General features: G+C 44.2%; 2 protein-coding genes across 4 annotated transcripts; both read right to left on the minus strand.

Moving 5' to 3' along the window:
• Positions 1 to 49,138: 49,138 nt before the first annotated feature.
• Positions 49,139 to 160,134, minus strand: LOC143942893 (SLAM family member 9-like). 3 transcript variants are annotated; one of them, XM_077464304.1, is made up of 9 exons: positions 159,673 to 160,134; positions 116,864 to 117,075; positions 108,318 to 108,623; positions 85,025 to 85,324; positions 74,319 to 74,444; positions 68,784 to 68,857; positions 49,874 to 59,428; positions 49,332 to 49,654; positions 49,139 to 49,299 (listed from the first exon to the last, which is right to left on the minus strand). In XM_077464304.1, exons 3-7 carry the CDS (start codon positions 108,505 to 108,507, stop codon positions 59,348 to 59,350), a joined length of 771 nt encoding a protein of 256 aa, XP_077320430.1. In that variant the 5' UTR covers positions 108,508 to 108,623; positions 116,864 to 117,075; positions 159,673 to 160,134; the 3' UTR covers positions 49,139 to 49,299; positions 49,332 to 49,654; positions 49,874 to 59,347. The 3 variants fall into 3 exon arrangements, with proteins under 3 accessions (XP_077320430.1, XP_077320428.1, XP_077320429.1); XM_077464302.1 differs by lacking the exon at positions 116,864 to 117,075 and having other exon boundaries at positions 159,673 to 159,963; XM_077464303.1 differs by lacking the exons at positions 74,319 to 74,444; positions 116,864 to 117,075 and having other exon boundaries at positions 159,673 to 159,965.
• A 66,912-nt stretch (positions 160,135 to 227,046) lies between these two features.
• Positions 227,047 to 249,748, minus strand: LOC143942084 (SLAM family member 9-like). The gene is made up of 3 exons (XM_077463387.1): positions 249,662 to 249,748; positions 241,060 to 241,365; positions 227,047 to 227,387 (listed from the first exon to the last, which is right to left on the minus strand). Exons 1-3 carry the CDS (start codon positions 249,723 to 249,725, stop codon positions 227,062 to 227,064), a joined length of 696 nt encoding a protein of 231 aa, XP_077319513.1. The 5' UTR covers positions 249,726 to 249,748; the 3' UTR covers positions 227,047 to 227,061.
• Positions 249,749 to 279,849: the final 30,101 nt, after the last annotated feature.

Raw genomic sequence — 279,849 nt, forward strand, 5'->3', positions numbered from 1 at the left:
CACTACTCTCCTGGGATTGGCTATGCTATGATAAAAATTTAGGATGATAATTTAAATCTCCCTCCCTATGTTTCGGAGGCTTCTTCCAAAAGGCAGGGGAAAGCAATCAAACTCCCAGCCTGTGAAACCCTGAACTGGCCAGAACAAACAATCACTGCTCCTGGACTACAGAAGGAGCCAAAAACGAAATTTGCCTAGCATCCTACACTAAGAGGGTGCTACAAAACTCACAGCAGGTAAAGAATCCCAAGTTGAAGCTGAAAACCTAAAAAGAAGGACTCCAGTAATGTAAGAGTAGTCTGGTAAGCCTAATGCCACGTACACGCGCCTGGACTTTTCGCCAGCAAAGGTCCAACAGAGCGAATCCGTCGGACAATTCGATCATGTGTGGGCTCCATTGGACCTTTGCTGTCCAAAAATCTGACGGACTTTAGAAATGGAACATGTTTCAAATTTTTTCGCCGGAACTCCACCGGACCCAGTTCCTATTGAGAAATCCGCTTGTGTGTATGTTAGTCCGATGGATGAAAACTGACGCTAGGGCAGCTATTGGCTACTGGCTATGAACTTCCTTATTCTAGTCCGGTCGTACGTCATCACGTTTGAATCCGTCGGACTTTGGTGTGATTGTGTGTGGCCAAGTCCGTTCATTCGGAAAAGTCAGTCGAAACTCCACCGAATGTCCGTCGGGAAGACCATCTGACCTAGTCTGTCAAAAAGTGCGGTCGTGTGTACGCGGCATTAGTCCACCCTACTGAGACTGCTTATGGACCATTGCTCAGATATCTACTTCTTTACAATCACAGTCAAGGTAATATTTCCAATACTTGTTTTGTTGCACTGATATTGCTTCTGAACAACATTTTACTTCCAGTGACCAGTATGAGAGTGTGAGAACGATAACACCAAATTTAACATTCACACCCAAGACCTTGTAACACTAACGAGTCACATGACACCGGGGAGGGAAAATGGCTAATTTGGCCCAATTTGGACATTTTCACTTAGGGGGTGTACTCACTTTTGTTGCCAGCGGTTTAGACATTAATGGCTGTGTGTTGAGTTATTTTGAGGGGGACAGCAACTTTACACTGTTATACAAGCTGTACACTCACTACTTTACATTGTAGCAAAGTGTCATTTCTTCTGTGTTGTCACATGAAAAGAAAGAATAAAATATTTACAAAAATGTGAAAACATATTCATACCCCTTGAAATTTTATACATTTATCATATTACAACCAAAAACCTAAATGTATTTTATTGGGATTGTATGTAATGGACCAACACAAAGTGCCACATAATTGTGAAGTAGAAGGATAATGATAAATGGTTTCCAACATTTTTCTCTACCAGCATTGCATATATAGAGAGTGACATTTGTGCCCATTTTTCTTTCCAAAATAGCTCAAGCTCTGTCAGATTGAATGGAGAGCATCTGTGAACAGAAATTTTCAAGTCTTGCCACTGATTCTCAATTGGATTTAGGTCTGGACTTTGGCTGGGCCATTCTAACTTATGGCTGTATGTTTAGTGTCCTGGTCCTGCTGGAAGGTGAACCTCCACTCCAGTCTCAAGTCTTTTGCACTTGACTCTAAAGCCCTGTACACATGAGAGGACTTATGTCCGACAGACTTCCGAAGGAGTTTTGCCGGAGTTCTGCCGGAGTTCCGACAGAGTTCTGACGGACTTTTCGACTGAGCGGACTTGGCCACACACAATCACACCAAACTCCGACGGATTCGAACGTGATGACGTACGACTGGACTCGAATAAGGAAGTTCATAGCCAGTAGCCAATAGCTGCCCTAGCGTCGGTTTTAGTCCGTCGGAATAGCATACACACGAGCAAATTTTTCGGTAGGAACTGGGTCCGGCGGAGTTCCGTCGGAAAAATTTGAAGCATGTTCCATTTTCTAAAGTCTGTCAGACTTTGGCGAATCAAAAGTCCGTTGCAGCCCACACACGATCGAATAGTCTGACGGAATTATTCCGTCGGACTTTGGATGTTGAAAAGTTCGCTCGTGTATACGGGGCTTAACAGGTTTTCTTCTAAGATTGCCCTGTATTTGGCTCCATCCATCTTCCCATTAACTCTGTCCAGCTCCCCTGTCCCTGCTGAAGAAAAGCATCCCCACAACATGATGCTACCACCACCATGTTTCACGGTGGGGATGGTTAGTTTTAGTTAGTTTTCCTCCACACATAGCGTTTTGCTTTTAGGCCAAAAAGGTACATTTTGGTCTCATCTGACCAGAGCACCCTTTTCCACATGTTTGCTGTGTCCTCCACATGGTTTTCTTGCAAAATTCCAACGGGACTTCTTATGACTTTCTTTCAACAATTGCTTTCTTCTTGCCACTCTTCCATAAAGGTCAGATTTGTGGAGGGCACGACTAATAGTTGTCCTGTGGACAGATTCTCCCACCTGAGTTGTGGATCTCTACAGCTCCTCCACAGTTACCATGGGCCTCTTGGCTGCTTTTCTGATTAATGCTCTCTTTGCCCGGCCTGTGAGTTTAGGTGGACGGCCATGTCTTGGTAGGTTTGCATTTGTGCCATACTCTTTCTATTTTTGGATGATGGATTGAACAGAGCTCCGTGAGATATTCAAAGCTTGGGATTTTTTTAATAACCTAACCCTGCTTTAAACTTCTCCACAACTTTATCCCTGACCTGTCTGGTGTGTTCCTTGGCCTTCATGATGCTGTTTCTTCACTAATGTTCTCTAACAAACCTCTGAGGGCTTTACAGAACAGCCGTATTTATACTGAGATTAAATTACACACAGGGGGGCTCTATTTACTAATTAGGGGACTTCTGATGGCAATTGGTTCCACTAGATTTTAGTTAGGGGTATCAGAGTAAAGAAGGCTGAATACAAATGCACGCCACACTTTTCAGATATTTATTTGTAAAAAATGTTGGAAATCATTGATCATTTTTCTTTCACTTCACAATTATTTATTACATAAAATCTCAATAAAATACATTTACCTTTTTTGGTTGTAACATGATAAAATGTGGAAATGGCAAGGGATATGAATACTTTTTAAATGCACTGTGTATATATACACACTTGCTGGTCGCTTTATTTGGCACACATTTTCAATTGCTTGGCATCACAAATTGCTAATCGGCCAGTCACATGGCAGCAACTCAATGCATTTAGGCATATAGACATGGTGAAGACAACTTGATGAAGTTCAAACCGAGCTTCAGAATAGGACTATGAATGTGGCATGGTTGTTGGTGCCAGACAGGCTGGTCTGAGCATTTCAAAAACTGCTCTAGTGTGATTTTTTTCACACAACCATCTAAAGAGAGAATTGCCTGAGAAAGAGAAAATATCCAGTGAGCTGCAGTTGTGTGGACAAAAATGCCTTGTTGATGTCAGAGGTCAGAGGAGAAGGGCAGACTGGTTCCAGATGATAGAAAGGCAAGAGTAATTCAAATAACCACTCATTACAGCCAAGGTATGCAGAATACTATTTCTGAATGCACAACACATGCAACCTTGAAGCAGATGGATTACAGCAGCAGAAGACCACATCGGGTACCACTCCTGTCAGCTAAGAACAGGAAACAGACAGTGTACCCATATTCTGATGGCTCCTTCCAGAAGGATAATGCACCATGTCACAAAGCTCAAATCATCTAATCACTGGTTTCTTGAACATGACAATGAGGTCACTGTACTCCAATGTTAGATGAGATACTTTGGTGGCAGAGGAGGGATCAGATAGTCCCCAGATGTCTCCTCCATAAAGAGTACCTGTCATTGCCAAAACTATCACAAGGGATGTTGTTCATTCCTTGTTGTAGCAAGAAAGTTAAAGTGGATGTAAACTGAAAAAAAAAAAATCATTAAGGCTTGCACCTTGTACCGTGTAGGATTTCATGTTATCTGTGCCCAGTCTTGCCACAAAGAGTTAATCCAGCTCTGAGCAATCCTCTTATCTTTTTCAGTGCGATATAGGAGTGCATTTCTCCCCCTTGCTGTGAGTGACAGGTAATTTATATAGCTCATGCATGAGCCTGAGAGAGATATTCTGTGTACTTCAGATCCCATCCTTTCTTCTCCAGCTCTCCCAGGATTGGCTGCTCTACATCTCAGCATGGTTTGGCATGTGGTGACCTTTCTGGGTTTTGAATGGATGTTAGTGATCATAGCAGAAGTTCAGTGTAAGAAATACACAGGAGAAAATGCATGTTGGCAAGGGGAGTGTAGAGGTGGGCGGGGAGTCTACTGACATCACGACTCCACCCACCAAGCTCCAGACAACAGACCCACCCACATAATCTGCAGTTTTTTCAGGTTTCATAACACAGTGTCCTCAGGGCCCACTAACAGGCCAAGTTTGCAATATAACTGAAATACATGACAGGTGATATCATTTGCTGCTCAGTGATTGCAGTATTCTAGTCTGCATCTCCCCAAGGTAATACATAAATCCTGGCCTGTTAGTGGGCCCTGAGGACAGGGTTGATGACCACTGTCATAACAGATGGAGGGGAGACATTTGACACGTAATGCCACGTACACACGAGCGGATTGTATGGCGTACTTAGTTCGTCATACAATCCGACGGACAGTCCGTCGTACTTTCCACTGAACGGACTTGACCACACACGGATGCACAAGCAGTCCGTCGAAAGCTTGCGCGATGACGTGTACAGCACGTACGACAGGACTAGAAATAGGAAGTCCAAGACACAGCAAAGCACCCTTCCGCCGTGTAAATCCTTTCTGGGCATGCGCCATTCTTAGTCCGTCGGACTAGCATACTGACGAGCGGATTGTCCGCTGAAACCAAAGTACGACGGACAGTATTTCGGAAAAACCAAAATTCTTAGTACTCCGGACTGCACGCTGAAAAAGTCCGCTGAAGCCCACACACGAGCGGATTGTCCGCTGAAATGTGTTTCAACGGACTAAGTAGGCCATACAATCCGCTCGTGTGTACGCGGCATTAGAATGCATGCAGGAGGCGTGTATATCCTTATAGATAACCCCTATTGCATTAGTTTAGAAATGATGAGAGTGGGTTTACATCCACTTTAAATAAAGAAAAAATTAAAAAAGCATACAAAAAAAATGTTTTAAAGCACCGCCATCCTCCTGTGAAATGCAAACACATACATAGGTTTGGCATACATCAGGGCTCGAGTCCTGCGGGAACGCGTGGGAACGGCGTCCCTGCACTTTTTTCACAGCAGGAACGCCGTTCCCTTTGCAGGACTAGAGTCGCCCGAAGCTCTAGCACAGGCAACGCTAAATGGAGGACCGTGTCCGCCATTTAGCATAAAAAAACAGTGATTGCACCACATATGTGAGGTATCGCCGCAAACGTCAAAGTGAGAGCAATAATTCTACCACCAGAGCTCACATTTTAACCACTTCAATACGGGGCAATTTCATTCCCTTCCTGCCCAGACCAATTTTCAGCGCTATTACACTTTGAATGACAATTGCGCAGTCATGCAACACTATACCCATATGAAATTTTGATCACCCCCCCCCCCCCCATAGAACTTTCTTTTGTTGGTATTTGATCATCTCTGTGGTTTTTATTTTTTGCGCTATAAGCAAAAAAGAGCGTCAATTTTGAAAAGTATAACACAATATTTTTTACTATTTTCCTATAATAAATATCCCATAAAAAAAAAAAATTCTCAGTTTAGGCCAATATGTATTCTTCTACATATTTTTGGTAAAAAAAAAAATCTGAATAAGTGTATATTGATTGGGTTGCGCAAAAGTTATAGCGTCTACAAAATAGGGGATAGATTTATGGCATTTTTATTGTTATTTTTTTTTCTAGTAATCTGTGATTTTTATCGTGATTGCGATATTGCGGAGGACACTTCGGACTCTTTTGACACTATTTTGGGATCAGTCACATTTATACAGCGATCAGAGCTATAAAATGCACTAATTGATCTGTAAATGTGACTGGCAGGGAAGTGGTTAACACTAGGGGACGAGGAAGGGGTTAAATGTGTATCCTAGGGAGTGATTCTAACTGTAGGGGGAGGGGACTCACAAGGAGAGGAGACTGATTGGTGTTCCTCTGTACTGGGAACACGCGATCGGTCTCCTCTCCCCTGACAGGACATTGATCTGTGTGTTTACACACACAGATCCACGGTCCTGCTGTGTTCACGGGCAAACGCGGCCATCAGGCACGCGCATCAGGTGCCCAGTGACGCAGCGGGCTCGCGTGCGCTGCCTAGGGGCTCAGAAAGTAAAAGATGTCATATGATGGAGGGCCCTAGGGACAACGGGTTTCAGCCACCGTCATATCACTATGTGCGGTAGGGAAGTGGTTAAACTGTAAACTGTAAACCTGTAAAGGCTTTTATAAGTGACACCTATGGATAATTGTAGGCACCGTAGTTTGTCACCATTTCACAGCCGTGTGCTATTTTAAATCTTGACATGTATGGCATCAATTTACTTGACACAACATCATATTTCATATATTACCAAAAAATTTAGTATTATATTGTGTTTATGTGCACCAATATGTATTCAAGTGTATTATTTCCAGAAAATTTGATGTGATAAAAAAATGCAACAATCACCAATTTATTTTCCGGGTCCTCTGCTTTCAGAATATATCATGTTTGGGGGTTCTAAGTAATTTTATAGCAAAAAATAAAAACTGCAGATTTTAATATGTATGTGAAACATTTTAAAATTGCCCCAGACAGCAAGAGGTTAACGACATTTGAAATATATAGTTTTAATTGGATTTTTACAAGGTAAATAGGATACAGTTTTGTAATTGTTGGCCTTTTTAAAACAATATCAGTGCAGTTCCATTTTCTCCAACAACAAATAATGGAACAGTCGAGTATCAATAAATATATCAAATATGAGGTCTGGTAGAAACAGAAGTTTGTTAGGAAATACTGCCACCGTGTGGTAAATCTTAGAACTGCTACTCCTCTGTATTTCTGGAAAACACTACCACCGTGTGGCCAATTCTGTAACTGCAGTTCGTCTGTGTTTCTGGGAAATACTACCACCGTGAGGCCAAATTTGTAACTGCTACTTGTCTGTATTCCTGGGAAACACTGCCACCGTGTGGTCAATTTTGTAACTGCAGCTCATCATCTTGGTACACCCAGCACTCGGACACACTAAGCCTATAGTCTGAAGTCGCGAAGCGGACATCTTTTTACACCCACCAAAATCTTCCATTTTACACCTATTTTTACCTCTAATATGAGCTTATATCGTGAAATACAGTATTTAGAAGTCCGTGACACTGTTTTGATGTTGAATTGTAAAAGCAGCGGCAAGTCTGCTGATCTTGCAGGTTTGATAATCTGACAGAAGACCGCTGCTTTTATAATTAAACATAAAAACAGACCTGTGTCTTAATGGACATATTGGCCCTGGTCTGCAGCAGATTACCAATTTAGACATTTATGGATTCATCAATTACGGTTCTATCTTATATATTTATACTCTTGCTGCTAGTGCTTTTTATATGATACATGTATATATATGAATTTATCCAATGCAATATAATAATCATTGTTTAGAATTACTATATCGGTGTCATTTTTTACCCATGCCACACCTGTATGTTATGTGTGGGTGAAGCGAATACGAATCAGTATACCTACTATACATGTGTTTTTTATTGCTATATTTCCTATAATGTTCTTTATTAATAAAAAATTTATTTTTTCAATCTGCCTTCACAAAGTCATCTATCTCATCTAAAGTCCCACTTTTCCTTCTTTTTTTTCCATCTACCACTGAGCTAGACATCCCCCCAATATCACAGTATGTAATGACTCTCAATATGAAACTTTGAAACCTTTGACCAAGCGACATTGCTAAGGCCAGATACTTAGAACCGCAATCGGGTCTCTGCAAAACAATGCAGAGCATCAACATGTAGAAGCACAGGAATTGGATCAAAATCATTTACTGACTGTCCAAAAAACACATTGAGCATTACCAAGCACACTATCCATAATAAATTATTTTTATGGAAACTTTTTCCACTATCATTGAAGGCAATCTGAGAATGTATTTTGTATTTGATATTTTTTAATTTTGGGATGTTTTCTTACGTTTTGTAATTCTTTTGTTTGATTTTTTTTTCTTAGCTTGGAGACACTTACATCCCTCTCTCCAGTCTTCCTTCTGTAGCCCCTTTGGTTCTCATATAGTTAAGGATCCAGTTGTTTTCCACCCCTTCCTCTCCCCTTGCCCATTCACAAAAAAAGTATTCTATTCTTCTTTACAGAATGCAAAGTTTTTTTTGTGAATGTACAAAGGAAGATCATGTGATTTATCCACTCCTCTCCTCCCCTTGTCCATTCACAGCAAGCTTTGCAAAAACATTTTTTTTGTGAATGTATGAGGGGAGAGGATAGAGCAGTAAACAATAAGATCCTTTATGTATTAGAGATGGTTGCAGCGTCCCCAAGAAAAGCACTGTGTGTAGTACAGGGTTGCTAACTCTCCACAACATGTGTACTGACAAAACATGGAAAATTTATAGACAAAGTGCATTTTTGCTTACAACCTAAAAATATATCATAAACGCCTACTAGAAAGAAATAGAAATGGGTGTGGGGGGTAAGTAGAGAGGAGGCTGGGGGGAGAGAGAGGAAAAAAAGGGAGGGGGGAGAGAGTGGGGGAGCGTAAAAGAGGGGGGGGGGGGTTAGAGGGTGAGAGAAAGAGGGGAGGTGGAAGAGAGAGAGGGAAAGAGGGGAGGTGGAAGAGACAGAGGGAAAGAGGGGCAGCAGAAGAGAGAGAGAGAAAGAAAGGCTGGGAAAGAGAGAAATAAAGGAGGGGGGAGAAATAAAGGAGAGGAGGGAGGGAGGGGGAGAAAAAAGGGAGGGGGAGGAGAGAGAGAAAAGGGAGGGGGGAGAGAGAAAGAAGGGAATGGGGAGAGAGTGGGAGAGAGAGAGAGAAAGAGGGGAGGTGGGAGAGGAAGGCAGAGAAAGAAGTAGTGGGAGAGAGGGATGGAGAGAGAAACAGGGAGGTGGGGGTGGGAGAGAGAGGAAGGGATGGAGAGAAAGAGGGGAGGTGGAAGAGAGATAAATAGAGAAAGGGAGGGAGAAAAAGAGGGGAGGTGGAAGAGAGAGAGAGAGTAAAAGGGAGGGAGGGGGGAGAAAGACAAAGTAGGTTGGGGGAAGACAGAGAGGGGGGAGAAAGAAAGGAGAGAGGGAGGGAAGGAAAGATAGGGGGAGAGAGAGAGGGAGGGAGAGAAAGAAAGAAGGAAGGGGGAGTGAGAGAGACAAAAATAAGAGAGAGAAAGAAGGGAGGGGCAGAAAGAGAGAAAAAGAAGAGGGGTGAATAGAGTGAAAGAAGGGAGGTGGGAGATAGAGAGGAGGAGGGAAAGAAAGAAAGGAGGGGAGGTGGGAGAGAGAAGGGTAGGGAGCGAGAGAAAGAGGGAGGGAAAGAAAGAAAGAGAAAGAAAGAGAGAGAGGGGAGGTAGGAAAGAGAGAAAGGGAGGGAGGGAGAGAAAGAAAGTGGGGGAAGAAAAAGGTTGAGGGTGAAGTAAGAGGGAGGCACTTCATTGAAAGGCATATGGGTGTGGCACATCTTGGGGCACTGGCACCAGTATATTTAAAATAAGTGGGGTGTCTATTTCTATATGTAGTGGGTGCCCCGCTTTTTCCACAGCCTTGTCAAGCTGGCCGCTGTGAGTGCATAGGCTCTCCTGAGGGAGAGAGAGAGAGACTGTCAGTGTCTGTAGGGGATTTCTTCCCCCTCCTTTTTTTTTTCTTCACTGACTTGCACAGGCTTTGCTCCCTCCCATTTGTCCCTATTGGCAGAAGGAGGAGAGCCAGTTACAGGAGCAAGTACAGGAGACAATTAGGATTTTAGCAGAAGCAGCAGCTGCAAAGGATCCTGAGACATGTAGTTCTCATCTAAAACAGCCACATAGTCTTGTAAGGGGCAGGAACTACAAGAGCCTGCATGCTCTGGGGGCAAAGGAACAAAAGACTCCATCTTGCTTATCTGAGCGATTTGAGACACCACAAGGCCAGAGAAGAGACTGGAACCATGCCATCCACAGACAGTCCGGACATCCAGCCTGAGAGAGGGTGTTCCAGGATGATCGTTGGGCCTTGACTGCAGGATTGGTGAGAGGGCACTTGCCCATCTGCATGAAACAAGGACACTGCACATAGACAGTGGCCTACACTTACCAGAACCTAGGTCTTGTTAATGGCCTGTTAAATAGTCACAGTGTCCACCTTGTTATCACTTTGTTAAGCAGGAATTTAAGTGCACCAACTAAAGTGGCCAAAGATCCAAGGCCTCATCCTCAGGGACTGAAGTTACTGGTGCCACATGGGCAAGCACACACATACTCAGGGCTCTGTATATGAAGTGGATGTGCGGGATAGTTTACCTTGGGGGCTGATACATTGAAAGTTGATTTGACTACAGTGTTTGTAGTCTAGGCCTGTGGGGTCACCGGGATAGAAGAGAGGTCTGACATAAGAGAGCGTCATTCCTCTGCTCTTCTCCTGCCTGGACTCATAGAGCCAATTTATGTAGAGGTAACCAATCTGATATAGATTTGCCACTGCTGAAGTGTTTGTCTCTGCTCTTGGAGCTATTCACAGTTTTGGAATCCCCTGAAAGCAGCTTGACTATAGTATTGAGCTATATTTTATTATTTATATAATATAATATAATATAATAATAATATAATATTTTTATTTTATTATAATATATGTGTTTTCATTGGTCCTTGCACTTACATTATTGTCAGGTGTGCCAGAGGGGCTGAGACTGTTCTTAGGGTTGAGAGTACGGAACCATACATACTTATCAGATAATTTCTATAACCAATGAATCTTTCCTTGTCTGGCTGATATTTATATTCTCAACAACTCCTATTAGCATTAGAATAGCTGCCTTTGTACCAGGTCAACCCCACCCATATTTAAAGTTTCTAAGGTAGGTATAGAGGGGTTTAAATCAATATAGAGTGTCTTAAAAAAGTATTCATACCCCTTGACATTTCCCACATTTTGTAATGTTACAACCAAAATGTAAATGCATTTTATTGGAATTTTATGTGATAGACAAACACAAAGCAGATAATTGTGAAATGGAAGGAAAATTATAAATGGTTTTGAAAATTTTTTACAAATAAATATGTGAAAAGTGTGGCGTGCATTTGTATTCAGCCCCCCTGAGTCAATACTATGTAGAACCACCTTTCGCTGCCAGTCTTTTTGGGGATGTCTCTAACAGCTTTCCACATCTAGAGAGTGACATTTTTGCCCATTCCTCTTTGCAAAATAGCTCAAGCTTTGTCAGATTGGATGGAGAGCATCTGTGAACAGCAATTTTCAAGTGTTGCCAAAGATTCTCAATTGGATTTAGGTCTGGACTTTGACTGGGTCATTCTAACACATGAAAATGCTTTGAACTAAACCATTCCATTGTAGCTCTGGCAGGATGTTTAGGGTCGTTGTTCTGCTGGAAGGTGAACCTCTACCCCAGTTTAAAGTCCAAACTCTAATGCTGCGTACACACGATTAGACTATCCGGTAGACTTAAGCCGGTGGACCAGAGTCCGCCAGACAATTCGACCATGTGTGGACTTTGAAAGAAGACTTGACTCAAAATTGTCCGCCAGATTCGGCTTGGGCAATCCACTCATCTGTGTGCTAGTCTGCCAGGGACACATTGCACGGCGACTTATATAGGCATAAGGGGTGGGGTCACCGGGTGATGTCACATGGTGACCCCGTCTCTTATGTCTATATAAGTTGCCACGCAACATGTCCCCAGCATTACAGTGGGGGAGAGCGTCGTGTCAACATCGGAAGAAGAGAAGAAGGAAGAAGAAGGCGGCGGCGACAACGAACGAGAAGACCGGGCCAACGCTAGTAAAAGAGCTGGAAGAAGATAGTGCAGAAGAACTGAAGAGTGGGCGAAGAGGCTGGAAAGCGTAGAGAAGCCAGAAGAAGACCAGAAGAAAACACCCGAAGTCGGAAGAAGACCCCCGGCCGGCGACGACGAACAAGATAGCCGGGCTCCTCCGCTAGCAAAAGAGAGCAGAGGAGAAGACCCCCAAAGTCAGAAGAAGACCCCCGGAGCTGCCTAATAATCTACATTAAAAACCTGTGTTGTGTGTTTTTTTATTGACACTTCCCCCCCCCCAGGTGAATGGGTTGGGGTACGATGTACCCCATACTCATTCACATAGGGTGGGGGCCCCCTTATTAAAGCCCCCCGATAAGCCCTCCCACCCGCAGACCCTGACAACCAACAGCCAACATGGGGACAAGGTGCTTTGGGGTGGGGGGGTCATCTAAAATAGTTGATAAAATACCACCAAAAGAAAGCTCTATTTGTGGGGAAAAAAAGGCAATACATTTTGTTTGGGTGCAATGTCGCATGACTGCGCAATTGTCAGTTAAAGCGACAACAGTGCTGTATCGCAAAAAGTGCTCTGGTCAGGAAGGGGGTACATTCATCCGGGGCTGAAGTGGTTAAACACACTGTATATAACAGGTTGCTAAGGAGGGGGCCAGGAAGCCACGTCCTTAACAACTGATCCATGTTGATGGGGACAAGGGCCTCTTCCCAACAACCCTGGGTCTGCAGGTGGGGGGCTTATCGGAATCTGGAAGCCCCCTTTAATGAGGGGGCCCCCAGATCCCGGCCTCCCCCACATGTGAATGGGTATTGGGTATGTCTTACCCCTACCCATTCATAAAAAAAGCAGTGAAAAGTAAAAAAGAACAAGAGTCGGTTTTTGACAAGTCCTTTTTAATAGCTCTGAGCTGTCCGGTGCGGTCACTCCCGCCGCCATCTTCTCCCACCGCCATCTCTTCTGGTGTTGTCTCTCCCAACACCGTCTTCTCCCTCTGCTGTCTTTCTTCCTCGCCGCTGGTTACCCGCTGCTAAGAAAAAGCCGCTGTTATTCTGTGGTCTGTGTACTGAGCTGTGATAATTTATCACTGCTTAATAAACAGACATCTCTGTGTTTCAGTGAATTTCTGGAACTGTAATCTCGTAAAGTCTCATGAGATTCTAGTATCAGGGGCCGTTCTCCACTGTTCGAAGCATTTGTAGATCGACTCACTCCTCCAAAGGAGAAGCGATCTACACCGCTTCATAAACTGGCATCCAGAGGAGAACAATCTCCTCTGTGAATTCTGGAGAATGGAGCAGTGAAAAATTTTCACTACTTCATAAACGGACACCTATGTCTCAGGAGGCATGGCTAGGGTGTGTGCCTTGCTTAGAGGTGTTCCTCCTAGCCATCTTGAGAGGTATGGACACTACTGCTTTGAGCAGTATATGTTCTGGATACATCCCTCTAAACTGCAATGTCACCATAACAAAGTATTTCAGTTAAAGGGAATGCACTGTGTTCCTTCACTGAGCAAATATTTTTAGTAATTAATAATACAGTGTCTACTACAGAAGATCTATTATTTCCGGAAATAGCTGCATTTCAGAAGGTATGAGCCAGATTATCTATCAATATCTAAGACCACATGTCATTGATTTGCCTTCATACACGAAGGATACAATCCATCTTTTACAGATCGTAGAAAATTTGATTGTCCCCCAATCAGCAATTCTGGTGACCATTGATGTAGAATGGCTGTATTACAGTATTCCTCATGATTCAGGCATTGCAACCATCAGTCATATACTAAGACCGCGGGCCACCACAGATTGGAAGTTTAATCTTTTTGTTTTTCAGATGTTGGACTTCATATTGAGGCACAACGTCTTTCTCTTTAAGGGCTCCCACTACCTCCAGGTACAGGGAGTGGCTATGGGGACATGCTGCGCACCCTCATATGCAAATCTGTACCTGGGGGAGTGGGAGAAAGATCTCCTATCAGGGGAGCAGTCATCTATGTATACACGCCACATTTTAATTTGGCAACGATACATAGACAATGTCCTCATTATTTGGGATGGTCCAGAAAGTGTACTCAACGAAAGTCTGAAATCAATGAATCAGAACAAATTTAATCTCTTTTTTTACAATGCCTATGAGTCTAAGGAGGTTAACTTTCTGGACATCAACATCTGAAAAGATTTTAATGGAGGACTGAGCAGCAAACTATACAGGAAAGATACCGCCAGGAATACCTTGCTGCATGCGGATAGCTTTCACCCTGATCCATTAAAGAAATCCATTCCATTTAGTCATTAGAAGGATCTTCGGATGAAGATTTAAAAAAAAAAAAACTGATGAACTCACCACCAGATTGCTAGCGAGGGGATATACTAAGTTGACCCTGAGAAAGGCATTTAACCATATAAAGGGGACAAACAGGAGAGATTTAATTTTCAAATCAAAAAAAAAAAAAGGGGGACAATACTACTAGGATCATTATGAAGTTTTCAAATGAACATCATCAAATAAGAAATATTATTACCAAATATTGGTCCATCCTCGTATAAGAATGCCAGTTCTATCGGCAATATTATAACACAAAGTGAATATAAAGGGAACACAAGAAGGGACCCTTGTAAAATCTGGGGTACTTATCCCTGTGGATCATGTTCACAGTGTGTTGTCATCGATAGGAAGACCTCACTGGCACTGCCCAATGGGGAGACGTTCACCCTGAAGCATTTCGCTTCATGCAAGACACAGGGTGTCCTTTACCTCATGCAGTGTCAGTGCGGTGTCTTCTACGTAGGAAAGACAAAACAGGAATTGGGCAAACGAGTTGAAAAACATATGGACAGCATGCATATAGGCAATTTATATCTGCCGTTAGGTAGACATGTTGCTAGAAGGAATAATTATAAACGACCTCATGTCAACTTTATGGTGCTAGACAGGCTACATATACCCATTAGAGGGGGCGACTGGAACAAGGTTACCTTAGAGCCACGACCCCTCAATGAAGTGGAAAGTTTCAGACCCTTTCTTGAAGGTTTCAGCTCAGGGAAAACAGACTAATATATGGAATCAATCTATATTTGATACTCCTTAATCTATGGAGAGTAACTTGTTTTTGTTTTTTATTTTTATTGTTTATTTTTATCTGTATTTTCTCCCTCTTTATACCTCTGTCTTTTTGGTGTTTGGGAATTTCATGTCATTATTATGACATTATGCCGATGCTTTCCTGTTTCTCATTACTGTGAGTCTCTATGTAGCTGAATTATGTAGGAAAAAGTTTTTGATAAATAAGATTCACACATATATAGGGGTATTTTGTTATTCTATATATTTTTTACATATATTAAGAAATACTAATGCGCTCCACCTAGTAGTTAACTATACGACTAAATAAATAAATTAATATAATATACACAGGAAGCAGCCAGCAAAAAAACGGTGATCTCCACACCAAAAGTATGTGAATAAAATAAATAAATAGATGCGGCGCTACCTAAAAATACATAAATAATGAATAAAGCTAATATGTCCAAATAGGACTAAAGTGCAAATGGGATACTAACCCACTATGATATAAATGGTGAATTTACAAATAAAATATGTATTATGCAATAAATGAGAACCTACATAAATATTCCAAGTACATAAAAAGATTCAAAATATAAGTGAATAAGTGAGAACATATATGAACCAATCCAGTGATTGTGTGCAAAAATGCAATATTAGCAAGTGATTGCCCACAAAACCATGCACAGATAATTATGAACTAATAAAAAACAAAGTCCATGCAGAAAATTGTAAAGTGATTTCCAGAGGTGACAGTCCACTGCAAACTTCAGTGCCTATTATGTGCACCACCTATTTCCCCCAGCCTCTCACCTCCAATATATGGCAAAAAAGCGCTGTATGTAATCAGAAATGCTGCTGAATCCTTATTCATCCAGTCTCAATGTTCTACCGCTGTTTAGTGTATCGCTGTATATAAGCAGTTAACATCCTCCCAATTTCTCCAAGGTATCCAGTAAATATGGAATGGAAGAACACAAGGGGGCTTTCATGTGTAGTAACAAGTAACAATTTATTAAATAAAAGATATCCGCACTTACATGAAAGAAAACACAGGAATACACTCGGCAGACGTGAACTTCCGGTTTCGGCCGTAACCGGAAGTGGTATATGCGACACCAAACTCCTTCCCTGACGCGTTGCGTCACACCTCGTGACTTTTTCAAAGGGTAACAGGAAGTTGGTGTCAACGGAGTTTATATGCGGTGAGCGCCGTCACCATAGCAACTATAGACGGCGGCGCTTCCGCAAAATCGTATGCAATTCTCAATCAGTATATATTAGATGCTCTATACATCGCAAAAATAAACAATAAAAAACTACATTTGCCCTAAATCTTTTAATCAATGGGCTAGTATGTAAAAATAAATAGATATTAAAACTGAGCCGTAATAAGTACTGGCTTATGGGAAGAGCGACATCTAGTGGTTGGATTTAAAAATTGCTCTTCAAATATTAAAACTATATCCAGAAAAGACCATAGAAGAAAATTTACAAAGTATATGTTTGAACACATAGCCTATAGCCCCTTCTATACATAGTCGCAACAACTATGTGAGAAGTTGATTATCTCCATGGTATTAATAACACATATATTATAATAATGACATCCAACTAAGTAAAAAACTGTATAAATTACTATATATATAAAAATATATATATATAAAAAAATATATATATATATAAGATCATTATTTTAAAATATTTATAAATCACCACAAATATAAATAATTAAAATCTATACAGTACCAGCGGGTAAATATACTATTATGAATCGCATATAAAAATGAATATATAAAATATAAAATCAAATGCTTAAAAATTAGAAATAAAACAATTAAGATCGAACTCTACGTTATGTCCTAATGGTGCAAGGGTACGGAGTTCGTGTATCCACCGGGATTCAGCCTGACTGATTTTAATCACCTTATTATCACCTCTCCAATGAGGTGTATATTTTTGGATACCACAAATTTTTAGTGACGAAGGGTCTTTATTATGAAATTGTGCATAATGTTTGGATAAACTATGTTTGTCGAAACCTTTCTTAATATTTTGAACGTGTTCCCTGAGTCTTTTCCATAGTTTTCTTTTTGTTCTTCCCACATACTGAGTGTGGCAAGGACATTCTAATAAATAAACTACACCTTCAGTGTGGCAGGTGATACAGTCTTCTATCTGATATTCTTTTTCTGTTATTGTGGATCTAAATGTCTTCTTTTTAATATTTTCACTAATATGTCTGCATGCGTAGCACCTTTTACAGGGATAGAAACCTTTTCCCTCAAAAAAAGAGAAAGGTTTCTTTGGAAGATCCAGGACATTTTTTGCCAAACTGTCTCTCAAAGTTGGAGATTTCCTATAGACAAATTTAGGTACTACTGGTAAGATATTGGCAAGATGACGATCCGTTTTAATAATCTCCCAGTGTTTCTTTATTATTTTTTCTAACTGCTTATGTTGGATGTTGTAATCCATAATGATGGATACCATGTCTTGTTTCTCAGAATTTTTTATATTGTCCTGTATTAGTTTTTCTCTGTCTAAAGATGCTACACTTTCTATTTGATCTTTAATAAAATCGCTATGGTAACCTTTTTGTATGAATCTATCACCAATTAGATTGGCTTGTTCAAGAAATATTGATTTATTAGAACAATTACGTCTCAATCTAATCAGCTGTCCCCTAGGTATATTGTCTAGCCATCTACGGTGATGGCAGCTATCCACAGAGAGATAGCTATTTCTATCCACTGTTTTAAAATGGGTAAAAGTATTTAGTGAATTTCCATTTTTTTCAATCACCAGATCTAAAAAGGTTGCTCTTTCTTCATTAATATTCCATACTAATTTAATATTTTTTTGGTTCATATTAAGATTAAAACAGAAGTCATTTAGACTTTCTCTATCCCCTGACCAGATTAAAACGAGGTCATCTATAAATCTTTTGTACAATTTAACCTGTTTAGGTAAGTTATTATACACCATTTCATCCTCCCACTGTGCCATATATAGATTCGCTACGCTAGGTGCATATTTTGCTCCCATTGCAATGCCACATATTTGTTTGTAGTGGCAGTTATCAAACCAAAAATAATTAGACTCAAGACAAAAACGTAGACACTCAGTAATAAATTTTCTTTGCTTACATTTTAGGGCACTAAGGTTTCTCAGACCCCATTTGGTAGCATATATTGCCTCTTCGTGATTAATAATAGTGTATAAAGAAGTCACGTCAGCAGTGACTAAATATGTGGGCCCATCGTCTAATATAATAGTATTTAGTAGTTGGATCAAATGTTTAGTGTCCCTTAAGAAAGATTTGGTTTCTCTTACTATGGGCTGCAAGAAAAAATCAATATACTCTCCCAATCTCGAACAAACAGAGTTGATTCCGTTCACAATCGGTCTGCCAGGGGGTTTTGTTTAATTTTTATGTATCTTAGGAACTGTATAAATAATTGGTACCTTACAAGTATTGGGTACTAGATATTTAGCTTCTTTTTTATTTATCAACCCTTTATCTAGTCCATTCTGAATAGTTTTCATAAGATCTTTCTTGTATCGTAGGGTGGGGTTATTGTGTAACTTCAAATAAGTGGTTTCATCTCCTAGTTGTTTGTTTAATTCTTCATTATAGTCCTTTTTTGACTGTATAACAATAGCCCCACCTTTGTCAGCTTGTCTTATGACAATATCTTTCCTGGCTTCAAGTTGACGAATACCTTTTTTAATATCGATAGGGTCATGAATCTTCTTAGTCTTCAATTCTTGTAAGTCATTTAAAACCATTTTTTAAAAAACTTCAATATGAGCATCATTTGCCCCTGGTGGATTAAAAAGGGATTTATTTCGCAAATTTGTGTATTGTATGCCGTTTTGTTCAGGAAGTTTGATTCCTCTTCCCATTCCTGAATCGCTTAGCATATATTTTTTTATATTCATGCTCCTTATAAATTTATTAATGTCTACATAAGTATTAAATTTATTCAAATTTCTTGGGGGATACATTCTGATCGTGGTACCGCGGGGGGTCCCACCGACGTTGGTCTAAAAAATGATATGGAGTTTTCTCATATCTTTGTCTTCGCGATTCATGGCGCTCTCGTGCGGGTGTTCTTGTGTTATCATATTGTCTTTGATCATCATACTTTCTAAGTTGTTCAAACCTATTTCGAACTGGTACTGTATAAGAATCTCTTTGTGGTGATCTTTCTCTTCGTCCATTTGGTTGTTGATATTGATTGTAGGGGGACCTTTCTCTTCTATCATAGTGTTGTGTATGTCCCGATTCTTCATCTCTTCTTCTTTGATCCTCATATTGATATCTTCTGTTATTGTCTTCCCAATCTCTTCTTGGGGGAGAGAGGGATCTTCTGGTATAATAAGGGGGTCTGAACGCTCTCCCTTTAAAGTTGTTGTTATAACCCCTCTTTTTCCAAAAAGGTTTTTTCCAGTTTTTATGGTTACCATTCCACCCATACTTTTTATTGGGTGTATCATGTCTCGTTTGAATGGGGGGGATGGGAACTACATCCTCCATTTTAGTTCTTATTTCTTCCTTAACTGGGGAACTGTTGTTAGAATTTATGGCTGGTTCTTCTATTTTCTTTTGCCATTTAAATACCAAATCATCTTGGAAGTCTTTTAGATCTCTTTGGAATTTTCTCTTTTTTCTCGCCGCAGTTTCATTGTCCTTTTGTTCCAAATCATTATTTAAATAATGATTTGGAACAAAAGGAACAAAAGGACAATGAAACTGCGGCGAGAAAAAAGAGAAAATTCCAAAGAGATCTAAAAGACTTCCAAGATGATTTGGTATTTAAATGGCAAAAGAAAATAGAAGAACCAGCCATAAATTCTAACAACAGTTCCCCAGTTAAGGAAGAAATAAGAACTAAAATGGAGGATGTAGTTCCCATCCCCCCCATTCAAACGAGACATGATACACCCAATAAAAAGTATGGGTGGAATGGTAACCATAAAAACTGGAAAAAACCTTTTTGGAAAAAGAGGGGTTATAACAACAACTTTAAAGGGAGAGCGTTCAGACCCCCTTATTATACCAGAAGATCCCTCTCTCCCCCAAGAAGAGATTGGGAAGACAATAACAGAAGATATCAATATGAGGATCAAAGAAGAAAAGATGAAGAATCGGGACATACACAACACTATGATAGAAGAGAAAGGTCCCCCTACAATCAATATCAACAACCAAATGGACGAAGAGAAAGATCACCACAAAGAGATTACTATACAGTACCAGTTCGAAATAGGTTTGAACAACTTAGAAAGTATGATGATCAAAGACAATATGATAACACAAGAACACCCGCACGAGAGCGCCATGAATCGCGAAGACAAAGATATGAGAAAACTCCATATCATTTTTTAGACCAACGTCGGTGGGACCCCCCGCGGTACCACGATCAGAATGTATCCCCGAAGAAAATGGACAGACGCACTCCGGAACACAGGGAAAACAAAAGTCCCAGGAAAATGGATCACCAAAAGAACAAAAACAAAGAGGATCCCCAAAGGAGCAAAACTCCCAGAAGATCACCAGAAAAATCAGACAGACGAAATGGAAGAAACGAAAAACGAGAAGAGGTTGCCGAGCAGGAGTCAAAAAGCAAAAGAAAAAGAGAAAGATAGGAGAGGGTATCATTAATTTAAGCGGAGCTGTATTGACGAAAGAAGAACTAAAAGTATTAGATAAAGGGTTAAAATTTGCTCCAAAAAGAAATTTGAATAAATTTAATACTTATGTAGACATTAATAAATTTATAAGGAGCATGAACATAAAAAAATATATGCTAAGCGATTCAGGAATGGGAAGAGGAATCAAACTTCCTGAACAAAACGGCATACAATACACAAATTTGCGAAATAAATCCCTTTTTAATCCACCAGGGGCAAATGATGCTCATATTGAAGTTTTAAAAAAAAATGGTTTTAAATGACTTACAAGAATTGAAGACTAAGAAGATTCATGACCCTATCGATATTAAAAAAGGTATTCGTCAACTTGAAGCCAGGAAAGATATTGTCATAAGACAAGCTGACAAAGGTGGGGCTATTGTTATACAGTCAAAAAAGGACTATAATGAAGAATTAAACAAACAACTAGGAGATGAAACCACTTATTTGAAGTTACACAATAACCCCACCCTACGATACAAGAAAGATCTTATGAAAACTATTCAGAAAGGACTAGATAAAGGGTTGATAAATAAAAAAGAAGCTAAATATCTAGTACCCAATACTTGTAAGGTACCAATTATTTATACAGTTCCTAAGATACATAAAAATTAAACAAAACCCCTTGGCAGACCGATTGTGAACGGAATCAACTCTGTTTGTTCGAGATTGGGAGAGTATATTGATTTTTTCTTGCAGCCCATAGTAAGAGAAACCAAATCTTTCTTAAGGGACACTAAACATTTGATCCAACTACTAAATACTATTATATTAGACGATGGGCCCACATATTTAGTCACTGCTGACGTGACTTCTTTATACACTATTATTAATCACGAAGAGGCAATATATGCTACCAAATGGGGTCTGAGAAACCTTAGTGCCCTAAAATGTAAGCAAAGAAAATTTATTACTGAGTGTCTACGTTTTTGTCTTGAGTCTAATTATTTTTGGTTTGATAACTGCCACTACAAACAAATATGTGGCATTGCAATGGGAGCAAAATATGCACCTAGCGTAGCGAATCTATATATGACACAGTGGGAGGATGAAATGGTGTATAATAACTTACCTAAACAGGTTAAATTGTACAAAAGATTTATAGATGACCTCGTTTTAATCTGGTCAGGGGATAGAGAAAGTCTAAATGACTTCTGTTTTAATCTTAATATGAACCAAAAAAATATTAAATTAGTATGGAATATTAATGAAGAAAGAGCAACCTTTTTAGATCTGGTGATTGAAAAAAATGGAAATTCACTAAATACTTTTACCCATTTTAAAACAGTGGATAGAAATAGCTATCTCCCTGTGGATAGCTGCCATCACCGTAGATGGCTAGACAATATACCTAGGGGACAGCTGATTAGATTGAGACGTAACTGTTCTAATAAATCAATATTTCTTGAACAAGCCAATCTAATTGGTGATAGATTCATACAAAAAGGTTACCATAGCGATTTTATTAAAGATCAAATAGAAAGTGTAGCATCTTTAGACAGAGAAAAACTAATACAGGACAATATAAAAAATTCTGAGAAACAAGACATGGTATCCATCATTATGGATTACAACATCCAACATAAGCAGATAGAAAAAATAATAAAGAAACACTGGGAGATTATTAAAACGGATCGTCATCTTGCCAATATCTTACCAGTAGTACCTAAATTTGTCTATAGGAAATCTCCAACTTTGAGAGACAGTTTGGCAAAAAATGTCCTGGATCTTCCAAAGAAACCTTTCTCTTTTTTTGAGGGAAAAGGTTTCTATCCCTGTAAAAGGTGCTACGCATGCAGACATATTAGTGAAAATATTAAAAAGAAGACATTTAGATCCACAATAACAGAAAAAGAATATCAGATAGAAGACTGTATCACCTGCCACACTGAAGGTGTAGTTTATTTATTAGAATGTCCTTGCCACACTCAGTATGTGGGAAGAACAAAAAGAAAACTATGGAAAAGACTCAGGGAACACGTTCAAAATATTAAGAAAGGTTTCGACAAACATAGTTTATCCAAACATTATGCAAAATTTCATAATAAAGACCCTTCGTCACTAAAAATTTGTGGTATCCAAAAATATACACCTCATTGGAGAGGTGATAATAAGGTGATTAAAATCAGTCAGGCTGAATCCCGGTGGATACACGAACTCCGTACCCTTGCACCATTAGGACATAACGTAGAGTTCGATCTTAATTGTTTTATTTCTAATTTTTAAGCATTTGATTTTATATTTTATATATTCATTTTTATATGCGATTCATAATAGTATATTTACCCGCTGGTACTGTATAGATTTTAATTATTTATATTTGTGGTGATTTATAAATATTTTAAAATAATGATCTTATATATATATATTTTTATATATATAGTAATTTATACAGTTTTTTACTTAGTTGGATGTCATTATTATAATATATGTGTTATTAATACCATGGAGATAATCAACTTCTCACATAGTTGTTGCGACTATGTATAGAAGGGGCTATAGGCTATGTGTTCAAACATATACTTTGTAAATTTTCTTCTATGGTCTTTTCTGGATATAGTTTTAATATTTGAAGAGCAATTTTTAAATCCAACCACTAGATGTCGCTCTTCCCATAAGCCAGTACTTATTACGGCTCAGTTTTAATATCTATTTATTTTTACATACTAGCCCATTGATTAAAAGATTTAGGGCAAATGTAGTTTTTTATTGTTTATTTTTGCGATGTATAGAGCATCTAATATATACTGATTGAGAATTGCATACGATTTTGCGGAAGCGCCGCCGTCTATAGTTGCTATGGCGACGGCGCTCACCGCATATAAACTCCGTTGACACCAACTTCCTGTTACCCTTTGAAAAAGTCACGAGGTGTGACGCAACGCGTCAGGGAAGGAGTTTGGTGTCGCATATACCACTTCCGGTTACGGCCGAAACCGGAAGTTCACGTCTGCCGAGTGTATTCCTGTGTTTTCTTTCATGTAAGTGCGGATATCTTTTATTTAATAAATTGTTACTTGTTACTACACATGAAAGCCCCCTTGTGTTCTTCCATTCCATATTTACTGGATACCTTGGAGAAATTGTGAGGATGTTAACTGCTTATATACAGCGATACACTAAACAGCGGTAGAACATTGAGACTGGATGAATAAGGATTCAGCAGCATTTCTGATTACATACAGCGCTTTTTTGCCATATATTGGAGGTGAGAGGCTGGGGGAAATAGGTGGTGCACATAATAGGCACTGAAGTTTGCAGTGGACTGTCACCTCTGGAAATCACTTTACAATTTTCTGCATGGACTTTGTTTTTTATTAGTTCATAATTATCTGTGCATGGTTTTGTGGACAATCACTTGCTAATATTGCATTTTTGCACACAATCACTGGATTGGTTCATATATGTTCTCACTTATTCACTTATATTTTGAATCTTTTTATGTACTTGGAATATTTATGTAGGTTCTCATTTATTGCATAATACATATTTTATTTGTAAATTCACCATTTATATCATAGTGGGTTAGTATCCCATTTGCACTTTAGTCCTATTTGGACATATTAGCTTTATTCATTATTTATGTATTTTTAGGTAGCGTCGCATCTATTTATTTATTTTATTCATATATTTTTTACAGTTTGTGTCCCCTGTTTATATTTAGGCAACCCTGGATCGGGTAGACTTTTAATAAAGGGGATTTACACTGTTTTGAGATCTGGTAAGTACAGCAGAATGGCATTTGCTGTGCTTTTATTCAGGTAAAGGAAGGTTCCCCTCTTTTTTCTTTTGTTTTTCTCCATTCCCCCTTTTTTGGGGGGGGGGGAGGGGTGAACCATATACACATGAGCCTCATAGACCTTTACCTGGCACAGAAGGGCCCTTGCGTCTTTAGGATGTGTTAGGGTCTTATTTCTTGCCCACAGGAGGTGATTTATTCCGCCTTTGGAGGCATTCTGTGTCAGTGTTTTTTTGCCCTAATATGGGCCATAGCCTCCCTTGGGGAAATTGGTATCCACTGTGGACTAGACTGTGGCCACGTCATCAAATTGCGCTATGTGCAACGTTATGTACTTTTTGCGGTATTTTGATGCTCCAATGTACATTTTTATCCATCTACAGTATATGGCCGCTCTCCCGCTTTCCAGGTTTTTATATCCTGGAGGCAGGTAGATATGTGGCCCAGACAGTACGTTAAGTGGTTTATAATCCTGTTTATTCATGGCCGCACACCTATACTCCGGATGTTCCGGAGTATGGGAGGCTATGCGGCCCAGGTATTGCATCACACCCAGGTCGTGGGAGTCACGACCGGATGTGCTGCATTTGCTACATGACGCTTTCCTTGTTATTCGATCGGCCCCAGTGTCCACCATGCATGGCTTGTTCCTTTTTCCCCTGATGTGTACATCTAGGAGACAGGAAGCTATGTAGCCTCTGCATCACGTCCGGATCGCAATAGCTGTGGCCGGACATGCTACATGACGCTCCCCCGATACGCCTATGATGACGCGTCATTGTTTACCACGTGGAGCGTCATCATGATGCTCAGAACACCATTTAAAAGGATGCCAAGGACGGCAAATGGTGCCATTCTTCTCCTCAACTTGACAGCTGAATGAACAAAATCACGGGGGGGGGAGCGCTTGCTTGGTGATCCTTTTGAATACTTAAATCCCTCTTTTCATACAGGGTATGCTCTTCTCATTTATATCTGTGGGAACTGGTTTGTTTATTTATTTTTGAATTTAGTCTTCATTTCTTGATCACTTTGCATCTCCATTAAGCAGCCTTTGTTTTTCAAGTGCCATTTTTTTAATTTATTTTATCCGGCCATCCTGTAGAGGATATATGAGGGACATGTGTTGCGATTTTGAGAACCTTCCTTTCTGATATCATGGGAAATGCATCTGCTTGTTGAATTTATTGAATAAGTAAGTCACTACACACTTTCGAATTGTATTGATGTGTATGAAATAGGACTTGTACATGGGATTTCTAAATGCTGTATGTATTGAATGAATCTTTTTGTTCTATCATTTTATTACCACCAGGTGCTCTGGAAATACCTGAATTCTTCAGCGGACAGTATCACTTTTTCAAATATATTATGCTTTTAACATTGAAATGTAATGTGTTATGCCGCGTACACACGATCAGACTGTCCGGCGGACTTAGCCCGGAGGACAAACCGCGGGACTTTCTGAACGAGCGTACCTGCCCACACACAACCGGACTTTTGGCGGGAGTCTGCCGTACTTTTGAAAATGAACAGACTTGCCCACACACGGAGGAAAGTCCGTTCATTTTGAACGCAGCTCCAGGTAGCCGGGACTAGCGAAGGAGGTCAATGTCGCTGCCTTTGGCGGCGTGATTGACACGTCGCTGACCTCGTCACCTGGTATGGACTTAAAGGGGAAGCCCTACGAAGATAAAAAAAGTGGGGGCCCCCCCAAAGTCCATATCAGACCCTTATCAGAGCACGCAGCCCGGCCGATCAGGAAAGGGGGGCGCGTGCCCTCAACATGGGGGGGTGCTTTGGGGAAGGGAGGCCCTGCGGCCCCCCACCCCAAAGCACCTTGTCCCCATGTTGATCAGGACAAGGGCCTCTTCCCGACAACCCTGGCTGTTGGTTGTCAGGGTCTGCGGGCGGGGGGCTTATCGGAATCCGGGAGCCCCCTTTAATAAGGGGCCCCCAGATACCGGCCCCCCAACCTATGTGAATGAGTATGGGGTACAATGTACCTCTACCCATTCACCTGGTGAAAAAAAAAAAACACAACACAAGGGTTTAATATAATTTATTACACAGCTCCGGGGTCTTCTTCTGTCTTGGGGGGTCTTCTCGTCGGACTCCTCTGCTATCTTCTGCTAGCTATTTTACTAGCGGAGGAGCCCGGCTTTCTTCTTCGTCCCCGCCCGGGGGTCTTCTTCCGACTTCGGGGGTCTTGTTCTTCTTGCCGTCCCTTCGGTTCTTCTCACAGTCCCAGATGGGACTGTGACATCATAATGGGCGGGGACATCACCCGGAGACCCCGCCCATTGTCCCTATATAAGTCGCCACGCAACATATCCATCCCTGTCTTTGCGGCCAGAGAGAGCGTTGAGTCAACATCTCAAGGAACAAGAAGAAGAACAAGAAGAAGAGAAAGAAGAAGAACAAGAAGAAGAGAAGGCAGAGGCAACAGAAGACCGGGCCACCGCTAGTAAAAGAGCTGGAAGAAGGAGTGGTGGCCCGGCAAGAAGAACCGAAGAGGGGGACAAGACCCCTGAAGTCGGAAGAAGAGGTGGCGGTGACAGAAGTCCGGGCTACCGCTAGTAAAAGAGCTGGAAGAAGAAAGCGGAGGCCCGGCAAGAAGAACTTAAGAGGGGGACAAGACCCCGAAGTTGGAAGAAGACCCCCGGGCGGCGACGAAGAAGAAAGCTGGGCTCCTCCGCAAGTAAAAGAGCCCGTTCATTTCAAAAGACCGGCGGACTAGCACACAGACGGCTGGATTGCGAGTCAGGCGGACAATTTTTGAGTCAAAACTACTTTCTAAGTCCCCCGGACTTTTGGGAAAAAAAGTCCGCTGGAGCCCACACACGGGCGGATTGTCCGGCGGACTCTGGTCTACCTGACCAAGTCTGCCGGATAGTCTGATCGGGTGTATGCGGCATTAGAATTCCAAATGTATTTTTACTATAAAATTTGTCTATAAATATTTTGTATAATAGATAAAAAATTTTAATACAATACTTTTTTCAAATTTTCATTGCCTTAAAAATCCCACAATAGAGGTTTTCTGTACTTCTTTACTACATTAGGGATGATGGCAATCACATGAGTCACCATTTTTCATTCATTTCTCCCCATGGCTACATTGGGGCAACTGACAAAAGAAAATTGGATGCCAGTCACTTCTGTCCTTTTAAAGTGTTATTGCAGAATAGTTAAGGAGGTGAGGGTTAGGGGTCCCAGATAACGTTACAGATCACTTACAGACTCTCCAGGTCCAAATCAATGTCCAACTTCACAGTGTCAGAACACTGTAAGCAAGTTCCCAATTCCAGTGCATCCTCCAATTGAGTCACCAAGCCCGTCTGAGGGATGTACCTTCTTCTAGGCTCGCTCTAGCAAGGGTCCTCCCATGGGTATCTTTTGTTTTATGTTTTGTTTGTGAAATCTCATACTGTGACCAGTGATGCCAGTGACATCTACTGGTGATAGTGAGAAATCACAATTAGGGAAAAACCAGGTGAAAAACTATACAATTATGCTAAGCTAACTACAGCCCAGCCAAAAACTAAATCGACATAGACCCTTTTTAGGACTTTTTAGGGCTACTTAGTTTAGTGTAAAGATATGTAGATTAGCCACTAGAGGAAGGGTAGATTAGCTTTTAACAATTCCTAACTGGCTAACAACTGCTAAAGAGGAACTAAACCCATTGATTTAACGGTTTCCCCAAAAAAGGCAGTGAATGATAAATGTCAATGTTGCTTGTGCGTTTAACTTTGAGTGAAATTGCTGGTGCCATTACTGATCACATGTGCAGCACTATGGAAACTACAGAGGCTTAAATTTCAGATTCCTTGGTTGTAAAGCATAGGAGGGTTTTGTTCTGTTTTAAACAAAAATATCATCCATAGAGGAAATTATTTTTAATCATTCAGCCAACTCATGGATTTGCATCAGGAGAAAAAATAGCTGCTCCCTCACAGGATTTGACTGCCAGCATTAGGAGCTGGCACACTAGAGGGTGCTACACTCACCCCCCCCCCCCCTAATATCCACCTAGGCCCTTGGCTGGGAAATATATAAAATTGGCTTCTGGGCCCAGGAACAAGGGCATCCCATAAAAATACAATTTTGGAAGGGGGGGAAGGGAACATACTGGGAGAGGGATATTCATAAATAAATATCAAGTACAAAAATAGATATTTGGTTTGTTTAGTCATGTATGTACATCACACTATACACAATCCTGACTACAGGTCCCTGTAGCTAACAGCAAAAACTTCAATACTGTACAATGAGCCAGAGCACCCTTCCTCAAGGGGGGGCCTCTGCCCACAGGAATTCTTGATCCAGTCAGAATGGAATGAACAGCCGTCCATGCCAAAGAGACCCTGTGATATGAGACAAAAGAACATCATCCTACCACTAACAACTAACTGTGCATAATTTCTGTCGGGTGGGGGGTTATTATCCTGCTGACAAACAATAACATCAAACCCATAGACATCACTTCACTTTTTTCCATTTTGTTCAGTCAGGAGGGGATTATTATCCTGCTGACAGAAGCAAGCAGAGAAAAACACAAACACCAGAAGCGCAGAGTTCTCTTTGGGGTTCTTGGTGGGAGGGGCTCCTTAAAGAGTTAAGGGCAGAACTTTGACCTCACCCAGAATTCATCAGCAGTAACATCCATCCAACTGACTCAGATCAGGGTGGCAGGCTGGTCTTAGTCCTGCACAAATCAGAAAAGAAGAAACACAGTCTGCAATCCTCACAGCAGTCTATGTAGCACTTTAGCCACACAAGCATGCATGGGACTGTAATCATTATGAATTTTTCCATCTTCCAGAGCAACAAAGTCACCTTGCACATGGAACATATCTCAGCCTTTCTTTATCACGACCAGGGACTGAAATCACTTTTCCTCAAATGTGAAGAACAAGAAATGCTGACAAGTCAAAGCAGCAGATCAGCATATCACTTTTCAGAGTGAGGCATACTGGCAATTCCAGGGCAACAGGCCAGCATGTCACTTTTAGGACACCTCCTGCAACTGCTGGTATCAGGAGCACTTCCCCACATGTCGGGGTGATAACTTTCTTTATATCACAGTGAGCAGGAATTTTCAGATACTCTTGAATAGTAGCATCAACCCACTGTGCCCGATTGCATTGGATTTCAGCTTCCAGACTTTCTGGCAAATATGGGTACAAGAAGACATACTCCTCAGCTACTTTTCTCACAATTCATTGTAACCAGGGCCGGTGCTCCCACTAGGTGGACTAGGCAGCCGCCTAGGGCGCACTGCCGCCTAGGGTGCCCGGCCACTGTCCACAGAGCTTGCAGTTGCAACTATACTATACTCCAGGCAGCCACTCTGAGACTCTGATATGTGTGAAGCAGGGCAGCGCCCCTGCCCCCCACCCGGTCTCTGCTGTAACATCATTTCATTGAGAAACAAAATGTAGCGGTCTCCCTGACCTCCAGAGGCCTGGTGGTGACCACCAGAGCCAGGAGGAGCTGATATTCCCCCTCAGGGTGCAGGTTAGTATGCATAGTGGGTGTAGTGCAAGATGAAAATTTGGGCACCAGCCACTTTTAAAAATGAACAAAGAGGTTTTTATTTCTCTTAACAGGATCAGTGGGAGAGAGGGGTGGGTCACAGGACACCCTTAGGCAAATGCAATGGCAAATTGGCAGACTCTGCAGCAGGGCCGTCTTTAATATTGATTGGACCCTGGGCAAAAATTTTCTTAGGGCCCCTCTCCCCCCATGCAATTTTGCTCTCCACCTTCTCTGAGACATACAATAAATAGCAGCTAGACTTAAAATCAGTTTACTGTATCAGATCAGGCAGCGATTGGTTGCCAGAGGTTACAGCATATCACTACTGCTTACTGACTGGTTGCTAGAGGTTACAACACTCCTTAAAGGGATTGTAAAATATTTTTTTTTTTTTTAAATAACAAACATGTTATACTTACCTCCACTGTGCAGCTCGTTTTGCACAGAGTGGCCCCGAACCTGCTCTTCTGGGGTCCCTCGGCGGCTGTCTCTGCTTCCTCCCGCAGGTACTTCTCACATTCATGCAAGCTCCCTCGGATGGTGAGAAGCACCTGCGGGCGCGCTCCTGTGATACAGCCGGCGGCTATAGCCGCTCGCTGTATCACACGGCCCTGGCCCGGCACGCTGCGTCATTGGATGTGATTGACAGCAGCGCGAGCCAATGGCTGCGCTGCTTTCAATCCATCCACTCCAGCCAATCAGCGGCCAGGCTGAGCGGCGAAGAGGACGGCGGGGCGAACGCGGGACTTTCGAGGGGTCAGGTAAGTAATATGGGGGGACTGAGGGCACCGGCAGTGTGAGATATTTTTTCACCTTAATGCATAGAATGCATTAAGGTGAAAAAACATTTAACTTTACAACCCCTTTAAGGCTCACCGATTAGTTGCTAGAGGTTACAGCACATTTTTGCTTGTTGATTGACTGCTAGAGATTGCTGTACAGTAATACTGCTCACTGGTTGCTATAGGTTACAGCACATCTTCTCACTGCAGGGGGGCATGATATACCTATGAATGCTGCCTTTATTTACATATCAATGCAGTTGGCCTCTGCTATTTACATATGCATGTCACTGCTATGTACATATGAATGCCAGTATTTACATGTAAACACAGGTCTGCATGTGACTCATCTGTACACAACAATAGGACAAAGCTGGGCAGCATTAGTAGCAGCACAGGACTAAAACTTCAAGGGACAAGGGAATATAAAGTGGGATAGTTGGCAAGTATGAGGCAGCTGCTTTGGGCCCCACAACAATGACAGGGCCCAGGGCAGCTGCCCCTTTTGCCCTGCCTTAAAGACGGCCCTGCTTTGCAGACAAAAATAGATCAAGGCAGACAGCAATACAGAAGAGGGCCTTTAAGCTGAATGCAGCGATCGGTATCTTGTAGCGAGTGCTGTCTCCTATCGCAACAACTTCACTCATAGTAATTCCACTGTAGATCTTCAAGCTCAACTCACAGTATCCCACTGGACTTCTTGGACTCTGAGCTACCTACTGGATCCCTCGAGGTCAACTCACAGCTACCTGCTGTATTCCTCAAGCTTCACCCACACTACCTACTGGGTTCCTGGATTCACAGCTATCCTCTGGATCCCTCAAGCTTCACTCACAGCTACCCGCTGTACTTCTCTTCAAGCTTTACTTACAGCTACCCGCTGTACTCCTTCAAGCTTTACTCACAGCTACCCGCTCGATTCCTGGGTGAGTCTCCACTGAAGGTTTCCCAGTCACAGAGTCTGCTCTGGTACTCCTTCAGAACTCCATGCCATCTAAACTTGCCTCCGCAAACAGGAGACTGAAAGTTCCAGCTCTCTGCTCAGAGCAGATGGGGAGATCTGCATGATTAGCAGTGTTTGATCGCTCAGTTCTCACTGCAGAGCCACCGGGGGGGGGACAGATTCAGCATATGATCGATAAATGTTTTTTATTTTCTTTATTTAGAAGTCCATACTTCACTTTTATTGCAGGCAATAAGGTAAAAAATGCTTTGACTTTAGAACCACTTTAACCTCTGTTACATAGCTACATAGTAGGTGGGGTTGAAAAAAGACACAAGTCCATCAAGTCCAACCCATGTGTATGATTATATGTCAGTATTACATTGTATATCCCTGTATGTTGTGGTCCTTCAGGTGCTTATCTAATAGTTTTTGGAAACTATCGATGCTCCCCGCTGAGACCACTGCCCGTGGAGGGGAATTCCACGTCCTTGCCACTTTTACAGTAAATAACCCTCTACATAGATAAAATAAAAAAATCATTGATGAAAAAGAATCCTCTACGTAGTTTAAGGTTAAACCTCTTTTCTTCTAATTTTAATGAGTGGCTACGTGTCTTGTTAAACTCCCTTCTACGAAAACGTTTTATCCCCATTGTGGGGTCACCAGTACGGTATTTGTAAATTGAAATCTTATCCCCTCTCAAACGTCTCATCTCTAGAGAGATTAAGTTCAGTGCTCGCAAAAACCTTTCCTCATAACTAATATCCTCCAGACCCTTTATTAGCTTTGTTGCCCTTCTTTGTACTCGCTCCATTTCCAGTTCGTCCTTCCTGAGGACTGGTGCCCAGAAATAGATAGAATACTCCAGGTGCGGCTGGACCAGAGTCTTGTAGAGCAGGAGAATTATCGTTTTATCTCTGGAGTTGATCCCCCTTTTAATGCCAATATTCTGTTTGCTTTGTTAGCAGCAGCTTGGCATTGCATGCCATTGCTGAGCCTATCATCTACTAGGACCCCCAGGTCCTTTTCCATCCTAGATTCCCCCAGAGGTTCTCCCCCTAGTGTATAGATTGCATTCATATTTTTGCCACCCAAATGCATTATTTTACATTTTTCTACATTAAACCTCATTTGCCATGTAGCTGCCCACCCCATTAATTTGTTCAGATCTTTTTGCAAGGTTTCCATAACTTGGGGAGAAGTTATTGCCCTGCTTAGCTTAGTATCATCTGCAAATAGAGAGATTGAACTGTTTACCCCATCCTTCAGGTCGTTTATGAACAAATATAAATAGGATTGGTCTCAGCACAGAACCCTTGGGGACCCCACTACCCACCCCTGACCATTCAGAGTACTCCCCATTTATCACCACCCTCTGAACTTGCCTTTGTAGCCAGTTTTCAATCCATGTACTCACCCTATGGTCCATGTCAACTGACCTTATTTTGTACAGTAAAAGTTTATGGGGAACTGTGTCAAATGCTTTTGCAAAATCCAGACACACCACGTCTATGACTGTCAGTAAAAATTAGGAACAATGGTCTGGCAATTACTTGACTGAGTTCCCTAAGTACCCTCGGGTGCAAGCCATCTGGTCCCGGTGATTTATTAATGTTAAGTTTCCCAAGTCTAATTTTAATTCTGTCCTCTGTTAACCATGGAGGTGCTTCCTGGGTTTTCTCTTGAGGATAAACACTGAAGTTTTGGTTACTGAAGCCCCCTGATTCCTTTGTGAAGACTGAGGAGAAGAATAAATTCAATATCTTTGCCATCTCCCCATCCTTTGTAACCAGATGTCCTTCCTCACTCTTTATGGGGCCAATATGGTCTGTCCTTCCTTTTTTACTGTTTACATACTTAAAGAATTTCTTTTGCTACTGTTACGTGTTTTATTCACATAATTGTAGGACTATAAAATGATAACATGAAAGGAAAAGGACGTGAACACCTGCAAGTTATGAGCATTTTTAAGATTATTTTATGACCCCTTACATGTAACAAGAAGGGAGCCATTGTATCTGGCCCGAATAGCAGCAGGTGGACTAGGTGTGTATAGATATTTTGTAACTGAAATTAAATTTTTGCATGTTTACTGTGTTGTATTCCTGCTTAGAAAAGAACAAAGTTCTTCAGGTACACAACCTTCCAAGAGTTGACTTTCCTTACCATACAGTATTTGAACAAGCAAACATTAGATCTTTATTCAAACAATGCCTACAGTTAAAGGTGATATACTTGAACAAATGACACAGAAAATGTACATAAAGTATTAATGCAAATAAACTAGATTACTAATGTAACGCCCCCCCTCCGAAGGAGCCACTGGTTCAGCTGGTCCTCTGATGCTGCCCTTGATTCTTTTAATACCTCGACCACTCTAACACATCCATCTGAATTCACACAATTCAAGTTTCACCACAAAACCCCTCGCGAAACAAAAAGTCTTAGCACCAATCCTGTCTCAAAGAAATGGACAATAACACAGTTGGAAAGTAAACCTTATATATTAACGCAGTAAGTTTATGATAAATATAATTTGACATACCAAGAGACAAATCAAATAAAATTCACTTGGGTCAACAGATGAAGAGGAATATTGCACCAAATACATCTACTGTACTGTAGACATAGATTTGTACAGAATCACCCATGTGCAATCAATAGCCAGTAGTTAGTGATGTATCCGTGTCAGCTTAAACAGTAACACGGTCACTAAAGGTGCAGTGAGGGCAGTCTAACCTTGGAAAAGTCTAAACCCCCGGAGCTATACTGCCCACGATTGCCCTGGTGTGGCTATCTTGGGTCCAAGGCTGCCTTTAGGACTTTACCAGGCCTGATGGCCAAAGGTAGGTCACAGAAAGGGAAATCTATGCCAACTGTATTGGAATAGTCTTCCAGCAGTGGTAGGCAGTCGACAGTAAATGTATTCAAACACAAGAGCCCAGACATCTCAGTAGCCAGTCTACAGCCCACACACAACTGTATCGTGTTCCACTCAACACCTCAAAGCCCTTGTACACACGGTCGGACATTCTGCCAACCAAATCCGTTGGATTTTGTCTGACGGATTTTGTCCGACGGATTGTGTCCGAAACCGTTGCATACACACGGTCGGACCAAGTTGTTGGAAAATCCGATCGTTCAGAACGTGATGGCGTTATTTCGTTACGACGGGACTATGTTCACGCTAGTAGTCAATAGCTTTGGTGTAGGAATTTGATCTGAGCATGTGTGGCACTTTGTCCGATCGGAATTCTCTACACATGATCGGAGTATGTCCGATCGGACCAGTTTGTTGGAAAATATTTCCAACAAGTTGGAAAATTGGGTCCAACGGATATTCCAACTGAAACAGTCCGATGCATACCACACACAGTCGGATTATCCGACAAAACGGTTTGATAGGACACATTCCGTCAGAATCTCCGACCGTGGGTACAAGGGCTTAGACACCTGCTGACTGCTTCTGCCCTTTTCAGCCCTCTCTTGCAGGTGGGTTAATCCCACATGGGACCAAGATACCCGTAGTCAGGGTTGGAGGCTTTTTCCCACCCAAAAATCTCTCCAAGCTTCTGAATTCCGGGTTCTATATCAGGCCTTAATAATCCTGAGGAAGCTGCAAATCAGCTTTCCCTTTTTATTGGCTCACCCTGGAGCCCCTCCCTGACAATCTCTGAGTACTCTAATATAATAATATATATATATATTTTTTTGTGAACCTATGCCAATAATTTGCACCTTGAATATCAGGTTCCGGGCTGTCAGAATATAATAGCCTACAGTGGAGATTCATCCATCTACTCTGTTAAGACCCATACACACGATCAGACTTTTTAACAACAAACATGCAAATTAGCTGTTTTGGAGCAACATCCGACCGTGTGTATGCTCCATCGGACAAACTTTTTTGGTTTTCATCTGACTTTTGTTGGCTGTGCGAAGGGACAAACTTTCTGGCAACAAAAGTCCGATGGAGCAAAGTCTGATCGTATGTACAGAAAACCATAGGACTTTTGTACAAAGTACAAACAGGCATGCTCAGAACCAATGCAAAAGATCAGACAACAATACAGAAGTTGACCAAAGGTGGCGGTAAAGAGCAGAAAACCCACGTGATTTGGTGAAAGTTGGCTGAAAAAGTCCTGCTGTGTGTATGCAATACAAGTTCAGGGCCGACGCCCTTTGTACAAAAATCCAAGGGAGAGTTTGTACAAAGTCCTATCGTGTGTATGAGGCTTTAGTATGAATGGGGGAATCAAGTGATTTTTTTTGTTTGGCCTTCAGACTGGAAAAGTGAAATTTCACTGTGTATGAGCAGCTCGAGGACCATACTTGATCATACTTGAAATCCAGTAAGCTCTGTTTACACTTAATTTTTTTTCTCAGACATACTACATTTGTAAAACAATGCTTGGTATGCATTGCATGCTGGGACAGAATCTAACATCTAGCTTGGGTCTTATCGGATCTGTGTGACAGTGAGGCCCAGGACAGGTAAGGGGGATTATGATGGTTTGTAAAGAAGGCGCACACAACCCACATCTTTCATCCTGCTGATAAGTGGGAATTTCCAGTACATCTTTGCAATCCCATGTGGCAGAATTTTGTCATTCTGCAACAGCTGCCTTGGAAATATTTCACAACTACCATTTTTTTTCTCCCTGAAGATTGTTTTCAGCATTCCTCTACAATCTCTGCAAGATCTTTGGAAAAAATGTAGATTTATTTCAACCAGGGACTATTGGAACTGTAAAAATTATGAATGGGTGAATCTTTTTTAATGCAATAGACAAATTATTTTTAACCACTTTCAGACCGGACCATTTTACTGGCTTAAGACCAGAACAGTTTTTGCGATTCGGCAACTGACAATTGCGCGGTCGTGCGACGTGGCTCCCAAACAAAATTGACGTCCTTTTTTTCCCACAAATAGAGCTTTCTTTTGGCGGTATTTGATCACCTCTGCGTTTTTATTTTTTGCGCTATAAACAAAAATAGAGCGACAATTTTGAAAAAAACGCATTATTTTTTACTTTTTGTTATAATAAATATCCCCCAAAAATATATATAAAAAAAATTTTTCCCTCAGTTTAGGCCGATACGTATTCTTCTACATATTTTTGGTAAAAAAAAAAACGCAATAAGCGATTATTGATTGGTTTGCGCAAAAATTATAGCGTTTACAAAATAGGGGATAGTTTTATGGCATTTTTATTAATAATTTTTTTTTTTATACTAGTAATGGCAGCGATCAGTGATTTTTATTGTGACTGCGACATAATGGCGGACACATCGGACATTTTTGACACATTTTTGAGACCATTGTCATTTATACAGCAATCACTGCTATACAAATGCAGTGATTCCTGTGTAAATGACACTGGCAGTGAAGGGGTTAACCAGTGGGCGGCAGTGTAGGGGTTAAGTGTTCCTAGGGGCATGTTACTCACTGTGGGGGCTGGGCTTTGTTTTAGTGAACACTGATCCCTGCTCCAATCCCATGGAGCAGAGATCAGCGTCACTTGTTGCTAGGCAGAACGGGGAGATGCTGTTTACAACGGCATCTCCTCGTTCAGCCGCCCTGTGAGACGATCGCGGGTAAGCCCGCGGTGATCGAGTCCGCGGGGAGGCATTTAAAACTGGACATACTTGTACGCCAATATGCCTACCCGTGCCATTCTTCCGACCTACAGTGGTGTGAAAAAGTGTTTGCCCCCTTCCTCATTTCCTGTTCCTTTGCATGTTTGTCACACTTAAGTGTTTCGGAACATCAAACCAATTTAAACAATAGTCAAGGACAACACAAGTAAACACAAAATGCAATTTGTAAATGAAGGTGTTTATTATTAAAGGTGAAAAAAAATCCAAACCATCATGGCCCTGTGTGAAAAAGTGATTGCCCCCTTGTTAAAACATACTATAACTGTGGTTGTCCACACCTGAGTTCAATTTCTCTAGCCACACCCAGGCCTGATTATTGCCACACCTGTTCACAATCAAGGCATCACTTAAATAGGAGCTGCTTGACACAGTAAGGTCCACCAGAAGATCCTTAAAAGCTACACATCATGCCGAGACCCAAAGAAATTCAGGAACAATTGAGAAAGAAAGTAATTGAGATCTATCAGTCTGGAAAGGGTTATAAAGCCATTTCCAAAGCTTTGGGAATCCAGCGAACCACAGTGAGAGCCATTATCCACAAATGGCGAAGACATGGAACAGTAGTGAACCTTCCCAGGAGTGGCCGGCCGCCCAAAATTACCCCAAGAGCGCAGCGACGACTCATCCAAGAGGTCACAAAAGACCCCACAACAACGTCCAAGGAACTGCAGGCCTCACTTGCCTCAGTTAAGGTCAGCGTTCATGCCTCCACCATCAGGAAAAGACTGGGCAAAAATGGCCTGCATGGCAGAGTTCCAAGGAGAAAACCACTGCTGAGCAAAAAGAACATCAAAGCTCATCTCAATTTCTCCACAACACATCTTGATGATCCCCAAGACTTTTGGGACAACATTCTGTGGACCGATGAGACAAAAGTGGAACTCTTTGGAAGGTGTGTGTCCAAGTATATCTGGCGTAGAAGGAACACTGCATTTCATAAAAAGAACATTATACCAACAGTAAAATATGGTGGTGGTAGTGTGATGGTCTGGGGCTGTTTTGCTGCTTCAGGACCTGGAAGACTTGCCGTGATAAAAGGAACTATGAATTCTGCTGTCTACCAAGAGATCCTGAAGGAGAATGTCCGACCATCTATTCGTGTACTCAAGCTGAAACGAACTTGGGTTCTGCAGCAGGACAATGATCCTAAACACACCAGCAAGTCCACCACCGAATGGCTGAAGAAAAACAAAATGAAGACTTTGGAGTGGCCTAGCCAAAGTCCTGACCTGAATCCTATTGAGATGTTGTGGTATGACCTTAAAAAGGCCGTTCATGCTCGAAAACCCTCTAATGTAACTGAATTAGGACAATTCTGCAAAGATGAGTGGGCCAAAATTCCTCCAGGACGCTGTAAAAGCCTCATTGCACGTTATCGCAAATGCTTGGTTGCAGTTGTTGCTGCTAAGGGTGGCCCAACCAGTTATTAGGTTTAGGGGGCAATCACTTTTTCACACAGGGCCATGATGGTTTGGATTTTTTTTTCACCTTTAATAATAAACACCTTAATTTACAAATTGCATTTTGTGTTTACTTGTGTTGTCCTTGACTATTGTTTAAATTGGTTTGATGTTTCGAAACACTTAAGTGTGACAAACATGCAAAGGAACAGGAAATGAGGAAGGGGGCAAACACTTTTTCACACCACTGTACATCGACATGTGCCAGTCGGGAAGTGGTTAAATAAGTGAAAGTGCACGTGCGATCAATCTGTGCGAATGAGGAAAAAAAGGAAATGTTATTACACTGGTTTCCTGTACTGGTCAATTGTTTTCATTGACCTAAAAGAGAAAATACTGTATTTAGACACCGGATGACACTAAATATCATAGAATTTTCCTATGATACATAGAAAATTCCACATTTGGCCACTATATGGTGCTCAGTATCATAGGAAAAGCCATTTAGTGGCTAAATATGGTATTTTCTCTTTTAATTTAATGAAAAACATTTTACTAGGATTGTACACAGCCTAATAACATTTGTTTTTGGCCCATTCGCACAGAACCAATGTACATGCACTTTCACTTGGTTAGCTAAACACATTTTTTTTAATGATTTCACCCCCTAGAGTCTTTTAGTATGCCATTACACAAACAAGCACACTTTTGCCATTATTCCTCATATGAAAAAGTGAAATACATCTTATAATACAAATTTTCCTGGTTGATTCCATCTTTATTTTTAAAGCAGAACTCCGGGCAAAAATGTTTTATCAATGTTCTTGTTGCTGATCTCCTACCTTTACCAACTATGTCAGCCATGTTCTTCTGAGCTCTGTAGTTCCTCTGCAATAACCTGCTGAACTTGCTGAAAAATGTTATTGCCTGGTGATTTCCTGTTTGCAAGACTACAGGGGGTCTGTGCCACCCATAGAGGAGGTTTCTTCCTCCTCTGCTTCCTCCTCCTCCTTCCTGCTAGCATTTCGCCCCTGCCCCCCCGCCGCCACCGCTGCCCATTATCTCTCTCCAGTGCGGGGAGAGTTACAGATAATTGGGACAGAGCGCATCTCGGGCTGACAGATCTGTATGTGAGAACACCGCTCGTCGTACATAGCCCTTATATCTCATGGTAAATTGATCAGTCTGACCAAGACTTATATTTCAGTTACATTAGAACAGTGCGCTCTGCGCTGTCTATCACAATTCTGGTGCAAGGAAGTGGGGCTGTACGTCGAACGGTGTTCTCACATACAGATCTGTCATCAAGATGCGCTCTGTCATACGGAGGATCTGTAACTATCCCTGCTCTGCACTGGTGGGTACAGATAAGGCACTGGTGACACCACAATGTTGGGCACAAATAAGGCAGTGGTGACACCGCAATGATGGGCACAGATAAGGCACTGGTAACACAGCAATGATGGGCACAGATATGGCACTGGTGTTACCGCACTGATGATCTGTACTGGTGACACTGCACTGATGGGCATTAATAATCTGCACTGGTGACACCACACTGATAATCTGCACTGGTGACAACACACTGATAATCTGCACTGGTGACACCACACTGATAATCTGCACTGGTGACACCACACTGATAATCTGCACTGGTGACACCACACTGATAATCTGCACTGGTGACACCACACTGATAATCTGCACTGGTGACACCACACTGATAATCTGCACTGGTGACAACACACTGATAATCTGCACTGGTGACAACACACTGATGGGCACTGATAATCTGCACTGGTGGTCCCTGACATTTGGCACTTGTGGTCCCTGACATTTGGCACTTGTGGTCCCTGACATTTGGCACTTTTGGTCCCTGACATTTGGCACTTTTGGTCCCTGACATTTGGCACTTGTGGTCCCTGGTATTTGGCACTGGTGGTCCCTGATAAACTGCACTGGTTTGCATTTCTATTAAATGCATTAAATATTATATTAATATGCATTTATATTAAAATGCTTTGCATTTATAAGGCTTTAACCTATCATACCGTGTGTTATGTATGGCTTGCTGGCTGCAGAATGAGGGGTGTGATTTATGTTGAAATGGGTGAGTTCACATTTACATGTACAAGCCTTGTTTACCTCCCACATTCACTCCCATCTCATGGATTCATGGGAAATGTAGTCTGATTACAGGTAGAGAGAGACAAGAGCATATGATGCAATCACTGTTCTTACACCCCCTACCTGCCAGAATGCAGACTGCATTTTTTGAATCACAAAGCTGACTTCCTGAAAATTCAATCAGACTTATCTCTTAAACGGTAAGAAATGTCACAAATGTATTAACTGTTTAGTGTTTTGTGTGGGGGGTGTACTAATGGGGGATTTTTTGAAAATACCGGAGTTCTGCTTTAAATACATGTACCTTATTTTCGAAGCACTGTACAGGAGAAAACAAGTATTTTAAATTATAATTACCTAACTGATGTCATGAACTGTTATTTTTTTTATAAATTCTTAATTTTTTTTCCATAGATTTCACATTACAATTCATTACACATCTACATTGTCTTTAACAGCTGTATTTTACACTATTTCCAGTTTATACCTTAATTCCATGTGAGTTCTCCTTTTTAATTTCTCCCTTACCCCCCTCCCTCATCTAAAAAATAAAAATAAAAAAAATTAAATTATGATAATCCCCCCCCCCCCCCCACACCCCCCAGGATCCACCAGCTCTCATTTTTCAAATTCCAAATATTCTTTATCACACTTTCCCTATAATCTAAATAGGGAGCCCATATCTCCCGATATTTTTCATCTTGATCTTTCATTGTCATTGTCAAATTTTCCATTTGTTGAATTTCTGCAATTCTCATAAGCCATTGTGCTCTAGTTGGAGGATTGTCTTTTTTCCACAGAGCGGGAATGCATGCCCTTGCTGCTATCAACAAATGTCTCATCAGAGAATTTTTGAATCTTTCTATTGCCATTGGGATATCCAGCAACAAGAAGGTTGCCAGTCTATTTCCAATGGCAATTCCTGTTATTGTTTTAACAGTATCAGCTACCATCTCCCAAAACTCTCTCATTTTTGGGCATTCCCAGAAGATATGTAATAGTGTTCCCTCTGCTCCATGACATCTCCAGCAGGCCTCAGATATTTGGGGGTAAATCTGATGTAATATTTTTGGTGTTCTATACCACCTAGTGAGAATTTTGTAACCCCCTTCTTGGTATCTGCTTGCTATTGAGGCTTTTTGATTAACCACTTGCTTACTGGACGCTTAAACCCCCCTCCTGCCCAGACCAATTTTCAGCTTTCAGCGCTGATGCACTTTGAATGACAATTGCGCGGGCATACAACACTGTACCCAAATGACATTTTTATCATTTTTTTCCCCACAAATAGAGCTTTTTTTGGTGGTATTTAATTACAGCTGGGAGTTTTATTTTTTGCTAAACAAACAAAAAAAGATGCAAAATAAAAAATAAAATAAAAAATCATGTTTAATAGTTTGTTATAAAATTTTGCAAACAGGTCATTTTTCTCCTTCATTGAAATGCGCTGATGAGGCGGCACTGATGGGCACTGATAGGCTGCACTGGTGGGCACTGATAGGCACAGTTAAAGCTGCACTAATAGGCACAGATAAGGCAGTACTGATGAGCACAGATAAGGCGGCACTGATGGGCACAGATAAGATGGCACTGATAGGTGGCACTGATGGGTGGCACGGATGGGTGGCACAGATGGGTGGCACTAAGGGGCACTGATAGGTACCACTGATAGATGGGACTGATGGGCACTGATAGGTGGCACTGATAGGTGGCTCTGATAGGTGGCACTGCTGGGCACTGGTAGATGACACTGATGGGCACGGATATGTGGCACTGAGGTGCAGCACTGTTGTTGAGGCAGATTGTGGGCACTGATAGGTGGCACTGTGGGCACTCATGGGTGGCACTGTGGGCACTCATGGGTGGCACTGATGGGTGGCACTTTTTTAATATTTAGGTGGCATTGGCAGGGGGCAGGTGGACACTGATGAGCTGGCCGTGATCGGGACTGAAGTCCCTCTCACGGCCCCCGGTGATAGGCTGTTTTTTTTCTCCTCGCGCTGTCAGCGCGAGGAGGAAAAATGGCCGATTACCGGCTCTGTTGTGTCACATGATCAGCTGTCATTGGCTGACAGCTGATCACGTGGTAAGGGGTCGGAATCGACCCCTTGCTCCGATCCGTGATCAGGCGAGTCTCATAGACTCGCTGATCACAGAGCGCTCCGCGCGCGCCCCTCAGGGGGCACGCAGGCCGCTCGTGCACGGGAAGACATCAATAGACGTAGTCCCGGCAAAGCAGGTTCGCGCTATAGCCGTCATTCGGCTATAGTGCGGATCTCCAGTGGTTAAACAGCAAGATCTTGTCCTTTTGTTCTGAGGAGAGTATGATCCCTAGATCTCTTTCCCAGGCCTGAAAAAAAGGAAATTGTTGTGGGGTCTCCAATTCAGTTAGTATACTATAGAACTGGGACATCAAGTGACTCAGTACATCTCCTTTCAAACAAATCTCCTCAAATTCAGTCAGTGCCCTCACTTCTACATATGTCTTTAATTTAGATCTAATAAAAGCCTCTAATTGCCTCATTCTGAAAGAGTCTAGCTCTGGGGCTACTTCTTTTTCAATATCTTTCTTTGTCATTAACCGGTTTTCCACCAAAAAATGATAAATTCTACTAATGCTTCTATTTCGTATTGCTTTAAACTTTGGGTCCTTCATTCCTGGCTGAAATGTCGGAGTGCCCAGTCATGAACTGTTATGGCTGCTGTTAATCTTCCTCTTATCAGTTCCCAGTAACTGGCAGTGAAAGACTTTTGCAGCTGTCACTGGGAAGGACACAGGTATTCTGATATTAACCCTTAGGCTACCATTATCTGTATATACAGCATCTAACAAAAGTGAGTACACCTCTCACATGTTTGTAAATATTTTATTATATCTTTTCATGTGACAACACAGAAGAAATTAAACTTTGCTACAATGTAAATTTATGAATGTACAGCTTGAATAACAGTGTAAATTTGCTGTCCCCTCAAAATAACTCAACACAGCCATTAATGTCTAAATCTCTGGCAACAAAAGTGAGTAGACCCCTAAGTGAAAATGTCCAAATTGGGCATAATTAGCCATTTTCCCTCCCTGGTGTCATGTGACTCTTTAGTTACAAGGTCTCAAGTGTGAATGGGGAGAAGGTGTGTTACATTTGGTGTTATCGCTTTCACTCTCTCACACTGGTCACTGGAAGTTCAACATGGCACCTCATGGCAAAGAACTCTCTGAGGATCTGAAAAAAAGAATTGTTGCTCTACATAAAGATGGCCTAGGCTCTAAGAAGATTGCCAAGACCCTAAAACTGAGCTGTAGCACAGTGGCCAAGACCATGCAGTGGTTTAACAGGACAGGTTCCACTCAGAAAAGGCCTTGCCGTGGTCGACCAAGGAAGTTGAGTGCGCGTGCTCAGTGTCATATCCAGAGGTTGTCTTTGGGAAATAAACATATAAATGCTGCCAGCATTGCTGCAGAGGTTGAAGGGATGGGGGGGTCAGCCTGTCAGTGCTCAGACCATACGCCGCACGCTGCATCAAATTGGTCTGCATGGCTGTCTTCTCAGAAGGAAGCCTCTTCTAAAGATAATGCACAAGAAAGCCTGCAAAAAGGTTTCTGAAGACAAGCAGACTAAGGACATGGATTAATGGAACCATGGTTTGTGGGCTGATGAGACCAAAATAAACGTATTTGGTTGAGATGGCGGCAGCCAGGTGAGGAGTACAAAGACAAGTGTGTCTTGCCTACAGTCAAGCATGGTGGTGGAGTGTCATAGTCTGGGGCTGCATGCAGGGCTGGACTGGGACAGAAATTCGGCCCTGGACGTCATCCAGACCGGCCCACTTACGTTTTGAGTGTCCCATCAGCACTCCCTTACATCAGATTCTCATCAGCAGCCTCCTTACATCAGAGTCCCACCACCAGTTCCTTACATCAGAGTCCCACCACCAGTTCCTTACATCAGAGTCCCACCACCAGTTCCTTACATCAGAGTCCCACCACCAGTTCCTTACATCAGAGTCCCACCACCAGTTCCTTACATCAGAGTCCCACCACCAGTTCCTTACATCAGAGTCCCACCACCAGTTCCTTACATCAGTGTCCCACCACCAGTTCCTTACATCAGAGTCCCACCACCAGTTCCTTACATCAGAGTCCCACCACCAGTTCCTTACATCAGAGTCCCACCACCAGTTCCTTACATCAGAGTCCCACCACCAGTTCCTTACATCAGAGTCCCACCACCAGTTCCTTACATCAGAGTCTCACCACCAGTTCCTTACATCAGAGTCTCACCACCAGTTCCTTACATCAGAGTCTCACCACAAGTTCCTTACATCAGAGTCCCACCACCAGTTCCTTACATCAGAGTCCCACCACAAGTTCCTTACATCAGAGTCCCACCACCAGTTCCTTACATCAGAGTCTCACCACCAGTTCCTTACATCAGAGTCTCACCACCAGTTCCTTACATCAGAGTCTCACCACCAGTTCCTTACATCAGAGTCTCACCACCAGTTCCTTACATCAGAGTCTCACCACCAGTTCCTTACATCAGAGTCCCACCACAAGTTCCTTACATCAGAGTCCCACCACCAGTTCCTTACATCAGAGTCCCACCACCAGCTCCTTACATCAGAGTCCCACCACCAGCTCCTTACATCAGAGTCCCACCACCAGTTCCTTACATCAGAGTCTCACCACCAGTTCCTTACATCAGAGTCCCACCACAAGTTCCTTACATCAGTGTCCCACCACCAGTTCCTTACATCAGAGTCCCACCACCAGTTCCTTACATCAGAGTCCCACCACCAGTTCCTTACATCAGAGTCCCACCACCAGTTCCTTACATCAGAGTCCCACCACCAGTTCCTTACATCAGAGTCCCACCACCAGCTCCTTACATCAGAGTCCCACCACCAGTTCCTTACATCAGAGTCCCACCACAAGTTCCTTACATCAGTGTCCCACCACCAGCCCCCTTACATCAGAGTGTCCCCCTCCCACATGTACTCACGGTTCTAAAGGCAGCCTCTCTTCTTCCTCTCTCCAGTCATGTGATAACAAGCGATAGGGGAGAGAGGAAGGAAAGTCTGCTGAACGTGTCTATCTCCCCCTGCAGGCTGGAGGGAGCAGAAAGGCTAATGCTCTCTCCAGCATATCTCGGAGACTGCTCCTCCTGACAGGAGTGAAATCGCGATCACTCACTGTCAGAGAGGAGCGGCTCCAGGACTGCACCAGACCGGCCCACTGAGCCATCGGCCCACCGGGAATCTCCCGGTAGTCCCGATGGCCAGTACATGCCTGGCTGCATGAGTGCTGCCAGCACTGGGGAGCTACAGTTCATTGAGGGAACCATGAATTTAAACATGTACTGTGATATACTGAAGCAGAGCATGATCCCCTCCCTTCGGAGACTGCGCCACAGGGCAATATTCCAACATGAAAACTACCCCAAACACACCTGTAAGACAACCACTGCCTTGCTAAAGAAGCTGAGGGTAAAGGTGTTGGACTGGCCAAGCATGTCTCCAGACCTAAACCATAATACCTATTGAGCATCTGTGGGGCATCCTCAAACTGAAGGTGGGGGAGCACAAGGTCTCTAACATCCACCAGCTCCGTGATGTTATCATGGAGGAGGGGAAGAGGACTCCAGTGGCAATCTGTGAAGCTCTGGTGAACTCCATGACCAAGAGGGTTAAGGCAGTGCTGGAAAATAATGGTGGCCACACAAAATATTGACACTTTGGGCCCTATTTGGACATTTTCACTTAGGGGTGTACTCACTTTTGTTGCCAGGGGTTTAGACATTAATGGCTGTGTGTTGAGTTATTTTGAGGGGACAGAAAATGTACACTGTTATACAAGCTGTACACTCACTACTTTACATTGTAGAAAAGTGTCATTTCTTCAGTGTTGTCACATGAAAAGGTATAATAAAATATTTACAAAAATGTGAGGTGTGTACTCACTTTTGTGAGATACTGCAAAAGTGCCATCTATATTAACATTCTCAATCAAAGTTCTTTATGCCATGAGCATGTTAATATCCATTTACTGTTTTATATTTTAAATTATAACTCTGGCCTCATCTCATGTGGGCATTGCCTCAGATGCCTTGCATAGAAATTCAGCCTGTCTAGTAATGACTACTACTCCAGATTGACATTCAGGCTGGGTTCACACTGGAGATCGCAGCGGCACACAGCAGGAGCCTGGTGCATCTCCATTCACTGTTTCAGGTCCGATTTCTTAGCCCGAATATTTGGCTGAATTCAGACAGCTACAGCGTGGTTGTCCAGTTCTGGGAGGGATTCCATTGATGTTATTCCAGAACCGTGCCCGCTGGGGCACGAACTTGGCAGGGCTGATCACAGATCAGGGTAAAGGTCCAATCACAGCAGCTCTTTACCATGTTATCAGCTGTGTAAGTGCACATCAGTGAAGGCTTATTACTTATTTGCAACATTTAAACATTTTTTTTTTTTTTCCCTTTGGTTTGGAAAAAATAAAAACCCCAGTGGCGATAACCCTTTGGCACCAGCCGAACCCAAATATGGCCTCTCGGAAACCCGGTTTGTGAACTGCTGTCAATACAGCTGTGCTGAGAGCGCGTGTGCTGCACGCTCTGGCACAGTTACTGGCGCCTAACCGAAAGCTATGGATTGCTGCTTGCGATTGGGAGTTTTTGGATCACATGACTGCCGTGGTAGCCAATTATGCAGGTCATGTGATCTTAAGCCCTGCCTGGCCTCCCAGAATCCTAAACCTTAAAAATTTCATTTGAGTACAGTGTTGCATGACCGTGAAATTTACATTAAAATTACGGCAGCATTGAAAGCTGAAAAGTGGCTTGGGCAGGCAGGGGGTAAAAATGCCCAGTAGGCAAGTGGCTACAGCTGAACTCTTGGCATAAAAACATTTAAGATGGCCATACACCAGTAGAATTCTGTTCAGGAACTTTCATTTTTTTATCTTTGTTCTATTGTCTAATGGGTAGGGGAAGGGGGGACAATTGTTTTCAACCATAGTGACAAGAACATTTTGAAGGAGCAGGATGAAGAATCTTTCTCAAACAAATGTAATTCTGTCAGCAAATTTTGTCCAGTTCCTGATCAATGGATTGACATTAGCTCTGTGGGTGTCCTGCTGGCCGCCTGCCAACTGATATCCCTCAATTGGAAATTCATTGGAGCCAGGCAGAAAGTTGTGGGCCAATCAGATGCAGGCACTGTTTGGGTATTCTGACAGCTGGTGGGACCAGCTGTGAAAATATAAGGCTCCATTCACACAGGTATGACTCCAAAGTCGTGCTACTTTGGAGTGCAACTTTGACACAACTTTGGATAGGTGCGACTTTGGCTTTTACTAATAATAATGGACAACTATTGCACAACTGTCACTATAACATTCAGGTTCTTTCATGCTACTTTTGAGGGTTTATATGGCAGTCTTGTCGAACTCAAGTCATATGAAAGTTGGACCAAAGTAGCGCAGGAAACTTTTTAAAGTCCCTGCGGCTTTTTAGTTGCACATATCTGGACAGTTTTAAATTGAGAAACATGGGATGCGACTTATCATGTGACTTTAGTGTCCAAAGTTGCATGACAAGTCCCACAAGTGTCAATGGAGCCTTAAGGTCGCAGTGGGAGATTTGTCAATCCATGCTGTGTACTATGAATGAAGGAATCTGTTAGATGTTTTTTCTGTTCACTCTTCAGGCTAAATGGAAAAAAATCTATATGTGTATGGTCAGCTTTAGGAATAATTTACAAGAGGTGGGACCAAGCATCCAACAATCCTCTATATATGTTGGACGTGGAAGATTCCTCGGCCAGTCCAGCTTTGGAAGACAGTGGAGATGAGCGGTGGAAGAAATAGAAGGGACCTTCACCGCTGAGGCAATGTGCACTAAAGTGCTTAGGTTACCTTGTGTTTCTGCAACACACGGCAATGCACCTTCTCTGTGTGCCATACATTGTTGAGCCATTCATTATGAATACTGTATAGTAGAGTGCAATGCATGACAGATATACTTTATTGTCATTCTATACATACAACAAAATGTTGTCACAGTGGGAGATTTGTCCACCACAATGCACATACTTTGCATCATAGAGCAGTGCATTGCTAATAAAGGGTGTTGTGCGCTTTGATCCATTGTGGTGCATTGACAGCCCATTCACAATGATTTGATTTCCTTAGCATGGCATTCATGAACACACCACAACCGATTGTCAAAGTATGAATCAGACCCCTTGCTGTGATACCTTTAATTTAAATATTTCAGGCTTTGTACGTGAATTTAAATATAAACTTTATTTTGGAACTTGGCTGTGTAATATATTTTTATTTATTGATTATGTACAACCAGGGAGATTTTGAAATGTAGCGACCAAATGGTTATATTTGCTTCTGATATTTTTAAAGCATTTCGTTATTATTAATACTAGACATGTACCTTTTTTTTTAATTTTATTTATTATTTATTACCTTTTTATTAAATAGTAAAAATGTCGAAAAGGAATACAAGAAAGGGTAAAAAAATAAAAGATCAGTGTATTGTGGCAGTAACAGCACATATAGTTAGATACTTACGTGAGAAAAATATTCTTGAAAAATTATGAGCTGCTATAGGGTCATCAATCACTATAAAATCAGTAGAGAAACCCTTCAGTAAATCAATCAACACAATTTAGCACGCAAAGAAAAACTTTGCCCTGCAAGAGTCAATTGTGACAAAGGACTTGACTGCTCTATGACATATTACCTTGCATGTTACCTGAGCAGTCTGCCCCTGTAACTTGGCAGTCTCTCTTAAAGTGGAAGTAAACCCATCGATTTAAACAGTTTTAAAAAAATGGCATGCCGGGAATGCTAACTGCACATTGGCTGTGCTCTCAAACAAACTGTCAAACCACCCAATGACTGGTGTCATAATGGATCACATGTGCAGCACTGTGGCAGCTGAAGATTAAACAGAGGCAAAGATGGCAGTTTCCGTGGATGAAAACGATAGGGGAGTTTACTTCCACTTTAATAACCGGTTGGTCTCTTCCAGTGTAGGAAAAGACAAGTGGTGGGAAGAGCACCAGAGTGTTCCAACAAATATACAACTTTCATATAACTTACACCCAAGATTAGCCTTTTTTTAACCTAAGACTCAATGAAAACAAAGGGTACATCTTGTAAAAAGTTGGGAATACTGTGTGAAAAACATTAATAAATAGATCCCTTAATAACCGAATTCCAACTGTTATTTATCTAAAGCTTGCTATACAATGAACCCTCACATTTGTGTGTACATTGAGATGATCAAAGATCTTTAGATCCATGAGAAATGTACAGTTAAAAATGAAACTAACAGGCAAGAAATTCTCTTGTGTGATTCCACCTCAGGCTTGTTCACATATCTTAACCTCCCTGGTGGCTTGATTAGTTCTGGTTTTAGGTGCTGAAAGAGGTACAATTATTTTGCATGGAAATTTGGCGTCTTATATTGTAGTCCTGTAATTCTTAGGAATAACTCTTAAATCTGTTCAAACCAGAGTCTAGCAGACATTCCGGGAATGATAAAGTTTATAATATAATAAATAATAATAAAAATTATTTAATAATGTAATCAAATCCAAAAACACAGAAATTTGCTCATTTGCAGAATTGTCGCTGTCATTAGATTTAGTGTTTGATGACGAATTTCCCCACAAATCGCTATCGCTCAATTCCGCAAGTGATTATAATTTATTATCGCTGTTTACTAGTTGGTCTAAAATCGCTTTTGACATAAAGGGACACTTTTTGGTTGCTATGGACAATCTCCAAATTCCAGGCAGAAAAAAACAGTATTTATAATATAAAAGTGCATGAAGGGCACTACACAGGCCACTAGGGACAAAGGGGGTGTGTAATTTTTTTTTATACAGTACTGTAATCTGTAAGATTACAGTACTCTGTGTGTTTTGTGTGTTGTTACTTTTTTGAATTTGGCGCCGATCTCCGCTCCCGTGCGCCGTAACGTCACAGGGAATGGAGCTCGGCGGCATTCGGGCACTGTGTGAATCGAGCGGAGGACAGCTCGCTCACACAGCGTGGAGGAGATCGCTGTATCAAGGGGACAAGGTAAGTAACTTCTCCCTGTGTCCTCCCTGTATCCAGCGATGCAATCCCAAGTCTGGCTCGGGGTTACCACTTATGGTACTGAAATCCCAACCCGAGCCAGACTCGGGATCACCGCCAGGGAGGTTAACTGCAGCTTGCACAAATGTAAGTAATCCAGGAGCATGGTTTGGTACCATATAGCCAATGTTGCAGTTCAGATATAGGTGGTTGAAATGGAGCATCCCATACCTCTGTATACAGCAGCTAGGGTGCTGTTATATAGAGTATAGGGGCAGCCATCTTCTTTATCACATTCAAACTGTGGGTTTGCAGCACAGATACCTAAACATAGCTTTAAGCTGGTCGTAAACGGGAACTAGACCCATTCTGCCTCTGCATTGCAGTGGGCTCTCCACTTTCTGCCTTTTGGGTGCTGTGAATCCTTAAAGCACTTGCTTCTGCCTCTTTAATCACTTAACCACTGGGCACTTAAACACCCTTAATAACCAGACCAATTTTCAGCTTTCGGTGCTCTCACATTTTGAATGACAATTACTCAGTCATGCAACACTGTACCCATATGAAGTTTTTGTCCTTTTTTTTCACACAAATAGAGCTTTCTTTTGGTGGTATTTAATAACCGCTGTTTTTTTTTATTTTTTGTGCTATAAAAGAAAAAAGACAGAAAAAACTGTTTTGTGCTTAAAAAAAACAAAACAGTTAAGTTAGCCCAATTTTTGCATAATGTGAAAGATGAAGTTACGCCAAGTAAATAGATACCTAACATGTCACTCTTCAAAATTGCACACGCTTGTGGAATGGCGCCAAACGTCGCTACTTAAAAATCCCCATAGGCGACGCTTTACATTTTTTTACTGGTTACATGTTTTGAGTTACAGAGGAGATCTATGACTAGAATTATTGCTCTCGCTCTAACATTCGCAGAGATACCTCACATGTGTGGTTTGAACACCGTTTTCATATGTGGGCTGGACTTACGTATGCGTTCGCTTCTGCATGCAAGCACATGGGGACAGGGGCGCTTTACATTTTTTTTTTTTTATTGTTCATTTTACTTTATTTATTTTAGTTTGACATTTTTCCCCCCAAAAATACATTTTTTGATCACTTTTATTCCTATTACAAGGAATGTAAACATCCCTTGTAATAGGAATATGGCATAACAGGTCCTCTTTACAGTGAGATATGGGGTCAATAAGACCCCACATCTCACCGCTAGGCTGGGAAGCCTGAAAAAAATAAAATAATTCTGGCTTTGATCGTGTTGACGAGTCAGTAGAAGCACCAGAGGGTGGTGGGAGGGGGGGGGGGGGGCGTTACGTCTATGGCTGTGTATTGCAGGGTATCACCGAGTATGGCTGGGTATGGCAGGGTATCTCAGAGTATGGCAGGGTATCGCAGAGTATGGCAGGGTATCTCCGAGTATGGCAGGGTATCTCCGAGTATGGCAGGGTATCGCAGAGTATGGCAGGGTATCGCAGAGTATGGCAGGGTATCGCAGAGTATGGCAGGGTATCTCTGAGTATGGCTGGGTATCTCCGAGTATGGCAGGGTATCTCCGAGTATGGCAGGGTATTGCAGAGTATTGGCTGGAATTGTACTGCAGAGTATTGGCGGGTACTGCAGAGTATTAGCTGGCATTGCAGAGTATTAGCTGGCATTGCAGGTATTGCAGAGTATTGGCAGGGTATTGAGGGGTTAAATTCAGTGAGCAGCGATGTGGGCACTGCAGATGCAGTCCACAGCGCTGCTGACACTGATCTCTTCCCCCTCCGCTGTACCGATCAGTACAGAGAGGGGAGGGAGGAACCGGCTTCATAACATGACGCCGGTTTGTTTACAAGTGATCACTCCGTCATTTGATGGAATGATCACATGGTAAACGGCCACGATGAGCCTGTGGACCCGGCTGTCACGGATGCTCTCGAGTGCGCGCCCCAGGGGGTGCGTGAGAGTGGAATTCTGGGAGGATGTCATATGACGGACTCTCAGAGTTAAACAACCGCCCTGTAGCCGTCATTCGGCTATGGGCCGGTTGTTAAGTGGTTAAATGAATGCACTGGGAAACATCTGAATAGGACATATGTAGGTTTTGTTGGGTGCACTATTCGTAGGATTCAATGAACCCTTAGGCTGGGTTCACACTGGAGAACGCAGCGGCTCACAGCACGAGTCTGGTGCGTCTCCTTTCACCATTTCCGGTCCGATTTCAGCACATTTTTTGGGCTGAATTCAGACCTAAAATGGACCAAAGGATGCACAAGACTCCTGTGCAATTCGTACCGGAGCCGCTGTGGAGATGTGTGAACCGGCTCAATAAAGAGCCAATCACAATCTCCTGCAATGTGAATTGGGTGGGGTAACCCGCATCCAATTTGCAATAGTGTGAACACAGCCTTAATGAAGCAGGTGATGCACTATGGATCCTGTTTGATGGCAGCCAGAGGGGGTTGAGGCTTGGAACATCTACCCTTACGCTAAAACCATTACCCTTGAAATGCAGTTGCAAAAAAAAAAAATGTGAACCCTTTTGGAATGATATGGATTTCTGCACAAATTGGTCATAAAATGTGATCTGATCTTCATCTAAGTCACAACAATAGACAATCACAGCCTGCTTAACCACTTCAATACCAGGCTATAGTCATATGACATCCACAGTTGGGATCTTGGGCGGGATCCCCGGGGGCCCTCAGAGCAACGATCGTGGATGAGGTGTGTTCCTCGGACACAGCCCATCCCTGATTCGGGTAAAGAGCCAATAACAACTGGCTCTTTACCACGTGACCAGCTGTGTCCAATCACAGCCGGTCACAGAATGTAAACAAACCACGGTAACGAGATGTTACCGGGTTCTCCTCCTCACACACCGATCGTGTGTGAGAAGGAGATTGCGGTAACATCTCGTTACCGCTTACAGTACACACCAAAACACACTGATTGCCCCCCCTAATAAAGAGTACCTGTCACCACCCATCAAAGTACCCGAGTACCTGTCACAGCCCATCTGAGTATCCGAGTACCTGTCACAGCCCATCCGTGTACCCGAGTACCTGTCGCAGCCCATCCGTGTACCTGTCACCACCCATCAAAATACCTGAGTACCTGTCACAGTCCATCCGAGTACCTGTCACAGCCCATTTGAGTACCTGTCACAGCCCATTTGAGTACTCAAGTACCCAAGTACCTGTCCCAGCCCATCTGAGTACCCAAGTACCTGAGTACCTGTCACAGCCCATCTGAGTACCCAAGTACCTGTCACAGCCCACCTAAGTAGCCAAGTACCTGTCAAAGCCCTGATCTGATTACCTGAGTACCTGTTACAGCCCATCAGAGTACCTGTCACAGCCCATCTGAGTACCTAAGTACCTGTCACAGTATATCTGAATACCTGGGTACCTGTCATAGCTCATCTGAGTACCTGAGTATCTGTCACAGCCCATCTGAGTACCCAAGTACCTGAGTACCTGTCACAGCCCATCTGAGTACCCAAGTACCTGTCACAGCCCACCTAAGTACCCAAGTACCTGTCAAAGCACTGATCTGATTACCTGAGTACCTGTTACAGCCCATCAGAGTACCTGTCACAGCCCATCTGAGTACCTAAGTACCTGTCACAGTATATCTGAATACCTGGGTACCTGTCATAGCTCATCTGAGTACCTGAGTATCTGTCACAGCCCATCTGAGTACCCAAGTACCTGAGTACCCGTCACAGCCCATCCGATTACCCGAGTACCTGTCAAAGCCCATCTGATTACCTGAGTACCTGTCACAGCCTATCTGAGTACCTGTCACAGTTCATCTGAGTACCCATCACAGTCCATCTGAGTACCCAGGTACCTGTCACAGTCCATCTGAGTACCTGAGTACTGGTCACAGTTCATCTGAGTACCTGAGTACCTGTCACAGTCCATCTGAGTACCCGAGTACAAGTCACAGTTCATCTGAGTACCCGAGTACCAGTCACAGTTCATCTGAGTACCCGAATACCTGTCACAGGCTGCTCCTCTGACAGGGGGGGTCTGTGCTGATCGATTATCAGCGCAGCCCCCCGAGGATGCCCACACTGGACCACCAGGGACGCCACCAGACCACCAGGGATACCCAGCACAAGGTATGCCACCCTAGACCACCAGGGATTCCAGTCAGTGCCCACAATGGATGCCAATCAGTGCCCACAATGGGCATCACTGATTGGCATGCATTATTGTTTGCCACTGATTGGCATCCATTAGTACAGTATAATACAATACAATGCCGCCTATAAGTGCCCATCTGTGCCACCTATCAGTGCCCATCAATGCCACCTATCCATGCCCGTCTGTGCCACCTATCCATGCCCATCTGTACTGCCTATCCATGCCCACCTGTACCGCCTATCCATGCTGCCTATCCATGCCAATCCGTGCCAATTTGTGCCACCTATCAGTGCCCATCCGTGTCGCCCATCAGTGCCCATCAGTGCCGCCTATCCATGCCCGTCTGTGCCACCTATCAGTGCCACATATCAGTGTCCATCAATGCCACCTCATCAGTGCCACTTCATTGGTGCCACCTCATCGGTGCCCATTAGTGCCGCCTTATCAGTGCCCGTCAGTGTAGCCCCATCAGTGCTCATCAGTGAAGGAGAAAACTTACTTATTTACAAAGTTTTGAAACAAACAAAAAAAAACATATATTTTTTTTTAATTTTCGGTATTTTTTTTATTTGTTTAGCAAAAAATAAAAACCGTAGAGGTGATCAAATACCACCAAAAGAAAGCTCTATTTGTGGGAAAAAAATGATAAAAATTTCATTTGGGTACAGTGTAGCATGACCGCGCAATTGTCATTCAAATTGCGACAGCGCAGAAAGCTCAAAATTGGTCTGGGCAGGAAGGTGTTTAAGTGCCTGGTATTGAAGTGGTTAAATAGATTGTGAAAAATAGAAGATAAGCTAAGGATGCCCATGCATTGCTTCCAGGATAATTGAGTGAGTATTATGCCGTTTACACATGGTCGGACTTTCTGACGGAAAATGTGCGATCGGATCATATTGTCGGAAAATCCGATCGTGTGTGGGCTCCATCTGACTTTTTCAGTCGGAATTTCCGACACACAAAGTTTCAGAGCTGGATCTAAAATTTTCGACAACAAAATCCGATCTTTTAAATTCTGATCGTGTGTAGACAATTCCAATGGACAAGTGCCACGCATGCTCAGAATAAATTACGAGGCGAAAGCTATTGACTACTGCCCTCTTTATAGTCTCGTTGTACGTGGTTTATGTCACCTCGTTTTTAATGGTTGGATTTTCCGATAACTTTGTGCGACCGTGTGTATGCAAGACAAGTTTGGGGCAAAATCCGTTGTAAAAAATCTGACGGATTTTGTCGTCGGAATGTCTGACCGTGTGTACAGGGCATTAGTCTTTGTAAGGTATTGCCAAAGGAGCACCTCAAACTGTCCAACAGATTAAGAAAGGAAGAAGTTAACCATGCATGGTGACTCATTGTGCTGGCCAAAGAGCAGATAAGCATTGGCACAAGTCCTAGTGGGTCTGTGGGCAGGCAGATGTCACAATGTTGTAATTCTCTGTCGTATTTAAAGGCATGTATGAAATAGTTACATAGTTACATAGTAGGTGAGGTTGTAAAAAGACACAAGTCCATCAAGTCCAACCCATGTATGTGATTATATGTCAGTATTACATTGTACTGTATGTCTGTGAAGGTTCTCGTGTATCCTGGACATGGTATATCTAGCAGTGCAAGAGTTAATCATGTATGGCTGCCTTGATATTCAGTAGTATATATATCCTCAAAAAATATGTGTGCCCACTTCATCTACATTGTGATAACCGACACAACAGCTTGCAGGCTGTTCCTGCTGGATTATAGGAGCATGGTTTTTCTCCCTGTTCAACCTGATAAGCGGTGGTTATATAATGACAAGAAGCCAGGTCTATAACAAGGATGCCTGAGCAGTGCCTTTTTGGCTTATGTGCAGTAAGGCCATTTGGGTAGGGTCTGATGGCATCTCCGTCTATTCTTCTTTAGCTGATATTGGTCTCAAGGACTAGAGAGTCTTATTGGAGGAGGGACTGGATAATTGTTGGTAGAATGCTGTCGTGATGGTGATAGCAAGTCAGACCATAGATGTAAAGATACAGAGTGTCCGATCTTTAGAGGGGAGTAAGAAAAGTGCTTTGATGATTTAAAGGTTGCCAGAACAGTGATAGCCAACAACCTTATGTGATTCCAGCAGGCCTTCGGGCTAAGTGTACCTGAAGTAATATGTGTCGCTTCTGGAATGGAAAGCTTTGTTTTCAAGTGCACAAAGCTTTTACTTTTTTAAGTAATGGTGGAAGAGAGATGGTCATGCCTGGAAATTTGTACGTGAACCAGTGTATAGAGTCAAGTGAATTAACGTGCATGTTTGGCACAGGATTTGGCGCCCAGAGTCCCATTTAAAGTACAGCAGAACTAAGGAGAATTGCTGGGTGGTCATCAGCTTCTGTGACTTGTGACCAGACCTGTATCCTATTTACCTGTGTTGACCCTACTTGGCTCCTGACACTACTATATTCTAATCCTCTGTTGCTGACCTTGGCTTCTGTCCTGACTTAGTCCTCTGCCTTCTGCTGCTTGTCTGATTGACCCTTCTCCTTTGTTCTAATTTGGTACCTCTGCTGCCCGTTTTTTCTGACTGGCTTGTCTTGACTATAGCTTTGATTTGTGTGCCAGCATTATGCACAAATACCAGTCTGAGCATCCACAGCATCCCAGCAGTATCCAGACTGTCTCATTGTGCTGGGACCTTCCACATCACTTGTGCCACTCCTTGTCCTGCTACACTTTTGCCACTCCTTGTCCACCTATTCCAGGGGGTATTGAACAGGAGGTGTAAGCGAAGCCCTCTCAAAAACTCATTCTCTTTTAGGTACACTACAAAAGGTTAGCTCTGTTTCTGGTACCCCGTACTATTATACCTTCAGAGTTTAGGATGACCTGATCCATCTGGCTGCACCATCTAGGGGGCTCTGTACTTCTGCAGCCTCTGTTAAATGGCTTCTATCTTATCTGGCTTCCCAATGTTTATGGTAATGGACTACAAAAATCAAATACTTTTATCAGGATTGCATCCTAAATGGAAAATGTGTGTACTTTTACTTTGTCCTGTCTTCCTGGGGTGATTGTTTTCTGTTGACATAGTCTCACCTAAGATATCCTCATTACTGACCTACTTTTTTCTTGCCTGTGTAGCGCCGGCTCCTAAAGAGCATGCACTATATGTTTTGCAATTTAACTCCACCCTTAAACCGCAGTTTGGTTTGGGTTTAATTGTTCTAAATTTTGACCTCGACACCAGTCTGACTGGACTGCAGGGTGTTCTGCCTGGCCATAGGGGGTGCTGTCACCTTTGGCAGGTATTGAAACACAGTCTAGTTGGGTGCATTAAGATTATTCTCTCTTGGAACCAGCCCAGTGGGAGTGTCCCTCTTGCTGTACCTTCTGGGTGAGGGTACTTAAGGTGCGGATGTCATGTGTTTCTGGGTTCCGGTCCAGAGGTATGTTCTGACTGCATGGTCCCGGTCTTCCTGACCAGCCCCCAGGACTTCCATAGCCTGGGGTGCGGATCCACCCGACTTTACGTCTCGGGGCTGGCTAGTCCGAGGTGAGGAAACTGAAGGAAGGATTCGGAGGTGGTCCGGTGCCGTCTCGTTTAGTGGAGAGGCCCAGCAGCTGTCAAGGTATCCAGGGGAGGACTCTTCGGGAGAAGGCCAACGCAAGGGTTGGCTTCTCAACAAGAGCCTGGACAAGTTAAAAGACCCCAAAGTGTATCTGGTCTTGTGTGGTACCGCCAGACTGGCTGCAAGATACTGGTACCATGCAAGGGTTCTACAAGCTTCAAGTTTCCCTCAAGTGTTCTACAGTAAAGTCTGTGGCAGAGACTTGCTTTGACTCAAGCACCCTGTTGGCTGCTAAGCCTGGTGAGAGAAGGACTATCCAATAAGAGTGAAGATCCAGTTGTGAATGGCTATTCTCTGGATTTACTGAAGTGAGAGACTTTTCCATATTGAAATTAGCAATAAGAGTACCTGGACTTTTCTACCTAAACCCTTTAACCCTATGTTGAGAGACTGTGTCGTTAATTACTTTTCGCAAATAAAAATCCCTTTAAGTGGATCTGCTGTCAGTCTCTGCAGTTCTTGGGCCATCTACCTTGGGAAACCCCTAGGCGCACACAAAGTTAAGAAGGTAACGCTAAGCCCAATAAATTCAGCCGCTCCTTCGGGAGTCAGTGCTCCACCTGCAATGCTACAAAGTACCAGCCGTAGGTGTGTTCAGTAATCCACATGAAGCTGAGCTCCTCGTCACTAAGCTTGTTCCAGAATTCCAGTAGAATCAGTCTGTGTCATGTCTCAAAGTACTGTACACAATGTCTTCACTTGACCCGTCTGGGGGATTGCGGACCTCCTTGAGTACCTGAAAAACGAAAACAAAAAATAGTTTGTATTTTGCAATATTTTTGCCTAAAATAAGTTGAAACCTGAAGATGTTCCCTTTGCATAATAAAACTGACAGTGGCAATATTTATGAACCTGAAGGAAAGAGTGTCTTTAGTAGTTCACCACAATTAGCTTCCATGTTTTATTTTCTTAGCTCCACTAAAATAACTGACGTTTGGAATTTGGTTACTATGGGCAGTTTTCCTTTCTTTGGAAACGAACCCCAGTATGAGCTGTATTCAGCTATAAGATACATGTCTTATTTGGTGTACCTATAATGAGGAGGGCTGTGGTGTATATCTTGCTTAGAGACAACCAGTCCCAAATTGCAAGAATGTGAAAGTTCTGTGTAGCCAAGTCCTGGGCTTCTCCACGCCTAATGGTGACCTCCAGAATTAGGGACAGCTGACATCCTTCTGTGTAGAGTGGGTTACGAGCCATGGTGAGTGTAATGCAAGGTAGATTCATGGGTGCCAGAGACTTCTTGAATGCAAAAGAAAATTATTTTCTCTTGAACAGAACTGTGGGAGAGAGGGTTAGGACCAGGACACCCTTTAATAGTTGCAATGTTAATTAGCAGACGCCGAGATTTCTATAGGTAGACAGCCATGCCGGGAAAGGTACCCAGCCGGACACCACATCTGCATGTGTAGACACGCTGTTTTCTATGGCAATAATCTTGAAACAGTTTGCTCTTTCACCTCCACAATCTCTTCTTTAGATCTCCACTCAACTGAGCTACCAGTCTATCACTTAGACCCACTGATCCACTGCCACTGGATTTCCTGAGCTCTGCCAATCTTCTCACTGAGTATCTTCCTCAAGCGTCACCCCGCGTCACTGCTGGGTCCCTAGCTTGGCACTCACAGATACTCCTAAAGCGTCACCCCAATGGCCTGCTCGGTCCCTGGCTTGGCACACAAGACTGCTCTGCAAGTATCACCTCCACTGGCTGGGTCCCTGGCTTGACACCTGCTGAAATTTCCCAATTCTTCACCGTCCTCGGTTGGTAAGAATACTGTTCTGGTACTTGCTTCAGCTACTCATGGTGGTCCCTGGTAACAAGGTGGATGGTCCCCTAATGGTGACAGCTTCCCCTTTAACTCTGACCACGACAGGTTCCTCGGCCGGCAGAACCGTCATTTTTGGTTCTCTGGTAAGCCTCCCCCATTTTCACAGTGGTGGCAGTGTTGCACATTAGAAGAGCACGCATTGTTTCTGAAAGTAGCTTTTGGGAAAACTGACCTCTCTACAAATTCACCATAGGACATTATAGTTTTGGGACTTATTTGGCACTTTTTTCTGATTACCAATTGTTAACGATTATTTTTCACTTATATTTTTTTCACTTATATGTACAGTGCCTTGCGAAAGTATTCGGCCCCCTTGAACTTTTCAACCTTTTGCCACATTTCAGGCTTCAAACATAAAGATAGAAAATTTTAATTTTTTGTGAAGAATCACCAACAAGTGGGACACAATTATGAAGGGGAACAAAATCTATTGGATAATTTAAACTTTTTTAGCAAATAAAAAACTGAAAAGTGGTGCGTGCAAAATTATTCGGCCCCTTTACTTTCAGTGCAGCAAACTCACTCCAGAAGTTCAGCGAGGATCTCTGAATGATCCAATGTTGTCCTAAATGACTGATGGTGATAAATAGAATCCACCTGTGTGTAATCAAGTCTCTGTATAAATGCACCTGCTCTGTGATAGTCTCAGGGTTCTGTTGAAAGGGCAGAGAGCATCATGAAGACCAAGGAACACACCAGGCAGGTCCGTAATACTGTTGTGGAGAAGTTTAAAGCCGGATTTGGATACAAAAAGATTTCCCAAGCTTTAAACATCCCAAGGAGCACTGTGCAAGCGATCATTTTCAAATGGACTGCAAATCTACCAAGACCTGGCCATCCCTCTAAACTTTCAGCTCAGACAAGGAGAAGACTGATCAGAGATGCAGCCAAGAGGCCCATGATCACTCTGGATGAACTGCAGAGAACTACAGCTGAGGTGGGAGAGTCTGTCCATAGGACAACAATCAGTCGTACACTGCACAAATCTGGCCTTTATGGAAGAGTGGCAAGAAGAAAGCCATTTCTCAAAGATATCCATAAAAAGTCTCGTCTAAAGTTTGCCACAAGCCACCTGGGAGACACACCAAACATGTGGAAGAAGGTGCTCTGGTCAGATGAAACCAAAATCGAACTTTTTGCCCACAATGCAAAACGATATGTTTGGCGTAAAAGCAACACAGCTTATCCCCCTCAACACACCATCCCCACTGTCAAACATGGTGGTGGCAGCATCATGGTTTGGGCCTGCTTTTCTACGGCAGGGACAGGGAAGATGGTTAAAATTGAGGGGAAGATGGATGCAGCCAAATATAGGACCATTCTGGATGAAAACCTGTTGGAGTCTGCAAAAGATCTGAAACTGGGACGGAGATTTATCTTCCAACAAGACAATGATCCCAAACATACAGCAAAATCTACAAAGGAATGGTTCACAAATTAACGTATCCAGGTGTTAGAATGGCCAAGTCAAAGTCCAGACCTGAATCCAATCGAGAATCTGTGGAAAGAGCTGAAAACTGCTGTTCACAAACGATCTCCATCCAACCTCACTGAGCTCGAGCTGTTTTGCAAGGAAGAATGAGCAAGAATTTCAGTCTCTCGATGTGCAAAACTGATAGAGACATACCCCAAGCGATTTGCAGCTGTAATCGCAGCAAAAGGTGGCTCTACAAAGTATTAACGCAAGGGGGCCGAATAATTTTGCACGCCCCACTTTTCATTTTTTTTATTAGTTAAAAAAGTTTCAAAAATCCAATAGATTTCGTTCCACTTCACAATTGTGTCCCACTTGTTGGTGATTCTTCACAAAAAAAAAAAATGTTATATCTTTATGTTTGAAGCCTGAAATGTGGCAAAAGGTTGAAAAGTTCAAGGGGGCCAAATACTTTCGCAAGGCACTGTATATAAGTGCACATGAATCTTAGATATCAGTAGCTGAAATAAAAGTCCCAATACAACAGTCCACATATATTGGGTAGTGGAAAGTGTCAGTGTTGGTCTTCCCAGCAATAAAATCAGGCAACCACACAATTCATTTGGACCTGGAACATGCGAGCCCGACGCGTTTCGACAACAAGGCATGCCCCTTTTGAAGACCTCTTGTTGTCGAAATGCGTCGGGCTCGCATTTTGCACCCCACATTGCTTTTCTATGTTTCATTTTATTTCGTGATCACTCATTGTTTTTATGTCATGGTTTTTATGACTTTTTTAATAAACCTATTGGTTACCCTCTGACCTGCACCATTTGGAGCCTTTTTTCCTTTTTCTTTTTTTTGAACCCCTTTTATATGATCTACCATATTTGGGATGGCACCCCAATATGAATAACTGGACCCCGCTGACCCTGGAGACATACGTTTCAGCTATTGATATCGGGAGCCCGTGAAATCCGGAGACAGTGCGGTGATCAACGGGGACCTACCGACAACGCACAACACCTGATTGACACCATATGGGATTACAAGCGCATTTGAACCACTGTCATATGACAGATGTGTCCGCTTCCTCTGGTAAGAGTATTTCATTCTCTCTAAATCACTCCAGATAAGTCGCTGTTCCAGGTCCAAATGAATTGTGTGGTTGCCTGATTTTATTGCTGGGAAGACCAACACTGACACTTTCCACTACCCAATATATGTGGACTGTTGTATTGGGACTTTTATTTCAGCTACTGATATCTAAGATTCACGTGCACTTACTGTATATATATTGTATTTACATACTTAGTGAATCATTATTTTTACTTATTTTTGATTTCACGTATTTTCACACATTCTGTTACATTTATGTGTTGTAGTATTGGTTTCATTATTACCCCCTTTTTTAATATATATTCTTCTGAGTTTTAGCCCTAGTGCAGTGCTTTCCCCCAATTCCTTTCATGTATATTTCAATGTTTATTTAATTTTTCAAATATAGTTTTGGTTCCTATGTTTAATTAACATTTAGGAATAGGTTTTTCTTATTTCAATGATTTATATGGTGATTCGTATATTTTTATTTCTTTGTCTTTATCATAGCGCTACACATTTATTTTTCTTCAGTACAACACACATCCACTCAGACAGCCATCCAGGTGGCACAGAACAACGATCACCTGACCTCACCCAAATAAATAGGCTCTTCCAGCAGGCCAAGGGACCCTGGAAACCCCTGCCCATTGGCTGAAGCATCCCATATATTCCTAATCTGTCCTTGGAATGCGCTTGTCTTATCTAATGCCACCAGATACCCGGCCATCTAATGACAGAAGGCAGGCAGTGGTGGCAAGTGACAAGCTGTATCTGGTGGCAGGAGACAGTGGCAAGTGACACAATGCATCTGGTGACAGGCAATGGTGGCAAGTGACAAGCTGCATCTTGTGGCCAATGACGGTGGCAAGTGACACGCTGCATCTGTTGGCCAGTGACAGTGGCAAGTGACATGCTGCATCTCATGGGCAGCGACGGTGGCAAGTGACACGCTGCATCTGGTGGCCAGTGACGATGGCAAGTGACATGCTGCATCTGGTGGCCAGCGACAGTGGCAAGTGACACGCTGCATCTGGTGGCAGACGACGGTGACAAGTGATGTGCTGCATTTGGTGGCAGACGATGGTGGCAAGTGACAAGCTCAGTGCTCCCACTGATTCAGCATTATGGTGAGTTAAAGAGGAAGCAAACCCTGATGGGTTTACTTCCTCTTTCATTCCCTGCAAAGGCAAAGCATAATGGACTACTGTGCATCGCATAGTAGCCCATTATGTGTCACTTACCTGACACAGGAGCCAACAAAGTCACCGCTGTCCCCTGTAGTCCGGCGCATCCATCTTCTCGGTGGGGTCTCGCAGCTCTGCAGCTGTCATTCGGCGAAGCTGCGATGACGTCGCTCCCGCGCATGCGAACGGGAGCCGACACGCGCGGCATCTTCATCATTGACGATGCCGCGCTCAGTGCGCCTGCGCGCCGCTGTCTACGGCGCATGCGCCGTAGACAGTGGTGCCTGTCTTCGGGCAAATATCTCCTAAACCGTACAGGTTTAGGAGATATTTCTTGGACCTACAGGTAAGCCTTAATCTAGGCTTACCTGTAGGTCAAAGTGGTTTGTAAGGGTTTACAACCACTTTAAACTATTTAATTACATATGACAATGTAAAAATAGAAATAATGTGCTCATTGATGATTGATATGCCAAGAACAGCCATTCCCCTGACAACACTGCTATCAACCCCAACATTTTATGTAAATGTGTGACCCCCGCCTCTGACAACACAGGGAAAGCCATAGGGAAGTCCCTGAGCATCAGAGGGGGGCAGGGTCACCGGGTGGAGAATCCCATTGAGGTGGTTCGTCCGGAGGACGAAGCAGAAAAGAAGACTGGAGGAAGAAGCGGAGGAAGATAGAGGAAGAAGCAGGGGAAGAACAAGATGGAGGAAGAAGAACACTGAAGGAAGACCAGAAGAAGATGGAAGAAGAAGCAGGGAAAGAAGAAGCCATTAAAAAGGGAATTGCCAAAAATGGTCTATTGTCTTTTTTAACATTTTTGACACTTTTTTTGTGAAATTTAACCCCATTACCAATTCACACAGAGGGGCGGCCGGGATCTGGGGGTCCCCTTGTTAAAGGAGGCTTCCAGATTCTGATAAGCCCCCCCACCCGCAGACCCCCACAACCACCGGGCAAGGGTTGTGGGTATGAGGCCCTTCTCCCCATCAACATGGAGACAAATTGCTTTGGGGGGCGACCCCAAAGCACCCTCCCAATGTTGAGGGCATGTGGCCTAGTACAGTTCAGGAGGGAGGCAGCTTTCCTCCCCCCCTCTTTTCCTGTGGCCTGCCAGGTTGGGTGCTCGGATAAGGGCCTGGTATGGATTTTTGAGGGGCCCCTGCGCTATTTTTTTTATTTTGGCGCAAGGTTCCCCTTAAAATTTATACCAGACCTGAAGGGTCTGGTATGGACTTTGAGGGGGAACCCTATGCCATTTAAAAAAAAAAATTGCCGCAGTGTTCCCCTTAATATCCAGACCTGAAGGGTCTGATATGGAATTTGGGGAGACCCCAAAGCATTTTTTTTTTACATTTTGGTTCAGGGTTCCCCTGTGGGGGAATCCCATGCCATTTTTATCAATGAACTTATGTGTATTGCCCAGGCCGACAATTCATGAGAGCCGCGAATAGTTTTAAATTACTTTTTTTCCTTTAGAAATGTCTTTTTGCTGTCAGACTGTTCTAAACATGAAAAACATGCGCCACTTTACAGGCATACTATAGACACCCCCCAGGAACGAAATTTATAGGAATGTTGCACTTTTATTGTTTCACTTTAAGCATTATTAAAATCACTGCTTCCGAAAAAAACTTTAAAAAAAAAACAACCTTTTTAAAACTTTTTTTTTGCATTGATACATGTCCCCTGGGGCAGGACTCAAGTCCCCAAACACTTTTTATGACAATAACTTGCATATTAACCTTTAAAATTAGCACTTTTGATTTCTCCCAAAGACTTTTAAAGGGTGTTCCGCGGCTTTTGTATTTGGCGCAAACACCCCAAATTGTTCGCTATTCGGCGAACAGGCAAACAGCCAAACAGCCAATGTTCGAGTCGAACTCATGTTCAACCCGAACATAAAGCCCATCCCTACATATTAGTATTACATATATTTAAGCTTACGCATATTTAAAATACCGGTACTTTTTATTCATTTTATTTTTTGCAATGAAAAAAACAAAACAAAAGACATATTGGTGCCTCCAATTCCTAAGACAATCTTTCTCAATATAAGACAGATATTTTAGTTGCCAAAGGGGAACTCAGCCACAAATTCTATACTTTTCAGCTTAAAGTATAACTAAAGGCAAAACTTTTTTTTTTAGTCTTGGATAGAGTGCCCATGTTAGGGAGATTCACAGCCTCTATTTGTCCTGTTTACCATTATCATTTAAAGTGAAAGTAAAAGAAAATTCCAAAGTTTGGGTTGTCCTCAGAATGTAATAGAGGGGAAATCTTCCAATGGGGACACTAGTTTTGGTGATCTGGGGGTCCTCAAGGAATTCCCTTAAAGTGGTTTTAAAGCCTAAAGTTTTTTTTACCTTAATGCATTAAGGTAAAAAACCTTGTGTGTAGCAGAATCCCCCCCATCCCACCCTTATGTTTACCTGAGCCCATTCACGATCCAGCACTGTGAATAGGAACCAAAGCTCTCCTGGCTCTGTCCCTCCTCTTTGGGCAGAATGATAGCAGCAGGAGCCACTGGCTCCCGCTGCTGTTAATCAAATGCTGTGAAGAGGAGCGTAGGGCAGGGCGGAGCTGCCTGGACTGTGTCAATGGACACAGACATAGCGGCTCTGTAGCAAGCCTCTGTAAGTGCCTCCATAGGAATTGGCTCCCTATGGGGGCACTCGCCGAAGAGGAGGAGCCAGGACCGTTTTCTGGGGACCCCAGAAAATGAGGATCAGGGTAAGTATGACATGTTTATTATTTTAAAAAAGGAACCTTTAATATCACTTTAATATGCAGGGATTTCCTTTCACTTCCTATTTGGCTCTGGGACAGGAAGTGAAGAGAAATCTCCACAATGGGACAAAAAAAATCTGACAGTGGTTATACCCTCACTTTCTCTAACTAAAAAAAAAAAAAAAAAAATGTTTTGCCTATAGTTCTTGAAAGCAAAGCTGTTATTTGTCCATGCAGATCAAAGAAAAAGGGTCACTTTGTTACCCTCATCTCCCTCAGTATCTATTCAACATTTCTTGTCTCCTACTGTTCTCCTCAGCTGCCAAGCAGTACTTCCAACACTGAACAACTGGTGCTTGCCAGGAGTTAACAAACAAATTGGTACTTCTGGGTTTGGAAGCCAACTGGTGCTTACAAAGATTGGAATAAATACTTTGTACTTCTGGGTATGAAGGACAACTGGTGTTTGGTGATTGTCCCTGCCAAAATAAGACTTTCACCAAAATATCTGTGCAAAATATCAAAATATACTGCAGCTGCTGACTTAAATAATAAATGGACACTCACCTGTCCTGGGGTCCAGCGATGCCGGCAGCCGAGGCCGATCGATCGCTCGGCTGCTGCAGTCACCATTCTAGGTGAGGGAATCAGGAAGTGAAGCGAAGCGACTTCACTTCCCGGTTCCCTACTGCGCATGTGCGAGTCGCGCAGCGCCATAGGAATTGTCGCGCTGTCTCTGGGACCCGTGTGTGTCCCAGCAGACAGTGCGCATGGACAGGAAGAGGCATAGACTCCCGAGGGAGTCTATGCCCGGAAGTGGGTGTAAATACCTGTCTTTGACAGGTATCTGCACCCCCCTCCCCCCTGAAAGGTGCCAATTGTGACACCGGAGGGGGGGAGGATTCCGATCAGCGGAAGTTCCACTTTAGGGTGGAACCCCGCTTTAACAACCCTCAATTCTGTTGATCCTTACCCTCTATGATGATTGGAGCATCGGGGTAATGAAAAGATGAGCACATGCAACTGGCAAGGTTTTTTTTTTTTTAAGTGGACCTTCACCCCAAAAATCCAAATTGAAATAAAACCAATATTTAACTCCAGATTTTGTTTTATTGGAATACCTTTGCATTGGTGTGTGTGTGTGTGTGTGTGTGTGTGTGTGTGTGTGTGTGTGTGTGTGTGTGTGTGTGTGTGTGTGTGTGTGTGTGTGTGTGTGTGTGTGTGTGTGTGTGTGTGTGTGTGTGTGTGTGTGGTGGGGGTTTACGTTAAAAAAAAAAAGGTTCATTTCCCCTACATAGGCAAGCACAGGTTTGAACTATCCACCTTATCCACGCTCAAAGGTAAACTTGTAACATGGTAGGGAAGCATTTAACCACACATTTTATTATTGCTGGATAAACCCAGAACATCTATGTCATGCCCCACAATTTACAGACACAAAAAATAGTAAATGAAAAAAAATGAAAACTCCTATATGGTTAGCCTGAACCCCAACCACCCCAGAATATTCCCCTGAAGATCACAAATGTTCACCAAAGCAAAAGTGTTGTAAATAAATTGCATGACTTTTGACTAGAATTGATGTACTGCCAGATGCTTCTCGACTAGGGTTGGTATCTGATTCCATTTAAAGGAAATCTGTACTGAGGGAATATAGGATGATGCTGATCCAGTGTCTTCAATACATTCTGAGTTACTGACCCAAAATAAGCATGCAATTTAGGAGTTTTGACTTGACTTGCATGCTTGTTCTAGATCCATTACTCAGCTTTTAGATTTGAATAGAAGGTCTAGCGTTGTATCCTGAAGCGTCTTGAGAAACTGACCTGCTTAGATTCATTTTGTTGTGTCAGTTGAACGTCTGTATAAATAATGTCTTCTGGGTTAGTTCTTTTAAGATCTACAAAAAATAAAAGAAATTAACACTCATTATAAAGTCAGGGTAAGAAAGTATTTTTTTTTAGGATTTGTAGAGCAAGCTTTATTTAGTTTTGATGGAAAACATAGGTTGTCTACAGTCATTAAAGTGGACTCATACTTCCAATTTTGCAAAGTGAGATTATTTAGGAGGAACTGAACTCTGAATGTTGTGCCCAAAGAAAAACAGACAGAAGGCAAAGGATCAGTCACCAGTATTGGCTGTGGCCTCCTTGCAGCTTTTCTTTTCTCCATTACTGACTTACCATGTGTTATTCTGCGCTGTGTCTCTGTGTAGATTTGACCACCCTGATAGAAGCAGGCTTTTCTTTTTCATGCCAGAGCCTCCAGCAACAAGAACACTAGGCAAAATAGTAGGAAAATCACCAAATTTTACTCCAGATCTCTTCAGACTAACATTCAGAGGCAGCAGTCCTGTAGATGTCTCCTATACAGTTATGAGGCTGTATTTCAGGTGGTCAATACCAATACCAATATCAATATATTGCTACAGCTTTTTTTCTCTACCTGTTTAACACTGATGCTGCCATACTGGGGCAATATTATTATTATTATTCACGATTTATATAGCGCCAACAGTTTAAGCAGCACTTTACAATGTATAGGGGGGACAACACAATTACAGTACAATACAAAAGGTACAGGAGGGCCCCGCTCGTAGAGCTTACATTCTAAAGGGAGGGGGTGTGGTACAAAAGGTAATAGCTGCAGAGAATGATTTGATGGGGGTGGTTCAGGGACAGTTAGGTGGGTGTGGGATAGGCTTCCCTGAATAAATTAGTTTTCAGGGAACTCCTAAAGGTGGACAGGGTAGGGGCTGAGCAGGCAGACTGGGGCAGGGAGTTCCAGAGGATGGGAGAGGCTCTGGAGAAGTCTTGAAGGCGAGCATGAGAGGAGGTAACAAGGGAGCTAGAAAGCAGGAGGTCCTCAGAGGAGCAGAGGGGACGATTTGGGCGATATCTACAGATGAGGTTGGTGATGTAGATGGGGGCTATGTTGTGGATGGCTTTGTATGTTATGGTTAGCATTTTGAATTGTACACGGTGGGGGAGGGGAAGCCAGTGAAGGGATTGGCAGAAAGGGGCAGCAGTCACGGAACGATTAGTGAGGTGTATTAGTCTAGCAGCAGCATTCATAATAGACTGAAGGGGGATAGCCTGCTTAAAGGTAGGCCATTAAGGAGAGAGTTGCCGTAGTCAAGGCGGGAAATAATCAAGGAGTGAACGAGTTGCTTCATGGTGTCATTAGTCAGGAAGGGTCGAATTCTGGAGATGTTGCGGAGGTGAAGGTGGCAGGATTTAGCCAGTGATTGGATATGGGGGCTGAAGGAGAGGTCAGAGTGAAGGATTACACCCAGGACCCTGGCATGTGTGGAGGGACCAATGGTTATGTTGTTGATATTAATGTTGAAGTCACAGTGGGGGGGATCGTGAAGGAGGAAATATAACAAGCTCAGTTTTAGAGTTTTAGAAAGATTGAGTTTGAGGAAGTGGTGTGATATCCATACTGATATGTCATTCAGTAAGTTGGAGATCTGTGAGGAGATTGAGGGGGTGAGTTGAGGAGTGGAGAGATAGATCTGGGTGTCGTCGGCATAGAGGTGGTATTGGAAACCATGGGAGTTTATCAACTGGCCCAGGGAAGAGGTATAGAGCGAGAATAGGAGGGGCCCAAGCACAGAACCTCGGGGTATTCCCAACAGAAAGAGGAAGGAGAGCAGAGGAGATGGAGTTGTAAGTGATACTGAAAGTGCGCTGAGATAGGTAGCAGGAAAACCAGGATAAAGCAGAATGGCAGAGGCCAAGGGAGCGTAATTTGCTGATTAGGAGCAGGTGGTCAACTGTGTCAAAGGCAGCAGAGAGGTCTAAAAGTATGAGTATGGAGTAGTGACCGTTGATTTTAGCAGTTATTAGGTCATTGGTGAGTTTTAGTAGGGCAATTTCAGTAGAATGTTGTGGGCGGAAGCCAGACTGTAGGGGGTCGAGAAGGTTGTTGTCCATGAGGTAGCGACTCATTTGGTCATGGACAAGGCGTTCGATGAGCTTGGAGACAAACGGGAGCAGGGAGATGGGTCTTAAATTCTTCAAACAGGTGGGGTCTAGTGAAGGTTTTTTGAGTATGGGGGGTAATCAGTGCATGTTTGAGCATGGAAGGAAAGGTGCCAGAAGAGAGGGAGAGGTTGAAGATATGGGTTAGGGAGTTAAGGATAGAGTGGGAAGGTGGTAGCAGTAATTGTGAGGGGACAGGGTCCAGGGAGCAGGTAGTGAGGTGGGTCGTGGAGAGGAGTTTATTAACTTCATCTGTGGTAACTGGGCAAAAAGGGGAGAGTATTGAGCGTGGTGTTGGACCTGTTGTGTTGTGTAAATTTTGCTATTGAAATGGTTGGCAAACTGTTGAGCTGTAAGCAAGTTGGTGGGTGGGGGCAGTGGGAGGTGAAGTAAGGAATTAAAGCGGAGGTCCACCCTAAAGTGGACCTTCCGCTCATCGGAACCCTCCCCCCCTCCGGCGCCACAATTGGCACCTTTCAGGGGGGAGGGGGGTGCAGATACCTGTACAGTACAGGTATCTGCACCTACTTCCGGGATAGCTCTCTGCGGAAAGGGGCGTAGATTACGCCCCTTTCCGCAAGTGCCCGCCCCTTTCCGCAAGTGCCCCGCTGCCTGCTGGGAAACACACAGATCCCAGAGGCAGCGGGAACCGTCCTTATTGCGCAGCGCGACTCGCGCATGCGCAGTAGGGAACCGGGAAATGAAGCCGAAAGGCTCCATTTTCTGATTCCCATACCCAAGATGGCGGCGGCAGCACCCGAGAGACGATCTAGAGATCGGCTTCGGGTGCCGACATCGCGGGCGCGCTGGACAGGTAAGTGTCACTATTTTAAAAGTCAGCAGCTGCAGTATTTGTAGCTGCTGGCTTTAAAAAAAAAAAAAAAAAAAAACGAGGAGTCCCGGCGGACTCCCGCTTTAAGGTTAGAAAAGAGTAGAAGAGGTTTGGATGAGAGGGTTTTGATGAGAGTGTTGTAATAGGTTTGTTTAGCAGTGTGGAGGCAGGAGTTGTATTTGAGAAGGGCAGATTTTTAGAGGGTAAATTCTTGCACGGCTGTGTCTCTTAAGACTTCTGGTGTCGTCTGTTTGCCAGGGTTGTGGCAGACAGGGACTTGTTCTGCGTGTAGAAAGAGGAGTCTGGTGGATTGAGTCAATACATTTGACTTGAGGCAATACATTATTTTTACCAAGGAACCAATGAGCTTCCTGTTATTATGATTTCCCTCTTTTGGAACTAGTGGACATTCCTTGAGTGGTGGATGCACAGATGTATAATCTTAGATTTTGCATTCCCAGGAGTGTCTAAACACTCTCCCACCCCAAACTCTGTTGGAGAGCCAGTAAGTATAGTATAGTATAGTATAGTATTAGTATAGTATAGAATAGTAGCTGAATAACTAATTGCTGTGCATTTACTAAAAATGCAGCACTGCAACAACCATGATGGCAAATGCCAAGAGGAAGCGTCAACACTATTTGAAAATATAGCACCCTCTTCTGGTTAGATTGTTAGGTAAATTCAGTTTTTGACTAAATTTTAGTGAATGGGGCAATGATTGATTGTGTAAGTCTGTTCAGGGTCCTATAATTATCCCACCTGAATCTGAAAGAAGTTTCAAGAGCACAGGGCTGGGGGATTAAAATGTTCAGTTGAATGTTTATCATGCCCCAGCCAATGATGGAGGCACTCAGAAGGTTCCAGTCCGAGGGGGGGGGGGGTTGTGCTGCCCATGGTAGATAGCCAGAGAGACAAGAAGCTGCAGTCTAAGCCGCAGCAGCTGTTGGGCTGAGGGTCTAGAGAAGATCTTTGGAGCATCACATTTGCTGGACAGTACTGCACTGAAGTCCTGGGTCTGGAGAAACTGCTTGTTATCTTACTCACCAAGGTTCAACCTGTGGATGGGGCAGAAAGATTCTGGGACATTGTGAGTAAAGACCTTGCTGGGAACTATTAGTTTTGCAAGTGCCAGAAGGGTACTAAGTAACAGAGGTTGCTTTATGGACTGCTGTGGTAGGGTCCCAGATATAATGGCTATCCCTTGCTACCTTTAGAAAAGCTGCTTTTGGAAGATTAAAGAGAAGTGTGTCCTCCTACTGTTGTTAATGATCATTAGTATTCCATAGACCCTAAACCCCTCTCCTGTTAAAGTTTATTAGCAATAAATTCTAAAAAGACATCCCTTGGACTAAGCTTTAATTGTCAGTGTGCCTGGAACTGTGATTGTATGACTGGCAAGGAGGACCTCGGTATATTCTCAGCAGCCCCTTTGTGAGTGAGCACTAAACAAGAATAGAATTATTATCAGTACTATTATTTAAAGCAGTATTTACTAAATTACTTTAATATTGATTGATGAACAATCTGAAACTTCATGAAGGGGTTGATGAACTGAAGAGTCCCTTGTAACATGGGAATATGTGGCTTTAGGCCATGACTCGCTCATCTTTCCAACACTCTGGCAGGGCATGGTAGATACAGTAATGTTAAGGAGCAGGATTCCTTGATATCACCATGTTTGAGCAGCATTCCTTGATGTCACCACGTATCAGCCTGTTGGCAAGATCCACGGCTGTATTACCACTGTGATTTTCACTGTTTTCTTGAATGCAAGTATTTTTTAATAAATATACGTTAGAAGTACTACACCATGAAGCCTCTTCCTTCCATTATCCTATGTACCTGAGATAATCCAGAGACAAATGATCCACATCCATGAGAAATCCTTCATTTTAACAGCCCTGTCACATTGGAGAGGAGCAGTGTTTGGATGAGTCTGGGGAGAGGATTGTCCATGTTGGCTGACACTTGCATGAGTGCAATTGATCTTTATAATTTGACATCCAACTGTTATGGTAAGCGGCGCTGATTTTGTATGAAAGATAAGCACCCGAGTGAACACTTTTTTTTTTTTTACATTTTTTGGAGAACTTATTAGACTTTCATTTAGTCATTCAATTTATTTTTTATGTTTCAGTTTTTATATGTACACTTATTGTTTCTGAATCTTTATATTCACATTATTAGCAATTGATTATTGGATTGTGCGCTTATATTTTTCTTACACATTCTTAGTTAAAGTATTCAAACTATGATAAGCAGCAGCACCTTCACTATATATATATATATATATATATATATATATATATATATATACACACACACACACAAGTTTTTTTGGGGATAAGTGCAAGTATATATATTTTACAGTAATGTTAATGAATAGGTCTGCAACAAAGGGGCTTGACCTAAATAATGCAGCAGTCATCATTTTGAAATGCCAAAGCTCAAAATGTATCAAACAAACTGGATGCTTGTATTTAGCCCTTTACTGATAACATTATAATTTTAATCAGTTTCTGGAGAACAAATAAAAATACCTTTCCTTTGTTTCTTCTTCATTTTAACGAGGTACCATACTGCTCCCAGAACTACCAGAACTACCAGAACTACCAGAACTACCAGAACTACCAGAACGAGTACATAATGATTTCTGTCTTGATTATCTGTAATAAATACAAAAGAAGAAGTATAGAACAAAATGTTTAATATAAGAAGGCTGCTAAACTGCTAAGAAAATCGTTCTGGATTTTTATTATATAATAGATTAGTACTTCCTGGAGCCCCAGCAGCTTTGGTCAAATGGTCAGGCATGAAAAGGGAGACTAGGTTTTCTGCAAGCGCACAGTATATATAGCTTTAACATATTGTATAAAAAATACCCAGGTAAAAAATAATCTTGCCTTCCTCCCCATCAGTGATTCCTGGTGAATAGTGATGGCCGAACGGTTCGCCCGGCGGTCGTTTCGCGGCGAATTTCCGACATTCGCGGTCCGCACGTTCGAACGCCTTTTTCCGTCGTTCGCCGCGGCGGACTTACGTGTTTAATGTATACAAGAACTTTAACCTTTGGTGACACGTTTATCATGTGATACAGGACAGCCAATTGAGACATGACAGCACATGGACACTTGTACATTCCCCCTAACCTATAAATACACCCGATCCGGTGGCCATTTTACATTCTTTCTTCTGTTACGATAGGGACAGGTTCCTGTGTGGAGTAGGGAGAGATAAACCACTAGCTATTTGGTACACAAAAGTTCTTTTCAGGACTGGTATAGGTGTTAGGTGTTGATAGGTTTGCTGTGCTGCTGATTCTTGCAGCAGCCTGAGTGTCTTTTGTTAGTTTAGAGAAAGGGAAAGGACGGTGTATGCTACAGGGACAGCCAGATTAGTCTTTCATCATCATCATCATCATCATCATCATTAGCTGTTACTATCAAGGTCCACAAAAGAGCTGTTCCAGTAACCACTAATCGTTCTCTTTTTTTGCCAATTTGTATAGGGACAGGAAGGAAGCAGTGTTGTCAGGCAGTGAGGGTAATTTTAAAGACTTGCTGTTATTATTAGTTCCACAAAGGTTCTTTTCAGGACTGGTATCAGTGGTACAGTAATAGGCTTGTACATGTATAATATTCTTTCTTCCAAATATAGAAAGGATATTATACTTGACTGCTGCCCTTCTGCTGCAGTCTGCTAAACATTCACAACTCACTTGTTCCACAAAAGTTCTTATAAGGACTGGTAACTTGGTATAGGGTGCTACGGTACATAGGCTTGAGTGCGGTACAGTCTGCTGTTCTGTAAGGACCGCTATCGGTCCACAATAGATAGGGTTGACGTGCACCACTGCTGACCGCTGCCCTATACTGCAGCAGTCCTTCAGCGGTATAGGGACTGACGTACAGTCTGCTAATCACTAACACACAACCTGCTTGTTCCACAAAAGTTCTTATAAGGACTGGTAACTTGGTATAGGGTGCTACGGTACATAGGCTTGAGTGCGGTACAGTCTGCTGTTCTGTAAGGACCGCTATCGGTCCACAATAGATAGGGTTGACGTGCACCACTGCTGACCGCTGCCCTATACTGCAGCAGTCCTTCAGCGGTATAGGGACTGACGTACAGTCTGCTAAACACTAATACACAACCTGCTTGGTCCACAAAAGTTCTTATAAGGACTGGTAACTTGGTATAGGGTGCTACGGTACATAGGCTTGAGTGCGGTACAGTCTGCTGTTCTGTAAGGACCGCTATCGGTCCACAATAGATAGGGTTGACGTGCACCACTGCTGACCGCTCACCTATACTGCAGCAGTCCTTCAGCGGTATAGGGACTGACGTACAGTCTGCTAATCACTAACACACAACCTGCTTGTTCCACAAAAGTTCTTATAAGGACTGGTAACTTGGTATAGGGTGCTACGGTACATAGGCTTGAGTGCGGTACAGTCTGCTGTTCTGTAAGGACCGCTATCGGTCCACAATAGATAGGGTTGACGTGCACCACTGCTGACCGCTGCCCTATACTGCAGCAGTCCTTCAGCGGTATAGGGACTGACGTACAGTCTGCTAAACACTAATACACAACCTGCTTGGTCCACAAAAGTTCTTATAAGGACTGGTAACTTGGTATAGGGTGCTACGGTACATAGGCTTGAGTGCGGTACAGTCTGCTGTTCTGTAAGGACCGCTATCGGTCCACAATAGATAGGGTTGACGTGCACCACTGCTGACCGCTGCCCTATACTGCAGCAGTCCTTCAGCGGTATAGGGACTGACGTACAGTCTGCTAAACACTAATACACAACCTGCTTGGTCCACAAAAGTTCTTATAAGGACTGGTAACTTGGTATAGGGTGCTACGGTACATAGGCTTGAGTGCGGTACAGTCTGCTGTTCTGTAAGGACCGCTATAGGTCCACAATAGATAGGGTTGACGTGCACCACTGCTGACCGCTCACCTATACTGCAGCAGTCCTTCAGCGGTATAGGGACTGACGTACAGTCTGCTAATCACTAACACACAACCTGCTTGTTCCACAAAAGTTCTTATAAGGACTGGTAACTTGGTATAGGGTGCTACGGTACATAGGCTTGAGTGCGGTACAGTCTGCTGTTCTGTAAGGACCGCTATCGGTCCACAATAGATAGGGTTGACGTGCACCACTGCTGACCGCTGCCCTATACTGCAGCAGTCCTTCAGCGGTATAGGGACTGACGTACAGTCTGCTAAACACTAATACACAACCTGCTTGGTCCACAAAAGTTCTTATAAGGACTGGTAACTTGGTATAGGGTGCTACGGTACATAGGCTTGAGTGCGGTACAGTCTGCTGTTCTGTAAGGACCGCTATAGGTCCACAATAGATAGGGTTGACGTGCACCACTGCTGACCGCTCACCTATACTGCAGCAGTCCTTCAGCGGTATAGGGACTGACGTACAGTCTGCTAATCACTAACACACAACCTGCTTGTTCCACAAAAGTTCTTATAAGGACTGGTAACTTGGTATAGGGTGCTACGGTACATAGGCTTGAGTGCGGTACAGTCTGCTGTTCTGTAAGGACCGCTATCGGTCCACAATAGATAGGGTTGACGTGCACCACTGCTGACCGCTGCCCTATACTGCAGCAGTCCTTCAGCGGTATAGGGACTGACGTACAGTCTGCTAAACACTAATACACAACCTGCTTGGTCCACAAAAGTTCTTATAAGGACTGGTAACTTGGTATAGGGTGCTACGGTACATAGGCTTGAGTGCGGTACAGTCTGCTGTTCTGTAAGGACCGCTATCGGTCCACAATAGATAGGGTTGACGTGCACCACTGCTGACCGCTCACCTATACTGCAGCAGTCCTTCAGCGGTATAGGGACTGACGTACAGTCTGCTAATCACTAACACACAACCTGCTTGTTCCACAAAAGTTCTTATAAGGACTGGTAACTTGGTATAGGGTGCTACGGTACATAGGCTTGAGTGCGGTACAGTCTGCTGTTCTGTAAGGACCGCTATCGGTCCACAATAGATAGGGTTGACGTGCACCACTGCTGACCGCTGCCCTATACTGCAGCAGTCCTTCATCGGTATAGGGACTAAGAGTTTTGTCACAGGGTCATTTAAAAAATGACAGGCAGAGGAAGAGGCAGGCCCTTCCGCAGGGGTGGTAGGGGTAGGGCAGGAGCAACAGGCTTGAGCCAAAGTGGGAAGTTGCAGAAGGTGCGTTCAATTACTTTAAAGGATGCACCAGACTTGGTTGAGTGGCTCGCTCAGCCTTACTCTTCTGCACCCTCCTCATCCTCTCGATCTGCACCCTCTTCTTCACTCTCTGCTATGTGCACCCCCAAAGACACTACCACCAACAACACGACCACCACCACCACCACCACATACCTTCCGCTTGAGTCACTGGAATTATTTTCCGATCCATATCAAGAGGACATTTCTGATGCGCAGCCACTCTTGGTATTGGATCAGGAAGAGGAGGTAGCAACAAGCGCTACTCAGCAGTCTGACGCCAGTACCCAGATCAGCCCAAGGAGGAGGTTGGTCCCCGGTGTTGCTGCCTACTCCGAGATCTCTACTTATAGCGGTGGGGAAGGTGACGTTGATGATGACGTGTCTAGTGATGTCACGTGGGTGCCCACAAGAGAGGAAGAGGAGGGGAGTTCAGAGGGAGATATGGACCAGCAGATAGGGAGGAGAAGCAGCAATGACTTACATTGCACAGCAGGGACAAAGCAGACTGCAAATGTATCAGGAGCGAGTCATCGACCATGTACGGTCACATCTGGCGCTCCCAGGACACCGGCACATGGCTCCGCAGTGTGGGCTTTTTTTAACGTGTCCGCTGCTGACAATAGCGTTGCCATCTGCAATCTTTGCAGTCAACGCGTTAGTCGCGGTAAGCCCAATACTCACCTAGGGACGACCGCCTTAAGAAGGCACATGAGCAGCCATCACCGAGCCCAGTGGGAGCAACGGAACACACAAAGCCACACTGCAGGCTCTCACCGTCCAGCCTCGTCTTCTACTTCTCCTTCTCCTCTCTCCTCACAATTGTCCTCCACTCCACCTTCCATCACGCCAAGCTCACATTTTTCTGCAAAAAGGCAGGCTTCCGTGGGCCTAATGTTTGAGCGTAAAAAAATGATGACGCCGGATAACCCTCTTGCCCAACGGTTGGCGGCTGGCTTGTCAGAACTCATAGCCCGCCAACTACTGCCATATAAACTGGTGGACTCGGAGGCCTTTCGCAAATTTGTGGCCATTGGAACACCACAATGGAAGGTCCCAGGAAGGAAGTATTTCTCAGAGAAGGGCATCCCAGAGCTATATGGCCATGTTCAGCGGCAAGTGAATGTATCTCTGGCACACAGTGTCGGTGCCAAGATACATCTGACCACAGACACGTGGTCTAGCAAACACGGGCAGGGAAGGTATATCAGTTTTACTGCCCACTGGGTGAACCTTCTGACGGCCGTCAAGCATGTAACCCGTGGCACCCGTGTAGATTTGGTTTTACCGCCACGGATTGCATGCAGGCCTGACTCTTCTTCTCCTCCTCCTACTCCATCCTCCTCCCTCTCCTCCTCAGCTGCCTCCTCCTTTTCCGCTGCTAGCGTCTCTTCCACTGCACCGCCCAAGCTCCCCAGAACCTATTCCACATGCCAGGTGAGACGTTGCCATGCCGTGCTGCGTCTGTTGTGCCTGGAAGCAAAGAGCCACACTGGCCCGGCACTCCTTTCAGCTTTGCGTTCACAGGCAGATGAGTGGCTAACACCGCTCAATTTGACAGTTGGTAAAGTGGTGTGTGACAACGGTGCCAATCTGCTTAGCGCATTGAAACAGGGCAAAATCACGCACGTGCCGTGCATGGCACACGTCTTAAACTTGGTCGTGCAGCGATTCCTTGTCAAATACCCTGGGGTCCAGGACATCTTGCGGCAGGCAAGGAAAATCTCGGCCCATTTCAGAAGATCTTACACGGCCATGGCTCGCCTTGCTGACATTCAGCGGCGACACCATCTGCCGGTCAGACGTCTTATTTGCGATTGCCCGACGCGATGGAACTCAACCTTCTATATGCTTGATAGGCTGCTCCAGCAGAAACGTGCAGTTAACGTCTACCTGTATGAACTCTGCGAAAGAAACGGTTCTGGGGAGCTGGGTTTTTTTTCACCGCGCCAGTGGCTGCTCATGCGCGACACATGCAGACTTCTGCGGCCATTTGAGGAGATCACCAAACTGGTCAGTCGCAGCCATGGCGCCATCAGTGACATGGTACCTTATGCCTTCTTTCTGGAGCGTGCATTGCGTCGTGTCATTGATCAGGCTGTGGAGGAGCAGGAGCGGGAAGATGAGGAAGTCGCAATGCTGGATGAATTCCCAGGGGGGGGCTACTCTATCTGAGACAAGTCAACAACAGGAGTCTGATGAGGAGTCAGAGGAGGATGGTGCCGGGGCGGATGAGGAGGAGCAAGAAGAGCATGCTTTAAACCTTTCTGGGATCCCTGTTGTGCGAGGATGGGGAGAGGAGAATGAAGAGGACGACATTATCCTGGATGATGAGCAGGAGCCAGGCCACCACACCGCTTCCACTTTAGTGCAAATGGGGGCCTTCATGCTCCAGTGTTTTAATAGGGACCCCCGTATAAAAAGCATGAGGGTCAAGGACCAGTACTGGGTGGCAACGTACTTAGACCCCCGGTACAAACACAAAATGGCGGAAATGTTACCGCCGTCGCAGAGGGCTGTCAGAATGCAGCACTTCCAGGCCTTGCTTCGAGAAATGCTGCATTCTGCTTTTGCGTGCGCTGGCAGAGGAGCAATTCCCACTCCCAGAGAAGGATTTGCGGGTACCAATCCAACAGCGCCTGCAAGAAGAGGCCGGTTTGAAGATGTGTTGGTGACTTCGGATATGAGGTCATTCTTTCAGCCGACCCATCGACAGGTGTCATCCGGATCCAGCATCAGGGAACGCCTAGACCGTCAGGTGTCCGACTACATTGGGTTAACGGCCGATGTGGACGCTCTGAGGAGTGATGAACCCCTAGACTACTGGGTGGGCAGGCTTGACCTCTGGCCAGAGCTTGCCCAATTTGCAATCGAACTGTTGGCTTGCCCCTCATCCAGTGTCCTGTCCGAAAGGACGTTCAGCGCAGCAGGGGGGATTGTGACCGATAAGCGTACTCGCCTAGCTCACCACAGTGTTAACTACCTCACATTTCTAAAAATGAATGAGGCATGGATCTCGGAGGAATTCAACACATGTGACCAGTAGACCATGTATATGTCTATAAACTATTTTTTTAATCAAGCACACAGACCTTCTTAATTCATTTGGCTCACTTCCTTGACCCAAAAAAGCACACCGTACTATATGCCCCTACCCTCCTCTTTGAAGAGGTTGAGCGGTGTCATATTTCTACTGGGGCTGCTTATGATATCCCTGTGCTGTGCTGACTTCCTCCTGGGGGTTCTTATTATGAAGGGATCACACTATCCCTGTGCTGTGCTGACTTCCTCCTGGGGGTTCTTATTATGAGGGGATCACACCATCCCTGTGCTGTGCTGACTTCCTCCTGGGGCTGCTTACGGTGCTGCTGTCAGTGCTGTATGTCACGGTGCTGCTGTCAGCGCTGTATGTCACGGTGCTGCTGTCAGCGCTGTATGTCACGGTGCTGCTGTCAGCGCTGTATGTCACGGTGCTGCTGTCAGCGCTGTATGTCACGGTGCTGCTGTCAGCGCTGTATGTCACGGTGCTGCTGTCAGCGCTGTATGTCACGGTGCTGCTGTCAGCGCTGTATGTCACGGTGCTGCTGTCAGCGCTGTATGTCACGGTGCTGCTGTCAGCGCTGTATGTCACGGTGCTGCTGTCAGCGCTGTATGTCACGGTGCTGCTGTCAGCGCTGTATGTCACGGTGCTGCTGTCAGCGCTGTATGTCACGGTGCTGCTGTCAGCGCTGTATGTCACGGTGCTGCTGTGAGCGCTGTATGTCACGGTGCTGCTGTCAGTGCTCTGTATTACGGTGCTGCTGTCAGATGCCTCTATCACGGTGCATGTGTCATTCCGGTATGTCACGCTGCTGGTGATCATCTCCTGCACCCTCTTCTTTGCCTACCCTGGTCCCTGACCTTCCCTCTCCTCCATTGCCTTCATTAGCTCCATAGTCCTGAATTGTTAGAACAATTTCCCAAATAAAATAAAAATGCTTGTAGTTATCGATCCCAAATTCACCTCATACATGTATTATGTCATTGTCCAGATGGTGGGACTACGTTTTACCCCCTAATAATTACCACGTGGCCGCAAATTCGACATGAAGGTTTGCAAAGTTCGCCTCCCATTGAAGTCAATGGGGCCCGCGGCGAACGTTCGGTTTCGCGAACGTTTGGGTCCGTTCGCATTTCGCTTTCGCGAAACGTCCCGTCGGAAGTTCGTCCATCACTACTGGTGAATATGTGCAGGACCTCAATGCAAATCAGTAAATGTAATACTGTATCTCTGATAAGCAGAAGTCCCCCCCCACCCTCTTCTTCACACTCTCCAGCTCATACAAGCCCTTTGCAGCAGGTCATTTACAGCAGCTCTCAGGTGCCTATGGAGAAACAGAAATGGTTGGTGGCGTCCATGCAAGGAAGAACATTACTTAATGCAAATTATGCGGTTTGGACACATGCCTTTGTAATATTTCATGCTTAGCAAAGGGGAGAACTGTGCACATATTGCTGTTTTTAAACGACTTATCTCAGGTTGTGCAAAGTGTGGTTTAGTGCATTGCCTGGTCGAGATATCAAGAAAGCAACCTACTGCTTGGGTTAGTTACCTGTATCATGCACTACATACCTCCCATCTCCATACTTACATAATCATCTGTTTCTCCTGGTTGTTAGAAGACCAAAGCTAATATAAGCACCGTGACCACCATACATAGGCCAGGCATAAGGGAACAGTAATCACATTTATAAACGTCTTACTTCAAAACATGTACATGTAGTACTTTGTCCCATCATCCTAGGTGCTGCCTAAAGCTAGCTGGGAGACCTAGGAAGGAAGGACTACAAGTTTACAAATGGCCCTTTTTTCCCATCTTCAAGCACTTGTCTGCTCGCCTGGAACATTTTAGCTAATATGCTCCCTCCCTCTACATTCCTCGTGAGAAGCTTGTCTCAGGCATGTGCTTGGAGAAGGAGAAAAATGCTGTCTGTCAAATCAGCCATCCCCTTGCTAGGCACATTGTCGATTGCTCATGGGTCTACATCTACTTTGTCCTCTGGGTTACAGAACACATTATTAAAAAGGAAGTGAGACTTTGTAAGAGTGGCAGGGGGTCTAATTTGCTCATTTGCAAGTTTCTGGAATCCTTTACAGGTAAGGGTCGATCGATTATCATTTTTTCAGGGCTGATACGATACAGATTTTTCGGCTGCCTTAAGGCCGATAGCCAATATCGGTTGCTGATATTATGTAGATTTAAAGTTTTTATTTTTACACTATCCTTTTACATTTTTTTGTAATCATTTTATTGCTGTTACAAGGAATGTAACAGTAATAGGCAGTGACAAGTACTCTTTATGGAGGGATCAGGGGTTCATAAAACCCCAAAACCCTGCTCTGCACTTAAAAGTATTCAAAATGCCAAGATCTGCGTTTTTTAATACTTTATATTTTTTAAAACTGGCGTCTTTAGGATGTCCGCAATCCGGAAGTGATGTCATTACATAGTTCCCGGGTTATTAGATCTGAGATACGAACAAAACAATTGGCTCTGGCCAGCTGGCAGATGTGCCGGCTGGTTGGCCGGGCCTCCTGGTGGGATGGGAGACCCAGGCTGATTCGCAGAAGATGGCGAGGGGGTTGTCCCCTCCCACTACATGTGATAATGGCCGAGCGGTTACTTAGCCACATCGGTTGTTATTACTTGAAAGCAGACCATCCGCTCTAAAGAACGGTACCGGGATGATGCCTGCAGGTACAACCACTTGAAGCAATATCCATAATATCGGTAAGTTTGTTACCGATACCGATTCTTCAAAAAAAGTGAATATCAGCCGTCCTGATAATCGGTCGACCTCTATTTATAGCTATGGTCTGGAGAAAAAAAACGTAATCACAAGGCCCACTGAAACCACTGCTATATAAAGCAGGCATGGCGAAACACAGCCAAGACATTTTGTTTTTTAGTTTGGGATAAGTGGGGAAGTGTATCACATTTTTATTGCTGTCCATGTCCTAACTAGGAAAATTACTCCTGTTTGTTCTTTTGCCACCAAGAGAGAAAGTGAGAGAAAAAAAAAAAGTAGTTTTCAGGTGAGAAAGGTCTTCCAATGAGAGACAAATCTCTGGCATTGGAATTCTGTAAACTGTGGAGCTATTGCCCCTCATTTCCAGTTATATCTCCTGTGCAGAATATTAGTTGAAATGTCAACACAAAGGCAGCAAAAAACTACATGAGAGCCGTTTTAACCCTTACCTATCTAAAGCTAAAAGAAGCTATTAAAAGCTAAAAAGAAAAGTTTTGACATTGCATTCACTTTATTATATTCATAAACAAATAATTTTCTACAGTCTGGAAACTAAAGCAGTTTTAGTGCCGGTTCACACAAGTGTGCTCTGCGAGATGATTCGCATTTGCATTGGAGTGCAAATCACAGGCGATGTCTGTGCAGTTTCAGCCATACAGATAGTATGGCTGACATCACATCGCATTCGGGCCAAACTCGCACAGGACACTTTTTTTGGTCTGCACACTCATGCGATCCGATTCATGTTCGAACTGTCAGTTCACAGTGTGATATGCTGAATGGGGGGTGTCATTTAACAATGTATTGACACTGCCCGCAGTTCGCATATGGCAGTGTGAATTGCTGTGCGAGTCGGGTACAATGCGCAGGGTTTCCGCATCGAATAAGTGTGATCCTTAAGCTGCTCAGGCTCCCTCTTGGAATAGTGCACATTCAGTCTTCAAGTTTATAATTACACTGAAATGATGCTTCTGGTACAAAGCATAGTGAAGTTATTTACCAGAAAAAATATAAGCCCCAAGTGTATTTTGTAGTATATTGATAACATGAAAACATTTACAAAGAAAACATATAAATGTGGAAATTACACAAATGCGTATATTTAATAAAAGCAGTAAAAAAGGGTGTTAAAAAGGACAGGAGGCAACCTTATGTGTGGTCCTAAAATTTTAAATGACATAATTATCCTTTAAAAATCCTGAATGTTCTTCTACCTGTTGCTGTTTTATTTCCACCATAATCCCGGCAGATCTTCTGCACAGAGACATTCTTCCGGTCAACAGGATTGTGTACTATACACATAATCTCCATATCCCAGGACTCAGGCTGCAGTGACATTTGTATTGTGTCTCCAGTGTTATTATGCATCATTGTAGAATAGCTCCCCTGTTTGTATTTCCAGATATAGGACAGAGCTGATGTGTTTGTTGAGGTGGAACAATTAAGAGTCACATTACACCATTCACCATCTTTCTTCATCTCTGCAATTCTTATGGTTGGAACAGGAACATAGTCTATAGGGAAGAATACACTTACGTTAGATGTATGTTGGTGTGTTTAAAAAAGAATTCTAGAAATAAAAAAAAAAAAAGATATGTTTGTTAAATTATTATGTTTGTTAAATTAATCCTGAAGCAAAAATAAACCATAAACAAAAAAAAAAAAACTTAAGGCCAAATCACCCCCCCCCCCCCCCCCAAAAAAATAAATAAATAATAATAATTCATACCCTGACCTTATTTCTCTACTTTTTTTTAAAATGTTAGGTTTTATTGGACTCAAAATTAGCATGTAGGTACATCTAGCTGTCAGTTACACATGAGGGCATTTTCCAATATAGCAAAACTGTTGTATACATCAGTTGCAGCATAAAGAATGTACGGTACCCAAAGAAGAAGAATCTTACCTCCCCTGCTGTTAATTCGCTGGACCTCGATCCAGTATGGAAAAACCTATCTCTGGTGCCACCAGCTGTGCTTAGTGACTCCTCCCACAAATCTCTATGTCACTACAGACACAGTATTGTGCTGTGGAGCTCCTCCTTACATTTAGTGGTCTAGTTATAAAACATTTACAGAACTATTTATCCAGCAAATTTGCATGTAAACTTGTTCTGTATGAATTAGGCAAATACAAATGTTCCTTAGGCTAGTTCCTTTTCTGAACAAATGTTTTTTTATTATTGTCAGTAGACAGTAGTAAAATACCACATCATAGCCACTAGAGGTAGCTGAAGGAATACATCCAACTTTGTAACAAGAGAGACAAGAGTTCTAGAAAATGCTAGAGAATGTTTGCAAATAAATGTAACCAATAGGGATGAGCCCGATGTTTGAGTCGAACGTAAGTTCGATTTGATCATCGGGTGTTCGCCTGTTCGCAGAATAGCGAACAATTTGGGGTGTTCGCGGCAAACTCGAAAGCTGCAGAACACCCTTTAAAAGTCTATGGATTTTCCTGGGGATACATATTACCCCGACTTTCGCTTCCCTATACCAGGCAAATTTCCCGCCCTTGTACGGAACTATCAGGCGGCTACTCTCCCAATGGCGGAAGCACCAGATTTCCCTCTTCGGTAGGATAGCATCGGTGAAAACGACGATCCTTCCGAAACTCCTTTACCTTTTCCAGACCCTTCCTATCCCCATACCTTACCACCACCTGAAAAAACTACAAGCGGACCTGCTCAATTTCACGTGGAACTACAAACGCCACAGAATACCTCGCTGTAATGACTGCCTCCCGCTCCAACGGGGGTTTGGCGTTTCCGGACCTTGTTAAGTATTACCAGGCGGCCCAGCTCCGAGCACTGACCTCCTGGTTCACCCAGCGGTCATATAATAGATGGACGGAAATCGAGAAACTTTGGTTGGCCCCGGCTCACCCTAATAGTATGCTCTGGAGTGCGGCAGCACTGGTCCCCCGGGCCCAATTACTGGGCACTATGTCTCATCTGCAGGGCCTATGGCATAAGCTCTCTAAGGTGTATGGTTTTTCCTCGGATAAGTCGCTCCTGACGTCCTTTTTATACCACCCTAAGGTGCCAGATAGCCTGACGTACCCGATGTCCCATCCGTGGTCATCCCGGAGTCTTTTCCATCTGGGGACCCTGGTGGACCCCAGATCGCGGAGACTGCTGTCCTATGCCGACCTTCAATCTAAATTTGACCTCCCGTGACAGAGTTTTTACAGTTATTTACAGATACGACACTATGCTCAGACCATATCCTCTGACCTGCAATTCTCCCCGCCCTCCGCTTTTGAGACAGTAATCCTAGCGGGCATAGCCCAAATGGGATTGATATCTGCCATTTACAAAATAATCAACACTTCCCCATAGCTTTGAAGGGCAAGCATACCTATATGCTCAAGTGGGAGGAGGCTTGGGTGAGGTGATCACGGAGGAGCAGTGGCAGATGATATGGTCCCAGGCCTCGAAAAGCTCCCTATGCACGCTCTACAGGGAGAATGCGTATAAAATTTTATTTTTCTGGTACATGACCCCGGACGTTCTTCACGCCATCTACCCCACCTCCTCCGACAGATGCTGGCGGTGCTTGGACCACAGGGGTACGCTGCTCCACATTTTCTGGCACTGCCCCATAATAGTCCCCTTTTGGGAAGAGGTCCAGCGCCTCTTGACTACTGTCTTAGATCAGCGGGTGGCCTTCTTGTTGGGCATCCCCTTTCCTAAACTGACGAGGTCCCAAAAGAAATTGTCCAGACATATCCTGACAGCGGCGAGGTGTTTAATTGCTCTACATTGGAAAAAAGTACAGCCCCCTCCCTCGGTGCTCTCCATACTAGGATCGGGGACGTGGAGTTGATGGAGAGGATGACCGCCAGGATACAGGACCGAGGCTCATGATGTGGTCTGGAGCCCATGGAAACTTCGGGAGGACCGGATGTGATCTGGCGTGGGGACCACACACAGTGATTTCCACCTCTTCCCTCTCCCTCCCCCCCCCCCTCCCTCCCATCCATCACCCCTTTTCTATCTCTTAAAGTTCTTTCTCCCCTCTCTTATCCCTTTTATCTCCTATTCTCTTGACTTTTCTCTCTCTTTTCTTTTCCTTATCGCTTAGTATCTCTTTCCTCTTTCTTTTCTTGTTTCTCTATTGTCCTTAGCTCTCATTTCCATGTACTTCATCGTTCCTCTAGAAAGTTGCTTTGAAAACAACGACTGGAGTGAGCAGTTAGTAACATTTGAAAATATATGTACCTATCTATTGGGCTACCTCACTGGACACTATGCTGGGCAGCACTATATATCTAACTCCGGTGGTGGCCCGGTTGATCGCGGGGGAGTCTCTTTGGCCTGGTCTGTACCTACTCCAGGAGGCTCCCTGTGGTGGGTCAATGGGCGGGAGGCCCCTAGCGATTGCTCATTTTCGTTTTTGTTGAGCTAATATGGAACAATACGGCATGAAGTGTAATGCATTGTTTAAAACAATAAAAAGTTATTTGACAAAAAAAGTCTATGGATTTTAAGGGTAACCCCGCTCCAAGATGTAAAAAAAAATGGCGTGGCAATCCCCCCAAAAATGCATACCAGACCCTTATCCATACACGTAACCTGGCAGGCCGCAGGAAAAGAGGGGGGGACGAGAGAGAGTCCCCCCTCCTGAACCTTACCAGGCCAAATGCACTCAACATGGGGAGGGTGTTTTGGAGTAGCCCCCCAAAGCATCTTGTCCCCATGTTGATGGGGACATGGGCCTCATCCCCACAACCCTTGCCCAGTGGTTGTGGGGGTCTGCAGGTGGGGGGCTCATAGGAATCTGGAAGCCCCCTTTAACAAGGAGAACCCCAGATCCTGACCTTCCCCCGTGCAAAATGGTTATGGGGTGCAAATGTACCCCTAACATTTCACAAAAAAGTGTAAAAATTACAATACATGGCTTGGGTACACGTCCTTTATTAAAAAATAAAAAAATAAAACTGTCCCACGAAGTTCATTTATCTTTTTCTTCTCTTGCTCCGCCAAAAGACCAAAAAAGAGAAAAAAAAATGCAGTGACCGACCCACCTCCTTGGGAGGCTCCCACTGTAATGACTGTCCTCGCAGGTGACAGTTCTTTTATTACTGAGGGTGGAGCTGCACGGTGACGTTCCAGGGTGACCCCGCTCCCCTCTGATGCACAGGGACTTCCCTATGGCTTCCCTGTAGTGTCAGAGGGGGTGGGGCCACTTGGTTACGTAATTGTGGGGTTCCCCTTAAATTTTTGGCGTGGGGGTTCCCCTTAAAATCCATAGAAGACCTGAAGGGTCTGGTATGGATTTTGAGGGGGAACCCCACACCATTTTTTTAAATTTTTTTGGAGCGGGGTTCCCCTTAATATCCATACCAGACCTGAAGGGCCTGGTATGGGATTTGAGGGGACCCCCACGCAATTTTTTTTTAAATTGTTGTTCGGGGTTTCCCTTAATATTCATACCAGACCGAAAGGGACCATGCCGTTTCTTTCAATTATTTATTTTATCTGTATTGCCGGGACCGACAATTCATTATAGTCGCGAGTACTTTTAAATGACTTTTTATCCTTTAGAAATTTTATTTTGTGCAGGGACTGTTCTAAGCACGGGAAACATGCACCCCTTTACAGGCATACTATAGACACCCCCCAGGTATGAAATTTAAAGGAATATTTAACTTTTATTTTTTCACTTTAAGCATTATTAAAATCACTGCTACCGAAAAAATTTCAGTTTTTAAAAATTTTTTTTGCATTGATACATGTGTTCTGCGGCAGGACACAGGTCCCCAAACACTTTTTATGACAATAACTTGCATATAAGCCTTTAAAATTAGCACTTTTGATTATTCATGTTTGTGTCCCTTAGACTTTAATGGTGCTCGCGTGTTCGTGTTTTTTGCCTGTTCGCATGTTCTGCTGCTAACCAAATTGGGGGGTGTTCGGCTCATCCCTAGTAATCAATTGCCAAATTTCTATGATTTCTTCCTGATCCCCCGAGAGGCAATTGGATATGCCCTGGATCAACTTTACCTATAAATGTCAGTATCCAGTTATATTACCAGTATGTAAATTTAGGAAAAAATCAAGGCCTATTTTTAAAGCAATCTACTGAACTGGCCTATTTCACATTTTCACAGCTTTTACTGTGAAGAAACCTTTTCCGAATTTGGAGATTGAATCTCTTTTCCTCTAGACAAGAGTGCCCCCTTGTCCTCTGTGATGACCTTAAAGTGAATAACTCGACACCAAGTTCATTATATGGACCACTTATTTATTTGTAGAATTCAGTTCCTCTAATCTTTCCTCATAGCTGAGCTCCTCCATGCTTTTTATCAATTTGGTTAACCTTCTCTGCACTTTCTCCAGTTCCCCGCTATAATTCCACCCCTAAAGTATTATTAAACGCTACAATTTCTTTTCTATGTACCCTTCTCATTAAGGTCAACATTCCCTAGTAGATGATTTAATTATTATTTATTTATTCTTTTTATTGATCAATTTTGCATATAAAACACAAAATAAGGTATGTAGACACAGTACAAAATTACAAAAAAAACTGCGACTGCAGGTTCAAAACAACAAGCCGCAGTTATAACAATCAAAACAAGTAAAAAAACAAACACAAAAGAAAAAAGAACAGAACATTGCCTGTGGTTAATACAGCAAGTGTACTGCAATATGACATCAAAAGAAACAGCACATGAAATATATAGCAGGAAAAAATTCCATTATTTTTGACAAACTTACTTCTTCAAGTGATGACTACTGCCGGATATAAAGTACATTACTCCTTCCCCAAACTTCTGGATAGGGAAGGGCATGCATTGAGCACATCGGCAAGTCACTCGTCACTTAGCACAAGGTCATATTGCTGTTCATCAAGCTAATGGAGGAGGGGGACCGGAGAAGCAGGGGAATGGCTTTCCACTGTAGGCTTCTCATACTACAGAATGTGTGAACATGCATACTCGTCTGCAGTCCTAGATGGGAGTGAACATGCAGAGGTGAGTCCATGGGATCCGACAAGGCAATGGAGCCACCGTTAAGAAGGAACCGAGGAAATTGCATCTTTTATCTTTTTTTCAAGATGGATTGCAACACAACCACAGCCTTAAAGCTGGCTTCCACTTTTTCCGAGTTTCTTTTTTTGTGGGACATTTAAAAAAGAATTAGCGTTTAAATAGTTTACTCGTTCCGGTTTTTGTTCTTTGTCCATTGCTATTTGGCAACAAAAGATCGATTTATAACAACGATCTACACCGTTTCCATCTTGCCTGTGGGCAGGTGAAGCCCACAGGCATTCTCTTCTGGGCTTCTATGACGTAAATCTCCCAGCATGCAACGGCCGTTCTAGCTCTCATCTCGTGCATGCGCAGTAAGGGAATATCAGAGTGCTGTCAACAGCTTTGGTTGCCATCACAACGGGTGGCGTCGTCGGAAGTCCCGCCCCGTTGTGATGGCAACTGAGATAAAAACGGTTTTGTAATCCCACGATAACTTGCGGTCGGTGTTCTGCCGTATAGTGTCCGGCCATGAAATAGTGTCCGCCCCGTACTGCTTATGCGTAGTACGGGGCAGACGAAGCTTCGGAAAATTTCCGAAGCTGAACGGCGCCTGCACCGTGAGTAGAGGTGGTAGCCCCACCATCCAAGCGGACATAGGGTTGTGAGTATTAAAGGGCCCCTCGCGGGGGACGTTATTAGACAAGATACCGGCCGCCGCACAGACTCCTTGGATCAATGAGAAAAGATCGCAGGAGACAGTGAGAGTTGCGGAAATGACGAGATAGCCGCAGAAACCACGCCCATATCCGTAAGACTCACATTAAGGAAGCAGAGAGAGAAGAAAGAAAAGAAAAGGTACATTTTAAACTAAAAAAAAAAAAAGGTCATTTTTAGACATATAACAGCTATCTGATCACATACAGCTTTTATATATAAAACGGGATGGAGCTCCGCTTTAAAGCCTACTTTTTTTTTGTTATTTATTTAAATCAGCACAGGAAATAGTACTTACATTGAATGAGAAGTATCCTTTGTGCTGATGACTGCTCTCTTCATTTAAATCTTCAGTCCTCTCTCCTCTTCCCACCCAATATCCCCACAGCAGTAATCTTCCAGTGCTGGTCGATTTAATACAAGCTACTGGACCTTTTAAAGGCACTTGTCAAGAATGCCTACTGTGCCCACCCCTTCTGCCTCCTCCATTCACAGATGCTGCCCTACAGCTTCCAGCAATGAAAAGCAATGGAGGACGGGCATATGAATGAAAGGTCCACCTCTTCCTTTCATAGAACGTTGCAGAGATATGGGGGAGGAGCAAAGAGAGGAAGAGTTAAAACGAAGAGAGTAGCCACCAGCACAAAGGACACTTCTCTTTCAATGTAAGTACTATTTCTTGTGCTGATTAAAAAATGACCTAAACTTAGACTTTAATACAAATGCCACATAGAAAAGATGGTATGTGCTTTTAACATTTCAGTGTTTAGTAACACTTTAATCACTTCAGCCCCAGAAGATTTGGCTGCTCAATGACCAGAGCACTTTTTACAATTTGGCACTGCGCTGTTTTAACTGGTAATGGCCATGCAATGTTGTACCCAAACAAAATCTGTGTCCTTTTTTCCCCACAAATAGAGCTTTCTTTTGATGGTATTTGATTGCCTCTGTGATTTTTATTTTTTGAGAATTTTGAAAAAAAATTATATTTTTTCTCAACTCAATTTTAGTCATACATGTAGGCCGAAATTTATTCAGCCACATGTCTTTGGTAAAAAAAAAATTCAATTAGCGTATATTTATTTATTTATTTATATTTATTGGTTAGCGCAAAAGTTATAGCATCTACAAACTGGGGTACATTTTCTGGAATTTATGCAGCTTTTAGTCTATGACGGTCTATCTAATTTCTTGAGGTGCTAAAATGGCAGGGCAGTACAACTCCCCCCCCATATGACCCCATTTTGGAAAGTAGACACCCCAAGGAAATTTCTGAGAGGCATGTTGAGCCCATTGAATATTTTTTTTTTTTGTCAAGTGATTGAAAATTGACAAAAAAATAAATAAAAATTACACAAAGTTGTCACTAAATCATATATTGCTCGCACACGCCATGTTTATATGTCGAATTACACCCCAAAATACACTCCGCTACTTCTCCTGAGTACGGGGATTCCACATGTGTGGAACTTTTTGTGAGCCTACAGGGCCCCGAAAACCAATCACTGCCTTCAGGATTTCTAAGTGCGTACATTTTTGATTTCACTCCTCACTACCTATCACAGTTTCCAAGGCCATAAAATGCCAAGATAGCTCAACCCCCCCCCCCCAAATTACCCCATTTCAGAAAGTAGACACCCCAAGCTATTTTCTGAGAGGTATGTTGAGTCCATAGAATATTTTATATTTTGGCCACAAGTTTTGGGAAAATTTAATTATTATTTTTTTTTACACAAAGATGTATGTCAAACATGGCATGGCTATATGTGGAATTACACCCCAAAATACATCCAGCTGCTTCTCCTGAGTATGGGAATACAACATGTGTGGGACTTTTTGGCAGTCTAACCGCGTACGGGACCCCAAAAACAAAGCACCGCCTTCAGGCTTTCTAAGGGCGTACATTTTTGATTTCACTCCTCACTGCCTATCACAGTTTCAGAGGCCATGAAATGCCAAGATAGCATAAAACCTCCCAAAATAACTACATTTTGGAAAGTAGACACCCCAAGCTATTTGCTGAGAGGCATGTTAAAGTGGAGGGCCACCCTGAAAAAAAAAATACATTAAACATTAGAAAAAAATCATTTAAAAAAAAAAGATTTTTTTTTTAACTTACCAGAAATGCCTGTTGCTAGGCACATCATCCTAATCTGCCTCTTCCTCCTCCGCGGAGATCTTCTTTCTTCTCTCCTCCATGCGGCGTCTTCTGGGTAATGGGTCGCGCTGTGTTCTGGGAACTGTGTGTCCCAGAACACAGCGCGTCCCATTCACAAAGCGCTGCGCGACTCGCACATGCGCAGTAGGAAACGGGCAGTGAAGCCGCAAGGCTCCACTGCCTGTTTCCCTTAGCCAAAATGGACCCGAGACCGAGGGACGGGGCAGCCTCGGGCAGCCGACATCGCGGGCGTCCTGGACAGGTAAGTGTGCTTATTAAAAGTCAGCAGCTACAGTGTTTGCAGCTGCTGACTTTTACATTTTTTTTAAACACTGGCCCTCCTCTTTAAGTAATTTGCAGATCTCGCTTTTTGTCACAAAGTTTTGAAAATTAAAAAAAATAAATTAAATACATTTTTCTTTTTCTTCATTTTCAAAAAACAAATCAGAGCTGCAAAATACTCACCATGCCTCTTAGAAAATACCTTGGGGTGTCTACTTTCCAAAATAGGGTAATTTGTGCTATCTTGACATTTCAGGGCCTCCATAACTGTGATAGGTAGTGAGGAAGTGAAATCACCATTTTACACCCTTAGAAAGCCTGAAGGCAGTGATTGATTTCGGGGTCCTGTACATGGCTAGGCTCCCAAAAAGTCTCACGCATGTGGTATCCCCATACTCAGGAGAAGTAGAAGAATGTATTTTGGGGTGTAATTCCACATATGCCCATTGCATGCTTGAGCAATATATATATATAGCTTGGGGTGTGTACTTTCCACTGCTAAAATTACTACCCTCCCTTTTGTTCGCTTTTGCGCGTAAGCACGAGGGGACAGGGGTGCTTTGTTTATTTATTTATTTTAATTAACTAATTTTGCTTTTTTATTTTATTTTTACTATTCCTTTCATTTTTTTTTTATTCTTTATCATTTTTATTGTTATCTCAGGGAATGTAAATAGCCCCTATGATAGCAATAGGCAGTGACAGGTACTCTTTTTTTGAAAAAAATGGTCTATTAGACCTTAGATCTTTCCTCTGTCCTCAAAGCATCTGACCACATCAAGATCGGTGTTATAAAATGCTTCCCAATGGTGCTGGTTATATCTGACGAAACCTAAATCATGAAATACTCATAGCTTCCGGTTTCTTAGGCCATAGAGATGATTGGAGCCGTTCTGGTCTCCGATCAGCTCTTTGGTCAGCTGGCGGAACCACCGGCTGCATTCTTGGGTTCCCTGTTGGAACAGGAGAGCCAGAGAAAACCATGAAAGATGTTCCGGGGGGGGGGATGTTCCCAGGGGGGGAAATTCCCTCCCACTGCTTGTAAAAGCAGTCTAGAGGCCAATTAACTGCTAGGATTGCTTTTATATGAAAGCTGACTGCTGGTTGAAAAGAATGATACCAAGATGATACCTAAACCTGCAGGCATCATTCTGGTATAACCACTCAAAGTCCAGCAACATACCAGTACATTGCTGGTCTTTGTTGGGCATATATTGTAATGTTCTTTTTTTCATGCAGCCTGTGGGTGAACGAAAAAAAAAAAGATTGATCGGTAGGTATACCCACCATTAGAATACCACCCTTCATCCATCCGCTTCTAATGATGGGCATACATGAACCTTTTTTTTTTAAACTGTGGTGGTGTAATCACCTCCTACATCGCTGGAGTCGCTGATTTACGTATCGTGAGAGCAAACGCTGTTGCTGTCAAGATCAATAAATAAATCAGTGCTGCAGCTGAATGGCGTACCTGATAAGCAAATGATGGTTAACAATAAAACAAAGTAACAGTTTAACAGTAAGACATACCATACCTGCAAAACAAATACAATAAAACATAGTAAAAATAAAACATTTTTTAACGCAATCTGTGCCTAAAAGTTATATGGCGAAGCATGGGGGCAATCCACCCCTAATGTTAAGAGCCAATCACTCGTCCACCTCTGCCCCCATGCTTCGGCATATATGCTCTTTTTTTAACTGTGGTGGTGAAATCACCTCCTATAGTGCTGAAGTCACGACTTTACTTATGGTGGGAGCAAACACTGTTGCTATCAGAATTAATAAACCCGTGCTGCAGCTAAATGGCAAACCTGCTAAGCAAATGATGGTTAACAATAAAAAAGTAAAATTACAGTATAACAGTAAGACATACCATACCTGCAAGGCAAATACAATAAAACATAGTAAAAATAAAACATTACAGTTCTAAAATACACGAACAATAGAGAGAGAACAATAGAGCGGACAATAGAGAGCGAACATAAGAGAGAGAACAATAAAAAGAGAAGAAAAATAAAACTACAACTATTTTTTATTTTTTTTATTTTTTGTGTTTTTGTGGGGGGGTTTTTTGTACTTTTATATAAACTGTAAACTGTAAACATTCCAGATTAGGGTCTCTCAAAATGTGATGGCCATCTCATCTTTCGAGACCCTGTGTAAGTGCGCCCTAGGACTGTGTAGTGCTGTATCCTACGCTAATACTCCACTAGTGTGTGGTAGCATTTGAAACAGTTACCTATGCAGAGACCAGGTTGGTCAGGACAGGAGGGACAATAAAAGCAGGCGTCGTGCCTACTTCTTTGGGGTGTTCTGTGGGCAGGGGTACCAGGAAGGACATACGGCAAATGCCTCTCATGCACCCGACTCACTGCATTTGCGTTGGGAAGGTGGGCCATAGCACCGTCTGGAAACAGAAGGGCTGTGACGATCTCTTCCTTTAATTTTAGGAAGGATCCAGTTCGTCTTGAAGCTTTGTATAGCACAAAAACATTCAGCAGAGCCAACTGGAATAAATATACAGACACGTTTTTATACCAGCGTCTGGTCTTGCGGGCAATTAGGTACGTCGCCAACAACTGGTCGTTGAGGTCCACCCCTCCCATGTTAAGGTTGTATTTGTGGACACAGATGGGTTTTTCCACAACACCAGTCACCGTAGGAATTTGGACTGTCGTATCTGCGTGAAGGGAGCACAGAACTAAAACATTCCGTGAATCCCTCCACTTCACTGCTAACAAATTATTACATTTCTTTTTTTATTTTATTTATGACAGGGAAAACCGATCCACAAGGATCACAGTACAAGAATAAGACAACAGATGTCACAGATATACATTAAAACATTCGCATATAATGCTCTATTGCCATTTCTATGGGACAAAAGTCACTCAAACATAGGAGTTCGATTTTGGTCCCGTGGATTCAGCATCCCTTTTATTTTTTACATTTATAAAAGCAATAGGCGTGATCTAGAACCACTAAGAGAGAAAAGAGCAGAGAAGAAGGAAAATGGAGGAGAGTGAAGAGAAAGAAAAAGAGGTATAGGGGAGGAGGGAAAGGGAGGGGGGGAAGGGAGGGGGGGTGAAGTGAACATGGGTCTGGTGGATCCTGCCCCTCGGGCCATGTCCTCTTGGCTGCCTCTGTTAGGGGCAGGGAGTCCTATCTGGTCTAGTCAGACTTTCTAAGTTTCTGTCCCTCATCCGAATATTTAAATGTGTTCCATGCCTGCCGCGTCCTGGAGTAGCTCTCCTGTCTATGTTGGCTGGTGAGAATCAAGTCCTCCATCCTACTGACCTCATCTACTTTGTGAAGCCATTGGGTTATGGATGGCAGGTGGGGGGATTTCCAATTCAATGGAATACAGGCCTTGGCTGAGTCCAAGAGGTGGTGAACCACAGACTTTTTGTACGCTCGGGGCGGGATGCTCGTCGAGTGGAGAAGAAAGAACGCCGGTTCGCCTGTATTGGCCGGTCTGTAAAGAGTTTGGTTATCTATCGGACTTCTGTCCAGTAGTGTCGCAATCGGGGGCAGGACCAAAAAAATGTGTAAGATGGTATCCTCTCCCGTTTGACATCTCCAGCAGCGGTCGGAGGTCGCTGGGAAGAGTTTATGTAAGAGGGCAGGGGTTCTGTACCAGCGTGTAAGGATCTTATAGTTTGTTTCCTGGGTTTTAGCGCAGAGGGAGGATTTATGAGTGAAGTTAATGATATGTTGCGGTCGTAAAGTGGCTGTCTAAATCTCTTTCCCACTTGAGAAGGCCTGGGGGTCGGTAGTCTCCAGGTGTTTCCATCTGTATGGCGTAGGTCAGTGAGAGGGTATGTGAAATTACCCCAGTCTCTGTGCAAATCACCTCCAGTGTTGTTGTGTATCATTTGGTGGGGGCGGTATACTGTTAAGAAAGTGGCTGAGTTGTGAAGCTCTCAGGAAGTTCAGTTTGTATTGGCCACCCAGATCAGACAGTTTCCTATGCGTCCTCGACCTTCCCGAGGTACTAAAGTGGGAAGCTTGAAATAGACCTGAGACCCGGAGGTCTATAAATTTCTTGTCACACAAGCCCGGTTCAAAGTGAGGGTGGCCAATAATGGGTCTTAAGGGGGAGTTGTACATTAAAAGGCCGGGTTTTGACAATATTTGTGAGCAAACTTTGGCCGTGGTGCCTATCAGGGGATGGCGTGCAAAGGCGGGCGGTAGTGCGGTGAAGCACCAAGGCGTCCTATGAAGTGGTATGTCGTACTAGTCCTGTTCTAACTGTGCCCACAGTTTAACGTCTCTATGTCGGCACAAATCAATCAACCTGCTAAGGTGGGCTGCCTGATAGTATGCTTTGACTGCCGGCAATGCCAGTCCTCCTCGAGATTTCAGGAGGGATAGTATTTTCCTGCTCAGTCTTGGATGTTTCCCGGCCCAGAGGAAGCGCACAAAAGTTGCTTGAACTTGTTTAAAGTAACTACTGGGTATGTGGATCGGAAGCACTTGAAGGAGATAAATGAATTTGGGCAATATTGTCATTTTGAGGATATTGCTGGGTCAGTCTCTTTCCAATGAAAGCATCTTGGCGGTCGTTTGGGGTATAGAGGTTGGCTAGTGTCACCTTCTGGTCACCCACCATCCCCTCAGGTATAAAAAATGGCCATTTTTGTCAGTTTGTGAATCTATGAGAGTCCAGCGAACCCTAGCTGAGACGAGGATAGACACCACTCTGGACTTAGCTTCAGTGTAGTTTGAGTGATAGACCAGGGGGGAAATTCTGTTCTTAAAGCGGAGGTCCACCCTAAAGTGGACCTTCCGCTCATTGGAATCCTCCCCCCCTCCGACGCCACAATTGGCACCTTTCAGGGGGGAGGGGGGTGCAGGTACCTGTACAGTACAGGTATCTGCACCCACTTCCGGCGTAGATTCTGCAGAAAGGAACACCCCTTTCCGCAGAATCTACGCCCCTTTCTGAAAGTTCCCCGCTGCCTGCTGGGAAACACATGGATCCCAGAGACAGCGGGGACCATCCTTATTGAGCAGCGCGACTCGCGCATGCGCAGTAGGGAACTGGGAAATGAAGCCAAAAGGCTCCACTTCCTGATTCCCATACCCAAGATGGCGGTGGCAGCACCCGAGAGACGATCGAGAGATCGGCTTCGGGTGCCAACATCGCGGGCTCGCTGGGCAGGTAAGTGTCCTTATTTTAAAAGTCAGCAGCTGCAGTATTTATAGCTGCTGGCTTTAAAAAAAAAAACGGCGGAACTCCCGGCGGACTCCCGCTTTAAGCAGCGGGAGGTTATTTTCCCTGAAGTGTGTCTCCTGTAGCATGATTGTATCTGCTTTGGCCCGGTGCATTTCGTGTAACAGCATCCGTCTTTCTTCCGGTGTGTCTAGGCCCTTGGCGTTTAACAACACTATGTGGAGTGAATCCATGTTCGGAGGGGGGGGGGGGCGCGGTAGGGTAGGGGGAAGATGGGGGAATTGGGAGGGGATGTGAAGAGTGTAAGCAAAGCAGAGAAAGTTATAAGAGGACAGCAGACAAAGTAAAGAAAAACGACACAGAGATGTGCTGCTTGGAGAGATAAGACTAAGATAGCCTAAGTGGCTAGACTACTCCCCAGGAGTTACCCTGGATATGGAGCACAATCCTAATTGGGGGAGTGGTAAGATAGACCTGGGAGATATACCCATGTCCATCCCCACTCATCCCCGGCGTTTCGTGTTGGGCAATTGTACTAATACCGGCGTGGAATAACTCCTATATCTGAACAGTTGAAAAATCCTGAGTATGTCAAAGTTAGAGTCATAACCAAAAAATTAACAGCAAATATTTATCAATTAAACCAAAACAAGAACAGCAAGAAAACAGGCAGACCTGACAGTAGGTAATACTGTTGTTCGCAGCATAGTTCCCCCAACCCGATCCCCTCCCCACTTTAGGTAATGGAGCCATATGCCCCACTCCTCTTCGGTCCCCGTGGCCGCAGGGTATAGAGGTGGAGTCCCGCGAACCCCAGAGGGAGGCAGCCCCCCATCAGATGCAGGCTATGGGTGTAGTAAAAAAGGGGGGTAGGACCTCCCCCCGATCGTATGTCGGTCATGTTCAATCCTCCGGTGGGGCTCATGCACAGCTCCTTAGGCTTTTATGTTCTGTGGTGTCCAAAAAACCTTCCCCCACAACCCCCCACTCCCCACCCACACCACCCATTTAAGTAGTTCAGCCCAGTGTTCAAGGCGGTGGGCAACAACCGTCTGTCAAGCAGAACCTTTGTCCTGTATGTGTCAGCAAATCATATGTGGGGTGGGTGCCCAGTGAGGCCATGAGGGTTGTGTCCACCCTCCGCAGACGTGCGCACCTTGTCAGTAGAGACAGACACCCAAGTCTGTCCCTGGGTGTCAGGAGCAGTGGGCTCGGTAGAGGCCATCCCTGCAGGCCATGGCGGTGTGTGGGGAATAACAACAATCCAAAAAAAAAAAAAAAAAAAGGGGAAGGGGGGAAGAGAGAGAGGGGGGGGGGAAGCGGGAGCCCCCATCCAGGATGGGGGGCAGAGCCGGAGGTATGTCAATGTTTCCCAGGAGTATCGGGCTGCGCTGCAGGTGATGTGGGTTAAGTGCAGTCACAGGGGAACAGGCCAGGGGACAAGTCACAAATAGAGGTGGCTCAAAGCCTACTCACATAAGGCATCCCTGGATCTCAACCGGCATCTCCCCCTGCCGCGGAACTGGTGGGGTGGTAGAGGGCCACGATTTGCTGTAGATCCCGATCTTCCCAGTTGGCGGGGGAGAAGCTGCAGGAACCTGGATTGGCTCCGTGCCCAGGAACTGAAACAGAACTGGTAGATCTGCAGGCGTTTGCAGCATAAAGGAGCCCGTTTCCCTGCAGAAGGTCACGGACAACGGATATTCCCAGCGGTACGTCGATCCATGCTGCTTGGCCAGATCCAGGATTGGTCGGAGGAGGGCTCTGCGCCGGAGGGTAGCCCTGGATAGGTCTTGTAATATTTTACTCTGTGATCCCTGGACCGCCACATCACCTCGCTCCCACGCTCTTCTCAGGACTTCCTCCTTCTGGGTAAACTGGTGGAGCCTGCATATGATGTCCCGGGTCTACTCGGGTCAGTGGGTTTAGGGCCTAGAGCTCTATCGGCTCTGTCCAGGATGATGTCCATTCCTGGGTCCTCCAGAACGTCTCGGAGTATTCCCCCTGACTGTGTCGCCGACCTGCTCCACCTCAGATGTTTCAGGGACTCCCTGGAGCCGCAAGTTGTTTCGGCGGCTCCGGTCTTCAATGTCCTCGAGGTGGAGCTGTAGCGACACCGTTGTGTCCTGGTGATGGCCGCGTGCTTGTTCAAGTGCCGCCACACGTCCAAAGTGGACAGCGAGGACTCCCCGGTGGTAACCCGCTCCGCCAGAGAGGAGACCTCACCCCTAACCTCCTGAATGTCCCTCCTGTGCGTTTCCTCTAGCCAGAGGATTGGGGCCTCTATGGCGGACTGAGTGGGGAGAGCCTGTAACATTTCCCTGATGTCCTGATCTAGCGGGGAGGCCTCCGGGGGCTGGGGGTAAGCCATCGCCACCTGTTGGAATATCGGTGAGTCCCCTGTGGAGCTTCCAGGCAGTGACCGAGTGACAGGCACCAAATCGTCTGGGTCTGCTGGGGTGTCTCGCTGGGCCGTGCTGGATGCGGAGCCTCTTGGCACTGCTGCTCTGGTGCCGGGGGAGATTCCCTGTAGGCTCCTGAAATAGCACTGAATCTCTCCCGAATTCTTGCGTGAGGGGGTTCCCCGTGTAATCGCTCTGGTCCTATATCGCTTGTGAGAGCTCATGCCGATATGGATAGCTGATTTTTGCCGGGTGGTGAGGGTTCAGGCCGGGAGCTCTCAGAGAATACAACCTCACTCGGCCATGTCCAGGCCACGCCCCGTGTGACAAATTATTACATTTCAAGCAGCCTCTCTCCCCTGTCTAAGTTGAGACTCTACAAGCTGTTGGGGTGAGCCCCGGCGATTAGATCGCACAGTGCCACATGCGCCAATTCCACAATCAAATATGTGACTAAAAAGAGGCACACTTGTGTAATAATTGTCCACGTACAACGGTAACCCTTTCTGAATAAGGGTGACACCATGTCCCACACAATCTTACCAGCGCTCCCTATGTAGCAACCAGGGATGGAGGTGCAGTATTCCCCGTTACGTCTTATTTAAAGTCCCAAATTTTCCCCTTTTTTCTTTGATACTGGAGGTGTGTGTGGTTCAAGAGCCTTCACTTCCTTGTATCTGACCCCTAGTGGTTAAGTTACCACATGGAACACAGCTGATTTTGATGGACACACTGCTGCTGTAACTGTCTCTACTCCCTTGAGCTGAATTGGTTCAGTGTGTTCTGCAGCTGACAGGTTGGCCGTGTTTTGTTTGCACGGGAGCTGTGATGCACGCTGCATGCCTTCCCTCTCCCCTCCTTCCCATACATTATGGGGGTGGGGGATTGGGCGGGTGAGTTCACCGTGCATTGGCACCACACCTCCCATGCCTTACGTGCAATGCCCAGTGGGGCATCTCTTCACACAGGCGTGTGCTATTTCAGCTTGGCTGACACATGGTGAGAAGTTCCGGCTGCTGCTGTGCTGTCTCTCCTTTGTTGTCATGCCAGTGTGACGCTGGATGGGACCCTAGCCGCTGGGCTCACCCTGTAGTTCCCATTCAGTGTTCATTTTTCAGCAACCTCACACTGCAATCCATTTTTGGTTCATATCCCACTAGGACCTACATGGGTAAATACATAGCAAGCTTTTGATTTATTTTTAAATTCCTCTATAACAAGCATTACTAATATCTCATTGCTCTACTCTAGTTTTCACTAATTTCTCCTGATTTCAGGAATCTCATCTCCTCTTCCCTATTCTTACTATATGGACACCCTATTTTTTTTCATTCTGTTCACATTGTTGATATGCTTCATAATATACTTCTATACTCTGGTGATGGGCCTACTCTATATGACATTTTTTTATATTCATATTTTTTTATTTATACCAATATGGTAACAAACCACTTACTTTATTGTATACAATATAGAAACCCCATCCACGGCTACATCAAGATTTTTTCATAAACACTTTTTGGATGTGTGCTCCTGGTTCATGCTTGGGCCCATTCCTCAGCTCCCATGCTGGAAATATTTATCTGGCTGACCCCGGCAGGTGGTATCGCATGGCCTAGTATCAGCTCTATGTGTGTACTTTGAGTTATGGCCATTTATTTGTTCATCATCATCCTTAATCCCTCTACCCCTCCAGTCTGTGGTTATATCAATCTATAATGGTGATTTTTTTTTATCCCCTTTTTAGTATATGGATGCACTTGCTCCTAATGAGTGGTTAGAAGTCCACGCGTCGTCAAGCTTATTTTGATGCATCCATCTCATATTTATGATTCTAGATGGTTTTTATTGATCTACCACCATGATATAATTTTATGCCTACTCCATTTGGAGGACTGTGATGTATATTATTTACTTTTTGTGTCATGTTGGTGACTATCCTCAATATGTATGATGATACTTTGTATTTTATATGCTATTATGCGTTTATATGGGTTGATCCATGCCCTATCTTTGGTCTAATAAGGAATACCATTTTTTACATATGTATAAGGTTTTGTCTGGCTCTACCCCACACACCTCATCTAAAGTACACCCCCCCCCCCCCATTTTGCATAAGCAACCAGGGATGGAGGCACAATATTCCCCGTTGCATCTCATTTAAAGTCCCAAATTTTCCCCTTTTTTTTTATTTTCTTCCTATGTAGTCTGGGCAGTTCTCCGTCTCCACGTGACTATCTCTTCCCTCGTAAACCATAAAACTATATGTATAGCCTGTTGCCCCGTCACTGAGCTTATACATCTTGACCCCATATCTGGCACGCTTTCTGGGAAGATATTGTTTGATAGGCAAGTGGCCAGAAAACTTAATTAGGGACTCATCAATGCAGACAACTTGATCTGGAGTAAACAAGGCTGCAAACTGCTGGTTGAAGTGGTTTACGAGGGGCCGAATTTTGTGGAGCCGGTCGTATCCAGGGTCACGCCGAGGATGACAGAGTTCATTGTCATTAAAATGCATGAACCGCAAGATCTGCTCGTATTGTGTCCTGGTCATGGAGGCAGCGAACACGGGCATATGGTGAATTGGGTCAGTGGACCAATATGACCGCAACTCACTCTTTTTGGTTAAGCCCATGAGGAGGGATAGGAAGGTCTTAAATTTGTAATTGGTTTCCAATCTCTGGCAAGGGTCAACTGGGGATTAGCTGCAATTAATTGACCAGCATACAAACTGCTTTGGTCCACAATAGATCTATAGAGATCTTCCGTGAAAAACAGCGACTAAAAATCAAGTGACGTTAAATCAACTATTTCCACGTGAATTCCGGGTTGGTCAGGGAATGGGGGGAAGTACGGGTGCTACAGAAGTGGTGGGCTCCCAATTCAGATTTGCAAATGCAGTAGGAAGGGCACTATAGGCTTGACGGACCTGTGTTTGTCTTCTTCTTGGTGGCTGCAGGAGACTACTTGTGCTAGCCACCCCACTAGCTTGAACTGCACTTATGAGACTTGCCACATCACTAAGTGTTACTGCAGTGCTGGATGTATGACTAGGATGTACTAGGCCACTGGTGCTTGCCAGTTCACCAGAATGATGAGCTTCACTAGTACTGGCTCTCTGCTCCATATGAGAGCCCTGCTGTTCTTGAACCTCAACAAAAGCAGAAGAAAGGCAGGGACCATTACTCCGTCATCAGAGCTATCTATCAGGGCTCCACTGCAATCTACTGGTTCGTATTCTGAGCCAGAATTGGACAGATGGGTGACTTCCTCTTCACTCTCATCTGTCAGGCTCAGAAACATGTAGTCCTCTTCACTACCTTCGATTGGACATTTTGGTCTCTAAATTTACTGGTACAGTAGTGAGACATTCTGACCACAAAATCCGTCAGATTTTTTCCGAAACTGGTGTTGCATACACACGGTCGGACAAAGTTGTTGGAAAATCCGATCATTCAGAACGTGATGACGCTCGTTCGTTACGATGGGACTATGTTCAGGCTAGTAGCCAATAGCTTTGGTCTCGTAATTTGATCTGAGTATGCGTGGCACTTTGTCCAATTGGAATTCTCTACAAACGATCGGACAAAGTCCGATCGGATCATGTTGTCGGAAAATTTTATATCCAGCTCTCGGACATTCCGACGCAAAAAGTCAGATGGAGCCCACACACGTTCGGATTATCCGACAACACGGTCCGATCGGACATTCTCCATTGGAATTTCCAACCGTGTGTACAAGGGCTTAGCGTTCGCAGGGATCAGGCCTGACTGTGCGAATGCTACAGTTATGTGTTTTGTAAGTGAAAGTGATCGATTGATACTGTACTTGGGTGGGCTGGGCGGAGGGGCTAAATGCAGGTGCTAGCAGGTATCTGGGCTGATCCCTCTAAGGCTGCATTTTTGGGAACCCTAAACTACTGGGGACGTTAGTATAGATCTGATCAGATATTGATCTGTTCAGACACTAAACTACTAAGGGAGGTGATTGGTGCATGTGTGGATGTTAGCGCTACTGGCCCTTATCTGACTCTGCCTGGGGCGATGCAGATCCTGACTGACGCTAAAATCTAACTGATATCACCCAACGGGTGATCAGGGGGTTAAACCTTTATTTAGGAAATATACAGCGGGTGCCCTGCCGCTATAAAACAATAACTAACCAGCGTCCCCATTGACACTAATACAGTGATCACTGGTGACAGGGGGTGATCAAGGGGTTAAACCTTTTATTAGGGGGTTTGGGGGGGTGTCCCTAGACCTAAGGCCGCGTACACACGCGCGGACTGTTTGCCCAACCTTGTTCGTCAAACAGTTTCGGCAAACAGTCCGCTCAAAATTTGCATGAGCGGACTTGCCCACACACGAGCGGACTGTTTGACGAACAAGGTTGGGCAAACAGTTCGCTCAACTTTTGAAATGAACGGACTCGCCCACGTAAGGAGGAGGCAAATCCGCCCATTTCGAGCGCGTGTACAGGTAGGCGGGGCCCGCGAAGGAGACGTCGCGGGCTCCGCCGCCTGGAATGGGCTTAAAGGGGAACCCCAACGCCGAAAAAAATCGGCGTGGGGTTCCCCCAAAGTCCACACCAGACCCTTGTCCGAGCACGCTACCCGGCCGGCCAGGAAAGGGGGGCGAGCGAGCGCGCCCCCCCTCCTGAGCCGTACCAGGCCGCGTGCCCTCAACATGGGGGGGTGCCTTGGGGAAGGGGGGGCCGCGCAGCCCCCCCACCCCAAAGCACCTTGTCCCCATGTTGATGAGGACAATGGCCTCTTCCCGACAACCCTGGCCGTTGGTTGTCGGGGTCTGCGGGCGGGGGGCTTATCGGAATCCGGGAGCCCCCTTTAAGAAGGGGGCCCCCGGATACCGGCCCCCCACCCTATGTGAATGAGTATGGGGTACAATGTACCCCTACCCATTCACCTGTGCGGTCACTTATATAGTGACAATGGGGCGGGGTCACATGGTATATGTCACATGGGTTGGTCACATGGGTTGATGTCACATGGGGACTATGACATCGTAAGGGGGCGGGGTCACCATGTGACCAACCCATGTGACATATACCATGTGACCCCGCCCCATTGTCACTATATAAGTGACCGCACAGCGCGGCTCTGGCATTCCGGCCGGAGGGAGCGACGTGTCAACATCTCCTGGGGAAGAAGAAGAAGAACAAGAAGAAGAACAAGAACGGAAGGCGGCGGCGGCGGCGACGACAGAAGACCGGGCCACCGCCTGTAAAAGAGCTACAAGAAGGCGCGGTGGCCCGGCAGAAGAACCGAAGGCGGCGACAGAAGAACGGAAGGCAGCGGCGACAGAAGACCGGGCCACCGCCTGCAAAAGAGCTACAAGAAGGCGCGGTGGCCCGGCAGAAGAACCGAAGAGGGGGACAAGACCCCCGAAGTCGGGAGAAGAGGCCGGCGGCGGGGAGGAAGAAAGCCGGACTCCTCCGCTAGTAAAAGAGCTACACACACATAGCGGAGGAGTCCGGCGAGAAGACCCCCGAAGACGGAAGACCCCCGGAGCTGTGCAATAAAATATTTTTTTCCCCTGTGTTGTGTTTTTTTTTGTACTTTATTTCACAGGTGAATGGGTAGGGGTACATTGTACCCCATACTCATTCACATAGGGTGGGGGGCCGGTATCCGGGGGCCCCCTTCTTAAAGGGGGCTCCCGGATTCCGATAAGCCCCCCGCCCGCAGACCCCGACAACCAACGGCCAGGGTTGTCGGGAAGAGGCCCTTGTCCTCATCAACATGGGGACAAGGTGCTTTGGGGTGGGGGGGCCGCGCGGCCCCCCCTTCCCCAAGGCACCCCCCCATGTTGAGGGCACGCGGCCTGGTATGGCTCAGGAGGGGGGGCGCGCTCGCTCGCCCCCCTTTCCTGGCCGGCCGGGTAGCGTGCTCGGACAAGGGTCTGGTGTGGACTTTGGGGAAACCCCCACGCCGATTTTTTTCGGCGTTGGGGTTCCCCTTTAAGCCCATTCCAGGCGGCGGAGCCCGCGACGTCTCCTTCGCGGGCCCCGCCTACCTGTACACGCGCTCGAAATGGGCGGATTTGCCTCCTCCTTACGTGGGCGAGTCCGTTCATTTCAAAAGTTGAGCGAACTGTTTGCCCAACCTTGTTCGTCAAACAGTCCGCTCGTGTGTGGGCAAGTCCGCTCATGCAAATTTTGAGCGGACTGTTTGCCGAAACTGTTTGACGAACAAGGTTGGGCAAACAGTCCGCGCGTGTGTACGCGGCCTTAGGTCTAGGGACACCCCCCCAAACCCCCTAATAAAAGGTTTAACCCCCTGATCACCCCCTGTCACCAGTGATCACTGTATTAGTGTCAATGGGGACGCTGGTTAGTTATTGTTTTATAGCGGCAGGGCACCCGCTGTATATTTCCAAAATAAAGGTTTAACCCCCTGATCACCCGTTGGGTGATATCAGTTAGATTTTAGCGTCAGTCAGGATCTGCATCGCCCCAGGCAGAGTCAGATAAGGGCCAGTAGCGCTAACATCCACACATGCACCAATCACCTCCCTTAGTAGTTTAGTGTCTGAACAGATCAATATCTGATCAGATCTATACTAACGTCCCCAGTAGTTTAGGGTTCCCAAAAATGCAGCCTTAGAGGGATCAGCCCAGATACCTGCTAGCACCTGCATTTAGCCCCTTTTATATTATCACAGATAAGTGACCAAGCAGGAGATCATTTGATTGACACTGATCATGCTGAAATGGCCTAAAGACTTTGGTAAATATGGGGTTAAGATAATGGAAAGCATGCACAGACATACCATACACAGTGAGATGGTAGGTTTTCTGATCTTTACTTTTGTCAGTAAAAGTTATAGTTCCAGCATACAGTCCACTGTCCTCCAGTCTCAGCTCTCCAATCCTCAGTGATCTTCCATTATCCAGGATCTCCAGCCTTCCTTCAAATTTATCCTCAATTATTTTAAGCTCATTATTTATATAAGATGCCATTATGTAGGATTGGAAGTTCCAGTAGACACGTTGTACAGAATGTGATGAATCCACAGATGGTGACAGGAGGATGGACTCGTTTAAAAGGCCATTCACTCTGATGGGGACAACTTCTCCTGTAAAGACAAAATAGTTAGGTTTAAAGGTGACATTTTTTTTCTGATTCTTAAATGATAGATGCTAACAGTGATAACCCCCACTAATAACAATTGGAGAGTTTAAATGTAGAATATCCAACCCTAAAACATAAGTGTATGAATCGTTGTCAGCAGTGGCGTAACTAGAACCCTCAGGGCCCCGATGCAAGAAACCATGGAGGGCCCCCCAACCTCCGGACAAAGCTCTTTTCTCCAGGCCCAAAGGCATAACACCAGGGCCCGGTCACAAGTGGGTGGCTGCATATAAAGGAACCGATCTCTCCATTTCCCCCCGCTTCTTATACTCTCCCACCCACAGGCATTCAGCGGCTGCAGGAGGAAAATGGAGAGGCCAGTTCCTCGTCGGTGTTTCACAATCTTTTTCCAGTCAGGACACGCTTAAGTATACGCCTAGGGGAATGGGGCTGCACTGCAACCCCCCTGCAACTGTGTGCATTGCATGCAGTTGCAGCATAGTGATAATGCATTTAAGGGGTTAAAACAGGTGGTCAGTAGGTAACATATTGCCTCTCTACCGGCTGTCAAATACCTCTGAAAAGCGGTCTGAGCATGGATCGCTTTTTGGAGGAACAGCATTTCATAGATACATTGCATACATACATGTAAACACACATATATAAACACATAATACGCATATTTTTATATATATATATATATATATATATATGTGCACGCACAAATAATCCACTGGTGCGCAAAATTTTTAGGGGGGGGGCGCAAGCAAACTGAAAAATTCTGGAAAAAAAACATCAGTTACAGCTACTGTGCCCATCAATTGCAGGCACTGTACCATCAAATGTCACCACTGTGACCATCAAACGCTGCCCCTGTGCCCAAACTCTGCCGCTGTGCCCATCAAATGCTGCCACTGTGCACATTAAATGCTGCCACTGTGAATCCCCACCACCTGCTTGCCGTCTGCCCGGAACTTAACCTGTCTTGGTGGGGCAGCGGGTGACGACCACGAGCGGGGTCCGCCATGTGTCTCCTGCCATCCTCATCTCCCGTCCTCTCCTCCTGATAGGCATCCAATAGCTGCGCCTATCGTTTCAGCGTAATAGACCCGCACACCTGATTGGTGGGGGGCAGTTCAGTGTTAGGAAAGTGAATATTAATTCACTAACACACCTGGGTGGACTGTGAGCATCATGCATGGCGCTCACAGTTCACCTATTTTGAAGTTTGCGGCAAATTTTGCGTATTCGCGATTCGCCAAACCGGCGGACTTCTAGCGCTGTTTGCACGGCGGACATATGCGTTTACATTGTGAAAGAACTTTGACGTATGATGACACATCCATCATGGGGTACAGGACAGCCAATTGAAACATTTCAGCACATGGACAATTGGACATTTCCCCTAACTTATAAATAGACCTGATCTGGCGGCCATTTTACATTCTGTCTTTTGTCAGTGTAGGGAGAGGTTGCTGTGTGGAGCAGGGACAGACTGTAGTGACACAAATCACTAGCTATTAGGTCCACAAAAGTCCTTTTAAGGACTGGCATAGGTGTACAGCAGGGGTGTCCAAACTTTTTTCAAAGAGGGCCAGATTTGATGAAGTGAACATGCACAAGGGCCGACCATTGAACCATTAAAATTCTGTCTGCGTGTTCGTTCAAGCACTAATACACTGCCCAGCAAGAATTCTCTTGCCTCTGCTCTTTAGGGGTACCATTAATTCTTAATGGTACCCCACACATTGGAAAATGTGGGATGCTTTTGGTGCAGTTCAATTAAAAAAAAAAAAGATTGGGGACTTCTTTCCCTGCATTTTTGTGGGTAGGGAAGCCCATTGAAATGAATGGGCTTCCCTACACGCAGCCACACAGATGTGAACCAAGGACTTGTTTCACATGTCAGGTTGGAGGGGCAGTAAAACTACATGGTTAAGCTGTTTTTACCACCTCCAACTTCTCCCCCTTTAGCTGCAGAGGGAACAGCTGGGGGTGTACACATAATATGGCTGCAGCTGGAGGTATACCCAGGGTGAATAGGCCTGCACTGCAACTACCCTGCAACTGTGTGCATTGCACAGTTGTGGTATAGAGATGCTGCATTTACGGGCTTAAAACAGGTGGTGAGGAGGCAACATAATGCCTCTTTAACGCCTTTCAAATGCCTCTGAAAAGCGATCTGTGCATGGATTGCTTTGCAGAGGAGCAGCAGTCCTGGCTGCTATCACACACAAGCCCTACAAAAGCAGTTCTGATAGTACAGGAATGGGGAGGGGGGGGGGGTCTGGATTAAAAGTAACATACACACAGACACATGCAGACAAATGCATGCACAGACATACGTACAGACACACAGACATACATACAGACACACAAACATACATACATACATACATACATGAATAAAGCACTTCTAAAATGAATGTGGCTTGTAGCATAGTACATTACTTTTCCAGCTTCTTTATTCAGCCGGGTACTGCACTATAGGGGGAAGCAGAGAGCACAGCACACTTCCCTGCATTTTACTTTCACTTTTGGGGCTGAGGAGCTTCTCACAGTGCCAATGTACAGCTCGGCAGGGGATCGCTCATCTGACAGCCTTGATAGCTAGGCGGCCATTCAAAACTGGACCGCGGGCCGCGATTGGCCCGCGGGCCGGACTTTGGACATGCCTGTTGTACAGTATATAGGGTTCTGGTGCACTGCTGCTGACTGCTGTGCTGCTGAGTGCACTGCTGACGGATTCTGCAGCTGTCTTTTATCAGTGTAGGGACAGGACGCTGTGTGGAGCAGGGACAGTCAGTTTAATCACTAACTAATCACTGGTATAGGTGTACAGTATATATGGTTGTACACATATAATATACTTTCTTTCATATATAGAAAGCCTATTATACTTGACTGCTGACCGATTCTGCAGCTGTCTTTTATCAGTGTAGGGACTGAGGGACAGTCTGCAAATCATTAGCTACTAGGTCCACAAAGGTCCTTTTAAGGGCTGGTATAGGTGTACTATTTGGTGTGCAGTATACAGGGATGTAATACACGTATAAAATACTTGCACATATAGAAAGCATAGTATAGTGCATTTCCACTGTGCAGCATTGTGCCTGCTGAGCGGTTCTGCAGCGATTCTACAAAGAGTGACAAATGCAATTAAAAAAAAAGTATTATAACTGGTGTGATAGACCAGTGGCCCCCAAAAACGACAGATTGAAGTGGGATGTTATATACCTTCTTCCACATACATACTGCACTTCTCAAGAGACTTTTGTCACAGGGTCATTTAAAAAATGACAGGCAGAGGAAGAGGCAGGCCCTTCTGCAGGGGTGGTAGGGGTAGGGCAGGAGCAACAGACTTGAACCAAAGTGAAAAATTGCAGAAGGTGCGTGCGATTACGTCAAAGGACGCACCAGACTTGGTTGAGTGGCTCACTCAGCCTTACTCTTCTGCACCCTCCTCATCCTCTCGATCTGCACCCTCTTCTTCACTCTCTGCTATGTGCACCCCCAAAGACACTACCACCAACAACACCACCACCACCATATACCTTCCGCTTGAGTCACAGGAATTATTTTCCGATCCATATCAAGATATTTCCAATGCGCAGCCATTCTTGGCATTGGATCAGGAAGAGGAGGTAGCAACAACCGCCACTCAGCAGTCTGACAACAGTACCCAGATCAGCCCAAGGAGGAGGTTGGTCCCCGCTGTTGCTGCCTACTCCAAGATCTCTAATTATATCGGTGGAGAAGGTGACGTCGATGATGATGTGTCTAGTGATGTCACGTGGATGCCCACAAGAAAGGAAGAGGAGGGGAGTTCAGAGGGAGATATGGACCAGTAGATAGGGAGGAGAAGCAGGCGGAACTTAGATTGCACAGGAGGGACAAAGCAGACTGCTAATGCATCAGGAGCGAGCCATCAACCATGTACGGTTACATCTGGCGCTCCCAGGACGCCGACACATGGCTCTGCAGTGTGGGCTTTTTTTAACATGTCCACTGCTGACAATAGTATTGCCATCTACAATCCTTGCAGTCAACGCATAAGTCGCGGTAAGCCCAACACTCACCTAGGGACGACCGCTTAAGAATGCACATGAGCTGCCATCGCCGAGCCCAGTGGAAGCAATGGAACTCACAAAGCCACACTCCAGGCTCTCACCGTCCAGCCTCGTCTTATACTTCTCCTTCTCCTCTCTCCTCACAATTGTCCTCCACTCCACCTTCCATCATGCCGTCCTCACGTTTTTCTGCAAAAAGGCAGGCTTCCGTGGGCCAAATGTTCGAGCATAAAAAATGATGACGCCGGATAACCCTCTTGCCCAACGGTTGACGGCTGGCTTGTCAGAACTGATAGCCTGCCAACTACTGCCATATAAACTGGTGGACTCGGAGGCCTTTCAAAAATTTGTGGCCATTGGAACACCACAATGGAAGGTATATGGCCATGTTTAGCGGCAAGTGAATGTATCTCTGGCACACAGTGTCGGTGCCAGGATACATTTGACCACAGACACGTGGTTTAGCAAACACGGGCAGGGAAGGTATATAACTTTTACTGCCCACTGGGTGAATCTTCTGACGGCCGTCAAGCATGTAACCCGTGGCACCCGTGTAGATTTGGTTTTACCGCCATGGGTTGGTGGTAAACGCTGCTAGCGTCTCTCCGCTGCGCCGCCCAAGTTCCCCAGAACCTATTCGACATGCTAGGTGAGACGTTGCCATGCTGTGCTGCGTCTGTTATGCCTGGAAGCCAAGAGCCACACTGGCCCTGCACTCCTTTCAGCTTTGCTTTCAGAGGCAGATCAGTGGCTAACACTGCTCAATTTGACAGTTGGTAAAGTGGTGTGTGACAACGGTGTCAATCTGCTTAACGCATTGAAACAGGGCAAAATTACACATGTGCCATGCATGGCACACGTCTTAAACTTGGTCATGCAGTGATTTGTTGTCCAATACCCTGGGGTCCAGGACATCTTGCGGCAGGCAAGGAAAATCTCGGCCCATTTCAGAAGATCTTACACGGCCATGGCTCGCCGATATTCAGCGGTGACACAATCTGCCGGTCAGATGTCTTATTTGCGATTGCCCGACACGATGGAACTCAACCTTCTATATGCTTGATAGGCTGCTCCAGCAGAAACGTGCATTTATCGACTACCTGTACGAACTCTGCGGCAGAACAGGTTCTGGGGAGCTTGTTTTTTTTTCACCGTGCCAGTGGCTGCTCATGCGCGACGCATATAGACTTCTGCGGCCATTTGATGAGATCACCAAACTGGTCAGTCGCAGCCATCAGTGACATGGTACCTTATGCCTTCTTTATGGAGCGTGAATTGTGTTGTGTCATTGATGCACACATACATGCATACATACACATACATATATGAACACACACACACACACATGCATGCACTCACACATACATGCGCGCACACACACACGCATCCACACATACACGCATCCACACACACACATGCATGCACACCCACACACACACACACACATGCATGCACAAGTAGATAGTCATAAAAAACGGCAGTGCTTTACCTTGGCTCTTCCTGTCGGGTAAGGGAACTGTAGGGGGAGACAAAGAGCACAAAATGTGCTTTCACTAAAGGCTAATGTGAGGAGCTCCCCGCACACTGTGCTGATTCCAGTTCGGCTGATGATCGGGAACTCCTCTCCACCTCCCCCCTATCGAAGAGTACAGGGGGCCCTCAAGGGCCCCCTGCAGCAAGGGGTCCGGTCGCCATGGCGATCTCGACGACCCCTATAATTCCACCACTGGTTGTCAGGTTTTTATTGCTGATTGTGACCCTTTTGGGATTTCTCTTCATTTCCTGTCCTAGAACTAAAAGCCTAAGGCCGCGTACACACGGGCGGATTATCTGCCCAACTAAGTTCGTCAGACAATCCGACAGACAGTCCGTCCAACTTTTGAATGAACGGACTTGACCATACACGATGAACAGACAGTCCGCTGAAAGCTTGCGCGATGACGTGTACAGCACGTACAACGGGACTAGAAATACGACGTCCAATACACTGCAATGCAACCTTCGCCGTGTAAATCCTTTCTGATCATGCGCCATACTTAGTCCGTCCAACTTCCCTACTCACGAGCGGACTGTCCGCTGAAACCAAGTTTGGACAGACAAAATTACGGAAATTCCGAAAGACTTAGTCCGTCAGACTGTCCGCTGAAAAAGTCCGCTGAAGCCCACACACGAGCGGATTGTCCGCTGAAACACGGTTCAGCGGACTAAGTTGGACGGACAATCCTCTCGTGTGTACGCGGCCTAAGTAGGACAAAATTTCAATGTAAATTCTAGGTCACCCCAGAAGCACAGTTTGTAGGGGGATAGGCAGGTTATGGTGACAGGACGGTCCTCACGCTCCCCCCCCCCCCATGTTTCCCTCCTCGTTGGGCACCAAGCAAGTATCACATGAGAGGCCTACCTCAGAGTGGGTTTTTCTTTGCTACGCCATGCACTTTGTACTGGATCAATGTCATACACATGGTGTACGTGAGCCACACTCATGACCCAGACAGATGACTCAACATGAATGAACTAGTAAACTCTTGATGTATTACCACAGTTACTTGTGCATTTAGGAGGGACATGAAAAATTGATGCATGGAAAAACAGATGCTTGTTACCCTAACAGATACAAATCCCTAAGTCAATTTAATGAAAAAGCGTACATTGGACCACAATCCATGGACAAGGCACCAGTGCACCACACTAAATTATCTTAAAAATATACAATCTTTATTAATGCACACTTAAAAGTCTCTATTATATATTTGTATGATAGGCTGCTGGCAAAAAACTTGTTATATTTGGTAACCTCTTGCTTGTATTTCACTTTGTCATACCTGAACTGTGGAGTATTTGTGCCGGTTACTTGCACTGCACCCCTTTAGTGACTTCAAACCAGCTAAAGGCAAAGTTTCAAAAGCTTTACTTAAAGAATAAATTAACATAACCACAATGACAATAGACAGTCCAAGATAGGGAGTCAACCAAGGTTTTGTTCGCACCAAAAAAAGTGTCAAAAGTGCTAATTTTAAAGGCTTATATGCAAGTTATTGTCATAAAAAGTGTTTGGGAACCCGAGCCCTGCCCCAGGGGACATGTATCAATGCAAAAAAAGATTTTGTTTTTTCAGGAGCCATGATCTTAATAATGCTTAAAGTGAAACAATAAAAATTTAAATACCGTGCCTGGGGGTGTCCTTAGTATACCTTTAAAGTAGCACATCTTTCCCATGTTTAGAACAGTACCACAGCAAAATGACATTTCTAAAAGGAAAAAATGTCATTTAAAACTGCTCACGGCTGGAATGGTCGGATCCTGACAATACAGATAAAAATCATAGAAAAAAAGGCACTGGCTCCCCTCCCCAGTCCATTACCAGGCCCTTTGGGTCTGGTATGAATATAAAGGGGAACCCCGCATCAAAAAATAAAATAAAAAATTATGCTGGGGTCCCCCCAAAATCCACACCAAGCCCTTCTGGTCTGGATATTAAAGGGAACCCCAAGTCCAAAAGAAATGTCATAGGGGTCCCCCCAAAATCCATACCAGACCCTTATCTGAGCACACAACCTGGCAGGCCGCAGGAAAAGGTGGGGGGGACGAGAAAGCGCCTGAACTGTACCAGGCCACATGCCCTCAACATGTTGATGGAGACAAGGGCCTCCTTCCCACAACCCTTGCCCGGTGGTTGTGGGGGTCTGTGTTCTCCGCGTTGTCCATTCATCTTTAATCACGGCATCCGACGGACTGAAAAAATTATTTTTGGTGCAGAGTTCACCTTAATATCCATACCAGACCCAAAGGGCCTGGTAATGGACTAGGGGGGAGACCCATGCTGTTTTTTTCAATGATTTTTATCTATATTGCCAGGGTTCGGCAATACATTACAGCCACAAGCAGTTTTAAATGACAGTTTTTCCTTTACAAATGTAATTTTGCTGCTCTCATTCATAAAATTATGTATGGCTGCCATGTAAGCAGCCTTACATAGTGTGGGGCATGGACTCAGCCCCCTGAGCCATGATTGGCCAAAGGCATCCAGATGCATGCTTTAGCCAATTAGCAGCCATCAATGCACTGCGATCTCCCATTATGGCGCGCTCTGCGGGTGCTCAAATTTCCCGCGAACGCCCCATAATGTTCGGTTTTTGGCTAACAGGCGAACATCGGGCTCATCCCTAATACCTACATAGGAAGGAGTCCATTCTTGACAGAATCCAGGAATTGGCATCTTCAGGTAGGACTGCAAATTCAAGTAATGCACCTACATCTTGCCGGCTGTCTGTGTCTTTCCTCCCATACAGACTGTGTGTGTGTGTGACTTCTCTTCCGCCTCTCTGGATCTGGGCCCCCTGTCTCTTTTATAGCACACAGGACCGGAGGGTTGGCCCCAAGAAAAACCTGCCAAGACAGAAAATCCAGGAATACAATTATCCCTTAACTCCCACTAGGGCAGCAGTGCAGTAACCTTTGCCTACCTATAAGTTAACTCTCTGCAACCCATGGGCATATGCGATCAGAGGGGGTGTGCTGTGAGTGCCACTATAATTCTCTTTCACTGTACTAGCTCTGCCATTAGAGTGTCTGTATATATATTGTGTGTATATATATATCTATATATAGATATATATATATATATATATATATATAATATATATGAACTGTTTAACTCATTACAATGTGTTTTGGCTCCAAGTTATTTTGGTGTTAGGCTTCTGGTCCAATGGCTATAAAAAAGATTCTCTACCCCAGTCTATGCTACCACAAGCAGTGCACAGACACATCTTCTGCACTGAAATGTCACAGGACTGTGCTGAAATGATTAGGTGCTGAAACTTTGGTTTAGAACATAATCCTTTGGCTTTTGCTTCTACTTGTTATTAGATGTGTACATCTACATATGTTCTAGACATGTGCGGTTCGTTACGTTCCAAATAAAAATAGTACTGCATTGAAACAAATCCGAAATGATGAAAAAAAAAAAAAAACTGATGAAATTCTAATTCAAATAGTTTTTGAATTGTTTTCGAATACTTTTCGAATTCAAAAAGTTTTCAAATCCAAATTCAAAAAGTTTTTGAATAGTTTTCGAATTTGAATAGTTTTCCAATTTCCAAAAATAATTAAATAGAATAGAATTTTTTTTTCTATTTTATTCCTTTAATTTCTAATCTATTTTATTATTTTTGGAAATTAGAAAACTATTCAAATTTGAAAACTTTTCGAATTCAAAAACGATTCTAAAACTTTTCGAATTCGATTCAAATTTTTTTTGCATCGATTCAAAAACGAATAAACAAAACGAATCCCAAAAATGAATTAAAACAAATGAAACTAATTTACCTAAATGAATTTATGTTAATAACGAATCGAAATGAAACAAAACAATTTTTTTCATTCTGCACATGTCTAATATGTTCTAATTTTTATAGAAATTATAAAATTTCATCTCTACCAGTGTGCCCCAATCACAGCACCTAAACAAACCCTGTTCCCCATCAAAGCGCCATCATTGTACCCTCCTGCTAACTCCATGCTAACTCCATGAACACTACCCCTTCAAATCTCCACCATATAATCACCTAATCACAGCTCCATGTCCACAGTACTAAACCCCACTTTCTTACAATTTGTAGGCTAATTCCAGGAACATATACAGCAAATGCAGCCTCGAACTGATGCCATGCTCCAAGCCAACATAAGGCAGGGACATTTTACTAAGTGGTTGACCTGACCACCCTTTGCAAATCTAAACTCTCTATAGCTGTGAGAACAAAGCAATCATTACTAATACTTAAGACCTCTTTCACACTGAGGAGTTTTGCAGGCGATATAGCATTAAAAATAGCGCCTGCACACTCTTTGATAGCTCGGGACAGGGCGTGCAATCACCATTACTTCCTGGCCACCAAAGCGGCAAACATCTGGCGTGGATCCTTCACCCTAGACCGCCCCGACACTCAATCCCTTTTATCACCCAACCAAGAAATGTCCAGGCCCGGACGGGTACCCCTCCCGTTTCTACAAAACCTTTGCCCTGCAATTAGCGCCACTTATCACTAAAGCTTTCAGCGCCATTGACAACTCTCACCTTCCCTCTAGAGACTTACTATACGCTAATATCTCTATAATACCTAAACCGGGCAAAGACCCATCTCAATGTAGCAGCTATCGGCCAATATCTTTGCTCAAAATAGACCTCAAGCTGTTCGCCAAGGTGTTGATCAATCACCTATCTCCCTTACTCCCACGAGTGATCCGTAATGACCAAGTGGGGTTCGTCCCTGGCTGCGAGGCGAGGGACAATACCACAAAAAAGATCCACCTCATCTCTTTTATCCAGCGCAAAGACTTGCCTACCTTTTGTCCTTCGACGCCGAAAAGGTGTTCGATAGGATTAACTGATGCTTTATACAGCTTTCACTAAAACAGCTTGGGTTTGGAAACACCTTTGTCTCTATGCAAATACACACAACCTTCAGCCTCGGTCTTGGTGAATGGCACTGCCTCAGAGCCGTTCGACATTTCGAATGGCACCTGGCAGGGCTGTCCCCTTTCCCCTCTCCTATTCGTCATAGTTATAGAGCACCTGGCCTGTGCCATCCGTCAAAACGCATCCATCCTGGGTATCTGGGACAAACCTAGCCGGGACAGAGGCTTTTGGAGAGGACTGAATGCTAGCCTCTTACCTTGCGATTATGGGCCCTGGCATTTTGGGGAACGGTGCTCTTTGTGAGCTGTATGCCTGGATACCCTGGAGGTGGTGTTACTTTAGATTCAGGTCCATGTCCCCCAAGACACACAGACTCTGGGAAACCCTGTATATGCCCAAAGACTATTCTTGGTTGTTAATTCTGAACAATACATACACCTGTAATCCTTGGAAGAGCTGATCACATTGATCTGCGGAGATGGACTGCCTGGTCACCTAGCCTACCTTAATTGTTGTGTTAATTAACATGTTAATTATGTAATTGTCTTTTAAGTTGTTGCTATAGGGGAGGGGGAAGTATCCATGAGCAGCCCTACCTCATTATCTAACCCCTTGTGTTAAAACTGTATAAAAAGGCTGTATTCTATCCAATAAAGCATTCAAGATTTTACAAGCTATTTTCGGCTAGACTTGTATTCAATTAGATACACTGATGGAAGCACTCAAGCGGAGTGTGGGATAGGATCCAAACACTCTCCTCCCATCATAAGCTGTCCCTTCATGCCGATGACCTCCTGGTTTACATGCAACACCCCCATACCTCCCTACCGTCCCTTCTAGAAGAATTCCGCTGCTTTGGCTCCTTTAGTCATTTTAAACGTAACATATATAAAACAGAAGCCCTTAATATCTCCCTCCCTCCCCCCTTCACAATGACCTCACTACGATCAAACTTCTGCCTTCAATGGCAGGCAAAGGGTATATCTCATCTAGGGGGTTACTATTCCCTCCAACTTTTCCAACCTATTTACCCTAAATTATTGTTTTTCAAAATTTAACTTTACCCAAGCTACAGTTTGGTTTGGGTCTATTTGCCTACATTTGACTTCTGTGTTAGTCTGACTGGGCTGTGAGATGTTCAGCCTGGCCACAGGGGGGGCGCTGTCTATGGTGGCAGGCGTGGAACTATGGTCTGGTTGGGCATTTAATTTACTCTCTCTCTGAGTCATGTCAGTGGGAGTGGCCCTCTCGCTGTGCCCTCTGGGGATTGAGGCCAATTTGCTACATATTTTTGGTCAAAAAAAAAATCCCAATACGGGTATTTTGATTTAGGGAAAAGTTATAGCGTCTACAGACTATGGGATATTTTTTTATTTTATTTATTTATTTTTTTACTTGTAATGAGGGCAATCAGCAACTTATAGCTGGACAGCGATATTGTGGCGAACAATTTGGACACCTAACTGACACTTTTAGGAGACCAGTGACATACAGTGATCAGTGCTAAAAATATGCTCTGCCACAGAACTAATGACACTGTCTGGGAAGAGGTTAAACATCAGGGCCAATCAAAGGGTTAACCTTGTGCCTAGCTCATGATTGTGCACTGTGGGGGAGGTGCTTTTACTAGGGGAAAGCATGGATCCATAATTTGCTTTACAGGAACACAGGATCTTTGCCTTCTGTATTGACAGAACAGCGAGGTGCCTTGTTTACAGTGGGGCAAAATAATATTTAGTCAGCAACCAATTGTGCAAGTTCTCCCACTTAAAAAGATGAGAGAGGCCTGTAATTGTCATCATAGGTATACCTCAATTATGAGAGACAAAATGTGGAAACAAATCCAGACAATCACATTGTCTGTCTGATTTTTTTTAAAGAATTTATTTGCAAATTATTGTGGAAAATAAGTATTTGGTCTCCTACAAACAAGTAAGATTTCTGGCTCTCTCAGACCTGTATTTTCTTCTTTAAGAGGCTCCTCTGTCCTCCACTCCTTACCTGTATTAATGGCATCTGTTTGAACTTGTTATCAGTATAAAAGACACCGGTCCACAACCTCAAACAGTCACACTCCAAACTCCACTATGGTGAAGACCAAAGAGCTGTCGAAGGACACCAGAAACAAAATTGTAGACCCACACCAGGCTGGGAAGACTGAATCTGCAACAGGCAAGCGGCTTTGTGTGAAAAAATCAACTGTGGGAGCAATAATTAGAAAATGGAAGACATAAAAGACCACTGATAATCTCCCTCAATCTGGGGGGCTCCGCGTAAGATCTCACTCCGTGAGGTCAAAATGAACACAAGAACGGTGAGCAAAAATACCAGAACCACACGGGGGGACCTAGTGAATGACCTGCAGAGAGCTAGAACCAACGTAACAAAGGCTACCATCAATAACACACTATGCTGCCAGGGACTCAGATCCTGCAGTGCCAGACGTGTTCCCTTGCTTAAGCCAGTATATGTCCGGGCCCATCTGAGGTTTGCTTAGAGCATTTGGATGATCCAGAAGAGGACTGGGAGAATGTCATATGGTCAGATGAAACCAAAGTAGAACTGTTTGATAGAAACGCAACTCGTCGTGTTTAGAGGAGAGAGAATGCTCAGTTGCAACCAAAGAACACCATACCTACTGTGAAGCATGGGGGTGGCAACATCATGCTTTGGGGCTGTTTCTCTGCAAAGGGAGCAGGACGACTGATCTCTGTACATGAAAGAATGAATGGGGCCATGTATTGTAAGATTTTGATTGCAAACCTCCTCCCATCAGCAAGGACATTGAATATTAAACGTGGCTGGGTCTTTCAGCATGACAATGATCCCAAACACACCACCCGGGCAATGAAGGAGTGGCTTTGTAAGAAGCAATTCAATGTCCTGGAGTGGCCTAGCCAGTCTCCAGATCTCAACCCCATAGAAAACCTTTGGAGAGAGTTGAAAGTCCGTGTTGCCCAGCGACAGCCCCAAAACATCACTGTTCTAGAGGAGATCTGGATGGAGGAATGGGCCAACATACCAGCAACACTGTGTGACAACCTTGTGAAGACTTACAGCAAATGTTTGACCTCTGTCATTGCCAACAAAGGATATATAACAAAGTATTGAGATGAACTTTTGATATTGAGCAAATATTTATTTTTCACTATAATTAGCAAATAAACTCTTTAAAAAATCAGACAATGTGATTATCTGGATTTGTTTCCACATTTTGTCTCTCATAGTTGAGGTACCTAGGATTACAATTACAGGCCTCTCTCATCTTTTTAAGTGGGAAAACTTGCACAATTGGTGGCTGACTAAATACTTTTTTGTCCCACTGTACATAGACAGATTGCAGTTCTGGCTCTCTCCTTAATGATTGGCGGGTGCCAGTGGACAGGGAGTCCGGGGTATAATCACAGCTGGAGCGGTCACCGGTGGCATTTAATTTAATTTGTGTATGGCTTTGCATGACCAGGCACATGCCATTTAAACCTACACAGTGCTAAATAGCAAAAACTGCCCTGGTCATGAAGGGGGCAAAACCTTCCGGAGGTCAAGTGGTTAAACATTCGAAAACTTATTTTTTCACATTTTTGTCCCCCTTTTCATCTTATTACAAAAACTAGTTGGGTACTAATTAAAACAGTGTGCTAATTATAAGCACAGCCATCTCTCTAAAAAAATAGGAAAATTATTTTGCTATTCAAAATAGTCACAAACTTATTATGACTATAACTGATCCACAAGGAAATACTTTTCAATGACCCCAGATCCAGGATGTTTATCCAGGATACCGCACACAACAAACACCAGCTAATGTGAACTAACTAAGCAAACGTAGAAAAACTTCCATCAGCAGAACTGCAACTATGTGAGTTCAGTGGTTTTGTAGCATAGAATTTCCTTAAATCTTTCATGCTCAGAGGTCATTGATGCTTAGATTTCTAGGTAATGAATCAAAAAGTATACCAAGGCTCCATCACAGGATGGTACTGGGGGGGTCTTAAAGATAGGGCAGTGCCACGTCCCATAAAGCAGTTTTAGATCAAAAAGCACATGAAGAAAAAATGGACTTTATTAGGCGCCAATTATAAAAATAACATAATCGTTTATTAAACACAAAATACAAAAGGGAATTTTCATTAAAATGTTATTTTGCACAGTCAATACATGCAAAACTATGTTGTTGCTTTTTATCTCTAAAACAGCAGAAAAATTATACCAAACATCATGTTAATCCTGCAACAGTGTATGGTATGCAGTAACACGCTTGCTCTACATGTTTCGCAAATGAAAGCTTCATCTAGAGGGGGAGAGACATATAAGCATATACGAATACAAGAAACAGTACATAATCTAACATGGTGCATTGGTAGAGTGTTCCACATTTCTTGGCAGAATTAATCCAAAAGGTAGACACACAGCGGATACCCATAAGTAACATGCAACAGGCAATTTGAGGTTGAGCGTGGGGGTGTGCCAGTTAGAAAACCATGAAAAACAGAAAAAGTAGATTTTTGTAGAGGGAAGCAAGGATAGGTATCCCAAAGTCAAAGTGTCCATTATTCAAGAGAACGTAAAAATAACAGGTTTAGAAAGAACCAGTTCCTGCACAGAAACAGATAAGAGGGAATAGCACATAGTATTATTGGCCAAAAGCCTACCTCCACACATAGACCATACAGGGACTATCTCATAGGTAACCAGGTAATAGGTAATATTGGTAACATGGTAAAAAGCATAAACAGACCACAAAGTGACCTAAAGCACAGAGACATATGATAACAAGCGATTAGTATATAGTAACTAGTACTAATAATAAAAAGATAAAGGGACATAGAGGTGTTTAACACTTAGCTACTCTCACCTGTTAAATAACACTGAGGCCGCGTACACACGGGCGGACTGTTCGCCCAACTTAGTTTGTCAAACAATCCGACAAACAGTCCGCTCCAAATTTGCATGAGCGGACTTGACCACACACGATGAACGAACAGTCCGCTGAAAGCGTGCGCGATGACGTGAACGGCACGTACGACGGGACGAGAAATTCGACGTCCAATACACTGCAATGCAACCTTCGCCGTGTAAATCCTTTCTGAGCATGCGCAAAACTTAGTTTGTCGAACAAGCCTACACACGAGCGGACTGTCCGCTGAAACCAAGTTTCAGCGGACTGTCTTACGGAAATTCCGAAAAACTTTGTTCGTCAGACTGTCCGCTGAAACTGTCCGCTGAAGCCCACACACGAGCGGACTGTCCGCTGAAACACTGTTCAGCGGACAAAGTTGGGCGAACAGTCCGCCCGTGTGTACGCGGCCTAAGAGGAATGAATCAAAGCCATCTGATATTTTAGTTAAAGTAAGGAGACAGGCGGTGTATTGGGCTCCTGATAATTGGCCCAAACACACAGTTTCCTATCTGAAAGCAATAAAGCTGAAAGGAAACATATCCAGTGACTAGATCTGAAAGGTAAACAAACAAAGATATTGTAGCAGTCTAGGAATTAAAGCGGGAGTCCGCCGGGAGTGCGTGTTTTTTTTTTTTTTTTTAAAGCCAGCAGCTACAAATACTGCAGCTGCTGACTTTTAAAATAGTGACACTTACCTGTCCAGTGCGCCCGCGATGTCGGCACCCGAAGCCGATCTCTCGATCGTCTCTCGGGTGCTGCCGCCGCCATCTTGGGTATGGGAATCAGGAAGTGGAGCCTTTTGGCTTCATTTCCCGGTTCCCTACTGCGCATGCGCGAGTCGTGCTGCGCAATGAGGATGGACCTGTGTGTGGACCTGGGATCTGTGTGTTTCCCAGCAGGCAGCGGGGGACTTTCGGAAAGGGGCGTAATCTACGCCCCTTTCCGCAGAGATCTATCCAGGAAGTGGGTGCAGATACCTGCACTGTACAGGTACCTGCACCCCCCTCCCCCCTGAAAGGTGCCAATTGTGGCGCTGGAGGGGGAGAGGATTCCAATGAGCGGAAGGTCCACTTTAGGGTGGACCTCCGCTTTAATAAGAACAAGTCCAAGAAGCAACAAAGTAGCTAAGGTAGTCCTCATAGTAAAATGAAGGAGATACACACCTTGATCTGCAGAAAATTTGTAAGCAAGTGGAACAGACAGCAACAAACCAACCGACTGCCTGTGGAGGATGCCATAGTATAGCCCCAGACAGGTGTGCAGCTAATTGTCACATCACCTGACACGGCCAGCACAAAGGTGCACACCCACAAAGGCATGCGCGCAAGAGCGGCCTGTAGCGCACAACAAGCTGCCCACGTCTGAGGCGCATGCGCGTTCGCTAAGTGGAGCGCTCCATTTGGCGCACATGCGTGCGCCTCACGCGTGTGTGCCTTGTTATGCACATGCACGTGCGCCAGTATATATATAGCAAAAGGGAGTACCAGAATCGTAGTCAAGCCAGACCAGGGTCATAAACAGGAGATCAGAAGATGGGGGCCAGGAGTAAACAGACAGGGAACAAGATGGAATGGATCAGGCTGCAGGGCAAGTATCCAGGGATACAGGAACAGATACAAACAGGTTCAGGATACAGGAATCAGGGTTCAGGGTCACAGATAAACAGGCCGCAGTTCAGGGCACAAGGACAATACCAGGGCAAGGTGTGTGTGCACTTGCCTGGTATTTATACTCATCTCAATCAGACTCAGATAATGCTGATTGCAGGAGATGATGTCGGCCCCAGAGTGCCAGAAACCACCCGCTGGTGGACGCCAGTACTGCGGCCCAAAGATCACATAATACTACCAAAAGGGGAACCTCCCCTGGCAGTTCCAGACTGCCAGGAGACACCTGCTGGTGGACTATAGTACTCCACGCTAAATATCAGGCAGTGTCATCAGCTGATGGAACCTTCCCTGACACATACTCCTGGCAAGCCTGACTATCCAATTCCTTTAGCCTCTCAAATCAGAGGTCCTGCAACCCTACTGAAATTAATATTGGTACCATAGCACTTTTTTTCATTTATTTAGTTAATACTTCACTCAGAAGGCTCTCTCCAGGGACTTTATAGCCCTTTCTCATTTGCTTACTCTCCATTCTTTGCTAAATTCAGGGGGAGTTTCTCTCAACATACAATAAAAAAAGCCTAGCTTCTAAATCTTTAACCCTTTATTAAACAGACTATGCTCAAATCTAGCTTACAACTGATAAGGAGATCTGCCAGCACAGCACAGACAGGGTTATTCATGACAAACTCAGCCCCCTCATAAACAAATCTAAATGAGAAAATGTAACAAATATAGTCATGTTATCCAGATTCAAAGTTATATTAAAGGCTATTTTTGGGGTTAAAAAAAGGTGTTACACCTGCCTGCTCTACACAGAGTGGTCCCTTACCTCTTTTTTGGTGGTGCCCCACCAGCGCTGTCCACTCCTTCTTCTAGTGCCCCCTCAGCAAGCCAGGTTCTAAGGGGGCAACCATGTAGGTGCATGTGTGCTTCCATAGATACATACAGCGCAGGTGAGGCATGCCCCGGCTTCCTCCTCACAGAAGTTTGACTGACAGCAGCAGAAGCCTATGGTTCCCACTGTTCTCAGTGTCTCCTGTGAGACCAGGAATAGAGGAGAGCAGTACTGCAGCCAGGATGGCACTGGAGCAGTGAGAGGAGTCAGGTAAGTGTTTAGGGGTTGTGTAGGGGGGGGGACGAGGGTAGGATAGGTAGTGGGTAGGGATGAGCCGAACACCCCCCGGTTCGGTTCGCACCAGAACTTGCGAACGACCCCCGCGTTCGGTACGAACGTTAGAACCCCATTGAAGTCTATGGGACTCGAACGTTCGAATTGGAAAGTGCTAATTTTAACGGCTAATATGCAAGATAGTGTCCTAAAAAGGGTTTGGCGACCTGCCTCCTGCCTCAGGGGACATGGGTCACTGCAAAAAAAAGTTTTAAAAACTACCGTTTTGGCGGGAGCACTGATTTTAATGACGATTAAAGTGAAAAAAAAAAGTGAAATATTCCTTTAAATATGGTGCCTGGGGGGTGTCTGTAGTATGCCTGTGAAGTGCCACGTGTTTCCCGTGTTTAGAACAGTCCCTGCACAAAATGACATTAAACGGAAATAACACCATTTAAAACTGCTTGCGGTTTTAATGTTATATCTGGTTCCTGCAATATGGTTGAAAATCATTGAGAAACATGGCATGGGTAGCCCTCCCTGCCCATTACCAGCCTATTTGGGTCTTGTACGCATATTAAGGGGAACCCCGTACCCATATTAAAAAAAGGAAATGCGTGTGGCCCCCAGGCCCTATATACTCAGAACAGCAGTATACAGGCGGTGCAAACAAGACAGGGACTGTGTAGGTTTGTTGTGTTAAGTTGAATCTGTTTGTCATTTTCAACCGGTACATTTTTAAAGTGTAGCTCCAGTCAAAAAAACTATCTTTAAGCTTTTTGGAAAACATAGGGAAGGGTTATCACCCCTGTATAATTTGTTTTGTCGTCCATTTTTTTTCATCTCACTTGCTGCTGTCTCCTTGCGTTTGCAAGTAGGAGATGTTTGTAAGTTGGATGTTTGAAAGTAGGGGCCTGCCCTATATTATAGCGGTATGTACTGGGTACAGAGCACGCAGACAGCACGCACTATATCCTAACACTACTGACTGCAAGCTCTATTATTAACCACTTGTTAGCCCAATGTTTGCATAAAGTGAAAGATGAAGTTATGCTGAGTAAATAGATATCAAACATGTCACTCTTCAAAATTGCACATGCCCGTGGAATGGCGCCAAACGTCGCTACTTAAAAAATCCCCATAGGCGACGCTTTAAATATTTTTTTACTGGTTACATGTTTTGAGTTGCAGAGGAGGTCTAGGACTAGAATTATTGCTCTCGCTCTAACATTCTCGGCGATACCTCACATGTGTGGCACATGCGAGCACATGGGGACATGGGCGCTTTAATTTTTATTTTATTTTTTTATTGTTCATTTTACTTTATTTATTTTAGTTTGACATTTTTTTTCCCAAAAATATATTTTTGATCACTTTTATTCCTATTACAAGAAATGTAAACATCCCTTGTAATAGGAATATGGGGTGACAGGTCCTCTTTACAGTGAAATCTGGGGGGTCAATATGACCCCACATCTCACCTCTAGGCTGGGAAGCCTGAAATAAAAAATAAAAAAAAGATTCTGGCTTTGATCGTACTGGCGAGTTGGTAGAAGCACCGGAGGGTGGTGAGGGGTGGGGGGCGTCTATGGCTGGGTATTTCAGGGTATCACCGAGTATGGCTGGGTATCTCTGAGTATGGCTGGGTATGGCAATTTATGGCAGGGTATTACAGAGTATTGGCGGGGTATTGGCGGGGTACTACAGAGTAATAGCAGGGTACTGCAGAGTATTGGGGGTACTGCAGAGTAATGGCGGGTACTGCAGAGTATTGGGGGTTACTGCAGAGTAATGGGGGTTACTGCAGAGTAATGGGGGGTACTGCAGAGTAATGGCAGGGTACTGCACTGCAGAGTAATGGCGGGGTACTGCACTGCAGAGTAATGGCGGGGTACTGCAGAGTAATGGCGGGGTACTGCAGAGTAATGGCAGGGTACTGCACTGCAGAGTAATGGCGGGGTACTGCACTGCAGAGTAATGGCGGGGTACTGCAGAGTAATGGCGGGGTACTGCAGAGTAATGGCAGGGTACTGCAGAGTATGCACTGGTATTGAGGGGTTAAATTCGGTGAGCAGCGATGTGGGCACTGCAGATGCAGCCCACATCGCTGCTGACACCGATCTCTTTCCCCTCCGCTGTACCGATCGGTACAGAAAGGGGAGGGAGGAACAGGCGTCATAACATGACGCCGGTTTGTTTCCAAGTGATCACTCCGTCATTTGACGGAGCAATCACGTGGTAAACGGCCGCTATGAGCGGCCGTTTACCGTGATGCGCCGGGTCCTATGGACCCGGCGGTCACGGATGCTCTCGAGTGCGCACACCTCGGGGCACGCGAGAGCAGAATTCTGGGAGGCCGTTAATTAACGGCCTCTCTGAGTTAAACAACCGCCCTGAAGCCGTTAATCGGCAATGGGCAGTTGTTAAGTGGTTAAAGCTAGATCACTAGCTATATAGGTGAGGTGAATATAGTGGTGTATACTGCAGTCAGGGCACAGACAACAACCACTACACAGCAGCAAGATAGGAAATCAGCCAAAAACGATTGGTGTGTACTGTGTTGAAGGTACACAGAACACCCACTGCTTCAGATGCAAAGTAACACACTACAGGAGGCCGCCTTAAAGGCGGCCTTATATAGTGTGGGGCGTGCACTACACAGCCTGAGCTATGATTGGCCACAGGCAGGATGCCTGTGGCCAATCATGGCTCTCCTCGCTGCCGGCGCTGCGATTGGCCAAGCATGCGGGGTCACAGTGCATGCTTGGCCAATCATCGGGCAGCAATGCACTGCGCCAACGCAGTGCATTGTGGTCCGCGCGCGCGTCACTCGAATTTTGACGCGAACGGCCAAAACGTTCGGAATTCGCCGAACGCACGAACAGCCAATGTTCGAGTCGAACGTACGTTCGACTCGAACACGAAGCTGATCCCTAGTAGTGGGGCATTTTTTACCTTAATGCAGAGAATGCATTAAGGTAAAAAATAGTAAGAGTTTAAACTTTAACTGCAAAAGTGGAAGTATATTTAAAAATATTAACCCCTTTCTGGCCAGCCCCAGCGTCCCTTTAACTGTACTATTAAACCCAGGGGGCGGGAAGTTCTGCCTGATCATATGACCACTGCGATTGGCTATTACAGTGGTCACATGACCACAGGACCACCTATTGATTGTTACTAATGCATAGTGAGCACACTCTCAGCACAGAAACCTCTTCTGTTCATGAACACATATGTGTAGCATGTGGTTGTTAACTAATTAGCACCCGCCCTATAGCAGTTTTACTGCTACAGGATGTCCACTGCGCAGGATCGAGTAAATACATGTCATCCTGCACTTCCGGGTAGGGGGCACAAATGCACAGCAGTGGTGGTTCACCAGGGTGTGATTACACACAGTAGTAGCAGGTCAGCGGGTACTGTGGACTCAATCAGCCACACAGACAGAGCTGCAATCTGCCTATGTAAAAAAGGCAGACTTCCGTTCTGACAGGAGGGAATGCACGGATTCTGTGTCTCTGCAAAGCCGGGACAAGGATCCATATCTTCCCCTAGTAAAATCACCTCCCACAAAGTAGTAAAACACTGGCTAGGCACCCAGTTAACCATTTTGCTCACCCCTGATGCTAACCCCTTCCCAGCTTGTGTCATTAGTACAGTGACAGTGCATTAGTACAGTGACAGTGCATATGTTTAGCACTGATCACTGTATTAGTGTCACTGGTTCCCAAAAAGCGTCAAAAGTGTCAGAATATCCACTGCAATATCGCAGTCCTGTTATAGGTTGCTAATCGCTGCCACTACGAGTAAAATAACTAAATACAATTTTTTAGACACTATAACTTTTGCACAAACCAATTAATATACATTCCTTGGCATTTTTTTTACCAAAAATATGTAGCAGAATATTAGCCTAAATTTAAAAAGAAATTCGATTTTTTTTTATTTTTTTTGGTATGTTATATTGTTTTTTCTTTCAAAATTGTATTTTTTTGTTTATAGCGCAAAAAAAATAAATAAAACAAATGCAGAGGTGATCAAATACCACCAAAACAAAGCTCTATTTGTGGGAAAAAAAGGGGAAAATTTTGTTATTTGGGTACAATGTTGCATGACCGCGTAAATGTCAGTTAAAGTAAGGCAGTGCCGTATCCCAAAAAATGACCTGCACAGGAAGAGGGGTAAATCTTCCGGGGGTCAAGGGGGAAAGCACATAAGCATTACATGGGCAGCGAGAGGTTAAAACTGTACTAAACCCAAAAGACAATTGGATGTATTGCAGCTGACCAGTCTTTCGATGTGGCCTGTTTTCTTTTTTAGAATTTTTGTATCCTCTATTTTTAGGTGGTAATCTGACCAGTGCGTCTGTTATTTTTCAACTTCCTCCAACAGACCATATACATGCAACCTATGTGCATGGGACTTTTGTAAAAAATGTCATACTGCTGTGTGGTTCACATTTCTGGTTAACACTAGCAATCTGTAATACCGGGCAGGAAAATGTAATATACCACACATTTAACAAGAAAGCCCCAGCTTACTAATTGTGAAAGCGGCACATAAAAAGAGGTTTTGTATAATTAACTACCTAGGGAAACTTTAAATTATCTGATGAGTACTTGTGTTGGCTGTGCCTTATATAAAAGCGGTTGTATTACCTGCTTGATGATTTTTACCTACAGGTAAGCCTATAATAAAAACCTGCACAGTTTTGGAGATATTCACCCTGCATGCAGCCGCTGACATCAGCGGCCCATGCACTCTGCAGGTCCGGGATATCCTGCCGGAACTTGCTGGAACGGAGGGCTCCTGCACTCATGCGCATGAGTGATGTCGTCGCGGCTATGGCCACCCACAGTGCCGGAGCCAGCGATCCCAGAAAAAAATGCAGAGGGAACATGTCAGCTTCCTCAGTGGTGACCGGGCGCTGCTGCAGTTCTTCATTCTAAGGCATTAAAGTATAACTCCACCAATGGGGGTCAGTAGGCTGCCAATCCCAGAATAAGTATAAAGAGACAAATACCCCCCCAAGAAAAGTATAAGGGACTTCGTAGGGAAGCCTTTGGCCCCCAGGGCACACATCAACTATTTAAACGTAAAAATTGGTGGGCAGAGGAGTACATATTTGAGGGAGAGCAGTCTGGTCCTGAAGTCCAAGAAACCCGGAACAGCAACAGATGACATCTATGTTCCCAGGCTGTGGTCCTACAAGAGGCTGCATCTTCTGTCAGACCAGACTGAACCCAGGTGATCACACTCTGGTCTTCCTTCCACGCTTCCTTCCAGGCTGTGGCTGTGGTGCTGGAGGTGTGGCAGAAGGAGGAGGAGGAGCATGGTCCAAATCACACAAGTGTGTTGCTTGTGTGATTTGGCCCAACAACCCCTTGTTGAGGGTGTGGATGATGAGCTCCTCACACAAGATCTGTGGCCCCTCCTCCATTTGCTGGAGTTTGCAGGCAGCCAAGGCGGCAAAGGCATCTTGATATGTGGGGGTGGCTTTGAGGGCCGCTGAGGCCTCCCCGATGAGCTTCGGAGCTGACTCCTCCACATTCCTCCCCTTTCTGGCCCTTTTGTGTGGAAGGCGGAGGGGAGGGACCTGGGATTCAGTCAGGCTCCTCCGACTGGCTACCGCTTGGCTGCCGCTTACCCCCGCCTCCTCCTGGCTGCCACTTTCCACAGCCACCTCCCGGCTGCTGCATTCCACACCCTCCTCCTGGCTGAGGTCTTCCTGTGTATGAAAAAGGGACGTCGTTTTAGTTTTTGGTTCCTCAAACACACACACAATTTTCAGCTCAAGACTGCTGCAAATTGTTAACAAATAGAAAAGACTATCGTCCTGAGCCCAGCATTTTTCATTCTTGGCCCAAAGGTTTTGGCCACTACTGTCTATTGATATGTGAAACACTTTCTCAAATCAGCAATTAGTGAGCAACAATCAAGTTAATATCATTCATTTTTACTCCCAAAATATGTAGAACAATGCTATACCTGGCTCAAGCTGGGCTCCTCCAGTTCTTCCTGAGTGGAAGGCCCAGGTTGGGCATCCGAAGACTCAGCAGGGAAGGGTAGAAAAGGATTCCCTGACATCAGCCTGGTCTGACAAAAAATGCATCCTCTCATAGTACCAAAGCCTGGGGACATAAACGTCATCTGCTGCAGCTCCAGTTTGCATGGACTTCAGCACCTTCTTTTGCTCCCTCAAATATGTACTCCTCAGGCCACTGATTTTATTTTTTAAATAGGCAATGTCTGCCCTGGGGACCACCGGCTTCACAAACTCCAGCAGTTTCTCCATCGCTGCCTGCCTCTCCAATTTGTTACAATAGTGTGGATGCGTAGCTTGCCACAGACAGGGCAGCTCCATGTACTTATCGATGAACAGAGGGAGGAAACTATGGTCATTAAACCCATCCATATTCTCTCCAAGACACAACACAAGACAAACCCTAATGTCAGGCTAAACTTGACTAAATCTTGTCCCAATGCAGGCCTCAATTTAGAAGCAGTATAGGCTAGTGATGTACAAAGTTAAAAATTGTACCTTCGTTTGCACGATCGGTGTGTCAGCTTCTCCCTCTGTTCACAGATCGTACGTACGACACACGCGCGTTGCGTTTTATATACAGTGCGCATGTGTGAAACTCCGCCCGCCCCTGACGTTCTTTCTAGACTATTCCCCACCCCTTCTCTTTCGGTGCAGTGGGAAGAGCATAGTGGAGACACAGCAGGGGCATGCTAATTCCACTAATGAGGAGGAGGACGAGGAAAGCCCAGAGCCTGAAACGTCCCGATCCCGGAGGAGAAGTTTTAAGGCCTCAAATATGTCTTTTGGAGAGATGTTGGAGATGGTGGACATATTGAAGAAGAACGACTATGATGGGAAGTATGGACCTTACCCAAACCCAAATATCAGAAAGGCCAAGATCTTGACTAAAGTTGTGAAGAGTCTTCAGAGGAATTTTGGGGTATGACGATCCAAGGATCAACTAAGAAAACGCTGGCCAGACCTGAAACTGAGGAAGCGCGATCAGTACAGAAGGATCAAGCGAGTTCTTCAAAAAAGTAAGTAGTTGTCGTTTGTTCATATTATTATTATTGCTTGCATACTGCTCCATGTGCTTTCATTTTATGTTGTACAGTTTAAAATGGCCACTTTCAAGTTCATGGGTTCAATCGTTCATAAAAAACATTGTTCGTTAGCCCACTCCAAAAATGATGTTTTGCCAACTTGCACTTGACTACATTTGTTCACACTACAGGTAAGTATTCCAGCTTTAGAAAGTGTCAAAAATAATGTTCTCACCTTTGAACTCAAAACACAATTGTACGACACTTCCAAGCAATGTTTCATATTCCTATTTCTGCCCTCTGTATGCTAAGTATTCCTTTTTTACATTCTCATAGGGGAGAGAAGACTCGGGATGTCTGAGGACACCAGGAACCCCACAGCTCCCAAAGAAGGGGATATACCAACACCAGAAGCAGAGGAGGAAGGAGAGATTGTTGAAATTGGCGAAATTGTCACCACAACAGGTGAGTGTCGGAGACCACAGCTTCTGGTAAGCTAATCAATGTATGTCTGCATATTTATAATACCTGGTGTGTTTTTTTTGTTTTTAGGTGATATGGAAGAAGAATCGCATTTTACCAGTGAAAGTGCCCAGATCCTCATTGGGGAGATAATGGGGTGCAATCGCGAATTATAGAATATACAGAAAAACATCAATGATGTTCAACAAAAAATGAAGAGCATCATTGATGTTTTGGGGAGAGTCTGAAACACCCCAAACTAGCTAGCACAGTTTTTAAATTTTCAAAAACACTTTTATATTAAAAAAAAAGCCAAATTGGGAAGATGCACACAGTGTGTCAACATGTACTATCTCCCATCATGGGGGATCAATGTACGTGTTTTGTGGGTGCAACCCCTTCCTTGCTACTAAAGTGGCTGAGATGAAGGGGTTGCACCCCCAAAACATGTACATTGATACCCCATGATGGGAGATAGCACATGTTGACATTAGGCTTGGGATCAGGAGGAAACTGGCCACTTTTTTATTCTCAATTTGTGTGCATCTTCCAAATTTGGCTTTTCCAGGGGTGACATCCCATCTGATGAAGGCAATATCAGCACAGTTTGTACATACTCATGTCTGATATTGTCTTCACTTTTCAAAATTGAACTTTGTAAGTTCCTGTGTTCTGTATGTTATGCTTTGATACATGCCTGTTTACACAAAAACACCAAGTTATAAAAACGTTACCCAAAATAATGTTTTCTATACACCAAATATGTTTGTTGTAAATATGTTTGTTGTATAAATATGTATGTTGTAAATATGTTAGTTGTAAAACCATTTTCTAAATGCACATATGAATGTGCTTTGAGTAAAAAGTTAAATTATCAACAATGTGTGGCTTCCTTTTTCAAGGTGCAAAAGCAGTATTTGTAGTAAGTTGTTGTTTTCTGTGGCAATGGGTGTTATTTACTAAAGGCAAATCCACTTTGCACTCCAAGTGCAGTTTCAGTTGCACTTTTGCAGTGCACTTGTAGTGCATAGTGGATTTGCCTTTAATAAATAACACCCACAGTTTAAATTTCCCCAATCACACCATTTTCATGACCCCACATATTTCTGCCATGGTGCTGAAAATGAGCAATATTTTTGTCAGTAATGCACTACATACATTATCAACAAAAACAAGGTGTGTGTGTAGCAGACCCACAACATAATAAGATTATTTGAAGAAGAGCCTGTCACCTCATCTCGCTCTGAACTTGGGTTTGCACTGTTGTAGAAAAAGACCCAAAAAAAACAGCAAAATTACCTAGGAGACACCTAAAACACAGCCAAGCAGTAAATGAAAGCAAAGATTATTGGAGTTTCAAAGAAAAATGTATTAAAAAAAATGCCTCTTAGACATTGTCTGGCATATCAATGGCCCCCCTACCCACAAAGTACTCCATGTATTGGTTTCTGACCTTGCGGGCGCTTTGGGGGGGGGGGGGGGGGGGGGCAAGCCAGGATGAGCAGCTTCAAGGGCCGTAAGGTTCACATTTTTCAGCAAGTCTGCATCAGGGCCAACTGAGGCCACATAGTTTGATGAATGTTTTTTCAAAAAATTGTGCAGAACGCAGCAGGCAAGCACTATATGATTTAGTTTATATTCCACCATGTGGATTGGCATCAAAAATAGGCGGAACCGGCTGGCCATTATCCCGAAAGTGTTCTCCACTACTCTTCTGGCTCTGGCCAGCCGGAAATTAAAGATCCTCTGATCCGGGGTGAGGGTCCTCATCGGGAAAGGCCGCATCAGATGGTTTGCCAGAGCAAATGCCTCATCCGTGACGAAAATGAACGGGAGTTCGTGTACATTCTCCTCTGGAGGTGGCAAGCCCAGACTGCCACTCTGGAGATGCCAGTAGAATTCCGTCCGTGCGAACACTCCACCATCCGACATCCGGCCATTTTGCCCCACGTCCACATACAGGAAGTCATAGGTCGCTGACACCACCGCCAACATCACCATACTATTAAACCCCTTGTAATTATAATAGTAGGACCCGGAGTTGGGGGGTGGGACAATGCGGATGTGTTTCCCATCAATTGCACCTCCACAATTGGGAAAGTCCCAATGGCTGGCAAAGTGGGAGGCCACAGTCTGCCATTCCTGTGGCGTTGAAGGAAACTGTGGAGTCAAACAAGAAAAAAAGTCATTTTGCACATCAACATTGCAAGCAGATTAGACACAAACATTTTTGGAAAATATCAGTATAACATTTTGGGAAATGAGTATTTAAAGCCTAAAGTATAAGGTCCCCTTATCAGATTACTCACCCCCCCACCCCCCCCATCTGATGGCCCATTGCAAAAAATGAGGGGGTGTGTTTTGGACAGGTAACCCTCTCCACTTCATTAAGAGCTGAATGCATAAATAATGTGTGATACTTTGGCCAGCCCCTCCTTACTCACACTATTGGCAGCCCCTACCGGACAGGTAAGAAGTGTCATAATACAAAAAAAAGGGAACAAATGGAAGCACATTTTGACATTCTGCTATTACCTATCAAGATAATAATAGGAGAAAAAAATTTTAACTGTGGCATTTGAAAGTATTGAGGCAGGCCCTTGTACTACATGCTTTGGTGGATTCATCCATAAATCTGACCAGAAAAAAGGTAGGTATAGTGTGCATTGGGTTTGGCAAAGTCAGCAGATAGAGGATTGCTATCAGCTTACCTAGCAGTTGGGGGGAGGGGGTTCCTAATGAGTTTGGCCCAACCAAAAAAAACATTTGGGCACTCTGCATGAATTTAAGCACACACATAACATTTGTAGACATATTAGGGGGTGTTTAGGGGAAAGCAATACTATGGAGCTGGCAAAATACACTGCTAAGTGACTAAACTATAGGTTTATGGGCCCAGAAGAGCATGCTGGGGAAGTTAGTGAAGGCAAATATGCATGAAGGACAAAAAAGGAACTTGAAAAGTTTCCAGCATGCATGAAGACAAAGGGGCACAGCATATCAATTACAGCATATTGCAATCATGGTAATTAGGGAATGAGGAAAGAAATACAAAACATTAGAAAACATTAAATACATAGAATGTGATGTTAAAGGAGAAAACTTACCTTTATATAATCCTTCTGCATGACCTGAATGATGGCAGAACAGGTCTCTGGAATAATGATTCCCAGAGCCTGGGGGGAGATGCCTGTTGAGAACTTGAGGTCCTGAAGGCTTCTCCCTGTCGCCAAGTACCGCAACGTGGTGATGAGCCTCTGCTCCGGAGTGATGGCTTGCCGCATGCAGGTATCCTGCCTGCTAATATAAGGGGACAGCAAAGCCAGCAGACGGTGAAAAATGGGGTCCATCATCCGGAGATAATTCCTGAAATCATCAGGATTATTCTCCCGGATCTCATGAAGCAAAGGCATGTGCGACAACTGGTCACGCTGGCGCAACCAATTCTTGGTCCACGAACTCCTCCTCGCCCTGTTCATGGACCGAGCTTGTGTCAAAGCTAAAAGCCCAACACCAAGCCCCTGCACAGCACAAACTCTGCGACGAGTATGTAAACGAAACATGGCTTAAAAAAGGTCGGCTGGTCAGAATGGACAACAGAAAGCACCGATAAACAGCAAGGCCTGAAAGAACGAACCGATAACCAGAAACAAGCAGACAATAAGCAATGAAAATCAAAGCGTACTATACCAAGATATAGTTCACAATGAGCAACAAATGCTAACTGACTACATGCACTGATAAGCAGATACGTACCGACAAGCACAAACTGAAGAGCAGTAACGATCTGAAGCACAAATCTGAAAAGCGCGAATCGTCTCTAACCAAACTTATACTAACAAGCGATAAACACAAGATCAGCAGAAGGAGCCCAAAGGTGGTGCTGAACTTCCCTTTTCTAGTCCCGTCGTATGCGGCTTACGTCACCACGTTCTTGCCAACCGGAAATTCCGACAATTTAGTCCAACCGTGTGTATGCAACACCACTTCCGGACTAAATCCGTCGGAATTTATCCGACGGATTTGGTTGTCGGAATGTTCGACCGTGTGTACAAGGGCTAAGACCTTTCTGCTGCTTTTGACACAGTTGGCCACCTGCTCCTCCTCAGCAAACTTGGTCTCTGTGATTCTGCTTTATTCTGGTTCTCCTCCTACCTATCTCAGCGCACTTTCAGTGTCACTTACAACTCCATCTCCTCCGCTCCTCTTCCTCTCTCTGTTGGGATACCCCAAGGCTCTGTCCTTGGGCACCTCCTATTCTTGCTCTATACCTCTTCCCTGGGTCAGTTGATAACCTCCCATGGCTTCCAATATGACCTCTACACTGAGGAAACCTAAATCTATCTCTCCACTCCTCAACTCACCCCTCGATCTCCTCACGCATCTCAAACTTACTGAATGACATCGTTATGGATGTCACACCACTTTCTCAAACTCAATCTTTCTAAAACTGAGCTTGTAATATTTCCTCCTTTCCGGTCCCCCCCCCATAACTTTACCATTAATATCAACAGCACAACCATTGATCCCTCCACACATGCCAGGGTGCTGGGTGTAATCCTTGACTCTGACCTCTCCTTCAGCCCCTACATCCAATCACTGGCTAAATCTCCACAACATCTCCAGAATTCAACCTTTCCTGGCTAATGACACAATAAAGCAACTTATTCACTCCTTGATTATTTCCCGCCTTGACTACTGCAACTCTTTCCTTAATGGCCTACCCTTACGAAGGCTATCACCCCTTCAGTCTATTATGAATGCTACTGCTAGACTAATACACCTCACTAATCGATCCGTGACTGCTGCCCCTCTCTGCCAATCCCTTCACTGGCTTCCCCTACCCCACCGTATAAAATTCAAAATGCTAACCACAATATACAAGGCTACCCACAACATCGCCCCCAGCTACATCATCAACCTCATCTGCAGATATCGCCCAAATTGTCCCCTCCGCTACTCCCAGTACCTCCTGTTCTCTAGCTCCCTTGTTACCTCCTCTAATGCTCGCCTTCAGGACTTCTCCAGAGCCGCTCCCATCCTTTGGAACTCCCTGTCCCTGTATATCGGATAAGCTCCTAACCTGTGCACCTTTAGGAGATCCCTAAAAACTCACTTATTCAGGGAAGCCTATCCATAACCCACCTAACAACTGTCCCAGAGCCACCCCCCAACAAATCATTCCCTGCATCTATTACCTTTTGTACCACCACCCCATCGCTTCAGAATGTAAGCTCTACGAGCAGGACCCTCCTGTCCCTTCTGTATTCAACTGTACTGTAATTGTGCTGTCCCCCTCTACATTGTAAAGCTATGCGTAAACTGTTGGCGCTATATAAATAGTGTATAATAATATAATAACATTGTGGATATTGGGTGAAAAGGTGGACCCAACAATAGAATGATTCATCCTCCATAAAGGGTTACGACACCTATTAATCTGGTAAATAGAAGACGAGGCATGTGATATTCTATTATTAGTCTTCAGTACCATCAAAAACTATCTCGCTAATAGAGTTGGCTTGCTTTGGTGATCAAGCACCCACAAAAAAGGGGTGTTGAGAAAAGATTAACTATACAAGAAGCAATGAGAATGCCACCCTAATGGTCTAAACATCCAAAATAATATTTTATTAAATAATAAGTAGGAAAAAATACAACATATTTCAAAGGTTCAGATATTCCCCTTGCATCAAGGCTACACTATAAAATAAAAACATAAAAGTTCATATATAATAGATGATAACAGTTGTCTTAAAAGAAAAAAATCCATTTTGCAAAAAGAAAAAGAAAAACTGAAAAATCTGTTAAAACTAATCAACAATGGAAGGGAATCCTGACCAGCAAATGAATGGGACTGGATGACATCACTGGTTGGCAAGTATGCAGTGGATGCTGGCACCTGCTACTTCCCTAACAACCATTGATAGTGGAAGAAGGACCTTTCATATACTGTATAGCAGTAGTAGAAAATCACTACTATATATAATGTTCTGTGCCGCTGAACAGGTTACAGATACGGCGTTCAGACAAACACCCAAACAAGTAAAGTTTGGTCCAAACCTTATGTTCAGACAGAATGAATGGATCCGTTTAGACAAAAGGGTTCTTTCAGTTACTGAGCATAAAATATATATATATATATATATATATATATATTATATATAATTTATTTTTTCCCTTGCAAACAACCTTATAGAGGCTGTAATACAATAAAAAAAAGACATCTGCTGCAATGGACTTTACCCTATTACTGAGTATAAATGAAACATTGAACATACACCTTCGACAGGTGTGAAGATAAGAGAAGTAATAATCTACGGTTTAAAAAAGAAAGAGGAACACTATAAAACGTTTAAAGGGCTGACAAAAGAAATAAAATAAAATACATTTATATATATATATATATATATATATATATATATATATATATATATATATATATATATATATATATATATATATATATATATATATATATATATATATATTTATTAAATCTCCATTAAAGTTTCAGCCCCAATGATTAAAAATTTAAGAAAATTTTATTTTAATTAAGAAAGCAGTAAAATAAGTAAAATCAGGGCCCCAAAGACCCTATCCCCCGCATAAATGTCCTGCCATGCAGTAGTGATTCAGCGCAACACCTGCATACAAATATATGGATAAATACATATATGTGAATTCACAAGTCCATCCAATGTGTGATAAGATCATTATAGAATTCCACCAAAAAATTAAATAGAAGAAAATAAAATGAAAAAAAAAATATGGAAAAATTTATGAAAAAGTCCATGTGAATGTGCTTCACCACAAGCAACTAAATCCTATAAAACAGGGGTCTCCAAACTTTCTATACAAAGGGCCATTTTACTGTTCACCAGACTTTGGCAGGGCCGACCTGTGGCCATTGGGAGTAGAAATTATCCTGGTGTCAGTGAGAAGAATAGTGTCCCATCGTTGGTGTTAGTGGGAAGAATAGTGCCTCATCATTGGTGTCAGTGGGAAGAATAGTGCCTCATCATTGCTATCAGTGAAAAGAAAATATGCCCCATCGTTTCTGTCAGTGGGAGGAAAAGTGCCACATCATTGGTGTCGTTGGTGTTAATCCGGGGAAAATCTGATTGCCTCTTGGGGGATCAGGAAGGAATTTCTTCCCCTGCTTTAGCAAATTGGATCATGCTCTGCTGGGGTTTTTCGTCTTCCTCTGGATCAACTGTGGGTATAGAATTGGATATATGGGATTGTATGATATTATTTTATTTTTTTTGTGGTTGAACTGGATGGACTCTTTTTTCAACCTGACTAACTATGTAACTATGTGTCAGTGGGAATAATAGTGACCCATCGTTGGTGACAGTGGGAATAATAGTGCCCCATTGTTTGTGTCAGTTTGAGGAATATTGCCCCATCATTGGTGTCAATGGGAGGAATGGTGCCCCATTGTTGATGTCAGTAGCAGGAATATTACCCCATTGTTGGTGTCAATGGGAGGAATAGTGGCTTGTATCAATGAAAGGAGAAGTACCCCAAGGGCTGGATAAAGGCAATCAAAAGGGCCGCAGTTTGGAGACCCCTGCTCTAAAACACGCTTATTCTTAAATGTTCTTAACACCTTCAGTCAGACTTGGAGTGGTTTTTGCTAAACTTTACATAAAAGCTGAATGGGTCATGGGTCAGTACAGGAGGTGAGCAGACAATGGTGGTGGTTACACATGGTGTGAAGAACATTTATGAGCATGTTTTAGAGGATTTTAGTTGCTGGTGGTGCAGCACATTCACGTGGACTGTTTCATAATATTTTTCCATATGTTTTCTTCATTTTATTTTTTCCGGTGGAATTATATAATGATCTTATCACACAATTGATGAATTCACATATATGTATTTTTCCGTAAATATTTGTATGCAGGTGTGACGCTGAATCACTATTGTTTTTGAATTTCTAGCACTTGTGAGTGAGTGGTACACTCTCAGATTTAGCAGCAGCATTCTATTTGTTTTATTATATTATATTGTTTTCATATTGGTGTGCGCAGGGGTTTTTACTTTTTTTTTCAGGACAAGCTTTTGGGGTGTTCCCTTCTTCAAGGTCCAAATAATATTGCTTGGACCCAGAAGAAGGGAACACCCTGAAGGCTCATACTGAAGGTTTAACTGTAAGTGCAAATAGATAAGTACATATATCTCCCTGAGGAAGTCGCAAGGAGTGACAAAACTAGTAGGAGGGACCTGAGAGGCTGACGAACATGGAACCAGGAATGGATATTGAGGGTGTAATGGATGGAGGGAGCACTGGCAGACGGGGCTGCAGAGCCGGCTAAAAGCTGATGCATTCATCCTAGCACATCCTTGGCACATGTAACATTCACAGGCCTGATTAGGTTGTTCCAAATGTGAGTGCATATTTATTGTATGACTTTTTTTTATACATTTGTATACATTTTAAAATGATAAAGCATTATTGCAAGATCTTATTTCTCTGCATGTGGTCAATGGGATTGGAGTTCACAGGCAGCATTAATGAGGCACAATAAAGAAGGTGATTGATGTGACCTGAGCACATGGGCAGTTTATAAGGAGGAGGAATATTGGAAGGAGCATTTCAGAGGATTGCACATTCTCAAAGGCACATTTACAAAGCCTATAAAGTGAGGGCACAACCGGTGGAGGCAGCACAAGGATTTTTAGAACATACACAGAGGTGGATGGTTCTGGAGAGATTGTTTAAAAAAAAAGTGATTCTACTATTCACAAAATGGACTGGCATGCTGTTTTCACCATTGTTTGATTTATACAAGGACACTGTGTGGAGAAATTATGCACATTGCACTTTATTGCAAATCATACTGTTTAATCCATATAAGGACACTGTGGAGAAACTTTGCACATTGCACTTTAATTTGTAATTGTCTATATCATTGCACTTTATATCCCTAGAGGATAGTCTTATGTTTAATTCAGCGTTGCACTTATTTTGATATATTTTGTTCATTCACATATTTAGGAACTGTGGGTAGTGTCGGCAGCTTTCCTGGATTAGCAAGTTTTACATGCACAAATACAGCTACTATCATCTCAAGCATTTTAAAACGAAAATAACAGCACCTGCACAGCAAAGCCTTATAAATGTCAGATACAAACATTGCCAATTTGTCTATTTATTTTTCTGCCCTTTGTTCCTCCTTTTATGTTTGTTGTTCTGTTAGAGTCTACACCAGTGTTTTTCAACATTTTTTTTCAGTTGCAACACCCTTTAAAAATTATGGACAATCTCGAGGCACCCAATTCTAAAATGTTAAAGAACAAAACTAATAGTTCTACAGATCACAGCAACATCCACACACGTAGGACACCCAATATTAGAGATCATTATTATTACAAAGCTAATATATCTTTGATACACTGATATTGACTAGTATTCTAGCTAATTTACACCACTTGTCATTTGTTAGTTCTTAAAAAGAATGAATCTTGGCAATGGCAGCTATGGGCAGCCTGTTTATGTAACACCCTGATGTTTAGGCAGGGTTGTTATTAAATTTAGTTTCCGGGCGATAGTTGCCTTGGCCAATTGTTAGAAGATCAATCGATTCCTCTCTAACTCTGCACCTTTTCTCTTCTGTCATTAGGTGGCATTGTAGCTGGTGACATTAAAATAAGGGCTTAGCCAGGTCAGATCATGAATGGATGGGGTGTCTCAGCCAATGGGCAGGGATTTTCTTTGGTCCCTTGGCCTGCTGGGAGGGCCTATTTATTTGGGTGGAGTCAGGTGATCGGGGGTTCTGTGCCACCTGAATGGCTGTCTAGGTGGACATATGTTATGTCACTCGGGCTGCTAGCCTGGAAGCCTGAGGCCTACTCTGGGACCCCTGGCCGCTAAGTTGCCTGAGGCCTATCCAGGAGCAGTAGAAGCAGTGTAGGGTTGGGACTTACGGCTTGTAGTCCAACCAGAAGTAGTGGTTCACCTGGTTGGGGAACCAGATATGGTAGGAGGAAAGAAGGGACGCTGTCGCCACTAAGGGGCCATCCACCTTGCTTTGCTCCCAGAGACCACTGTGAGTAACTGAAGCAAGTACCAGAGCAGTCTTTTCACCAGCCGGGGATGGTGAAGAAGTGGGGAAACTTCAGCAAGTACCAAGCCGGGGACTCAGCCAGCAGAGTTGTCACTTGCGGAGCATCATTGAGTGCCAAGCCAGGGACCTAGCAGGCCAGCAGGGGTGAAGCTTGAGGAGTATCTGGGATTACCAAGTTAGGGACCCAGCAGGGAAGCGGGGGGTGACGCTTGAGGAAGATACTGAGTAAGAGAAGTGGTAGAGCTCAGGGGATCCAGTGGCAAGTGGATCTGATAGTCTAGTGAAAGACTGGGAGCTCAGTTGAGTGAAGATCTACAGTAGGAGGCTGTAGAGGAAGTGAAGAAGTTCATTGCAACCTTTGTTAGAAACTGTTACAAGATTGTTGCCATAGGAAACAGCTGTCCTACCCATGCGGATGTGGTGTCTAACTCAATGCTTTTCCCTGTATGGCTGTCTGCCTATAGAAGTCTCAGAGTCTGCCAATTTGCATTACATCTACCTGAGGGTGTCCTGGCCCTAAACCCTCTCTCCCACAGTTCTGTTCCAGAGACAATAAATCTCTTTGTATTCAAGAAGTGTCTGGTGCCCATTAATTTATCTTGCACTACACCCACCATGCCTTGTGACCCACTCTACACAGAAGGATGTCAGCTGTCTCTAACCTTAGAGGTTATCATTAGACCTCTGGGGGCCCAGGACCTCACTGCATTTATATAACAGTTTGTTTAAAGCCCATCCTTAGGCAAAACTAGAGTAGCATAAGACACTTCATAGAACAGAGGGAAATTAGGAATCTACTCTAACTAGTGTGCCAGAAAGTAGGTCTCACTGGGGATTAAAGTGTGTGCACTAGAGAGTATGTGTTACTGGTGACATGGATATTAGGGATTGAAGTGTGTGCTGGAGAGCATGTGTTACTGGTGACATGGATATTGGAGAGTGAAGTGCATGTTTGCTGGAGTGCATGTGTGCCAGGGCTGAACTGGCCTACCGGGATACCAGGAGATTTCCCGGTATCTCTATCCTGCTGGCATGCAAGGTACCGTACCGAGCACCAACAACACACCTTCCCACAAACAGGGACTGCAGACTGGGAAATGGGGCACAGTGAGACTGCATTCACGGAACAGTAAAGCTGCATTTGATGGACCCAGTGAGACTGCATTGATGGACATTGATGGGCCCAGTGAGGCTGCAATGGTGGGCACGGTGAGGCTGCAATCTCTGAGGGAGTCTGGAAAGGAGTCAAAAGTGGGAGCGCTGCCGGGATGGGGGTCATGGGAGAAGTCAGACTTGTGTGGACTGTGGACAGGAGACTATAGGATAAAACCTGAGGCACCGAGCTGGAGACGACTGACTGAGTCCTGCACAGTGCACCTGAGAGGAGGTCAGTGACAGCACCGCTAGGTCAATCGGGGGGGAGGGGGGTCACTGATGTAAGGGTGAGTGAATAAGATAATGTAAGGGGACACTGATATAAAGGGTTTCTTCCTTATATTAGTAACCCACCCCCCCTTACCTTAGTGTATTCTTTCTGTGGAGGTGGCCCCCCCCACCCCACGTTCTGAGTTTCTGTGGTCCCCCTTGATGATTGACTACTTACCACTTTTAAAGTGGGAGTAAACCCAGTTTCAAAAAACATTTACATTCCTGGCATGCCGGAAATGCTAACTTTCACATTGGTTGTGCTCTCAACCAAACTTTCAAACCATCCAATGGCTGGTTTCATAACTGATCACATGTGCAGCATTATGGCAGTTGAAGAATCATTAGAGGCCAAGATGGCAGCTTCCTTGACAGAAAATGATAGAAGGATTTACTTCCACTTTAACTGGAATTTATATATATATATATATATATATATATATATATATATATATATATATATATATATATATATATATATAAAGCCCTATGTGATTTTATATCTATATATATAATACTCTCTCCATCAAATGTGCTTTAAAATGTATGGTTTTTCCTTTCATGAACAAGAAAATAATGACGTTATGCTGTTGGGCTGGTATAATAATGCTGTGGGGCTGGTATGAAATTTTTTCCAGGGCTGGTTTTTATTCCCAGTCTGGCCCTGATGTGTGCATAACATTATACATTCTGAGTGCAACACACTCTCGAACCCTGCATTCTGGGTGCAGCCTACTCCTGATCTTTGCATTCTGAGCACAACGCACTCCCCCATAGAGGCCACATAACGAGATGCCATTTTGGGAAGGCAACTACAACCTGTTATTGGCGGCCATTTTAGGAGATTCTGGTAGCAACCATTTTTAGCCAACAGCCATTTTGAAAAGGGGTAACTATAATTTATTCTGTGAACTGTTTTTCTAGATCAATAAGCCCATTGCTTTTTTTCTTTTGGGTAACCTAATTGCTCTCCCCCAATAACCATCCAATTTTTATTTTATATTTTTTTTCCATTTTTAATTATTCTTCTATTCTGTCTACAGGAAGAATCTAATTATTGAGTTTAATTCCATACAAAACCACTTAACCTCCAGAAGTCCCCCCCCCCCCCCCCTTCCTGACCAGCACATTTTTTTTGCAATACAGCACTGCGTTACTTTAAACTGACAATTGCACAGTCCTGCGACAATGTGCCAAAATACATTTTATGTCCCTTTTTTTTCCACAAATAGAGCTTTCTATTGGTGGTATTTGATCATCTCTGCAGTTTTTATTTTTTGCACTATAAACCAAAAAAGATTGATAACTTTTGAAAAAAAAAAAACATTATTTTTTACTTTCTATTATAACACATAGCCAATAAAAAATAAATGTGAAAAAAATTGAATTTCTTCATCAATTTAGGCCAATATGTATTCTGCTGCAAATTTTTGGTAAAAAAAATCCCAATAAGCGTATATTGATTGGTTTGCGCAAAAAATTATATTGTCTACCAACTATGGGATATTTGTATTTATTTATTTATTTTTTACTAGTAATGACGGCGATCAGCGACTTATAGCGGGACTGGGATATTGCAGTGGACAAAATGGACACTGACACTTTTTGGGGACCATTGACACGAATACAGTGATCGGTGCCAAAAAATATGCGCTTTCACTGTACTAATGACACTGGCTGGGAAGGGGTTAACATTAGGGGCCATAAAAGGGTTAACTGTGTGGATCCATGTCCCTGCTTTGCAAGAATGCAGGATCAATACCTTTCCTACTGACAGAATGGCAATCTGCCTTGTTTACATAGGCAGATCGCTGTTTTGCCTGTGTACTGTACAATTGGCGGGTGCAGTCGGACATCGAGTCTGCAGTACCTGCTGCTGGGCTCCTGCTGTGTGTGATCACAGTAGAGCAGGTGTGTGTGTGTGTGTGTGTGCCCCAGACCTGGAAGTGCCAAATCATGTGCTAGGTACATGATCTGGCACAGAGAGGCCATCCTGCCACAGTATATGTGTGGTCAAGAAGTGGTTAAAGGAATCTGCTTGATTTAAAAATTACTCAAATTAATTAATTATTCAGGCATTCCCTGACACAAACGCATAACACCTGTACTGCAGCTACATGTACACAAAAGCTCATCCTTATCAGTGACTCGGAATATACTGATGTTATCAGATGAGCAGGTCAGTCATGCAACCAGTTTTTAGTTGCAGTTGGCATTGGCAGTGTCATTTTTCCCTCTGTACAGATTCCCTTTAAATAATTCATATGTTTATACCGACCTACACATCATAGTCAACAGAGAGATAGTTATGACGGAAATGGGATCCAAGAGAGGGACAGATGTTAGCTATTAAGTGTCCCTAGACACTAAAAATACTTTACAGCCATGAAACTAATGAGCTGAAGGCTGAAATGATTCCATTTAATGATCCTGTCTTTTCTCCACAACAGGCAAGGGCTTGAACAAGAGACAGACTGATGTATTTGTATGAGAATAAACAGGAAATGGGGATATGTTCATCATCAAAAGCATCAGGAGCTGTCAGTAAAGGCAGAATAAAAGAAGAAAAATAGGTGAAGGGCATGCATGACTAGGCTAGCAGGGTAGTTTGGCCATTGGAGGGTTAATAGATTGTCAGGATTGGTACAACGTGTGGAGACAGGGATTGGTTAAAAGTAAGATAGGGAGGGGCAACGTAGGTGGGGAGGTGAAGTTGTAAAGTCGGAGGGGCATTTTGAGGCAACAGACAAAGAAGAAGTTTCCCACCCTCCTGACCCTGTGGATGGTGGACTTGTTGGGTGGTTGTAGCGGTATGGCGGTTGGGGTCCTTGGAGGCATCCAAAATGTCTGTATAATATCAGAGTAATGACCCGTCTATGGTATGGCATCCTATGGTTAATCCCAGTTAACAGTGGTTTAATGGGAATTTATGGAAATGGAGGTGTCAGTGGAAAATTTGGTATTGTCCTCGAGTCAGTGTTCTGTGGCTGAGGACCCTTAAGTGGTTCTGCAGATACAATTTTTGTGTTGGTTCAGTGGTGCCTCCAAGGATTGACAAATCTGTGGGAGTCATTATTGTTATTGTTCTATATTTCTGTTCTAAGGAATGTTTATATGTTGTTATGGTTAATAAATGTCCGGTACAGCCAAATTTTACTCCATAAGGTGTGTCAGTCGTATCATTTTAGTTATAGGTTGGAAGTGGGGCCAGAGGGCTATCGCGATATGCAGAACACATTTGGTACTACATCTGGTATGTCTTAGTCATTTTATCCAGGACTTATCATGGTACAGTGGAGCATAATCCATTCCAGGAGAATCCTCTTAATCCAAAGTACTCGTGTAACAAAGTCAATGGAAACGAAAATAATTTGTTCCGCATTGACTTCAATGGCATGCAATACCGCATGCGGCCAGAGGTAGGGGGCGCCGGAGAGCCTCGGAAATGGCTGGAAAGGCCCGAGGACACCTTGGCTGACCTCGGCAAACCTCTGAAAGACTCCGTTCCCGAGGTTTGCCGAGGTCAGCCGAGCTGTCCTCGGGCCTTTCTGTGCATTTACGAAAAGCATCGATCGGCACCGCTCGGCTCTGGCACCCCCCACCTCAGGCCAAATGCGGTATTGCACACGCTTTGACCTGAATCATGCTCGTTTTGCGAGACAAGACTCGCAAACTGAGTTACGATTTTTAAAAATACAGTGCTTGTATTGCGAAACGATCGTTACTCGCAATCCGAGGTTCCACTGTATACAGTTTGATGAGCAGAAGCAGCTCACATGCAATCCTTTTTACCTATTTTATTGAGAAGGGATTGTGATAACATGAAGTGCTCATTATTCCCTCCAAGCATAGTCCCTAAATGATGTAATTCTTATCCAAGCATCATCTCTAAACCTGAATATGAAATTGGGTGGTTGCAACGACCCAAATGTGATCATACTTGCAGTGGTGAGAGAAACGATCAACAAAGACATATGGATAAAAAGATAATACCTTGGCTGACACAACCTGTATGTGCAAATATTACACAAAGGTGGTGCACCTTCTCCACACATACATGCACCATCAATATGGTAAATAGGAGAAAAAAGAATAACACACACTAACCTGAACATCAAGATTGTTCTTTGATTACACATATGGTATACCAATGAATGTGGGACTAATAACCGAATGATTTATCACTTTTTACAAGGGTCCAATTTGTGTCATTAGTTGACCAAGATCCCTGAGTAAATGAACCTATCCTTGGGGGTTGATTTACTAAAGCCAAATAGACTGTGCACTTTGCAAACAAAAGTGCAGTTGCACTCTGCAAGTGCAGTTGCTCCAGAACTTAGTAAATAAGGAAAAGCTTTACTTTGCAGAGACTAGCCAATCACATGCAAGAAAAAAAAAAAAACATTTTTGCTTGCACAGGATGATGGAAGTCAGCAGAGCTTCTGCTCATTTAATAAACTCTGGAACAACTGCCCTTTGCAAAGTGAACAGTCTATTTGCCTTTAGTAAATAAACCCCATAGTGTACTCCCTCTAAGAGCCAATCATATTTAAAATAGGTTATACCGTATGGAAGTCTTTTGCTATGTAGCCTGCTTGGCCATTATGACCTTTTTCCTTACAGTGCTGCTTTAACCCCTTGGCATCGGCTCCCGCCAGCCCTATAAGGGGTTTGGACTGTCGGGGGGGGGGGGGGCTCATGGCCAGAGCACTTTTTGCGATTCGGCACTGCATTGTTTTAACTGACAATAGCGCGGACGTGCAATGTTGTACCCAAACAAAATTGATGTCCTTTTTTTACCACAAATAGAGCTTTCTTTTGGTGGTACTTCATCACCTCTGCAGTTTTTATTTTTTGCGCTACAAACCAAAAAAAAAAGCTCCAATTTTGAAAAAAACTAATTTTTTACTTTTTGCTATAATAAATATCCCCCAAAAAAATATATAAAAAATATATTTTTTTCCTCAATTTAGGCCGATACGTATTCTTCTACATAGTTTTGGTAAAAAAATAAAATCACAATAAGCGATTATTGATTGGTTTGTGCAAAAGTTATAGTGTTTACAAAATAGAGGATAGTTTTATGGCATTTTTATTAATCATTTTTTTTTCTTTTTTTAAATGGCAGTGATCAGCAATTTTTATCATGACTGTGACATTATGGCAGACATATCGGACATTTTTGACACATTTTTGGGACCATTGCCATTTATGCAGCTATCAGTGCTATACAAATGCACTGATTCCTGTGTAAATGATACTGGCAGTGAAGGGGTTAACCACTAGGTGGCAGTGTAGGGGTTAAGTGTGTCCTGGGTTGGGTTTATAACTGTGGGGGGGTATGGGCTAGCAGTGACCCGACACTGATCACTGCTCCTGATGACAGGGAGCAGATGATCAGGGGCATGGCTGTGTGTGACACGTCACTGATCTCTGCTGCGATCACAGGGAGCAGAGATCAATGACACTCTCACTAGGCAGAACGGGGAGATTCTTATTTACATTAGCATCTCCCCGTTCTTCCTCCCCGTGAGGCGATCGCGGGTATCCCCGTGGCGATCGAGTACGACTCACGGAGCTTGCCACGTGCCCGCTGGCCGCCTCTTATAGGGCAACGTACAGGTATGTGATTCTGCCTACTCTGCCCTTCTGCTGACGTATATTGTCGTGAGGCAGTCGGCAAGCGGTTAAAAAGCACTTACAGTAAACAAACTGCATTTACTTGGTAATAGGCACATGATATCGGACACATCAATGTCATTTACTACAATTCACTACTCAGATACATCACAAGCAAATGTTCAGTGCATTGTATAATTGCATTTACAATTTGTTTTTTCTTTTGTTTTTTACAATCTTATTGCGGGCTGTTATTTTTCCAGGCTATAAAAATATAAGGCAAGCCCCCAAACATACTTTTGTAATGATGCAAGGGAAAAAAAACAACGTTTGAAGTATTTATGGAAAATTTAATTTCCATAGACTGGCAGACAAGTTCCCAAAGAACAAAGGATGGAAAGCTGTGTGTGTATATATATATAAATAAATGTATTAAAACATTGACGGTGTCAGTAGGGCAGTGTCAGTAATCTTTTTAATTTAATTTATTTTTATTTATTTATTTATTTATTTTTAATTATTTTTATTGAATTATCAGTTACAAGGTAAGGTATAACAGTTACATCTATATGTACGGAGGCAGCCTCTTTAGCAAACTTATACATCTATATATATGCACAGAAATGCAAGTGTCACAAGAGTAATACATAACAGCATATTCATTTACTTAACATGGCATTAAACCACAGGTCACGTAGGTTGTTCATTTTGTGGTGTTTAGCTTCCTGTAATGTTAGCTATGGCATATCTTTGAGGTGGTAGCTTTAACCATTTGCTTACTGGGCACTTAAACCCCCCTCCTGCTCAGACCAATTTTCACCTTTCATCGCTGACACACTTTGAATGACAATTGCGCGTTCACACAACACTGTACCCAAATTACATTTTTAGCCTTTTTTTCACACAAATAGAGCTTTTGTTTGGTGGTATTTAATCACTGCTGGGATTTTTATTTTTTGCTAAACAAACAAAAAAGCTGGAAAATTTTGAAAAAAATTAATCATATTTCCTAGTTTGTTATAAAATTTTGCAAACAGGTCATTTTTCTCCTTCATTGATATGCGCTGATGAGGCGGCACTGGTGGGCACTGATAGGCTGCACTGATAGGCATAGTTAAGGCAGCACTGATGGGGACAGATAAGGTGGTACTGATGGGTACAGATAAGGCGACACTGATGGCCACTGATAAGATGGCACTGATGGGCCCATATGGGTGGCACGGATGGGTGGCACTGATGGGCACTGATAGGTACCACTGATAGATGGCACTGATGGGCACTTATAGGTGGCACTGATGGGCACTGGTAGGTGACACTGATGGACACTGATAAGTGGCACTGATGTGAAGTACTGTTGATGAGGCACTGATTGTGGGCACTGAAAGGTGGCACTGTGGGCACTGATGGGTGGCACTGTGGGCAATGGTAGGCGGCACTGTTGTGTACTATTGGTGGCAATGACAGGTGGCACAGGTGGGCACTGAGGAGCTAGCAGCAGCTCTCTGTGATCGGGATTGATGTCCCTCTCATGGCCGCTGGTGATCGGCTTTTTTTTTTTTCCTCATGCTGTCAGAGCAAGGAGAAAAAATAGCCTATTACCGGCTCTGTTTACATCACATGATCAGCTGTCATTGGCTGACAGCTGATCACGTGGTAAGGAGTCGGGATCGACCCCTTACTCCGATCTGTGATCCAGTGAGCCTCGTAGACACAGAGCGCGCCCTGTGCGTCCTGCAGGGGGCGCGCAGGCTGCTCAGACATGGGAGGACATCAATAGACATACTCCCGGCCAAAGCAGGTCAACGCTGTAGCCATCATTCGGCTATAGCAGGGATCTGAACAGGTTAAGTAACTGCAGAATCTCCATTTCTTCCATTCTTTTTAGAGACTATCTGGAACTGCTCTGTGTGTTAAAGCCTATAAAAGTCAAAGTATGGACTTCGGAATACGAATTTCCAGTCCAGGGGATTATTTAAGGAAGGGAAGGGGTTTCAGCAGATGGGTAGGGGTATTTTGGAAGAATGAAGGGGATGGGTAATCTCTTGGTGATAGCTACTAGGAAAAAAAAAAAAGGCGGAGGGGAGTCAGGGTTCTTCCTCACCCGCGTGCCGCATCTTTGAGGTTATTCTTAGTCTTGAGTTGTTTATATTCGCCTGTTGTGATGAAATGTGGCCAACACGACCATATTTTTCCAAATTTTGAGGGGGTGTCCCTCGCTTGGTGAATGAGTTCCTCCATGTCTACAGTTTTTTTTATTTAAATTATTTTTTGCAATTGTTATTTTTAGGAGCCCCCTTGGAGGGCTTGGTTGAATGATAGACCCCTGATGTCTCACTTTTGAGACAGAGAAAGGGACTAAGGACAGCGATGCCCCACAGTCCCTTTCTCTGCAGTGTTCCTGTTCATTCACAAACTGAAGCATAGTAATCACAGTGTACTATGCTTCTGTTATGAATAAACACAGTGTGTGATAAGTACCGATCACTGATCTGTGTTCATCTTGAAACATCCCTCTGTGTGCCCACTGGCTTCCATCCTTTCCTGGGAGAGAAAAGGAGGTAAGCCAGCAGGGCTGCGGCAAGGGGGGGGGGGGGGGTTACAGCAGGGGGAATCTGCACTGCATGGGGTTATTAGGGTGTGCATGCCTATGTGCTTAACCCTTTTGCCGCTGGAGCTGTGTTTTTTTTTTTTGTATAAGGTTTCAAAATCATTTAGGCCTGTAGAGTGCTTAGAAAGGGAGCTTGGCTCCCGAAATGCGTCAGTATTTGGTGTTGAGGGTAATGCACTAGACATTTGTGCCCTCCTTTTTATCTTTTTAGTGATTTGGAGTTTCCCCACAGAAGGAAAGCAGAATCACTAGAGATGTTAACAAGCATCGGAGTGCGTGCCAAGAGTTAATTAACTTTGGGGGCCTGAGGATTCGTTAAAACCCCTGAAACATATATGTTTTGAAAGCCCCTGGATATAGGGCTATAGTGCTAGTTCCAATTTTTTTTAATGTTACACAACATTAGCACTAACATTTATTTTATGGCACACAAACACAAAATATATCTATTTTTTTTGGGTAAATATAAAAGATGAGGCTGCGCTGAGTAAATAGATACCCAACATGTCAAGCCTTAAAATAGTGTGTGCTAGACATATGCAGAACAAAAAAAAAATTGTTTATTTTCGATTTGTTATTTACATAAATGTGTTTAGTTAAATTTGTTTAACATATTTAATTCATTTTGGGAATTAGTTTCCTTTATTTGTATTCAAAACGATTTGAATCATTTTCAGATCAATTTACAATAGTTTTTATTTTCAAAATGTTTTAGAATCCGAACACTTATCAAATTCGAATAGTTTTCCAATTTCCAAAGAGAATAAAATAGAATAGAAAATAAAGGAATAGAAAAGAATATAACAGAAAATAAAAGAATAAAATATAAAAGAGCAAAATAGAATAGAAAATATAAGAGCAGAATAGAATGGAATAGAATATAAACAAATAGAACAGAATAAAGAAAGAAAGAATATAATAAAATAGAAAGAATATAAACATCTTCTGAAATTAGAATACAAAATAATAGAATAGAAAATACAATTAAAAAAACCCCAATAGAATAGAATAGAAATTCGAATTTGAATAGAATAGAAAAGGATTAAAATAGAAACTAACAGAATAGTAAAGAAAAAACAACAGAACATAATAAAATAGAAAGAATATAACCATCTTGCTATTCTAATCTATTCTTTTCTATTCTATTATTTTATTTTCTATTCAAATTTATTCTTTTCGAAATTCAAATTTCGGAAGATGGTTATATTCTTTCTATGGTATTCTATTGTTTTTTTCTATACTATTCTCTTATTTTCTAGTCTAATCTATTTTTTTCTACTTTATTCAAATTCAAATTGATCCTATTTGAATTTTGGGAAATGGTTATATTCTATTGTATTGTTTTTTAATTCTATTCGTTTCTATTCTATTTTAGTCTATTCTATTCTTTTATTATTCTGTTTTACTCTATTATATTTTATTCTTTAATTTTCAGTTATATTCTTTTCTATTCAATTTTTTTTATATTCTATTCCTTTATTTTCTATTATATTTTATTCTCTTTGAAAATTAGAAAACTATTCAAATTCAAAAACTTTTCGAATTTGAATTTGAAAACGATTTGAATTTGAATACTATTCTAATTCCAAAACTATTCAAAATTGATTCAAAATTTATTTGAATCAATTCGAATTTTGTCCAAATTTTTTTATTTTTGATTAGTTTGAATTTGGTACTATTGTAATTCGGAAATTCGTATACATCCAGATTTCCAAAAAATGAAAATTCGCCCAAATTTCAATTCAGAACTAAACTAACTGCACATGTCTAGTGCGTGCCTGTGAAATGAGGACAAACTTCGGTACCCTACATTTTTCACACCATATCTGGTGTGAAACGCGTCAGTAGCTGTGCAGTTAGTCTGTATTGCCCTGTGATCCTTTGATACATTTTTTAATAAAGGTGAACTTTTTTGGTGTGCGGCTATCCAGCCTTCTATTTTTCCATTCTGTGCGCATTTCCCGCACCACAGGTGAATGTGCTAACCTTGTGATATGCATGTGGGTGGAAATGTTTTGTTGGCACCCCAAACATAGATCGTAAACACAGCGTGTTTGTGCCCACCAAATTGCACAGTATCATCAGCGCGTTTTGAAAAAGTACTGATTGGACTACCTTTTCCATTGTCCAGTGTGTTTTACAGCCCATTCAAACGAATGGGCTGTAAAACCGGACCGCACAGGAATGTACACGTTTGAACACCTACTAAAAAAAGGAGCATTTTATAGAAAGAAGGGCACAGAGAAGAGAAAGCTTTCTTCCATAAAAGGCACAGATGGCGGCTAAAGTATTTCAAAGGAAACCTTTGTGTAAAAACGAAGAGCTTTCATTAAAAGCAGATAAAGTAGGCGGATGTTTCATCTCGTGTTTCATTCTTTTAAACAGCCTTGGTTTGCTGGGTTCTCAGTTCTCCTCCCTCCAACAAGTCTACGAAACGATAGAAACTTCTGAAAATCTACCCATCAGATAAATCTATGTATACCGGAGGTTATTGTAAGATTGTTATCCTGTTTTCTGCAGAGATCTTTTAGCATTTGTGCAGTAGTCTTAAGGTCTATCTGAAGCCCAAAGAAAACTGGGAAGGATTTAAACCCATGTTCTTGTTAGCTGTGCCAGATGATTCATCTTTATTTACTGCAGCCTTTCTCAACCTTTTCAACACAGAGGAACCCTTGAAATAGTTCTCTGGTCTCAGGTAAACCTCTGCTAAAAAGTAGAAATCTACACCTCATGATACATTAGTGTGATGGTCAGTGGGAAGAAGGGTCCTTACACTTGTGGTCATTGGGAAGAATTACCTCCTTACAGAGAGCTAAAAAGATCAATGGTGTCAGTGGGAACTTATCTGAGAGGCAGAAATTGCCCAATGTTGAAGGAACCCCTAACAACCTCTGGAGGAACCCTGGTTGAGAATCACTGATTTACTGTCTTGGTGCGTCTACAGTATTTAGACATAGAGAATAAAGCCGGCCATACATGGATCGAAATTCAGCCAGTTCAGGCACCAGCATAATTTTGATCCATGGATGGGCACCCTGGTAGTACACCAGTCAATCTATTGGTCAACTTGTATACAACCAACCTGTCGGGTAGTTCCCCGAACCATAAGTGCAGTATTCCCCACCAGAAGAACACAATAGGGGTGAGGTCAGGAATGGGAATATAAAGTAGCTCTTCCCATGGGTTGTGTGCCAAGTTTCATTTGTACTATGGACCTTCAATAAAGCAATTCTAAATACAGCACAAAAAAAAGAATATATATATACACACACACATACACATCAGGGCCATCTTTAAAGCAGGGCAAAAGGGGCAGCTGCCCTGGGCCCTGTCATTGTTGTGGGGCCCAAAGCCGCTGCCTCATACTTGACAACTATTCCAGTATAAATTCCCTTGTCCTTTGAAGTATTAGTCCTGTGCTGTGTCCTGATATCTCAGTGTGAAGTGCTGCTACTAATGCTGCCCAGCTCTGCCCTATTGTTGCGTACAGATGACTCACCTGCAGACTCTGTGTTTACATGTAAATACCGGCATTTCATATGTAAATAGCAGTGGCATTCATAAGTAAATAGATGCGGCCGGCGGTATTGATATGTAAATAAAGGCAGCATTCATATGTAGCTCATGCCCCCCTGCAGTGAGGAGGTGATGTGCTGTAACCTCTAGAAACCAATCAGTGAGCAGTAATACTGTACAGTAATCTCTAGCAACCAATTAAGCAGAAATCATTTGCTGTAACCTCTAGCAACTAATCAGTGAACCGTAATGTGTGTTGTAACCTCTAGCAACCAGTCAGTAAGCAGTAATGATATTCTGTAACCTCTGGCAACCAATGGCAATTGCTGCCTGATCTGATACAGTAAACTGATTTTAAGTCTAGCTGCTATTTATTGCATGTCTCAGAGCAGGTGGAGAGTGAAATTACATTGGGGGGGGGGGGGGGCCCAAGAAAATCTTTGCCCATGGTCCAATCAATATTAAAGACGGCCCTGATACACATACATAAACACATACTGGGGTACATGTGTGTGAATAAAAGTAGGAAATCAGTCTCTATATATACACCAGGCACTTTATTAGGTACACCTTGCTAGTACCAAGTTAGACCCCTTTTGCCTTCACAAGTGCTTTAATTCTTCATGCCATCGATTCAACAAGGAGTTGGGAACATTCCTCAGATATTTTGGTCCATAGTGACATGATAACATCACGCAGTTGCTGCAGATTTGTTGGCTGCATATCCACGATGCAAATCTCCTGTTCCACCACATCCCAAAGGGTCTCTATTGGATTGAGATCTGGTGACTGAGGAGATCATTGGAGTACGGCGATCTCATTGTCATGTTCAAGAAACCAGTGGTGAGATGATTTGAGCTTTGTGACATGGTGCATTATCCTGCTGGAAGGAGCCACCAGAAGATGGGTACACTGTAGTCATAAAGGGATGGACATGGTCAGCAACAATAGTCAGGTAGGCCGTGGCGTTTAAACGATGCTCAATTAGTACTAAGGGGCCCAAAGTGTGCCAAGAAAATATCCCCCATACCCTTACAACACCAACACCAGCCTGAACCATACAAGGCAGGATGGATCCATGCTTTCATGTTGTTTACCCTACTATCCAAATGTCGCAGCTGAAATTGAGGCTCATCAGACCAGGCAACGTTTTTTCCAATCTTTTATTGTCCAATTTTGGTGAGCCTGTGTGAATTGTAGCCTCAGTTTCCTGTTCTTAGCTGACAGGAGTAGCACCTGTGTGGTCTTCTGCTTCTGTAGCCCATCTGCTTCAAGGTTCGATGTGTTGTGCATTCAGAAATGGTATTCTGCATACCGTGGTTGTAGCGAGTGGTTATGTGAGTTACTGCTGCTTTTCTATCCTCTTGAACCAGTTTGCCCATTCTCCCCTGACCTCTGACATCAAACAAGACATTTTCATCCACACAACTGCCGCTTACTGGATATTTTCTCTTTTTCAGACAATTCTCTGTAAACCCGAGAGATGGTTGTGGGTGGAAATCCCAGTAGATCAGCAGTTTTTAAAACGCTCAGACCAGCCCGCCTGGCACCAACAGCCATGCCACATTAACGGTCACTTAAATCCCCTTTCTTTGCCATTCTGATGCTCAGTTTGAACTTCAGCAAGTTGTGTTCACCATGTCTAGATGCCTAAATGCATAGAGTTGCTGCCATCTGATTGATTGATTAGCAAGCAATTGAACAGATGTACCTAATAAAGTGGCCGGTGAGTGTATTTGTTGAGGGTATACAGAAGTCCACATGCCAGGAATTTTTCAAGGTTTAATGTGTGGCTTCAGTAATCAGTGAGTTTATATCTAGGGATCTTTTTCTTTTGTCTTTCAGATTAACTTTAACTGGTATATATTTATGGATGAGTTTTCTGGGTATTCCTATCCCTGTCTATGGCTTCATGCCTATTCCCAGCAGAGCCCCTTCATCTAAAGAGAGCTGCACTATGGAGAAGAAAATACAGATATTTATATCTTACCCTTGAAAATATACATTTAAGAACTAGTTCAAAGGCAACTAAAATAACCCACATCGCTTGGTAGAACTCCTACAACATAGTGTGCAGACATGATGCATATCAGACAACACATTTGGGCTGGTTTCTGAAGAATATATCAGGCCTGGAACACAAAAATAAAGCAAAATATAACATACTAACCTTCTGATAAGAAGCGTTTTATGGCGATGAGGACGTAGAGGATTTGGATGTGCCTGAGCATGGCGTAATCCGGATTCTTTGCAGGGTGACTCAGTTTATTTCTGCAAACCAAATAAAGTTTTCACAAAATACTCCATCTTCTGTATTTCCGTAAACAATTGCAGATAGAAACATTGCAGAATATGTACTAAATATGCGTTGGTTCTATTTTTTTTCAGTAAACGAGCCTGCTCTAGTCTAGACTTACTTGTGCTTTGTGTAGAGTGTAATCTATATGGGAGGAGGAAAGTCTCATGTCACTAAAGAAAATTTTAACCACTTGTTTGCCCAGGCAAATGTCGCTTTTTTTTTGTTTTCCACAAGCTGGAGTGGATTTGTACTTTGAACCAAATGGAACAGATTAGGAACACAAAAAGCTAGGTTCCCATCTGTGCAAGTGATTGCCGCCACGGGACCGCATCCATTTCTGAAGCTGCAACCTCTCGCCCAGAAAAAATGCAGGAGATGTGTGCGGGTGCCATGAATCCTTATGGCATGCCTGCACTGGGAACTGCACTGCGCTTGCACTTCCCGTGCGGGATCCAATTTGGAAAGTGACCCAGGGACCTTTCCCCTGCGTTTCAGGAGGCATGGAAGCCCATTCAAATGGATGGGCTGCTGTGCCTCTGCAAATTGTGGCTTACAGAGCCTAAAGCCTCGTACACACGATCGGATTTTCTGCGAAGCCTCAGACTTTTATCCTAAGGGGCGTTGGCCAGGAGCTTGTCTTGCATTTGTAGCGGCCATAACCCTCGATAGGGCAGCCTTGACTTTTGGGCTTACCGGTTACCTCCGATTGGCTTGTTGTTCTACGTCTAGGGGTTCCCAGGGTTGGTACCCAACAACTTTGGATGCTGACACCATAAAAGTCCTTTAGAAAGGTTTTTATTTGCAGGGGTAATATCCAACAAACACAGTCTTGTATGGGAACAGAGGGCAATGGTGAATAAACTCAGGCACCTTGAACTGCTAATCACCAGAAAGTCTCTAATACAACCCAGAGTGTAGCCACTCGCAGCTGGGTGCTTCAAGGCTTAACAAATCTCTAGCCAGAGATTATGGCAGTCAGCACTTTGATCCAGAATTTACAAAGTCTTTGACCTTGAATAAAGCTTTCAACAGAAAATTAACAGGGACCCTTTCCTCAGTACCTGGAGCGTTCTCTGTCTGCTCGGCAGTACTGGAAAAGTGTGGATCTGTTAGTGTCTTGGGGCTAGTCAAACTGACCATGTTGAGGGGCGGCACACGCTCCAGTGACCGGGACCCCTCGCGGGGCTACCCCGGTCCAGCTCCAGGAACAGCCAGCTATGGCCTCATGAACGAACCTTGAACACGTGACTTCAACATCTTAAGTACCCTTCCCCAGACTCGTCAGCGGGGCCAGGCGCACTCACTGATTGGCTCCGGGGAACGCTGATACCTAAAACGTCCAACCAGGCCTGGTTCTGGGCCTGTCATGTGCACCTAACTGTACACATGACCAGGCAGAACTCTAACACAGCCCAGTCAAACTGAAGCCAATGTTAAACCTACACAATTAGCCCTCAGAACCCCTTTACTGTTCTGAGGAAAAAAAATAAAAAATTTATACATGGCAGACAACTTGTCCAAAGTGACGCCGCTACACATCCCCCCAGTCATTTAGTCAATGTCCCCGTCATCTAGGCAACAACCAGGGCAAAAATCCTATCCTATTTTAAAAAAAAAAAAACCCCGATGCGGTGCCTGAGTTTTTTTTTCAAATGGGTGTTGGGAAAGGGAAGGAAAAGGAAACACATTTAAAGCATTTAACATTTTCACAACAACACATTCAAATGCTGTACATGTACTACCCAGCTAGACTGACTAACCCACCCAATCTCCGATGAGCTTGACAGTCGATCTTGGTGCATCCTGAAAGAGAAAAACACAACATACAAAAAGCAATACTGTACACTATACATCTTGTTTTAAAGAGTGAAATTCCACTGCTGCTTCAATGGAATTTGGAAATGAAAAGGCACATAAAATCCTTTTTTTTTCTAGCATTTTCTAACGACTATAAAAAGATTTTGCTATTTCTGTTCCTTTCCTGCCGACTCCCGCCACCTAGTGGTCAGAGCCGCTGTAACTACAAGTCTTTTTTAGAAATCAGAACGCTGTGGGCTAAGAGCCTGTAAAACTTGACACATAGTTTCCTGCAGCAACCACCTGCCATCTACCCCACAGTTCTTGTAACTTGCAGAAAAACTATTGCAAACTGAAGACACAAAGAAGTTATTTTTTCGAAAATTCAAAGACTTGACTCCAGGAACAGTTCACCAATAAAACCGTGGATCGGGCAAGACTAGGTATTTTCCTTGTGCATCTACAGTAGTGATAAAGTATATAGCACTTTCTTTATCCGGTCTACATATCACAACTTTGTCACAATAGATATGCCGACCATAGCTCCAATACAATAGACATCCCTGGAATCGGTCATAAAGCTCCGGTGAAAAGGCCTGTTTTCGGAGCGGCTTTGGCACTTTCAAGTAGCTCCAAACATCGTCCTCGCATCAAGCCTCACGGCTCTCTTCAATAACAGTCATAATGTCTCTTGGAACATAGGGAAGCTCCAACCCGTACTCGTTAGCCACTCTCTTATGGAGAAGCCTTTTTGACCTTGCAAGTCTCGGTAATGCACAGGCACTTCCTTCACCAGGCGGTATGCAGGAGTTTGGGGACCGCTGCACCAATGTGGCAGAATCCCTTTTCAATGTGGGCAAATTCACGGGTTTAGGAAAAGTCACATTTACCGTGGTGGGATTTTCCGCACTCGACGTTCCATCTCCTGAGGTTAGATCCAGCCAATCTGAAACGTATGCACAAGTGGCGGCTACATCATCCCCTAAATAGTTAGTCAAGGATGTATTCATGGTCAGACTCTTTTCCGAAGCAACCCTCTTCCGCCGATTGGATCCAGCCGGACTTGGTGGCGGAACTTTGCGTTGCCTCCGGGAAGACTTTGTATGCCTCACTTTCTCTAGTAAAGGCATAGTGATCTCCGTAGTGGTGGTGGAAACAGTGTCCATCTGCTCCAAAGTGGTCTCCTCAGCAGTCTCAGTAACAGACGTAGCAGCATCTCCCTCTGGGATGTCAGCAACGACAGGTGTCACTGCGGTGGAAGGCTTTTTCGAAGGGGCGAAAATGGCCGTCTCCTCGGTTATCAGGCCCCTGGCCCAGTCCATGCGATAAGCCCCTGGTGGCACGACTGACTGCTCCACTTTGAAAGCATACCCTCCACACTTCCTGCACCTGGAAAACGGCTGAGGGTTGGTGACCAGACCATCACACTTCTCGCACAACATACCCAGGCCTTCTATGTCTCCAGTAGTGTAGAGTATGAACCGCCCCTGCGGCAGTAAGCGAATGCCGTGTCTGTGAACACGGAACCCGGTGGCTGTACTCCTGCGGGACCCCTTCCAAGAGGCGTCCTGGCACAGGCTGCATACCCGGAACATGGTACATTCTGAAAACTTTTTCCTCCAGGCTCTGAGAAAAAGTATGGATCCGTCTCTCCTCCTTCACGTGGTGCCTCGTGCGGAGAAAAGATCAGCACAGACTCCTCCCACTGGGCGCTGGCTCCTGTGTAATTTCATGGGCTTTTAATACAGGCTCCTTCCACGCTTATGCACCTCAGTTAAAGTCTCTCCAAAATGGCACTGATTTTTATGGCACAGTTCAAAATACTTCACCCTCTGTTCCAAGGCCCTGCGAGGTAACTGTAAATCCCGGACTACGAACCCCCACGTGTAGTGGCCATAAGCCTCGATAGGGCAGCCTTGACTTTTGGGCTTACTGGTTACCTCTGCTTGGCTTGTTTTTCCATGTCTAGGGGTTCCCAGGGTTAGTACCCAACAACTTTGGACGCGGACACCATAAAAGTCCTTTAGAAAGGTTTTTATTTGCAGGGGTAACATCCAACAAACACAGTCTCGTATGGGAACAGAGGGCAATGGTGAATAAACTCAGGCGCCTTGAACTGCTAATCACCAGAAAGTCTCTAATACAAACCAGAGAGTAGCCATTCGCAGCTGGGGGCTTCAAGGCTGAACAAATCTCTAGCCAGAGATTATGGCAGTCAGCACTTTGATCCAGAATTTCATGGATCCGTTAGTGTCCTTGACAACGCAGCAACCAGGCACTTCTTAGGATGCCAGCTTGTTGGCCCTCCTCTGAAGAGTCATCCCCAGATCGCTTAAATGGCCTGCGGTGCCCCTCCAAGTTGAGAGCACACCCGGACGCCTTGAATCCTCCTTCAGTTACTGCGCCTCGGACCAGCCGGTTCTGAGACTTGGAACAGATGGATCCTTACCCCAGACCATGCGGGTCTAATGGGGCTAGTCAAACCAACCATGTTGTGGGGCGGCACGCGCTCCCGTGACCCCTCGCAGGGCTACCCCGGTCCAGCTCCAGGAACAAGCAGCTATGGCCTCACAAACGAACCTCGAACACGTGACTTCAACATCTTATGTACCCTTCCCCAGACTCCTCAGTGGGGCCAGACGCACCCACTGATTGTCTCCGGGGAACGCTGATACCTAAAATGTCCAACCAGGCCTGGTTCTGGGCCTGTCATGTGCACCTAACTGTACACATGACCAGGCAGAACTCTAATGCCTCGTACACATGATCAAACAATCCGGTGGAAAAGTCTGGCAAACTCAAGTCCGCAGGACAATCTGCCCATGTGTAGCCTCCTGCGGACTTTTTTTACCCAAAAGTCCGGCGGACTAAGAAAGTATTTTTGCACTCCAATCTGTCCGCCGGACTTGTTTTTTGGCGGACAGTATGGCTGTGTGTGTGCCAGTCCGCTTTACTTTTGAAATGAGCAGACTTTTCCAGTGTGGAGAAAAGTCCGCTCATTTTGAGCGCGTCTCCAGGTAGCCGAGGCCAGCGAAGGAGGGGTCGCTGGCCCCGTCACCTGGTATGGACTTAAAGGGAAATCCCTGCGCCGAAAAATCGGCGTGGGGGTCCCCCCCTAGGTCCATATCAGACTCTTATCCGAGCACGCTACCCGGCAGGCCAGGAAAGGGGGTGGGGACGAGCGACCCCTGAGCCGTACCAGGCCACGTGCCCTCAACATGGGGGGGTGCTTTGGGGAAGGGGGTCCGCACCTTGTCCCCATGTTGATGATGTCAAGGGCCTCTTCCCGACAACCCTGGCGGTTGGATGTCGGGGTCTGCGGGCGGGGGGCTTATCGGAATCTGGGAGCCCCCTTTAATAAGGGGGCCCCAGATACCGGCCCCCCACCCTATGTGAATGAGTATGGGGTACAATGTACCCCTACCCATTCACCTGTAAAAAAAAGTTAAAAAAAACACAACACACAAGGGTTAAAATTGTTTATTGCACAGCTCCGGTGGTCTTCTTCCATCTTCGGGGGTCTTCTCGCCGGACTCCTCCGCTATCTTCTGCTCTTTTGCTAGCTCTTTCACTAGCGGTGGAGCCCGGCTTTCTTCTTCGCCACCGCCCTCTTCTTCCGACTTCGGGGTTTTTGTCCCCCTCTTCAGGGGTCTTGTCCCCCTCTATGGTTCTTCTTGCCGGGTCTTCTGTCGCCGCTGTCGCCATTTTCTGTTCTTCTCTTCAGATGTTGCCTCGTTGGTGTCTCCGCTCACAATGAAAGGGGCGCGGCGTGCGGCGACTTATATAGGGACATCACCGGATGATGTCCCCACCCATTATGATGTCACAGTCCCAGCATCCTCTGGGACTGTGACATCATAATGGGCGGGGACATCATCCGGTGATGTCCCTATATAAGTCGCCGCGCGCCGCATCCCTGCCATTGTGAGCGGAGGCAGCGACGAGGCAACATCTGAAGAGATCAACAGAAGAACAGAAGACGGCGACATCAGCGACAGAAGACCGGGCCACCGCTTGTAAAAGAGCCAGAAGAAGGCGCGGTGGCCCGGCAAGAAGAACCGAAGAGGGGGACAAGACCCCAGAAGAGGGGGACAAGACTCCCGAAGTCGTAAGAAGAGGGCGGCGGCGAAGAAGAAAGCCAGGCTCCTCCGCTAGTAAAAGAGCTAGCAGAAGATAGCGGAGGAGTCCGGTGAGAAGACCCCCGAAGACGGACAGAAGACCCCCGGAGCTGTGCAATTAACTATTTTAACCCTTGTTTGTTGTGTTTTATTTTTTTTCACAGGTGAGTGGGTAGGGGTACATTGTACCCCATACTCATTCACATAGGATGGGGGGCCGGTATCCGGGGGCCCCCTTATTAAAGCGGGCTCCCGGATTCCGATAAGCCCCCCGCCCACAGACCCCGACAACCAGCCAGGGTTGTCGGGAAGAGGCCCTTGTCCTCATCGACATGGGGACAAGGTGCTTTGGGGTGGGCAAGGCACCCCCCCATGTTGAGGGCACATGGCCTGGTACAGCTCAGGGGGGGGGGTGCTCGCTTGTTCCCACCCCCTTTCCTGGCCGGCCGGGTAGCGTGCTCGGATAAGGGTCTCTGATGTGGACCTAGGGGGGATCCCCACGCCGATTTTTCGTCGTAGGGATTCCCCTTTAAGTCCATACCAGGTGATGGGGCCAGCGACGCCTCCTTCGCTGGCCCCGGGTACCTGGAGACGCACTCAAAATGAGCGGACTTTCCTCCGCGTGTGTGGGCGAGCCCGTTCATTTCAAAAGTACGGCAGATAGTCCGGCAGACTTAGTATGCCGTATTAGTTCGCTGAAAAAGTGCCGTGTGTGGGCAGGTAGCTCTTTCGGAAAGTCCGGCGGACAATCCGGCGGGAAGTCCGCCACACTAAGTCCGCTGGATAGTCGGCTACGTGTGTACGCGGCATAACACAGCCCAGTCAAACTGATGTCAAAGTTAAACCTACACAGTCAGCCCTCAGAATCTCTTTACTGCTCTGAGGAAAAAAAAAAATTTTGTACATGGCAGACACCTTGTCCAAAGTGTCGCCACTACACATACCAACGGCAAGGAATTGCCAGCCAACAAACACAAACGTTGTGATGTACTATGTGGTTTTTCAGCTCTTTAGCGCCACCCTTTGGGCTCCTTCTGCTAATTTTGTATTAGTAGAAGTTTTCTGAGTGTTGATTCGCGCTTTTCATTTTGCGCTTTTCAGTTTGTTTCTGAACACTGCCCATCAATGTTCATCAACCAGACATGTTGTGGAATCGGAGGAGATAACGTGTTATTTATTATTGGCCTTGGAGTTATTGCTTTGACCCAAGTCCAGTCCAGGAACAAGAGGAGGAGGATTTCTTGGACCAAAAATTGGTTGATTTATTAATTGTGACAAATTATGTCATATGCCTTTGCTGTGGGAGCTCCAGGAGAATAATCCAGATGATTTTTGGAATTATCTCCGGATGATGGACCCTCTGCTTTCACCAACTCTTGAAACGCATACGCACACACACTTCCTGGTAGACAGAACGACGCTGTGATTCACCCATCACCTTGGCTGGCTGTCACCTCTAAACACCACACAAGATATCCACCATCCACCCCACTCTGTTGCCCTCAATATCTGTCCAGAAAGGCAAAACATCAGGATTGCAAAGGTAGGATGAGGTTGATATATGCACTTGGTTACAGTGTAGGCGTGTGGGGTCGATGGAAGCTTATCAACCCCAGCCCACAACATATGGTAGACTTCGATGGGAGCTTATTTACATACAATAAACATCACATGTAGAGTGTTATGCGCTTGTAACCCACCCATCATATTAGAAGCGAAGAGTGAATCTTTACTAACTCACTGGGCAGGGCTGGCTTATGCAGACGGGTGTGTCCCACTCTCGTGGGCGTCGTCTGGTGTATGGGCACTGTAAAGGATTAGCATCAAATGTAGATCTTGAAGGACTCCACCACTCCCTGGTTCTTCTTTTTAAGGGCTTTGTTTGCCCATTTTTATTAAAAGAAAGTCCAACAAACAGGGATAGGTTTCCCTCGCAGGGGTTTCAGCATTCCTTTTAATCAACAAAACTACATTCAGCCTAGTTGGCTCTCACTTGCAGCACTGCAGCTCTGGCCTTACCCTCCAGGCCCTTGTCTGTCTCATATAGACTGTCTCACCGACCATCTTGGTGCACACAGCTAACATCCTCTTGCTGCACTGGCTCCCCGTGGAGCCTTCTTGACTCCTGGTACTCAGACTTCCTGTCTGCTGGGGTGGAGCCCAGAACCATGGTCAAGTTATTGCTAAAAACCCAGCACACACCTGACCAATCAGTATGCTGGCTGTTCTCAAAATCAGGACCCAGGACTAGGGAATTCATCCCACCTGGATCTCTCAGAAATCCCTGAGCTCCAGGTCCCAAAGTAGACTTTACAAAACACTGAGGAATCTGAAAGGCCAGTTTCCTCTTCATGATACATGTTCCCTGGAGCCCCTCCCGTCTGGTTGAGAATTGTGGGTCACATCCGCCTTCCAGACCCTAGCAGGGCAACGCTCTGCCGCAGCGCGTGGACATATATAGAGGCACCTGCAAGGGACAATACTGTCTATGTAGGCTCTGAGGAAAAGGGTGTGCCCTTGAAACGCGTCAGACATTTAGGACATCATCTGATCCCTATAACATCTGATCCGAATTGCCAATGCTCAGAGATGCTGTTATATTATTTGACAAAGCCTGAATTGCTCATTTGTTTGTGAGTATAAACATTGTTTTTATGCTTGGAATTAAAAACTTGCCTTTGGTAATGCACAAGGTCGGTGCACCCTCCTTTTTTCCCTTTTTTCTTCTCATTATATGAATACCCATTATTCTGAGGAGGGCTGCAAGACTATAAGCATTGCTTGAATGTAAAGAGTTGGTCGCACCACGTAATAGAGACTATACATCAAAGCGTAGGAGAATTTTTTCTGTTTCACCAACTCTTGGCATTGTTGACCCCCTATATTAAGAAGCAGGACACATGCATGAGGCTTTTATTTTATTTTTTGGTTGAATAATAATGATTTGATTTGGTATATTTTCTATATTTTTGGATGCATAGAATGCACTTTTTGGTTAAGTTCTATTGGCAGATAGCATGTCTAATTTTAGTTTTCTTTTTTTAATGCACAATAAAAAAATTGTGGAGAATAATACTTGGCTATGTGTTTTACTTTTGCAGTTACATTTAAAAAAATACAATGTAAAATTAAAAAGGGACACCAACATAGTTATATCTTTGATCTTAAAAACTACGGGATAATGGTGTTGTGGTAACTTGCCCAAAAAACAAAAAGCAAAAAACAAAACAAAAAACATAATAATATTATTCTTGATATCACTAGAAAAAAAAGCCTTTGAAAATGTGTTTACAATAACTCCATCAGTATCACCAGCAAAGCAGCTTCATTATTATCGCATTAAAGAAGAGAATGTGCGCTGCATTTCGAGATTTCATAATTTGCCATGTCATGGTATGGTGTTGGGTTGTTTTTCAGGGGTTGGGATTGGCCCCTTAGTTCCAGTGAAGGGAACTCCTAAGGTTTCAGTATACCAAGACATATTGGACATTTTCATGCTCCCAACTTTGTGGGAACAGTTTGGGGATGACCCCTTCCTGTTCCAACATGACTGCGCACCAGTCCATAAAGACATGGATGAGCGAGTTTGGGGTGGAGGAACTTGATTGGCCTGCACAGAGTCCTGACCTCAACCCGATAGAACACCTGTGGGATAAAAGCAGAGATTGCGAGCCAGGCCTTCTCGTCCAACATCAGTGCCTGACCTCACAAATGCGGTTCTGGAAGAATGGTCAAACACTCCCATAGACACACTCCTAAACTTTGTGGACAGTCTTCCCAGAACAGTTGAAGCTGTTATATCTGCAAAGTTTGGGCCAATGCAATAATAAACTCTAGGGACTATAACTGGGATGCCTTTAAAGTTCATGTGTGGGTAAAGGCAGGTGTCCCAATACTTTTTGGTGATATAGTAGTGGTGGCTCGTCCATTAGGGACCCAGGAGCGCCGCCCCCCCACCATGCGTCCAGCCCCCTAATCTACATGCAGGGCAAAGAGATGCATAAATTCCAATGAGGGATTTTTTTTTTTTGAAGCACGTGATTAGAGCCAAAGGCTCTAATAGGCTTCAAAAAAGGGTGGGCTCAGGGCGCAGAGCACTGCGTCCTGAGCCCACCCAGTTGTGTGACAATAACGAATGAATATTCACTATTGTTCCACTGATTCTCCTCCCAGCCAATCAGGAAATGGTCCTGAGACCTTTTTCCCTATATGCCGAAAGGAGAAGCCATCCTATTGGCCTAGGAGGAGGAAGGAGACGCACAGCCGCTGTGATGCCAAGGAGATGCAGGAGAAGTCCGACCGATGGAGGGGGGACACGGAGAAGACTGAGGGGGGGAAGCCCCCGCCTCCACATGTCAGTCCAGGGGTAGCACAGGGTGAGTTATCTGGTGTGACGGGGGGGGGGGGGGGTTATAGTGTGCGGTGCGGGCTGGAGGGTCGGGGGGGTCCATGACCAGGTCTGTCTGCCGCCCCCACCGACCGATGGAGCACCAGCCACCAATGTAATATAGTGTAAGCTACGTCCACGGTTCACAACATGGGGTACAGTGCCTCCCTATTCACCGATTCGAGTGTGTATCAGGTCCAAATTTTTGCCTGAATTTGCACCTGAATCGGAACCAAAGACTCACATTTTAAATGTAGACCACAGCAGCCCTGGGGCTATGTGAACTAGCTCCATTGGGAACCGGTCACACTCTAATGTCATGCGAATTGGATGCAGGGAAACCTGCATTCAATTTGCATATTTGTGAACCCAACCTTAAAGTGGAACTAAAGTCCACAATACTTACCTTTCCTACAACAGCCCAACAGCCCCTGCAGGAATCGGCATCTTCTACCTGGCTTCTACCAGGTGCTGGGCTGTGTCCATTTTCATTGGCCAGCACAGGATGATGTCACTCTTGCACATGTGCAGTGGTTCAGTTATCCCAGCATCCAGGATCTGTGGAATGGAATGTAAACTGCTCTTGCACAGCTCAGTGCACATTCCAAGGAAGACTGGGCAGAGGAGACATTGCATGTCTCTTTTGTAATAAAGAGCTTGTCTGTTTACACTTTAAATTAAAGTGGAGGGCCACCCTGAAAACAAAAAAATATTAAAAATTACAAAAAAATCTAAAAAAAAAATGAAATTTTTTTTTTTTTTTTACTTACCAGAAATGCCTGTTGCTAGGCACATAATCCTAATCTTCCTCTTCCTCCTCCGCGGAGATCTTCTGTCTTCTCTCCTCGTCGCGGTGTCTTCTGAGTAATGGGTCGCGCTGTGTTCTGGGAACTGTGTGTTCCAGAACACAGCGCGTCCCATTCAAAAAGTGCTGCGGGACTCGCGCATGCGCAGTAGGAAACGGGCAGTGAAGCCATAAGGCTCCACTGCCTGTTTCCCTTAGAAGGAATGGCGGCGCCGGGACCCGAGAGCCGAGGGACGGGTCGGCCTCGGGCGGCCGACATCGCGGGCGCCCTGGACAGGTAAGTGTGTTTATTAAGTCAGCAGCTGCAGTGTTTGCAGCTGCTGACTTTTTTTTTTTTTTTTTTTAAACGGCCCTCCGCTTTAAGACTTTAGTTCCATTTTAAATTAGTTGTAAACCCTTACTTACCCATACCAACTGAAGGTGGTATACAGAGATGAAACAAATCATCATACATAAGTTGTACCTGCATATCAGCCACCGTTTCTCCTCTACAGCTGTTAAAATTAAAGAATAATTAAAGTGGTTGTAAACCCTTACAAACCACTTTGACCTACAGGTAAGCCTAGATTAAGGCTTACCTGTAGGTCCAAGCAATATCTCCTAAACCTATATGGTTTAGGAGATATTTGCCCGAAAACGGGCACCGCTGTCTACGGCGCATGCGCCGTAGACAGCGGCGTGCAGGCGCACTGAGCGCGGCATTCTCAGCAACGGAGCTGCCGCGCGTGGCGGCTCCCGTGCGCATGCGCGGGAGTGACATCATCGTGGCTTCGCCGAATGACATCGGCGGAGCTGCGAGACCCCACCAACAAGATGGATGCGGCGGACTACAGGGGACAGCAGCGACTTCGCTGGCTCCTGTGTCAGGTAAGTGACACATAATGGGGTAGTATGCGATGCATAGTAGTCCATTATGCTTTGCCTTTGCAGGGAATGAAAGAGGAAGTAAACTCATCAGGGTTTACTTCCTCTTTAATAGACAGCATTTCTTATCTCTGGAGGCAGGGGGCAGTGATGTGATGTCACACACTGCACAACATAGTCCAGAGAGTGTAATCTGAGAAAGGAGTGGAGGGAATAAACACACCCCCTCTACACAATCTCATAGGGAAACAGGCTGAGACTATCAATCAATTTCTGTGTGCTGTAGGAGGAGGGGAAGGGGGCGGTGCTTTTTGCCAAGATTGTCTGGTGTCGGCATAGACTGTTATGCCGCGTACACATGGTCCGAATTTCGGCCAGCAAAAGAACGATGAGAGCTTTTCGTCGGAAAATGCGACCGTATGTATGCTCCATTGGACTTTTGTTGGCGGAATTTCAGCAAAAGTTTGAGAGCATGTTCTAAATTTTTCCAATGGAAAAAAAGTCGGAAATTCCGATCGTCTGTATCAATTCCGACATGCAAAATTCCTACGCATGCTCGGAAACAATTCGACGCATGCTCAGAAGCATTGAACTTAATTTTCTCGGCTCGTCGTAGTGTTGTACGTCACTGTGTTCTTGACAGTCGAAAGTTCAGTGAACTTTTGTGTGACCGTGTGTATGCAAGCCAAGCTTAAGCGGAGTTCCGTTGGAAAAATCTTGTGTCTACGGGGCATGAGAAATGACTCATGGAGATAGGAATGACAGATGAGACAGAAATCACATTTAGTGCTTTGGGTTAAGACAAGTTCACTTCAGGGGTTTACAACATTTTAACCTTTTCTCCAAAACCGTTACACTCATGGCATGCTTTGAATGATAACCATCACAGTTGCTTGTGCTCTCAGCCGAATTCTCAAGTCAACAAATAGCTGGTGTTGAGCTGATCAGAGGTGTAGCATAATGGCAACTGCAGATTAAATAGAGGCTAAGATGGGAGCTTCTTTGGTCACACAGGATAGGAGGGTTTAGTCCTCTTTAAGTGTATTTTATATTAAAAAAAAATATATTTTCTCACTTTAAGGAACAGAGAAGAATTCTTACAATGGCAGCCTCACTTAAGCCTCGTACACACGGTCTGATTTTGGACGACCGAGCGTCTGATTTTTGTCAAAAGGACGTGTGCAGGATTTTGTCTAGCATACTAACGATACACAAATTGTTGTTTGACAAACACGAATGTAGGGACCTACTATGAGTGTATAAAGAGGAAGTTCATTTCCCAAGGGCGAACCTTTGGGCCCCTTCTGCTAATTTCGTGTTAGTAGAAGTTTGGTGAGTGATTTGCGGATCGTACAAGAAAATGCCTTTTAAAATACGTTTGGCATAACTACATCAGTATCACCAGCAAAGCAGCTTCATTATTATCCCATTAAAGAAGAAGAGAATTTTGACATTTCATCAATTGTCGTGTCACGAATGTTATTTCTAGATTACGAACAGTCGTTTACAAGAACTCTTCCTAGTCGTTCCGAGCATGCGTGTTTATCCTTTTTCGACTTTTGTGTGACAGATTTCTGTACTGACCATCTGAAAATCAGACGTTAAGTTCACATCAGACAACAATTTTATAGCCTGCATTCCCAGCTTTTGCCTGATGTAAAAGTCAAATTATCTGTCGAATGCACCGTACTAACAATCTGAAAATCCACAGACAGCTCGTCTTCAGAATTTTCCCATCTGATTTTTGTACCGTGTGTACGAGGCTTTAGTATTATATGTGTTTGTTATGCTACTGAGATAATCATCCTACAGTACAGTACATGTTCTAACATGAGAAGAATGCTATGCAGCCCCACAGCATGTAAGGCCTCGTACACAGGAAAATCAGAAGGGAAAAGTCTGAAAAAGAGCTGTCTGCAGATTTTTGGATCGTTAGAACGGTGCATTCGACAGACGATTTGACTTTTGGAGCTCATATTATATGGTTTTGGTAAATCTGAAGACAAAAATCTGCAGAAAATCTAATAGTGTGTATGGGGTCTAAAGCCTTGCACACACGGTCAGATTATTGGATGAATTTTCCTCAGTTTTTTGCTTGATGCTTGTCTCAAATCAATAGTGAAGAGGGTACTCACCATCAGAAAATTTTCTGACGACAGAATTCAACGTCAGAAGTGACGTAATGTGTTGAATTGTTTTGTATGTGTTCTTTCATTTCTGAGCATGCGTAGTCTTGCTGTTTAGATTTTTTTTGTTAGAAAACCATACTAATGAAAAGAAAATCGGCCATTGTGGTCACATCAGACAAAAATTTTCAAACCTGCACATCCAGTTTTTATCTGCCGAAAATTTGTAATCGGCTGTCAAAAACAGCATACCGTATATACTCGAGTATAGACCGACCCGAATATAAGCCGAGGCCCCCAATTTACCCCCAAAAAAACTGGCAAACTTATTGACTCGTGTATAAGCCGAGGGTGAGACATGCCTGTCCATCCCTGTGTGTGTGTCCGTCCATCCCTGTGTGTCCGTCCATCCCTGTGTGTCCGTCCATCCCTGTGTGTCCGTCCATCCATCCCTGTGTGTGTGTGTGTCCATCCATCCATCCATCCCTGTGTGTGTGTGTGTCCATCCATCCATCCATCCCTGTGTGTGTGTGTGTCCATCCATCCATCCATCCCTGTGTGTGTGTGTGTGTCTCCATCCATCCATCCATCCCTGTGTGTGTGTGTCTCCATCCATCCATCCCTGTGTGTGTGTGTCTCCATCCATCCATCCCTGTGTGTGTGTGTATCCATCCATCCCTGTGTGTGTGTGTCTCCATCCATCCATCCCTGTGTGTGTGTGTCCATGTGTGTGTGTGTGTGTGTGTGTGTGTGTGTGTGTGTGTCCAGCCTACCTGTGTCCCGAGCCTCCGTCCCGTGCCTTGCCTCCTTGCCTCCGTCCCGTGCCGTGCCTTGCCTCCTTGCCTCCGTCCCGTGCCGTGCCTTGCCTCCTTGCCTCCGTCCCGTGTCGTGCCTTGCCTCCGTCCCGTCCCGTGCCGTGCCTTGCCTTGCCTCCGTCCCGTGCCTTGCCAGGATCGCCGCTCTTCGTCGGCGCCTCGGCGGCCATTCTAAAATTCAAAAGCCGCGCCTCCGCCTTCGCCTGTGATAGGCGGAACACTGAATTTCCCAGCAGCCTGTGTTCCGCCTATCACGGACATCGTCTCATCCTCGTCCGTAGTACGAGGATGAGTGGATGTCCGTGATAGGCGGAACACTGACTGCTGGGAAATTGAGTGTTCCGCCTATCACAGGCGGAGGCGGAGGCAGAGGCGCGGCTTTCGAATTGTAGTATGTCCGCCGTCTGTCTGCTCGATACGCTGATCGAGCAGTCAGACGGCGATGACTCGAGTATAAGCCGAGGGGGGCACTTTCAGCCTCAAAAAAGAGGCTGAAAATCTCGGCTTATACTCGAGTATATACGGTACTAACGATCAGAAAATCGACAGATGGTTCATCGGATGAAATTTACCTTAAGATTTTCTGACCATGTGTATGGGCCTTAATTCTATATTGACATAGCCTATTGTACAGATGCATAGAGATTTTTTTATAACAAGTCTGATTAAGCCCCGTACACACTATCAGATTGTCTGCTGAGTTTTTCCTTCAGATTTACCAAAACCATGTAGTATAAGGGCCTGCCTGATTGCATACACATTGAAACTCCTAAGGTTTGACCTCATATTATATGGTTTTGGTAAATCTGAAGGAAAAACTCAGCAGACAATCTGATAGTGTGTACGGGGCTTTACTGGCACATAGCATGCTTGCTGTTCATCCATATCTCTTCACTTTCCGAAATGGAACAGGAGGACAGGAGAAAAAAAAAGAGACATGGGTCACCACAATGACTTGTTGCAACCGTTCATATTCACTGATCACATGATCATTTTCTCGTCAATACATTCAGTTTGCATATCAAACTATCACAATTGTCATGTTTTTAATGAAATAAAGTGACACAACATGATGTCCTTATTCTCCAAATATAATCCATACAAATCCACTACTTAAAGTGGTTGTAAACCCTTACAGACCACTTTTACCTACAGGTAAGCCTAGATTAAGGCTTACCTGTAGGTACAAGAAATATCTCCTAAACCTACACACGGTTTAGGAAATATTTGCAAAAGACAGGCACCGCTGTCTACGGCGCACTGAGCACGCCGCTGCTAACGGCGATCATGCCGTTAGTGGCGGCTCCCGCGCGCATGAGCAAGAGTGACGTCATCATGGCTCCAGCCAGTCGCAGTGCCGGAGTCGCATTACCCGGAAGTCACTCTGAGATAGATGTCGGAGGGGGACAATGAGGGTCGCTTCGGGAGCTTCCATCTCAGGTAAGTTATTCATAATGAGCTAGTATGCTTTGCATACTAGCTCATTATGCCTTTGCCTTGCAGGGTCTATTAGTTTTTGTGTTTTATTTGTTTGGCTTTACTTCCTCTTTAATGGCCCTGTAATTATTTTTTCATGAATTTTCTTGACTAGTGTAGTTTAGAGTTAACCACACTTCCAAACACTCACACGCCCCAAAGCTAGACCCCTACTTGACCGAAATCAAACACTTAACTCGAGATGGATTTAAATGGCCGTAAAGCCTTTTATTAGTCAAAATAACAATTAATAACCAAAATAAACAATAAATAACAGATTTACATTACAGTCATAATTTGTTAGGAAGTCCTTGAAACACCATAAACCAACTCGTTTATGTCTGTGGCACCATTTTTCTAAATATAAAATATATATGCCCCCACCTGCAAAACACCGCCTCAAGGACATTCCCAATTGCCCTCATACACTTTACAGGTCTACCAGTACTTGGTCACTATTATTGGACCACAGTCAAACATCAGACACCATACCAAAAGATGGGTCTACACTTTTGTCCCAGACAACAGATTTTTAAACCCCATTAAAGGACCTCCAACTGCCAACCTTGTCACCAGAAGACCCACCCCAAAACTCATAATCTACCAGCAGGGAGGGAGGGATGTTCCTCTGATGGCTTCCGACTCCGACTGTTGCAGCCCAACCCCTCACTGCAGTCTACTCTCCTACACTCCTCCTCCTCACCAGATCTTCTCAGCCAATCACTTGAGTACCTCTCCTTTCAAATATTTTCAAAGACTTAGCTATATGCTACCTAATTCCCCTTCCACCCTGTCATGCCGGCCCTACTCTTATCCATACTTCATAGCTACGGGTCTCTCTTATTACTGTGTTTCTCTTTCTCCTTGTAATATCTTCTGTGAGCTCCCAAACTTCTCCTTTTCCTCTTCACTTGAATTTGTTTGGAACGATCAGTTACTTGTGGTCATGTGCATTGCTTTATGCACACTACATATCCCATAGTCCATAGTTCATCTTGGGAGCAATCAAAAGAGGGTGGCTACATTCCTGCATACAATGAGATGATGGAGAACAAACGTAGTCTCCTTCTAGCAGGAAGTCAGATCACAGAAACAACAAAAAGGAATTGGGAGATTTGGAGAAGGCTGAGAGCTAGGGATGAGCTTTCTGTTCGAGTCAAACATGAGTTCGACTTGAACATTATGGGGCGTTTGCGCCAAATTCGAGCGGCATGTCTCACCCTATAATGCACTGTGTCATCGCAGTGCATTGCTGGCTGATGATTGGCCAAGCATGCACTATGACCCACATGCTTTGGCCAATCACAGCGCCGTCAGCAAAGAGAGCGTACGGGTGCGTGTTGGCGCCAATCGGCCTACTTAAGTGTTCCCCCGCGGTGTGCTAGGTGCTGTCCGATCTGCAGCTTCCTGTGTTCCTGACCTCCTGTTTACCCAGCTTGTCCCTTGGATTATCCTGTCTGCTGCCTGCCTTTGACCTCGGCCTGTCTCTGACCTCGCATCTGCCCGCTCCTTTGTACCACGCTGCCCACCCGTTGCCTACCCTGCTTGTGATCCGGACTTGAACTTGCTCATCCCTATTCTGCACCGTCTGCCTGCTGTCATTTGTGCCTGTGGCTGGACCTGCTCACCATCTCCTGTTTGCATCTGCTCCTGCATCCAGCTGTGAGAGTCTGTCTACCTGTCCGAACTCAGCCGTTGGATCTCTTCTCCAGCATCTACCCGCCTGCCTCTCATACCCATCTGCGCTCCCGTGCCACCTGTCCTTCCTTCCTCTGCTATCTCGGGCTCACCTGTCAGGTACGTGGGTGTGACATCGGCCCAGTGTAGTGTGTTGCTGGCGTTAGATTGAGCAGGCAGTCCGTTCCTGGTGTACTGTTTCTAATCTAATCTACTTTAGGCAGGCAGGTGATTCAGTTAGCTGCAGTGTATTTTATATATATATATATATATATATATATATATATATATATATATATATATATATATATATATACTGTATCCAGTTTAGCTAGATCCCACTGCAGTCCATTCCTGGTGTACTATTTCTAATCTATTTCAGGCAGGCAGGTGATTCAGTTATATACCAGGTTATAGTGCGCTGCAATCAAATTTCTATTTAAATAAAGTGCAATAAAAGTGCAGTATAAAAAAGTGCTAAAAGTGCAGTATATCAAGTCTTGAATATAAAATGCTTAAATATAAAGTGCCCAGTGCTAAATCGTAATTGTACTGCAATAAAACCTTAAGCACCTACTAACCATGAATGTTCAAATAAACCTACATACACCTTCACAAGCAGAAGACAATGAGTGAATAAAGGGTTAATACCATGAATTTTCAAATAACCCCACATACACCTTCACAAACAAAAGACCATAAGTGAAGATAGGGTTAATAAAAGTCCATAGATGCACTTCCATATAGATATATCCTATTAACAATCATGAATCTTTTCCATTTATGCTTCAGGCATTCAGGCTCACTCATCCCCTGAAAATTTCCTTTAATACCATATTTTCTAGTTCTTCAATTTGCATGAATTTCATAAAAAACAAAGAACAATCACTGTGCAATGATCATTCTGCAAAGATCAACAGACATACACCGATCCACTCATGTGTGGGTGACCATAAACAGCGCTTGTAACAATCAGCCACTCTGAGTAATCCACACACAGCGTCCACTGTGTTGTAAAGAGACACCACTGGCTCCTCCCGACGCGTTGCGTCACATGTCACGTGACTTTATCAAGGGTCCCTTTCTATTTTTAACTTTTCTACACTACTTTTTTATTATTATTCTATAGCATATCAGAGCTTGGATACACAATTTTTGTATTATTTTTAGGTGATTCAGTTAGCTGCAGTGTATTTAATATATATATATATATATATATATATATATATATATATATATATATATATATATATATATATATATATATATATATATATATAAATACAGTCAGACTGGTGTATATATATATATATATATATATCCACTGTATCCAGTTTAGCTAGATCTCACTGCAGACCATTCCTGGTGTACTGTTTCTAATATGCTTCAGGCAGGCAGTTGATTCAGTTAGCTGCAGTGTATTTAATATATATATATATATATATATATATATATATATATATATATACTGTATATACATCCCGACTTATCCTGTGTATCTAAATCTGACTGCAGGCCATTCCTGGTATATGTATTCAAATACACTTTCAGGCGGGCAGGCCAGGCAGGTTAATCAGTGATCTGCAGTGCATAAAATATATATATATATATATATATATATATATATATATATATACCGTCTCCTACATCTATATCCACTGCATTCTAGTCTAGCCAAGCCTATATCTGACAGAAGGCCATTGCTGGTGTACATTTTCAAAATACACTTTCAGGCAGGAAGGCAGGCAAGTGATTCAGTGATCTGCAGTGCATTAAATATATATACTGTCTCCTACATATATATCCACTGCATTCTAGTCTAGCCAAGCCTATATCTGACTGCAGGCCATTCCTGGTATATGTATTCAAATACACTTTCAGGCGGGCAGGCCAGGCAGGTTATTCAGTGATCTGCAGTGCATAAAGATATATATACAGTCTACTACATATATATCCACTGCATTCTAGTCTAGCCAAGCTTATACCTGACTACAGGCCATTCTTGGTGTACGTTTTCAACTACACTTTCAGCAGGCAGGCAGGTGATTCAGTGATTTGTAGTGCATAAAGATGTATATACAGTCTCCTACATATATATCCCCTGCATTCTAGTCTAGCCAAGCCTATACCTGTCTACAGGCCATTCCTGGTGTACTTTTTTCTAGTAAACTTCAGGCGGTGTTTTGCTAATCCAATTTTACAGCATGTCTGGAAGGCCACCAAGGAAATGCAGCTGCTCACAGGCCACTAAAAGAGGGCAAGCAGGCTCTGTGTCTACAGCCAACAGTACTGGTCGTGGACATGGTGCATCCTCAGCATGTAGCTGTGGGGCACGCTTGTCCTTTTTTTCCACAGCTGGCCGTGTTGAGCCACAACATGCAGAAGAGCTGGTAGAGTGGATCACAAAAGCGACTTCATCCTCTGTCACCCAGGCTAAGACAAGTTTGGCTGCCAATGCAGCTGCCAAAGCAGCCTATTCCATCGGCTCAATAGCATCAGTCACTCCTTCCCTAGCCCCACGATCATGTCCTGAGGAGTCCCCCGAACCGTTCGACCACAGTGTTGGGTACACGCTACAAGAGGATGCGCAGTGTTTTGAAGGTTCCAATGATGGTACCCAGATCGAGAATGAAGGCAGTAACATGAGCCCAGAGAGAGGGGGTGCCCAAGAAGGACAAGAAACTGGCAGCCATGTTCCCCCAGCTGCAGCATACTGCCAGGTTTGCTCCAGTGGCGAGGAGGGAGTGGATGATGAGGTCACTGACTCTACGTGGTTACCTGATAGCAGAGAGGAGGAGGCACATCTCCAAAGAGACAGGATGCCCTCCAGGGGGCAGCTTAAGGACAGCCAACCGACTGCATCACACTGCAGAGCTCCACATGGTGTGGGCCTTTTTTGAGACTTGTGCAGCAGATCGCACCGTTGCAGTTTGCAAAATATGTCTGAAGCGTATCAAGCGTGGCTAAAACAGCAGCCGCTTCGGCACCACATGCTTGACCAGACATATGTTGAGCTCCCATGCAGTCCATTGGCAACAGTACTTAAAAGACCCACACCAAAGAACAAGGCAGACGTCTCCTTGCACCTCATCAGCTGGGATATCCAATCCCATTACACCTTCAGTACTCTCAGAGACCTGCACTGAAAGGAATGAAGGTGTAGAATTAGGTGTCCCAAGCACTTACGGGCAATCTGCCCTAGTTGCTAAACCGTCAAAAGAAATTCGGTCCCAGCCAGCCACATGCTCAGCGGCTGAATGCTAGTTTGGCTAAATTGCTAGCACTCCAACTACTGCCTTTTCACCTGGTAGACTGCCCCCTTTTGAGAATTTGTGAAATGTGCGGTACCTCAGTGGCAGTTTCCCAAACACCAATTTTTTTCTTGGAAGGCCATTCCGGCTCTCTACCGGCATGTGGAAGGCAATGTCTTGGCCTCGTTGGACAGGGCTGTCAGTGGTAAGGTGCATATTACCGCTGACTCATGCTCCAGTAGGCATGGATAGGGATGTTACCTTTCTTTCACGGCACACTGGGTAACCCAGCTGGCAGCTGGGAAGGATGCAGGACAGGGTGAAGTAATATTGGAGCTTGTTCCGCCACCATGCCTCCAAAATGATGGTAGTGGTGATTCTGCCTCACCTCTCTACTCCATCCCCTCTTCTTCTTCTTCCTCTATGGCCTCTTCCTGCGCAGATTTGTTCTCAGAACCAGCGGTGCTCCGTAGGGGTTCAAGGGGCTAAGCAAGCACTCAGGCAAAAAGATGCCATGCGGTGCTTGAGTTGGTCTGCTTAGAGATTCTGGCAGCTCTTCAGGGGCGGGTTCAGAGGTGGTTGATGCCATGCCAACTTCAGCCAGGAATGGCGGTTTGCGACAATGGCACCAATCTCCTCTCTGCCCTCCAACAGGGACACTTGACCCATGTCCCCTGTTTGGCTCACATGCTTAATTTGCTAGTGCAGCGGTTCTTGTGCAGGTACCCAGGCTTCAAGGATCTCCTGAGGCAGGCCAGGAAAGTCTGTGGGCACTTCCATCGGTCATAAAATACCAGCGCTCGGCTGGCTGACCTTCAAAAGGAATGCAACTTGCCCAAGAACCACCTCATCTGTGACATGCCCACTAGTTGGAACTCAACATTGGCTGCACACTCAGAAGAGGGCTATCAATGAGTAACCTCTGTGAGTATGGCCTAGGACAGGGTCAGGGGAGCTTGGCTTTTTTTCGCAACACCAGTGGCTAATGATCGAGGATGCATGCACTGTCCTGTCACCATTTGAGGAGGCCACGAGGATGGTGAGCAGTGACAGTGCATGCATCAGTGATACTGTCCCTCTTGTCTTCCTGTTGGAGCACACGCTACATGGAATAACGGACAGGGCACTTGAGGCAGAACAGAGGGAGGAAGAGGAGGACTTCCTTACCTCTTAAGGCCTCCTTTATCCAGACAGTGTTCTTACAAGCCCACCTATCACAGAGGAGGAGGAGGAGGATTGTGTCAGCATGGAGGTGGAGCCTGGCACTCAGCATCAGCAACAGTCTTCAAGGGATCGTTTTCAGTCCCCAGAAACCCATGGACTTTTAAGTGGCTGGGAGGAGGTGGCTGTGGATCAGGTCATCCTTAGTGACCCAGAGGACTGTGGACCGAATGCCTCAGCAAACCTAGGCTGCATGGCCTCCCTGATCCTGCAAAACCTGCAAAATTACCTTCAGATTTGTGGTATCAAGGAGAGGGATCGGTACTGGCTGGCAACCCTTCTTGATCCACGTTACAAGGGTAAGGTTGCGGAACTTATCCAGCCTTCGCAGAGATGAAACATCATCAGGAGGCCTTGCAGAAAGGTTTGGGCAATGCGTTTCCAGAGCCTGGGAGGTTACAATTTCCTGATCCTCCTGGACAATGTGTTGCTGAGGCTTCGGTCATTCGCAGAAGGAGCGGTTGAGAAGGTGGCCATCTGAGTGATGCGTTCAGACAATTTTTTAGTCCGCAGCCCCAAGGTCTGATTGGTTCCATCAACCATTGCCAGCATCTGATTTACATGTTGCAGGAATACCTTGGGGCAAGATCAGACTTGGAGACCTTTCCAACCGAAAATCTACTGGGTTACTGGGTCTTGAGGATGTATCACTGGCCAGAGCTTGCACAGTATGCAATTGAGCTACTGATCTGTCCTGCATCCTGTCCTGCATAATTCTATCTGAACGCACATTCTGTGCTGCTGGAGGCTTTGTAACCAATGACAGAGTGCACCTGTCCACAGACTTGGTTGATCGGCTCACCTTCATAAAAATGAATCAGTCTTGGATCGCCAGCTACCAAGCACTTGATACTGATGTACCCAATTAATTTTTTTATGAATGTGAGATCCCTTGAAGACTGCATATGCTGATGCCGAGTGACTATCCTGTTATGCTGAGTGACTATCCTATTCCTCCTCAATGTTCATGTTGATACATTTTTGGTTCTGGGCACCCCCACCAGTGCCTAAAGCCCAGTTTTTCTGCCCCTGTTTAACAGGGGTGTGTAATTACAATTTTTGCTGTGATATTTTGCAGCAGGAATCATTCCTGCACTCAACTAGAGTATCTGTGAGGGGTTGCAGTGTTGTGGCACCAACACCAGTGCCTAAAGCCCCATTTTTCTGCCCCTTAAACAGGGGCATGTAATTACAATTTTTGCTGAAATATTTTGCAGCAGGGCTTGTTCCTATGCTCAACAACAGAATCTGTGAGGGGTTACAGTGTTGTGGCACAACCACCACTGCCTAAGACCCAATTTTTCTGCCCCTGTTTAACAGGGGAGTGTAATTACAATTTTTGATCTAATATTTCACAGCAGGGCCCGTTTCTTTTCTTTTTGTAAACCAGTTTTTTAAGCCCTCACTGACACTTGAGTGGTTTTTCTGCTCATTTCCCAATGTCTGACTAGTTTGTTCATTTTCCACTGTGCTGATAACCTACTTCTTTAACCATTAGTTCTCCTCTACAAACCACTAAAGTCTTAATTAACCACACTTCCTTCTGACATCCTCTTTCACAAAGATTCAATCTCTGACATGCAAAATAAAGTTTTGCTGAAGGAAATAAAAATGTTGGGCGGCCAAAGCACCCCCAGAGAATCATCACGCGCTGTTCTCTTGACAGCAGCAGTTAAAGGAGTTGTAAACCCTCAAGGATTTTCACCTTAATGCATTCTATGCATTAAGGTGAAAAACCTTCTCTAGTTCAGCTGCCCCCCAGAGCCCCCCTTTTACTTACCTGAACCCAATATTTCCAGCGACAGGGATGAGCTCAGCAGCTCCAGCCACTGTCTCGGGTCCTCATTGGATAGATTGATAGCAGCGGGAGTCATTGGCTCCTGCTGCTGTCAATCAAATCCAGTGAAACGAGAGTCTGGGGCGGGGCTGAGTCCTGCTGTCTGTGTCAATGGACGTACGCCCGCATGAGTACCCCCTTGGAAAGTGTCTATCCAACGGGGCACTCGAGAAGAGGAGGAGCTGACTGACCCCAGAAGGGGAAGATCGGGCCGCTCTGTGCAAAACCCTTGCACAGAGGAGGTAAGTATGGCACGTTTGTTAATTTAAAAAAAAAACTTTACAACCCCTTTAAGGGCCATGGGAAGGAACCTTCCCTACGCTGGTCATATGACAGAGCCGAGAAGAGGACTTCTCTCACTATGGACTGTCACTGCATCTGATCTAGTGAGTGAGTTAAAGTGTAAGTCCATGTAAAATCGAAAATCCCTGCATCTATAGACACCAGGGTTATAACACTAACTTCTCTATCCCTGTAAAGAAAAAAACAAATATACATACCTTTTTGGAAGCCGATCTGACCCAATTCGACTGGATTCCCACGCTGAGCTGTCAGCTGCGACTTCTCTGTGTAGGAGGGTGCAGAAGAGATGAAGGATAACTTCCAATTCATTTTACAGCCATTGTCCTCCGTATCCTCTGCAGAGCTTCCAGCGCTGGAGATCGGGTCGAAGTGGGTCAGATCAGCTTCCAAAAAGGTATGTATACTTATCTTTTCTTTACAGGGATAGAGAGGTTAGTGTTAGATCCCTGGTGTCTATAGATGCAGGGATTTTAGATTTTGCATGGACTTCCACTTTAAGGAAGGGGGAGATATGTACTAAGAGGCTTTACGGTGGGAAGGGAGGTAGTACTCTGTACTGGGAGGGGGATTTCTGTACTGAGGGCTCTGTACTGGGAAAGGGATTTCTGTGCTGAGGGCTCTGTACTGTGGGGTGTCTATATGGAGGGCTCTGTACTGGGGAGAGGGAGGGATGTCTGTACAGGATAGGAGTGTCTGTACTGAGGTGTCTGTGCTGGGGGATATCTGTGCTGGTGTGCTGTTGGGGGGTGTCTGTTCCAGGGGAGGGGGTGTCTGTGCTGGTGTACTGTAGAGGGGTGTCTATTCCAGGGGAGGGGGTGTCTGTACTGAGGGATCTGTGCTGGAGGGGTTTCTGTACTCAGAGATATCTGTGTTGTTGTGTTGTGGGGGGTGTCTGAGCTGGGGGGGGGTCAGTCTTTGTAGGGGGGGGGGGACTGTACTAAGGGTATGGGCTGGGAGAGGGATTTAGGGATGATAGGGGAGATTTCTACTGTGAGGGATATGGGCTTTGGAACAAATATTTTAACTGGGAAAAGTGGGTAATTTGGTTGTACTCTGTAAAGTGGTCTGTTTGTTACGTACTTCTGACCCTTGCACTATATGTTTTATGCACCCCTGGGCCCTTCACTGAGCCCCACACTATAGACAGGTGTTGTACATTTCATATTTCTGACTCTGTACACTGGGTTGTATATAACATCTATAACAACTGACCATTGCACTCTAAATGCATTACTCCCTAAGCTCTTCTTTAACCCATTGCCACTGACTGTACACATATATGTGGCCTAGCCAAGTGGGTCCACATATATGCGTACATGTCTTTCTGCAGGAAGCGTGCTGCACTAGGTACTAATGGTTGGGAACCAGAAAGCCCAGTTCCCGATCACCTGATCGCTGTGATGGCCTTTGATTGGGTTTCACAGTGTATAGTCACTTTAAAGCCCACCCCCTGTATTCCTATTCCTCTGAATGGAGAGAAAGATATATTGTATCTTTCTCTCCTTGCTAGAGGAGAAAAATGTAAACTTAGGCGGCGAGATTGACACGTCGCTGGCCCGTCACCTGGTATGGACTTAAAGGGGAAGCCCTATGCCGAAAAAACGGCGTGGGGGTCCCCCCCAGGTCCATATAAGACCCTTATCCGAGCACGCATCCTCTGTGACTGTGACATCATAAGGGGCAGGGACATCACCCGGTGACCCCGCTCATTGTTCCTATATAATTTGCCACGCAACACGTCCCTCTCATTGCGGCCAGAGACAGCGTTGAGTCAACATCTCAAGGAAGAAAAAGAGAAGAAGAGAAGAAGAGAAGGTGGCGACAGAAGACCGGGCCACCGCTAGTAAAAGAGCTGGAAGAAGAAAGTGGAGGCCCGGCAATAACCCCCAAAGTCGGAAGAAGAGGCGGCGGAAACAGAAGACCGGGTCACCGCTAGTAAAAGTGCTATAGGAAAAAAGGCGGAGGCCCGGCAAGAAGAACCGAAGAGGGGGAAAAGACCCACAAAGTCAGAAGGAGACCCCCAGACGGTGACGAAGGAGAAAGCCGGGCTCCTCCGCTAGTAAAAAAGCTAGCAAAAGAGCAGAAGATAGCGGAGGAGTCCGGCAAGAAGACCCCCCAAGACCGAAGAAGGCCCCCGGAGCTGTGCAATAAAATTATTTTAAAACCTTGTGTTGTGTTTTATTTACATTTTTTTCACCAGGTGAATGGGTAGGGGTACATTGTACCCCATACTCATTCCCATAGGGTGGGGGGCCGGTATCTGGGGGCCCTCTTATTAAAGGGGGCTCCCGGATTCCGATAAGCCCCCCGCCCGCAGACCCCGACAACCAACAGCCAGGGTTATGGGGAAGAGGCCCTTGTCCTCATCAACAGCAGGGCCCCCTCTTCCCCAAAGCTCCCCCCCCATGTTGAGGGCACGCAGCCTGGTACGGCTCAGGAGGGGGGGGGGTGCTCGCTTGTCCCCACCCCCTTTCCTGACCGGCCAGGTTGCGTGCTCGGATAAGGGTCTTAAATGGACCTTGTGGGGGACCCCCACACAGTTTTTTCGGCATAGGACTTCCCCTTTAAGTCCATACCAGGTGACAGGGCCAGCGAGCGACGCGCCAATCTCGCTGCCGAAATGAACAGACTTTTCTCCATGTGCGGGAAAGTCCGTTCATTTCAAAAGTCCGGCGGACTAGCACACAGACGGCCGGACAATTTTTGAGTCAAAACTACTTTCTAAGTCCGCCGGACTTTTGGGAAAAAAAGTCCGCCGGAGTCCACACACGTGTGGATTTTCCGGCGGACTCTGGTCTGATCGTGTGTATGCGGCATAAGGGTCCAGGCCAGGGTCAAAGGTTAAGGTAACTGTATTTTAAGTAAAGTTTATAAAAATTGCATTTTAAATTATTATCTGTGTCAATTAATGTCAGTGTCAGTGTGTTTCAGGTTGGATAAAAAAAAAAAAAAGCAAAATGCGCACTATAGTTAGTGGGCTGTATTATGGGTACAAACAACACATAACATACATATATGTGGTATTGCTGTGGTCGTCAGAGAAGAACTTATTTTGGGTTGTTCTTTGGATGCAATAAATAAATAAATAAAATAAATAAATGCAATAAAACATATACACTCACAAGATAAAAGCTTGCCACATACTGTATATGTAGGTATATGTATGTGCAGTGTCCCCTTAAAGCGTAGACCTCAGCATCACCTAGTTTCAGCAATCCGGTGGCACTTCCAGGTAGACGCGGTGGTGGACCCCTGGGCATAGACCCCTTAAAGGGGAAGGCGCATTTGACCTACAGTAAAGTTTGAGATAATAGGTCCAAATGTTAAGATGAGAGCACATTATGAATGGTGGTAGGACTCACTTTTGGCATTGATACATGCAAAGAATTGAGGGAGACACTTCATTCACAATTTGGGAAGATGCACAACTGAAGTGATTTCTTTGAAGGACAATTTTAGGGTGCTTATTCTGAAATGTCATGAACATTGTGGAGGTACTGGCAGTGTAAATCTTGTGGGCACCTGCAAGTTTGAAATACTGGGCACTGATGTTCATCTCCAACAGGTGGTAGAAAGGTCTTTCCAAATTGATTCATAAATTCCTAAGATTCTTTGCACTATTAGTACTGTATGTGCTTTTTCTTCTTTCTTCAGTTCAATGTGGTACCAGAAAAACTACTAGTACACTTGCTCTATAGTGCACCTCTGCAATCTTCCATCTGGCTCCTTATTTTTAGAGAACCACAGTGTAAAACTCAGTTCTCTAAAAAAAATAAGGAACCAGATGGAAGATTGCAGATGCAATAACTGTGCAAATGACGTGACTGTGAAAATTTATTACGGTCCCATCATTAGAACCATTACAAGAAATTTCAATAACACTTCCTAAATGCAGCTCAGTTAGTTTATGAAAATATAGAATGTAACTGAACTCAATCTGCCACTGGTGAGAAAATTACATTGGGTACTGAGAATTAAACTTGAAGCTAAACTTAGTTTTGTGTGGTCTAATCATTTCCTCTACATATGGCACAAAATTAAGTAGTACTCTATGCTCACCTACTCCCATGGCACAGTGTGAAACTCAGAAACGAATATGTAATATATTGCAGCTTACAGATCCTTAAATTGGTGGCTGCAATCGTTTTATTTATTTTTTAGGCTTTTTTCTCCCTTTACTGGTGATTGAGCCAGTAGCGCATTTCTTATCTTATGCCGCGTACACACAATTGAAATTTCCAACAACAAATGCTCAATGTGAGCTTGTTGTCGGAAATTCCAACCGTGTGTAGGCTCCATCGGACATTTGCTATGGGAATTTCCTACAACAGATGTTTCAGAGCTGGATCTCAAATTTTCTGTCGTAAATTCCGAGCACGTGTAGACAATTCCGACGCACAAAATTCCATGCATGCTCTGAATCAAGTACGAGATGGAAGTGCTTGGTTTGGTAAAACTAGTGTTCGTAATGGAGATAGAAGAAAGGATGATATTGCGCTATGGAATAATATTGGAGTAATGCTGAAACACTATTGGGTAAGAGCTGCCTCTACTTGATGTACCCCCCCCAATCGGATGGGGCCTATTGAAATGTGAAAAGGAAATTGGGTAGAATTGACGCTATACCTTTAAATCAACTATATATTTCAACGCACAAAACCTTATACTCGTTAGTGCTGTGAAATTGCTACTTTGTGATGTGCTTAGAAAATTATTAAAATATTGATATACATGCCCTTTAGCAAGGGCCTCGTGCTGCTATAAATTTCAAGTGCACCTAGGATTCTAGGAACACTGCATCCATATATACTTTAAGGCTGGGTTCGAATCCGCAGCGTTTTCCCGCATCGCATGCCTCCCACCGGCAGTTCACACTGCCCTATGCAGACTGCTGGGAGTGTCAGTGAAATGTTAATGACACCCCCAGATCAGTTCGCATATCGCAGTGCGATCTGCAAACTCAGACAGGAATCGGATCGCATGGTGTGAACACATTCAGCTCTCAATCAAGTGGAGAGGGTTACCTGTCCAAAACATCCCCCCTCATTTTTTAGCAAGGGCCCATCAGATGAGGGGGGGGGGGGGAGGGATGGGGGGGTGTTGACTCTCATAAGGGGACCTTATACTTTAGGCTTTGACTTGGAAACTCCTTCATTTACTGCTTGGCTTGCTTTTAGGTGTCTCTTAGGTAAATTTAGGTTTTTCCTTGTTGTGCCTTTTTCCCCAACAGTGCAAAACCAATTTCTGAGCAAGATGAGGGGACAGTCTCTTCTTCAGATAAGCTTATTATGTTGTGGGTCTGCTACACACACACCTTGTTTTTGGTAACTAATGTATGTAGTGCATTACTGACCACAATCGTGTTCATTTTCAGCACCATGGCAGGAAAATGGCATGATTGTCCAAATTTACACATCACTGTGGGTGTTTTTTACTAAAGGCACATCCACTATGCACTACAAGTGCACTGCAAAAGTACACCTGAAACTGCACTTGGAGTGCAAAGTGGAGTTGCCTTTAGTAAATAACACCCATTCTCATCGCAAAATAAAATGTTTCTCCAAATACATGTTTGCGGCAATGAAAAAGGAAGCCACACATTGTTGATAATTTAACTTTTTAATCCAAGCACATTCACATGTGCGTTTAGAAATGGTTTTTACAACAAAACAAGAAATTGTGTGTATCAAAAACAGACTTTCAGATAATTTTTGTTTACTTGGTGTTTCCGTGTAAACAGGCATGTATCAAAGCATAACATACAGAACACAGGAACTTACAAAGTTCAACTTTGAAAAGTGAAGACAATATTAGACATGAGTATGTACAAACTGGGCTGATATTGCCTTCATCACATGGGGTGTCACCCCTGGAAAATCCAAAGATGCACACAGTGTGTCAACATGTGCTATCTCCCATCATGGGGGATCAATGTACATGCTTTGGGGCTGCAACCCTTTCATCTCAGCCACTTTACACAAAACACGTACATTGATCCCCCATGATGGGAGATAGCGCATGTTCACACACTCTGTGCATCTTCCAAATTTGTAATTTCGATAAATACAAAAGTTGTGTTTTAAAATAGCAAAACTAAAACCCTATCTAGTTTTTTCTGTTTCACACTCTCCCCAAAACATCAATGATGTTCTTCATTTTATTTTTAACATCATTGATGTTTTGCTGTATATTTTCCAAATCCCATTTGCACCCCATTATCTCCCCAATCAGGATCTGGGCACTTTCACTGGTAAAACGGGAATCTTCTTCCACATCACCTACAAAACAAAGCAAAAAAACACACCATGTAATAAAAATATGGTGACATACATTGATGAGCTTACCGGAAGCTGTGTTCTCCGACACTCACCTGTTGTGGTGACAATTTGCCCAACCTCAACGATCTCTCCTTCCTCCTCCTCCTCCTCTGTTTCTGGTTTTCAAAGTTGCCCTTCTTTGGGAGGGGTGTGGTCCCTGGTGTCCTCATACTTGCCGAGTCTTCTCTCCCCTATGAGAATGTAAAAATAAAAAAAATAGCACACAGAGGGCAGAAATAGGAATATGAAGCATTGCTTGGAAGTGTTGTACAATTGTGTTTTTTGGCCGAGTTCCAAGGTGAGAACATTATTGGGGACACTTTGTTAAGCTGGAATACTTACCTGCAGAGTGATGTTTCTTACGAACGAATGAAACCATGAACTTGAAAGTGGCCATTTTAAAATGCACAACATGAAATCAAAGCACATGGAGCAGTATGCAAGCAAGAATAATCATATGAACACACGACAACTACCTACGTTTGTCAAGAACATGCTTGATCCTTATGTACTGCTCGTGCTCCCTCAGTTTCAGGTCTGACCAGCGTTTTCTCAGTTGATCCTTGGATCGACGTACCCCAAAATTCTTATGAATACTCTTCACAACTTTAGTCATGATCTTGGCCTTTCTGATATTTGAGCTTGGGTAAGGTCCATACTTCCCATCATAGTCGGTCCTGTTCAATATGTCCACCATCTCCAACATCTCTCCAAAAGACATATTTGAGGCCTTAAATCTTCTCTTCCTGGATCGGGACGTTTCAGGCTCCGGGCTTTCCTCACCCTCCTCCTCGTTAGTGGAACTATTATTAGTGCGCATCTGCATTCTCTCCGCCATGTGCTCTCCCCACTGCGCAAGAGAAGGGGCGGGGAATAGTCTAGAAAGAACGTCAGGGGCGGCTGGAGTTTCACGCATGTGCACTGTATATAAAACGCAACACGCGTGTGTTGTCCGTATGATCGGTGAACAGAGGGAGAACCTGACGCGACGAACGTGCAAACAAAGGTAACATTTTGAACTTGGTATATCACTAGGCTATACTGCTTCTAGATTGAGGCCTGCATTAGTGGAGTTTAGACTGACATTAGGGTTTGTCTTGTGTTGTGTCTTGCAGACATTATGGACGGGTTCAACGATCATAGCTTCCTCCCTCTGTTCATCGATAAATACAGAGACATGCCCTGCCTGTGGCAAGCAACACACCCACAATATAGTAACAGACAAAAGAGGCAGGCAGCAATGTTGAAACTGGTTGAGTTTGTGAAGTCGGTGGTCCCCAAGGAAGACGTCACCTATTTAAAAAAGAAAATTAGTGGCCTCAGGAGTACATATATGAAGGAGAGGAAGAAGGGGCTGAAGCCCATGCAATCTGGAGCTTCAGCAGATGACGTTTATGTCCCCACCCTGTGGTATTATGACAGGATGCATTTTCTGTCAGACCAGGCTGAGGTCAGAGAATCCCTCTCTACTCTTCCTTCCACGCGTCCTTCTATGCTCCATTCCACACCTGATGAGTCTTCCGACGCCCAACCTGGGCCTTCCACTCAGGAAGAACTGTGGGAGCCCAGCTTGAGCCAGGTATAGTGTTGTTGTACATATTTTGGGAGTAAAAATGAATGATGTTAACTTGATTTTTGCTCACTAATTGCTGAGTTTAGAAAGTGTTTCACATATCAATAGACAGTAGTGGCCAAAACCTTTGGGACAAGAAAGAAAAATGTTGGGCACAGAATGATAGTCTTTTCTATTGGTTAACAATTTGCAACAGTCTTGATGTGAAAATTGTGTGTGTTTGATGAACCAAAAACTCAAACTATGTCCCTTTTTCATACACAGGAAGACCTCAGCCAGGAACAGGCGGGTGTGGAATGCAGCAGCCAGGAGGTGGCTGTGGAAAGTGGCAGCCAGGAGGAGGCGGGGGTAAGCGGCAGCCAGGCGGTGGGCTGCCAAAGGAGCCTCACTGAATGCCAGGTCCCTCCCCTCCGCCTTCCATGCAAAAGGGCGAGAAAGGGGGGGAATGATGAGGAGTCGGCCCTGAGGCTGATTGGTGAGGCTTCTGTGGCCATCCAAGAAAAACCCACCTACAAAGAGGCCTTTGCCGCCTTGGTTGCATGCAAGCTTGATAAAATGGAGCAGGGGCAACAGCTCTTGTGAGAGGAGGTTATTATACACACCCTCAAAAGGGTCTGTTGGGCCAAATGACACAAGAAACACACTGCTCCTCCTCCTCCTCCTCCTCCTTCTGCCACACCTCCAGCACCACAGCCACAGCCTGGAAGGAAGCGTGGAAGGAAGACCAGAGAGTGATGACCTGGGTTCAGTCTGGTCTCACAGAAGATTCAGCCTGTTGTAGTACCACAGCCTGGGAACATAGATGTCATCTGCTGCTGTTCCGGGTTTCATGGACTTCAGGACCAGACTTCTCTCCCTCAGACATGTACTCCTCAGACCACCAAGTTTTGCATTTAAATAGTTGATGTGTGCCCTGGGGGCCAAAGGCTTCACTAATCTCCCCAGTTTCTACATCGCTGCCTCCCTCTTTATCTGTTACTGACGCTGAAATAAAGGTATTTTTTGTTTGAAGAAATACTTGTGTATGTGTTTTACTTCCAAAAGGACAGTTTATTTGTGAGCAGGCAGGTACATTTCCCCCCAAAAAAGTGACATGAATAACAAGGGTTACCAACAATAAACAACCTCCTGTAGATTAAAAAAGAAAAACAAAATATCAAAAATACAATAATGTTGTTGTGGTAAGTTAACACACAAAAAACACCCCGAAAAATGGAGAAATGAGCAAACTGACAAAAAAAGAGATGTTGAGGGGGAAAAAAAAATGCATCCAAAAAAGAATAAACAAAATCTAAAATTGTGTAGATGTGACGAAATCCAAAATTGTATTTTCGAAATGGTGAAAAAAGAGGCATGAAATATGTTCGGGAGAAGTGCGTGTGACTATGAGCATCAAAAGAAGTTCCTTTTTGCAGCATTGTAAAGAACAAGAGAATGCGCTTCATTAAAAAAGAATTTTTAACATTGCAGCGTGACGAATGTGCTATATTGATTACGAGCAGTAGTTTTACCTGAATGAGCGCTTCCGCGTCGGAATTTGAATGTGAGCATACGTGGCAACTTGTCCGTCGGAGTAGGCTACACATGATCGGAGTATGTCTTATCGGAGCAGTTTGTCGGAAAATATTTCCAGCAAGTTGGAAAATTTGGTCCGACGGATATTCCAACGGAAACAGTCCGATGCAGACCACACACAGTCGGAATATCCGACAAACCGCTCCGATCAGACACATTCCGACGGAATCTCCGACCGTGTGTACAAGGGCTAAGGGGTGCATACAACCTCACAGATTTTTCTGGCACAATTGGCACTTGTGCACTTTATATTTAGTTGTGCGTTTTAGTTGTGCATTTACAGATTTTGTGCACATTATTTGTTTAGCGATATTTCACACTTGCACTTTACACCAGTTGTATGTTTATTATTTTATGCACACTATTATATTCTTGTGGATCTATAACTATAGATTAAGATACAGATTATTTAATGCTAGCCATTCCAGTGCAGCATATATATATTTATTTTTGTTTTTATTGTGCACAAACTTATGAGACGTGTTTAACGTTTGCAGCTTGATAGTGGCAGATTAGTAGGGGGTTCTTTAAAGTGGTTTTAAACCCTTACAAAACACTTTTAGATTAAGGATTATCTGTAGGTCCAAGAAATATCTCCTAAACCTTACAAAAAGACAGGCACCGCTGTCTATGGCGCATGCGCTCTGGTGAATCACAGCGCCGCAGCAGCGAGACCTGAAAGTCACTCTGGGATACATGGCAGCGGCAAAGATGAAGATGGAGGACCGCTTCGGGGGCTTCGTTCTCAGGTAAATTATTCATAATGCTATGCATACTAGCTCATTATGCCTTTGCCTTGCAGGTTGCATTTTTTTAATTGATTTTTTATTGCCTTTACTTCCTCTTTAAGGCTCGCAGGATTTTGTTGTTTTGATAAGCAGAGAAGGTATCCCTGAGCCCAAGTGTAGGCGGCCACGCCCCCTTCTATTCTGACACTTCCAACCTTGAATCAACAACCAGGCCTAGTAAAGAATACAGCCCTGGCTAAATTTGCCTTCCTCTATATCCTAAACGGTCAGAAAAATACTATTTAGCACCTATCAAAGGTAGAGGACGCTACAAGTATATTCCCCGCAACTTCTCTTTCTGTGAATGACACTAGCAGCAACAACGAGGAAAGCCTGGAGCCAGAAATAGCCCCCGATCCTGGAGGAGATTTAAGGCTTCAAATATGGACTTTGTAGAGATGGTGGAGATGGCGGACATCTTGAAGAGGGCCGACTATGATGAGAAGTATGGACCATATCCAAACCCAAATGTGAGAAAGGTCAATATCACGACTAAAGTTGTGAGAAGTCTGCACAGGAATTTTGGGGTACGGCAATCCAAAGATTAACTGAGGAAACGTTGGTCAGACCTGAAATTGAGGGAGCACGATCGGTACAGAAGGATCAGGAAAGTGCTGCAAAAAAAGTATTTGTCCTATTATCAGGGCTCAAAATTTCAAGTCCTGAGCTACTAGCCAGGCCTCAAGGGTTACTCACCGCCAGTTGCCCCACCCAACCCCTAAACATGCCCCACCTCACCTCTAAACACGCCCTCATAAATTATCTAATTTAATGACACTTAAATGTTTTATGCAGAATTAAGTTATAAAAAAAAAATATTAACAACAACAACTTTATCCATGCCCATCAACGCAAGCTGCCTGTGCCCACCAATGCAGCATGCCTATGACTACCAATGCAAGCTGCCTGTGCCCACCAATGCAGCCTGTGTCCACCATCCCCCATGCAGCCTATGTCCACCATGCAGCCTGTGCCCACCATCCACCATACAGCCTGTGCCAACTATCCACCATGCAGCCTGTGACCTCCATGCAGCCTGTGTCCACTGTGACAGACTCACCCAGGACAGAGGCTTTTAGGGGGGGGGGCTGGATGTCAGCCTCTTGCTACCGATCATGGGCCCTGGCATTTGGGGGAACGGTGTTATTTGTGAGAAGGTTTTCTTGGATTTGCCCAAAGACTATTCTTGGTTGTTAATTCTGAACAATATATGATCATTGAAAGAGCTGATCGCATTGACTGTCTGGTCACCTGGGTTGCCTTAAGTGCTGTGTTAATTAACATGATAATTATATAGTTGTCTGCTAAGTGTTTACTAGAGGGGAGGGGGGAATATCCAGGAGCCAGCCCTACCTCGTTATCTAACCCCTTGTGTTAAAGGTGTATAAAAAGACTGTATTCTGGTTCTAATAAAGAGTACTTATCAGCAGCTAAACAAGTGTCCTCTTGTTTTGTGCGTGGGAGCGGTGGGAATATCTGATATCTATATTCAGATTGGGAGGAAGTGGTATATGACGAAAGCACTCAAGAGGAGTGTAGGGATGTTTTGTACACCCACCATCCACCATGCAGCCTGTTCCCACCATGCAGCCTGTGCCCACCATCCACCATCCTCTCTGTGTCCACCATCCGCCCTGTGTCCACCATCCACCCTATGCCCACCATCCACCCTGTGCCCACCATCCACCATGCAGTCTGTGTCCACCATCCACCCTGTGCCCAGCATGCAGCCTGTGCCCATTATGCCCTCTACCTGTGCAGGGAAGGAGAGCGGCCCGGATGTCCACAGCGCAGCCTGGGAATATAGCGATATTAGCTTTCATTTCAAGTGCTGTTTTCCCGCCGCTCAACGTCATATACAGCCCCGCCCCCTGGCTGGGGAACTTTGATTGTCGGATCACCCGTCTTGGGATTGGACGTGTGATCTCTCTATCAAAGTCCTGGGTCCAGGGGGGAGGCTTTATCTGACAGCGAGAGGCGGGGAACACGGCAATGCGAAATGAAAGCTAATATTGCTGTGTTCCCTGGGTGCGCTCTGAACATCCAGGTCGCTTTCCCTCTCTCTCTCACTCTCCCATACATGATTGCTGGGAGAAGGAATCCCATTCCACCCAGGCTGCTGGTGGTGCTCGCCCCCCCGCTCCAGGCAGCCCTTCCTCGCCAGCCCTCAAAATCTCGCAAAATTTTGCAAAATGCGAATAGGCGAGTGCAATTTTTGAGGGCTGCTATTATTATTATTACTTTCCTGCTGCTCCATGTGCTTTTCTTTACTCTTGGACAGTTTAAAAGGGCAAGTTTCAAGTTTGTGGGCACAGTAATTGTTCATAGTAAACATCGTTCATTCATCCACTAATATGATGTTTTTGGCAGATACAGGTTAACTACATTTGTTAAGGCCTATTTGTATTAAAATAAGTTTATTACATTGTTGTCTAGATGTGTTTGTAACTAGAATGAAAAGCAAACTTAATTCAGTGTAAGGAGAGGACATTCAGCAGCTTTTTATACATCTGGATGCTGGAGCACTAGTGTGGGACACCAGGACACCCTTTTTAGGATGTTCCACACAGGTGCTCCAGTGGATACTAGGGGTGTCTCCATGTGTGAAACTTTACCAAAAAAGGTAAGTATTCCAGCTTTAAGAATGGGAAAAAATCATGTCTTCAACTTGGAATGCGGCCAAAACAGACAATTGTACAACACAAGCAATGTTTCATATTCCTATTTCTTGCCTCAAATATCTGTGTGCTAAGTATACCTTTTTTTATTCACATAGGAGAGAAAAGACTCGGGACATCTAAAGAAGGGGAAGTCACCACACCACAACCGTGAGGGTGTGGATTCCTACGTACATGAATTTGGCAAAATAATTACCACAACAGGTGAGTGTCTGAGACCACAGCTTCAGGTAAAAGATGTATGCCTGCATATTTATAATACATGGCATGTTTTTTTTATTTTAGGTGATGTGGATGTTGTGGAAGAAGAAACTCATTTCACCAGTGCAAGTGCACAAGTACTCATCGGGGAGATAAGGGTGTGCACTCGGGATTTAGAAAATATAAAGGAAAACATCAATGATGTTCAACAAAACATGAAGAACAACATTGATGTTTTAGGCAGAATATAAAACACACAAAAATTGTACCGTTTTATCGTGTATTTTTTCTAACACCCATGTGTATGGGTGTTAGAGGCGGAACCGGCTGGCCATTATGCTGAAAGCATTCTCCACCACTCTTCTGGCTCTGGTAGTTGAAAAACCCTCTGGTCCGGGGTGAGGGTCCTCATGGGGAACAGCCACATCACATGGTCTCCGAGCCCAAAAGCTTCATCAGCGACAAAAACATATGGAAGACCAGCCACATTGTCTTCTGCAGGTGGCAAGCCCAAACCACCATTCTGAAGCCATTGGTAGAACTTGGTCTGGGCGATGATTCCACCATTTGACATCTGGCCATTCTTCCCCACGTCCACATAGAGAAACGCATATGTCGCCGACACCACCACCAACATCACAATACTATTAATCCCCTTGTAATTATAATAGTATGACCTCGAGTTGGGGGGTGGGACTATGTGGACATGTTTCCCAGCTATTGCCCCTCCTCAGTTTGGAAAGTCCCACCACTGGGCAAAGTGGGATGCCACAGTCTGCCATTCCTGTGGGGTTGAAGGAAACTGTGGAGTCAAACAAGAAAAAAAAAAATTGTACACATGGCACATAAACATTGCAAGCAGATTAGACACAAACATTCTTGGCCAACATCAGTATAACATTTATTTTAAAGAGTATTTAAAGACAAAAGTATAAGGTCCACTTATCATATTCTTCACACCCTCTGATGTCCCATTGTAAATTTTTTAGGGGGGGGGGGGGTGTTTTGGACAGGTAACCCTCTCCACATTGAGAGCTGAATGCATAAATAATATGTTTTACTTTGTCCAGCCACTCCTTACTTACACTATTGGCAGCCCACTGGACAGGTAAGAAGTGTAAGGGCCGGTTCACACAGCGAGGCGATGCGAGGCGACACGGCTCGCCTCGCCTCGCTCCCGCAAGTCGCCCCCGTTCTGTACAATGGAACCGTTCTGAGAGGAGCGACTCGAGTCGCTCCGACTCAGAAAAAAGGTTCCTGTACTACTTCTGGGCGACTTCGGGGGCGACTTGCATTGACTTCTATACAGAAGTCCTCTGCAAGTCGCCGCTGAGGTCCCCGCAGGTCGCGGGGAGGCAAGTCGGAGACGCCTCGCCGCGCCTCGCTGTGTGAACCGGCCCTTATAATACAAAAATATGAATACACACTGTACAAATTGAAGCACAATTTTACATTATGCAATTACCTATCAAGATAATAGGAGAACAAAATTTGAAACAGTACCATTTGAAAGTATTCAGGCAGGCCCTTGGACTACATGCTTTGGTGAATTCATCCATAAATATGAACACAAAAGGATGCTGGGACTGTGACATCATAATGGGCGGGGACCAGGCATGTACTTGCCATTGGGACTACCGGGAGTTTCCCGGTGGGCCGATGGCTCAGAGGGCCACTCTGATGTAAGGGGGCTGGTGATGGGCCACTCTGATGTAAGGGGGTGCTGATGGGACACTCTGATGTAAGGGGGTGCTGATGGGACACTCTGATGTAAGGGGGTGCTGATGGGACACTCTGATGTAAGGGGTGCTGATGGGACACTCTGATGTAAGGGGGTTGGTAATGGGACCCTCTGATGTAAGGGGTGCTGATGTGACACTCTGTTGTAAGGGGGCCGGTCTGGATGAAGTCCAGGGCCAAATTTCTGACCCAGTCCAGCCCTGGCGGGGACATCAATCATCCGGCGATGTCCCTATATAAGTCGCTGCATGCCGCGTGCCTGTCATTGTGGCCAGAGACAGCAACGAGGCAACAGCTCAAGAAGAGAAAAACAGAAGGCGGTGACAGAAGACCAGGCCACCGCTTGTAAAAGAGCTAGAAGAAGGCATGGAGGCCCGGCAAGAAGAACCGAAGAGGGGGACAAGTCCCCCGAAGAGGGGGACAAGACCCCCGAAGTCGGTAGGAGAGGGCGGCGGCGAAGAAAAAGCCGGGCTCCTCCGCTAGTAAAAGAGCTAGCAAAAGAGCAGAAGATAGCGGAGGAGTCCGGCGAGAAGACCCCTGAAGACGGAAGAAGACCCCCGGAGCATTTTTTTTACAGGTGAATGCGTAGGGGTACATTGTACCCCATACTCATTCACATAGGGTGGGGTGGGGGGGCCGGGATCCGGGGGCCCTCTTATTCCCGACAACCAAAGGCCAGGGTTGTCGGGAAGAGGCCCTTGGCCTCATCAACCCCCCTTCCCCAAAGCACCCCCCCATGTTGAGGGCACGTGGCCTAGTACGGCTCAGGAGGGGGGGAGTGCTTGCTTGTCCCCACCCCCTTTCCTGAACGGCCAGGTAGCGTACTCAGATAAGGGTCTGATATGGACCTAGAGGGGGACCCCCACGCCGTTTTTTCGGCGTAGGGTTTCCCCTTTAACTCCATCCCAGGTGACGGGGCCAGCAACGCTGACATTGCTAGTCCCGGCTACCTGTAGCCGCGTTCATAATAAACTGACTTTCCTCCGTGTGTATGGGCGAGTCCGTTCATTTCAAAAGTACGGCGGACTGCCGCAAAAGTACCGTGTGGGGGCAGGTAGCTCATTCCGAAAGTCCGGTGGACAGTCCGGCGCTTTTTCCACCAGACTAAGTCCTCCGGATATTCTGATATGTGTGTACGCGACATTAGTTTCCCTACATGTTCTGCAACAATGTCTGTGACGAACACTTTGTTCCTGAGTAAGCACCTTGATGGCTGCTAGACCTTGTGAGAGAGGGACTGTCCAACTTAAATGATCATCCAGCTGCGAATGGCTATTCTCTGCAGTCAAAGTAAGTAAGTTCTTTAACGTTTTTTGGACTTTGACATTAAAGCGGAGGTCCACCCTAAAATGGACCTTCCGCTCATCGGATTCCTCCCCCCCTCCGGCGCCACAATTGGCACCTTTCAGGGGGGAGGGGGGTGCAGTTGCCTGGATAATCCAGGTAACTGCACCCACTTCCGGGCTAGCTCTCGTACGTTACGCCCCTTTGCGCAAGTGCCCGCCCCCTTCCACAAGTGCCCCGCTGCCTGCTGGGAAACACACAGCTCCCAGAGGCAGCGGGGACCGTCCTCATTGCGCAGCGCGGCTCGTGCATGCGCAGTAGGGAATCGGGAAATGAAGCCGAAAGGCTCCATTTCCTGATTCCCATACCCAAGATGGCGGCGGCAGCACTCGAGTGTCGATCTAGAGATCGGCTTCGGGTGCCGACATCGCGGGCACGCTGGACAGGTAAGTGTCACTATTTTAAAAGTCAGCAGCTGCAGTATTTGTAGCTGCTGACTTTAAAAAAAAAAAAAAAACGCGGAGTCCCGGCGGACTCCCGGCGGACTCCCGGTTTAAGAGTACCTGAACTTCCTTTTCCAACCCTCTGATCCCAAGTTGAAAGACTGTTCAATGGTTTGAGTTTGCAAATAAAATCCATTCAAGTGGCTCTATTGTCAGTCTCAAGTTACTGGGCCATCTACCACGGGACATCCCCTAGACCTGCAACAAGGAGAACGGAAGGTAACGGTAAGCCCAAAAATAACCAGCAGCTCCTTCGGGGGTTAGTGCTACATATTTATCAATAGTCTCCCTCAAGAAATCTATAAAGATAAATTAATTCCACTTTTTCAGACTGCTGAAACATTGTATGAGTTTGTGTCTTTAGCCTCCTACACATGATCGGACTTCAAACAAACTTTCCCGTGGATTTCTGATCAAAGGGCGTTGGCCATGAACTTGTATTGCATACACACGGCAGGTCTGACGACACTTCAAAAGAGGAAGTTCAATTCTCCGGCATCACCCTTTGGCCTCCTTCTGTATTGTTGTCTTATCTTTTGCATTGGTTCTGAGAATGCGTTTTTGTACTTTGGACTTAAGTCCGATGGTTTTCTGTACACACGATCGGACTTTGCCCCATCAGACTTTTGTTGCCACCAAGTTTGTCTGTTTTCAGAGCGAACTTTTGTCTGATGAAAACCGAAAAAGTTTGTCCGATGGAGCGTACACACGTTGCCTTAAAACAGCTAATTTGCATGTTTGTCGTCAAAAAGTCTGATCGTGTGTATGGGCCTTTATGATGACTTGTCTAGGAGACAGATTACACAAGTGAAAGCCAAACACCTGAAAAACAGCATGTGTAATGTACTTGTTCTTCCCATTTGTGCTTCTTCATGCATTTTTGTAGTGCCGTTTTATATTGTTTCATGCTGCATGTGTTTTTTCGGCAGGAGGAGAAGAAAACCCTACCAATAATCCACCAAAAACTTAATGTACATGTGTTTTTCATGTGCTCTCATTGCTCTCATCAAGTATCTTCCTGCACCAAAAGAAATACCTGCACCTTGTCCGAAAACGCACTGCAGGAAGATGCATAAATGTGAACAGGCCTATAGTAAACAATGGATTGTTGTGCACTGTTCAGCAAATGCACTAAAAAAAAAATGCTTGTGTGTGTGTCATTGGCACAAATTAGGCAGCTTTTTCAATTAATTCTGGTCTCTTGTTTTTTAACCGCTGCAGCCCTGGAAGATTTTACCCCCTTCCTGACCAGAGCACTTTTTGAGATTCAGCACTGCGTCACTTTAATTGACAATTGTGCGGCTGTGTGCCATGACACCAAAACAAAATTGACACCCTTTTTTACCCACAAATAGAGCTTTCTTTTGGTGGTATTTAATCACCTCTGCAGTTTTTATTTTTTGCGCTTTACAATATCCCCCATATTGTAAACGCTATAACTTTTGTGCAAACCAATCAATATATGCTTATTGCAATTTTTTTTTAACAAAAATATGTGGAAGAATACATACTGGCCTAAACTGAGGGAAAAATGTTTTTTTTTGGCATTTTTATTATTATTATTATTTTTTATTGGTAATTGCGGTGATCTGCCATTTTTATCGTGACTGGTGGACACATCGGACATTTTTGACACTATTTTAGGACCATTGCCATTTATACCGCAATCGGTGCTATAAAAATGCACTGATTACTGTGTAAATGACACTGGGGCTAAGTGTGTCCTAGGGAGTGATTCTAACTGTGGGGGGGATGGGCTACCACTGATATGACAGTATGACAGAGATCACTGCTCCCGATGACAGGGAGCAGTATATCTCTGTCATGTCACTAGGCAGAACAGGGAAATGCCTTGCTTACATAGGCATCTCCCCGTTCTGCGGCTCCGTGACATGATTGCTGGACACCGGCGGACATCGAGTCTACAGGACCCGCCGATTAAAGAGGATGTACAGGTACGCTCATTTACCCACCACTGCCATTGTGCCGATGTATGTCAACAGAGGGGGCAACAATGTGACAGAGGGGGCATTGCTCATGTGCCCTTAATGGACAGGCTGCCCCTGGTTCAGAGAGCTTTAACAAAGCATGTCTGAAGCATTGTTTTGAAGCAAGTGTAAACTAGCCGTTAATTTGTGTTGAAGCCGAAGCAAGTGCAAGACTCCTTTAACACTGAAGACACTTTTCAGGCATTTTAGCGCGAAAAATAGCTCCTGTAAAGCACCTAAAAAGCACCTCTCAATGCTCCCCAGTATGAAAGCCTGAGTGCTTTTACACTGGGGTGGTGCAGTTACAGTACTGAAAAAAAGTCCAGCAAGCAGCGTCTTTGGGGTGGTGCGGCACCGGTGTATACACCGCTCCTAAACCGCCCCTGCCATTGAAATCAATGGGCAGCGCTGTCGAAGTGTCTGCAAAACTCTTGACTCATGTATAACATATATACATCATGCTACAACCTATAAACAATCCCCTTTATTATTACTTCTTAAATAAAAACCATACCACGTTTTGGAGTAAAATAGGGCGTAGCAGCCATTAACTTTATTATTAACAAAACCATATAAAATCTCAAAAATATATATCTCTTTTAAATAACGTAAACAAATAACATAAAACACATAACACACAACATTCCTGACTACTATCAGCTCCTCCTAGTGTTGGTCTTTGCAGGTCCACCAATCAGAAACCATCTGTGACACTGCGGTCCCTCAAGCCGACATGCTTACTCAAAGACGCCCACTTACCGCAGTGCCCCCATCCCATTTTCCAGCTAACCTTTGTTAACTGGGTTACCATCCTCAGGACCCATACCACCGCCAGGTCCTGACTCTGCATTCCGAACTCTTTTCCTTCACCTGCAAAGACCAAACACCAGCCACTGCCACGACTTCCTTCTTGACCAGAAACACAAAAACAAACGCACAACACACAAAGAAAGAAACAACCTGCACTACTAATACCTATTCTTAGGGAGGGAGGGCGGGAACTTTCTTGGCGCTCTGCTGCCTAGGGGAGGGCAGGGTTTACACTTCCTTATGCTAAACCCCTCCCTGCCTTAACTCCTGGCCAATCCCTGCTTCCTTTACAACCTCTACCCTGTCTGCCAATGACTGTAATGTTAACACAGTCATGACAGCCCTCTGCCTATGTGTTGTTAACCCTCTTGTGCCGGGCTTCTCTTTAGCAATACACACCAAACTGAGTATGTGCAGCCCATCCACTCGCTCTGTAAATATCAGGTTATTTTTTTTTGAGACAGTGGAGGATCAGAGACAGGATCAAACAGCCTTTTTACACAATGCAAAGGATTAACCCCTTAGGTTCCACAGTGAATATAACAAGCATGCTTTACTGCATATACTCAAGTCTCTCTGACTTAGAAAAAGATTCCTGCACTACTTGGGGGCGACTTCAGAGTGGCTTGCATTGGCTTCTATTAAAGAAGTTATTTGCAAGCTGTGCTGAAATCACGCTGTGCTGGGCGGCTTCAAAGTCAGGTGACTTTGAAGCCGCACCAGCGCGAGCCGAGCCTAAAGACCCTATAGAGAAAATTCTGTATTCATGCAATGCACCTAAAAACAACTTAAAGTGATTATAGACCTTCGCATTGTAAAACAACCCATTCAGTTTAAAACAGAAATGAAAACCAAAACATTTGTGTATAGATATAAAAACCATTATAACTACCATTTTTCCCCAAGATTTCGATGGCTTTTCTGTTTTAAAAAAAGCATGTCTTTTCTTAGTACTTTTGAAAAGAATTATGGTCTTATTATATTCTATATACAGTATTTTATATCTCTATATCTAGGAGAACTACAGAGGACCTCCTGATAACCACATAACCAGGGGAGGGCTGGCAGCCTTAGGCCTGGGGGGCAAGTCCAGTCAAGTGGCCCATTGAATCACTGAATCAGCTCACCACCCATCTACACCATATTCCCCGTACAGAGAGAGGGGGAGACTGCTCCACATTGCCCCAAAGAGAGAGAGAGACTGCTTGACACTGCCTGCAAAGAGAGAGAGACTGCTTCACACTGCCTCCACAGAGAGAGACCCCGCTTCACACTGCCTCCACAGAGAGAGACCGCTTCACACTGCCTGCACAGAGAGAGACCCCGCTTCACACTGCCTGCACAGAGAGAGACCCCGCTTCACACTGCCTCCACAGAGAGAGACCCCGCTTCACACTGCCTGCACAGACCCCGCTTCACACTGCCTGCACAGAGAGAGCAGTCACTTTCTGTGCAGGCACTGTGAAGCAGTCAGTCTCTGTACAGGCAGTGTGAAGTGGAGCAGTCTCTCAGAGAATGGAGCAGTCTCTCAGAAAGAGACTGCATGATTGCCCCCAGAGAGACTGAGAAAAAGAGCTTGCCCCTTCCCCACACCCAGTACACAGACCAATAAGACTGCAGGAAGATAAAGACTAAAGACTGTGCTGTCACTGCCACCACACTAAGCACTACCTGTGGAGTCCGGAGCTTCTCTGGTCAGTGAGCACCACACCACTGGGCAAGCCAAGCAAGCAGAGTAGCTGAGAGTCACAGTGAGTGCAGCAGGCTAAACACGCAAGTCCTGCTGTCTCCCCGGCATGAACACCAGATTCACCAGGGTGCAGGTTCCTCCTGTCTCAATTGGGGATAATAAGAAATGCACATGAAGGCGCATGCTGTAGCACAGGCCAGATTAAGGGCATTGTGGGCCTGGTGCTGCAGTGGAGCAGGTTTAGGAGTGGCAGGGATATGAAGTAAGTAATGTCATATCCCAGCTCTTGCCCAGACTTGGTCACAGCCCCACAGGGCTGTAATGTTAGGGAAGCCCAGAACTTGAATTACCAAGCTTCTGTAAGAGCCGTGTGTCGGTGTGTGCTCTGAGGTGAAAGTTTCCAAGCCATCAGAATATAGTGATCACTGCTGGCAGCTATAGCAGCCAGCACTGATCGCTAAAAAGCATAAAGACACGCTGGTTGTACTGTCAGTTGATGGAGTCAAATTCTGTACAACCAGTCTGCACAGAGATAGATTGAAATGTCTGCTGAACCGGCAGAATTTCAATCTGTCTATTGTGGCCTAAGTCCACCAGTCTCTGGGTTTAATAATATCCTCAAATCTTCTGAAAGGGGGGCTCCACTTAGGTGTAGAAATTCACTTTGAACTCCACCTTATTTCCAGAACTCTCTTTAGGGTCCTTTAACACCGAAGGCACTGTACAGGCGTTTTAGTGCTAAAAAATAGCACCTGTAAAGCGCTTCTTATGCCAGGACATTCTGAAAAGTCCAGCAAGCAGCATTATTGGGGCGGTTTGGGAGAGGTGCCCAGCCCATTGAAATGAATGCAACATGGCCGTTTTTAACACTTTCTTTGGCCACTAGTGGGGGTTAAAAGTGCCCGGCTAGCGCCACTAAAACAATGGTAAAGCGCCACTAAAACGAGTAGCGCTGTACCACTACCGCCCACATCGCCCCAGTGTGAAAGTACCCTTTGGTATTAGATGTGCAAACAAAAAGGTGAGACCACATCTAATACCTACAGAGAGTAATGGAAATAAGGTGGAGTTCAAAGTGAACTGTGTCATGACCTGCAGAGATTGGCATTTAGGGGGGTTAAAGCAGACAGGGATGAAATGCGATATCAACTATTCACTGCCTGTCAAATGCCTCTGAAAGTGAACTGAGCATGGATCACTTTTCAGAGGAGTGGCAGTGGCTGCTGCAAGTGAATACAAGCATTTAGGCTCACACTGGTGTGCTGCAGTTTGGCTGCAGTGCGGGTGTACTGGCGGGTGTCACACCCCCTCAGACTTCTTTTAGGTTACTCATTGTTGCTGCATGTTCTGAAAGTGCACCAAACATGCAGCATGCAGGACGTTTTGTGCCCTTTCAGAACATGCAGTAAAAATGTGCATCCTCTATGTCCAGGGGCAACATGCAGGATGACTGCTAGTACACCAGCACTGCAGCCAAACTGCAGCATGTCAGTGAGAGCCCACATCATACCACCTAGCCCTAGGAGGGCAAGGTACTGGCACAGGCTTCTAGAAAAAAACTCTTTGGCTGCAGAGAGGAGGAGCTCACTTACTTGGATGGTCCCAGCCTCCCAGGAGCCTCACTGGATTCCAGCCAACTGCTCAGATTGAGCAGAGAGCAGGTCCAGCCTCTGCCAGCCAATGGTGTGGAGTAGGGAGGGGCTGGGCGGGGCTGTGCTGTGTAACACAGGCTGTCAGCCCTGACATGAAGACATCGCTGGCTCACAGTACTGGACTCGGCCAGCTCAAGAACTGTGCATGTTGCGGTTTTGAGCTGACGACACAGCAGCCTTTGCCATCGCATATCAGAGCAGCCCAGGAGGCAATTGCATCCCTGCCCCCTGGCCCAGCCCTCCCCTGCACATAACAGTGGACCGCATTTTCAGGTGGGTATGGGGCTTTAGTGATTAGGGTGGTGGACTGTAAGGGCAATGTCACACCAGAACGTGGTAAAGGAAACCTGCGTTCCGCACGTGTTTCCCTCACTGTTTAAAGCACACTGCCCTTGCGATCAGTAGCAAGTGTCAGTGCAATGCTGACACACCAAATGGAGGTCACAAATGCCTCACCAGATCGCATATTACAGAAGTACCATGCAATTCAGTTGCCCTGTGTTTTGTAAAGTAGTGAATGCAGTTTGGTGCAATTTCAGCCCATTCAAATGAATGGGCTGAAATCGCACTGCATCCAGATCGCATGTGAATCGCATAGGAACGCACAACGCATTCCTGTGCGATTCATGGTGTGAACTGGTCCTAAAAGGTGGATGTTGGGCTGAAGCTCAGAACCACTCAGAGTGTAGTCCTAAAATTCCCTGGGTCTATTTAAACTTTTCATGTTGTATTTAAAATTTCATGTATCAAGGTAATACAATTAATACTGATATGCCTTACGGTAACAAAGCAGCTAATTTGATTTCCCATCATTGCTGCTATTTTCTTTCAGATCAGTAAAGATAATTTTTTGGTGGATTTGAGCTCCTGTACTTTGCACACTGCAGTTTGTTTTGCTAAAAAAAAGCCCAGAGGTTACTGCCACCAGATAGTTCGTGAGAGTAAGATGTCTTAGCTTCTTAGAACAGAAGAGCTTGGCATTTGTGGGCTGACCACGTCCTGCAAGTTGCTCGGTCTAAGTTTTCAGAGTGGTAAGCTTGCTTTGATGTCCAGGCAAAGTTACTAACATTGCCTAATAATAACTAGGTGAAGCACTACCCTCGGTGATACAGTTAGGTTCATGTATATTTGGACACAGGCAACATTTTCATACTTTTGGCTCTGTATGCTACCAGAATAAAATTAAAAGGAAACAATCCAAATAAATTTGAAGTGCAGACTTTCAGCTTCAATTCAAGTGGTTGAACATACATATCAAGTACACATTTTAGGAACTGTAACCATTTTTATACACAGTCCCCCCATTTTCAGGGGCTCAAATGTAATTGGACAAATGAATATAATCATAAATAAAATATTAACTTTTAATATTTTGTTGAGAATCCTTTACTGGCAATGACTGCCTGAAGTCTAACCTATGGACATTACCAAATACTGGGTTTCCTTCTTTCTGATGCTTTGCCTGGCTTTAACTGCAGCTGTCTTAATTTGTTATTTGTTTGTGGGTCTTTCTGCCTTTAGTTTTGCCTTCAGCAAGTGAAATGTATGCTCAATTGGGTTGAGATCGGGTAATTGAGTCGGCCATTGCAGAATATTTCACTTCTTTTCCTTCAAAAGCTCCTGGGTTGCTTTTGCATTGTGTTTTGGATCAATGTCCATCTGTACTGTGAATTGCCGTCCAATCAACTTTGCTGCATTTGGCTGAATGTGGGCTTACAGTATATCTCTAAACACTGCAGAATTCATCCGGCTGCTTCTGTCTTCTGTCACATCATCAATAAACACCAATGACCCAGTGCCACTTGAAGCCATGCATGCCAATGCCATCACACTGCCGCCACAATGTTTTACAGATGACTTTGTGCTTTGGATCATGAGCTGTTCCAAGCCTATGTTGCTGAGCTCACCAGTGCATTCTTCTTTACTCAGAATGTACCAAACTGTTGATTTGGCCATTCCTAGTGTTGCTGCTATCTCTCTGATGGATTTGCTTCATTTTTTAAGCCTTACAATGGCCTGTTTTACTTGCATGGACAGCACCTTTGAATGCATGATGCAGGTTCACGGCAATAGATTCCAAATGCAAATACCACACCAGGGGCAGACTGACAACTCATGGGGCCCCCGGGCAATAGGAGATTATGGGGCCCCCAGACAATCAGAGATTATGGGGCCACACAGTATACACACATGTGCACACACAGTATACACAGACATGTTTCTATTGGTTGAGAAGGTACTGGAGAGGTGGGGCAGCTATAATCTTGGGATTTTTAGACCAAAGGATGCCGGTAAGAGACATTTCAGAGACAGATGTAAAAAAACACAGATTTTTGCATACTGTCCCTGGTTTTACTGAGGCTGGACAACCCTAATGGGGCCCCCTAGTGGCACGGGGCCCTCGGGCAGTGGCCGAATGGTCAGTCTGCCCCTGTACCACACTTAGAATCAACTTCAGACACTTTACCTGCTTAATTAATGAATGAATCCATCAGCTAATCCTGGAAGAGGCTCTAGGACAGCTTTTCGTGGAGGGGGGGGGGGGTCAGCCTCTATCCAGGCCAAACCCTACCCCATAACACCTAGGAACAATTTCCATTAGGATTACTCCAGTAATGGAGTACCAACTTACAACTGGTTCCAGCCCCTTCAATATGTTAATGAAACCTATAGATGTAACCATCACCCTAGGGATTTTCCCTGGAGGGGCATGGAGATCCTCCGGGTCCCCGCAGGGGAGGGGGCTGAATCCCCAATTATGGAACTTCTGGCCCGAGAGGTGGGGGAGGGGGTTACCATTGGAACAAACCTTGGGCACCCCATTTAGGAGGCCCACTAGCAATGTGGTACTACCCAGAACCCCCAGAATGGCAACAATGGGAAGCCCTACACTGGCAACAGAATGGGGCACCAAGAGGCGCCCCAGAGGATGTAGAGGAAGGCAAAAGAATCAAAAGAAAGAGAGAGATTATTAGGTAAGGGTATCTTTATTTAAGTGATATTCACTACCAATGAATTAAAGATTTTAGAACTTGGATTGAAATATGCTCCCGATAAGGGGTTAGTTTTATTCAATGAATAAAATATATTACAAACAGGTGGACTCTATTTACTAATTAGGTGACTTCTGAAGGCAATTGATTTAACTAGATTTTAGTTAGGGGTATCAGAGTAAAGGGGGTGAATACAAATGCATGCCACACTTTTCAGATATTTATTTGCAAAAAAAATTTAAAACCATTTACCATTTTCCTTCCACTTCACAATTATGTCTTACTTTACGGCCTTGGTTGTAACATGACAACATGTGGAAAATTTCAAGGGTTATGAATACTTTTCCAACAGTGTTACTGGATGAAAAACAGACAAAACTCATTACACAAATTGACAAAAAGCATTGTTACAATATATGTTAATATGAAGCCTATATCTAAACAAATAGCTACATCATCTAGTAGTAGTTTGTCACATTCAACTGGATTGGTCTGTAATATTAAAGGCTTTTTGTAGCTTACCAAGCCATATTTTAAGTTCCTATAGTGCCAGGTACCCCAAAATGTATATTCAAAGCTTAAAAGACACCTTAATCCAATCATAGAATGTGTAAATGTTGGTTGTCCAAGAGAAAGATGGAAGATGTGAACATTATGGTGCCATCCTGTTCTAATTACATAACCATATTGTTGGTGTCAGGAAGCCTGGATAGGTGTGTTAATTAGACATGTGCATTCGTTTTCATCTGAATTTCAGCTATTTTCACAGAATCCGAAAAAACGAAAGATCCAACATAAATAAATGCTTTATTTTCGTTTTCATTGTTACAACAGTTCGATATAGAATAGGAGATTCAACATGACTCTGACAATAACAATCTGTGTCTATAGAACCTGTGGTCGAATGTGCCTAACCTTACCTCTATTAGTCCAAGGTTATATAGAGAAAATATTCGACAGAGAAAAAAGATTTGACAGAGAGAAAAGATTCTGCAAGTTACTGTCCTAAAAAGTGTTTGGGGACCGGGTCCTGCCCCAGGGGACATGGATCAATGCAAAAAAAAGTTTTAAAAACTGCATTTTTTTCGGGAGCAGTGATTTTAATAATGATTAAAGTGAAACAATAAAAGTGTAATATTCCTTTAAATTTCGTAGGGCGGGGGGGGGGGGGGGTGGTGTCTATAGTATGCCTGTGAAGGGGCTCATGTTTCTGGTGCTTAGAACTGTCCCTGCACAAAGTGTCATTTATGCAGGAAAAAAAGTCCTTTAAAATCACTCGCAGCTATTATGAAATGTCGGCTCCGTAATACAGAGAACACTAATTGATAAAAAAAAAAAGCATGGGGGCCCCCCAAATTCAATTACCAGGCCCTTCAGGTCTGGTATGGATATTAAGGGGAACCCTGCGTCAAATTTAAAAGAAAATTTGACTTGGGGTTCCCCCTAAATATCCATACCAGACCCTTTATCCGAGCACGCAACCTGACAGGCCGCAGGAAAAGAGGGGGGAGGAGAGAGCGGCCTCCTCCCTCCTGAACTGTACCAGGCCACATGCCCTCAACATTGGGAGGATGCTTTGGGGTCTATGACCCCTCAAAGCACCTTGTCCCCATGTTGATGCGGAGAAGGGCCTCATCCCCACAACCCTGGCCGGTGGTTGTGGGGGTCTGCGGGCGGGGAGCTTATCAGAATCTGGAAGCCCCCTTTAACAAGGGGACCCCCAGTTCCCGGCCCCCCACTGTTTGAAATGGTAAGTACCCCTACCATTTCACAAAGAAAGTATAAAAAATAGTTAAATAAGACAAACACACTTTTGAAAAATTCCTTTATTAAAAATAAAAAAAAATAAAAAAAAGATTCCAGCGGTGGTAATCCACTCTTGCTATCCAGCGATGGACGATCATCTCTCCGGGGTCCAGCGGTGGCTTATCTGAATCAGCGCAGCGAATCCATCCATCTTCTGTCTCCACGTAGGAGACACTGCAGGGATTCCGGCGGGCTGACGTTTGTTATATGGGGAGGGCGGGGCCACCCGTCACCTGACCCTGCCCACCTCTGACGCAAGGGGAAATATGTGGAGGGCGGGGTCCCCCCGCACCCCTCTGATGTAACACAGGCAGGTTTCCATTACATCAGAGGGGGCGGGGTCACCCATACGTCATGGGGAAGCCCGGGTTTCCCCTTGCGTCAGAGGTGGGCAGGGTCAGGTGACGGGTGACCCCGCCCTCCGCATAGAACAAACGTTAGGCCGCCGGAATCCCCGCAGTGTCTCCTCAGTGGAGACAGAAGATGGATGGATTCGCTGCGCTGATTCAGATGAGCCATCGCTGGACCCCGGAGAGATGATCATCCGCCACTGGATAGCAAGAGTGGATTACCACCGCTGGAATCTTTTTTTTATTTTTAATAAAGGAATTTTTCAAAAGTGTGTTTGTCTTATTTAACTATTTTTTACACTTTCTTTGTGAAATGGTAGGGGTACTTTTGTACCCCCTTACCATTTCAAACAGGGAGGCCGGGATCTGGGGGTCCCCTTGTTAAAGGGGGCTTCCAGATTCTGATAAACCCCCCGCCCGCAGACCCCCACAACCACCGGCCAGGGTTGTGGGTATGAGGCCCTTCTCCGCATCAACATGGGGACAAGGTGCTTTGAGGGGTCACAGACCCCCAAAGCATCCTCCCAATGTTGAGGGCATGTGGCCTGGTTTGGTTCAGGAGGGAGGGGGGCGCTCTCTCGTCCCCCCCTTTTCCTGCAGCCTGCCAGGTTGCTCGGATAAAGGGTCTGGTATGGATTTTTAGGGGGGGCCCACGTCAATTTTTTTTTAATTTGACGCGGGGTTCTCCTTAATATCCATACCAGACCTGAAGGGTCTGGTATGGATATTTAGGGGGAACCCCACGTCATTTGTTTTTTTAAATTTGACGCAGGGTTCCCCTTAATATCCATACCAGACCTGAAGGGCCTGGTAATTGAATTTGGGGGACCCCCACGCTTTTTTTAAAAAACATTTTTTATTTTTTTATCAATGACTTTCAATGAGTGTTCTCTGTATTACGGAACCGACAATTCATAATATCTGTGAGTGATTTTAAAGGACTTTTTTTCCTGCATAAATGACACTTTGTGCAGGGACAGTTCTAAGCACCAGAAACATGCGCCCCTTCACAGGCATACTATAGACACCCCCCCCCCCCCCTACGAAATTTAAAGGAATATTACACTTTTATTGTTTCACTTTAATCATTATTAAAATCACTGCTCCCAAAAAAACTGCAGTTTTTAAAACTTTTTTTTGCATTGATACATGTCCCCTGGGGCAGGACCCGGGTCCCCAAACACTTTTTAGGACAGTAACTTGCAAATTAGCCTTTAAAATTAGCACTTTAGATTTTGAACGTTGGAGTCCCATAGACTTTAATAGGGTTCTAAAGTTCACACGAAGTATGCTATATACTAGCTCCGTCGAATCTTCTTTATACATTCGACAGACACCATAAGCCTTCAAAGACAGATTCGACCGTAATTCATGTGGATTTTCAGACGAATGCAATTTTTGAACGAAAAACAAAATAAATAAAAACGAATTTCGGGAGTAACTAAATAAATTAATTTTTCGGACGAAAATTAAATTCCGAAACGAAATATTTTACTCTGCACATGTCTAGTGTTAATGCCTCGATTAGATTGAATGCCCCTGAATTTCATTCGTAGAGTAGGATTTAGTGGAGCTTTGTGCAATCAGGCAATTTTTGTCCTTTTTTTCCCACAAATAGAGCTTTCTTTTGGTGGTATTTGATCACCTCTGGGTTTTTATTTTTTTGCTCTATAAATGAAAAAAGACAGAAAGTTTTGAAAAAAAAACGCATTTTTCTTTGTTTCTGTGATAAAAAAATTAAAATTATTAATTTTTCTTCATAAATTTTGGCCACAATTTATACTGCTACATATCTTTGGTAAAAATAACCCAAATTAGTGGATATTATTTGGTCTTTGGGAAAGTTAGAGAGTCCACAAGCTGTGGTGCGAATCATACAGAATTGATCACATCTGATGTACTGGTGGTCTATCTCATTTCTTGCGACCCAAACAAGCCAGGAAAGTACAAATACCCCCCAAATGACCCCTTTATTGAAAGTAGACATTCCAAGGTATTTAGTAAGAGGCATAGTGAGCTTTTTGATGTTGTCATTTTTTCCCACAATTCTTTGAAAAATGAAGATTTTTTATTATATTTAAATTTTTTCCACAAAATTGTCATTTTAATAGGTTATTTCTCTCACGTGACATGTGTATACCACAAATAGTGCCCCAAATTAAATTCTGCTACTCCTCTTGAGTATTACGATACCACATGTGTGGGACTTTCCCACAGCCTGGCCACATAGAGAGGCCCAACATTCAGGGAGCACCGTCACGTGTTCTAGGAGCATAAATTACACATCTAACTTGTTGACTACCCATTACACTTTTGAAGGCCCTGGAGCACCAGGACAATGACATGTGACACCGACGTGGCACTGATGACAGATGGCACTGATACGTGGCACTGATACGTGGCACTGATACATGGCACTGATGTGGCACTGATGACACATGACACTGACAGATGGCACTAATATGTGGCACTGATGACAGATGGCACTAATATGTGGCACTGATGACAGATGGCACTTATACGTGGCACTGATAACACGTGACACTGATGACAGATGGCACTGATACCTGGCATTGATGACACGTGACACTGATAACAGATGGCACGTGACACTGACAGGTGGCACTGAGGACAGATGGCACTGATATGTGGCACTGATGACAGATGGCACTAATATGTAGCACTGATGACACGTGACACTGATATGGCACTGATGACAGATGGCACTATGTGGCACTGATGACACGTGGCACTGATGTGGCACTGATGACAGATGACACTATGTGGCACTGATGAAATGTGGCACTGATGACAGGTGGCACTGACAGATGGCACTTATACGTGGCACTGGGGACAGATGGCACTGATGACAATGGCACTGATGACAGATGGCACTGATGACAGGTGGCACTGGGGACAGATGGCACTGATGACAGGTGGCACTGGGGACAGAGGCCCTGGGGACAGATGGCACTGATGACAGATGGCACTGATGACAGGTGGCAGTGGGGGCAGATGGCACTGACAGGTGGCAGATGACAGTGGGGGCAGTGGGGACAGGTGGCAGTGGGGACAGAAGGGAACTTTATTTTGCTTTTTTTTTTTACACTAACCTCTGTGAGATCTCACAGCGGTTCATCTCTCCCTCCTCACACGCTGTCTGTGTGAGAAGGGAGAGCGGCGATGAGAGATGATCTCATATGTTTACATATGAGATCATCTCTCATTGGGCACGCTGATCGCGCTGAAAAGGGCCTCCGGGGGACACGGCCAGCACAGAACTTCCCCGATGCGCGGCGGCGCGCAGAGGGGAAGTAAACAGGAGGACGTCCAGGGACGGCCTCCCGGCAGATAGCGTCTGCGCTGTAGTCGTCTTTTGGCTATAGCGTGGGCGTGAAATGGTTAAAGAATTTCTAGGGATTTCTTTTTGTTCTCCTCCGCTATGTGTCTTTCGTGTTCTATCTTAGCCGCCCTATTTGCACCCTTACATTTCTTGTTGCATACAGTCTGCATGCTGATGATGATCCCTCAACCTTGTATTTTTTGAAGGCCTTCTACTTTTCTTTTATATGCATTTTTACATTAGAGTTAAGCCATCGAGGATTTTTGTTTGCTCTTTTAAATGTATTACCCAATGGGATGCATTGGCTAATGCCCTTATTTAATATGCTCTTAAAGCAAGCCCGTTTTGACGTCGCTTCCGCCCTGCAATGGTATAGAGATGAGTGGGGGCCATCTTCCATTCACTCATCTCCATACCAAGCCAGAGAGCAGACCCGATCGCCTCCGCTGCTACCGACGGCGGAGAGCACTGGAGAGTGGCGGGAGGAGTGCCCTGCGAGGAGTGCGATCTGCTTTATTTTTAAGCAGCAGATTCAATGCGGTGAATCTGCGGCAGAGACCACTCAATGAAGAAGAGGATACCGGGGTTATGGCAGCTAGCTGCTGCCATAACAACGATATCCCTCTTCAAAGTGCCAATGTATATCGGCATGAGTCGGTCCATAAATGGTTAAATGGGAAATGTTAATTAAAGAATTTAAAAAACTGGTATTTCCAGATACTAGCTTGGGACAGCAACATGTGGACTGATGTCACTGTGGCTAGAGGGCAGCAAGTGTGCAGCCACTGTCATCCTAATACTGGCCCATATGCCTTTCAATATTGGAGCTTGCTTTGAGCAGGGTCAACTTTCGCACTATCAAAGCACTGGGCTCAGTATTAGTGGGCTTAGGCTCTTCAGGACTATCCCATAAAAGGAATATGTTGCACGTGGGGTGAGCTTTTGTACCATCTTCATGCCCCCCTTTGGTGTAATTAGGTAGCTGCTCATTCTGTGATGTACTAATATAAGAGGTCATTGATCCAGAAAGGTCCATAACCAGTTGCCATGTCTACATGTGTTGGACATCTCTTCTGTAGTGCTTGTTAACCACTTACTGGCCACCCCCCATACATATACTGTGGCAGGACGGCCGCTCTGTGCCAGATTGCATACCTAGTACATGATCTGACACTTCCGGTCCAATTCACTTATTGGTATTTTACTGAAAATATGTAGCAGAATACATAGTGGCCAAAACTGATGAAAAAATTAGATTTTATACATTTTTTAATATTATTTTTAGCAATGTATTATCTCTGGTCATATATATTACTGTTTTATGGACTGTATATTTGGCAGCGAGGAGATGATTTAGATATTTGTGCTGTGGCATTGCGAAGGAGCGTATCCTATTGCAACTTAAATACTTACAATATTGGCCTAACGACTAGGTTTTAATGGGTTTGAGAACAAGAGATTAATTTATGTTGTGTCTCCCATCCCTCTTTTAGATATATTTTTCTTTTTCCTTTTTTTTGATACTTTGGTAGTTGTCCACAAGATGGCACTATTCTAATAAAATATTTTATATCGTGTTTTGGAGCAGTATCATGACTGGCCTGTAGGTGTCAGTAATTGGCAGGTGTTTGCTGGTCAGGATGTTGCCAGCACCTTTTAGTATGTATTTTTCCTTTTTTCTTTTTCAGGTATTTTGGAAAATGGTCCACAAGATGGCGCTATTTTAATGAAATAGATATTTTATATAGTGTTCTTTGGAGCAGTATCATGACTGGCCTGTAGATGTCAATAATTGGCAGTTTTTTCTGCTAGACAGGATGACGCCAGCACTGGCAGGAACTGCTTTCTATGCTCTGCCCAATAAGCTTTGAACAATGCGCACAACAACCTATGGATGCGCTTCTTCACCATGGCAATAGGGTATATAAGGCGCACGCGTGTGCGCGCACCCCTGATGATGTTAGCTGTGACGAAACGGCTGTAGGGTCATTATGCATACCCGCAGTGCGCGAACTGCTTTTTTCGAGATTAGCCAAGCTTTTTTATCTTTTATCCTTGCAAGGAACCTTTTTATGTATTGTGAACCTGTTGGTACCTTTTTTTTAATAAATTAGTTAAAGGTATCTCTGCACTATTTGAGTTTTTTTCTCCTTATAACTTTTTGCAGAAATCCATTGGATGACCACATCCCACTGGTGGAAGGAAGCATCCATTGTTGCGCAGTGATCATCTCCTGACAGAAGCGCCTTTGAAACCACTTTCCACGGACGTTGGCCTGTTACCTGTGAGGACAGTCGGTGGTACTTCAACAGCAAGCCTGCTGTTCTACTAAGTCTTATGTGATCCCCCTGAACAAGGGTGGTCGCTGGCTTTTTGGTAAGCCTCCATTGCTTATTCCTAGGTGACAGGCTGCACTAGTGGTGGAAACTTATCATTTGGATTTAGTTTGTGAACACTTCTTTGTTGGATTATTTCACCCATGAACTGTTTTTGGGTTTGATACACATGTTTGTTGCTTATGGATTGATCATATTAACACATATGGACTATTATGATGTTTTTTTGATTACTTGATTATTTATAACATACGTTTGTATAATCACGGTTTTTATTCATAATCACTTTCATTATTAGTTTGTCACCCAGCGCGGCACTTTTTGTCTATTTATATTTCTTTGTGCCCTATATCGGGGTTACATAGTTACATAGTTAGTCAGGTTGAAAAAAGACACATGTCCATCAAGTTCAACCACAAAAAAAAAAGAAAAAAATAATAATAATAATATCATACAATCCCATATACCCAATTCTATACCCACAGTTGATCCAGAGGAAGGCAAAAAACCCCAGCAGAGCATGATCCAATTTGCTAAAGCAGGGGAAAAAATTCCTTCCTGATCCCCCGAGAGGCAATCGGATTTTCCCCAGATCAACTTTACCTATAAATGTCAGCACCCAGTTATATTATGTACATTCAGGAAAGTATCCAGGCCTTTCTTACAGCAATCCACTGAGCTGGCCATAACCACCTCTGCAGGGAGTCTATTCCACATTTTCACAGCTCTTACTGTGAAGAAACCTTTCCATATTTGGAGATGAAATCTCTTTTCCTCTAGACGTAAAGAGTGCCCCCTTGTCTTCTTTGTTGACTGTAAAGTGAATAACTCAACACCAAGTTAACTATATGGACCCCTTATATATTTGTACATGTTAATCATATCCCCCCTTAATCTCCTCTTATCAAGAGAGAATAAATTCAGTTCCTCTAATCTTTCCTCATAGCTGAGCTCCTCCATGCCTCTTATCAGTTTGGTTGCCCTTCTCTGCACTTTCTCCAGCTCCCCGATATCCTTTTTTAGAACTGGTGCCCAAAACTGAACTGCATATTCCAGACGAGGTCTTACTAATGATTTGAACAGGGGCAAAATGATATCTCTCTCTCTGGAGTACATACCTCTCTTAATACAGGAAAGGACTTTGCTCGCTTTGGAAACCGCAGCTTGGCATTGCATGCTATTATTGATCTTATGATCTACCAATACCCCCAGATCCTTCTCCACTATGGATTCCCCCAGTTGTACTCCCCCTAGCGTGTATGATGCATGCATATTCTTAGCCCCCAAGTGCATAACTTTACATTTATCAACAATAAACCTCATCTAGTTATAGTGCTTAGCTGCAGGGTATCCTTCACGGTTTATTTATTCATTTATTTATGTATTGTTTATTCCACACCTAGCACAATTATTTTCTTTTTTTTAATCTTTTTATTGAAAATGTTTTATAGCAGAAAGTCAAAAATATAGCTTTTTTCCAAAATGGTCAATCTTTTTTTGTTTATAGCGCAAAAAACAAAAACCGCAGAAGTGATCAAATACCACCAAAATAAGTCTCTATTTGTGGGGAAAAAAGGACAAGCATTTTATTTGGGTATAGTGTCGTACGACCGCTCAATAGCCAGTTAAAATAATGCAGTGCCATTTTGCACAAAATGACCTGGTCATGAAGGGGGGTAAATCTTCCGGATGTCAAGTGGTTAAAGGAGAAATTTTGAACTTGAGGATATGTCTCTTAGCCCGAACAGCTGTGTAACAGGAATCTTTTATATTTCTCTTTTTGGAAAAAAAGTTATATCATCTTCACATGGCTGACCTGTAAAGAGGACAGAAAGTAACACGTTAGAAGGCCCTGGGTGTACTGTATGTATTTGATAGCAGCACAAGCTTTCATAGTTGTGAGTTCCCTATATCAGCCATTCAGAATCCATGCTTTGTAAAGAGCAGTAGGGATGTGCAAATTACCAACAGATGCCAATCATATTTCACCTTTCATAAATTCAGAACAGTCAGGGCAATGCAAGCTGGGAGCTGATTGGTTGATGTAGGTTACTGCGTTGTGCTCAATGCTCTAAAGCAGATGTGTCAAACACACGGCCCACCAGGCCATTTCATGTGGCCCTTCAAAAATAAGAATAGTAGCTAATAGGCTATTAAGGAAAAACCCTCAAAATGGTACCGGGTCATTGCTGTATCAACTGAATGAAAAATGTTTCTAAATAGTATAAAAGTTAACAAATCTTTTATTAATAAAAGTTGTATAAAACATTACAGTACATCTTAAAAATGATGGAAAAGTGTTCTTGACATTGTAATCAAGTTGGAATTGCCAAAAACAGGGGATGGTAAATGCTAAAAACCCAACGTGTTTCAAATTAGATCTTCTTCAGGGGTGCATACACTATAGAAAGGAAATACTTTCTTGATAAGCTCTGAGTACATCTTGAATGAAAAACCAGAATTAAAAATATTGCTTGCAATTGTTCTCTAAATGTCAACGAGGGGTGTCCAGTCCAAGTGGAAAGTCCATGCAGTGCCAACAGCTTTTAAATGTGCAGTCAACAAAGGTCATGAAAAATAATTTTACGTCGCGTATATGTAGTGTTATACCACTTGTATATCTTTACTAAGCATGTGTTCCCACTTGCCTGTGGTGAATGACCTGACTCTAATTACTCACTGTTCGGGCACTGGTCTAGACGCCTCTCGTTGACATTTAGAGGACAATTGTAACCAATATTTTGATTCTGGTTCTTCATTGAAGATGTACTCATAGCTTATCAAGAATGTAATTTCCTTTCTTTAATGTGTAAAAAAAGGAAAAACCACTGGTGGTGGACTTTGGAGGCACGTACAACAATAGAATAGAATAAGAGCAATTTTATTTATTCAATAAATTGGTATAAAATCATGTCATAAAAAATAGTTTATGAACAACATAACAATGTACATGATACAATTTAGCTAATAAACTTATCACCTATACAAGATATAATTGGCTATAGAGCTTGTCACCCTACGCGTTTTGGAGCTCTTGTGGTCTCCTTCATCAGGGGTGGTCATAAAAAATAGAGCGTGATTCTAGTGGAGAACACAAATGACAGGAAATTAGGACAGAGAAATGGTTTGCAGACATTGTATGCTTGTTTGACTTTGTACTTACATATCAAGGTAAGAAGTTGTATAACTGCAGCATGTTATTTATTAAAAACAGCCAGACCGATCAGGTAAGGTGAGTGGCTTCCCAGTGTCCAAGGCGCCAAGGAAGAAAAAAAAGACAGTGTTCTAGACACACCGATCGGGGGGGGGGGGGGAGCTGGGGTGTTCCTGTGCTCGGTCCTGTTCCCTCCCTCTCCGTCAGCTGTTGCAATTGGTTTTGTGCCAGCTGATTGGAGAGGGGCACTACTTAATCACCAAACTTCATGTCCGTCGGTGAGCTTGTTACAGCTGCATGTTGTGGCACACCGAGCGGACGGTCTGGTGGCTTTCTCCTTTCTGGTCTAACAAGGTAAATTTCTGGGGCTTGCTTTCCTGCCTCTTTGCATGCATGGTGGCTTGGGCTGCTCAATGGGTGCATGGATGTAGCTTGGTATGCCCCTATCTGTATTTCCATTCCGTCAGTCGCCTCTTTTGGCCTCCACTCCATGGAGTTTTTTTTTTCCATTCAACGTCCTCTCTCTTTTCATAACTTTTCTATCTACTTGTTTTATATCAGCAATTATAACTTTATTTATTACTTTTGATCTACTTCTGACTAGTTCTGGTTCTATTTGCCTAAGTTCTAGAATATGCTTATAACTCTGTTCACTTTCGGCTTCTAAAATACATTAATACTCTTTACAGTTACCATTACATTTTGCAAGTTTGGTTTCTATACCCATCCACTCATCTTACTAGTGGTACTGTTACAGGTAGATGTATGTCAATACCAACAAGCATTTTTTATTCAGCTCTTGATTAAAATTTCTATATACCACTATATTATGTCACTTCCTTAATACTCTACTGCCTCAATCTGTCGTTTCTCTTCCCTCTTAGGACCTATTGCTCTTTTCACCTCAGTGTATCTCCCGGTCTCACCCAGCGGAAACCCCCGTCTCTTCGGGGTGGGGGAGGGGGATCTCCTGGACCCCCCCTATTTTTTGTCAGTGATAATATCCACTTTAGAATTTAATTTAATGATATTCGTGTATGGGAGCCTTGGACACTGGGAAGCCACTCACCTTACCTGATCGGTCTGGCTGTTTTTAATAAATAACATGCTGCAGTTATACAACTTCTTACCTTGATATGTAAGTACAAAGTCAAACAAGCATACAATGTCTGAAAATCATTTCTCTGTCCTCATGTCCTGTCATTTGCATTCTCCACTAGAATCACGCTCTATGTTTAATGTCCGCCCCTGATGAAGGAGACCACAAGAGCTCCAAAGCGCGTAGGGTGACAAGCTCTATAGCCAATTATATCTTGTATAGGTGATAAGCTTATTAGCTAAATTGTATCATGTACATTGCTATGTTGTTCATAAACTATTTTTTGCCTCCAAAGTCCACCAACAGGTTTTTTCCTTTTTTGCAGTTTGTTTACAGGATGTAGCACAACAAATTTGCATAGTATTGCCGATCTATATAAATTTTACTTTAATGTGTATGCACCCCTGAAGAAGAAAAGCAAATTCAAAACTCGTTGGGTGTTCAGCATTTTCCCTCCTCTGTTTTTGGCAATTCCATCTTGAATACAGTGTCAAGAACAGTTTTCCATAATTTTTAAGATGTATTGTAATGTTTTATACAACTTATATTAATAAAAATTTGTTAACTTTTATACTATTTAGAAACATTTTTCATTAATTTGATACAATGACCCAATACCGTTAAAGTCCAATTTTGAGGGTTTTTTTCTTATATTTTCATGTGACCCTTGCCCCCACCCTGTCTCAGCAGTCAGAAGCAGAGAGGACAAAACTCAGCCATGGCACCCCCTCGTCTCCACCTCCCCTGGTCTCAGCATTCAGCAGACTCTGGCAGTCCAACCCTCCTCTGGTCCTCCTCCAGACCCTGTGCTCTCATTTTATAATTACTTACTCTATTCTGGTTTCCTCCTGTTCAGTAAACACAGAAGGGGCAGAGATAATGATAGAAACATCAGAATGGGCAGATAGATATACAATTTTATCCAACAAGTTAGATCTGTAAAAAAAGACAAAAAGATTCTCTGAAGGATGAGATTTGTTATACATTTTATGAAAATAACAAGGTAGACTTAAAGAGGAACCCTGAAAAAAATAAAAAATAAAAATAAACCCTGCAAGGCAAAGGCATAATAAGCTAGTATGCATAGCATACTAGCTCATTATGAATAACTTACCTGAGATTGAAGCCCCCGAAGCGGTCCTCGTTCTTCATTTCTGTCGCTGCCATGTATCCCGGAGTGACTTCCGGGTCTCTTGGCTCCGGAGCCGCGATGATGTCACTCTGACGCATGAGCACGGGAGACGTCATTGACGGCATGTTCGCCTACATGAGGTGTGCCCAGTGCACCTGCGCCATAGACAGTGGTGCCCTTTTTAGGTTATAGGCTTAGCTGTAGGTCAAAAGTGGTCTGTAAGGGTTTACAACCACTTTAAAGTGGACATTTACCCATTAACATTAACCTTTTTCTAGCTCGTCCCCACTTCCTCTCCACTAAGGATGAGCTCAGGCATGTTCGCAAACAGCAAGTGCAGAGCCCGCCAGGAAGTCGGCACTGCATAGCGTTAATCACAGACACTGAGACAATTCCTGATCTTTGCAGCCAGACATCAGGACAATGTCTCACTGCTTGTGTTTAGCGCTCCGCAGTGCCGTCTTCCTGGAGGGCTCTGCACGTGCAGGTTGCGAACACGCATGAGCTCATCCTTACTTCCCAGTGGGAGACCGTGTGTTCTTTTTTTAGAAAGGTTTTTTACCTTTCTGTGGTGCCACCAGGTTGCCCGCCTAAGATCCCTAGCTACCTCCTGGGAGGTCCACATCACACACACATCTCAGGAGGTAGATTTACTGATGTAATACAGGTCTCTGGGATGTGGCAGAAACTCCGCCCCAAAGTGTCACAGCCCCAAAGGATGCAGGGACTGTGGAATCATAAGGGGTGGGGTCACCATGTGACATCACCCAGTGACCCCGCCACTTATCCCTATATAAGTCGTCGCACAACAAGTCCCTGCCATTACGGCCAGAGAGAGCGTCGTGTCAACATTGGAAGAAGAGAAGAAGAAGCAGAAGGCGGCGGTGACAGCGACAAGACCAGGGTAACACTAGTAAAAGAGCTGGAAGAAGAAAGTGGAGGCCTGGCAAGAAGAACCAAAGAGCGGGACAAGACCCCTGAAGTCAGAAGAAGACCCTCGGACGGCGGCGGCGACGAAGGAGAAAGCCGGGCTCCTCCACTAGTAAAAGAGCTAGCATTAAAAGAGCAGAAGATAGTGGAGGAGTCTGGCGAGAAGACCCCTGAAGACAGAAGAAGACCCCCGGAGCTGTCTAATAAAGTATTTTATTATAAGTGTTATTATAAGTGTTGTGTTTTTTTATTAACACTTTTTTTCCCCAGTTGAATGGGAAGGGGTACATCATCAACATGGGGACAAGGTGCTTTGGGGGGGGGGATGCAGGGCCCCCCTTCCCCAAAGCACCCCCCCATGTTGAAGGCACGTGGCCTGGTACAGCTCAGGAGGGGGGGTCGCTCGCTCGTCCCCACCCCCTTTCCTCACAGGCCGAGCTGTGTGCTCGGATAAGGGTCTGGTATGGACTTTGGGGGGACCCCCAAGCCCTTTAAATCCATACCAGGTGATGGGGCTAGCGATGTGTCAATCTCGCCGATGGAGGCAGCGACATTGACTTCCTGAGCTAGTCCCATCTACCTGGAGCCACGATCAAAATGAACGGACTTTACTCCGTGTGTGGGCAAGTCCGTTCATTTCAAAAGTCTGGCGGACCTCCGCCATAGTCCGACAGATTGTCTGCCGCACCTAGTCCGGTTGTGTGTGGTCAAGTCCGCTCATGCCGGATATTCTGATCGTGTGTATGCAGCATTAGTGTTACAGGGTCTCAGGTGTGAATGGGGAGCAAGTGTGTTAAATTTGGTGTTATCACTCTCACGCTCTCAGACTGGTCACTGGAAGTTCAACATGGCACCTCATGGCAAATAACTCTCTGAGGATCTGAAAAAAAGAATTGTTGCTCTTTATAAAGCTGGCCTAGGCTGTAAGAAGATTGTCAAGACCCTGAAACTGAGCTGCAGTATGGTGACCAAGACCATACAGCGGTTTAACAGGACAGGTTCCACTCAGAACAGGCCTCGCCATGGTCAACCAAAGAACTTGAGTGCACGTGCTCAGTGTCATATCCAGAGGTTGTCTTTGGGAAAAAGATGTATGAGTGCTGCCAGCATTGCTGCAGAGGTTGAAGGGGTGGGGTTTCAGCCTGTCAAAACTTAGACCATATGCCACGCACTGCATCAAGTTGATCTACGTGAATGTCATCACAGAAAGAAGCCTCTTCTAAAGATGATGCACAAATTAGCCCGCAGTTTTCTCAAGATAAGTAGACTGGGACATGGATTACTGTAACCATGTCCCATGGTCTGATGAGATCAAGATAAACTTATTTGGTTCAGATGGTGGCATGTGTGGCAGCAACCAGGTGAGGAGTACAAAGACAAGTGCGTCTTGCTTACAGTCAAGCATGGTGGTGGGAGTGTCATGGTCTGGGGCTGCATGAGTGCTGCCGGCACTGGGGAGCTACAGTTCATTGAGGGAACAATGAATGCCAACATGCACTGTGACATACCGAAGCAGAGCATGATCCTCTCCCTTCGGAGACTGGGCCACAGGGCAGTATTCTAACATGATAACAACCCCAAACACACCTCCAAGACGACCACTGCCTTGCTGAAGAAGCTGAGGGTAAAGGTGATGTACTGGCAAAGCATGTCTCCAGACCTAAACCCTATTGAGCATCTGCGGGGCATCCTCAAATGGAAGGTGGAGGAGCACAAGGTCTCTAACATCCATCAGCTCTGTGATGCCGTCATGAAGGAGTGAAAGAGGACTCTGGTGGCAACCTGTGAAGCTCTGGTGAACTCCATGCCCAAGAGGGTTAAGGCAGTGCTGGAAAATAATGGTGGCCACAGAAAATATTGACACTTTTGGTCCCAATTTGGACATTTTCACTTAGGGGTGTACTTACTTTTGTTGCCAGCTGTTTAGACATTAATGGATGCATGTTGAGTTATTTTGAGGTGACAGAAAATTTACACTGTCATACATGCTGTATACTCACTACTTTACATTGTAGCAAAGTGTCATTTCTTCAGTGTTGTCACATGCAAAGATATAATAAAATATTTACAAAAAGGTGAGGGGTGTACTCACTTTTGTGAGATACTGTATAAATATATATATATATATATATATATATATATATATATATATATATATATGAAAATAAGCGAAACGCATCAAAAATCACTTTAAAAACGAAAAACTTTTCTGGTGCGACAAGTCGCAGAAAAAAAAGTCCTCGCCCCTTTCCAAAAACACACGGGCTGCAAAACACATGGATGTGAACCTGTTTTATAGGAAAAAATTTCAAATGGACTGTAGTGTGTTTATGCAAACTGCTAATGCACTAAAAAATGTAAAGGGGTATGAATGTAGGGTAACTAGGAAGGTGCCACACCAGTAAAACTAGTGAAAGGATGTTTCCAGTTTCATGTTGAATGTATTTACCAAAGAAATTTAACCTATTTTAACATATTCTGTAGTGTATTGACACTACAAAAATTAAAGAAAACATTTACAAAAAAAAAAATAGCTTATATACGAATGGTGAAATTTTTAAAAAAAAGTATTAAAATGGATGTAATAATATCAGGACAGGAGGCAAACATATTTGTGGTCCTGAGATTTTTTATTAATCCTTTAAAAATCCCGAACTCTACCTTTTATTGCTTTTCTATCACTTTCACCACAATCCCGGCAGATCTTCTGCACAGAGACATTCTTCCGATCAACAGGATTGTGTACTATACACATAATCTCCATATCCCAGGACTCAGGCTGCAGTGATATTTGGATTGTGTCTCCAGTGTTATTATCCAGCATTGTAGAATAGCTCCCCTGTTTGTATTTCCAGATATAGGACAGAGCTGATGTGTTTGTTGAGGTGGAACAATGAAGAGTCACATTACACCATTTACCATCTTTCTTCATCTCTGCAATTCTTATGGTTGGAACAGGAACATAGTCTATAGGGAAGAATACAAACTTATGTCATGCATGTTTGTGTGTTCAGCCAAAAATAAAGAAATAAAGTAGTATGTTGTTTGAATCACTGAATAAACCCTGCAGCAAAAATGATGAGAAGAAATACATATCTAGTGTCTAATTTTCACTTTTTCTAAGAAATATATACCCAGTAGATATTTAAAGTCTATTTTTGAAATGGGCTTTAAATGTCAAGTAGCTGAGTTTGATGACTTTAAAGCCCAATTCCACCTGCTACTATCTTGCAAATGGCCCCCTAAAATAGCACGTAAATTATTTCTCTTTACATATTTATGAATGAATATTAACTTTTGCTCTGGAGTTCCCCTTAAATTTCATCAAAGTGCTCAGCTTGGGAATGGAATGCAGCAAAATAAATTAGATATTGATGGACTTAAATATTAATCAGCTTGGGCTAAACTTGACATACCAACTGGTAGAGAAAATCCCAAAATACCATAATTGTATATTTTGACAACTGGTAGAGCAGTTAATATTCAACCCTTGCCATCTAAATGTAGCACCCTCTACCTTAGGTAGGTGCTAGCATAGTTTTTTTTTTGTTTAAGCTGCCAGCGCAGGTAAATTTAAGCAGGTCTATGCTGTGAGCTAGGCCTGCTTGTTTTGATCTGGGGGCAGGGGAGTGGTTTAATATAGCAGTAGGTGACTGACATGTACTTAAGCTCTTGGGTGCCTCCTCTGTTTCCAGGGAGAATGTTCTGGAAAAGGGACAGGGCAGAGAGCTGGAGTGACATGGGGTACATGTGAGGAGTTCTGACCAACTAGGACTAACCCATGGCCAGCCTGCTGGGGGAGGAGTTGTAGGCTGGGTGAACTGGATGATGGGGTGTTAGACTGTGTCTGAGGGAATCCCCTTTCTGGGGGGTGGTGTACCTCAGGCGAGGAGCTCGGGAGCTGGGAGGGAGCCTCTCCTTACACGGTCATGGAGAGGTGTCTTGGAACAGAAGCTGGACAGTTGGTCCACACATCCAGAGTAAAGTCATTCAGGAAGGATCCAGGGCAGGCGTCTGTTAGGGGAAAGCACAGTGGAAAGCTCTGGAAGAGGCATGCCAGGGTAGCTGGATGTAGAGCCAGTGGGAGAGACTGTGGGAGTTTGTGTTAAGTCGCTGCAGCCATGAGGGCTTGCAAGTCGGACTAGCTGGGATCAGTAATCTATCTACATTTACCCATATACCCCCAGGTGCTGCCTGGTTTACTGCCCAAACAACTGGTTGCTAGACATGGCCCGTCTGGCGTCTAGCAACCAGTGACGTCATGATGAGAAGGAGAGCAGGGCCCCAGCATTCAGAGTGAGCCATAGGAGAAACTGCCCCTCTCGCCTTACCTCCGCCCCGTCTCTTCCCCCCGACTCTGGGTCTTGCCTGATGTCTGTCCCTGCTCTGGAAGAAAGGTAGGAGAAAGGCTCCCTGCCCCGAGGACGTTCATGGTCACTCTGCCCCCTCCCATACACTGCCCCCCCTCCAGTCATGCTGCTGTACAGTCCCCCATACTGCCCTCCACTACCCCCCTCCCATCATACTGCCCTCCACTACCCCCTATCATACTGCCTTCCACTATACCCCCTCCCATCATACTTCCCTCCACTACACCCCTCCCATCATACTGCCCTCAACTATCCCCCTCACATAATAGTGCCCTCCACTACCCCGTCCCATCATAATGCCCTCCAATACAAACCCCCCATCATACTGCCCTCCACTACCACCCCTTCCATCATACTGCCCTCCACTACCCCCTCACATCATACTGCCCTCCACTACCCCATCATACTGCCCTCCACTACACCCCCTCCCATCATATTGCCCTCCACTACCCCCCTCCCATCATACTGCCCTCCACTACCCCCTCATATTGTACTGCCCTCCACTATCCCCCTCACATCATACTGCCCTCCACTACCCCCTCACATCATACCGCCCTCCACTACCACCCCTCCCATCATACTGCCTTACACTATCTCCCCTCCCATCGTACTGCCCTTACTGCCTCCCCTTCCATTATACTGCCCTCCATTATACTGCTCACTGCCACTCCTCCCATCATACTGCTCTCCACTGCTACCCCCTCCCATCATACTGCCCTTGACCCAATCATACTGCCCTCTACTGCCACTCCTCCCATCATTCTGCCCTCCACCCAATCATACTGCCCTCCACTGCCACCCCTCCCATCATACTGCCCTCCACCCAATCATAATGCCCTTCACTGCCACCTCTACCATCATACTGCTGTCCACTGCCACCCCTTCCCATCAAAAATTGTAAAAAAATAAACACTATAAAAAATAAAATTGTAAAATATAATGGTAAAAATTGTAAAAAAATAAAATAACAAAAGTTAAAAACAACTGATCCTGTCCACTGCCCTACTGACCACGTCCCCTGCCCTGCTGACCATGCCCACTGCTGTACTGACTGACACCATTCACAGTCCACACTGGCACCACTGTTGGAACTACCAGCAAAGGTCTCTGTACATAACTCATTCCAGAACCCTGCACTCTGTACATAGCTCATCCCAGAACCCTGCACTCTGTACATAGCTCATCCCAGAACCCTGCACTCTGTACATAGCTCATTCAAGAACCCTGCACTCTGTACATAGCTCATCCCAGAACCTTGCACTCTGTACATAGTTAAATCCAGAACCCTGCACTCTGTATATAGCTCATTACAGAACCTTGAACTCTGTACATAGCTCATCCCAGAACCCTACACTCTGTACATAGCTCATTCCAGAACCCTGCACCCTGTACATAGCCCATTCCAGAACCCTGCACTCTGTAAATAGCTCCTCCCAGAGCCCTGCACTCTGTACATAGCTCATGCCAGAACCTGGCACTCTGTACACAGCTCATCCCAGAACCCTGCACTGTGTACTTATCTCATCCCAGAACCCGGCACTCTGTACATAGCGCATCCCAGAACCCTGCACTCTATACATAACTCATCCCAGAACCCTGCAATCTGTACATAGCTCATTCCAGAACCCTGCACTCTGTACGTAATGCACTCCAAACCCTACATGCTTTTATCCTTTTTTTAAATGATTGTGCTGGGGTTTGCATGTATCCATGAGACTCTTGCTTGTGTAACAATAATAAAAGTATATTTTCTAGGTACAAAGAAGCATGATTTTTGTTTAATGACACCCCTTAAGTGCCTCTCACTGTCAGAAGTTTAACCATAGCTCATCCCAGAACCCTGCACTCTGTACATAGCTCATTCCAGAATCCTGCACCCTGTACATAGCCTATTCCAGAACCCTGCACTCTGTACATAGCTGCTCCCAGAACCCTGCACTCTGTACATAGCTCATGCCAAAACCCGGCACTCTGTACATGGAGCATCCCAGAACCCTGCACTCTGTACATAACTCATCCCAGAACCCTGCAATCTGTACATAGCTCATTCCAGAACCCTGCACTCTGTACGTAATGCACTCCAAACCCTGCACGCTTTTATCCTTTTTTTAATGACTGTGCTGGGGTTTGCATGTATTCATGAGACTCTTGCTTGCGTAACAATAAAAAAAGTATATTTTATAGGTACAAAGAAGCCTGATTTTTGTTTAATGACACCCCTTAAGCGCCTCTCACTGTCAGAAGTTTGACTACATCCACATTTGCCACGGTGAGCTGTGCATGGTTACTTCCTTTCTCAAGTGTAGCTCATTCTGAAGTTCAAAAGTTGAGAAGTATGACTCAAATATTTTTATTCTACAGAGTACAATTTATCTTATGGGCATCCCATGTCCCTTTTTTCCCAACCAAGTTAAATCCCCTAATAAAAACAATAAAAACAAGCAAGAGACTGTTCATTGACTGAGAAGTGTGTCTATTGGAAGTTTGGCAGCAGGGTGAAATGTGTGGGTGCTGTAACACGTAGCAACCCTGCAGGGCAATTGCTACATAAAATGTGAAAATCCAAAAATTTGGAAATTCGAAAATTCGGATTTTAGAAAATTGGAAAATCCAAAATTTCGGAAATTCGAAAATTCGGATTTTCAAATTTCCGAAAAAAACCCCAAAAACGAATTAAACAAAAAGACATTTTTTGGCAGTGCGCATGTCTACTTGCCACCGTAGGCTTGTCATACTATTAACTGCGTTGACACATGTACTTGGCTGAAGTCCTAGATGGTAGCGCACCCTGGGATCCAGCAATAGGATGGATTCGCCCTAAAACTGACTATACACTAGTAGAATTTCCATGGAAAAATTCCCATTTTAAGAATGTTTGTTCAATTTTCTAATCATTAGTGGGGGTTTAATCAACGTTTATGTTCAACCACAGCAATGACAAAATATAAGCAGTATGGAAACTTTTTCTCTAACAACTGAATTTCCAACAGCGAGTGTGGTTTTCCTTCAGGAAAGTCCATTCACTCCAAAATCTTAATGGTAAAAGCAAATATTTTTAAAAGAGAGGCCTGAAGCAAAAAAAAAAAAAAAAAAAAATAGGCAAAGGGCAGGCATTACTAGGCCAGCAGGGTTGTACAGCAGTTATTAGGTTAATGGTAAAGTGGTCAGGGGTCAGTAAGGGGCTATAGGCATTGATTGGTGTAGGTAATGCTATGGAGGGGCAAAGACTATGGGGAGGTGGGGTTTTGAAGTCTGAGGGGCACTTCGATGCAGATGGATGACAAAGAAGCTTCCCATCCTCCCGCCCCTGTGGATGTTGAACGTGTTGGGTAGTTGTAGTGTTATGGCGGTTGGGGTCCTTGGAGGTGTCCAAATTTTGCTGTGTAAGACCAGAGTAAGGACGTGTTTATGGTATGGCATCCTATGGTTAATCTCAGTTAACAGTGGTTTAACGGGATTTGTGGAGATGGAGGTATCTGGGAGATTTTATATTGTCCTCGAGTCAGTGTTCTGCAGCTAAGGACCTTCAAGTGATTCCGCAGATACAAATTTTCAGTTGGTTTCGGTAGTGCCTCCAAGGATCGGTAACCTGGTTGTCACTATTGTTATTGTTCTATATTTCTGTTCTAAGGAATGTTGTTTATTGTTAATAAATGGCCGCTATGGCCCATTTTACACCAAAAGTGTGTGAGTCGTATCATTTTAGTGATGAGTGGAAAGCCTTAGTCAAGTATTTTCAAACAACATTTTGTCAAGTTATCAAATGTACTCATGAGAATTTTCCTACAATTCGTTCAAAAATGTACTAGTCAATGGCCATCTTAAAGGGGTTGTAAAGTTTTTTTTTTTTAAATAACAAACATGTTATACTTACCTCCACTGTGCAGCTTGTTTTGCACAGAGTGGCCCTTAACCTGGTCTTCTAGGGTCCCTCGGCGGCTGTCTCGGCTTCCCCCCCTTCCCCCAGTAAGTAGTTCTCACCTTCATGCGAGCTCCCTCGCATGGTGAGAAGCACTTACGGGCGCGCTCCCGTGATACAGCTGGTGACTATAGCCACTCACTGTATCACTCGGCCCCGCCCCGTCATTGGATGCGATTGACAGCAGAACGAGCCAATGGCTGCTCTGCTTTCAATCCATCCACTCTAGCCAATCAGCGGCCAAGCTGACCAGCAAGGAGGACGTCGGGGCGAGCACGGGACTTTCGAGGGGTCAGGTAAGTAAAACGGCGGGGCTTGGGGCAACGGCACTGTCAGATGTTTTTTCACCTTAATGCATAGAATGCATTAAGGTGAAAAAATGTTTACCTTTACAACCCCTTTAACCAATTTGAATGCCAATTACTTAGTCATGCAACACTGTACCCAAACTAAATTGTTATCATTTTTTTCATACAAATATAGCTTTCTTTTGGTGGTATTTAATCACCACTAGGTTTTTAATTTTTTGCGAAAAAAGAGTGAAAATTTTGAAAAAAAAAAACCTTTTTTTTTTTAGTTTCTATGATAACATTTTGCAAATAAGTAATTTTTGTTCATAAATTTGAGCCAAAGTTTATACTGTTACATTTCTTTGGTAAAAATAACCCAAATTAGTGGATATTATTTAGTCTCTGTGAAAGTTATAGAGTCTACAAGCTATGGTGCAAATCATTGAAAATTGATGACACCTGATGCACTGACGGCCTATCTCATTTGTTGAAGGAAAAGTAAAAATACCCCCCAAATGACCCCTTTTTGAAAAGTAGACAGTCAAAAGGTATTTAGCAAGGAGCATGGTGAGTTTTTTGAAGTTGTAATTTTTTCCCACAATTCTTGGGAAAGTTAAGAATGAATTATTTTCACAAAATTGTCACAATAACAAGTTATTTTTCACACACAGCATATGCATATTTCCAATTACACCCAAAAATACATTCTGCTACTCCTCCCAAGTACCACGTGTGTGACTTTTACACAGCCTGGCCACACAGAGAGGTCCAACATGCAGGGAGCACCATCAGGGGTTCTAGGAGCATAATTTACACCTCTAACAATCTATTACATTTGTGAAGGCCCTGGAACACCAGGACAGCGGAATTAACCACAAAATTACCCCATTTTGGAAATGAAACACCCCAACGTCTATTCTATGAGGTATAATGAGTCTTTTAAACGGTTCATGTTTTTTACACAAGTCTTCAGAAAATGTGGAAAGAAAATTAAAATCTTTTTTTTTTTTTACACAAAGTTGTCAATTTATATTTATAACACCTAGCATGTATATAGCAAAAATTACACCCCAAAACATATTCTGCTACTCGTTCTGTATATGGCGATACCACATGTGTGAGGCTTTTACACAGCCAGTCCACATAGAGAGGCCCAACATTGAAGTAGTACCTTCAGGCGTTCTAGGTGCATAAATTACACCTCTCATTTCATTCCAACCTATCACACTTTTGAAGGTCCTTGAGCACCAGGACAGTGGTGTTACCAAAAAAATTACCCCATTTTGGAAAGAAAACACCTCAATGTATATTCTATGAGGCATTGGCTGCAGATAGGTACTTGTTACTCTGTTGGGCTGGAGACAGGGTCTTGGGTACTCTGATGTGCTGGTGACAGGTGCTCGGGTACTCTGATGGGCTGGAGATGGATACTTGGGTACTCTGATGGCCTGGTGACAGGTACTCAGGTACTCTGATGGCCTGGTGACAGATTCTCGAGTACTCTGATGGCCTGGTGACAGGTACTCGGGTACTCTGATGGCCTGGTTACAGGTACTTGGGTACTCTGATGGGCTACAGATAGGTACTCGGGTACTCTGATGGCCTGGTGACAGGTACTCGGCTACTCTGATGACCTGGTGACAGGTACTCAAGTACTCTGATGGGCTACAGATAGGTACTAGGGTACTCTGATGGGCTGGGGACTGGTACTCGGGTACACTGATGGGTGTTGACAGGTACTTAGATGGGCAGTGACAGGTATTCAGATGGGCTGTGACAGGTTCTCAGGTACTTGGGTACTCAGATATAATGTGACAGGTACTCAGAGGGGGTGTGACAGGTACTCGGGTACTCAGATATACTGTGACAGGTACTCGGGTACTCAGATGGACTGTGACAGGTACTCGGGTACTCAGATGGGCTGTGACAGGTACTCAGGTACTAGGATAGGCTGTGATCGGTACTCGGGTACGCAGATGGGCTGTGACAGGTACTAAGGTACTCTGATGGATGGTGAAAGGTACTTTTATGGGTGATGACAAGTACTCAGGTACTCCGGTACTCTGATGGCTGGTAACAGGTCCTCTTTATTAGGGGGGGCAGTCAGCGTGGTTGGTGTGCACTGTAAGCGGTAACGAGATGTTACCACAATCTCCTTCTCACACATGATTAGTGTGTGAAGAGAAGCCGGTAACATCTCATTACCGCGGTTTGTTGACATTCTGTGAATGGCTGTGATTGGACACAGCTGGTCACTTGGTAAAGAGACAATCTCATTGGCTCTCTACTGCAATCGGGGCTGGGCTGTGTCAGGATGACAATCACCCCGATCACCGCTAGAGGCGTGCACAAACTTCCACTTATCTGTCTCTAGGAAGCACTGTCTCTAGGAAGTTTGGCCCCTCCTCCTTACTCCACTGCCAGACCAATTAGAAAGGGCAGAGTGCTTCGCACATGTGCAGTAGGGAACTGGCTGTGAAGTCGAAAGGCTTCACTGCCGGGTTCCCTTACCAGGAATGGAAGCGGCTACACCCGACATCTGATCCGAAGATCGGCTGGGGTCCTAACATCGCAGGCTCCCTGGGCTTGAATGAAACAAATTCATTCAAGCCTTTTCTTTAGTGTACTTGTGAATGATTTTGACGATGGATGCCTCATGTCATTATTCTGAATTTTATGATTAACCATTTATTGTCCTATGAGGCCCCACTTATTATGATCTTGCCAGGCACTGTATCTTCCTCACTTTATGTGTGTTTTGCTCATCGGCCAGTTATGTAGAGGAGTTTGTAATCCTCTCTATATATGTAAAAAATTTATATTCCTTTCCATTATATATTTTTCTGTATTGTTTGTTTTAAATGTTTATTGGCATATTATATGTGCTATTCACATTGTATTTGCATTGATACTTATATATTCGGTGTTCCAATGTATGTGGGCTGGTTTCTCATTGTGCCCATTGAGCTGCCCATTGAGCTGCAAATTGCTTTGGCCCCCCGGGTATTGTCCCCTGCGGCGATTGGTGGGTTCCCTGGTGGCCATAACGGCTCCTCCCTCAATCGGGGCCCATTTGGACCCTGTGACCAATGCGCACTTGCGCGTGTGATTCTCTGTCTGCACGCATACGCTTCGTCTGGGCTTCTCCCAGTGGTTTTGAGGTGTGTGTGCACGCGCATGCATGTCTGCTGTGTGTGCGCATGCGCACACCAGCATGCGCAAATTGTTTGCGCACATGCATGCGTGGCGTGTTCATGCGCAGGCGCTAATGCGGGACCCTGGACCCTATGATGCTATTGGGCGCCAAATTTGGAGCCATCTTTGCATCACAGGGTTGAAGGATATATATTTAGTGAGTAGGCTGCACCAATCACAAAGGCAGCTTGGGACCCGGAGAAGCCTTGTTGTTTTTTATCACAAGTAGGGATGAGCTTCGTGTTCGAGTCGAACATACGTTCGACTCGAACATACGTTCGACTCGAACATCAGCTGTTCGCCGTTCGGTGAATTCCGAACGTTATGGGCCGTTCGCGCCAAATTTGTGTGGCGCTCATGGCCCACAAGGCACTGCGATGGCGCAGTGCATTGCTGGCTCATGATTGGCCAAGCATGCACTGTGACCCCGCATGCTTGGCCAATCACATCGCTGGCAGCGAGGAGAGCCATGATTGGCCACAGGCAGGATGCCTGTGGCCAATCATAGCTCAGGCTGTGTAGTACACGCCCCACACTACATAAGGCCACCAGCGCGGCGGCCTTGTGTAGTGTGTTGGCGTCTGTAGCAGTTAGTGGGTGTTCTGTGTACCTTCAACACAGTATACACCGATCGTTATCGGCCGATTTTTCGTTCTTGCTCTTCTGTAGTGCGTGCTGTCTGCATGCTCTGAACCCAGTATACACCGCTATATCCACCTATATAGCTAACTATCTTACTTGTTTTAAATAGAGCTGTCAGTCAGTGTTAGGAGATTGTGCGTGCTGTCTGCGTGCTCTAAACGCAGTATGCACTGCTATATCCACCTATATAGCTAACTATCTTGCTCGTTTTAAATAGAGCTTTCAGTCAGTGTTAGGAGATTGTGCGTGCTGTCTGCGTGCTCTGAAAGCAGTATACACCGCTATATCCACCTATATAGCAAACTATCTTGCTCGTTTTAAATAGAGCTTGCAGTCAGCGGTAGGAGATTGTGCGTCCTGTCTGCTGCTCTGAATTACAAACAGATTCTACTTAACACAACAAACCTACACAGTCCCTGTCTTGTTTGCACCGCCTGTATACTGCTGTTCTGAGTATATAGGGCCTGGGAGCCACACGTATTTCCTTTTTTCAATATGGGTACAGGGTTCCCCTTAATATCCGTACAAGACCCAAAGGGGCTGGTAATTGACGGATAGGCTGGTAATGGGCAGGGAGGGCTACCCATGCCATTTTTCTCAATGATTTTCAACCATATTGCAGGAACCAGATATAACATTAAAACCGCAAGCAGTTTTAAATTACGTTATTTCCGTTAAATGTCATTTTGTGCAGGGACTGTTCTAAACACGGGAAACACGTGGCACTTCACAGGCATACTACAGACACCCCCAGGCACGATATTTAAAGGAATATTTCACTTTTTTTTCACTTTAATCATCATTAAAATCAGTGCTCCCACCAAAACGGCCGTTTTTAAAACTTTTTTTTGCATTGACCCATGTCCCCTGGGGCAGGAGCCAGGTCCCCAAACCCTTTTTAGGACAGTATCTTGCATATTAGCCATTAAAATTGGCACTTTTAATTTCGAACGTTCGAGTCCCATAGACTTCAATGGGGTTCTAACGTTCATATGAATTTGGGGTCCGTTCAAAAGTTCTGGTGCGAACCGAACCGGGGGGTGTTCGGCTCATCCCTAATCACAAGTAAGTTTATCTATATTGTCTATCAAGTGCTGTTTTTTTTTACCGCATTCCCCTAAAGAGGACTGCGATCTGGCTCATACCCTTTGAACATTTTTTCTAAGTTTGTTTGTCATTTTTTATTTATTTTTCCAGACATTGGATTTCATCTTCAAACATTGCAATAGTTCCTGTGGCTTAGAGCGTGTGCAACCAGCACTCCATTCATTTTTCCCTCTTGTCCTAATTCACACACATGCGTGTTGATTCAAACAGGCTTTCAGCTCCGGGTCCCTCATATTAATATTTATATTGTTCAGGTATACGCCAATCCTGTTCACACTATATTTCTATTTGTCTTTTACATTCTCTGTTATGTACTGTTTGTCCCTAATTTTTGTTTGCACGAGTTTGCACCCTTCTATCAATTTTGTTTTTATTTAATTTTTCATGCACAATTGGGCACTATTTCCCCTTTCATCCTAGTGCACACATGCTGGATTCTACATTCACTCATCTACATTTTTATTTTTTTTTGCCTCTCCTCCCTTTTTACTATCCCAATTGTCTTTTGTGAGCATCTTTGATTGTTTGCCTGACATCATACCATTATGCATTGCTTACCTCATTTAGACGCCAGCTGCCTGGTAACTCCCTTTATAGATTCTTGCCAATCGCCGCGGGAGGCTTTGCTGGGTGTGTCATATGCCATGCATGCACTGAGACATGGGTAAGCAGCCCTGTTTTCCCCATTTATTATGTAGTAAAAGTATTCACTATATATATATATATATATATATATATATATATATATATATATATATATGTATATATGTATATATATATATATATATATATATATATATATATATATATATATATATATATATATGTTAAATTACTATATATTACTGTACTTTCTGTTCACAGATGTATTTCCTGAAGAAGAGGTAAACTCACGAAACTAGTCGAAATACCATGTCATCTGTGTAGTTTTTTAGCTCCTATGTGTATACCTTTTATATTTTGTATGAATAAACATTGTTAATTTTAATTTAATTTGCTTTGTATTTTTCACATATATTTCCTTTACCTGTACCGAGATAGTCCACTTGCCTCTTTCCCTTGGTGAGTCTTGGGTGGGGTCCTGACTCCCAAACATTCTTTCACAGGCCATATATTAAAAGTCAGCAGCTACAGTATTCATTTTTCAATGGGGGGGAGGCTGAACCTCTTCTTTAAAGAAGGAACTGGTGGAGAGTCATTTTTTCAAGATAGATTGCAAAGCAACCACAAACTTAATACAAACATCAAAGAGCAAAGATGGTAAGTGCTGGGGTATACAGCACCATGGGCTTTTAACATTTCAGGGTTTAGTATCAATTTGCGTGGTCCAATGGTACCATTTTACTTTTGGTTCTTCCTCAGGTTCTAGCCTCCAGACATGATCCATTCTTGATGCTGCAAAGACAGTCCAGAGCCGCTCCTTTATGGTGCGGTTCCAGAATCCAGTCAGCTGGCCGATGTTTGGACTGTGTGGACATGTGATGTGACCTGCATAAATTCCCTTTCATCCGAAGACTGGTATACATGGGCTGAATATTGGTTGGTATCAGCTGGTTCAACAGAAACCGACCGACGTTTGGCCATTTTGTACAGCAAACTCTCCGTCAGAAGCCTGCCTAGCGTCTGGCTTCTGTTGAACTGGAATGCTGGAAAAGCAGCAGGTGATCGGCATCCGATCAGCGATGGCAGCCAATGGCTGTGAACACTGACTGGTGTGTTTTGGGGAGGGGGGGAGTGGTCCCCCAATAGCTCAATGGGGAAATTGCTGTACTAACATTGCATAGTTAATACAGCAAACTCCTCGCAAGCTTTTGAGGTTTTTTTCATTCAGCAAGCTGGGTTGAACAAAAAAATAAATAAATAACTGCCTGTGCGTACCACCCATGAGTTTTAAAAGGATGTCGTTAATTATAAACTGATATCTGGCAAATTCTGGTCTAATTCTTATCTAAAAGAACTGAGATATTCACGATCATAAAGTACCTTAACCAATTCCCACCCGGCCAATGTACATATACGTTCCTGAACGTCCATCAGAAGGAGGGGGATCAGGCGCGCGCGTGCCCGCGCAGTGCCGCGATCCCGATGCGCTCGTGTCACCCGGACACGGCGCATCTGGGATCGGCAGGAGGGCTCTGTGATTGGCCTTCCTGATCACATGATGGCCGTGTCCAATCACGGCCGTCATGTGATGTAAACAAACAGCCGGTTGCTAGGCAATCGTCTCTCCTCTCCTCACACGGAAGTCATCGCTGAGGAGAGGAGAGCAGATCGCTGCAGCCGGCTGGTTTTTACAGCTTTTTACTCACTGATCACTAGTCTAATATAAATCTACAGTGTAAACACACGTCACCACAATACACGTCACCACACATGTCCCCAAAACACACATGTCCCCAAATAATAAAAAGACATGTCCCCAAATAAAAAAACACATGTCCCCCATATATGTTCCACTAAAATCACATGTTCCAATGATCACCTGCACACATCTGTACATGATCATTTGTGTACATATGTCCGTGATCACACAAACCAATTATTATACACTTAAGGGATTTTTTTTTACCAAAAACATGTAGCAGAATACATTTTGGCTTAAATTTATGACAAAATTAGATTCTATTGGATTTCTTTTAAAATAGAAAAAAGAAAAATTTTTTTTTTCCAAATTTCCGCTTTTTTTGTGCTTATATCGCAAAAAATAAAAAACGGAGTTGTGAATAAATACCACCAAAATAAAGCTCTATTTGTGCGAACAAAATGATAAAAATTTCATTTGGGTACAGTGTAGCATGACCGCGCAATTGTCATTGAAAGTGCGAGAGCGATGAAAGCTGAAAATTGGGCTGGGAAGGAAGGGGGTGAAAGTGCCCTGTATTGCAGTGGTTAACAATGATCCTAGCCAATGATCACTGTCAGTAGACATCCTGAAACTATGTAACTCTTGGCTTAGCAATGTTATGAAAAAAATAGCTTATTAAATTCTACACTTTTATATTATTTGTGACCAAGCAGGAAATCAGCAAATTAAAACTGAAAATGCTGAGATAGCCTAGATACTTTGGTAAACATGGGGTTAAGTTAATGTATCCAATGCACAGATCACTACATACCATACACAGTGAGATTGTAGGTTTTCTCTTCTTTACTTTTGTCAGTAAAAATTATAATTCCAGCATACAGTCCACTGTCCTCCAATCTCAGCTCTCCAATCCTCAGTGATCTTCCATTATCCAGGATCTCCAGCCTTCCTTCAAATTTATCCGGAATTACAGTAAACTGATTGTTTATATAAGATGCCATTATGTAGGATTGGAAGGTCCAGTAGACACGTTGTACAGAATGTGATGAATCCACAGATGGTGACAGGAGGATGGACTCGTTTATAAGGCCATTCACTCTGATAGGGACAACTTCTCCTGTAAAGACAAAAAGATTATAGGTTTAAAGGTAACAATATCACCCTACTACTAATAGTAACTGGAAATTTTAAATTAAGAATCCAACCATAACTCTTACATGTAAGAACCTTTATAAGGTTTATATTGCTGCCTGTGACCCTTTTTGGGATTTCCCTGCACTTCCTGTCCTTGAAACAAAACAATAAGTAAGAAAAAATCTTCTCAATGTGCGAATAAATTCCAAGTGTCCCCATTGGTAGATTCCCCCAGCTTTTTCTGTGACAACTGTAAAATATTGTATTTACCATTACTTTCTAGTCTGGTGACCACTAATAATGGAAGTGAGGCATAGTTGCCAACATTGTAAAAAAAAAAATTCGAGGCCACTTTTTTGGCAGTAGGCGGAGTCGTGGTACAATTAGGGGGCAGGGCATGCATTTATAGGTGTGACATAGGAAAAGGTAAAAATGCAGCGCGCGCAGCGAGCTGCGGCGAAATATGGGCATGGTTTACGTAAAATAGTAGGTGTGGCTTACATGAGGCGTGGCACAAAGGGGTGTGGTTAGAGTCTGACATGGATGCGGGATGGAGAGGGAAAGGAGGCGGATGGAGATGGAAAGGAGGGGGGGAGAGGGAAAGGAGGGACAGCAGCCCCCCGATCCTACACCACAATAGCAATATGTGTTTTCCAGAGTTTGACAATCAGCAGATAAAGATACTCCAAATACCTGGTGTTGGCGCTTCAATAATCCCGGCGCCATGATTGTTATGGTGTCAGGATGATTGAAGTGCATTATTTCTATTATTACATTGTAATATGAAATGAAATCATTCAACTCACCATAATACGGAATCAGTGGGAGCCATGAGCGCATCACTAGCCATTTTGCCTGCCACCAGATGCCATCAGGTGTCCCAAGCGGAGTCTGTCCTTACATCAGGTGCCCCATCAGAGGTACCTTCCTCACATCTGTGTCCATCAGCGGAGCCCCTCCTTACATCTGGTGCCCCTTTGACATCCACAGACCGCCCCCCCCACATCCACAGACCACCCCCCCACATCCTGCACAGACCTGCCCCCACATACTCCACAGACCGGCCCCCACATCTCCAGACTGGCCCCCGACATACCACTGGCCCCCAACATCCACAGACTGGCCCCCAACATCCACAGACTGGCCCCCCACATCCACAGACTGGCATCCACAGACTGGCCCCCGACATCCACAGACTGGCCCCCGATATCCACAGACTGGCCCCCTACATCCACAGACTGGCCTCCTACATGCACAGACTGGCCCCCGCACATCCACAGACTGGCCCCCGACATCCACAGACTGGCCCCCGACATCCACAGACTGGCCCCCACATCCACAGACTGGCCCCCACATCCACAGACTGGCACCTACATTGACCGACTGGCCCCCGACATCCACAGACTGGCCCCGACATACCACTGGCCCCGACATCCACAGACTGGCCCCCACATCCACAGACTGTCCCCCGACATCCACAGACTGGCCCTCGACATCCACAGACTGGCCCCCGACATCCACAGACTAGCCCCTGACATCCACGCAGACTGGCCTCCGACATCCACAGACTAGCCCCTGACATCCACGCAGACTGGCCCTGACATACCACTGGCCCCCGACATCCACATAACATGACTGGCCCCCGACATCTAACTGGCCCCTGCCCTGACATCCACAGTGACAAACTGGCCCCCGACATGCCGCCGTTGCCACGCGGAGACATTTAACTGTGGCACGAGAGGCAGAACGGGGATGTGTGAGCGTAAACAGAGAGAGATCATGAGTTCCCATAAGCTGGGAACCACAATCTCTCATCTCCTATAGTCAGTCCCATCCTCCACAGTTAGAACACACACCTAGGGAACACAGTTAACCCCTTGATCACCCCCTAGTGTTAACCCCTTCCCTGCCAGTGACATTTATACAGTAATCAGTGCATTTTTATAACAATGATCGCTGTATAATTTGTCAATTGACCCAAAAACATGTCAGATGTGTCTGCCATAATGTCGCAGTCTTGAAAAAAAAAAATCGCAGATCGGTGCCATTACTAGTAAAAAAATTATAATAATAATAAAAATTCTATAAATCTATCCCCTATTTAGTAGATGCTATAACTTTTGCAATATATGCTTTTTGTGATTTTTATTACCAATAATATGTAGAAGATTACATATCAGCCTAAACTGAAGAAAAAATTAGCTTTTTTCCAAAAAAAAATGGGGCTATTTATTACAGCAAAATTGTCGCTTTTTTTTGTTATAGTGCAAAAAATAAAAACCGCAGAGATGATCAAATACAACCAAAAGAAAGCTCTATTTGTGGGGAAAAAAACTATTTTGTTTGGGTACAGCGCCACACGCCTGTGTCATTTTCAGTTAAAGCGACGCAGTGCCGAATCCCAAAAAATGGCCTGGTCATTGAGCAGCCAATTCTTCCAAGACTGAAGTGGTTAAAACATTTAAAAATGATTTAGTCTTGGTTCACACATATAGGGATCTTGCAACAGGGGTAAATCCTGTACCTGCAGACACTCGCAGGCAAAATGCACTGCTTAACAGATGTGCCAGGGTGCCATTTATTCTTAATGGCATCCCTAGGCATCTGAAAACATTTTTCAGGTACTTGAAACCATGTAGTTCTGTGCAGATGGCCTGTGGGTGCATTTTAGAAAAAGGGTTGGGGAAATGTTTCCTGTTTCCCGCAGGTACAATAACCCATTCAAATTAATGTGCTGCTGTTTCCACGCAAACGCAAATACTGTATGTAAATCTAGCCTTAGGTAGCTAAATTAGTTGCAGGATTGTCACGTTAATGCATACTGACTCCACTGAATTCGGCCTGGGCATCAAGGCTTCTGGGCGTGTAAGAGTACGTAGTCATTGGAATGGGAGTAAACTCCCATGGTTGATTTTTACCTATAGGTAAGCCTATAAAAATCCTTACCTATAGGTACGGTAAATATTTCCTAAACATGCACCATTTGGGAGATATTCACGTTTGAAGCCGCTGGTGATGTCACCAGTGTATGCACTTTGGAGAAATGGCATACCAGTACCGTTCCTTCAGAGCCCTTTGCCATGAACAGCGACTCCTACATGCATGCCCGGGAGTGACATCATCGAGGCTCGTCCATTCAGAGGACCGGAGCCTGCAAACCCAGAAGGAAGAGCGGATGTAGATGGAAACCTTGGCAGCACTGATAGCTGGAGGGCTTCGTTTTTAAAATAGAAGTATGTGTTTTTTGCAGATTTATAGTGCCTCTAACACTGAGAACCAAGCAATCTAACACCGCTGATTGCTCAGTTCTCACAGCTTCCCAAGCAGAGAGTTAGTCACTGCTCTATGCTCTGCCCCCTCCTGGCTTGCTGGAGCGCTGCGCTGTGGAGAAGGCAGGAGCAGTCGGCTCAGGCTCTCAGCAACTCGCTGAGAGGACGAGCCGGGTGCCAGTCCAGGCCTGTTGGCAGATCCCGACTCCAGTGTTGTAATCTTGCCCCAGCCTGGACCAGTTCTGTAATGTAATGTAAATAGACAGCAGACTTCAGCCCACTGTCTGCTGAAAACGGGTCATAGGAGTGCAAAACAAACAAGCTTTGGCTGTACTTCTCCTTTAAAGTAAGTTTCACATAATGTGCCAGTTTACTACCGCTTTAACACATAATGAAACAGAGAAATATTTAGTATATGAAAATAATAATAATAATCATAATTGTTCTGTCAATATGAGAAAAATCATATGGCTTATTTCTATGATGTGTAAATTATATGAACAGGAAAAGCTGCATGTAAACAAGTTGGTATTGTATGTTTGAAAAATGCAGGGGCAGATATTATGTGTAGTGTTACTATGAATAAAAAAAAAAAAAAGAGGAAATAAAACCAAATATAACAGAATCAGCAAAATATCTGCTCTCCCTACTAATCCCTAGAGCCCAACAAATGTAACATTGTTGGGAATGTTACTGTAGGGCTCCATGCACACTGGCATTAAAGAGGAAGTAAACCCTGATGGGTTTACTTCCTCTTTCATTCCCTGCAAAGGCAAAGCATAATGGACTACTATGCATCGCATAGTAGTCCATTATGTGTCACTTACCTGACACAAGAGCCAGCGAAGTCACCGCTATCCCCTGTAGTCCGGCGCATCCATCTTCTCGGTGGGGTCTCGCAGCTCCGCCGCTGTCATTCGGCAAAGCCGCAATGATGTCACTCCCGCACATGCACATGGGAGCCGTCATGCGCAGCATCTCCGTCATTGAAGATGCCGCGCTCAGTGCGCCTGCGCCGTAGACAGCGGTGCCTGTCTTCAGGCAAATATCTCCTAAACCGTATAGGTTTAGGAGATATTTCTTGGACCTACAGGTAAGCCTTAATCTAGGCTTACCTGTAGGTCAAAGTGTGTTGTAAGGGTTTACAACCACTTTAAAATTGATACTTTTACAGGAGTTGTGTGTTTTACCTGTAGAAGCATCTCAATGCTATCCTATGTGTCCATGCCCATTAGGTTACGATTTACAGGCATATTTTATATTATATTCAGCATTTAAAGGGAGGGAGAAAAAAACCTTCTGGTTTGCGTTTTTGATTGGTGTTTTCTGGCAGGAAAAATGCTAAACGCTCCTAAGCTGTCCTAAACTCCTGTACAAAAGCGCTCTATATGAGTGTTTTTTTTTGCCAATGGAACTGGGATTTCTTTTAAGCACAATGTGCATGGCGCCTTAGCTTGTAGCTTGTAACAAACTCAGCATGCTGCAAATGTATGTGGTACAGTAGAGTTCAGACTGGAAGAGAGAAAAACAGCACAACGTGCCAGTCACTACAGAGTCTATGAGCTAGTTGGAGGAACAAATACATTAGGCGGGAGGAGAAGATATTTAAACCAGTCGGATGAATTGAATGACTGCAGCATTGAAAAAGAGGTACTTATAGATACGAGCCGCTGGAATGATAATTATGGATGCCCTGCTTTTACAGGCTTTGCTCCTTCTATGCAGTTACATAGTAGGTGGGGTTGAAAAAAGACACAAGTCCATCAAGTCCAACCTATGTGTGTGATTATATGTCAGTATTGCTTTGTATACCCCTGTATGTTGTGGTCGTTCAGTTGCTTATCTAATAGTTTTTTGAAACTATCGATGCTCCCCGCTGAGAACACCGCCTGTGGAAGGGAGTTCCACATCCTCTTACAGTAAAGACCCTCTATATTGTTTAAGGTTAAACCTTTTTTCTTCTAATTTTAATGATTGGTTACATGTCTTGTTAAACTCCTTCCGCGAAAATGTTTTATCCCTATTGTGGGGTCACCAGTATGGTATATGTGAGTCAGTGTACATTTAGATCCCAAAACCTAGGTCAGCTCCCCACCTGTTCTGCCTCCAGCAGGATGTCCATTGAGTTTTTTTGCCTGCAATATCAGATTTGACCACAAGTTGGAGCCTGTGGCGAATTTGCTGTTTTGCAGAAACTAGAAATTGTCCAGCTTTAACAAAAGTTCCCATTATCCTTCAGTCTAAGAAGAGGAAACAGGTGCATTCTGGGACTTAGAGATCTTAGAGACTGAAAGAAGGAACCAGCTATCAGAGCACAGGTTGGGCTAAAACCTGCCGTTTGAATACCATAAAGCAGCATGTTGAGAATTACTTATCGCCATCTACAACTTAGCTTATTCATGGTATTATTTTCTGCATATTTCATATACTGAGTACATGTATCTTTATTTGTTTTTTTTTTATTAATAGTTTATTAATAATAAACAAAAACCTGTTTTGTGACTAAAGCTTTAAAATGACATCCAGTCTGTCTTATTGCAAAATAGGAGGGTTTAGTTGCATGTGCAGTTACACACAGGGAAACGTGTAGCGAGGACAGAACACCACCCACAGCCTGGTCATTGGACAAAATGAACCAACACACCAATAAGTGATCAGCTCTGCTTTCCCCTCCTGTCTGCCTGCTCCCTGTAAGCACATGTGCATGTATCATATCCTGATTGGCAGATAGTATTGCTGCTCTATGTCCCAGTTTGAGTGCTGCTGTGCACAGGATGATGGGAGATTGATATCAAGACAGATTCAGTTATTTACAATACAATTAAAGTATATCTATACCCAAGAACCAACATGTAACATGTTTGTACAATTCACCTCCGTAACATCTCTAAAATTTGCCCCTTTTTAACAAATGAAACCACCAAGCTCCTCATTCACTCCCTTGTTATCTCTCGCCTTGACTATTGCAACTCCCTTCTCATTGGCCTGCCTCTCCATAGGCTATCCCCTCTTCAGTCTATCTTGAATGCTGCTGCCAGACTTATACACCTTACCAACAACTCATGCCGCGTACACACGATTGGAATTCCGGCCAGAAAAAGACAGATGAGAGCTTTTCACCGGAAAATGCGACCGTGTTTATGCTCCATTGGAATTTAGCTGATTGAATTTCCGCCAGCCAAAAATTGATAGCATGCTCTCAATTTTCCAGACGGAAAAACTTTCTATCGGTAAATCCGATCGTGTGTATGCAATTCCGACATTCAAAAATCACGCATTCTCAGATTCAACTACGAGACAGAAGCTATTGGCTACTGGCTATTGAACTTCCTTTTTCTAGTCACGTCGTACGTGTTGTACGTCACCGCGTTATAAATGATCGGAATTTGATGTGACCGTGTGTAGGCAAGACAGCTTGAGCGGAATTCCGTCGGAAAAACCATCAGAGCTTCTTCCGACGAGAATTCCAGTCGTGTGTACGGGGAATTAGTGTCTGCCAACCCTCTCCTCCAATCCCTGCACTGGCTCCTAATCACCCAGCAAATTAAATTCAAAATACTAACCACAACATACAAAGCCATTCACATCACCAATCTTCTCTCCAAATATCACCCAAATCGTCCCCTCCACTCTTCTCAAGACCTCCTACTCTCAAGCTCTCTTGTCTCCTCCTCCCATGCTTGTCTCCAGGATTTCTCCAGAGCCTCTTCCATCCTCTGGAACTCGCTACCTCAACCTGTCCGGCTATCCCCTACCCTTGCTACCTTCAAGTGTTCCCTGAAAACGAATCTTTTCAGAAAAACGCCCTTCAGGTCTCCAACTAATCTTTTACCACTTCCATCAGCTCATTCCCCACACTTACAATCTTTTGTACCACCTGCCCCACGCTATTAGATTGTGAGCTCTTCTGAGCTGGGCCCTCTTAAAGAGGAAGTAAACCCTGATGGGTTTACTTCCTCTTTGTCTCCCTGCAAAGGTAAAGCATAATGGGCTACTATGCATCGCATACTACCCCATTATGTGTCACTTACCTGACACAGGAGCCAGCGATGTCACCGCTGTCCCCTGTACCACGAAGCATCCATCTTCTTCCGGGTATCGCTGCTCCGGCCACTCACAGCACCGTAGCAGCGATGACGTCACTCCAGCGCATGCTCACGAGAGCCACCACTAACGGTATATCACCGTTAGGAGCGGCCTGCTCAGTGCTCCTGCACGCCACTGTCTACAGCAGCAGTGCCTGCCTTTTTGCAAATATCTCCTAAACCGTGTAGGTTTAGGAGATATTTCATGGACCTACAGGTAAGACTTAATCTAGGTTTACCTGTAGGTCAAAGTGGTCTGTAAGAGTTTACAACCACTTTAATCCTTTTTCCTTTTTCATATTTTATTGTATTATAACTGTATTGTCTCCCTTTTATATTGTAAAGCGCTGCGTAAACTGTTGGTGCTATATACATCCTGTATAATAATAATAATGTAATATATTGCAGCTTAGTGGTTCTTCACCTGAAAAAGAAAACTAATACAGCCACCACATCCAAGTACATCTTCAGGAAGTACAATATAACACTTATTGATTCTGCAAGAAATCTTGTGCCCTTATAACTCTCAGTGCACTGATCTGATATATCAAGCAACATTATCAGCTTTTCCGGCTACCTTCTGTGAATTACAAAGCAGGGGGAGGTGTTTGCAGCTGAAATCAGAAAAACAGCCTATGGTGACAACACTGCTCCTCCAAAGAAACAGTATAGTGAGTGTTGTCACCCTAGGATAGGAAGTGTGTAACTAGTGGGATCATGGGAATAAATGCCTGAAAAAGGGAGATGAATTGGCAAGTTGAAATACATTTTGTTAACTTTTGGGTTTAGATACACTTTAACTTGAAAAACTCTAAATGTATTTTAATTGCTGCAGAAAGTTTGGCTTTGAACCTATTCTATAATCACATGTTATTTCCAAAATGAATTATGAAATAATACAGAGCGCTTTATACAGTGTACTGACCTGTAACAAATAGAGAAGGAAATATTGAAAGGACCAAGAAGCATTCAGGTAGATGTTTCATCATTGTCTGTAGAATGGAGTGTGATACTGAAGGACAGCAAGCAAGAGAAGCAAAATAAGTGACCGCTAAATTTACAGTTGTGTTTGTAAACCACAGTCTCTTGCACAGATGTACCGTAATCACCTTAAAAGAAGTGTGAAACCACAATTACTGATACCCTACAAGGAGAGGAATGGACACATCTCAAACAGATCTGTTAATCAGTAATCAACAAAATTAGGTCTTTAATTCTTCAGATTTCAACTATTTTCATATGTTCTGAAGATGTCAGCTGTAATAAAAGTTTGACTGGAGATGAACTTATAAAGCAAAAGTGTATGAAGAATAAAAACTGCTCACGTATTTAAACACCAATTATCTACTCATTAAACATAATCGTAAATACATTTTTAAAAATGATTTTACTGCTGAAAACCAGACAGAATTTTGCTACATTACACAGAGAGTGATAAATAATGTAGCGCTAAAGCAGAAATAGGGAACCTATGGCTCTCGAGCCAGATGTGGCTCTTTTGATGGCTGCATCTGGCTCTCACCCCTTGAGCCCATAGGAAAGGCCGCAGCTTTGGCCTAGCTCTGGAGCTGCGGCCATCTTGGTACACCCGGCATCATCACCCACCTCAACTGCTCGTGGATCTTCCTGCCTGTGTAGTGGTAAGCAAGTAGACAATCGTAGGGGAGATGTGGATATTACAGTGGGGGAGATGACGTGGATATTACAGTTATAATTGAAATTAGTCGATTAAAAAAAATGTTTTAAACATATTGTATGGCTCTAGTGGAATTACATTTTAAAATATGTGGCATTTATGGCTCTCTCAGCCAAAAAGGTTCCCTACCCCTGCGCTAAAGAATAAACACATATGTCTATATGCACATAAATGATAGGTAAATCAATCATGCAAAAATAAAACGCAAAATGGAAATGTGAAAAAGTCCAATGGGTGTGAAGGTCCTAAAAAGGACCCGAGTAAGTCCTCCACCAAATAGTGGCTAATCAGGGATTGAGTACACTGGCACAGTCTGGCATAGAGAGCATCAGAGATGGTACATCTTCAACCGAAAAAGTGAGGTATATCTACTGTTACCGGAACAGGTGGACTCGAAGGTCAGCGATAACGAGTTATTAAGGTAAGGGTGCTGGGATCGTCAAGTCGACAGAACTCCGAGGGACGCAGGACCTCTGGACACGACTCCAAGGGGTGTGCAGGTAACCGCCCAACTGGACCTCGGATGTGGGAGACACCAGGACTATGATTCAAGCGTGGAAGGCCAGACTGGACCGCAAAGGAACTCAGGTCAAAAGGTATGAAAAGAAAAAATGCCTCCATATGCTGTAGGTCAAAAAGATATCCAGGGGTCCTGGGTTTACTGACTGACAGTGAACTTTATTGTCAAAAGGTTTATCCTTTGCTCCTGTTTGCCAATTTGATGTCCAATCTACCGTTCTGGACGTTAACTGTTTTGTTAGGAATCTTTTGCTGAGAAAACATTTTGATCGGGGAGCCTTAGAGACTGAGATTGCACCAAGTGTGGCTCCAATTGATGATAATATGACTTCTTCTTTCTCGTTTGATCATCTTACTATGGTTTCCACTTTAGAAAGTTTATTATCTGAATTTGATGTGGGGTCTCATGGGATTAAAAATCCCCTGGAGACAGGTATTTCTATCCAATACAGGCTAGGAGTGAAGTTGTAGACCCATTCCAGCAAGTAGTAGGGGTGGAGCTCAGCAAACTTAAGGAGCTGCCAGAGTCTCAAACACATTATGGTAAACATAATTTAAATAAAGGGGAACACGAGGCTCTGCAAAAACTTAAGGTTAGAACTGATATAACAATCCGTCAAGCGGTAAAGGGTGGAGCAGTTGTAGTTCTTAATACAGAAGATTCAGAGTCAGAAGCTCTAATGTCGTACACACGACTGGACTTTCCGGCAGTAAAGGTCTGACGGAATAATTTCATCCTTTAATCCAATCGTGTGTGGGTTTCATCTGACTTTTTTTCAAAAATTCTGAGGGAACCTAGAAACTGAGGTTTTAATTAGCCTAATATTATATTACATCATATGTTGGTCAGTCTTCATTGCATTTACTCTTTGGATCGTTAGTCCGACCAAAGGACAGTATTTTAGATGTTAAACATTCTACATATACCCATTTACCGTATGTGTATCCATTAGTTCTTCAGGTTGCTGGTATGTTAGGGTCATACGCAGTAGGGCATATGTATATACTATGGTCCGTGATCATCTTATACCCCATCTGCAGTATTGATTATATTTTATGAAGTTTGGGATGTCAGGGCCACATCTAATAAGTTTTATGTACATACCCAATTTTAGATTATACTGTGTTCATTATTCATGACTTCCTCTGATATTCTTTATATACTATATTTACTTATATCTATTTTTATTTTTATCTTAATTCATTTTTTAGATGTATGTATTTGTATATATCTATGGATTGTTTTAGATTTATTCATTGCCACGCACTTATTGATATGTGCTAATAATTTATTTATGAGTAGTTATAAATTTATTTATTGTTATGTATACATTGATAGGTACCAATAATTTATATATGTCTCTCTTTTTGGTATGGGGATGCTACATGTAATCTTAGGTAAGTTTGTGCGGTGTATTCATGTTAGCCGGCATGATTCCCTTACCAACCACCAGAGGGAGCCCGGGTTCATGTGCATATGATTAATGGAATATATTAATATATTTTTTCCTTTTAATTCGTTTTTATTCAATATCATTATATGATTTTTCTATAGAGAACAGTGTATGTTTAACCACTTCAGCCCCGGAGGATTTTACCCCCTTCCTTGACAGAGCCCTTTTTGCGATTCGGCGTTTTAACTGAGAATTGCGTGGTCATGTGACGTTTATTGTGTGGTCATGTGACGTTGCACCAAAACAAAATTGATGTCCTTTTTTTCCCACAAATAGAGCTTTATTTTGGTGGTGTTTGATTACCTCTGCAGTTTTTATTTTTTGTGCTGTAAACAAAAGAAAAGCGTCAATTTTGAAAAAAACACAATATTTTTTACTTTTTGCTATAATTAAAAAATATCCCATTTAAAAAAATAAAATAAAAATGTTTTCCTCAGTTTAGGCCGATACGTATTCTTCTACATATTTTTGGTAAAAAAAATCACAATAAGCGTATATAGATTGGTTTGTACAAAAGTTATAGCATCTACAAAATAGGGGATAGATTTATGGCATTTTTTACTAGTAATGGCGGTGATATGCGATTTGTTTTGTGACTGTGACATTATGGCGGACACATCGGACACTTTTGACACATTTTTGGGACCATTCACATTTACACAGCGATCTGTGCTATAAAATTGCACTGATTACTGTGTAAATGTGACTGACAGTGAAGGGGTTAACATTAGGGGCGCTACAGGGGTTAATTATGTTCTCTGGGAGTGATTCTAACTGTGGGGGGAGGGGACTCACAAGGGGAGGAGACCGATCTGTGTTTCTCTGTACTGAGAACACACCATCGGTCTCCCCTCCACTGACAGGACGTGGATCTGTGTGTTTACACACACAGATCCACGGTCCTGCTGTGTTTCTAAGCAATCGCGGGTGCCCGGCGGACATCGCAGCCGCCGGGCACACGCACCGGGTCTCGAGCGTCGCGCGTGCCCCCTAGATGGCCGGGAATGAGAGGACGTCATATGACGCCCGCCCAGGATGGGAGATCCCATCTGCGGGCGTCATATTACATTACGCCGGTGCTGAAGTGGTTAATAAAGATATGTTAGCGCTTATTGGAATGATGATCTCCGCTTGTTATTGGCGAGTGTGCAGTATTACACGCTTGCGGTGGTATAAAATAGCCAGCGTCTTTGGTCTCCTAGCAAGCCTTGAAAAAGTCACGTGGCAGTGACGTAACGCGTAGGGTGCTGGAGCCAGTCATAGACGCACGTAAGCATCAGCAGAGTTGTACTGCACAAGGTGGTGTCTGCCCATTTCCTTACTTTTGATAAGCGCTACTTGTTTCAACAAACATGTGAGTGGATACAATCTTGACCTTTACTGCTTTATACTAGTGAGCTCTGCGCAATGATTTGTCTTCTTTGTTTGTTACAAGTATTCATCTCTTCATGAGCCTGGCAACAGTAACAATCTGATCAAGCTTTCCACCTGGGTCATCCTTATAGGCGAAGACTGTCTGCCTGGCATAAACTAATACTTATGGCTTAAAACTTTTGGAACTGGCTGCTTCTTTGTATTTATTATTTCCATTCCATTGTCTTATTTTCATCTAGCACCAATTTTGTGGGTGATTTACCGCATTAATGATAACACTCATTGCTCATTTTGCACATTCTTACCACCAGTGATGGAAGTAACTGAGTTAAAGTAAACGGCGTTACTTAACGCCATTACTTTAGAGGGTAACGAGTAATCTAACTGATTACTCTTCCCCTCATGGTAACACCATTCCCATTACTTGGGCAGCGTTACTGCAATTACATCTACGGCCACGGGGAGGGGGGGCGGTAGATGTAATTGCCATAATGCCGCAATTACATCTACCGCCACTAAGGGCGCAACGGGCCGCAATCGATACTGCTCTGCGGCCTTAGGAAAGGCTATGGCTTCGGCCTAGCTCCGGAGCGGCGCCCATCTTGGTGCACCCGGCGGCCGTTTACAATGTGCTTGCTCCGTCAAATGACGGAGCGATCATTTGTAAACAAACCGGCGTCATGATGATGCCGGTTCCTCTCTCCCCTCCATGTACAGATCTGTACAGTGGAGGGGAGAAATTGGATGGCAGCAGCACTGTGGGCTGCATCTGTAGTGCCCACAGCGCTGCTCTCTGACAAGTGCAGTCACAGCCATCCCTCCATAGCCTGCCAATACTCTGCAATTCCCTGCCAATACTCTGCAGTACCCTGCAATTCTCTGCAATACCCTGCCAATACCCTGCCAATACTCTGCAATACCCTGCCAATACTCTGTAGTACCCTGCCAATACCCTGCCAATGCTCTGCAATACCCTGCCAATGCTCTGCAATACCCTGCCAATACTCTGCCATACCCAGCCAATACTCTACCATACTCTGACATACTCTGCTATACTCTTCCTCTTCTCTGCCATACTCGGTAATACCCAGCCATACTTTGTCATACTCTGCAATACTCGGTAATAGCCAGCCATACTCGGTGATACCCATCCATGCCCAGCCGTACCCAGTCATGCTCAGCCGTACCCAGCCATACTCAGCCAATCTTACAGTGGGGGAGATGACATGGATATTACAGTGGGGGAGATTGTGGATATTACAGTGGGGACTATATGGTGGTGGAATTTTCACAGGTTTTTGCAAATTCAATTATTATCCGCTGATCCGAAAAATGATCCGATCCATGACTCTGATCCGAGGAACGATCTGATCCCTGAGTTTGGGGGGACAGATGTACAGAGGGGAAACAGATATATGTTTGTGGTGGGATGACAGACGTGTAGTGGGGTACAGAGGGGGAACAGATATGTGTGGGGGGGGAAACAGATGTGCAGGGGGTACAGAGGGGAATTAGATGTGCAGGGCGGTACAGAGGGGAAATAGACGCGCGGGGGGGGGGGTACAGAGGGGAAATAGACGTGCAGGGGGGAACGCGCCCCTTGCTTACAGTAATACTAGACCCGCCCCTTAGAATATTAAAAAAAAGTCACAGTTACTTTGCTGAGTAACTATTTACTTTTCTAATGTAGTAACTGAGTTACTAATGCAATTACTTTTTGGGAGTAATTTGTAACTTAACTAATTACTTTTTTAAAGTAAAATGACCAACACTGGTTACCACTAATTTTATTGTGTATTAATTTTGATTGTTCAGCTTATCACCAGTGTTTTACTATTCACATTTTAATATTTTCACCAAACACAGTATATTATTCTTAGATTATGTATCCAATATTAGCGTGCATTACGGCAGTAGGGAACTTTGGGACATTTATATTTCCCCTCTGTTTTTTGTTTACTATAGGCACAGTTAGCGCCTTGCACTTTATCACGTGTTTTTTTTATTTTTATTGGTTATTATCTATTTATTTGGTGGCACTGTAAGATTAGTTGTAACATTGTGGACTATTTATATCTATTTATTGGCAGGGTGAGTCCGCTGTAGTTTTCCCTGCAGGTTACTGCGTGGCACTTTGTTTTTTGATGAAGTTGTTTTATTGCACTTGACACTTTAAATTTGCAGTGGAGTATTGAGGACAGCGCATCACTATTGTTTAGTATATTTATTATTTGTTGGTAACTGACCACGTTTGGGTGTGTGCTGCTGTCTTCTCATATATTTATTCCACAGAGGATCCATTTTTGCACTTGAGTATTTTTTGGTTTAGAAATAGAACATGTTTTAAATCTTTCTGACAGAATCAATTCCTATCGGTAAAACTGTTCATCTGTATGCTATTCTGATGGACCAAAAACGACGCAAGGGCAGCTATTGGCTACTAGCTATTGAACTTCCTTTTCTAGTACCGTAGTACGTCATTGTGTTCTAAACGAACGGACTTTGGTGTGATCGTGTGTAGGCAAGTCAGTTTTTAGCGGAACTCCGTCGGAAAGACCACCAGAGTTTATTTTGATGGAACAACCGGTCCTGTGTACACGGCATTAGACTATTAAATGACATCAGCACCTACAGGCCACTGGATTCAGATTCTACTGATAGTATTCAAAGGGGCTTATTTCAACTTTTGGATGATGGAGAAATGGGAGTTTTAGAATAGAAGATTTTTGACTTTATATTTACAAATAAACACATGACCTCAATATTTCACCATCTTCCAAAAGTACACAAGCAACAATCCCCTGTACAGGGACACCCAATAGTAGCGTGTATTGGATCTCCTTTAGAAAGACTCAGTGAATGGGTGGATGAGCATTTACAACCCTTGGTTAAACACTTACCCGGCTATCTTAGGGATACAGGACATTTATTGGCACATACACATGAGATAAAATGGTCGGCCAGTAGTTATTGTTAGTGGATGTTAAAACATTATACTCCTGCATACCACACCACTTGTCACACCAAACTGTTAAATATCACACCTTAAACGTTATAGTTGTTATATGTGAGAATTGTGTGAATTTTTGTGCATTGCCATAGAATTCCTTCTGAAATACAACTATTTCATGTTTGACTCTAAATATTATTTACAGTGCCGTGGTGCATCAATGGGTTCAAAATTTTCGCCTTCTCTTGCAAATTTGTATATGGGTTGGTGGGAGGAGACTTTCCCCTTCTCTCAAAGTAACCCATATGGAGAATTCATTGATTGGTATTGTCGCTTTCTGGATGATTTGATATTCGTATGGAAGGGGCCAGCCAATTTATTGGATTCTTTTTTGGCTTCTCACAATACCAATCATTTGAATTTGGAGTTTACCCACACTTCAGATCCGGTCAGTATTGATTATCTGGATTTGACTTTGGTGGGATGTGTGGATAGTGGAATGGTCTCTACCAGAACCTACAGGAAACAGTGTGTAGGTAACTCACTTCTGTTGGCATTGAGTTGTCATCCATAGTGCTGGCATTGGCAACGGTTTATCAGGAGAAACTGTTCCTTTGATAAGGATTTTGTTAAAGAATATAACATTGTTTCCAGTAGGTTGAGAGAACGAGGATATAGCGTAAATTTAATAGAGGCAGAAGATTGACAGAAAATAGAGAATGTGGTGATCTGATTGGGAATTCTTCTGCCAGTAAGAAGGCACAGTCCAGTGGGTGGGGAGGTGTTCACTTTGTGACCACTTACTCACAACAATACAATCAGATTGTTTCTATCATAAAACACTTTGGTGAATGCAAAAATGCAAAGTCAATAATGAAATATAACACCACTACAAGGGAGCTCCCCCTACTTTAATAGGATGCAAGGCCTTGCAATAGCAGATGTAGTCTCTATAGTCTTCTGTCTTCTGCTAGCTATTGGTGTTGCGACAATTTGTAATCCAACAGTAATCCACTTGTAATTCCCTTTAGTGGAATAACATAGTGCTAATAGTGTTGTGCTAAATAGGTTTGAGGCCTGTTTAAACTCAGTCTCTGCTAAGTTATCTTCCGTGGGACTACATTGTTGTCCCAATGTTGATGAGGACAAGGGCCTCTTCCCGACAACCCTGGCTGTTGGATGTTGGGGTCTGTGGGTGGGGGGCTTAAATAAGGGGGCCCCCAGATCCCGGCCCCCTACCTTATGTGAATGAGTATGGGGTACATTGTACCCCTACCCACCATTCCCCTGAGGGAAAAAAAGTGTCAATAAAAAACACACTACACATGTTTTTAAAGTAATTTATTATGCAACTCCGGGGGTCTTCTTCTGACTTCGAGGGTCTCTTCAGACTTCTCCACTCTCTTCGGCCTCTTCTCCCGCTCTCCAGCCTCTTCTCCTGCTCTCCGGTTCTTCTGCTAGCGGTGACCAGGTCTTCTGCTTTGTCCTCTTCCCTCTTCTCCCCTCTTCTCTTCCTCCGATGTTGACACAATGCTCTCTCCCACTATAATGCCGTGTGAGCGGTGTGCAGCAACTTATATAGGCATGGGGCATGGTCACCGGGTGATGTCACCCCTTATGACATCACAGTCCCGAGGCATGCTGGGACTGTAACATCATAAGGGGTGTGTGTGTAAACACACAGATCCACGTCTTGTCAGTGGAGAGGAGACTGATGGTGTGTTCCCAGTTCAGAGGAATGGTCCCAAAAATGTGTCAAAAGTGTCCTATATGTCCGTCACAATGTCGCAGTCATGAAAAAAAATCGCAGATCGACGCCATTACTAGTAAAAAAAACAAAAAAAATGCCATAAATATATCCCCTATTTTGTAGACGCTATAACTTGCGCAAACCAATCTATATACGCTTATTGTGATTTTTTTTACCAAAAATATGTAGAAGAAAATGCATCGGCCTAAACTGAGGGAAATTTTTTAAATGGGATATTTATTATAGCAAAAAGTAAAAAATATTGTGTTTTTTTTCAAAATTGTCGCTATTCTTTTGTTTATAGCGCAAAAAATGAAAACCGCAGAGGTGATCAAATAACACCAAAAGAAAGCTCTATTTGTGGGTGAAAAATGACATAAATTTTGTTTGGGTGCAATGTTGCACGACCGCGCAATTGTCAGTTAAAGCGGCGCTGTGCCGAATCGCAAAAAGTGCTCTGGTAAGAAAGGGGGTAAAATCGTCTGGGGCTGAAGTGGTTAAATGAGAAGTAATGGTTATGTAAGTTAAAGAGGAAGTAAACCCTGATGGGTTTACTTCCTCTTTGATTCCCTGCAAAGGTAAAGCATAATGGACTACTATGCATCGCATAGTAGTCCATTATGTGTCACTGACCTGACACAGGAGCCAGCGAAGTCACCGCTGTCCCCTTGTGTACGGAGCCTCCATCTTCTTGGTGGGTCTCGCTGTTCCGGCGCTGTTATTCGACGGAGCCACGATGACGTCATTCCCGCGCATGCGCACGGGAGCCACCACTCGCGGCATATCGCCGTTAAAGACAGGCACCGCTGTCTATGGCTGTGGACAGCGGCGCGCAGGCGCACTGAGCGCACCGCTGTCTACAGCCGTAGACAGTGGTGCCTGTCTTTTGGCAAATATCTCCTAAACTGTGTAGGTTTAGGAGATATTTCTTGGACCTACAGGTAAGCCTTAATCTAGACTTACATGTAGGTCAAAGTGGTTTGTAAGGGTTTACAACCACTTTAAACGCCAGGAGTTTTACAAGAAAGTACATTTCTAATTCAGTATACAAGCCACAACAGTAGTTTACAAGCATGTGAGTGTGAGTGATTGAGGTATATAAGCTACCTACATTGCAACTTACTAAACAGATTTAAAGTGGTTGTGAACCTTTACAGACTACTTTTAACTATAGGTAAGCCTAGATTAAGGCTTACCTGTAGGTGCAAGAAATATCTCCTAAACCTACACGGTTTAGGAGATATTTGCAAAAGACAGGCACTGCTGTCTACGGCGCATGCGCCGTAGACAGCAGCACGCAGGCTGATCATGCCATTAATGGCGGCTCCCACGCCATGCACGGGAGTGACATCATTGCGGCTCCGGCCAGTCACAGAGCTGGAGCCGCAGTACCCGGATGTCAGTCTGGGATAGATGGCGGCGTCGGAGGAGAAGAACGAGGGTCGCTTTGGGGGCTTCCATCTCAGGTAAGTTATTCATAATGAGCTAGTATGCTATGCATACTATCTCATCATGCCTTTGCCTTGCAGGGTATATATATTTTTTTGGCTTTACTTCCTCTTTAACCACTAGGCGTCCACGCTATAGCCGAAAGATGGCTGCAGCACGGATGCCAATTGCCGGGATACCGTCCCTGGATGTCCTCCTGTTTACTTCCGCAATCCGTGCTCCGGCAAGCGCACATCGGGGAAGTTCTGTGCTGGTCGTGTCCCTTGGACACAGCCAGTCACAGATCACTGTAAATGGCCAATCACAGCGGCCATTTACAGCACGATCAGCGTGTTCAATGAGAGATGATCTCATATGTAAACATATGAGATCATCTCTCATCGCTGGCTCACCCTCCTCACACAGAGACAGCGTGTGAGGAGGAAGAGATGAACCACTGCAGCGGTTAGTAAAAAAATAAAGAAAGAAAATAAAGTGCCACCTGTCCTCACTGCCACCTGTCCTCACTGCCACCTGTCCTCACTGCCACCTGTCCCCAGTGTGACCTGTCAGTGCCACCTTTCCCCAGTGCCACCTGTTAGTACGTCTGTCCCCAGTGCCACGTATAAGTGCCATCTGTCATCAGTGCCACATCAGTGCCACGTGTCATCAGTACCACATCGTGCCATCTCTCATCAGTGCCACATCAGTGTCACATGCTATCAGTGCCACATATAAGTGCCATCTGTCATCAGTTGCAGGTATCAGTGCCATCTATCACCTGTCAGTGTCACGTCCATCTGTTATCAGTGTCACGTGTCATCAGTGCCATGTATCAGTACCATCTGTCATCAGTACAACATATTAGTGCCATCTGTCATCAGTGTCACGTGTCATCAGTGCCACGTAACAGTGCCATCTGTCATCAGTGTCACGTGTCATCAGTGCCACGTATCAGTGCCATCTGTCATCAGTGCCACGTGAGTGTCACGTGTTATTGTCCTGGTGCTTCAAAAGTGTAATAGGTAGTCAAGAAGTTAGATGTGTTATGCTCCTAGAACACGTGACGGTGCCCCTGCATGTTGGGCCTCTCTATGTGGCTATGCTGTGGAAAAGTCCCACACATGTGGTATCGTTATACTCAGGAGGAGTAGCAGAATGTATTTTGGGGCATTATTTGTGGTATACACATGCCAAGTGAGAGAAATAACCTATTACAATGACAATTTTGTGGAAGAAAAAATTCTTCATTTTGCAAAGAATTATGGGGAAAAATTACAACATCAAAAAACCAAAGTGACAATATTTTGTGTGGGCACCATTATTTCCCAGCACTGCCTTAACCCTCTTGGGCATTACATTCACCACACATTCACAGGGTGCCACTAAAGTCCTCTTCTACTCCTCCATGATGATGTCACAGAGCTGTTAGCCCCTGTACACACGGTTGGAGATTCTGCCAACCAAATCAGTCGGATTTTGTCCGTCGGATTTAGTCCGACGGATTGTGTCTGAAACTGTTGCATACACACGGTCGGGCCAAGTTGTCTGATTTAGCGGTTGCCAAGAACGCAGTGATGTAAGCTGTGTACGGCGGGACTAGAAAAGGGAAGTTCAGCTCCACGTCCGGCACCCTTTGGGCTCCTTCTGCTGATCTCATGTTTATCGTGTGTTAGTAGAAGTTTGGTGAGAGACGATTCGCGCTTTTCAGATTAGTGATTCAGATCGCTACCGCTCTTCAGTTTGTGCTTGTCTTTGCGTATTTGATAATCAGTGCGTGCAGTCATTAAGTATTTGCTTCTCATTGTGGACTATATCTTGGTATAGTATGCTTTGAAAGGCATTTTTTATTGTCTGCTTGCTTCTGCCATTCAGGTCGTTCTTTCAGGCCTTGCTGTTTATCGGTGCTTTCTGGTGTCTGTTCTGACCAGCCGACCGTTCTCCAAACATGTTTCGTCTACGTACTCATCGTACAGTTTGTGCTGTGCAGGGGCTTCGTGTTGGGGTTCTTACTTTGACTTTGACACAAGCCCGGTCCATGAACAGGGAGGGGAGGTGTTTGTGGACCAAGAATTGGTTGCTCCAGCGTCACCAGTTCTCCCACATGCCTTTGCTCCATGAGATCCGCGAGAATAATCCTGATCATTTCTGGATTTTTCTCAGGATGACGGACCCCGTTTTTCACCGTCTGCTGGCTTTGCTGACCCCTTATATCACCAGGCAGGATACCTGCATGTGGCAAGCCATCACTCCGGAGCAGAGGCTCATTGCCACGTTGCGCTACTTGGCGACAGGGGGAAGTCTTCAGGACTTCAATTTCTCTACAGGCATCTCCCCCCAGGCTCTGGGGATCATTATTACAGAGACCTGTTCTGCCATCATTCAGCTCCTGCAGAAGGACTATATTATGCTAAGTTTTATCCTTAAACATCACATTCTATGTATTTCATGATTGTTAATGTCTTGCATTTCTTTCCACATTCCCTAATTACCATCACTGCAATATGCTCTAATTCATATGCTCTGCCCCTTTGTCCTCATGCATATTTGCCTCACTAACTTCCCCACCATGCTCTTCTTGGCCCATAAAACTATTGTCTAGTCACTTAACAATGTCTTTTGGCAGCTCCATAGTATTGCTTTCCCCTAAAATCTCAACAAATGTGATGTGTGTGCTTCAATTCATGCAAAGTGACCTTTTTTTTATTTTTGGAGTTGTGCCAAACTCATTAGGAACCCCCCTCCCCCCAACTGCTACCTCAGCTGATAGCAATCCTCTATCTGATGGCTTGACCCAACCCAATACACACTATACCTACCTTTTTCATGATCACATTTATGGACGAATTCACCAAAGCATGTAGTGTAAGGGCCTGCCTCAATACTTTCAAATGCTCTTTTTATTTTTTTAACACATACATTTTCTTGCTATGTAATAGCAGAATGTCAAAATGTGCTTCCATTTAGTTATTATGACACTTCTTACCTGTCCCGTGGGCTACCAATAGTATAACTAAGGAAGGGCTTCCCAAAGTATCACACATTATTTAGGCATTCATCTCTCAATCAAGTGGAGAGGGTTACCTGTCCTAAACATCCCCCCTCATTTTTTAGCAAGGGCCCATTAGATGGGGGGGGGGGGGGTATGGGGGAGTTATGACTCTCATAAGGGGACCTTATACTTTAGGCTTTAAATACTCAGTTCACAAAATGTTATACTAATTTAGTCAAAAAATGTGGGTGTCTAATCTGCTTGCAATGTTGATTTGTCAAATTACTAGTTACACATTGTCCTTCAACGCCACAGGAATGGCAGACTGTGGCCTCCCACTTTGCCAGTTTTATTAAAGTTGTGCCTTTTTCACCAACAGTGCAAACCCAAGTTCAGAGCGAGATGAGGGGACAGTTTCTTCTTCAGATAATCTTATTATGTTATGGGTCCGCTACACACAAACCTTGTTTTTGTTAACGAATGTATGTAGTGCATTACTGACCACAATCGTGCTCATTTTCAGCACCATGGCAGGAAAATGGCAGGAAAATGGCATGATTGTCCAAATTTACACATCACTGTGGGTGTTTTTTACTAAAGGCACATCCACTATGCACTACAAGTGCACTGCAAAAGTACACCTGAAACTGCACTTGGAGTGCAAAGTGGAGTTGCCTTTAGTAAATAACACCCATTCTCATCGCAAAATAAAATGTTTCTCCAAATACATGTTTGCGGCAATGAAAAAGGAAGCCACACATTGTTGATAATTTAACTTTTTAATCCAAGCACATTCACATGTGCGTTTAGAAATGGTTTTTACAACAAAACAAGAAATTGTGTGTATCAAAAACAGACTTTCAGCAAATTTTTGTTTACTTGGTGTTTTCGTGTAAACAGGCATGTATCAAAGCGTAACATACAGAACACAGGAACTTACAAAGTTCAACTTTGAAAAGTGAAGACAATATCAGACATGAGTATGTACAAACTGGGCTGATATTGCCTTCATCACATGGGGTGTCACCCCTGGAAAATCCAAAGATGCACACAGTGTGTCAACATGTGCTATCTCCCATCATGGGGGATCAATGTACATGCTTTGGGGCTGCAACCCTTTCATCTCAGCCACTTTACACAAAACACGTACATTGATCCCCCATGATGGGAGATAGCGCATGTTTACACACTCTGTGCATCTTCCAAATTTGTAATTTCGATAAATACAAAAGTTGTGTTTTAAAATAGCAAAACTAAAACCCTATCTAGTTTTTTCTGTTTCACACTCTCCCCAAAACATCAATGATGTTTTTCATTTTATTTTTAACATCATTGATGTTTTGCAATCCAATCAGGATCTGGGCACTTTCACTGGTAAAACGGGAATCTTCTTCCACATCACCTACAAAACAAAGCAAAAAAACACACCATGTAATAAAAATATGGTGACATACATTGATGAGCTTACCGGAAGCTGTGTTCTCCGACACTCACCTGTTGTGGTGACAATTTGCCCAACCTCAACGATCTCTCCTTCCTCCTCCTCCTCCTGCTCCTCTGTTTCTGGTTTTCAAAGTTGCCCTTCTTTGGGAGGGGTGTGGTCCCCGGTGTCCTCATACTTGCCGAGTCTTCTCTCCCCTATGAGAATGTAAAAATAAAAAAAAATAGCACACAGAGGGCAGAAAAGGGAATATGAAACATTGCTTGGAAGTGTTGTACAATTGTGTTTTTTGGCCGAGTTCCAAGGTGAGAACATTATTGGGGACACTTTGTTAAGCTGGAATACTTACCTGCAGAACGATATTTCTTACGAACGAATGAAACCATGAACTTGAAAGTGGCCATTTTAAAATGCACAACATGAAATCAAAGCACATGGAGCAGTATGCAAGCAAGAATAATCATATGAACACACGACAACTACTTACTTTTGTCAAGAACACGCTTGATCCTTATGTACTGCTCGTGCTCCCTCAGTTTCAGGTCTGACCAGCATTTTCTCAGTTGATCCTTGGATCGACGTACCCCAAAATTCTTATGAAGGCTCTTCACAACTTTAGTCATGATCTTGGCCTTTCCGATATTTGAGCTTGGGTAAGGTCCATACTTCCCATCATAGTCGGTCCTGTTCAATATGTCCACCATCTCCAACATCTCTCCAAAAGACATATTTGAGGCCTTAAATCTTCTCTTCCTGGATCAGGACGTTTCAGGCTCCGGGCTTTCCTCACCCTCCTCCTCGTTAGTGGAACTATTATTAGTGCGCATCTGCGTTCTCTCCGCCATGTGCTCTCCCCACTGCGCCGGAAGCGAAGGGGCGGGGAATAGTCTAGAAAGAACGTCAGGGGCGGGTGGAGTTTCACGCATGCGCACTGTATATAAAACGCAACACGCGTGTGTCGTCCGTACGATCGGTGAACAGAGGGAGAACCTGACGCGACGAACGTGCAAACGAAGGTAAAATTTTGAACTTGGTATATCACTAGGCTATACTGCTTCTAGATTGAGGCCTGCATTAGACGAGTTTAGACTGACATTAGGGTTTGTCTTGTGTTGTGTCTTGCAGACATTATGGATGGGTTCAACGATCATAGCTTCCTCCCTCTGTTCATCGATAAATACAGAGACATGCCCTGCCTGTGGCAAGCAACACACCCACAATATAGTAACAGACAAAAGAGGCAGGCAGCAATGTTGAAACTGGTTGAGTTTGTGAAGTCGGTGGTCCCCAAGGAAGACGTCACCTATTTAAAAAAGAAAATTGGTGGCCTCAGGAGTACATATATGAAGGAGAGGAAGAAGGGGCTGAAGTCCATGCAATCTGGAGTTTCAGCAGAGGACGTTTATGTCCCCACCCTGTGGTATTATGACAGGATGCATTTTCTGTCAGACCAGGCTGAGGTCAGAGAATCCCTCTCTACTCTTCCTTCCACGCAACCTTCTATGCTCCATTCCACACCTGATGAGTCTTCCGACGCCCAACCTGGGCCTTCCACTCAGGAAGAACTGTGGGAGCCCAGCTTGAGCCAGGTATAGTATTGTTGTACATATTTTGGGAGTAAACATGAATGATGTTAACTTGATTTTTGCTCACTAATTGCTGAGTTTAGAAAGTGTTTCACATATCAATAGACAGTAGTGGCCAAAACCTTTGGGACAAGAAAGAAAAATGTTGGGCACAGAATGATAGTCTTTTCTATTGGTTAACAATTTGCAACAGTCTTGATGTGAAAATTGTGTGTGTTTGATGAACCAAAAACTCAAACTATGTCCCTTTTTCATACACAGGAAGACCTCAGCCAGGAACAGGCGGGTGTGGAATGCAGCAGCCAGGAGGTGGCTGTGGAAAGTGGCAGCCAGGAGGAGGCGAGGGTAAGCGGCAGCCAGGCGGTGGGCGTCCAAAGGAGCCTCACTGAATGCCAGGTCCCTCCCCTCCGCCTTCCACGCAAAAGGGCGACAAAGGAGGGGAATGATGAGGAGTCGGCCCTGAGGCTGATTGGTGAGGCTTCTGCGGCCATCCAAGAAAAACCCACCTACCAAGAGGCCTTTGCCGCCTTGGTTGCGTGCAAGCTTGATAAAATGGGGCAGGGGCAACAGCTCTTGTGAGAGGAGGTTATTATACACACCCTCAACAAGGGTCTGTTGGGCCAAATGACACAAGAAACACACTTGTGTGGTTTGGCCCATGCCCCTGCTCCTCCTCCTCCTCCTCTTTCTGCCACACCTCCAGCACCACAGCCACAGCCTGGAAGGAAGCGTGGAAGGAAGACCAGAGAGTGATGACCTGGGTTCAGTCTGGTCTGACAGAAGATTCAGCCTGTTGTAGTACCACAGCCTGGGAACATAGATGTCATCTGCTGCTGTTCCGGGTTTCATGGACTTCAGGACCAGACTTCTCTCCCTCAGACATGTACTCCTCAGACCACCAAGTTTTGCGTTTAAATAGTTGATGTGTGCCCTGGGGGCCAAAGGCTTCATTAATCTCCCCAGTTTCTACATCGCTGCCTCCCTCTTTATCTGTTACTGACACTGAAATAAAGGTATTTTTTGTTTGAAGAAATACTTGTGTATGTGTTTTACTTCCAAAAGGACAGTTTATTTGTGAGCAGGTAGGTACATTTCCCCCAAAAAAGTGACATGAATAACAAGGGGCACCAACACTAAACAACCTCCTGTAGATTAAAAAAGAAAAACAAAATATCAAAAATACAATAATGTTGTTGTGGTAAGTTAACACACAAAAAACACCCCAAAAAATTGAGATGTTGAGGGGGAAAAAAAAATGCATCCAAAAAAGAATAAACAAAATCTAAAATTGTGTAGATGTGACGAAATCCAAAATTGTATTTCCGAAATGGTGAAAAAAGAGGCATGAAATCCGTTCGGGAGAAGTGTGTGTGACTATGAGCATCAAAAGAAGTTCCTTCTTGCAGCATTGTAAAGAACAAGAGAATGCGCTTCATTAAAAAATAATTTTTAACATTGCAGCGTGACGAATGTGCTATATCGATTACGAGCAGTAGTTTTACCTGAACGAGCACTTCCGTGTCGGAATTTGAATGTGAGCATACGTGGCAACTTGTCCGTCGGAGTAGGCTACACATGATCGGAGTATGTCCGATCGGAGCAGTTTGTCGGAAAATATTTCCAGCAAGTTGGAAAATTTGGTCCGACGGATATTCCGACGGAAACAGTCCGATGCAGACCACACACAGTCGGAATATCCGACAAACCGCTCCGATCAGACACATTCCGACGGAATCTCCGACCATGTGTACAAGGGCTAAGGGGTGCATACAACCTCACAGATTTTTCTGGCACATTTGGCACTTGTGCACTTTATATTTAGTTGTGCGTTTTAGTTGTGCATTTACAGATTTTGTGCATATTATTTGTTTAGCGATATTTCACACTTGCACTTTACACCAGTTGTATGTTTATTATTTTATGCACACTATTATATTCTTGTGGATCTATAACTATAGACTAAGATACAGATTATTTGATGCATAGCCATTCCAGCTCAGCATATATATATATTTATTTTTGTTTTTATTGTGCACGAACTTATGAGACGTGTTTAACGTTTGCAGCTTGATAGTGGCAGATTGGTAGGGGGTTCTCTAAAGTGGTTGTAAACCCTTACAAACCACTTTGACCTACAGGTAAACCTAGATTAAGGCTTACCTGTAGGTCCAAGAAATATCTCCTAAACCTTACAAAAAGACAGGCACCGCTGTCTATGGCGCATGCGCTGTAGGCAGCGGCGCGCAGGCGCACTGAGCAGGCCGCAGATCACTGCGATAGGCCGCGAGTGTCGGCTCCCGTGTGCATGCGCGGGAGTGACGTCATCGCGGCTCTGGTGAATCACAGCACCGCAGCAGCGTGACCCGAAAGTCACTCTGGGATACATGCAGCGGCGAAGATGAAGATGGAGGACCGCTTCGGGGGCTTCGTTCTCAGGTAAGTTATTCATAATGAGCTAGTATGCTATGCATACTAGCTCATTATGCCTTTGCCTTGCAGGTTGCATTTTTTAAATTTATTTTTTATTGCCTTTACTTCCTCTTTAAGGCTCGCAGGATTTTGTTGTTTTGATAAGCAGAGAAGGTATCCCTGAGCCCAAGTGTAGGCGGCCACACCCCCTTCTATTCTGACACAACCAGGCCTAGTAAAGAATACAGCCCTGGCTAAATTTGCCTTCCTCTCATGGGCGTCCGCAGAATTTTTTTCAGGGGGGGCATCCCTCCGGCTGGACGATCGCTCACTCTGGGTTCCTCGGGGCTGACTCTGGTCAGTGTTTCTCTCTCTGGTAGTGCTGGGCAGCATGGCTCTCTCTGGTGGCGCTGGGCAGTGTGGCTCTGTCTCTGGTGGTGCTGGGCAGTGTGGCTCTCTCTCTGGCTTCCTCCCAGCACACTCATTCTTTGTCCTGTAGCGCTCTCTCCCTCAGCTTTTTCCAGGCTGCAGTCTCTCAATCTCTCTCTTGATTGAGCTGTAGCCTCCTCCCTGTGAAAAATGGGGCCACCAATCTTTGGGACTACATGTCCCATGATGCTCTCCTCTCCTAGTCTCCCTACTGGCGAGTGGCAACCGGGTGCGTGCTGCCCGCACCCGATAGTGGCACAACTATGCTGAATTTAAGATCCGATCCCTGATTCCAGGAGGGGGCACTTGACCCCCCTTGCCCCTACCTGCGGAGGCCCATGCTTCCTCTATATCCTAAACGGTCAGAAAAATACTATTTAGCACCTATCAAAGGTAGAGGACGCTACAAGTATATTCCCCGCAACTTCTCTTTCGGTGAATGACACTAGCAGCAACAACGAGGAAAGCCTGGAGCCAGAAATGCCCCCCGATCCTGGAGGAGATTTAAGGCTTCAAATATGGACTTTGTAGAGGTGGTGGAGATGGCGGACATCTTGAAGAGGGCCGACTATGATGAGAAATATGGACCATATCCAAACCCAAATGTGAGAAAGGCCAAGATCACGACTAAAGTTGTGAGAAGAAATTTTGGGGTACGGCGATCCAAAGATTAACTGAGGAAACGTTGGTCAGACCTGAAATTAAGGGAGCACGATCGGTACTGAAGGATCAGGAAAGTGCTGCAAAAAAAGTATTTGTCCTATTATCAGGGCTCAAAATTTAAAGTCCTGAGCTACTAGCCAGGCCTCAAGGGTTACTCACCGCCAGTTGCCCCACCCAACCCCTAAACATGCCCCACCTCACCTCTAAACACACCCTCATAAATTATCTAATTTAATGACACTTAAATGTTTTATGCAGAATTAAGTTATAAAAAAAAAAATATTAACAACAACAACAACTTTATCCATGCCCATCAACGCAAGCTGCCTGTGCCCACCAATGCAGCATGCCTATGACTACCAATGCAAGCTGCCTGTGCCCACCAATGCAGCCTGTGTCCACCATGCAGCCTGTTTGCACCATCCACCATGCAGCCTGTGCCCACCATGCAGTCTGTGTCCACCATCCCCCATGCAGCCTATGTCCACCATGCAGCCTGTGCCCACCATCCACCATACAGCCTGTGCCAACCATCCACCATGCAGCCTGTGACCTCCATGCAGCCTGTGCCCACTGTGACAGACTCACCCAGGACAGAGGCTTTTAGGGGGGGGGGGGCTGGATGTCAGCCTCTTGCTACCGATCATGGGCCCTGGCATTTGGGGGAACGGTGCTATTTGTGAGAAGGTTTTCTTGGATTTGCCCAAAGACTATTCTTGGTTGTTAATTCTGAACAATATATGATCATTGAAAGAGCTGATCGCATTGACTGTCTGGTCACCTGGGCTGCCTCAAGTGCTGTGTTAATTAACATGATAATTATATAGTTGTCTGCTAAGTGTTTACTAGAGGGGAGGGGGGAGTATCCAGGAGCCAGCCCTACCTCGTTATCTAAACCCCTTGTGTTAAAAGTGTATAAAAAGACTTTATTCTGGTTCTAATAAAGAGTACTTGTCAGCAGCTAAACAAGTGTCCTCTTGTTTTGTGCTTGGGAGCGGTGGGAATATCTGATATCTATATTCAGACTGGGAGGAAGTGGTATATGACGAAAGCACTCAAGAGGAGCATCCACCATGCAGCCTGTTCCCACCATGCAGCCTGTGCCAACCATCCACCATCCGCTCTGTGTCCACCATCCACCCTGTACCCACCATCCACCCTGTGCCCACCATCCACCATGCAGTCTGTGTCCACCATCCACCCTGTGCCCAGCATGCAGCCTGTGCCCATTATGCCCCCTACCTGTGCAGGGAAGGAGAGCGGCCCGGATGTCCACAGTGCAGCCTGGGAATATAGCGATATTAGCTTTCATTTCAAGTGCTGTTTTCCCGCCGCTCAACGTCATATACAGCCCCGCCCCCTGGCTGGGGAACTTTGATTGTCGGATCACCCGTCCCGGGATTGGACGTGTGATCTCTCTATTAAAGTCCTGGGTCCAGGGGGCGAGGCTTTATCTGACAGCGAGAGGCGGGGAACACGGCAATGTGAAATGAAAGCTAATATTGCTGTGTTCCCTGGGTGCGCTCTGAACATCCAGGTCGCTTTCCCTCTCTCTCTAACTCTCTCATACATGATTGCTGGGAGAAGGAATCCCATTCCACCCAGGCTGCTGGCGGTGCTCGCCCCCCCCCGCTCCAGGCAGCCCTTCCTCGCCAGCCCTCAAAATCTCGCAAAATTTTGCAAAATGCGAATAGGCGAGTGCAATTTTTGAGGGTTGCTATTATTATTATTACTTTCCTGCTGCTCCATGTGCTTTTCTTTACTCTTGGACAGTTTAAAAGGGCAAGTTTCAAGTTTGTGGGCACAGTAATTGTTCGTAGTAAACATCGTTCGTTCATCCACTAATATGATGTTTTTGGCAGATACAGGTTAACTACATTTGTTAAGGCCTATTTGTATTAAAATAAGTTTATTACATTGTTGTCTAGATGTGTTTGTAACTAGAATGAAAAGTAAACTTGATTCAAGGTAAGGAGAGGAAATTCAGCAGCTATTTATACATCTGGATGCAGGAGCACTAGTGTGGGACACCAGGACACCCTTTTTAGGATGTCCCACACAGGTGCTCCAGTGGATACTAGGGGTATCTCCATGTGTGAAACTTTACCAAAAAAGGTAAGTATTCCAGCTTTAAGAATGGGAAAAAATCATGTCTTCAACTTGGAACGCGGCCAAAACAGACAATTGTACAACACAAGCAATGTTTCATATTCCTATTTCTTGCCTCAAATATCTGTGTGCTAAGTATACCTTTTTTTTATTCACATAGGAGAGAAAAGACTCTGGACATCTAAAGAAGGGGAAGTCACCACACCACAACCGTGAGGATGTGGATTCCTACGTACATGAATTTGGCAAAATAATGACCACAACAGGTGAGTGTCTGAGACCACAGCTTCAGGTAAAAGATGTATGCCTGCATATTTATAATACATGGCGTGTTTTTTTTATTTTAGGTGATGTGGATGTTGTGGAAGAAGAAACTCATTTCACCAGTGCAAGTGCACAAGTACTCATCGGGGAGATAAGGGTGTGCACTCGGGATTTAGAAAATATAAAGGAAAACATCAATGATGTTCAACAAAACATGAAGAACAACATTGATGTTTTAGGCAGAATATAAAACACACAAAAATTGTACAGTTTTATCACGTATTTTTTCTAACACCCATGTGTATGGGTGTTAGAGGCGGAACCGGCTGGCCATTATGCTGAAAGCATTCTCCACCACTCTTCTGGCTCTGGTAGTTGAAAAACCCTCTGGTCCGGGGTGAGGGTCCTCATGGGGAACAGCCACATCACATGGTCTCCGAGCCCAAAAGCTTCATCAGCGACGAAAACATATGGAAGACCAACCACATTGTCTTCCGCAGGTGGCAAGCCCAAACCACCATTCTGAAGCCGTCGGTAGAACTTGGTCTGGGCGATGACTCCACCATTTGACATCTGGCCATTCTTCCCCACGTCCACATAGAGAAACGCATATGTCGCTGACACCACCACCAACATCACAATACTATTAAACCCCTTGTAATTATAATAGAATGACCCCGAGTTGGGGGGTGGGACTATGTGGACATGTTTCCCAGCTATTGCCCCTCCTCAGTTTGGAAAGTCCCACCACTGGGAAAAGTGGGATGCCACAGTCTGCCATTCCTGTGGGGTTGAAGGAAACTGTGGAGTCAAACAAGAAAAAAAAATTGTACACATGGCACATAAATATTGCAAGCAGATTAGACACAAACATTCTTGGCCAACATCAGTATAACATTTATTTTAAAGAGTATTTAAAGACAAAAGTATAAGGTCCACTTATCATATTCTTCACACCCTCTGATGTCCCATTGTAAATTTTTTAGGGGGGGGGGTGTTTTGGACAGGTAACCCTCTCCACTTCATTGAGAGCTGAATGCATAAATAATGTGTTTTACTTTGTCCAGCCACTCCTTACTTACACTATTGGCAGCCCACTGGACAGGTAAGAAGTGTTATAATACAAAAATATGAATACACACTGTACAAATTGAAGCACAATTTTACATTATGCAATTACCTATCAAGATAATAGGAGAACAAAACTTGAAACAGTACCATTTGAAAGTATTCAGGCAGGCCCTTGGATTACATGCTTTGGTAAATTCATCCATAAATATGAACACAAAAGGATGCTGGGACTGTGACATCATAATGGGCGGGGACATCAATCATCCGGCGATGTCCCTATATAAGTCGCCGCACGCTGCGTGCCTGTCATTGTGGCCAGAGACAGCAACGAGGCAACAGCTCAAGAAGAGAAGAACAGAAGAACAGAAGGCAGTGACAGAAGACCGGGCCACCGCTTGTAAAAGAGCTAGAAGAAGGCAAGGAGGCCCGGCAAGAAGAACCAAACAAGACCCTCGAAGTCGGAAAGGAGAGGGCGGCGGCGAAGAAAAAGCCGGGCTCCTCCGCTAGTAAAAGAGCTAGCAAAAGAGCAGAAGATAGCGGAGGAGTCCGGCGAGAAGACCCCCGAAGACGGAAGAAGACCCCCGGAGCATTTTTTTCACAGGTGAATGTGTAGGGGTACATTGTACCCCATACTCCTTCACATAGGGTGGGGGGCCGGGATCCAGGGGCCCTCTTATTAAAGGGGGCTCACGGATTCCGATAAGCCCTCCGCCCGCAGACCCCGACAACCAAAGGCCAGGGTTGTCGGGAAGAGGCCCTTGTCCTCATCAACCCCCCTTCCCCAATGCACTCCCCCATGTTGAGGGCACGTGGCCTGGTACGGCTCAGGAGGGGGGGAGTGCTTGCTCGTCCCCATCCCCTTTCCTGACCGGCCAGGTAGCATACTCGGATAAGGGTTTGATATGGAGCTAGAGGGGGACCCCCACGCCGTTTTTTCGGTGTAGGGTTTCCCCTTTAACTCCATACCAGGTGACGGGGCCAGCAACGCTTCCTTCGCTAGTCCCGGCTACCTGTACCTGCGTTCAAAATGAACGGACTTTCCTCCGTGTGTGTGGGCAAGTCCGTTCATTTCAAAAGTACGACGGACTGCCGCAAAAGTACCGTGTGTGGGCAGGTAGCTCATTCCGAAAGTCCGGCGGACAGTCCGGCGCTTTTTCCACCAGACTAAGTCCGCCAGATAGTCTGATATGTGTGTACGCGGCATTAGTTTCCCTACATGTTCTGCAACAACGTCTGTGACAAACACTTTGTTCCTGAGTAAGCACCTTGATGGCTGCTAGACCTTGTGAGAGAGGGACTGTCCAACTTGAGTGATCATCCAGCTGCGAATGGCTATTCTCTGCAGTCAAAGTAAGCAAGTTCTTTAAAGTTTTTTGGACTTTGACATTAAGAGTACCTGAACTTCCTTTTCCAACCCTCTGATCCCAAGTTGAAAGACTGTTCAATGGTTTGAGTTTGCAAATAAAATCCATTCAAGTGGATCTATTATCAGTCTCAAGTTACTGGGCCATCTACCATGGGACATCCCTTAGACCTGCAACAAGGAGAACGGAATGTAACGGTAAGCCCAAAAATAACCAGCAGCTCCTTCGGGGGTTAGTGCTACATATTTATCAATAGTCTCCCTCAAGAAATCTATAAAGATAAATGAATTCCACTTTTTCAGACTGCTGAAACATTGTATGAGTTTGTGTCTTTAGCCTCCTACACATGATCGGACTTCAAACAAACTTTCCTGTGGATTTCTGACCAAAGGGCATTGGCCATGAACTTGTATTGCATACACACGGCAGGTCTGACAAAACTTCTAAAGAGGAAGTTCAATTCTCCGGCATCACCCTTTGGCCTCCTTCTGTATTGTTGTCTTATCTTTTGCATTGGTTCTGAGAATGGGTTTTTGTACTTTGGACTTAAGTCCGATGGTTTTCTGTACACACGATTGGACTTTGCCCCATCAGACTTTTGTTGCCACCAAGTTTGTCTGTTTGCAGAGCGAACTTTTGTCCGATGAAAACCGAAAAAGTTTGTCCGATGGAGCGTGTACACGTTGCCTTAAAACAGCTAATTTGCAAGTTTGTCGTCAAAAAGTCTGATCGTGTGTATGGGCCTTTATGATGACTTGTCTAGGAGACAGATTACACAAGTGAAAGCCAAACACCTGAAAAACAGCATGTGTAATGTACTTGTTGTTCCCATTTGTGCTTCTTCATGCATTTTTGTAGTGCTGTTTTATATTGTTTCATGCTGCATGTGTTTTTTCGGCAGGAGGAGAAGAAAACCCTACCAATAATGAATCAAAAACTTAATGTACATGTGTTTTTCATGTGCTCTCATTGCTCTTATCAAGTATCTTCCTGCACCAAAAGAAATACCTGCACCTTGTCCGAAAACGCACTGCAGGAAGATGCATAAATGTGAACAGGCCTGTAGTAAACAATGGATTGTTGTGCACTGTTCAGCAAATGCACTAAAAAAAAATGCTTGTGTGTGGCACAAATTAGGCAGCTTTTTCAATTAATTCTGGTCTCTTGTTTTTTAACCGCTGCAGCCCTGGAAGATTTTACCCCCTTCCTGACCAGAGCACTTTTTGAGATTCAGCACTGCGTCACTTTAATTGACAATTGCGCGGCTGTGTGCCGGGACACCAAAACAAAATTGACACCCTTTTTTTCCCACAAATAGAGCTTTCTTTTGGTGGTATTTGATCACCTCTGCAGTTTTTATTTTTCGCGCTATAAACAAAAAAGAAAGACAATTTTGAAAAAAAAGCAATATTTATTACTTTTTGCTATAATAAATATCCCCCAAAAATATATAAAAAAAATCATTTTTCCCTCAGTTTAGGCCAGTATGTATTCTTCTACATATTTTTGTTTAAAAAAAAATCACAATAAGCATATATTGATTGGTTTGCACAAAAGTTATAGCGTTTACAATATGGGGGATAGTTTTATAACATTTTTATTATTATTTGTTTTTTTATTAGTAATTGCGGTGATCTGCCATTTTTATCATGACTGTGGCATTATGGTGGACACATCGGACATTTTTGACACTATTTTGGGACCATTGCCATTTATACAGCAATCGGTGCTATAAAAATGCACTGATTACTGTGTAAATGACACTGGGGCTAAGTGTGTCCTAGGGAGTGATTCTAACTGTGGGGGGGATGGGCTACCATTGATTTGACAGTATGACAGAGATCACTGCTCCCGATGACAGGGAGCAGTAGATCTCTGTCATGTCACTAGGCAGAATGGGGAAATGCCTTGTTTACATAGGCATCTCCCCGTTCTGCGGCTCCGTGACATGATCGCTGGACACCGGCGGACATCGAGTCTACAGGACCCGCCGATTAAAGGGGATGTACAGGTACACTCATTTACCCACCACTGCCATTGTGCCGATGTATGTCGACAGAGGGGGCAACAATGTGACAGAGGGGGCATTGCTCATGCGCCCTTAATGGACAGGCTGCCCCTGGTTCAGAGAGCTTTAACAAAGCATGTCTGAAGCATTGTTTTGAAGCAAGTGTAAACTAGCCGTTAATTTGTGTTGAAGCCGAAGCAAGTGCAAGACTCCTTTAACACTGAAGACACTTTTCAGGCATTTTAGCGCGAAAAATAGCTCCTGTAAAGCGTCTAAAAAGCACCTCTCAATGCTCTCCACTATGAAAGCCTGAGTGCTTTTACACTGGGGTGGTGCAGTTGCAGTACTGAAAAAAAAGTCCAGCAAGCAGCGTCTTTGGGGTGGTGCGGCACCGGTGTATACACCGCTCCTAAACCGCCCCTGCCATTGAAATCAGTGGGCAGCGCTGCCGAAGTGCCTGCAAAACTCTTGACTCATGTATAACATATATGCATCATGCTACAACCTATAAACAATCCCCTTTATTATTACTTTTTAAATAAAAACCACACCACGTTTTGGAGTAAAATAGGCCGTAGCAGCCATTAACTTTATTATTAACAAAACCATATAAAATCTCAAAAATATATATCTCTTTTAAATAAAGTAAACAAATAACATAAAACACATAACACACAACATTCCTTACTACTATCAGCTCCTCCTAGTGTTGGTCTTTGCAGGTCCACCAATCAGAAACCATCTGTAACCAAACATAGGCACTGCGGTCCCTCAAGCCGACATGCTGACTCAAAGACGCCCACTTACTGCAGTGCCCCCATCCCATTTTCCAGCTAACGTTAGTTAACTGAGTTACCATCCTCAGGACCCGTACCACCGCCAGGTCCTGACTCTGCATTCCGAACTCTTTTCCTTCACCTGCAAAGACCAAACACCAGCCACTGCCACGACTTCCTTCTTGACCTGAAACACAAAAACAAACGCACAACACACAAAGAAAGAAACAACCTGCACTACTAATACCTATTCTTAGGGAGGGAGGGCGGGAACTTTCTTGGCGCTCTGCTGCCTAGGGGAGGGCAAGGTTTACACTTCCTTATGCTAAACCCCTCCCTGCCTTAACTCCTGGCCAATCCCTGCTTCCTTTACAACCTCTACCCTGTCTGCCAATGACTGTAATGTTAACACAGTCATGACAGTCCTCTGCCTATGTGTTGTTAACCCTCTCGCGCCGGGCTTCTCTTTAGCAATACACACCAAACTGAGTATGTGCAGCCCATCCACTCGCTCTGTAAATATCAGGTTATTTTTTTTTGAGACAGTGGAGGATCAGAGACAGGATCAAACAGCCTTTTTACACAATGCAAAGGATTAACCCCTTAGGTTCCACAGTGAATATAACAAACATGCTTTACTGCATATACTCAAGTCTCTCTGACTTAGAAAAAGGTTCCTGCACTACTTGGGGGCGACTTCAGAGTGGCTTGCATTGACTTCTATTAAAGAAGTCATTTGCAAGCTGTGCTGAAATCACGCTGTGCTGGGCGACTTTGAAGCCGCACCAGCGTGAGCCGAGCCTAAAGACCCTATAGAAAAAATTCTGTATTCATGTAATGCACCTAAAAACAACTTAAAGTGATTATAGACCTTCGCATTGTAAAACAACCCATTCAGTTTAAAACAGAAATGAAAACCAAAACATTTGTGTATAGATATAAAAACCATTATAACTACCATTTTTCCCCAAGATTTCGATGGCTTTTCTGTTTTAAAAAGAGCATGTCTTTTCTTAGTACTTTTGAAAAGAATTATGGTCTTATTATATTCTATATACAGTATTTTATATCTCTATATCTAGGAGAACTACAGAGGACCTCCTGATAACCACATAACAGTGGACCGCATTTTCAGGTGGGTATGGGTCTTTAGTGATTAGGGTGATGGACTGTAAGGGCAATTTCACACCAGAATGTGGTACAGGAAATTTGCGTTCCGCACGTGTTTCCCTCACTGTTTAAAGCACACTGCCCTTGCGATCAGTAGCAAGTGTCAGTGCAATGCTGACACACCAAATGGAGGTCACAAATGCCTCACCAGATCGCATATTACAGAAGTACCATGCAATTCAGTTGCCCTGTGTTTTGTAAAGTAGTGAATGCAGTTTGGTGCAATTTCAGCCCATTCAAATGAATGGGCTGAAATCGCACTGCATCCAGATCGCATGTGAATCGCATAGGAACGCACAACGCATTCCTGTGCGATTCATGGTGTGAACTGGTCCTAAAAGGTGGATGTTGGGCTGAAGCTCAGAACCACTCAGAGTGTAGTCCTAAAATTCCCTGGGTCTATTTAAATTTTCATGTTGTATTTAAAATTTCATGTATCAAGGTAATACAATTAATACTGATATGCATTACGGTAACAAAGCAGCTAATTTGATTTCCCATCATTGCTGCTATTTTCTTTCAGATCAGTAAAGATAATTTTTTGGTGGATTTGAGCTCCTGTACTTTGCACACTGCAGTTTGTTTTGCTAAAAAAAAGCCCAGAGGTTACTGCCACCAGACAATTCGTGAGTGTGACGAACGCTGGTGTCAGATCCCTGCCCTCCTCGCTAACTGGCGACAAAGGACCGGCCAACCTAACACCACGCTGTCACTTACGTAACAATGCCACACTCAGCTGCACCCAGCACAAAGATTTTCCAGCTTGCGGGACCACAATCTAGGTGCAGGCAGCCTGAGAGCGATTGTCACCAGGCTAATTACACAATTAACCCTTTAACTGCCACCACCCCCGTTTAAAGACAGAGCCGGGGGGACTCGTAATTTTAGCAATACCAATTATAATAAGCGCCTGCAACACACACTGCCACCACAGACAGGTCTGCTCAGTGCCTTACTCTACCACAGTAGCGCCCTTTTTAGAGACAGGTTCGTTTATAGTTTGCATCAAGAGCTTTAAAGACAAGGTTAACACTTTTCAACATAAGGATTTATTATGAAAAGGTCAAGGTTGGTGCGAATAAAACTTTTACAGAAAAAGGATGTTTCAAAAAATAAAGACAATATACAGCCACAAAGAAATAAGGTAGAATTGGGAAGGAAGAATACTTGCAGTTAATGTCCAAGGGTTGATCAGAGTTCAATCGATGAGCAAAGGTAATCGGTTCTCAAACTTGGCAGATGTTCCTGCTTGGATGGTAAAAGGAGAACTGCCTATTGCCTTGGCCTCTCCTCTTTTCTGTCAAATCAAAGGGGGTGTTGACAGCGACCAGTGACCAATCGTCTGGTCATCTTGTTTAGGGGTTGGTTGCTGGGAGGTGTCTACACTCATGACCCTGTCCCAGGTACACTTTGTTATACATATTCATATCTCTGCCTCTCTATGGTTTATAGACTGCAGATATCCATTTTAGTGATCAGCATGATATTTGCTTCAAAACGAGTCCACACATGACAGGTTTCCCATTTCAGGGTTACCTTGGAGGAGTAAGGGGTCCCAGTGGCTTCCCATATGACCTGGCATAGGGGTGTTTGGACTTGAAATGTTAGAAATTATCCAAGGAAACTAAATATATCCATATTATGGCTGTGCTATGATGGC

This window comes from Lithobates pipiens, unplaced genomic scaffold, assembly GCF_037356315.1.
Source record: "Lithobates pipiens isolate NorthernLeopardFrog02 unplaced genomic scaffold, aLitPip1_a1.2 Scaffold_30, whole genome shotgun sequence".
NCBI lineage: Eukaryota > Metazoa > Chordata > Amphibia > Anura > Ranidae > Lithobates > Lithobates pipiens.

Coding starts and splice junctions, on each gene's coding strand:
- LOC143942893 (XM_077464302.1), bottom strand. CDS start 159,733: ATGCTCAGGCACATCCAAATCCTCTACGTCCTCATCGCCATAAAACGC. Junction 108,624..159,672: donor AAAACGCTTCTTATCAGAAG/GTTAGTATGTTA, acceptor TTGTCTTTACAG/GAGAAGTTGTCCCCATCAGA. Junction 68,858..74,318: donor GAAGAAGAAACAAAGGAAAG/GTATTTTTATTT, acceptor TATTTTTTGTAG/ATCTTAAAAGAACTAACCCA.
- LOC143942084 (XM_077463387.1), bottom strand. CDS start 249,725: ATGATGAAACATCTACCTGAATGCTTCTTGGTCCTTTCAATATTTCCT. Junction 241,366..249,661: donor TCCTTCTCTATTTGTTACAG/GTCAGTACACTG, acceptor TTGTCTTTACAG/GAGAAGTTGTCCCTATCAGA. Junction 227,388..241,059: donor CTACAATCTCACTGTGTATG/GTATGTAGTGAT, acceptor TCTTCCCTATAG/ACTATGTTCCTGTTCCAACC.